Here is a 240,133-nt window from a genome sequence, read left to right on the forward strand (position 1 = left end):
ATAACAGTGTTAATAACTTGATTCTGTAGCTGCAACCTTCTCTTATGAAGCAAACTGCCTCAGGGCCAGCGGCTGCTCATTTATTTCACTATATTTAAATCAATTGCGGAGGCAGACAATAAATTGTGTGTGCTCTCTGGTCATAAAATTGGCATCTCAAACTGCAAAGGCTTCTACAAAGATTTAACAGCTCCCCCTTTCGGGACGGATTCTTCTTTGTACCATCATGTGCAGGGAAGGTGTGGAGCTGTAAATAACATTCTTTTTCTGTCTTCTTGTTAAATTCTGTTTTACCATCGTATAGTTGGGTCCAACTTTTCAGCCTCTGTAAAGCTCCCACTTATTGCTTGAGGCGAATTCTTTTGTCTGAGCAGCGGAACAAGATAACCGACTTAATCTTCCTAGTAACACGTGAGTCGCCATGTATCATTTTAATCTGCAAAACACTAGGGCTGAGTAGTGTCACATGCTGATTTTACTTTTCTATGAGAAAGTGACTCCCTGGTTCAATGATGGATTGCTTGTTCTCTTTAAACAACAGTCAAGATGGTGAATGCCCTGGGGTGATAGACAGAGTGTGCAATGGGAATGGGGGCAAATCTGATGGGCCGGTTCAAGTTCACCTGACAAAGCTGGAGCAGTCTGCAAGCAGCATTCGAGAAAGGATTATTCACACTGGCATTATGGTTTTGAATGCATTTTTCTCCTTGTGCAGCTGCGAAGCTCCCTCACACTGAAGGTTTATGCACCATAATAAAGAGATTTATTTTTTTTTTCTCTCACTCTTGCTTCTTACACTTTACACCTAGTTTCCACTGAACCGTTCAGGCAGAGGACATCTGTATAAGCAAACCATACAGAACAAACATCCTCTCCAGACAATAGCAGTGCTAAAAGACAGTAACAAAAGCCTGATATTTCTGATGTCTGAAGGGACAAAAATTACATCTCCTGAAGTTGAACACAACTCCTGAAACTTAGCATTTTATATATTGTCATTTGATGCTACACACAAAAGATTAAACTGAAAGGTAATTATTTATTCAGATTTAGCAACATGATAATGGAAGTTTTCTAGAATTGACTTGAAAATATCCCAGTATCCGTTTTGCTGTGGGCAATAAGCATTAAAGAATAGGAGTGGGGGAAGAAATTAGAAAAGTTTAAACATAAATTTCTTTATAAATTAGAAGTACAACTGAGGAAATTCTATTTGTCTTTCTTTCCTTCCAATTTTCCATCCTTGTCCATCCGCTTATCTATCCTCATCCTACCTCGTTGTAGAATGGTTTCCTGAAGTCTGGAGAGCTCAGACATTCTTCTGTAATTAGGACATAAATCCTTATTGCCTCTTGCCTTATGTAGCAAGAAGTAGTTAGCTAATAAGCAGTTATTGGGTATATAAAATGCATAGAATTAGCATTTGCTTATTCATTTAATTTACTTATTCATTCAATTATTTAAACAAAAATGAACTGTTTAAGCACCAACTATTAAGCAGACGCTAACATAGGCAAGTGCTGTGGTACAACGGGGCACAGGGCTCCGTTTAGGCTGGTCAGATAGTATATCCTCCAAGCCAGCCTCTAATGATCCCTGATCCCTGCCTCCTGGTATTCATGTGCTTTTGGTCTCTCCCACATGGTATCACAGTTGGTCTGTGTGACTAATAGAATATAGAAGTGATGGCATGTCACTTCTGAGACTACATTATAAAAGACTTGTGACTTCTGTCTCTCTCTCCTTTGGATTTTTCACTCTGATTGAAGCCAGCTGCCATGTTGTGATATGGACTGGCCCAGGTGATGAGGAACCGAGGCCTCTGACCAACAGCCAGCAAGGAAGAGGCCTCCTGACCACAGTCACATGAGAGAGCTTGGAAGTAGATCTTTTGGTCCCAGTCAAGCCTTCAGATGACTGAAGTCCCAGCTGATATTGTGATGGCAACCTTAGGGAGACTCTGAGTCAGCACTATCCAGCAAAGCCACTCCCCAATTTCTGATCTGTGGAAACTTCAAGAGAATAGCCTTTTATAATCTTCTGTATATAATAATCCTTTGTCATTCAAAGCCTCTGAGTTTTGGGTTAATTTGCCATGCAGCAATAGAGGAATAATAAAGCCGATAATTATAATCCAGCTATAGTGTAGATAATATGACGTAAGTGTATATTAGCTTCCATGATAACTGTGCAGTGATAGTTGCACAATTATTGTGGTAGATCAAAGGAGGGGTACTTAGGTTGTAGAGAAAAAAAGAATGGGAATAAAGGACATCAAGGAGGATTTTTTTGAGTTTACTTATTTATTTTCAGAGAGAGAACGAGAGTGCATGTGCCAGCACGAGTGGGGGAGGGGCAGAGAGAGAGGGAAAGAGAGAGTCTCAAGCAGGTTCTGTCCTGTCAGTGCAGAGCCTGATGTGGGGCTCCATCCCATAAACCCTGAGATCATGACCTGAGCTGAAATCAAAAGTTGGACCTGTAACTGACTGAGCCACCCAGGCACCTCTCAAGGGGGAGTTTTTGAAAGAAGTGTTGGTTGAGGTGAGTCTTCAAAGATGTGAAGACATAGGGGTGACTGTCCTTGTAGGCATAAGCATGAAAACAGTCACCAAGTGACAAAAAAGACTGTAGTGGGGTGGGCAGAGGCAGGGTGCCTTTGGACTGAAACCATTAACAATTCAGTGTTTCTACAGAGAAGACTACAAGACTAGGAGGAGTGTTGGGCTAAAAGAGAAAGCCCTATATCCTCATCTGGTAATGTGGACTTTCTACTAAAAAAGAGAACCATTCGAATTTCATATTAAATACATTTTTTGGTTTAAGTAGTACCTGCTTAATCCAAAAATTATGGAAAATATAGATGACAGAGAAGAAAACATAAGTCCACTGCCAGAAATTCACTAGCCAGGGAAAACTACAATAACCAACCCATACATTTGTATGTTTTTCTATTTACATATACATACATACTGATATTGGGAGCAATACTATAAATTCTGCTTTATAGATTGCTAGTTTTTACTTTAAAGTTTATATACAATTAAATATTTTTGAAAACATAAAAATTTCAATGGATGAGTAACATTTAGCCATGTGGATGCATTATAATATATAATACTATCCCCCTACTCTTTTAACTTTTAAATTATTTCATTTTTTACTATCATGAGTAAAGATATGATAGACACATTTGTATTTGTTCACATTTCTGTTCTTTCCTCATTAGAGATTCGTGGAGGTACTAGTGGGTCCAAGAATGGACAACATATGTTGTCAAATTCCTTTCCATAAAGGCTGCTGTAATCCATATTCCCGTTGTCAGAGTTTCTTCCAACCTTTCCAGAATGGAGTATGAACTTTTAACATATTTGCAATTTGATAAGTGAAAGTAGTATTTCCTTTTTGTGAATCCTCTGTTCACATCCTTTCTCTTTTTCCCCTTATTTGCGTTTCATAGTAGGAGTTAAAGCAAGTTAATGACATAGGAAGATTTGTATTTAAGAGAGACCACCAGTATCTCGGAGGACAATGTGGGGCAACACCAGAGTCTGAGATCATGCAGATCTCAGTTAAAGTACTGGTCATAGAGATAGAGAAAGAACTGTATTCGAGAAGAGCTAGACTGAAGAATGCAATATAGGGGCACCTCTGTGGCTCAGTCAGTTAAGCAATTGACTGTTGATTTCAGCTCAGGTCATGATCTCATGGTTTGTGAGATCAAGCCCCACCTTGAGCTTCTCATCGACAGCGTGGAGCCTGCTTAGGATTCTCTCTCTCTCTCTCTCTCTCTCTCTCTCTCTCTGCCCTTCCCCCACTCACACATGCTCTCTCTCTCTCAAAATAAATAAACTTAAAAAAAATAAGAAGGACGTGATCAATTGTGTCAAATGCTGCTTATAGATAAGAAGAGTACTATGAATTAAATTATTGGCTAGTAAACTTGAGGTGAGCAGATTTGGTTGAGTACTAGATGATAGACCTTCTCCATGTTTCCTCCAAATCTTATGTTCTTTCTTTTGCTTTTTCCAACCCTTTATCTTTCTTCTGCATGTTGGCTAGTTTCTTCACATTTACCTTGCATTTCAATAATTCTTTCTTGAATTATGCCTAGTTTGTTGTTTAACCTTTCTATTAAATCATAAATATCAATGACTGTATTTTTCATTTTCTCTAAAGACAATCTGGCTCTTTTTAAACCCTTCTGGTCTTTATTGTATTTATACAAACCTTAAAAATATTTTAAAAAGTCCCTTTATTATTACTTTTATATGAACATATATGTATAACAACAGTTAATAAAAGTAAATGTGTAACAACATTAAAGGGAATGATAACATAATTGTATAACATAAATGTATAACATAAATGTATAACAACATTTAATAAAAGTAAATGTGTAACAACATTAAAGGGAATGATAACCAACACTTTCTAGGTAGTGATTGCCTCTGGGCAGAAGAGGAGGTGTAGATTAGGGAAAGGTCTACTGGAGGCTCAACATTAGTATTACATTTAATTTCTTAAGCCAGATGTTGGATATATTGGTGTTGGTGTAAATATATAACAATTTAAAGAGATTCTTAAAATGTAATTTTCTGCAAATTCCCCTCAGTAGTACAATTTGTACTTAAAAGAAAAAGTTTATTTATTTTGAGAGAAAGAAAAAGCACAAGCACAGAGGAGGGGCAGAGGGAGAGAGAGAGAGAGAGAGAGAGAGAGAGAGAGAGAGAATCCCAAGCAGATTCTGCAGTGTCAGAATAGAGCCTGACAGGGGGCTTCATCCCGTGAACCTTGAAATCATGACCTGAGCCAAAACTAAGAGTCTGACACTTAGCTGACTGAGTCCCCCCAGGAACCCCTATTTCTGCTCTTTTTGATATAGAAATATGCATTATTTCATAACCTTCCCTCCACTCAAATCCCTCATGTTGCTAGCCTCATCTCATTCAACAGATAGCCTAGACTGTTGACTTCAAAAAGGAAAGGGTGCTCTGATACGTGCTTTTCATCAACTTCCTTCTTTATCACCTCAAATTTCCAATTTCTTCATCTATTTGTGTTACCTGTTTTTCTTTTGTGTTGGTAGAGATACTCACATTTTCTTTGTAAATGTAAAAACCTGATCTTTATTCCTGATCTCTTCTTCTACAACAAGGGTTAACAAACCTTTCCTGTAAAGGCCCAGGTAATAAATATTTTTGACTTTGTAGGACACACAGTCTTTGACGCAACTCCTCAGCTCTGCCATTGTAACACAAATTCAGCCACAGATAATATGTAACTGAATGAGTGTAGCTCTGTTCCAATAAAACTTGGAATGGTGGCAGGATTTGACCTAAGGGGCCATAGTTTGCTGATCTCTGTTCTACAATATCCAGAGGGTCATTCTGTCAATCAATGGCTTGTTTTAGCTGTCACCAATCTCTTCGTTATCCTCAGGCCCTCACTCAATACATATTCTATTTCTTCTTGATTTTTCTGCAGGACTTCACACTGTTGAACACTCTTTCTTATATTCTTTCTTGATTAGCTTGTTTGACAAATCACAGTTTTCATCATCTCTACCAACCCATTCTTTGGTTTATCCTTGGTATTTCTTCCTTTTTGTCACCTTCCAATGAAAAAAAATGACATTTAAAAAATATATGCAAAATGAGAAAGGCTAATATAATGAATACTCATGTACCTGTATCCCTGCTTCAACATTACCAAAAAAGAACCAAGCTTTTTTCACTTCCACCTTCACTTTTTTTTTTTTTTGGCTTTAGTATTATTTTAAGATACCACTTCACTAATTTTATCTAACACTCAGTAAACATTAAAAATCCCTAATTGTCCCCAAAGTGTTATTATATCATTGATTTATTGTCCCACTTTTAGTGATATAGTTGATTGAGGTGTAAGTAACATCAGCCTGATTCCTCCATTGTAAAGTTCTTCTATCAGTGATCTATCAGTGATTTTTTCCCAGGTCTATTATTTCATTAAGGGGTGTATGGTGATTTCCTTTTGTTTTTTTTTTCTTTTTTTTTTTTAGAGAGAGAGAGAGAGACCATGCATGGGGGATGGGCAGAGGGATAGAAAGAAAGAATCTTAAGCAGGCTCCATGCTCAGTGCAGAGTCTACTGCGGGGCTTGATTCCATGACTACAGGATCATGACCTGTGCTGAAATCAAGAGTCAGATGCTCAACAGACTGAGCCACCCAGGCACCCCCATGATATTGCTGTTTTTTAAAACAAAATTAGGGGAGCTTAGATGGCTCTTAGTTTTGGCTCAGATCATGATCTAATGGTTGGTGGGATTGAGCCCTGAGTCAGACTCTGCCTGCTTGGGATTCTCTCTCTCCCTCTCTCTCTGCCCCTCCTCTGCTAGTGTGCATTCTCTAAAAATAAATAATTAAACTTAAAAAAAAGTTAAAAAAAACCCCTTTATCAGATCCAGAAAGCTTTCCTTTGTGCTTAGTTTGCAAAGAGATTTTTACCATGAGTTGATTTTCAATAAATAACCTTTTTTTTTGCATCTTTTGAGACTATGATTTTCCCTCTTTATTTTTTAAAAAAATTTTAATGTTTATTTCTTTTTGAGAGAGAGAGGTGGGGGGAGGGGCAGACACACACACACACACACACACAGGATCCAAAACAGGCTCCAGGCTCTGAGCTGTCAGCACAGAGCCCGACGCAGGGCTTGAACTCATGTAGCACTGTAGCACGAGATCATGACCTGAGCTGAAGTTGGACACTTAACCGACTGAGCCACCCAGGCACCGCTCCCTCTTTATTCATGAATAGGATGAGGTTTTTCCCATTTCTTTAATAAACTTGTGTTGGTTTGGGTTGTTTAGGAGGCAGATGCCAAAAAGGGATTAGACATACATGATATTTATTGGGAGAAATGACTGTAAAGGCTCAGCAGTGGGAACAAGAGTACACAGGTCTGACATCTGTGAAAGGAGAAGGCAAAGGAGGGTTCGGCAGGAAGAGTCTTAGAGGACAGCAGTGTTAAGTTTTTGATCAGGCCAGTGGGAAGACTTCATGTGCAGTTACCTGTTTAAAGTGTCCTGGCCTTGCTGAGTCAGTGGCTGAGAGCACACTGGGGAGCGTGACTTCACCATGAACTCAGCAGTGGACCCAGTGGAGTGGAAGCTGGATTCCCAGTCAACCACACTCCCCACAGCAGCAGATCTGAATTGTTCTCACTTGCCCTGACGCAGTTGTGAACAGATGTGTGCAGTAACCCCTGTGAAAGCTCTATCAAGCATCCAGAAACTTCACATATGTAAGTCTGAGTCACATCACCAGGTAAACACTAAGACTTGCAGAAGTAATACTAAAGAATGAGGGAAATTTAGAATGAATTGTGGAGGAGGGAAAGGGTGAAAACTAGTTGCAGCCCCAAAGCCTAACTTCAGGAAAGGAACATCTCACCAATATCCATATTCTAAGTTTTTTTTTAGCAAGATCCTGGATGAGCTGCCCCCCCCCCCCCACACCTGTGTGAAGAAGCAGATCTGTGTGCTGTAAGGAGTGGACTGTTGTGGCTGTTAAAATGCACTATTCTTCATTCACACCTCTCACAAATGTAAATGCACTAGAAGAAAATATGGTGGGGGAGGGCCCTGGGTGGCTCACTTGGTTGAGCCTCTGACTCTTGATTTTGACTTAGGTCATGATCTCAGGGTTGTGAGATTGAGCCCTGCATCTGGCTTAGCAGAGCCTGCTTGGGATTCTCTCTCTCTCTGTGCTCATGTGCTCTCTGTCTCTCTCTCAAAAAAAAAAATATATATAAATATAAATATAAATATAAATATAAATATAAATATATATATAAGTATATATAAATATATATATAAGTATATATATAAGTGTATATATATATAAGGGTATAAGTATATATAAGTATATATATAAATATAAATATAAGTGTGTGTGTGTATATATATATATATATATAGTGGGATTAAAATAAACCCATGGTCAGGAGGATCTACATATGACATGTAACCTAGGAGCCATAAAATAAAAGATTAATGAATTCAACTGTATTAAACAAATTCTGCATGGAAGAAAAAGTTTCATATGAAGTCAAATGTCAGATGACAAAGAGAAAAAAAAACTGTAACTTCTATCACAATGTCCTGAATTCTTTAATATGTACAGAGAACTCCTAAATATTGCAATAAGAAAAACACTCATGGTATCAGCATTGATAGTGACAAAAAACTCCAAAATCTCAATGGCTTAAACACAAAAGTTTATTTCTCATCTGTTTTGTGTCCATGATGGGTCACTTGGGGGCCTTTCCCGTGTTGCCCTCATTGTAGTACTTATGCCGATAAGCAGCTGTCTCCTGACATATTCTTGGTAATTGTGGCAGAAGTAACTCCATAGCAAGTCACACTGGCAATTAAATATGGGTCTGAAATGGATAGGCACTAATTCCTCTCACAAGTCATTGGCCAGAAGTAGTCCCACAGCCCTGCCTAAGTCTGAGGGGACCAGGCTTCACTATACTGTGTGTGCCTGGGGGAAGAGAAAGACCCAGCTCCCGTGAGTGGCACCAAGCCCATCCCATTACCACACCAGATAGTCTATGACTTATTTGGTTTCTCAGCTGAAGGTCTTGTCAAAGAAAGACGATGGCATATTTCATTACATTTCAAATGCTGGTGATTAAAGAAGTAAAAAATTCCCTTCTTTCCAAAATTGGTAGTGACATCGTTCTGATCAAGAGAGTGAATCTGGGGATCTGTCAGATAGATAAGCCCTTTTCCATTACTAGTCACCCAACCTAAAAGAGAAATAAATATGTATGAGAATTAAATCCTCTACAAATGTCAGTAATGTGTTTCAGAGAAATAAAATGTATATGCTTAAAGAGATATTTTAAAAACCTGGTCATAATGGTTTACTTTTAATAAATTTCTGCTAAGGGATTTGGTATTGCATACTCCAATAATTGGTTTAAAAAGGGAAACTAAATGTTGAGTAATTAAATTTGTCAGCTATGACATACCTAGATCACCAATTTTCAAGGAATTAGAGAGCAGTAAAATGCACTTAGTTTAATTACTAAGATCACAATATATTGAATATTTATTTCATGATGCATAAGTTTATTTAGTGCCTAACTCATTAATTCATATATTCATCTGTTCATTTAACAAATACTTATTGAGTATACATGCTGTACAAGACACTGTTTTGAGTACTGGGGATTTAGCAATGAACGAGTGAGTCAAAAATTCCTACACTTGGGGTGCCTGGGTGTCTCAGTTTGGTGAGTGGCTGACTCTTGATTTTGGCTCAGGTCATGATCCCAGGGTTGTGTGATGGAGCCCTGAGTCAGGCTTTGCACTGAGTGTGGAGCCTCCTTAAGATTCTGTCTCTCAGGGCCCCCGGGTGTGTCAGTCGGTTGGTTGTCGGTCGGTAGGTTAAAGGTCAGACTTCAGCTCAGGTCTTGATCTCCCTGCTCATGAATTCAAGCCCCACATAGAGCTCTGTGCTGACAGCTTGGAGCCTGGAGCCTGCTTTGGATTCTGTGTCTCCCTCTCTCTCTGCCCCTCCCCCACTCATGCTCTGTCTCTCTCTCAAAAATAAATAAACATTAAAAAAATTTTAAGATTCTCTCTCTCTCTCTCCCTTCCCCACTCATGCACATGCACTCTCTTTCTCTCTCTCAAAAAAAAAAAAAACCAATAAAAAATATCCCTACACTCATTGACCTAATATTCTGGTGAAGTGGGACAGATTAAGAAGCAATATAAGTACGTAAAATATATAATATGGCAGAGAGTGATGATAAATGCTACAGAAGGGGAGTAGACAAAATCTTGGGGAATGGTCATAGAATCATTATTAAAAATAATTATAATAAACCTCATTTATCATTTAAATGAAGTAAAGAGTATTGGCTCTTATATCAGTATAATAGTTCTGATATATAAAATACTAGATGAACTGAAACAAAATTAAAATATAAATGCAGAAAATTTTTAAAAAGTCAGATTTTTGTACACACAACTTTCTGTTCCATAATGATCACCATTTATGAAACCCAATATCACACTTGTAATAAGGGTAAAGGGCTAAAGAAATGAAAGAGTGGAAAGATTTTCACATATTTAAACATGCAATATTAAAAAACCTACATCACTCAAATACACTTAAGTGAAATTTTAAAAAGCTGTTGTGGATTTGCTCTAGAATTAAGCTCAACAGAATGTGAGGCAGATCTGCTCACTGATTATGTATTACTCTAGACACTTGTAGAACCTTTACACATTTTTTTTCAGACAGCACTTGCTACATATAGTAAAATCAATTTATTAAATTTATTTATTTATTTTTAAGTTTATTTCTTTTGAGAGAGAGAGAGAGAGAGAGAGAGAGAGAGAACAAGTGGGGAAGGGACAGAGAGAGAAGGAGAGGGAGAGAATTCCAAGCAGGCTCTGCACGATCAGCACAGAGCCCGATATAGGGCTTGAACTCATGAACCATGAGATCCCGACCTGAGCTGAAATCAAGAGTCAGATGCTCTTTATCCACAGGATACAGGTGTGCTGTTTTGAAGGGACACATGCACCCCCATGTTTATAGCAGCACTATCAACAATAGCCAAAGTATGGAATGAGCCCAAATATCCATGGATGGATGAATGGATAAAGAAGATGTGGTATGTGTGTGTGTATATACACACACCACCACCCCCCGACACACACATACACATTGGAATATTACTCGGCAATCAAAAAGAATGAAATCTTGCCATTTGCAACTATGTGGATGGAACTGGAGGGTATTATGCTAAGTGAAATTAGTCAATCAGAGAAAGGCAAAAATCATATGACTTCACTCATATGAGGACTTTAAGAGACAACACAGATGAACATAAGGGAAGGGAAACAAAAAGAATATAAAAACATGGAGGGGGACAAGACAGAGGAGACTCATAAATATGGAGAACAAACTGAGGGTTACTGGAGGGGTTGTGGGAGGGGAGATGGGCTAAATGGGTAAGGGGCACTAAGGAACCTACTCCTGAAATCATTGTTGCACTATATGCTAACTAATTTGGATGTAAATTTAAAAAAAATAAAAAAATAAAATTAAAAAAAAAACTAAGAAAAAAAAGTCAGATGCTCAACCGACTGAGCCACCCAGGCACCCCATAAAATCGATTAATTTAATTACACATAGTAGTCTAGGCACTGAACAATCTATTAAATAATGACTGGAAGAGCTAGTTACAAGATCTCATATTTACATATGAATAACACTAAAAGTAAAAAAATAATCCCCAATTTCACATACCTTGTAAATCGACCACAACATCTCTATGATTAGAAAACTCGTAGGAAAAATGGCCGTATGCCAAGCCATATTCTGTAGCTTTGTATTCTGTTTTAACCACTTTCGCATTATTTGATAATTTTACAAATTCTCCCAGGATATAAGGTTCCACACTTATACATCCCTTTATTGTCTTGCCTTCCAAAATCTGAAAAATAGAAATGGGAGACAATACACTGCAATGGCTAGGAAGGCTGCAGGCTCTGGGGTCCAGTAGACCTCACTTTGAACCCAGGCTTTGCCACTTAGGAGCTTTGTTATAGATTTTGGTTTGCCCGCTTGTAAATCAGGTATTATAATAATAGCCACTATAGGAGTGTTAAAAGAATTATATGAGAAAAATGCATGTAGGGTGGTTAACACATTATGTGATATATAAGAGAACCTAAAATTATTATTATTCTTTAAAATGCTCACATAAAAATGAGGCCATGATGGGACCTACCCCAGGGAGTTAGCCCGTTTGGATATGTGGATGGATCATGTGCTGGGACGCGGGACTGGAATGTCAGCTAAGCGTTTGTGTGTATCATCTATTTTGCAGAGTTGTTTCAAAGGTTAATGTGTTAAATGTCTGGCATAGTGCTTGACATAAAGAAAGTGAAAAATGGATGATAGCTATTATTAGTGGTAATAGAATATGGGTCTAAAAATGTCTCTGGCCAAAGTAAAACAAAATCCTTTAGGTGTGAATGAGCTAAGGATTCGATATAGTTGGGGAGGCAGAATATTCTTGATCCAAATAAAAGAAAAGTCAGTGGAGGCGGATTGTTGCCTGTCTATATTTAAAGAGATATCTTAGTGAAAACACATTGGTCTTGATGGCCCCAGTAGGTAGAGCTGTAATTCACAGGTAGAATTCAGAGGAAGACAGATTTGGGCTAAATCTAAGAGCTTTCTAACAACTAGAATTATTTGAAAGTGAAAAGGTAATAATTATTTGTCCTTACTAAAGTGTTTAAGCTATGACTTAGTAATCACTTGGTTACAAGGGGTGAGGTCCAACAGATGTGAAACAGGGAATGAATGCATCGTGCTGAGGGAATAATTTGTACTACATATGATCTTCAGGGTCCTTCTTCTCTCGTTGAAAGTACAGACAGTACACAAAGGAAGGATACTACAAATGCCAACTTGACCATGTATGCAGACCAGATACCAGAATTAACAGAGTGATTTGGGAGATCCAACATCCAAATTGTATATTCAGGGTAGAGAGGGTCTTAGTTCTGACATGTCTAAGTGGATAAAGCAGACGAAGTAGATGAAGGAGTCTGGTAACTGAGTTTACTGGATTTTACCAGAAATCTCACCTGACATATATTCATAGGCCTGTTTAAGCAAACCATTACTCCCTTTAATCTCACCAGTAATACTGTGGACGGGATATAGAATATCTGTGTTGGGATCTTTTGTTCATAAAGCCTCTTGTTAAATTCTGTCACGTAGTGCTGTGCGGTCATTTGCCGTTCCACATCAGCGAAGTGGTGCCAGAGCCCCTTCTGCTCCTTATATTCTTTCCCAACATACCTATGACCAGAGGAAAAAAATACAAAAAGAAATGCAAAAGTGATCCTACCATAGAGTAAGAGAGCAAAGACCAAAGAAGATACACAAAACTGCTTGAAAGATGTTACTCTTTCTCTACCTTAGACAGTCAATATTATCTTGAATTCTCCTATGACTCAAATAATCTTGTGAGAGCCTCCTGAACAACAGAACATAATTCATGCTAGGTGACTGTGATGGTTAATTCTATGTGCCACCTTCACTTGGACATAAGGTACCCAGATATTTGATCAACCGTTATTATGGGTGTTTTTGTGAGGTTGTTTGGGGATGAATTTCACATTTGAATCAACGGACTGAGTAAAGCAGATTGCTCCCCCTAATGTGGATAGGCCCAATCCAATCAGCTGAAGGACCAAATAGCAAAGGACTGACCTTCTCCCAAGATAGACATTCCTCTTGCCAAACTGCCTTGGAGCTGGACATGGGTCTTTCCTGCCTTTGGACTTGAAGGGAAACATCGGCTCTTCCTGGGTCTTCTGCCTGTTGGCCTTGGCAACTACACCATTCGTTGTCCTGGGTCTCCACCTTGCCAACTACACATTTTGAGATTTTCCTGCCTCTATAATCATGCAAGCCAATTTCTGACAATAACTCTCGTCTGTATATGTTTGCATCTTCTTGGCTCTGTTTTTCTGAAGAACCCTGTCTGATACACTGATCCAGGATAATACTGATTATAGAGGAAATCTCCCCTTAACGAATCAGCCTGCCAGGCTTCCTTGGTAAGCCAAGGGAGCCAGGATGGGCACCAGAAAGTGCAGACTCTGCAACCAGACTTTTACTACCTGCAGCGTGGTCTTAAACAGGCTAAGTAAACAATCTGAAGCCCTCCTCTACCCCTTCCCCTTGCGAGTCCTTCATCTCTACAAATATTTGTTTGCATCATCACCTATTATGTGTATAGCATTGTGCTAGCCAGACCTGAGTGTTTCAAAGAAAGTATGAAATATGTATATTTCAAGGACTTAGGCATACTTGGAGACAAAATAAATGAGGCAGTAAATGATTAAGTGTTGAAAGGAGCAAGAAGTAACTATCACACTTTACTGAGGTTTATATTTGCTATACGTCGGTGTGAATTCATGAGTAATTCACATGTGTCCAGAGCGACCTCCAAAAATCAAAGGGAACTGTTAGAGTTTCAGGCCTCAACTAGAGAAAACTCTCTCCAGAAGTTTCTGAGTCCAATAAGATCATGAAATCCACGTTGGCTGCAGTTTTGGCCATTCAGCCTCCTGGGGATCCGAAAAGAAACCTGACAGGGGTGGCTGCAGAGGAGGAACCCACATGGCATCAGAAAGCAGGCTGCAGGGGACCAGCTGTCCTAATAGAGGTATTCCGTCAGTGCTGTGAGCATTTCTGCTATGGACGGACCTCTGGGCTGCAAGAACTTTGAACCCGTTTGGAACTTTGAGCAAACCTTGGTACAGGATCATTTCCCAAGCATTCTGTCAGAGGACCTCCAGTGCTAGGCACAGGATCATCAATCTGGGAATGTAGACCCATTCTTTCTGGCATCTTATGCCATTTTGCTGGGGTCATTTTTCTTCAGTAAAGATTTGTTACCAGTAAACTCTTTTTTCTTTGACTGCTTTTTAAGATTGTTTCTTTGTCCTTGGTGTTCTGAAGTTTGACTACAATGTGGCTAGAAGTGGACTTATGATTGTCTCCCTTCTTCCCTCCCTTCCTTCCTCCCCTCCTCTCTTCTAGTTTCTTCCCTCATTCCTTTTCTATCCTGCTTAGGATTCATTGTGATTCCTGTATTTGAAGATTAATGGGTTTTGGCAATTCTGGAAAATCATCAGATATTATCTATTCAAATAGATATTTGCTTTGTTATCTTTTTCTGATCAGACATATATTGGACCCTCTCACTCCATCTTCCATGTTTCTTATTCTCTTTTATTTCCCATCTCAGATCCTCCTATGATGCATCCTGGTGTATTAGCTTCTTAGGGCTGCTGCAACCAAGTGCCATAGATTGGGTGCCTTATACAACAGAAATAGATTCTCTCACAGTTCTGGAGCCTAGAAGTCCAAGATCAAGCTATCAGCAGGGTCATGTTCCCTCTGAAGGCACTAGGGAAGAATGTTTTCCAGTCCTCCCTCCTGGCTTCTGGTGGTTCCTGCCTTATGGCAACAATAACTACAATTTCATATGCATTCTCCTTGTGTGCATATCTCTCTCTTGTTTTTTAATGTTTATTTATTTTTGAGAGATAGAGAGACAGAGTGTGAGTAGGAAGGGGCAAAGAAAGAGAGAGACACAGAATCGGAAGCAGGGTCCAGGCCCTGAGCTGTCAGCACAGAGCCCGACGTGGGGCTCCAACTCACCAACCGCAAAATCATGACCTGAGCCAAAGTTGAATGCTTACCTGACTGAGCCATCCAGGCACCCCCACGTGCATGTCTCTCTTTAAATTTCCTTTTTAGAGGGGTGCCTGGGTCCCCTCTGTCCCCCTCTCTCTGCCCCTCGTGTGTGCAGGTACATGCACATTCTCTCTTTCTCAAAAATAAATGAACATTAAAAAAATAAATTTCTTTTTTATAAGGATACCCATCATAGTGGACGAAGGGCCGACTCTACTCCAGTACGACCTCATCTTAACTAATTAATCTGCAATGACTCTATTTCAGTAAGATCCTAGTCTGAGTACAAGGGGTTAGGGCTTCAACGTATGAATCTGAGGCTGAGGGCACACAGCTGTTAAAAAGTCATTCAACCCATAACACACGGCTCCATCATTGGATGCAAGTTTCTTAACATCTTGCACCTCAGTTCCCTCATCTGTGAAATGGGGATAATAATATTAACCTCATAGGGTTTTGTGATGATTGATTAGATTAGTATAAAAGTGACTTAAAATGAGGCTTGGCAAGTATATACTTGGTAAATATATTTATTGTTTCTACTATTATTATCATCAACAACCTTTTCAAGAAATGTACTTCCACTTTTTAAGAATCACCCAATTTCTCTCTCTCTTACTTCCTCTCTTCCTACTTATTTCTTAAATTATGTGGATTTGGATAAAGAGCAGGGTTCACCTTAAAATTCTTGGCTGATAGGTCTTTTCCAATACACAGATGATGTAAAAGTAGGCCTCAGACTCAACGGGGAAAAATAGTAACATGGTTACTAATTTTTCAAGTAAGTTTTTGCTTAAAGTTGTTGTCAAGAACTAAGGCCAAATTAAAAATTTTCCAGGTGTTTACCTCAATGGAGTTAGTATTTTTTTAAGAAAACTTTTTCCTTGAGGACATAGCCATTCCTGAATCCTTGCTCTATATGGATGGATGGTATCTAAACTCACTCCCTTCCATGTGTAAATTTTATTACTAGCTGCCGTCTCATCCTACCCCTCTCAAAACTTGTACAGAGTGTCCTAGGGGCTCGGTATACATTTATATCCCTGGATATGCTTCATATCTGTAGGCTCAAAGGATTTTACTACCTTTTTTGCAGGCTCATTTATTACTTATAAGTGGAGCTTTTGTAGTTTAACTAGATTTTTTTGTCAGCATTTTTTAGTGGGAGCGCTTAAGGCTCTCTGTCCTGCCACATGGTCAGAAATTCCATTTTCTTATCTGTACGATGGGGATAATAATGTTTCCCTGATAGGTTTGACATCATGTATGTCTATGTAAAATGGCTGACATAATGGTGGTCAATGTGTGGTAACTGCTATTAATTAATTAATGAGTTGGAGGAAGGAGTAGACATCTGAAATATGTATTTTGGCCAAATTTTTCAGCTCTTTCAAAATTTCATAAATGATTAAGAGAAAGGCATAATTAGCCCATTTTACATTAGTGGTATAGATGTTTTAAAGAAATACCTCCCCAGAGTTTCTTCTTGATGAAGATGATGAACCCAGAAAGCGTTTCTTTGTCTGCCTTTCTTCTTCACATTCAGGTAGTTCCCCAAATACACAACAGTTTCCTGGGCTGTCCATAATTCTGATTTTTTAGAATATTTTAATAAAAGAGCATCTGGAAAAAAGGTAAGAAAAAATGGATGTTAATTGTATTTTAAAGTTTAGTTTAATTTTTATTTTTTTATGTTTATTTTTATTTTTGAGAGACAGAAACAGAGCATGAGCAGGGGAGGGGCATAGAGAGAGAGGGAGACACAGAACCCGAAGTAGACTCCAGGTTCTAAGCTGTCAGCACAAAGCCCGACATGGGGATTGAATCCATGAACCGTGAGATCATGACCTGAGCTGAATTCGGACACTTAACTGACTGAGCTACCCGTTTATTTTATTTTGAGAGAGAGAAAGAGAGAGAGAGACTACACACACACAAGGGTGGGGGGCAGAGAAGGAGACAGAGAATTGAAGCAGTCTCCAGGCTCCAACCTGTCAGCACAGAGCCTGACGTGGGACTTGAACTCATGAACCAGATCATAATGTGAGTGGAAGTCAGACGCTTAACCAACTGAGCCACCCAAGCGCCCCTGGATGTTATTTTCAAAGGGATGTTACAATTCATGAATAAATTTGAAGTGACACAGATCCTAATCCAGCTTGTCTGAAATCATTAGCTTCTTTAGACATTTTCTCAAATTTTAGCCTTCTCTATGAATACTACTAAAAAGTTAGTGAAGTACAATAAAAAAGTAAAGCTTTGCAAATATAATGAAGATTCACCAAACCTTTCTCTTGTGATGGAGAGGGATTAAGGCTAGAATTTCTGTATGAAAGCAGTGGAGGGGCACCTGGGTGGCTCATTCGATTGAGCGTCCCACTCTTGATTTTGGCTCAGGTCATGATCTTATGGTTCATAGGACTGAGCCCTGTTCCAGTCTCTTCACTGGCAGTGTGGAGCCTACTTGGGATTCTTTCTCTCTCTCCCCTGCTCCTTCTCTAAAAAAAACAAACAACAACAACAACAACAACAAAATATATATATATGTATGTGTGTGTGTGTGTGTGTGTGTGTATATATATATACACATATATATATACACACACACATATATGAGATACATATATATACATATATACACATATGTATACATATATACACATATACATATACACATATACATATATATACACATACACATATATATGTACACATACATATACATATATATGTATACATATGTACACATACATATACACATACATATATATACACATACATATATATACATATACATGTATATATATATACACACACACATACACACATACATATATGAGAAAGCAGTGAAAAATAAAGGGCTTTTTAAACAGTAAAATGCCAGAGTTCATATTGGAACAGTGATACATGTTTGCATCTTCTAATTATCTGGGGGGCCCAGATAATGGAGGCTACTACCTGTGCCAGACCACATAGATAGAAATAAATGAAACAATTATACCTCAGAGATTCCTGGAAACTCCAGAAATCATGGTTACATATTACAGTGCACCTTAATTTTCTCTGAGTTGTTTTGTTTAAGCTGGGAAAGTCCAGGAATTACTTGAGAAAATACAGCTACTGTACGAAGATGCTACTCAATTGAAAAAGGAAAAGATAGGAAGGAAAAGTAAAAACTGTCTCCACCAGAAGGAAAGGAGGAACAGTGCTAGCAAGAAAGCATTTCTTTGAGGGGGAAAGACATGAGCCCTAAGGAAGAAATGCAACATTTTGGGATCCAAGTTAAGATAAAGTGAACAAGGACCTTCTGCATCCAGGTCATGTTAATGGATGAATGAACAGAAGACTCAGGAGAAAAAGTACTTAAAATAAGATAAACTCATGGGTCTGGGGTTGGGGAGGGAGATGACTGGAGGCTGGGGAAGATAGTGACGAGGGCTGGGCAACTCAATCAGAGAAGCTGGCGTTGGAAACAGAAAGTGGGCCTCTTGCACACATACATAGGAAGGCTAAGTGAATTGAGGGAAGAAGAAAGGAGGAAATGTACAACTTGTTTTGTTTTTCCAACTTTGGGCTTCCTCTCTTTTTCTTATCTGTACACCGGGGATGATAATGTTTCCTAATGGGTATGAGATCATGTACATACGGCTTTTCACCTGTAAACTGGCACATAACAATAAAGCAGTTACTTAACTCTAAGGAATGTGATTTGGAACCTTCAGAGTCCCTAAATAGGGAATAGAAAATAGGGAAACCCTATTATAGTGGAACGTTTTGCCCTTTTTTGTAACAACCTGAACTGTCTTTTTAGTCTGAATTCAAGGCAGCAGGCAAAACACGGGAATACCCTGAAGCAAAGGTTATTGACATTGGCTTTATACAAAGCCACTGGAGGGCTCTTAAAAAATACTCATGCCTGGATCCAAACCCCAGAGCTATTCGATCAGAATCATAGATACTTCCTGAGGCTGTACCTACTGGAAAGGTTGTACTTACTGTATGCTTGGTGCAGTTGATTGGGCTTAAAAACTCCTGTATTCTCCAGTCTCTGTAGGAGCCAATCATGTCTCACCCCTGCCAAAAGTTTTTCAAAGTCATCAGGGAGCAGGGTTCGAGCCTCTAGGATCTCTTGCCTTGTCATTCCCGGCAATGAAACAAAAGAACTTCCACTGGAATTCAGAAAGGACTGCGGGTTTTCCCCCTCAGAAGAACCGCTGGAAAATGCTGGTGATTTCAACCACCCTGCCGAAGACGAGGTGGAGTTCTGGCTGCAGTTTAGCATGTTTCCTAGTTTGTTTCCCTCCTCCGTGGTAGTGCAGTCCTTGCTAAAATCAGAGGAGGGAATGTTACTGCTTATAGAGGAGTTGGGGGTTTCAGGCCATTGACCATGCGACTGTCTCAGAACACATAGGCTGTAAGAGCCACGTCTGCTTGTGGGGTGAACATCTGTGCTGTCGAGCCATTGGCCCTCCTCATCCACTGTGGAGGCATCAGGGTCGATGCCCTGCTCTTTGACTGAGCCACTGCTCTTTCCTGAGTCAGGATTTTGAACAGGCCAATGAAGAGTGGAAAAGCTACGTGCTGTCCTGGAACGTTGGCCCAGGGAATCCTCCATGACTATGTCAGAGTCTAAGGGCATATCCTCTTCTTTTTCTGCTATTTCTCCTTCCGGGTCAACCCAGGCGGAACTTTCTTTAAATGTAAGGCCTGTGCCTCTTTTGATTTCCTCTCCATGCCTTTCTTCGGCATCATAGTTGATTTCTGGAAATTCATCAATTAGTTCAAAGGTTTCTTCTTCTTGGACCAAAGGGTATGTGGCTGTGTTCTTGGGCCAACCAGCATCAAAAGAGGACAAAGAAGCAGAACCAAACGAGGGTCTGGAATGAGCAGAAGTATTTCTGGATCCCCTATTTCTGGCTTTCTGCACATATTCTGGAACTCCTTCTAACAGCCCCGCCCCAGACGCTGAGAACATGCCTGTTGTGTTATGAGGATGGGAGGTTTTCAAGGGCACGTGGCTGTGTCGTTGACTTTGCAAAGACTCTAAATTGTCATCCTTGGACACTTGGAGAGAGAGACCGTGAAGCTCTGAAGATAGTGGATGTACAGGTCTGGTTTCCTCATTGATGTCTTCAGACGGGGCAGCGGAACACTCAGTATCCACAAGGTGCACTTCTTTGCAAGGCTCTTTTCTGGTTGACCTATCGTCCACATAATTCACTTCCTCCCAGCTGGTAGAAGAGCTAACCACCGATAATTCGCTCCAAGAACTGGAGCACTGGCTGTCACTCAGAGACTTGTTCAAAACAGCTCCTTCACCATGGCTGTGATCTGATGACTCAAACTCAGTTCCCCCATCTTGATCCAAGGAGACTCGAAAGGCATCAGAATGGGTCCAGTTTTTCCTTGCTATCCTCCTGAGTTTCTCCTGACCATTCTTAGCCTTGTGGGAGGAAGATATTACGGTGCTTTTTTGAAAATGTGGTTTGTCTTCAGTGGTACACACAGTATCTATGTTTTTTGTCTCTGTTTCTAGAGTAGTGATACAGACTCCCGTTTTCATATCTTTCTGTTTATCTTTGTTGTTCCCACAAGAGCCCTCAAAAACTTCGCACACTGAAGTGTGGTGCTGTGAATAGGTTTCAAGGATTTTTTGGAAATCTACTTGCCCATGCAAGATGGGTTTATCCAACCCGTGCTTGAAACTCTCTGGAACATAAGACTTGTCATCTAAGTTTGAGAAGCTTTGAATTTGTAAATGATCCTTTACCTGGGTGATAACTGACATGATCTCCTGAGAGAGAGTTTCTCTCTCCTGACTTTCAGAGGAAGTACTGAAACTGTACAGCTTTCCCATAGCTTCATGACAGAGCTGACTTGCTGTACGGACCACCTCTGTCTCCCCATACAGTCTTTGGTGCACAGTGGTGAGGCCAAAAGCAGCTTTGAGAAGACTGTGAAGCTCTTGTTTCCCACTAACTCGTTCATCATATCTCTTGGTGAGGAGGCCAATTTCAAAGGCCTCTTTGGCTTCACACAGATATGAATTTTTCATTTCCACAGGACAGTCATTAGAGCTAGTATAGGACAACAAGCACGTGCCACGGATATTCTGAGGAAAATACCAAGCACATAATCAGACACTGAAATAGAAACTGGAAGTGAATCAGGAAACACTTCATTCCTGGAGGACAGTGATTAGAAATATTATAGGAAAATAAACACGTGGCACAGATATTCTAAGAAAAATACACAATCACATATTGAGTCAAGGACCTAAAGTCTCTTTGGTGAATCAGGGAAAGGGACTGGGATGGATGTGATTGGCTGGCATGAAGGTGTAAGAGATTAGTTTTAACTACCATCTTACTATAGGCCTGATACTTTTTTAAAAAAGTTTATTTATTTTTTTAGTAATCTCTGCACCCAAAGTGGGGTTCGAACTCATGACTCTGAGATCGAGAGTCACATACTCTTCTGACTGAGCCAGCCCAGGTCTGATACTTTTTGATCAAAGATGATAAACTTGTTGTTGTTGTTACTGCTGTTAGTTTCAGCAAACAGTCTATACATGGGACAGGGACACAGTAAGTTTCTCTATGCAAAAGAGAAATAAGACTGCTATATATAAACACATCATTTATTTAACAATAGTCAAAACAACAGAGTAGTGGCTTCCAAACCCCTCTGTGAACCTGGGCAGTATTTCAGAATAAAAGATTTCCGAGTACTAATCCCAGACATTTGCATTTAGTGGGTCTAGGGTGGATCAGGAATGTGCATTTTGAGAAGACTCCTTGCGTGATTCTGCTGTGCTTGGGAACCATTGGTCTCAGGCAGACAACATCAGACCCGCAGGCTGAATTAATTTAGCTTCCACCAGGATGTCACTACCCTGATTGATAAAACCTTTCCATACATGAGGTCTGATTACAATTCTCTAATGAAGTGCACAAAGCCTACTTTAGGTTAGCCCTTTTCCTCTCACTGGTAGCTTCCATCACTGGGGAGAGGTAGAGTGTGGGGCTGCACCCTGCTTACCGCAGCCGTGAGCACGAAGAGGGGTGTGTAGGGACTGAAGGCAGCTGCCAGTTTGCAGGCTTCTGCAGCTGAGAGCAAATGGTGGTCAAACTCCTTCAGCAAACCCTGTGAGAAAACAGGCCAAGTGTTGTGTTGACAATTATTTATCCATTAGCAAAAGTCAGGCTATGACATTCCTTTCCTTTTCTTTCAGGATTCTGAGGGACACCCTGCCCTTTACCACAACAACACCCGAACAGTGCCAAGAAAGAATTAAGCATCTCAAAGGACCCTAGGGAATTGAGTGTCCTATCTCCCAACACCCATACACAGTCCATCCCCCTCCCTCCCCAGAGTGGGCCTAACGTGTGCAAAATAATTCACACAAGTTTCTCTGCAGGATCATGCAACTCTTTGTTTACAGAAATCCCCCACATTTTGCAGCCAAATTAGCTGATGATTTCTGCACTGTTCTTGGCAAAGAGCCTTTTAATGTATGATTTCACAGCAATTAAGATTCATTCATTCATCCTAGAAATATGCATTGAGAACCTCCATGTGCCAGGCACTGTTCTAAACACGAAGGAGATAGCAGACAGTTGAGCCTGCGGTAAATAAGCTTGCTTCCTATTGAGCGGAGGGGATCAGTCAATACACAAAATGAGTAAAATGCACATTATCTGACACGGTGACAAATAGTCAAGAGAAAAATAAAGCAGGAAAAGGTCAAGGAGCTCCACGGTGGGGAGGCAGTTAGCAATTTTTTAAAAATTTTCTCTTTCTTTCTTCCTTTCTTCCTCTTCCTTCCTTCTGTTCATCCTTCCTTCCTTTCTTTTTTAAGGTAAGCTCTATATCTAACGTGGGGCTTGAACTCATGACCCTGAGTTCAAGAGTCACATGCTCTACCGACTGAGCCAACCAGGTGCCCTGGCAGTTTACAATTTTAAACAGTCATCAGAGACAACTTCACTGAACTAGAGATATAACCCTTTTCTCGTGTGTTGGTCTGACAGCACAAGCAACATTTTGTTAAAACTCAGATTGTTAGCAGCAAGCTGCAAGCCTTCTTATGTCACACTCATTACTATTAAGTACAGTTACTATTGTCACTTTAGTATTTAACAAAAAATGCCAATCTTTGTGATACTATTAAAAATCTCAATATCGGGGTGCCAGGTGGCTCAGTCTGTTAGGCATCTGACTCTTGATTTTAGCTCCAGTCATGATCTCACCATTTGTGAGTTCGAGCCCCGCATTGGGCTCTGTCCTGCCAGTGTGGAGCCTGCTTGGGATTCTCCCTCTCTCCCTCTCTCTGCCCCTCCCCCATTTGTGCTGTATCTCTCTCAAAATAAATAAACTTAAAAAAATAATTTCAGTATCAGTGCAGTGCAGGAGAGCAGCTCAATGTCTATGTTGATGCTCCAAACTGGACAGAGACCTGAGTTCTGCTCCTAGTTTCCTTCCTACCTAGTGTGCAAACTATGAGGTCACTTAATTTGTCTGGACCTCAGTTTATTTTTCTCTAAAATCGGAATGATATATTTTGCTCTACCTACTTCATAGGGTTTTGTGGAGCTCATATACATATATACATGTGTGTATATATATATATGTATATATATATATATATACACACATACACACACATACACTCACATACTTTTTGAATCATAAAGGAATATATAAAAATTAGTAATCATTATTTAAATTTTTTTAAATGTTTGCTTTTTGAGAGAGAGAGAGAGAGCGTGAGTGTTGGGGGGGGTGGGGGGGAGGAGCAGAGAGAGGGAGACACAGAATCTGAAGCAAGCTCCAGGCTCTGCTCTATCAGCACAGAGCCCAATGCAGGGCTCAAACCCACAAACTGTGAATTCATAACCTGAGCTGAAGTTGGACGCTTAACCCACTGAGCCACCCAGGTGCCCCAGTAGCCCTCATTATTAAGAATCTAGACAAGTGACAGATGCTCTGATTTGAACAGAGGGCAATTAAAGTTTTATAATTGTTATCCCTTTACTTTATCACTGAGATGGGCCAAGTGTGGAAACCGAATTCTGTGATAATCTGAATTAGAGGTCACTTAATTTGTCCGGACCTCAGTTTATTTTTCTGATTTCTTTCTGAAAGAAATCAGTGGGGTTCAAAGCATTTATCACTTTGATGATATTTATTCATTCTTTTACTTGTCATTTTTAATTTTTTTAGTACCCTCTGTATGTGTGGTACTGTGCTAGGTGCTACGATAATCAAGCCAAATAGGACACCATAGAAATTGTCCCCAGGACTGTTCATGTTACTTGAAGAGGGGAGACACTGTGCTCCCTGACTCCCGGAAAGAGAATGAGATTGATAAACCAAGCACCAAGAACGCTGGCAGTTTTGTAGGTGATGCCATTCTGGACCAAGTGATAATTACCAAGTTAATTTGTGGATTGTTTTTAAACTTCTCATAATCATTTTTGCTCATGGAAATGAAGATGTCTGCCAGTATACCTAGTGATGTGGAAATACCCTGTAAGAAAAATACAAACAGAACACAGATTAGGAATTCAAGGTCCATTACTGGTCTCATCTCAAGGCCTGAAGGCCATGACTAGTCCTCCATATGAAATATTGTTGCTGCTGTTGCTGCTTCTGCTTCTCCTCTCTTCCCCCTCCTCTTGCTCCTCTCCCTCCTCCTCCTCTTTCCCCTCCTCCTCCTTCTTGTTATTCTGACAGCGGAAATACTTCTAAACTGGATGCCACAGGCTTGAAAGATCATCAGATCCTGAGTGTAAACACAGCTATTTCTTAGTTGGGCTTTACTGGACTGTCAACACTAACTTCTTCATACTGCTAGAGGCTTAAAGGATTGGCCCAAGCATGCGTCCTCGCATCCCATTCTGTCTGTGTGGGAAAAGGGCTGTAGGTGGTGGCATTGCTGATACAGGTGATAACGCAGTGCTCCAGTTAACGAGGAGAATACTCTTACAGAGGTACAGAGAATGAAAACATTAAGTAGGAAAGCAAATGGTGCCTCTCAAATTTCTTGGATTGGAGTCTGCTCACTCAATGGAGGGAAAATGATTTTACATATAAGCAGCTTGGTTATCTCAACTTTGCTGTGGAATCAGGCAAAGGCTAAATATATAATAAAAGAAATGGGTAAATGAATAATAGAAATAAAAATATAAATAGATTTGGCTCAGTCGGTTGAGCGTCCGACTTTGGCTTGGGTCATGATCTCACTCTCTGTGAGTTTGAGCCCCGCTTCGGGCTCTGTGCTGACAGCTCAGAGCCTGGAGCCCGCTTCAGATTCTATGTTTCTCTGTCTCTCTGCCCCTCCCCCACTCTGCTCTGTCTCCCTCTGTCTCAAAAATAAATAAAAACATTTAAAAAAATTAAAAAAAAAGATAGTTAGAAATAAACGTGAAAACACTACATACATGCCAGGAGTCTGGCTGTGATTGGGGACGGAGCAAGACACAAGAGGAAATTACCAAGTGTTCGTGGTCCTATGCCCATGTAGAATCAATAAAAATAGGACCAATAAAATTGATAAACAATACACTGCATTATGCCACAAGGAGATAATCATCCAAAGACAAATGTAGGATAGGAGAGGAAAAAAAGCACTAGATAAACCACCTTTCTATCTGGCTGAGGAAGGGTCAAATACCCTATGATTGAGGCCCATATTACCTCTGCTGCTTCGTACCACATCCCTGAAAAAAAAAGGGAGAGAGATGAGACAAACTGCTAGTATCTGTGCATTGTGCTAGAAAATACTTTTGAAAACTAATACAGAAAGAAGATTCACTGGCTCCCGTTAGGAAAATTTAGGGCTGGATTAGATTGAGAGCAATCAGCAAATGCCAATCTGCTGGAAAAACAGCAACATATTTTTCCAGCTGATATAATACAGATAATGCTTCCCTTTCACAGGAAAACAGTAAAAAAATATTATATATCATATATAATACATTAACATAAAAATAATTAAATACAGTATTTACAAGAATAATTACCATTCTATGCTAACATTTTCAAACACCTTAGTTTGCATTTTATTTAATTAAGTAATTTATTTGAGCACCTGCAGCTCCTTTTTATTTTTCCTTTTTGTTGTTTTTTAAAGTCTTCCACGTTCAGGTGAGCAAAGGGCTTGGGGACAGTCTAAGAAGCCCACAGGGCCCCCAGCGGCTCCCCAGTAGTTCCTTCTTCCCTCCAGCTGACAGCATAGCCGCTGCCCTGTGTCCCTCCTCAGGACCCCTCCTGGGAACCTCTGATGTCCAGGTTGCCCTGTCTGTGGGGACAGTGCCAGAGACCCTTTCGTGGGCTGTTGGCAAGCCACTCAGGCTTGATGGACCATAAACAGCAGGGTAGGGCCATGCATTTTAAAGCACAACTAGCATTCTACGCATTTCAGGTGTACTTGCCTCGTGGCCCATCTGAACCTGAGGTCTAACAGTTCTGAGCCTATTACCGCAGAGCTCTTGGTAATTGCTGGCCGTATTATCTTTTTTCCTTGTTTGTTTTCCCTCCTTTTAACCATCCTTTGGGAGCTTTAAGGGCATTTTTTTAAGGTATACCCTTAACATTAAAAGAAAGAAAAAAAAATAAAGCACAACGAGCATTCTATAAATTTTGCCTTACAACCTGGGGAATGCCCTCTGAGGAGTGAATGGGTAAGGTGTCAGGGTGGTTTAGAATAAGGTGTCCCTCTTATCACATAGAGTCCTGTAGAACTGAAAGTCAGATGCCAGAATTATTACCAAGAATCCTATGGTTAATACCACAGTGTACAACTATACATTTCTTTAACACAATTCAACAGAAAATATTTTGTTTTATTAATGTTCATAACACTCCTGGGATCTCAAATGTCATTTTCTTTTCGATGAGGAAACTAAGTGAGGATTAGCAATTTGAACCAGATACAATGAGAAAATTCCACAGTAATATCTCGTAGCCAGACTTTGTAAATGAGCCCTGAGAGCAGCGAATGTTTGATGACCGTACCTAGCTTTTGCAGAATTTGCCCTCTGATCTGTATGCAGACTGACTGCACCAGGATCTTGTCACTTTCGTTTCGGTACAGCCAGGTACCTACAACAAAAGAGGGAAAAAAGAAAAGTAGTTTCAGCTCCTAGTTATCAAGTAAAGAGCCTGGTAAAACGAAACTAATTTCACCGAAGCCTTCATGAGCACATGTGATACAGGTTTGAGAGACATCTCTTCTCTACATTGAGAAAGGTCCAAACTCCTTGCTATAACATACAAGCCTTCACAGAACTTGTATGTGAATACCGAGAATCCTACTTCTCACTTGAACTCCTGTCTGGTCTCCAAGTCTCCCAACTGACTGTGCTCTGCCATGGCATGGTTCCTGAGGAGACCAGCTCCTTCTACTTCAGGTCTCAGCCTCAATGCTATTGCCTCCAAGCCCCCCAGATTGATTTACCATAGTACTACCCCACTGTCTTGTGGTTGCCTAATGGAGGGTGGGATCCTTTCCATCCACCCAAAATTTAGTTTGTAGGTTGAGACTGATGGTTGTGCACGCACACACACACACACACACACACACACACACACACACACACACACCCCAAGATATGAAAAGATTTAGTACTCACATAATGAGTCTTTCTGAGGAGAGGAGACAGGCACCCAAGCTGGTTCATTTGACTTGTGTGAATAGAGTGGTGAGTGGCTTTGGTTTTTATTGTGATTAGGGTGTGGGCTGGGGTGAAGTCTCCCACAAGCTATGCCTGGTTTACTGCTGAGTAGGTTTAAAACAAACCAAAAAGCAACCCTCCCCCCCCGCCCCAGCCTGTCCAGTTGTGGGACAAAGTGGGTGGCAGAAGGCTGGGGTCTGAAAACTGTCAGTGGGCAAACACCAAAAACAGAATCAAACTCATTACTATACCCCCTTGATTCTCTGTCACATCACCCTATTTTCTCCCCAGCTTTTAATCTGTGTGTGTGTGTGTGTGTGTGTGTGTGTGCGCGCGCGTCTGCATATGTGGTGTAGAAGATGGAAGTGTGTATATCATAGGTTAGTGATGGTGGACACAAATGATGGGTATGTGGTCAATATCGATATTCCAAACCACCTCTCCACTGGAATGTCTACAAGTTTCAAGGTGCTTGGGACCTTATATCCAAGCAGACTGAGCTTAAAAGTCTACTGGAGGTTGTGTTCAACTTACTGGGAAACTTGTTGTCTTTAACGCCCAGAATTTCAGACAAGATATCTGAAGGAATAAATGATTTGTTGCCGAACTATTAGTACTTGCTTCCTTTCATGTATGATTAAATATTGAAAGAAATCCATTTCAAAATAAGTTTTTCTGAAAGTACATACATAGCAAAATCAAATTTACTTTCCAAACCACTTAATACATAAAGCCATAAATATATTTTTCTCAACTTACAGACTTTATCGCCATTTACAATTCTCCTAAAGGTTGCTACTGAGCCCCTCCTGAGGCCCACAGAGTTACCTGCTTTAACAGCATATTGTTCTTAGATAGTACACTCTACAATAAGCCCAGAAGTTTAGGAGCTTTGGTTGTTCTGTTTTGCTTTCATTTTTAATTACAGAAAATGAAGACACAGAGAAATAAGCTCCTTGACCAAAGCTACTTCATTCACTGATGGCAAAGTCAGTCCTAGCTAGTTCTGGAGACATCTGGTCTACAGCAACTATTAGGTCATTCAGGTGCTTGTAAACTAGAACTCCAGAAGGGACTGCAGGTGAAGGTCGTTGTGAAGATAGGAAAGCACCTTACCTGTTGCTCCATTGTTGCTTATTAGACTGCTCAGGATATATTCTGCTTTTAAAAGTTTCCCTGAAAAGAAGCAACCAAATGCCACACAATTAGTACCTGAACATGTGCCTTCAATACTACTAGTAGTTTAAGCTCTAAGGTTAACACACTGTTACCTCTCTTGGAAACATGCTATTTTAAAATTTAACAGCAATAACGACATCATATACCAAAGTGAAGAGAAAGATGACATTTCCAGGAATCGGTGAGATGGGAAGTTGCACAGTATCTGAAATGGCAATTAGATTTACACACACACACTCATTCATATAGAATAAGGCTTGAAAAATAAAGATAAACCATTGTAAAACATTGTGTCTTCTTTCTGTGAACAAGACTATTGAAAGGAAGGAAGGAAGGAAGGAAGGAAGGAAGGAAGGAAGGAAGGAAGGAAGGAAGGAAGGAAGGAGGGAGGGAAGGAAGGAAATAAAGACAGAAGGAAGGAGAGAAGGGGAAAACCACTTTCTGAAATCATGAGTTAGGTCCTGATTAAAATTTATTCATTCCAATGTTTGGAAAGAGAGCAATAACTTGAAATACCTATGTAAATAAATTTTACCAAAGGTATCTTTCTTCTTAAAAGTTGTATTTTCTAATTAGGTTTTGCTGATATATAAGGATGGGTAGTTTTAAAACATATTGATTTGCATTTGCCACATTTGCTGAATGTCTTAATTCTAATAATCTGTGTATTTCTTGAAGTTTTCTATGTGGGCAATCACACTGCACAAATCCTGCTAATCGTGTTTATTCATTTCTAATCTTTATACCTCTTATTTCTTTTTCTGTTTTCATTGCATTGGGAGGACTTCCAGTTTACGATCAAACAGAAGTGATAACAAGATGCATTTTTTTCTTGACTTGATTTTAAAAGGAATATTCCTAATTTTCCATCAGTAGTTTTGCCAAAGGTTTCCGGTTGCTTCCTTTTTATCAGGTTAAGAAGTTCCCTCTTGTGCAGCTATCAGTTTATTGCCTTTCAGCTTCAAATTCATCCTTTATTGCCTGCTTTGCAATAATGGGAATGGACCTTGTAAATATTTCTCCTTTGCCAGCTTTGTCATTAGATGGTGTGGAGAGAGGGGGCTCCTGGGTGGCTCAGTCGGTTAACATCTGACTTCGGCTCAGGTCATGATCTCACAGTTTGTGAGTTCGAGCCCTGCGTCGGGCTCTGTGCTGACAGCTCAGAGCCTGGAGCCCGCTTCTGATTCTGTGTCTCCCTCTCTCTGCCCCTCCCCTGCTCACACTCTGTCTGTCTCTCTCTCAAAAATAAATAAACGTTAAAAAAAATAAAAGATGGCATGGAGAGACACTGCAAGGGGAAGATGCTTCTCTTCCTCATGTAGTGTGCCATTCTTGCCAGGCTCCTGCCGTGCATACAGCTTCTCCAATGCCTGCCTCCTGCAGCGATCCTGGCTTCTCCTGTGCCTTCTTCCTACAACACAGGTGGCTTCTCCAGCACCTGGCTCCTCAAAGGTCAGCGGCACCCAGCAGCCAGCAGGTTCCTGCAGCATCCTCTCAGGTGACTTCACAGTGGAGTGAGTGCTGCCTGCCAGTGAGGCACGGCTCCATGAATGTTTCCCCCTGGTGTTCCATAAGAGCTGCTTTGTGGTGGCACCTCTCTGTGGATGGCGTCCCTCGGCACCCCAGAGGGTGGATTTCCAGTGAGTTCTGCTGGCATGGAAACTCCTTGACCTCTCTACCATCCAGTGAGTCATGGCGGTGCCTTCTCCAACAAGGTCTTGATCATGGCCCTGGTGTGCCTGGCTGTGCTCTTGTGAACTTTTTCTCATATGCTTTCAGTATAAGGGATAGTGGCTGCTCCTTATAACTGCTTATCCTGTATTCTTCAGAGTCTTCTTTACTACTTACTAGCCAATCCCTCATTAATCTCCTGATATAGTTAATAACTCTTTTATGCTGAACTTTCCTTTTTCAAATTATTGTGTTGTTTCTGACTCCTGACTGGAAGCTGACCAATAACATCTCTAACTCTAGTTTGTATTTTCAATCTAAATGGGTTAACATTTTATAAAACACTTCTCACATCAATTTAGGTGAACACATAGTTTTCTTGTTTATTCTGTCCATTAGGTGAATTGAATGAATCAATTATTATTATTATCATCATTTGTAGTAAGCCCTACACCCAATGTGGGGCTTGAACTCATGACCCCAAGATCAAGAGTCACATGCTTTACCAACTGAGCCAGCCAGGCAACCCTGAATGAATCAATTTTTATTTATTTTTTTAAAGAAATTTTTTGTTCATTTATTTTTGAGAGAGAGAGAGAGAGAGAGAGAGAGAGAATGAGTGGGAGAGGGGAAGAGAAAGAGGGAGACACAGAATCCAAAGCAGGCTCCAGGCTGTGAGTTGTGAGCACAGAGTCCAACGTGGGGTTTGAACTCACAGACTGCAAGATCCCAACGAGCTGAAGTATGATGCTTAACCAACTGAGCCACCCAGGAGCCTGTGAATGGATCAACTTTTAAACATTAACCATCCTTATGTTTCCGGAATAAACAGATAATAGCCTTCCTTTACTGTAATGTATTATTATTAATTTAATACAATACTGGTCAATTTGATATTATTTTAAGATTTTTGCACCTGATAAATTATGTAAGTGATACTACCATACAATTTCCTTTTATTTTGCTTTTAGTTAGTTTGACCTATGCATTTACCAATTCTTTCTTTACCATTGCTTTTTGAATCTCCTACTCAATCTGTATAGATTCAACTTCCTCCTTAACAACACACGTTCTTTAATGTGTGTGTGCGTGAGAGAGATGTCTTGAGAATAATAATTATTTTTAGTCTTTGTCTGAAAATGTGAATTTTGTCCTCACTTTTGAATGATGATTTTTGCTGAGTATAAAATTCTAGGCTGAAAAGCTATTTCCTCTCAATTTTTTTTTTTTTTTGGTAGATTTCATTGCTTTCTGGACTCTTATTCCTGATAAGATGCTTTTTTCAGTCTAAATATAGTTCCCATATAAATAATCTGTCTTTTCTTGTTTCCTTTAAGATTTCCTCATTGTTTGATTTTCTGTAGTTTTGTGTCTGGGTGATTTTTTATTAAAAAATTTTTTTGCTCAAGGTTGGGTCCACCTTTTGTGCTCAAAGACACATTTTTTCCTTCGATTCCAGTCAATTCTCCCGGAAGTCCTATTATGTTTTTTACATTCTATTTCTCCAAGTTTTTATTTTTTTTATTTTTAAAATTTTTTTTAATGTTTATTTATTTTTGAGACAGAGAGAGACAGAGCATGAATGGGGGAGGGTCAGAGAGAGAGGGAGACACAGAATCCGAAGCAGGCTCCAGGCTCTGAGCTGCCAGCACAGAGCCTGACGCGGGGTTCGAGCTCACGGACTGTGAGATCATGACCTGAGCCGAAGTCGGACGCTTAACCGACTGAGCCACCCAGGCGCCCCTTCTCCAAGTTTTTAAAATGCCGCTTTCATATTTGCATCCACCTAACTCTATATGCTTCATTCTCAGGATTTTCCTTAAATATAACACCCAGGTCCATCATTTTCTCTCCCGCCATTTGACCTGCTGCAGGAACACATTTCAGGTAGGTCAGTTAGGGGGATGGAGCACCTGAGAAACTGGCCTAGGAAATTGATCTTTACTGGGAGGTTGTTACCACTCACCGGGAGCAGGCGGGCGCATATTTAGAGTCTTTGGATAGTCCTTTGCTGGTCAAGTGAGGTTCGGGGAACAGCAGCATCAGTGTTGTCTGGGGGCTGGTTGGAAACGCAGACTCTGAGACCCTGCCATAGACCTACTCAATCAGGATCTGCATTTTCAGTAAGCTCTCCAGGTGCCTCATCAAAGTTTGGGAAGCACCGCCATTTGTGAGTTTTTATCATTGATCTGAGATGAGATTAAGTGAAAAATGGAGAGTGAACATTTAGAAATTTTTTTTTTATCTTTTGCCAAAGTAATGTTGTGACTCTTCAACCTAATAATAAATACTTTGGACTTAAAGTTTTAGGTCTCTTTTGTTTTTTTTTTTCCTTTCATTTTTCTAATAATCTATTTTATTGAATTCACCTCAGTTTAAGCAGCTTGTTTGGCAGGTGGTGTCCTTATCAGCACTTGAGATTCGGAAAGCATCACCGCCAACTGGGAGAGCTGCTGGGTTTTTGGCTCTTTCTAGCCATCACTGTATGGTTGCATTCTTGTAGCCTGTAGCTACAAAAAAAGAAACTTATATGCTGTGCCTGCCTTGTAGGCAATTTCCTACCAATTACTAAACTTTCTGACAACCACACTGATTTTTAATTTTAATTGCTGTATTTTTTTTTCCTGCAAGCTCTCTTAAGTTCTTTTTAAAACCAGTGAATCATTTTCTTTTCCTGTTGTGTTCTTTTTATTATTATTTTTTTGTTTATTTACTTTTTGAGAGAGAGAGAGAGAGAGAGAGAGAGAGAGAGGCAGAGTGAGAGTGGGCTAGGCGCAGAGAGAAAGGGAGACACAGAATCTGAAGCAAGCTCCAGGCTCTGAGCTGTCAGCACAGAGCCCGACACGGGGCTCGAACCCGTTAACCATGAGATCATGACCTGAGCCGAAGTCAGACACTTAACTGACTGAGCCACCCAGGCACCCCTGTGTTCTATTCTTTAAACATATGATTTTTTAAAGTCATATGAGTCTTGGGGCACAGGGGTGACTTGGTTAAGCATCCAACTCTTCATTTGGGCTCAGATCATGATCTCATGGTTTGTGTGTTCAAGCCTGATCCACGTTGGGCCACGCTGCCAGCACGGAGCCTGCTTGGAATTCTTTCACCCTTTCTGCCACTCCCCCACTCACACACTCTATCTCAAGACAAACAAACAAACAAACAGACTTAAAAAAAAAAAAAAAGAAAGCCATACAAGGGGCTTTGGGCTCTGTGCTGACAGCTCGGAGCCTGGAGCCTGCTTCAAATTTTGTGTCTCCCTCTCTCTCTGCCCCTCCTCTGCTTGTGCTCTCTCTCCAAAATAAATAAATAAATAAATAAACATTAAAAAAAAAAGCCATATGAGTCTTTTAAGTTGTTCTACTTTTATATTTTGTTTTGGAGTGCCATGTTTCCTGTGTATGGTACACAATGTTCTTCTCTCCCATGTTTCATTTCCTTCGTTGCTTATACAGTTTAATCCGAGGGCATCTTCAGCAAGTCATATTCTCCTGTGGAATTCCTACACTCCTGGACTGTGGATGTTTCTCTAGAGCATAGTTTTGTACTTGATATTCTGCTGGGCCCCCAAAATGTAAGTACTAAACTGTTTTTTTCTGTTAATTACTTGGGGGGATTCCCTCTCTTACGGGTAGGGTAAATTGAGACTCCCTAGTCACGTTTGGCACACTCACGTCTTGGGGTTTTCATTTGTTTGGGGAGATTTTTTTTTGGCCTCCACCCAGAGCTTGGGCAGAGAGCAAGCTTCCTTGCCACTTCCGTGGAAGAGCTGGTGGAACTGTTCAGTCCCCACACATAGCTGTGCACACCTTTAAGAATTCCAGCTTTATGTAAATATTTCACTCCTCACATAGGCCCAAGGTGCTGTCTCTTGTCCTTGCATGAGGATTAAAATGACAGTCCCTTCCCCTAGGACCACATCCAAGTGTAAACCCCTCCGGCTATAGTGTCATGAGCAGTAGTCCACTGTTATAACTTTGAACACTTTCTGTATTTCCAGCGCTTAAAAAAAAATTATTCACAATATTTATGTAATGGGAGAAGATTCTATGCGTGCTTACTGCTCCATGTTGATGGAACTGGAAATTTTAACCTTTATCTCTATTTATGGCTTAAAAGGTTTGGCCTCCTAATTTTAGGCAAGAGTGAGCTGAGCAGGCTCACGATGCCCTCCATTGCCTGTGAAACCCCACATGTTGAAATGCCCCCACCCTTGGAATGTGTTTTGGGTGGATATCAGGAAGGGTAACAGTAGGGCCGTGCTGTCCCCTCATATTACCTTTATTCCTCTTCCTTACTCCTTATAATATCATATAGGCATCTCACTCTTCTGACCCAAGAGTCCCAGGTGCTGAGGATGGAGACCCCTTTCCATGGCACCTTCTTTACCAGGACACCACCCCTGCTCTAAGTCTCTCTCTCTCTTTGAGACATCTGGTGTAGGGGGAGGCTCAAGAGTTGTTTGAGGGCAGAAATTCACAAATACAGTAAAACCTTGGATTGCAAATAATTTGCTCTGTGAGTGTTCCCCAAGACAAACATTTCTAATAAAATTTAACTTGATAAATGAGCAATGTCTTGCAATACAAGTAGAATGTCACATTATCACAACTGAGCCAATGGTTCTTCTCTCTCTCTGCGGGACTGTGGGTGATCTTCTCCCATGGTCGGAAGCTAGGTCTCAGACCATAGTGTTTGGCAGAAATCAGTGATTTTTTAGAACGTTGGAAGGTGCCCACACCTGGCGATAGTGTATTATTTGTCACTTCAAAGCACCTATGGACAGTCCTTTGCTTTTCCATACAAGAGTAAGCTTAGGAATGCTTTGCTTCATTCTAGGTCAGGCCGCCTGCAGATATAGACTCTTTCCTCTGCTGCCTTATTGCCAGTTACATTAAATATGGTATATGACAAGAGTTTATTAATGCTGTACTGTAGTTAACATCCATGCGAGCATATACAATGGCTCCCATGCAGAAAAAGTTTGAAAAGAAAGGTGGTAAGAAGAAGGAGATGATTATGGTGGAAGTTGAGAAGGAAATCGTGGAGAAGGTCAAATGAGGTATGCGAGTGGCCAAAACTTCAAGATTTTATAAGAAGTCTGTGTCTTGTCTCGTCTGCAGAGGAGGAGGAAAAAAAGGCAGAGGAATCCCTCACCTCAAATGAGATTAGGGAGATGTGTAAAATATGGGAAGCAGTACAAAATTTTACAGAAAAGCACCACCCGAATAAGGCTGTAGCCGTGTGAACGATGAATCTGTTTAACAACAATGGGATGTCACATTTCAGCGAAATCCTCAAAAGGAGGCAAAAGCAAGTGTCCTTGGATAGGTTCCTTATTAAAGTTGCATGAAAAGAAAAAGATTCCATGGAGCCACTAGATAGCAGTGATTCTGTTACTGATAGTGAAAGTCATCCTACACAGTAACCCTCCTCTAGTCTCCCTCACACCAGCCATGAAGGTTTTCAAAGTAAGTACAGGTTAATTTGTTTTTCTTTATATTTTGTATTTTCTTTATTATTTTGTATTCTATTCCAGTACTGTAATCATTTTTATATGAATATGTTTGGGTTAGGGAACGAATCATCTGAGTTTCCATTATTTCTTATGGGGAAATTCGCTTGGATATACAAGTGCTTTGGATTACAAGCATATTTCCAGAACAAATTATGTTCGCAAACCAAGGTTTTACTGTCTTCACTTAACCAAGGCTGTGTTTGTGTTCTTGTGGCTCTTTTGGTAGTTTCTTTGAGGAAAAGACAACCCAACTGTTGGGGAGTAAGATCTAGGATTTTATCTAAGGTGTACGATATGTGAACAGAGGAGCATACTGCTCATGATGATATCTAGGCTTAGTTGTTATCATAGTTGGAAGCCTGAGAGAAACAACAAAATGAACCAGTGAAAAGTTCGGTTTGGCTGTGTAAAGCAAAGCTATCAACAGGCCTGCTTACCACTTGACCTCAATTTCTATGTCCCACCATAGCAATTCCGTATACCAGAAACGAGGTCACATTAACTCTTCCAAGTTCCAACTGAGAAGAACCAATATGGAAGTCTGCCTGTGCACGCCCGGCCTTCATCATTCTGTCCTCCCCACAGAGTGCTACACACACACATCATCGCCATCTGATGCCATCAGAAGGAACATTAGTTGCTAGGTTTTCCTCATCCCCCAAACATTATAAACTCAAAACACTGTAAAATGTCCAAGATCAGGGATTTTGGAAGGAAGGAAGTTTTCCTAAGTTCCACTCCGTCCCTGCAGTTACTCTAGAAGAGTAACCAACATGGACACAATTTACGCACAGCTGCAAGAACTTGAAAGTGAATGAACTTGGGCTTTTGAAAAGTTAACCTCCACAAGCCCATTTCTCTCATGTCCTTTTATCTCTGTGCCTCTCTGCATCCAACAATTGTCCCATTTAGTATAGTCAGTACAGTTCCTTTTCAAAGGAAGTGAAGTAAAGATATTTTAACTCCTTGCAGGCCAGGCTTATTAAAAACAGCAACAATAGCTAAAATCAATTTAAAAAACTGAGCCAGTCCGGGAAGGGCAACTTGCTTTCTACTTCTGTCCTTTATTCTTTCACTCTTAGAAGTGAGAATAGCAGGCTACACATTTCTAAACCTCATGGTTATCAGTAACTTAAATAATTCAAAATGCTATAGAAGTAAACTTCACTGTAATGCATAGCAGGTCTCTTTCCCCTCCAACCCCCCTCTACATTACATCCTAAGTTAGAATGTCAGCCTCATTTTTCATTTCATTCAAAGTGACAGAAGGAAAAAAAAAAAGATACTTTAAGGCCTAATCAGGTACTGTACCGGTGTTCCCAGGGATGGAAAAAACCCTCAAATTACTTCAGTGGGTTTGTCAGCTCTATTGTTAGCATAGTCAAGTGGCCCTGCAGAAAGGAGACAGGAGAACTAAGAGAAAATAGTAGAATTTTAATCTGCTTTTTAAAGGCTCTTGGTCAGAAGTATAGCAATTCAGATACCCCTGTTTGAAAGCAGCAGGACAGATTTGTTAGAAGACAAAAGCTCCAATTAGTATTTTCCACACCCTTTCACAATTTTCTCTACCGCTTTTGGCTCTGAAACCCTTTATGCCAGGGCCTTTGTGCTGGCAAGAGGCGGGTGGAAGGGCATCGCGGGCCGGGGGCGGGGAGAGCCCTCAGCTTGAAAAGATGGCCCGCGGGCCCGGGTGCCCGCCGCACTCCCCCGCGGAAGTCAAGTAGCCCCGGAGGGAAGGCGAGCCCGCGGCTGGACGCCCCGGGCCGGCGGGAGGAGGCCTACCTGCGTTGACCGAGAGTCGGGCTTGGCGAATGACCACCTGCGGAGCAATTGGCGTTCCCGGCTGCAACTTGTGGAGCCTTTTGGCGACCTGCAGGAGCTTGCCCGACACGTCGAGCCCGTACAGGAACCGGTCGCTTAAGAACACAATGGCAGCAGCCGTGGCGCAGTCGCGGGCGAGGATGGAGGCTTTCAAGGACGCCTGGAGGGACATCCACGGGACGTCATGAACCAGACAGAAGCCGCGCCCGGCGCAAAAAGAAGGCAGCCGTGACACCAAGCTTAATCTCTAGGTGTTTTTGTTGAAACAAGAGCAACAAAACCCAGAACTAGGGGGAGAAACATACTTTCTTGGGCGGCCGAACTAAAAGAAAAAAAATAAATTTTTTTGGAAATGGAATAATGGAAAAAAGGAAAAATCCAATTCAACTGGGACAGAAAATATTTCTTTCATTTCCCCCACTACGGTTCTAAAATTATACAAGTGCTAAATGCATATTTCCTGTTATTAGAAAATTCAAACACAAGGTAAAAATGAAAAGTACCCCTTAGTTAGTCGACTCTTTACATTAGTTTTTACCCTCCTTGCCCCCAAGCTCATTCTCATTCTTCCTCATAATGGTTGGTGTCAGAGCAATCCTTCTAGAAACTTCTACCCTTTTATGTGTGTTTAGGCATTAATTGATTCCTTGTCTTGCCTTGCTCTCTCCCGCCCCCCCCCTTCTCTTCTCCCTCCTTTTCTCTCTCATAAATGAGATTACACTACACATATTGTTATGCTAGCTGGTTCTTTCAGTCATGGTAACATCTAGAAGAGGGTTCCACATCAATTCACCACACTCTGCTTCATTTAATGCCTACATTGTAATTAAGAGGAAATACAAAATTTTAGGTAACATTTTAAACATTTGATTTATATGTAGTTAAGGAATACAACAAGAAAAAGAAGAAAACAGGCAGGAAATGAAAGTGTAACATAAAGAATGAGATAAATGAGGCAGAATTGTGGGAAACATCTTTTGGTCTTGTGAGGTGTTACATTAAAGACACTCAAAGCCTTGTAGCTACTAGCATAAATGAGTTTCCCACCCAGCAGTACTTTCTCCATTTACTAAACTAAATCAAGCTGTGTTTTCTGAGCATGTGAACTCACATATAAAGCCCTGAAAGCCTTGCTTATTTTCCTAGCACGATGTTACTACACAAAGCACTGCTACATAATCCGAAGTACTAACATTTCTTGGATAAAAACTAGGTACTGGGCACAGTGCAAAGTGCATGCCATGTACTAATTCACTCACTCTTTACAACAATCCTAACAGGCAGGAAACCTGAGACTCACAGGGGTTAAGTAACATGCCCAAGGTCGCATGACCTCTGACTAAGAGGGAGGATTTGAACACAGGAAGTCCAGGTCCAAATCCCAGGTTGCACTGACTTTATTTTAAGAAAACAGGAGTTGGACATCAATTATCTGATACTTGCAGTGATGCCATAAATACCAAATATGTAATCAATGTTGTTAGAGTTGCTGGTCTGAAGCATGATTTACTTTAACAAATTTAAATTTTTTAAAAATGTTTATTTATTCTTAAGGGAGAGAGAGAGTGTAAGTGGGGGAGGGGCAGAGAGAGAGGGAGACACAGAATCCAAAGCAGGCTCCAGGCTCTGAGCTGTCAGCACAGAGCCTGACACGGGCTTGAACTCACCAGCCAAAGGATCATGACCTGAGCCGATACCAACTGAGCCACCCAGGCACCCCTACTTTAACAAATTTAAGGTAAGAGAGGATACATTCAAACTGGGAGAGAATAATCTCTGCTTTTCAAAATCTGCTTGGAACAGTGCTTTCAGAGTTGTAATTTGATACTTGTGTATCTGTGAGTAACACTGTTCTAAACTTTTATATCTGGCCCATTCCAGAATTCTATCTATGGTGCTTACTCATGTGATTTGGCTTTCGGCATATATGTTTTGGTGTGCTTATCTATAGCATATAGAAAATAACATTTGTATTTATAGGTATTCATCCATCAGGTAAAGCCTACCAATAACCAGTACAATAAGCCCTCTATTTTCATACTGATGCTCTCAACTCATTAAAGCTTTTAAGCTATTGCTGTGTTTATGAAGTCTGGAAAGTGATAATTTGCATTTATATTTATCCTTTTGTTAAAATTGATCACTGCTCTCATTGTGGTATTGATGCCATATTTTAGGGGGGACGATGTCTTCTTTTGATGTTTTTTTTTTCCACGTGAAGGGAGCTTACTTACTGTAGCACACCTGGCCTCTTTCTTTACCCACTCTGCCCCAGGGGAGGTGGAATGACTAACCTGGTAAATTTGGGAAGAAGAAACTGGGCATGTCTGGCTTACCTCCTCTCTCTCTCTCTCTCTCTCTCTCTCTCTCTCTCTTTTGTTTCCTTGGGAACAGGTGTCTAAGGGAAACAGGATTCTCTGCTCTTTCATATCATAAGTCTAATCTAGAAAGCCACCCTTTATGTGGTGTTCTGCTTGCCTCAGTAATTTCTGTGATTGAATGAGGATGTCTACATAATTTAGGGGTTCAGCTAGCAGACCCCTTGTACTCTAATATGAAGCTATATCTTTCTTTCTTTCTTTTTTTTTTTAAGTTTGTTTGTTTATTTTGAGAGAGACAGCCCGAGTCGGGGAGGGGCAGAGAGATGGGGTGGGGGGGGGGGTGAGAGAGAAAGAGAAAGAGAGAGAGAGAGAGAGAGAGAGAGAGAGAGAAAGAGAGAGAATCCCAAGCAGGCTCTGTGCTGGCAGCACATGGGGCTCAAACTCACAAAACCATGAGATCGTGACCTGAGCCAAAACCAAGAGTCAGAGGCTTAACTGACTGAGCCACCCAGGTGCCCCTGAGGCTATGTCTTTCAATTTAGTCTTTATCAGAATTAAAAGTAATGTTTAACCTGATTCTGCCTCCTTTTTTTTTTTTTTCTCTCTCAGCTTGCTCAGAATCCAGGAGGGAAGGAATCCTGGATCCTCTCAAAGATCCCAACATTAATTATTGCCTGATATATCATAACCCTGTCTGAGGAAAACTGCTTTGCCCAGGGTCCCTGCCTTTGAAATAGCTATGCATTTTGCTACTTGCCCTTGACTCCATTTCCCCACGCACGCACCAGCTCAAAGTTAACCCAAGAGTACCCGGCCCCACGACTCTGTGGCCTGGCTTGAAAAAATGAACTTTCAAATTTGAACTAAGAAATATAGAAGGGTAGAAAGAAGCAGAAAATAGAATGTAGCTAAGTCATATTTATGGGCAATGACAGAGTGAAGATTGAAGAATGATGGCTCTGAATCCAAATTTACCTTTTCATGAGGGCCATTTTTAGAGTTACAGGCCTCCTTTATTGTTCCATTATGTTTTCATAATAATGTGCACCCCATTTTGTGAATATGTTTGAGCGAACCTCTGTTCTTTCCAACAACAACAACAAAAAACAAACTAAAACTGCAATGCTCAAAACTTCTATTGAGAATTGTCAAGTAAATCATCAATCTGAAAAACACAAATCTTGAAGCAAGAACAAGTCAGCCATTTGACATGCAGAAACCGTAAATCAAATGGAAAGGAAAATTTATGGTGTTATGTATGCCTTACTCTGTTCAGTAAGGCCTGTCCCTGATCAAGAGTCCTTCGTATGCGAGGTGTACGTGATACAGTCCGTGAGTTTGCAACCTCAGCTGTTCTCTGCACAACTGGCAGCCTGTTCCACTTCCAGGCTTCCTTACAGGTCTGCTTGGAAAGTGCAGCACTCTTCCTGCAACCCTGCTCATAACTATGTATCCTGCAGGGTACTCAGCAAGCCACAGTGGGTTCCCTCTCTTCGAGGTTGCACTTCGGTGTATGCTCAATGTTTAGTTCTGTTCTCCCTTCTCGTAGGTGCCCCACTTCAGCGTTAGGGTGATTGTTTACCTACATGGGATGCAATGTTTAGTGACAGGCTATTTTCCAAGGGTGATTCTCAATCCTTACCTCTCTGATAAAAACGGTTTCCATCATTGTAGCACCATCCAGTTTATGAAAAACATTCACGTGCATTAGCCCAGTTAAACTTAGAGTAACTATAAAATCTAAGTAAGGTAAGGAAACTGAAGTTGAGAGGTTAAGTGACTTTCCAAATTTATAAAGTCAGAGGGTCAGGGTCAGGCAAGAACCCAAATCTGCATCTTTAAAAATATTTTTTTTTATTGTGGTAAACAATATGTAACATGAAATTTACCATCTTCATCATTTTTAAGTGTACAGTTCATTAGTGTTAATCCACATTGTTGTGGAATAGATCTCCAGAACTTTTCCATCTTGTGAACATGAAAGTCTATACTGATTAAACAACTCCTCTTCCCTGTCACAACCCAGTCCGTATAACCACCATTTTACTTTTTTTTTTTTTTAAGTTTATTCACTTTTGAGAGAGAGAGGCAGGCAGAGGAGGGGCAGAGAAAGGGGGACAGATGATCTGAATCAAGGTCCATGCTGACAGCAGGGAGCCTGATGCGGGGCTCAAACTCACGAACCTGTCAGATCATGACCTGAACCAAAGTCAGAAGTTCAACTGACTGAGCCACCCAGGTTTCCCTTACTTTCTATAACTATGAATTTGATTATTCTAGGTACTTCAAATAATTGGAATCATACAGTATTTGTCCTTTTGTGGCTGGCTGGCTTCATTTAGCATAATGTCCTCAAGGTTCATCCATGTTATAGTATGTGACAAGATTTCCTTCCTTTTAAGGCAGAATTTTTCCACTGTATATATGTACTAGACCTTGTTTATCCATTCATCTGTTGATGGACATTTGGGTTGCTTCAAACTGTTGGCTATTGTGAACAGTGCTGCTAATGACATGGGCATACAAATATCTCTTCAAAACCATGCTTTCAATTATTGTGGCTATATATCCAGGAGTGGGATTTATGGGTCATATGGTAACTCTATTTTTAATTTTTTGAGAAAGCTCCAGGCTGGGTTTCCTTAGAGATTCCACCATCTTACAATCCCACCAACAGTGAACAGAGTTCCAATTTCTCCATATCCTTGGCCAACACTTGAGGAACTCAAATGTCTAAAAGGTCACTTTTTCTTCTGCTTTCTCCTTATAGTCTGATCAGGGTGATTTTGCTCAGTGCTTGATCTGGGCATAGGATACTGGGTCTTTGGAGCTAGGGCTACACTCATCACTCACTGAACCCAAAGAGTAGCTCTAAGGAAACCATATCCTTTATTATGATGAGAAAATTCTAAGGGGGGGGGGAGGGACAAAAAACCCCACAACAATTGAAAAGAGTGTTTTTGTTATGTATTTAAAAAAAGAAAGAAAAGAAACTTTATGGGAGATGGTCTTCACTGTCACTGTTTTGAAATTCTCTAGTTAAAGTTGGTGCCATGAGAGCAAACGATGATTTGGTGGTTAGCTAGAAATTATTCCAGCTGGACCTTCTTCACACTGAGTTGCAAAGACACTTTGCAATTCCAGCAGTGACTTCTGTGAGGTGGTCTTCCTGTGTTGGAAAGATGGAGTTTCTAGGAGTCTGGGTAGGTCAAGGTGGCCAGAGTTCACAGAGAAAGGAGCACAAAGCAAGAGGTCCAGAGATCTGAAAAGGTCCTTCAAGTTTTCAGGACACCTCATTCATGGAAAGGCACCACACCAAGCTGGAGAAAGAACTACCTAAAAGGACTAGAGGAAACAGTCCCCAGGCTTCATGTAGGTCTTATATTTCCACCAATCAGAAATGAAAACCTTGTTGTCCACAGGGCATGGAGTATTCAGAAGGGCATCACTTCAATAGTGAGTTAAAATTAGAGTAAAGTGGCTCTTGGTCTACTCTGAAAGTTTAGAAGCAAGCTTGAAAAAGAGCAATTTCCTAACTTGACTGAGTCCCAAAACAAACCTCGAAAATATTTACAGGCGGGACGCCTGGGTGGCTCAGCGGGTCAAGTGTCCGACTCTTGATTTTGGCTCAGGTCATGATCTCAGGGTTCCTGAGTTTGAGCCCCACATCAGGCTCTGCACTGACCACATGGAGCCTGCTTAGAATTCTCTCTCCCCCCCTCTCTCTGTCCCTCCCCTGATTGTGCGTGTGCTCTCTCTCTCTCTCTCTCCCTCCCTGTCAAAGCAAATAAATAAAACTTAAAAAATTAAGAAAAAAAGTGTTTATGGACTTGCAAAATACCCACCATCCAATGTGGTAAAATTTACAATGTCTGGCATCCAGCCAAAAATTGCCAGGCATGAAAAAAAAGCCCAAACTGCAAAGAAAAATAAATCAATAGAAACCGACCTCAAAATGACAGTTATTATAACTGTATTTCGTAAGTGTCAGAAGGTAGAGTAAAAATTAGGTAGAGTTAAAAATATACAAGGGAGATGTGAAAGTTGATCCAAATCAAACTTCTAGAGATTAAAAAAATATATAATGTCTGAAATGAAACCACAGATATCTGAATTTGTTTCTTAGCTGGCATTTATTTGTCAATGGCAAATTACTTAACCTCTCGGAGTCTCAAAGACTTCATCTGTGAAATGTGGATAATGTTTATTTTCAGTGCTGTATCAGGATTAGAGGAAATGTGAGTCAAATGCTCAGCACAGGGCCTGGCACATGGTGGGTGCTTAATAAATGACAGGGAATACTGTGTGTGTGTGTGGGGGGGGGGGGGATAGGAAAAAGAAGTCAGTTCATGCACTCCTTTTCTCCTTATGGCAAAATAACAAGAAAAGACCGGCTCTGAAAATAACTGTCAGCAGAACTTTCAATAGAGTGAAAAGGAAATAATCGATCATGTGTATAACATCTATAAGGCTCATCTCAGAATACAACTAAGCCTCTAATTTCTTTTAATCTCTTTCTTCTCTTCGCCAACTCTAAGGAGTGATGTTGCTAGAAACTGAGAAAAAAAAAGGAAAATGAGCAGGCTTTATGGCAGTTGGTGAAGGAAAGTGGGTTCCTGAAAGGGAGCCTTTGCAGCACGTGCGAGTTGCTTTTGGCTGTCGCCAATGGAGGAATCCCTCCCCAAGCACCTGTAAACTGATGCTGCAAACACCCCATTCTGCATCCCACATGAACACGCCATATATTTGAGCAGAGAACATTGCCTAATCTATTTTTCCCCCTTCTACTCTTAATAGATTGGAGCACAAAAGCCTGAGAGAGGGTGACCTGCCAGACAAAGGCCCTTTGAGTTCCTTGGAAAAGTAGACTTGGAGGAGGATGGAAGGAATCCAAGTGGCCCTATTATTTCCACTTGCACTAATTAGACATTTTTCTGTCAGCTATTGAGCACTGCTGAGAGGCCAAACTCACTGAATTCATTTCTAAAGTGTTTACAGAAGTTTGCATCTGTTTGTGTCTCTTCAGGAGGAAAATAAGCACTTCAATAGCATTGTGGAAAATCTAAACGAAGCATCCTATTCTGGAGGACCTGGCATCCCCACAGCTGCATAATTTAACTCCGTTTGGGGCTGAGCTTCTCGCATCTCTCTCCAAAACCTAACGATGCAAAATGCAGAGAAGTCAACTCAGGAGAATCTTTTCTTTCTTGCCATTGTCTTTTCTCTCCCTCTTTTGAAACCTCGGCATGCTGTGCACTACATACAGATTTAGGTGGGTATCATTCTTGTCGCCCCTCTCTCGCATTTCTACCAGCACTCTGAGAAATTAATACCCACTTTCATTTGCTGCCAAGTGAAGGGATAGTAAATTCCTCAGCGGCAACGCCGAATACATCACCATCCTGGGAATCTCCCCCAAATGTACGCCCCGGGAGCACTCTGACTTCAGGAGGAGGGTAATGAAAGGAGGCCAGAGTGTGTAGCAAGGAAGGACACTAAAAGAGAAAGTTTCCCTACATGGTAAAATGTGCCTGGGTTATGCACAATTAGATTAACATGAAAGAGAGTCCCTCCCCCACCCCCACTCCCCAAAAAAGAAAGAAAAAGAAAACAACACAAAAACCCTAACCCACTGCCTACATGGGCAGTGCCTTTGAAATGCATATTGGTCTACATGGAATTTGATTCAGGGTTCTTTTGTTTGGGTTTGTAGGCCTATGACTGACCTGCCATCACAGAGCACTCAAAAATATGATCTTTTTAGACAATCTCACAGTAGCAGAATTTTAGTTGTTGGAATCAACATAGGATAACTCCAGGAAAAAAAAAGGAACAGGAATTCTATTCCTTTATCTTTCTTCAGAGCCTGACTTAAGGGCTGTCAGATTGTTCAAATAGCCACCAACTTGTGTTTTTCTTGTTGAGTGATCATGTTTAAATAAAAATATGTGGATGTAGATAAGAGAGTGCTGGATTTCTAGAGACAGGCTTACAAATGAGTGTGTGCGTGTGTGCGTGCATGTGTGCAACAGCCCCACAGTTGTTTTTTCACATCTGTTTTCAGAATGGAAAATATGGGGTTCTAATTGAGTTTATGGCACAAAGGGAACTTCACGGCTAGAAAGCTGAGTCAGGTGGTAAAGGAATTAAACTCCACAATGAGATTTCAATACACAGATGATTGAAAAAATGCTAAAGAGCTTTTTCTAAGGGCTTTTGCTGAACAGCAGCAAGGAAAAGTGTGTGCCGTTTTCATGGTTCCTTGCATTAGTGCTAGCCCCTCCCGATGCTGAGCATCAAGTTTGGGTCCCAGCTATGGGTTCAAAGCCATGATGCGTTTGCAGCAATGACAATGGCAGCTGTTCTCTAGGGGGGCTGGGTGAGGGGACTCAGAACTGAAGCCATCTGGCATTGCAATTGGCAGGAATAGTGGAAAGGGAAATTATTGCTGCATAGCAAATTGGGAGATTGGAAAAAGGCAGGGGAAAGTGGGGGAAGATGTCCTGAGGTGAGGAATTATCAGAATAAACAAATGAAAAATGATGATGCCTGCATAGTTATACATCAATAAGGAAAGCAGAGTAAGAGTAGAACCTGTCCAATTGGACTACTCAAGGTCAACGGAGGACCAAACATGTCATGCTCTAAATTTGTCCACCCACTGAAAAGTGAGGAAAAGAACTGAACTTTCCTAAGGTTTATGCCCAAGGCTGGTTAACATTTCACTGATCTTCTTTCATTTTACCAGTAGAACATGCAAGTCCTTTTTGGAAAATAGTTGCATATCTTTTTCTCTATATACCTAAAGACAGCATTTTCAATCATCTCTCCCTGCTTTTCATCCTCTCTCCTTCATATCTACCTCATATCTACCTCATATCTACCATATCTACCATAGATGGAGTTTCTTTTAGAAGAAAAAGAAAGCAGTTTCAAAACAGATGACCACTTGCCCAGGATCCTAGTGAATCTCATGATCCCTGAGAACCAGGGACCTGCATGCCTTAGTCTCTTCTAGGTTGTGATGGCCACTATCACTCCAGTCACCACTGGTCATTTCAAAATCCACATCGATGATTCACTTAGCACACTGATCTCTCTTGCCACAGCCTCTTTATCTCCAGTGATCTTGCTCTACACCAAGCCTTAGTCCCTATGACTATGATACTCATGACTCCCATGGTCAGTCATAGCCTAGAACTTAAAATTTTGATAACAGCCCAGTTGGAATCTCAACTTAACCATTTGATTCTCTGATATTTACTATTCTAACTGCCTTTCTCAGTAGCTCAACTCCAACAATTCTGCAACCCTTCAGGGACATCCACACAATCCATTGACCCCTACTATTGATGTGTAACCAATCCCCTCATGTTCTCGCTTGACTCTTTAAATTCCTGCGGTGCATTGGGGCACCTGGGTGGCTCAATCATTTAAGCCACCAACTTTGGCTCAGGTCGTGATCTCACAGTTTGCGAGTTCAAGCCCTGCATCGGGCTCTGTGGTGACAGCTCAAAGCCTGGAGCCTGCTTCAGATTTTGTGTCTCCCTCTTTCTCTGCCCCTCCCCTGTTTGCACTCTCTCTCTCTAAAATAAATAATAAACATTAAAAAAGTTTAAATTCCCACAGTGCATCCAAGTAATGACTTAAAAAAACCCATTCCTGATGCCTTTGTCACTTTCTGCTTCTGTCACATAAATCTGGCAATTCCAACTATATTTATTGTTAAGGAAAAATGTTGGCCTCACATTAAAATCACTTAAGGGAGGGGCTCCTGAGTGGCTCAGTCGGTTGAGCCTTCGACTTTGACTCAGGTCATGATCTTGGGATTCGTGAGTTCGGTCCCCACATCAGGCTTACTGCTGTTAGTGTGGAGCCCCCTCTCTCTCTGCCCCTCTCCTCTTGCACTCTCTCTCAAAAACAAAATCTCTTAGGGGAACTTTAAAAAGTTCAGATGTCTAGATGGCGCCCCAGACCAGTTAAATTGAACTCTCTGGGAATTGTATGCAGGCATTGATTTCTTTTAATATCCCCAGGTGATTCAATGTGCAGGCAGAGCTGCAAATCCCTGGGGTAGCCTGACTGTTAGCCACTTTCCTCATCCCTCAATTCCTTCTCTTGCTAAAGGTGGAATGAGTTATCTGATGGGAGGGGGCATACCTGGCTCAGACCTTTCCTCTCCCTTCTCTTCAAAACTTCCTCCCTGTTCGGGGTGCCTGGGTGGCTCAGTCCGTTGAGCGGTTGAGTGTCTGACTTTAGCTCAGGTCATGAACTCATGGTTCGTGAGTTCAAGCCCCACATCAGGCTCTGTGCACAGAGCCTGGAGCCTCGTTCAGATTCAATGTCACCCTCTCTCTCTCTGTTCCTCCCCTACTTGTACTCTCTCTCTCTCTCAAAAATAAATAAAGATTAAAACAAAATTTAAAAAAAAGGGGGGAGGGCACCTGGGTGGCTCAGTCGGTTGGGCGTCTGACTTCGGCTCAGGTCATGATCCCACAGCTTGTGAGTTCGAGCCCCGTGTTGGGCTCTGTGCTGACAGCTCAGAGCCTGGAGCCTGCTTCAGATTCTATGCCTCCCTCTCTCTGTGTCCCTCCCCTCTCTGTCTCTCTGCCTTTGTCAAAAAAAAATAAAGATTAAGGGGTGCCTGGGTGGCGCAGTCGGTTAAGCGTCCGACTTCAGCCAGGTCATGATCTCGCAGTCCATGAGTTCGAGCCCCGCGTCAGGCTCTGGGCTGATGGCTCGGAGCCTGGAGCCTGTTTCCGATTCTGTGTCTCCCTCTCTCTCTGCCCCTCCCCCGTTCATGCTCTGTCTCTCTCTGTCCCAAAAATAAATAAAAAACGTTGAAAAAAAAATTAAAAAAAAAAAAAGATAAAAAAATTAAAAAAAAAATCTTCTCCCTGTTCTACAATAAGGGAAGGAACTTGCCAGCAACAAAATGAGTTTGGGGTAGAGAATTTACCAACTCACTTGTCTGAATACCTAAAGCTACATTCTCCTATCCATTTTAGAATAATGAAGGCTGCTCTTTTGTATCTATCTTTCAGTTGGCTCTGAACACAGGAGGTGACAATGAGTGTTATTTGTTGCTACTTACAATCCCCAAATTATATCTACTTTTCTGCCTAACCTGAGCTTCTACCCAAGTAATTGCATGTGGCTGGAGAAAAACACACAACCATGACACTTTGAATTTATGACCTTAACATGAAGTTGGCCCTCAGCACAGCCTGACAGTCCAGCTACACTCACACCTTCTGCTCTCTTCTCAAGGTGCCACGATTTCTGTGGACAACCTGGCTTCTTCTTTCACTGAGAAAACAGTCAATGAGAAGAGACCTTTCTTATTGTCTTACCCGGATTTATCAACCCTCTTGCAGTGGAACCCATGTTTCTGCCTACTGTCCCTTTGCCAGGGTTAAGGCCAACCTCCCATTTATATACTCAGTTCTATCCCTCCCTCTTTGCTCTAGGACACGATTCCTGTAAACACCCTTTTTCTCTTCCACATCATTAATTTCCTCATCTCTACCGGATCATTCTCATCTCTACCGGATCATTCTCATCAGCATACAGACATAGTGTCTTCCATCTTAAAAAATTTTCCCTTAATCATATGTCTTTGTACATCTTTGTCTTAGTTCAGGCTGCTATAACATAAAATGCCATAAACTGGGTGGTATAAACCTTGTTATAAACATCAGACATTTATTTCTCACAATTCTGGGGAAGTCAAAGAGCAAGGCGCCAGCAGATTCAGTGTCTGGTAAGACCCTACTTCCTAGTTCACAGACGCCATGTTTTTTCTGTGTCTCCCTGGGGCCTCTTTCATAAGGGCATGAATCCCATTCATAAGGGCTCTGCCTTCATGGCTCAGTCACCTCTCATAGGCCTCACCTCATAAAAACTTCACCTCAAGGGTTAGGAATTCAACATATGAATTTGGGGTAGGTGAGGGGATACAAGTACTCAGTCCACGGCAATCTCTCCCCAGCTCCTATGCCATGGTCTCTGTCTCTGTTTACAGTCAATCTCAAGAGTTGTCTAAACTCACTGTCGTTACTTCCTCATTTCTCATTCTTTCTTAAAGCTATATCTTTCATCCCCAACACTCCACTGAACCCATCCTTTTCAAGGTTGCCAACAGCCTCCAAATCCAACGACCATTTATTAATCTTCATTCAAACTCCTAGAAGCATTTCGTTGAGTCAATTAATCCCTCCTTTTTATTCAAGTGACTTCTGGCATTTCGTTCTCCTGGTTTTCATTCTACCTCAATTGCTTCTTTTCTTCACTCTACTTTGCTGGAGTATCCTTCTCCAGCCTCTGAATGTTGAATGCCCTAAAAGTTCTAAAGCTGCTTCTCTTCTCTAGCTGCACTCACTTAGACTCTCCCATAGCCTCAAATATCATTTCTGTTGGTGAATCCCAAATTTGAATACCATCCTTGGTCTCCTTCCTGAAATGCAGCCTTGTATATGAGATTGCCTAGATAACAGCCAACTTGTCAGTTAGGTATATCAAACTTAACATATTTATTTTCTTTTTTAATTTTTTAATGTTTGTTTATTTATTTATTTTGAGAGAGAGAGAGAGAGAACAGGGGAGGAGTAGAGAGAGAGAGGGAGAGAGAGAGAATCCCAAGCAGGCTCCACACTCAGCACAGAGCCCAACATGGGGCTCTATTCTACAACCTTAATATCATGACCTGAGCCGAAATCAAGAGCCAGACACTTAACCAACTAGGCAACCCATGCATCCCTATTTTATTTCTTAAGTAGGCCCCACACCTAATGTGGGGCTCAAACTCATGACCCTCAGATCAACAGTTGCATGTTCTACCAACTGAGCCAGCTAGGTTCCCCTCAAACTTAACATATTTAAAACAGAGCTCTTTATTTTCTATACTTGCTTGCTTCTCTCTTGGTGTCTCTATCTCAGTAAAACAAATCATCCATTCATTTGTTTAGGACAAAATTTTAGAGCTTTGACTCCAAGTTTGTGACTCTTCTCCTTCTCTTTTCCAATATATCAGCAAATCCTATTGGCTCTACCTTTATGTACAAATGTCTACAATATTTATTATTGATACCAATGTCATGGTTACATGTAATGACAAAGAAATGTCAGAGAAGCCTGAGAAATTAGAATTCTTATTCCTTCTTTTTGAACTATGAAAATATCTCTAAAATCATAGCAAAACTATTTTCTTGGAGAGTGCTTAACCTGGAAATAAACGAAATGACAAGAAAAATCAAAAGTCTATATTAGTTGATGTGACACTTGACTGTGGACAGAACTCAACTGATTTGGGGCCCATGAGCTTAATCTCAAAAATGAAGGGGAACTCATTATTGCAATACACTCCATTTATAGGGGAAAATTTTGCACGTGAAGCTTTATAATGTAGCAAATGATTCTTGGCATATGATTTACTGAGAATTTATTCATTCACCCAACAAAATATTTAAGATATAAGATGTATCTTATAGGCATTGGATATACAATACTAACAAAGACAGACATGGTGTCATCTGATCTTCAAACATTTTGAAGATGAAATTTCCCAGCTCAATGTGTTGGGTGGTTTTTAGAAAATACAGAAGAGATGAATGTCAGAGTTAAAAACAAAAATTTGGACTGCCTGGGTGGCTCAGTCAGTTAAGCGTCTGACTTCAGCTCAGGTCACGATCTCACGGTCCGTGAGTTTGAGCCCCGCGTCAGGCTCTGGGCTGATGGCTCAGAGCCTGGAGCCTGCTTCCGATTCTGTGTCTCCCTCTCTCTCTGCCCCTCCCCAGTTCATGCTCTGTCTCTCTCTGTCCCAAAAATAAATAAACGTTAAAAAAAATTAAAAACAAAACAAAACAAAAATTTAATATTTAGGGGTGACTGGGTGGCTCAGTCAGTTAAGCATCTGACATTAGCTCAGGTCATGATCTCAGAATTCATGAGTTTGATTCCCATGTTGGGCTCTGTGCTGACAGTTCAGGGGCTGGAGCCTGCTTTGGATTCTGTGTCTCCCTCTCTCTCTCTCTGACCCTCCCCCATTCACTCTCTCTCTCTCTCTCTCTCTCTGTCTCTCTCCCTCTCTCTCAAAAATAAATAAACATTAACAAATTTAAAAAAATTAATATTTAGACCAAACATTTAGCATTATAATCTGCGTCAACACATTGAGTTCAAGTCCAAAAATAGGTCCCCAGAAGAAGAGCTATTTGATGAAGAAGATGCATTCTTCTCCCTTGTCCTAACCACCTTGGCTCCTGAGGAGATGTCTCCCTTCTCAAAGAGTACCAAGTCAGGTCAAAAGCAAAAGTTCTTATCTAACATGGAACTGGAAGACCTTTGTAACTGATGTTCTTTTGTTTCCTGGGAACCGTGTTCACCTCATGTAGATATTACTCCTCTTAACAGCTAATGGGTTCCGTGAGTGGTAATAGCAAAGGAGTCTCAGGTTTTGCCCTTAAGGCACTCCAGGGAAGAATCCAGAATATCGGTTCATCACTGCTTGTGATTCTTCTATATCAGTGGCTATCATCAATGGTTGCAGAGGAAGAGGCCAGCTTGACAATCAGTTTTGTAGTCTGGGGTTCTTCCACAGGTACATTATTGTCTCTCCTTTTTTTTTTTTTTTTTTTTTTTTTAATAGTGGTGGTGTGTGACTGCTGGTACTGGGAGAGGGACTCATGAAGAAGTTCAACTGTCAGATTCACTAACATATTGTTTGGAATGTTAAGTTCTTTGCATTGTTTGAAAGGTTGCCTATATACATTAACAGATAAATCTGAAAAAATTTCAGTCATTTTTGATATCTTGATAGCAAAATTCAGCTAGGGTCTTGATTACTCTATTTGATATTAGCTTCTGTCTTTTTTTTTAAAAATTACATTTCATTTATTTTTTTGTGGAGGTAGTATATTCACATAGTTCAAAATGCACTTGGGGATATAGTGAAAAGTCCGACACCCTGGGCCCAGGCTCCTTCCTCCCCTCTGAGAAGGTGATTGACATTATCTATTTTGTATATGTCCTTCCAGAGAATTTTTTTGAATGATAATTCAGTTTCTTAACAGCTAAGTGGTATTTTTAAAAATATAAATTAATACTAAAGGTAATACTGTAATGTCAAAAGGTTTAAAAATTCATAAAATATTTTATATTTGCTTCCTTTTTTTATGTTGTGACTTTTATTCTTGTGACTTATTCATTCTGTAACTGAAAGCCTATGTCTCCCTCTCTCCTTCACCCATTTTTCCCATCCCCACACTCCTCTTCCCCTCTGGCAACCAACTGCTCTCTGTATTTATAGGTGTGATTCTGCCTTTTTTTGGTTTATTTTTTCTTAAAGATTCTACATATGAGTAAAACCATATGATATTTATCTTTCTCAGTTAGCATTACACCCTCTAGGCCCATCTAAGTTGTTGCAAATAGCACAACCTCATCCTTTTTATGGCTGAATAATATTCCATTATATATAAATATAAATAAACACATACACACACACACACACACACACACACACACACACACACACACCCTGCATCTTCTTTATCCATTGGTCTATTGACAGACATTTAGGTTGCTTCCATATCTCGGCTATTGTAAATAATGCTGCAATAAACATAGGGGTGCATATATCTTTTTGAATTAGTGTTTCAATTTCTTTGGATAAATACTCAGTAGTTGAATTATTCGATCACATGGTATTTCTATTTTTAACTTTTTGAGAAACTTCCATACTGTGGTTGTACCAATTTACATTCCCACCAACAGTGTGAGAGTTCCTTTTTTCTGCATATCCTTGCCAACACTTGTTATTTCTTGTCTTTTTTATTTTAGCCATTCTGACAAATGTAAGTGGATATCTCATTATGGTTTTGGTTTGCATTTCCATGATGATTAGTGATGTTGAGAATATTTTCATGTGTCTATTGGCTGTTAGTATATCTTCTTTAGAAAAAAATGTCTATTCAGGTCCCCTGCCCATTTATTTTTCCATTTTTAATCAGACTACTTTTTCTTCTGGTGTTGCATTGTATAAGTTCTTTGTATATTTTGTATATTAACCCTTGCAAATATCTTTTCTCATTGAGTAGGTTGTCTTTATGTTTTGTTGATGGTTTCCTTTGCTGTGCAAAATCTTTTCATTTTGATGTAGTCTCAATTGTTTATGTTTGCTTTTGTTTCCCTTGAGTTTCTGTCTTGCCTCATAACTATAAAAATCTCATATCTGGCCCTAAGCCATGTCCTTTTGTCAATTAGCTTAAGTATAATAATAGCTACCATTTATTGAATGCTAGGCACAATTCTAAACATTCCATGTTATCCACTCACTTAATCCTCCAAACAATCTATGAAGTAGGTACTGTTATTACTATCATTGTAGATGCTGTTTACATAGGTTGCCCATGATGACAAAGCTAATAAGGGGCAGCTCTTGGATTCAAACCCACGCAGTCTAGCTACCAAGTCAGCTTCCTTACCCCCTACCTATACTGTCTTAATTTTATCAAGATTGTCATTGTTATTGTTACCAAAAACATATGCTAGAAGAGTAGCGGTGTATAGCACAAAAAGAACTGTTTGGACCTCATTTCCCTTAGGGCTTTCTACTGGTTCTTAAAAACTATTAATTATCAGTGAAAGGATTAAGAGCTTACTTGTCCTGTTGTAATTTTAACAGCTATGCATACTTAGAGAAACAAATGGACTCACCTGTCACTTTAGAGTCCTATAGTCCAAGGGAATCACATTCACATAAGCACAGCAGAAATAAATGTCCAATCAGTATGGGTTAGCCTTGCTTTAATAAAACCTCATTAAGGAAAAAAATCTCAGATTACTATACTAGGAAATGTCAACCTAAGGAATGGTTATGCATTACACGAGGTAGTCTTCATGATTCACTATAATATTCTTAAATAATGAACGTCTATAATCTATTTAAAATATGATTCAATTACAGAAAATGTTATTAATGACAAATAAGATACTGAAAAAGGGGAGTAAAATAGTGGTACTTCAACCAGGTTGTACATTAGAATCAATAGTGATGTTTTATTAATACAAGTTCTTGGGTCTCAATAGAGATCTAAATCAGGATCTCCAGGTTAGAGGTGCCTGGGTGGCTCAGTTGGTTAAGCGTCCGACTTCAGCTCAGCTCATGATCTCACAGTTTGTGAGTTTGAGCCCTGCATTGGGCTCTGCGCTCACAGCTCAGAGCCTGGAGCCTGCTTTGGATTCTCTCTCTCTCTCTCTCTCTCCCTCTCTCTGCCCCTCCCCTGCTCAGGCTCCGTCTCTCTCTCAAAAATAAATAAACATTAAAAAAAAAAATAAAGAATCTCCTGTTATATTTTAAAGAAGCTGCCCTTCTTTCCATCCCCCAACCCAAACTCACCCAGATAATCTTGATTCAGTCAGCTCATTAAACAATGTTTGTAATCTCTGGCATAAGCCATTAAAGTCTTAAACGGGTATAAGTAAGGTGCATTTTAAGCATATTAGGCAAAGATATGGCCTTATACAAAGAGTGAAGGGAAGCTGTCCACAGTCTTATGCACAAAGTAATAAAATGAGAGAGCTATTGAGAAAGAATGTTAAGAGTATGACCTCTAAGCAAGCCCTTTTAAGGTTCTACCTGACAATGATTCCCGAAAGCCCAGAGATTTCTAATTGTTATACAGTGCCAGTGGGAATAATTTACGCCTACTATGATGTTTTCAATGTCCATGAAAGAAACATATTTTGCTTCTAGTCTTTAATGGTGAATAAATATACAAAGTTCCATGACTGAGTTGGTAATACTTCCAAAATGTGACAGATTGTACACATATAGAGAAAAAGGAGCCAACTTGTTGAGGCTATTCTCATGAGGAAGCTAGTCATAGCAGTTGCTACAGGGAGACACTGCAGGACAGTGCAAAAAAAAGGGGGCTTTGATTGTACTGAGGCACTACCCCTTTGGGGTAACTTTTTTTAACTTTTTAGTTTCAACTTCTTATATATTAAGATAATAATACTGTACAGATTACTGAGAAAATTAAAGAGAACGTATGTAAAATGCTCCATACTAGATGCTCAGTAAATAGGAACTCATTATTTTGAGAGTGGATGGGGAGTAGATCTGTGGAATCACTGTCTCAGTTCTCCCATCCAAGTACTAACCAGCCCCGACACTGCTTAGCTTCCGAGATCAGATGAGATCAGGCACGTTCAGGGTGGTATGGCCGTACACAGTCTCTCTGTTCTTAAAACAGAAAGACAATTCAAAAAGACTCCTCTGAAGTTTACCAGTAAGAAAGAAATTAAGCTTCACTGACATTTTAAAAAGTAGATGGACACCAGCTCCTTACTTTGCCTGTGTGTCAGATGGCCACTTAGTACAGATGTTACCTGAGGAAGCCCTCATCTTGGAGGGGCCAACAATGAGAACTCTGAACTCAATTTTCAGTTGCTTGTATTGCAGTTTCTACATATCTGGTTAAGTAGATTGACAGATGATAGTATTATAAATCACGGCTGCTTTGAAATAACTCATAATAAGAGGGAGAAAGATTATAAACATCTCAAGGCAAAGTTCTTTAAAGAATTGTCAACTTTACAGGGTTTAGATTTTTTATAAACAGACAAGTTCTCCAAAATTTCCTTTCCTGTGATAAGTGGCTGACAACAGTATGCTATCCAAAAGGTATTTTGAAAATGTTTTTCAGATCATGAGGGCTGGAAATGTTTTCATCATTGTGATCTTCATACCAAATAAAGCATCACGTAAAGATAACTCACACAAATGGGAAATTTTTAACCTGTTTAAAAATCTTCTGCATGAAGAGCTTTTACATCCTTTGTGAAAAAAAAATAGTATCTTCTGATTAACTTGCAAAATGTGGAAATTTGCAGCTGAATTTCAGCACATGATGTTTCAGGATTCATGGATGGATTGAAATATGGGTAGTATGGATTAGCTGACCTCTTTTATTTGGATCTGCTTATGTTGGAAGCATAAGGTTTTTCAACTATGACAGCCATTAAAAAAACTAAGTGTTAAAAAAACCCTATCCTACCCATATCTTCAAGGCACAGTGCTAAGATGTTAAACATAACATCTAATTAAACATATTCGATTATAATTTTAAATTGAACAAGAAGTTCTCATGCCAATAATGTAATTTAAAAAATTATTCTAAAGTGGTCATTTAATCTTTGTGTTGTTCTTAAGTTTCCATTCTATAGAAATATATATACATATGCATAGTACGTGCATATAACTTATTAAATGAAAAATTAAACGGGGACGCCTGGGTGGCTCAGTCGGTTAAGAGTCTGACTTCGGCTCAGGTCATGATCTCACGGTTCGTGGGTTCCAGCCCCGCGTCGGCCTCTGTGCTGACAGCTCGGAGCCTGGAGCCTGTTTCGGGTTCTGTATCTCCCTCTCTCTCTGCCCCTCCCCCGCTCACACTCTGTCTCTTTGTCAAAAAAATATAAACATTAAAAAATATATAAAAAAAGAAAGAAAAATTACATGTATATCAGGGTGCCTGCTAAAATGTTTTTCCTGATGGGGTGGGCAACAACAACAACAAAAATCAAAGGCAACTGATGCAGAATATACTCATCAGCGGGATAACGTAAGTTTTTCTTCGGTGCTGTACCAATATAGCCTAAAAAAGAAAGGGCTAATCCCAAATATCTGCGAAATTTGTTGAGCTTAAAAATTTATGGTGTCTGCCCTTGAGAGTGAGGCAAGTTGGTTTAATAAGCTGGGTAGATGATTTCACATCATGATAGGATGATGGCAGGCAGAGGGAGGCGGCACGTGGGGAGGTCTGGATTATATCTCAGCCTAGCCACACTCGGTAATATAGTTTAGGAGAGTCTCTTGAGCTCCCTGAACCAATCACCTCATCTGCAAAATGGGCATAATCAAATTTACTTTTGAGGGTTTTTCTCAAGATTGTATGTTGTGAACATATCAGATTGAATCCTATGAAACTGCCACGGTTTGATGTTTGTTGACATACAAAGACGATATTTTCATATTGTTTGAGCTAATAGAATCCATGTCAGATACAGGGAGATGTATTTTTAGAGATGATATCTGTAAGCTCCTTAGTTTTTTCACCTATAAGATTTAGGAGGTGATGTTATTCTTACTTGCTGACAGGACTGAATAAACACCCCCCCAGGATTTATCCTTTTCTGAAGGTCACTGCTTTCTTCTGTCTTCCCGGGGACTGCAACGTGTTAATTTCCTGCATTTTGAACTTGGCTGCTCTGTCTGCTCATCTTATTTGGATCAACTCTTCCAAGACTTGGCTCAGCCTTGCGGTTTCATTATGGGGAGACATGAAGCTCATGCCATAGGGTTAGCCCTCATCAAAGGGATAACTCGCATGCCCGATTCTGTGGCAGCTGAAGTTTTGTTGGTAGAATTTTAAAAACAAGTCATCGTTTTAATTTAAAACTTGAAAGTACCGTATTAAAAGGGGCGGTTTTTGGCACAGTTTTAGAGCAGGGTTTAAATCTTTGGTGATTTTAATCAGACTCTATCTTAAAGTCTGAAACTTCATAGGCCTTGGGGCTAATATTTGTCTTTTAAGGACTCCATTCTCTGGGTGCCTAATTTTCACTTATTGAATGCAATTTATTTTTGATGAATCTGAACATTTTGTCTGGTTGCTTTTCCAAAGAAGAACTATGAGGTTCAGCAGATGAAGCTAAGGTTTTAAGTGTTGATAATAGGAAATTATAAAATTTCTGTCTTAATTAATTCTGCTCTAAGTAAAAAAGTCCCATGACGTTAGCAGAGGGAGCCCAAGGCAGATTATAGGGCAGCAGAAAGGGTAGGAAGGCGGCAAGGAAAGGCTGGTCCAGTTCTACCACAGGCCCGTGTGAAGTATGGGGGTGTGCAGATTCAGGGAGATTCAGGGACCTGGGTGTCATATCCTGTGGCTCTTGCTGATGGGGTCTGTGACTTATGGTGAGCCACCTCTTTCTCTCTCTGGGTTTAAGTTCCCCACTGACCAAATGATGAGCTTGAAAGAAATGATCTCTAAATTTCCCTCCAGCTTCAATGTTCTATCATTTGATAAAGAAAGAACTTGTATTGGGGCGCCTGGGTGGCTCAGTAGGTTGAACGGTTGACTCTTGATTTCAGCTCAGGTCAAGATCTCACGGTTGGTTGTGAGATCCAGCCCTGCTTTGGGCCCCATGTCGAGCCTGCTTAAGATTTTCTCTCTCCCTCTCCCCCTGCCCCTCCTGCACTCACACATGTACTCTCTTGGAAAAAAAAAAAGAAAGAAAGAAATTGTATTCATGCATACCAATTATGTAGATATATACACATATATTTTCCATATGTGTGTATGTGTGGGTACACAGCTGTGTGCTAAAATAATCTCCAAAAACATAACAGGAGAAGAATGATACTTAGCTTATGGCAGGCCATTAAATGGGAAGAGAAGATTCAGAAATAAGAACGTTGCAATTTCAAATCCTTCCTTTATCGGCAAAAGATGCCTTGTCCGAGTCACTTAATTAATCACCTTAGCTTGTTCATTGTTAAGATAGAAGCAATTCCGTATCTGTACTTGGTGTGAGAGAAGTGGTGCAGCATAACCTTACTACCCTTACTTAAGTTTTTCTGAACATTTGACCTGATCTGGATTTAACCGACTGAGCCACCCAGGTGCCCTTGACCTGATCTGGATCTAAAGGGGACTGATCAACAGATACTCTTCTCTCTCTCTCTCTCCTGCCTTTTTCATAATGGTAAGAGATGTTTATGGTGAAGAATAAAAAAATGTATAAAGAATAGAAGTCAAGTAAATAATAGTAAAATCCCACCACTTTCATGGAAATGCTCATCCAAATTTATGTAGATTTTGTTGTTCAGGATTAGTATTAGGTACTTTTGTAAGATGTACAGTTTAAAAGAGTTCTTGTTTTCAAATTAACTGAGATTTCCCCCAGAGATTTAAGCCAGAGGAAGTAGCGGATTGCCATCTTAGAAAGATGGTTTTGGTTGCAGTGTAGAGTAAAGCTGGTGGGTCATGGTGATAATGAGTACTACCTGCCAATCTATTTCTGTGTCTTCCCCTCCTGAGCACATGGTAGAATGGTGTTTTCCAGCCTTCTTGACGTGAGTTGTGAGTGCATCGCTTACTGTGACCTATGGTCATTTCTGTATGCACGTATGTAGAGCCACTGTGCAATTCATCATTTCCTTTTCCTCCTGCCATGGTAACTAGCAATATTCTAAATGGTAGGTATTCCATCAAGCTGGGTCCCTGAGGGGAGTGACATGAAGCAGAGCTCTCTTTTCCCCCCTCAGATGGACATATAGAGACATGAAAAATCAAACCTTTATTGCTTTAAGTTTTGGCATTGCTTTTTCTGCAGCCTAACCTTACTATTCTTGTTTATACAGGGGACATGACTAGAGGTAGGGGAAGGGTTGGATATAATCTGGGAAGGAGGTGTCATGGTCTGAACCAGCACAGTTGCAGTAGGGTTGGAGAAAGGAAGATATATTTGAGAGATATTTATGAGGTAACGGTGGGACTTGATAATTAAAACGACATGAGGGTTGATGGGAAGATAGAATTAAAGATGATTCCTAGGTCTTGACTTGGGTAACTGGGAGGTTCATGATACCATTTACTGATATTGTGATCACTGGAGGAAGAGACAATGGGGTGGACGGAGCGAGCAAAAGTGGGGAGATGATGAGCCAGTTTGGGCCCTAGGGGACTTGAGATATCTGGGACATCCAAATAGAGATGGTTAGTGGACTGTTGACTGCTCTATAGCCCCGAAACTGAATGAAATAGAAAGAGTGATTGGCTTTTTCCAATCTGTTTTCTCCAGCCACGTTTAAGGATGAAATAATATAGTAAATACCCTACTCTACTTTTTTTTTCTTTTAGAAACCATTTTTGTTGAAATGCCCTTTTGAACAAATTCTGTTCTTGATTGTGGACTGTGGTATATTTTGCCTTCTTCTCTATAGAGGCATAGGACCACATACTAAGAATCTTGAGGTCATTTGAGAGTTTTTTTATTGCATTATCTTCCACATGTACATTAGCCAGCTTTCCTTTAGTGTATTAGTTTCTGGTGGCCGCCATAACAAAGCACCACAAACTGTGTGGTTTAAAGCAACGAAGATGTATTGTTTCAAAGTTCTCAAGGCTAGAAGTCCAAAATCAGGTTGTCAGCAGGACACACTCTCTCTAAGGTTGCATGCCACTCTCTCAGCTTCTGGTGTTGCCAGAAGCCCTGGGCATTCCTTGGCCGATGGCTGCAAAACCCAACCTCTGCTGCTGTCCTCACATGGCATTCTCTCTGTATCTCTGTGTCTTCCCATGGCCTTCCTCTTATAAGAACACTAGTCAGATTGGACTGAGGGCTCACTCTACTGCAGTATAACCTCATCTTAACTAATTACATCTGCAATGGCCCTATTTTCAAATAAAATTGTACTTGGAGGCACTGAGGGTTAGGACTTCAATGCGTTTGGTGGGGGACAAATCAACCTATATCACTTGGTAAGACTGTGATAACCCCCAAATTTCAGTACCTTTAACAACAAAGTTACTTGGTTGTTGTTCATATTTAGAATTGGCTGCAGTTTGGCTCTAACTCTGAGACTCTGCTCCATGTATTTTGCCCTTTTCAGAAGCCAGGCTGAGGGAGTAGCCATGATCCTGTTCATGAGGCAAAGGAAGACTTCCAGTGGTAGAACTACACAATGGCTTATAAAGCTTCTGCTTGGAACTGGCATATGTTACTTCTAATCACATTTCATTGGCTAAGACAGGTCATATGGCCGAGCCTGTAAGAATCAGAAGAATATGTATCGAGCACCTGCCACATATTAAGTGATCGACAAATGGGAGGAACTGTTCCAACAAGCAGGGCTTTTGACAAAGGTTGGTTGACCCATCTCCTCATTCTGGTGGTTTTTCCAGGACATAAACTAGGTCTTCCACTTCCTTTGCCTTTCTTTCAGTGTTCAATATATCAAATGTGTGGCACATGTTAATACTCTATAATAAAGTTTTCCTGAGTAAATGAATGAATATGCAGCTTGCATTCATTTTGCCTTTTGCATCTTAATGAAAAAGATCTCCACTATTAAAACCCCAAGGCACATAGTTGAAGATGAAACTTCATTTGAAAAAATCACTTGTTGAAAGAATCATAATCCAAAAATTACCTATTACTGCTTTTGAATTCTCTATTTTTTAAAAATATTTTTTAAACATTGATTCATTTTTGAGAGACAGAGAGAGACAGGGCATGAGCAGGGGAGGAGCAGAGAGAGAGGGGAGACAAAGAACCCAAAGCAGGCTCCAGGCTCTGGGCTGTCAGCACAGAGCCTGATGTGGGGCTCGAACCCATGAACTGTGAGATCATGACCTGAATCATGATCTAAGCCAAGAATTCTCTATTATTAATATGAAAACTGACACCTGAAATAAATGTTTTAAAATTAGTTTTAAGAACTTCTTAAACCCAGAGCTTATTCATGGAGAAGAATTTTATTGCTTTCAGGGATAGCATCTCACCTTACCTAGTCCTCACACAATGTATCTTTTTTGAACTTGACTTTTCATTTCCTAATACATTTATAGTCATCTTTTGCTAAATACTATTCCTGTCCTCTCTGCTCTTAGGTTAATCACACTAGCCATTTTAAAAACCTTTCCCCATAATATTGTAATGAACAACTCTTATCTTTATTCATTTTCATTTATGTTTTAATTTTTTTATATATTTTCTAAATGCTTATTTATTTTTGTGATAAAGAACGCCAGCAGCGGAGTGGCAGAGAGAGAGGGTGACAGGATCCAAAGTGGGCTCTGTGCTGACAGCAGCTTACCTGATGCAGGGCTAGAATTCATGAACTGTGAGATCATGACCTGAGCTGAAGTCAGATGCTCAACCAACTGAACCACTCAGGAGCTCCTATTTATGTTTTAATTTTTGACCTCTTAGTACTTTAAGTAGTTTAAAAATAATAATATCGGGGCGCCTGGGTGGCTCAGTTGGTTAAGCAGTCGACTTCGGCTCAGGTCATGATCTTGCGGTCCGTGAGTTCAAGCCCCGCGTCGGGCTCTGTGCTGACCGCTCAGAGCCTGGAGCCTGTTTCAGATTCTGTGTTTCCCTCTCTCTCTGACCATCCCCCATTCATGCTCTGTCTCTCTCTGTCTCAAAAATAAATAAACGTTAAAAAAAATTAAAAAAAAAAACAATAACAAGTTAAAGGCAACAAGATTATCTGCAGACATATAAATATTCTGGAAGTTAAATCTATCAAACTTTGTTCATCCACAAAGCTTTTTCACCCAAGATCACATAAGAAAACAACTACTTATTTATGTAGTCTCTCTTCAAATTACTGGTAGCACAGATATTTCCAAAAAAATTGTGGAATAAAAGTTATCATATTATCCATTTTCATGGTTATACAGTTAAAGAGAAAATGGGGAAAAAAATCCTCATTTTGAGACTGCTTTATCTCCTTGCACCTTACTCTAGCCAACCTCTAAAAATTACCCCATATCTCTTTGCAGAGACACCCCACTAAACTTAAGTTCCCTTTCTCCACAGAAACAGGGCTGAGGAGAGGCCAGATCCTTGCCAAGATCAGGATGCCCAAATCTGCAGGAAGGCTCAAAAGCAGGGCCTGTCCAGCAACTTCTCTTAGCCCGGCAACCCAGCCTGCTCTCAACTGTGACAGACATGCGAATCCAAACATGTCCTTAATCTCCTTTTTAAAAGTTTTGTTTTCATATTTTCTTTATTTGTGCAGAAAGCATCCTTTTTAGAAGTGTAAAAGTTACTGGAAAAGTTACAAAAGGTGGCATCTACACAGAGGCCGGTGCCTTCATTCCCTGGCATCTCAGAAGCAAGGGGAGTTTTACTAGTAAGAACGCTACTGTGCCTGCCCAAAACCAAGCTAAACAGAAGCTAATGGTAAATGCCTTCAATACTATTTGGGAAAAAAAAAAATCCATCAAAGGTTTTGCTGAATGATATTTATAAGGGCTTTACTGTTCTCTTTCAAAAACTGAAATGCCCTTCTCCGACACTTGAAAAAAATTGCTTGTGCTTTTCATCTTTTCCTCTTAGAGTGTAAACATTGTTTTGAGTGAAAAGAGCTGAAGGAGCGCTCACTTTCCCTTGAAATTTTATTTTTAAATAAGAGAGGGAGAAAATCCTTTTTCTGACTAATACTAATAATACAGGTCAAAGTGTCAGGCGATATACAATTAAATGGAAAACAAAAAAGGTTCCCCCTCTTTTTCCCACAGCACAATGGCACTGGAATATAAATTACCAATGGAGATGAAATAATACTTCAAAGCCTGTAGGGCAGGGCAGTGCAGTGTTTACAAAGTATTTTCTATGGCATGATGAGACATTAAAGATGATGGTAACCCATGGACTTGAGGGTGTTATTGAATAGTCTAAAACTAGCATGAGGTAGGATTTTAGGTCCCTATAGCCTGTGACCCCGTGATAGGCTTTGTTTCACAAGGGCAGCTGCAGTTATCAACAGATGTTTCAGCAATAAATAATTGGTATCATCTCGGAAAAGACCCATCTACCTGGGGAGAGGGCATAATACCAAAAACACTGCCCAGCTATTACAGCCACATTAATCTCCCATCTCACCAGGTTTCTTGGGGAGTGTGCTGCAGGTGTTTTTTCTGGGAGAGAGCGAACAAACTCTCTCAAGTCAGCAAGCTTTGTGTGGAGTGTAAAGGAGGTTGGCCCCTGCCATAAATTTCTGTCTGTGGCCACACACCAAAGGAGAAAAGGTTGGGGGTGGGGAAGGAGGAGGCGGGGTGGGGGGGAGCGTGTGGGGAGGGAGGAAATGGGAGAGGCTGTGGAGAACAGAAAGCAAAGCATAAAACACATATAATTTTTCTTGATTAAGTTTAGCCTAAGAGAGTAACATTATAAATGACCCTTAATTTCACTAACTCAGGCACTCAGCATAATTCTGTGCTTAACTTTGATATGTTATTTGTGGAATTAACTTAAATTAAATTAAACTTAACAGTGGCTAGACTCTAAGTGTAATGTTAATTTTAAAAATGGAGGGGAAACTTTATGGGAAGGATTCATTTCAAGGCAAAGAAATCATGGCAAGTTTAGATTTGTGGAAAAAGCGTAAGAAGACATAACTTGGCTGAACAGAAAACTCAGCAGCCTTTAACCAATTTTTTATGTAAAGAAGAGAATCTCGTAATGAATTGATTATTAAAACATGGCCAGCCCGCTTCAGTAAGAATAATATTGAAACCAACAGATAATGGGACAAAAACAAATCATGGAATTCACTCGGGATACTTTTGGCAAGCTAAGATATCGAAAGTAGCATGAGTTCACAGAGTGCTATAGTGCTCTGTATTTACAAAACAGAGTGGTTTAGTAATTGTGCACTTGGGGTCTGACACAATAGGAAAGCATCCTAAGAGTCTTTAGGAGGTGTGGTTACTTAATTTATAGCTTGCTGGGGAAGCGAAAGAAAATGATGCTCAGAGTTCAAAAAGCTCCCAGGTTAAATACATCAGGGACTAAAGAAGCCTAATGGACAGATTCTCAGAGCTGCCACTAGTGATCTCGTGAGCCGGGCACAAATGTCTTAAATTCTGTATGTCCCTATTTTCCCAACTGTGACATCCGTGCAGTATGTAGAGGGAAAGTAGAAGGAATAAATACAGTCTAACAACTATGAACACCTTGTCTGCCAACTCACGTTAGCCCCCAAATGCAGCAAGACCCAGTTTTTAAAATACCATCTTGAGTTTTTCATCTAGAGTCACTAACAGCTTTGCATGCGGTGAGGGGGATCTGGTGATTGCGGGATGGACCAAGAGGAGTAAAACCCTGGTTGTCATGGTGTGATGTGTCTCCCTCTCTCAGCCTATGTTTGGAGTTCAGAGGAACTTTCTAAGCCCCAAAGGTCAAAGAAGAGGTCATGTTCTCACCTTCCTTGGAAGCCTTGAACGTTCTATGCCACCAGCGGCTGAATCACACAAGGCTTCCCAAGCAGGTGAAGCAACTATGGCTTTTCAAGAACTGGCCCAAGTTTAAACAAGTTCCTGGAATTAATGGGAAGGAGATTGCTTTTACGGTTGGTCTCCTGGAAACTTCACATTGGAGTCTCCTTTTACCCCTTACCTTGTTCCTTCTCCCCTCACATCCCTGGTCAGGCTCTCTGACTTTCCTCCTCTTTTCTTTAGAACGTTGGTTCTCAAGCTCTAGCATGCGTGAGAATCTTCTGGAGGGCTTGTCTATGCTTATTGCCAGGCCCAGAGTTTTCGATTTGGTAAGTCTTGGGTGGGGCCCAAGCATCTGAATATCCCACAAGTTTCTAGTGCTACTGCTGTGAGGCCTCATTTTAAGTATCACTTCTCCAGAGCTGCCCTGTGCCATAAAACCGTAGGCCTAGCCACATGTGGCTATTTATATAAAAACTGATTTTTAAAAATTAAATAACACGAAAAAGTTCAGTTCTCATGCTTGCCACATTTCAAGTGCTGGAGAGCCAAAGTGGCCAGGGCCTAACGCACTGGGCAGCAGAGCTATGGAACATTTCCTGCGTCGCAGGAAGTTCTACTGGATAGCCTACATCTTGCTTTAGAGTAAACAAGGCTTGGGGATTCTACCTGTGCTTTCAAGTTCCTCACATGGGGCTTTCTGAAGGAGAATCGGTAGCTAGATGGAGGAAGGGGTAGCTCCACCACTCACCGGTCTATTCCCCTGGGCACGTTAATCTCCCTGCACCTTAATTCCCTCATCTGTAAAATGGGGATGATAATGGTGGTAATTACAGGGGGGCCATTTTGAGAAGTAAAGGAGATGATATATGTGTGAGCACTTTGTAAAATCTGCAGTGATATGCAAACCATAGTTATTATTCCATTCCCCTTTTCTACATATACCAAGCCTGGTCATTTAAAATTGCTGGTTCACCACTGCATTCTTTCCAAATACCCACTTTCCTTTTCCTGCAGTCTCCAGTCTGCTTAACCTCAGTCTGTTTGTTTATATTTTTGGCGGGGGTAGGTCATGGGAAAAGTGGGGGCTTTGCTATTTCTACTAAGTCTCCAAAGATGCCATTATATGTACATAGATCAGGGAACTTTTCCCAGATTTCTGTTTCGGTAGGGAAACACAATACCTGTACACTTGTTTTGGGGGTGACCCCAAAACACATTCTCATGTAAACTGATGCAATAAAAACGTTAGGATATTATCGTTGCTTGTAATGCCTGGTGTCCAGACAAACATATATTTTTACATGAGAAAAAATACATATAAGCTAATAGACTCTCTTCCTTGACAATCATCTGAGAGAATGTAAGTAAAAAAACAATGCTACTAAAAAGAACAATGACACTCTGTGTAGCATCCCTAGAACCTAAGGCTGAAATCTGAGCTCAGATCTGAGTTCATGTGCTGTTCCTGAGGTCCTCTTCTATCCAAGGAAGAGATAGCAGTTTGATCAATTTCCAAGAAGTGATTTGAGGAATAAGCAGGTCAATGACTTTGATTTAATGCTTCCTGAACAGCCCGCATTGTGAGGAGACAAGGGAATGAGGAGGAGCCCAGGTTTGGGAAGGGACATGGTGGACAGCATGTCATACTGATGAAATAATGGTGAATGATTTTTTTTTTTCAAGCTACTCAACCCTTAAAAAGGAGCATTTCAAAATAAAAATGCTAAGAGACACGGCAGAACCAAAACCAGTGCTTCTGGACTACCAGGGATATAATAAACATTTCAGGATGACAGTTTTCTCGATAGACCCACTGACCACTCTTCTTCACTTTTACTTGCTTTGGCTTCCAACAGAAGGTCTTACAGGCAGGCAACGCTTTCTAAAAGCTATTTCCCCCACATTAGTCAATCTGGCAGAGCTGACCATAAGGGTAGGGGCTGTCTTATGCTTCAAAGAAATTTAATCTATTAGACCACTTAGAGGCTAAATGCCTCACTTCAGGGTGTCAGAGGAACAGGTGGTGTGGCTCTTCCTACCAGTAACTGCTGCAACCCGGCGCCAATCACATCCTGCAGGTTTGTTTTGTCCTCTGGGCTCACAGCTTGTTTGTACTGCCACTTTTCAGGCACGAAGGGCCACTTCATTTCCTTTGCCTCCTGGATCAGGGTCCTTAATTCACTGGGGAGTGAAGCTGAAAAGGTCAGAGTTCAGGTAAGGAAATTGCAGTCAAAGAAAAGGCTGTTGAGTTACCAATGTTATGATGAAGCACCTCCGTGGCAAAAAAAAATTTTCCTACCTCTTGCTGGCTGGTCTGAGCTGGTGGTTCTGACTCAAAGAATAATAGCGCAAAGCTATCTGTCAGGGGTGGCCCTGGTCTACTTTGCCCTTCAGGTAAATTGGGGTAGTCAGGCATTAAGAAAGGTTTTTAGCAGGAAGTAAAGCACTTCAGTGACTATCTCTGCATGAAGAATCAGAGAAAGGAATGAAGGAAATATTATTTTCCCTGTAAAATGAGAAAGGGACTGAGATGGAATGACATCTGGGGCTTGTGGCAGCTGCGTAATGCACAGAGTCAATTTGTACAACCTCTTTTTACCTCTCCAAGACCTCTCGCCTCACCTCATACTTTCACTATGGACTACATCTGAATATTGACAATGGCTACCAAAAAATGAAATTTGAAATGGTATCGACTTATTGTGAGATGGCTTTGTATTACATTAGTAGACATATTCGATCTCTTCCTGGGCACCAAACCTCATTATAAGAGGTCCACAATATCCCGTCCAAACTTGGAAAACCCAAAAAGTTCTGGAAACTAGAAGGTTTTTTTCTTAAGTTTGGCACCCAAACCAGACTTGAACTGACTAGAGGGTACTTACAGTCTTGTTTATCTTACTTAGTGAGAAGCCAAAAGTTTTGTTGTAAAAATTATGTTTGACTATCGGTGCTGTCCAGCTTCCACTGGAGTATGAATGTAGTAGATGGTACATGTTCCATACTACCTTCCTAACTTGAAAAATTCTGAATTCTGAAGCACATGTGAACCCCAAGTGGTCTGAATAAGGGATTATGGACCTGATTATATGACTGCCAGCTATAAATCTCTATCTTACAGACATTTCATACTCAAAAATATCTAAAACTGAACTCACTGTCTTTTTTCTAAATCTGTTTCTTTATTTTGATGAATGCTACCGCCATTCACTGAGTCACCAAGTCTGAAACTTAAAAGTCAGTCTAGATTCTTTGCTCTCTCTTCCTTCTTGAATCTAACTGGCTATTGAAATCTGTAGATCCTAAAAAATCCATTTCCTTCTTTTCATTATCAGTAATTCTTGCCTGAACCCCTGCTTCCTATCTTGCCTCATCCACTCCAACTTCCACACTGTTGATCCCCATTTTGCTTAAAAAAAAAAAAAAAAAAAAAAGATGGAGCAGGCCATTGCCCTGCATACAGTTCTTTAATGACTTTGTATACTCTGTCCTCATTTTTGCATTGCCTTCTCCCAGTCCTTTCATGATCAAGTTCAGGCCCACTGGCTTTAGCACTCAGTGCAAACTTGGGTACTTCTCATCAGCCTGCCATGAGATGTCCATCCCACAGAATTGAGATGTCCCTCCTGAGTGCTCCCAAGTCCCCAAATGCAGATGCCCTTTCAGTGTTCATCCCACTACTCTGAAACTATACTGTCCTCTCATTGGACTGTGAGCTCCCTGAAGACAGACATCGTGTGTTATCGCTGTTGTAATTCACACCCTGATGGTTAAAAGGATTTGTCTTATATCTACATGAGACATGCTAAATAGGACCAAAGAGATATGACAGAGAGAGTAAAACACAAAAAGAAGAGAAGGAAGAAAACCTAACTCTGCCTTGGTCCATGATGCCTTTCTGTGTCCTTGCCAAGTGGGCAAATGTATGGATGACTGCTGGTGAGGAGACACTGCTTGGCATTGAGAGGGTATCAGATGGGCCACACCAGTGAGTAATCCATACTGACTACTGAGGATGATTTATAAATATCACACTGAAATCATTGCTTCCTGATTCAGCAACCCAGAACTACGGAGCACTGACTGTGTGATAGCACTCCTCCAAAGAAAGTAGAGCCATGGCATTAGGGACCTATGTGGTCATAATCTGCTGGAAAGCTTGGCCCTCTGATTGCCAGAAATGCTCCGGTATGTATGTAAAGAAAGTTTCTTAAATGATATTTCTAAATAGTTGGGAATAGGATGACTGTTCAGTCCTGTTCACTTAGGACAGTTCTCTGTGGTCCTCCTGTACTTATTAATAGTGCTCCTTCTTGTTCTCAAGTGTCCCAGTTTGACCAATAAATTTGGACACTCTGCCCATGAGTATCAGGCTCTGGAGTCAAATGAGTAGTCAAATGACAACAGGAATCTGATATCTGGATTCAAAGAATTTCACCTTATATTGGCACTGAATGGTCTCAATATTTTCAATTTTTTTCATGATGATGGAGAAAATCTGATTCTGTACAACTCATTTTGCCTCCTCCACACTACCCTTTCCTTACAGATCATGCCAGAACATGGATAGTCCAGTGTGGCACACTGAAATAAATGATGCTTCTGAAATACATTTAAAAAATATATCTCTGTTTGAGAGAGGGAGGGAAGCAAACCATAAGAGACTCTTAAATACAGAGAACAAACTGAGGGTGATGGGAGGATGGGAAGAGGGGAAATATGGTGATGGGCATTGAGGAGGGCACTTGTTGGGATGAGCACTGGGTGTTATATGTAAGTGATGAACCATGGGAATCTACCCCAAAAACCAAGAGCACACTTTACACACTGTATGTTAGCCAATTTGATAGTAATTATATTATATAAAATATACCATATGATGTAATAAAATATACCATATACATATGGTATATATATATACACATATATACGTATATATGTGTGTATATATATGCATATATATATGTGTATATATATATGCATATATATGCGTGTGTGTGTGTGTGTATATATATATATATATATATATATAAATATATATATATGTTTAGATTTCAGTTCCTTCTCTATTTCTGAGGAAGTTGCTAGAAGTAGTCACCCATGTTGGCAAGGACAATTTCTGAGAGAAGAGAACAGGGTTGTGAAGAGGAGGGAAAGAACAAAAACCACAGTAATCATGTTTAGAGTTCTCTGGCTTGCCCTGTCACCATAAGTTGCCCTGTACTAATACCTTTCTCTTGGAGCACATATGAGTGACCACTTAAGTCACTAGTATGGCTCAGAAACCACCTGCTAAGGGAGGGACTCTGCACTCACACTGCATTCAGTTGTACTGATGGTGCTTGGGGTGGATCACGAAGCCTGCCTCCATGCGGATGGGTTAATGCTGAGATTATCAATGGCTCAGCACAAATTTCCTCCCGCACTGGCTTATCAGATTCAGCCAACCCCAGCAGTCAGCCCCTGACGGAGCAGTATCCTTTTCTGCCTCTCTGATCACTTACTTCCCCAAGCAGCGTACCTGAAGGGCCGTTGCTAATCGAATGATTTTGTAGCCCTGATTTGCCTTATCTGGAACTAAACTGATTATTTCTCCTCTTCTGTGGCACTTGGGAAGAAAAAAGAAGAAAATGCTACCCAAGTTGGGGCTCTGAGTTTTCACTAGGGAGAACACAAAGCTTGAAGGAATTTGGGCTAAAGAGACAAAGGATGCCATGTAGTAAAAGGACAAGAGAAAAACTTCAGTAGAGAGAACACAATACGCTGGCCCTGAGGGAACTAGAACCAGCCCTGCAGTGTGTTCTGGAGGCGCCAAGTACCCGCCGTTCCCTGACAAGGGGCTAACACCTGCCAGGGTGTGCCCAGGCTGATGGGCACGTATAACTAGCAAGCAAAATCACGCAGTGGTGTATCTGGCTAATAAAGAAGGAAAACACATAAACTAAGGTGTTGTGAAACAATGGGACATGGGGCATTTTACCTTGAAAGGGGCAAAAATAACGGATTACAAAAATTTAAGACACCTCTAGGTACCTGAAGTGCCTCTGTGTGTGTGTGCCAGTATACAAGAATGTGGGAGAGACTCCTCCAGAACCTTTCCCATTATATAATCATCCACAACAAAAGAGATGGGGAGTGTGCATTTTATGTAATCTTATCTCTGCAAGGAATAGCCAGTCACTAAAAATACAAAAAAAAAAACAAAAATTAAAAGCACATAAAAGGGATACACTTATAGAAACGCAGGAAAATTTATTCAAATGCTGAAAGGAAAGAAAATTCCCTCTCCAAAACTGGCTATGGAAGAAATAAATGTTTTAACTTTCTAGACTTTGTGATCAAAACTTCTCAAACAACGACTCATCTAAAACTATGAATGGCATAAACTATGAAATGAGCAAAAGGCCAAATTCTTAAACACCGATAATGATGCAATCAGTATTCATCGGTATGAAAGGATTTATTTTACAAATGGCATGTGAATGCAGCATGAGAAATGTATTGATAATAAAAAAAAAGAAAGATTGGACCAATGAGATGACATATTTATGGAAACCGTAGAAGCCTATGGAAATTGATGAGGCACAAAAGCTTAGTTTGAAAAAAGTATATGCCACCATTCAGATGTTGCTTCAATTTTTTAATAATTGAAATTTACGAGCACCAGCCTACTTGCACCCTTTGTTCTTCTTGAACTAAACTGTTTTCTTGTAGCCTCATGTTTACTGAAGCCTAAAATTAGAACTGACAGCAATTCACTGCAACAAAGTGGGCTTCCTCCCCTGCCCGTCCGCCTGTAGCCCATGTCCCATTCATGCCCTAGAAATCCACTCATCTCTCGGTGGTCATCTGCCAGGAGAAGAAAAATAGGGCAGAGATGAAAACATGTCGTTCAGGCAGGGGAGTTGAGAGCAAACCTGCTGGCTTCTCCCTCCCCCCAGCGCCTCTCCTCAGGACCTCACCTCTGCACTGCTGGTCCTTGCTCTTGTCCTCCTCCGACACATCTGACGCCTCCAACAAGAGCCGGTCCAGCACTTGCTTGCACTCTTGCAGTAGTGTAGCTACGGCTTTTTGATTATTCATGATGATTACTCTTCCTCAATGATGAGTCAAGTGTCCCTGGGTCTATGGTGATCAATTACCCAGAAGAAGACATCGATTCTCAATAAAAGAGCCCCTTCAAGGCGAAGGTACCTGGTGAACAAAAGCGAGAGAAAGATGATTAACTGAAGCATCATCAATTATCTGTAAGACTCAAGCAGGGAGGGATAATAGGGCAAATACATGAAAATACATGACAGCCCCGGAGGACTTTATTAGGGGAGTGTGTGAAATTACTGCAGGGCCTGGTCTAGATGGGCAGCACCTCGAAGGCGTCAGAGAGCAGAAGGGAGAGGGTCCTGGTGCAGACCTTGGTTACCCGCAGTGATGTCAGTGGAATCCCATGAAGCCAAATGAAATGAATATACTCTGTGATTTATGTATCTTCTGCATACTTCCCATCAGTGCCTCTGGATCCCAGTGGCACCGCACTTTCTGTCTCTCCGGAAGTCTACAGGAAGCATCTGGCTAACAGTTCTAATATTCAGATACAAGCACATGGTGATATGAAGTTTACCATTCTCATAACCCACTACTGATTTCCCCTGTGAAGTATTCTTCATGGTATTTAGCATCATATAATTTGGACCAAGGTAGGCAATGACAGATGCCAAATTTAAAGCTCTTCACCGCTAGGCGTATTGCCAAATAAAATAGAGAAATGATATCCCAGAAAGCCCAATTTCCTAGATCTAGTGTATGGATGAATTTTTGGATGACAGATTGCATATGTAAATATGAATATACTATAATGATCTATTGCAGTCAAGGTAATTTCACGAACAAAATAAATTACTAACAGTACAAAAGTACCTGGCAAATAAATACCATAAAATTACTGAATTAACACATCTTTATTATCTTACAGGTCATAAACAAATAAATAAATAAGAATACTATCTTATTATCTATAAATCTTCCCTTTATTAAGGAATGTACACTGTAAACAAAACAAACTTCCTTTGTTTACAATGAACAAATGAAACAAAGAAACTCTTCCTGAGTTTGCCAGAATAGAGTAGAGCTGCTATAGGGCTTAGACATTCTTACAGAGCACATAGAATTAAAAAAATTTTTTTTTAATCTTTATTTATTTTTGAGAGAGAGACAGAGTGTGAGCAGGGGAGGAGCAGACAAAGAGGGAGACACAGAATCTGAAGTAGGCTCCAGGCTCCCAGCTGTGAGCACAGAGCCCAACACGGGGCTTGAACTCACAAACCCCGAGATCATGACCTGAGCCCAAGTGGGACACTTAACCGACTGAGACACCCAGGCGCCCCTAGGGCACATAGAATTTTATTACTAAAGCAAGAGAGTCTGAAAGGGAAGGAAGTAACAAATGTATGGATGGCTCATGTTCCTTCATCTCCTGGCTTATACATGCAGGGAAGTAATCATTAAAAATATTAAAGTCATGAATTATTGCGTAGGTGTTGGGATAAAAAGTCTCATTTTAAGAAGCTAGTCTTGAATTTTAAATAGCAAGAAAATATTTTTCTTTCTTTCTTTTTTTTCCTTAACAGGAACAGAAAATGAAAGATGAACTAAATGTGTAATATAAACTTTTCACTTTTTCATTCTAACCTGGTTGGTATACTTTATATACTTTGGGTTTGAAAACACACACACGTTCTTTAGACAGAAAACTGCCAAAGCAAAGTTTCAGGATGTTACAGGCTTGTTTCCTTAAAATAATGGTGTATTGTTGGTGAAGAACACAAGTACAGTACTTGGATACAAAATTCCTGTTTCTTGAAAGAGAATTCACAGAAGTGAGATTGTGATGAATTAGTTATTGGATGCATTTAAAGCATAAGTATAAATTAAATCTCTCTTCTGTTTAAGATGTTTCAGAAAAGTATTCCTGCATGGATTGGGTTGTGGTACTAAATGGTTTCCAATGTCCCTTTTAGCCCAAGTGTTTTTAAGTGAATGTTGTGTGGTAAGAGCTGGCCATTAGCTTGCCTTTCTACGAAAGGAACCAAGAAGTAAGGGCTGGTCAGAGAGCTAATTAGTGGAGTAGCACGAGCAAGAAGCCATGTAGCAATGGAATGGCCCACCATTCCTGAAAAAGGGAGCTGTGCTCTAATGGAGGGTTAGCATGGAGATTGAGAAATGCAGTTGGTAATTGAGAAACTTAACAAACCTTGCTTGAAATTAACTGAAAGTGAGTAGGACACACTCTTTTTCTTCAAATGAAAGGAAGAAGGGGGTTCTCTTTTTAGGATCCTTTTTAGGACCTCATATAGAAAGAGGAGTATAATAAGAAAATATGAAGAACTCACGCACAAAGAAATAATCCTGTACTGTGATGTAATGTTAATAGCACACCATTCCTTTGTCTAAAGGCTTAGAATAATGTTTTGTTGGTGCCATATCATCCTCTTAAGGTAGGAGGTAGTCTTTTGTAATACTGACAAATTAAAATAAACTTTAATTGCTCTGTTTCTGTAAATGTTTAAACAGAAAGAGCATGTAGTAATGAATAGAGGACTTGGATATAGGAAAACTGTTACACATAATAGTGTTCAACAGATATTTGTGACTAATTCCACTTCATTCTCTATCGTCAACTATTTGTGAGACCTCTGAGGTTCACTGTGGAGACTCATTTTTCTTATCTCTATTTTAAGGGGGTTAAGTGGGAACAATTGCTAATATCTTTCCAGGTCTTAAATTACATACTCAGCAGATTGTCTATTTTGCCTAAGAATATCTGATACTTATTTATTGCATAATTCTTGGCTCTTTTGAGAACACTTAGGTATAATATTCTTATGTATACTTTTCTCTGTGGTTTAGAAATGTTGGCTTGAATCTTAGAGGTTGATTACTAAATAAATATAACTCTGCTTTTGTTCCCTCACTTGAAACCCTAATGTCTACAGGATCATAAATCTCTTCCTTTTGTCTAAGTGCTGTGAAAGAGAGATAAGAAATGTGGTTCTGTGAGGGCAAACAACAGGACTTGTCCTAATAATTTGGGTGAAACTAGAGCAGGTTAATGGGGTATTCTTTGAGGATATGATGCTTGAATTAAACTCTGTAAGAAGAACAGGGCTTAATGAAATTAAAATGGTAGGGAACAGCCGTAATGCAGATAGAAATATAGAGGAAATGAAAGAAGGCCAAATTAGTTTAACTAGAGATAAAAGGAGAAAGTTGATGAGGTGAGTTTGGAGAAGTAGGTAGGGGCTGTTCAGGGCCCCGTGTGCCAGGTAAGGAATCTTGTGTTTAACCCAAGAGTCATAGGAAACTACTGGTAGCAGGAGGAACATGACCAGATTTGCATTTGGAAAAGTTCATTCTGTTTTGGCTATAGGGTGTTTTGGGGGCAGAGAGGAAAAAGGTGATTGCAGGTAGATTAGTTAGGCATTTATTGTAATAACCTAGATGAGAAATATCAGAACTTTGGGCCAGAGTCATAGAGACAGAAAGTTGGACAAATTTGAGCGCTGTTTAGGGAATAAATGCAGTGTTGCTGTTGGATAGATATGGTCTTAAAAATGAGTCCCAAGATTGTGGCTCACCATAGCTCAAAGTTGAATGGACAGTTACCATACTTTGAGACAGGGAACATAGAAGGGATCTAGGAAAAGGCATAAATGCATCTTATATTTTATATTTCTAGCAATAAAGATAGAAAGATAAGTCATACTGTCCAGAATAAACAATTGGATTCTAACCAAGAAAGCATTTCTAAGAAAAGAAGATTTCCAGGATAATTAATGTTTAGTACTTGGGACTTCCCAAAATATATTGAAAATATTCTTTATACTTTTTGAAAGTTATAGCATTTTCTCATTTCCCTGCAGAATTCAGGAGAGACAATAGGAAGAAAATACTGTAACATGAGAAACACTTTGGAATCCAACCATCTGTCCAGACTTGTATGGTTCATTGTTAAGCATAACAGAGGCTGGAGCCTAGAAAATTTTCCTTCAGGCAATGATCCTGCTGGAAATTTTGGTCAGCTTCCTTTATAAAAGAATCATTTTCAATTTCAACACATATCAATTTTTACTCCCTGAACTGTGGCGTTCTGTGAGCTGTACCTATTCCTAAATTGAATAATGTTAATTTCCCCATATTTTTTGTAATCTAAGAATTATTTTTTCTATTTTGACATCCCCTATATACATTTTTTCAAAAAATTAAATAGAAAGAGGCCATCAAGAGCAAGAGAACATACAAACAGATACTTCCAGGATAATATTAGATATCCAACAAAGTTAGAATCTATGGCACACATGTATGCACATAGCCAAATGGTCATGTGTTCATATATTCCATGTTTGGAATTTTGATATTTGTGTATTTTATTTCTATTGGTGACCTAGAATACAGCTGAGTGGATGAGTTGCAAGATAATTGAGAAATCAGCCATCATTAAGAGAAGGCAAATCAGTGTATTACTCAAAACCCCATTTCTTTTGGCATTTGTGAGTCTTTTTCTTGGACAATTAGTACTCCTTTGGGGGTAAATCAAAGAAAATAAAAGAATTCCAAAGGCATTCCATGGTCTACTAGCTGCCACTTCTGTAATAATCCACCAGCCAGCTAGTCATAATCCTTAAGCTAAATGATGTGGGGAAGCATAAAGAAGTAGAGGCATAAAGAAGCCTACGCTGTCAAGGAGTTATAATATAATTATGGGAATAAGACATAAGTACATTAAAATATTAAACAGGATTATAGTCCAAAGTGTCAGTTTAAAATATCTTTGTTGGAATTCAATTAATGTTTGGTTAGACTCACAAGCGAACGTACAGAGCTCATTTGATTCATATATAAATGAATAATTATACTAAAATTACTTTTTCATCTACATTCAAAATCATTTATCATATTGTTCTATTCTGGTATCTAATGAAGAACAACAAGAATACATTTCTCTGATCAGTCACCAGCAATGACAATGCAGCTTTTTCCACCTTTTCACCTTCCCCTGAGCAACCCCACACACAAATTCTGTCCATAGTGCCTCTGGTACTGGTCCGTGCAAGTGGGGACACAAAAGTAGAAAGAGAACTGATTGGAGAGTAAGACAACTGTGGGGCTTGGATAGATATTTTTGGGTAACAGCCATTGTTAGCATTTTAAAACTGAATAAAAAGAGAAGGAGAAGGCAACTTCTAAGTCACCAAAACCCAAAAGGGTAGACTTCTATTCTAGTGGTATGGAAGACTGTACATTCTGAACAACATTCCCACTGAAAACAAGTAAAAATGCTGCAAACGCCCTTTATCACATCTACAATGTATCAATAAAAATGATAAGAAAAGGGGGCGCCTGGGTGGCTCAGTCGGTTAAGCGTCCGACTTCGGCTCAGGTCATGATCTCACAGTTCGTGAGTTTGAGCCCCGCGTCGGGCTCTGTGCTGACAGCTCAGAGCCTGGAGCCTGCTTCACATTCTGTGTCTCCCTCTCTCTCTGCCCCTTCCCTGCTCATGCTGCGTCTCTGTCTCAAAAATAAATAAACATTAAAAAAAATTATAAGAAAGGAAGGACTACTCAGAAAACAAACCAAGAAAAAGCTGGAACCCAGAAGGTTAGCCAGTACAGAAGTTAGCTTTTGCCTTGAGTGTATTTGCAAACACTGTAAGCTGAAACTTTGGTTTTCACGATCTTGGAGTGTGGGAAGATAGGAAATAAAGCCGAAGGCCTATCCAATTTGGAATGTATAAGAAGACACTGTTCCCTTGCATAAAACTGATGTCCCAGTAAAGGTTGATCCTTTAGTGTAAGGGCAAGCTAAAAGTGAATCCTCATCCTCTCCTGCCACCTCTCAGGAAATTTGCCTGTGGCAAAACATGCTGCCTCTTGAGGGAGACCAGATTTTTTTCTCTTGAGAATTTCCACAGATCTACAAAACTTCTGGCTAATAATTACTTTAAAACAAGTTATTTAAAAATGATCCTAAAGCTTCAGGAGAACATACCTTGTAAAGTCCACTTATAACATAATGACATCCCGACCCAGGCAACATGCAGAGCTCATGTAAATTTTTTAATTAACTGTTTATTGGAAACATGTCAAATACCAAATCGTTTTTTTATTCATTCTTTAGCTTTTATACGATGTTTTTCAAGATCACATGTGTTTATTGGAAACACGTCCAATACCAAATCGTTTTTTTATTCATTCTTTAGCTTTTATACGATGTTTTTCAAGATCATATGTGTTTATTGAAAACATGTCAAATACCTAATCATTTTTTTCATTCATTCCTTAGCTTTTTATATGATATTTTTCAACATCATGAGAGATAAATAATATTCTAACCCTGTGCTTGTTATTTAAAATAGCTACAGCATGGCGCCTGGGTGGCTTGTTGTTTAAGCATCTGACTCAGGTCATGATTATCAGGGTTCATGAGTTCGAGTCTGACAATGGGTGAGTGAGCCCCGTATCATATGAGCAAGAGCCTTGCTTCAGGTGAACATGAGCTCTGCTTCTCTCTCTCTCTCTCTCTCTCTCTCTCTCTCTGACCCTCATGGGATTCTTTCTCTCTTTCCCTCTGCCTCTCGATCACTTGTGCCCTCAATCTCTCTCCCTCTCTCAAAAAAAAAAAAAATAGCTAGAGCAAATAAAAGGTAGTTTTACATACGTGAATTTCATGAAAAAAAAAAAAGTCCTAGGTTGGTGGTTTTCTCAGGCAACTGGTGGAATGAAACATAATCTTCTCTAAAGGAATCTGACTTCAAACTAGGCTTCAAAGAATTTCCACCTATAAAATACCAAGAAATATGAGTCCCTGGCCAACTCACAAAATGCATGAGGTAAAAGGAAACAATGGATGAAAGAAGAAACAACAGATAGTAAAATCAGACCCACAAAGAATTTAGTTAATGGAATTATCAGATACAGACTACAAAATATACATGCTTAAATTGTGAAAGCGTATATTGAGTATATGAGTTAAGAACAGGAAACTATACAAAGGTATAGGCAGATTGAAAAAGAATCAAATAGAATTTCTATAAATGAAAAAATAATAGTTAAAAATTTTTAAATCTATGAATTAAATAGATTCAGTCAAATATTAGTTCTGGCTGAAGATAGAATTTTTAAACTGTTGATAAATCAGAACATATCTAAACTGCAACAACAACAAAAAATACAGAGAGAGAAAATACAAAAGAGAGGTTCAGAAACAGGGAAAATTGATGGAAAAGCTCTAACATATGCCTCATAAGAATCCTTGATGGGAAGAGGAGGGAGAAGCAAAAGAAATGTTTGGACAGATAATGACTAAGAACTTTAAGAACAGGAGAAAGACAGTAATTAAAATACCCATAATATTCAAGCAGATTAAATAAATAAATAAAAATCCATATTTAGAAATATCATAGCAAAACTAGGGAATACCAAGGGCACAGAGAAGATCTTTAAAGTCACTGGAAAGAAAACACAGCACCTTCAAAGAAACAACAGTGGATTTATAGCTACCTACCTAAAAGCAACAATGGAAACTAGAAGACAGTGAAAGGATATCTTCAATATACTGGGGGGAAACCTTGAAAAATAAAAATATTTAAAAATAAACATCAACAGATTCTTACTAAATAAATCCCTAAAGTACATACTTTACATAGAAGGAAAGTGATCACAGATGAAGGGCCTGAGACTGAAGGGAAAATAATAAACAAAAATAGTGGTGAAATGTTGGCTAAATATAAATACTGATTGTATAAAGCTACAACAATAACAATGTCTTATGAGATTAAAAAATAGAAAAAAAACACATACAAATACAAACAACATATATATGAGGAGGAGAGTGATTGATGTCAAAGTGTTTTTAGATCTTGGAATTGACAGGAGGTAGGGAGATTTTAACTTTAGACTGTGATAAAAACTTCTAAGATAATCTTTTAAAAATAAAACATGTAAGTTTCAAACTGGTAGAAGGTAAAACATGAAAAGAAACAAAACAATCCAAAGGAAGGCAAGAAAAGAAAAGGGGAAAAAAAAAAAACAAGGAAAATTCAGGATAAATTTAAAATACAAAATATGATGACAGAAATAAATTTAAATATATCAGTATTTCCAATAAATATAAATGAACTAAATGTTATAGTTAAAAGATAAAGGTAGAGTTGATTTTAAAAATAGTCACATGGATTTACTTAAAGCATAAGAATAAGGAAAGTTTAAAGATAATAAGAAAAAGATATATTAGAAAAATACTAACTAAAAGAAAGTTAGTATATTGGGGCACCTGGATGGCTCAGTTGGTTGAGTTTCTGACTCTTGATGTTGGCTTAGGTCATAATCCCAAGGTCACAGGATCTAGCCCAGCATTAGGTTCTGCACTGAGCATAGAGCCTGCTTAAGCTTCTCTCTCTCTTCTTTCCTCTGCCTCTCTCCCCTACTAGCGTGCTCTCTTTAAAATTAAAAAACTGGGGCCCTTGGGTGGCTCAGTTGGTTAAGCGTTTGACTTGGGCTCAGGTCATGATCTCACTGTTTGTGAATTTAAGCCCCACACTGGGCTTGCACTTGACAGTGCAGAGCCTGCTTGGGGTTTTCTCTCTCTCTCTCCCTCTCTCTCTGCCCCTTCCCTACCTATGCTTTCTCTCTCTCTCAAAATAAATGAATAAACTTTAAAAAAATAAAAATAAAATTTAAAAATTAAAAAAATTATAAAAATAAATAAATAAAAGAAAGTATATTAATATCAGGCAAAACAGACTTTAAGGCAAAAAACATTAATAAAGATAAAAAAGCTACTTTACAATGATACATGGTTCAGTTCACCAGGAAGGTATAGCAATTCTAAATGTATATGCATCTAGGAGTATAGCTTTTAATATATATGAAACAAAAAGTGAAAGAACAATAGGGGCACCTGGGTGGCTCAGTCGGTTAAACGTCCAACTTCAGCTCAGGCCATGGATCTCATGGTTCTGGGGTTCGAGCCCTGCATCGGGCTCTGTGCTGACAGCTCACAGCCAGGAGCCTGCTTCGGATTCTGTATCTCGCTACCTCTCTCTCAGCCCCTCCCCTGCTACCACTCTGTCTCTCTCTCTCAAAAAGATAAACATTAAAAAAATTTTTTTAAAAGGTTGCTTAATGTTTCTAAAAAAAAAAAGAACCATAAAGAAAAATATGCAAATACATAATCATAGTGGGAAAATTTAACACACCTCTTTTAGAAAGTAATACATTAAGCAGACAAAAAAAAAAGTGGTAATGATATCACTGATTTGATCAACACAATTAACAAACTTGATTGAATAGATATTTATGAAACAACATATCAATGGCAGTCTATACATTACTTTCAAGCATGCCTGGAAGGAACATTTATAAGAATTTAAGGTTTACTGTGCTATGAGACAAATCTCAACAAATTTCAGAAAACAGATTAATGTTTTGCATATGACATTGTATGACTGAAAGGCAATTAAGGTAATCAATAACAAAAAGATGACTAGAAAAATATTCAAATAGATGGAAATTAAGAAATACAGTTCTAAATAATTTGCAGGTCAAAGAAAGAATCATTATGAAAATTAGAGAGTATTACAATGGAATGATAAATACTGCATGTCAAAATATGTGGAATTCAATCAAAGTGGAACATAAAAGGAAATTAATAGCCAAAATACTTACAATAGTAATAAAGAATGAGGGAAATTTAATGAGTTAAACTTAAATAACCAAAAGTAAGGAAATGAATAGAAAAAATAAATGGTAGAAAAAGTGAAATAAAAAAAGAACAGAAATTAATGGAATGAAACAGAAATTAATGGGAAAAACAAATATTCCATAGGAAGCTCAATAAAATAAAGTTCTTTCAAAAGACCACTGAAATTGACAAACTGCTGGTAAAAGCGATCAAGAGATAGAGAACAAACAAATAAAAGTAGGACTAAAAATCTTAGGAGGGGACATTAACAGATACTACAGAGATTTTTAAAAAGCTAACAAGTGAATAATGAAATATTATATACCAATACATTTGAAAACAATAAAATGGCAATTCATATAAAAGCATAACTTACTTAAAAGAAACCAGGGAGAAACAGAAAACCTGTATGGTCCTATAGTCTTAAAGAAATGTAATCAGTAGTTGAAAAACCTTCCTACAAAGAAAACACCAGGAACATACAGTTTTACCAGTAAAATTTTATCAAACATCCAACAAGCCAATAAATTCAGTCTTATGCAAAATATCCTTAAATCTACAACAAGTAGCTAAAAACATGTAACAATAAAAATACACCATTTACAATGGCATAAAATATGTAAAGTATAATTAAAACTTATATGTGTGTATATATGAAGTAACCTATGAATAATTCTAATAATAACTATGTAAGACTTTTGGAAAGAAATTATAAAACTTACTTCATTGAAAGACATTAATGAAAATCTAAATACATGAGGAAATATTCTATGGTAGTGGCCTGGAAAGCACAATATTATTAAGATAGCAATTTTTCCCAAATTTATTTCCATCTTTATGCAATTCCAATAAAAATTGCTACAGCTGAACATGTGTTTGTGTGCCAACCTGACCAGATGATTCTAAAATTTATGTGAAAGGATGAAGTTCAAGAATAATCAAGATACTTCTAATGAAAAATAACAAGGGAGGAGCGGGGAGTATCATAACAGATGTCAATAATTAATAATAAAATCATATTAAATGATGCAAAAACTACTGGCACTAGGATAGGCAAATTGCCTTTCTAAATATAGTTCTGCAAGAGACACAGGTATATATGGGAATTTGGTTTAATACACTAGCTCAATACATGACCTTGAGCTAATTGGTTATTTTTTTTAATCAATACTAGTTAAAGAATTAAGTGTGAAAGACAAAAGTATGCAACTTTTAGAGGAGAATATCTAAGACAGAATATCCTTTTGACCATTGGTTGGGGAAGAATTTCTCAAACACTTATAAAAAGAGCAAATCACAAAAGATTGATATTTAATTAGTGACAGAGATGAACTTCTGATTACTAAAATGACACCATAAAGAAAGTGAAAAGACAAGTCAGAAACTGGGAGAAAGTATTTGCAATGTATGTAACTGTCAAAGGATTTCTATTGAGAATATACAAAGAATTCCTATAAATCCTTGAGAAAAGGACCAATCTCATAGTAGAAAAAGAATGAACAAAAGAGTTGAACAGACACTTCACACAAGAGAAAACATTAATGGCCAATGAACACATGAAATGTGTCCAAGCTCATTGGTAATCAGGAAATACAAATTCAAACCATGACCATTCACAACTTTTTGATTAGAAAAAATTTAAGTTGGATAACAGTTGTCAAGAATAGTCACTGCTACTTCCATTCACTATTGTTGGAAACTGGAAACCGTAGTTTGGCATTATACAGTAAAGTAAAAAAAATGCACATAGTGGGTGCACTATGACCCAGTGTCCACTCTTAGATATTCTAGTTTGGAGAAAATCTTGGGACCTGTGTCTAGGGAATATGAGCATGTTCACAGTGACACAGTTTGCAATAGCAAACAAAAGGAACAATCCATTACCCATCAAGAGGAGAATGGATTAAAAAACCGAAGTGTAGAGGTGCCTGGGTGGCTCAGTTGGTTAAGTGTCTGACCCCTGATTTTGGCTCAGGTCATGGTCTCATGGTTCATGGCTTCAAGCCCTGCATCAAGCTCTGCGCTGACAGCATGGGGCCTGCTTGGGATTCTCTCTCTCCCCCTCTCCTCTGCCCCTCCCTCACTTTCTCTCTCTCCCTCTCTCTCAAAATAAACTTAAAAAAAATAAGTTAATTAAAAACTGAAGTGTATTCATACACTGGGATAGAATAAGCAAGTAAGTGAATGAATTACAGTTACATATAGCAATATGCATGAATCTTAGAAATATAAAAAAGCACATCACAGACGAATATGTGCATAAAAATGTTTATAGCTAAACAATATATTATTACAGGATACAAATATATATGGTAAAATTACAAAGAAAAGGAAGGGAATGATAAACTAAAAATTAACAACAGTGGATTTATTGAGGGGAGAGTGAAGAAGATGAGGGGGAAGCATATGAACACAGGAAACGTCAAAGAAAGTGGTACGTTTTTTACTCAGACTATTTGATTTATGAGCATTCATCATGTTCTTGGTATACTACACCTATTTTATAATTTTGTAAAGTTTACTTTGAGAGAGAGAGAAAAAGCGTGAGTGGGGGAGGGGGAGAGAGAGAGAGAGAGAGAGAGAGAGAGAGAATCCCAAGCAGGATCCACACTGTCAGTTCAGAGCCTGATGAAAGGTTTGAACCCACAAACCGTGAGATCATAACCTAAACCAAAGTCCGACGCTTAACCAACTGAATCACCCAAGTGCCCCTATTTTATAATTTTTTGATACCTATTTGACATTTAATGAAAAAATTAAAAAACGGAAAATAGAAACTCAAGCCTAGGAGTATTGCACAGGTAATAAATATCAGTTCCTGCCCTTAGGATTGGAGTCAGTGATTCCATTGAGAGAGAGAAAGAACCTTTCAGAGTAGGAAGGGGCACTTGCACTGGGACTTTTCAAGGAGGTAGGATCTGAAATAGTTGGAGAGAGAAGTGAGGAAAAGAAATCTAGTTGGGGAGTGGCATGACAAGAGACTCCAAGGAGGAGATCCTCATCTTGTATTAAGGATCCATGAGTTAGCAGTGACTAGTGAAATAATAAGACAGGCAGTTTGAACCATTAATTTCACAAACACTAGATGGCCAAGAAATTCAATTCACCTTTTCTTTCCATTTACAAAGAAAATGAAGGAGTGTATGTAATTAAAAAAAGAAAAGATTTTCAGGAATTCTATAAATGAAAGAGGAGTTTTTTCCTGTGGCTCTTTTATATCAAGACTTCCAGCCTAAAGGCCACACCTTGTTAGAACAGGAGACTGGAGGCCAAAGTTGTCCCTTCTCTCAAAGTTGTCTCTGTCTCTGTTGCCCTTGTGCCCCACCCTCTTCAGTTGCTGACTGCTGAATGTGTTTATCCAACTTGACTGCACAGGAAAGTGCAATGAGAGTGTTCCGGGTCATGAATGGGTTACCTGTTGGCCTCAGGAAGAAAGAGGAGGGGAAAAAAAAGGTCATCATCGTGGGGGTTGTTGCTCATACTCTGCAGCTACAGTTACCCACTCCATCAGCCACGGTGACATCCGATGAATTAGAAGCCCGGCCCCCATGGCTAGAAGAGTAACATCTCAGGTCAAGGTGAGCCAAACCTGCCATCTGGTCTGGCTCAAGGATCCTGTACTTCCAAGTGGTGCTTCCAGGAAGAGTTTTCTTTGTAGTTTTGCACCCGAAATAAGAGAAGAGCTGCCACATTTACTAACTCCATACGTCCCCAAATCCAGAGCTTCCATGACACTGGGGGGCATTCACAGAGCAAGAAAAAAATTATTTTACAAACTTTGAAGGGCCTTCAAAGTGACAACTAAACTCTAGGAGGCAGATATTGCCCACCCAAACTCTAGGTGACGAATCAGAAGGAGGAGGAGGTTGAGTAACTTGCCCAAAGTCCCAAGCAATGATCAGGATAGGAATTCTGGACAAGTAGGATAGGAATATAACAAGTTTTAAGGACTTGTCCTTAAAACACACCTTCTCATTAACTGGATACCAGAGTTCCAGAGAAAAACACAGCAAGAATAACTTCACTGGAAGAGAAATCTTTAAAAGAAAAAATGGAGCTGACTTGACCGTTAATGTAGTCTGTGTTTTGTTGATGAGGCAACTGAGATGCTCTGTGTGACAGACTCAGAATGGCAAACCTGCTGGATGTCCCCGGGGTGGACTAGGAGGAAAGGCCAGGCGATGGTGCCGTATGCAAATGGAAATGGCATGACGTATACTATGATATAAAATTGCCAGGGCTATGAAACATTACAGACTTTTGATGAGGCCAGCTGATGTGGGGATTAAAGTTATTTTTGCAACAAAATATTTCAAATTTGTATTTGTAATTCTCACAGCCAGGAGAGTTGTTTTGATGTAGATTCGGATTGAGATAGCCTACGAAAGAACACTGTGTCTTGGAGGAAAGGGATGAGGGGGCTCTGAAATTATAGAAGCAGAAAAATGAAGAGAGTAAAATGAGGAATTGCCCTTTCAGTGTCTAAGCCATCACTGGGTAGCCAAGGTAAGCACAAGCACTTTGCAGTCAGGGTTCTCAGCTTTAAATTTCAGTACTGCTGCTTGTTAGCTGAGCAGCCTGAGATAAATCATGTCTCAGTTTCCTCGTCTGTAAAAAAGGGTAATCATAGAACCAATCTCACAGAGTTTTATGAGGATCGATTGGATTATATTATGATATTAGATAACTATAATAATGTAAATATACTATATTATATATAGAACACAAGGAACATTGCCTAGCATATGCAATAAGTGCTCCATAGTGGTCGGTTATTGTTATTAATAAAATTTTCAAGAAATAAAATTTCATTTTTTAAAGGGTCACCTAATTTCTCTTCACCTTATTTGGATTTGATTTCCTTACTGACTTAATCAGCATTTATGTTCTTAAGAGAGAAAATTGCTTGGCGATGCAAAGTTTTCCGATTCTTGATATGTTGCTATTTCCCCCAGTATAAAGTCCTGTAGTAATGGGACTATTCCCTAAATAATTCTCCAGATTCACATTCATTAATGAATAAAAATATGTTAGAGAATTGAAATATTATAACCAGTTAGATATTTTCAGGAAGAAAAATGTGAGTTTTACTTGCTTAAAGAAAAGCCCTTAAAACCCAGCCAACTTGGTTTAGTCAGCCTTTGCCTCCAGTACTCAGCCTTTCCTCTATCTGAGGCGGCAGGAAAGCGAGCCCTGAAGTGGCTAAGGGAAAGAACGTCTATCGGATTACAGATCAGACAGAAACACCCCCAACCCCACATCTTCTTCTTCACTCTGAGATACACACAAAGCTCTTTATTTATTTTTTACTTAAAATGTCAAAGGCGCCAGGGGGTGGGCTTCTGGATTGGGGTTTGGCAGACCACACTCCCAGGCCGACATAATAAAAGTCCACCATGTGGCCATGTGATTCACACAGCGTGTGCATGTCACCAGCAGCCGATGGGTCTTGGCAGGGAGCCTCCTACTGGCCTGGGAACAAATACGACTTGAATTTTCTCGAGTGGCAAGAGACTGTTGAGGGAGAACCGCCGGGATATCCACACACTTGGAGGGCACAAAGGCAAAAATATCGCTCGATGAGGCAAATATTCACACACCAAACTAATTGAACATAGTGACAATCACGTACAGCCCCGGGGTGAGGGGCCCTGTAGGAGAGTTTACAGCAGGATTTTACCACTCCTGTGTGGTCTTAAGGTGGGGGGAAAGGTGTCTATAAAGAAAAGGTAGCACGCTTAATTTTTTGTTTACTTGTTGACAGCTTATATGCATCCTAAGGTATATACAAGTGCACAGAGTCCTTAACGGGAGTCATTTTAGGAGCCAGAAAGACTCTATTAGAAAACCAAACCTGCTTCTGCTCTCTCTGTAACCTATAGAGAGCTTCCAGGCCCTCCTTTCATCAGGCTGACTTGGAAAATGAATACAATTTCAGGATTTACAATTTCAGGATTCTTCACTTTCAGTAAGAGTTCTGTTCCTGGATAAAATGTTGCTCCGTCACAGAGCAAATGTGCTCAGAACATCAATCACCTGATTTGGGGATATAATTTTATTGCTTTTGAACTACTCCACTCACTTTCTTTGGTAGCTCCTCAAGCAGAAGAACTCACATTTTCTCTTTCCCCTAATGAGAAGGATGGAGATCTGAGACTTGGTGTTAATTCTATTCTTTGCTTTTAGCTAATGAAGTTATATTTGCCAGTGTAGAACAGAAAAAAAATTTTAAAATAAGTAAATCAAAGTAAGCAACTGAAACACATTAGTTTTTATACAATCTTTTCCTGGCAAAAATTAATGATCTGTTTCTTACTGTTTCCTTAAGGTTTAGCTTTGATAGCTAACTTACAGGCTTAAAATATAAAATAATATGTACTGCATTTGCAAACTTCTGAATGGTAGTTAAGCATATGTTGAGTATCCATTATATATTGTACTTGATACTTCTAAAGGTTGCCAAGAAACAGAATAGACAACCCTCAAAGACAGCCTCATTGGGAAAGTAAAATAAGTATATAATTTAGCTTATGAAAAAAACTCCAAAGCAATATTCTGACCCACCAGGATGAGATTACTTACGTTTAGACAAGTTGGAGGCAAAGACATTCATATTAAAACTTGACAAAGGAAATCGGAGAATTACCTTACTTTTATAAGATTACAGTGAGGAAGATAGCTAGTAATATGGCCCACATTTGAAGATAAAGTCAGAAACTCAGTGGTTGTCCAAGTTCAAATGTCAACTCACTGGGATTATCTGCAGGTGTTAGACACAGGCTTTTAAACATACAATCCACTGTGGTTTTATGTGAGACTACTCTGTGTCCCTGGATTTTGTGGGAAAGAAACCAATAAACGCACTGAAAAACAGAATGCATTACTTTGGTAGAATATTGATTCTGTGACAGAAATGTACACTCCAGGCTGTTCAAAGAAGTAACTCTTGGGTTGATTGTCAAATTTTAAAGCACTGAAATAACAACGGCTGTGTTTTTCCTGGGGAAAAAGTATCCTAATTTTGACCTTACTCAAGCTGTAATATAATTCCAGAGGGACCAATGAAGGGGAAGGAAAGAACTGATGAGGTCTAAGTGGTGATTGCATTTATAGATTAATCCTGACAGGGAGCAAATACATCTCCTCCCAGGAGGCCCCAGTATAGTCAACTAAGAAGTGGGGCCATTATTTATGAACACAGTAGATTTTTCCCATTACAATAAACATTTTAATTACTTTAAGTGAAACATTCTTTTTAGTGGTAGTAGGCTTAAAAATTAAGTATGTTGTCATTTTCTTGTCGTTTCACCTATGTATGCAATCCTCTCTTATTCTTTACGTTGTTTCACATAGCAATTTGTCTTGCCCGAAAATCAGAATGGGAAAATGGTATACATTTATAAAAAAGCATTTCACTTACCAAAACCCCACATGGGGAAAGAATGGGACAAATGAGAGGTCGGCAACATGGCCCCAGAGCAATTTCATTTCCATCCGTTTTATATAGTGGCTTTCCATGCATAATTTCATTTGAAGCTAATAAGTTTGGAAAACACTTACCCAAATGAATCAATGAAGGTAGGTAGGAGTAGAATAATGATACAATTTTTATTTTCCAATAAAATGACAAATTTCCATTCTAGGAAGATACTACCACATATCACAAAACACACCGACCACATAAATCAACATTAAAAGTTGTTACAAAAGGGTATTCATGAAACTCTTGTGTTGTGGGAGCAAAATAACTAATTTGTAACATGAAAGCCAAATAATCCACCAAATAATAATCTTTCAAATAATGGAGGGGGGACTTCCATTTTCTCACTAATAATACTAAGTTGCAATAAATGATATTAAGGAATTAGTGTTAATTTTTAAGGTGAGATAATAGTACTGTGCTTTTCAAAAAGGAGTTCATTTAAGAAAGGAAAAAAAAGAAAAGAAAAAGAGTTCATATATTTTAGGGAAACACTCTGAAATATTTATACATGAAATTGCATGCAGTTTGAAATTTGGCTCAAAAATCATCTGGGACATGGAGGCGGGGAGAAAGTGAGGGTATAAATTAGGCAAGGTTGGCTACAGATTGTTAGACGTTGAGACTGAATAAAATATATCAGATTTCTTATATTGCCCCCTCTAATTTTGTATGTTTGAAATTGTGTATAATGAAAAATTTTTAAAGATTCTGTTTTAAAGACTGTAAGCAAAAAAGAAATGATAAACTCTGAGAAGCGGTAAAAGACTATTTTGAAATTATTTTAAATCTGCCTAGTACGAAGTTTGGATAGCCAACAAAACTGTGCTTTGCCCTCGTGAATGTGAGCCCTACTCTCTAAAGTGAAGCCACTGCTTCATCTGATTCTGTAATTAAGTCCAGACTATGACTATGTGTATTTGAAGTGTCTGCTTAATGAGTTACCAACAACACATAATTTTAATTACGGCCCATTCCACCTCCATCCTCATCATATAATCTGGGCTTTTTTCCTGCACTTCCCTTTTAACAGTACGTGCTTAGAAAGCACAAGGCAATTTGAATATTATCCTAACAAAGATATAAACAAAAAGTTAAATGTGTGCAAAAATAATCATACCAATATTTCAAAGCCATTAGCATGGGTAAATGAGCACTGTCTACAAAAACAAGAGAAGCACGCCCCCTATTAACACTGTCTTGGGAAATCACAGGCTAGGACTGAATGAGTAGAGAAGCCAAGCCTGCTTTTAACAAAACTATGTAACACACTTCTATTATTCTACTTTCTACGGAATTCAAAAGTTAAACAACTCAAAACAAAAATTGCAAACTGGAAAGAAAATCTCCAACTTCATGTCTGTTTAACCTTTTTAAAAAATATGAAAAAGTAATCTGATGATTTGAATGCTTAGAGTTTTTAAACCAAGTTAACTAACAGTTTTAATCTACAGTTTGCTGTCACAGACACTGCCAAAAGGCAGGATGGAGAAGGAAATTATCACAGGTTGAATATTTTCTATCTTAGGTCCTATGCAAGATACTTAAGACACAAAACCTTATAATATAGGCTTTATTATCCCCACTTTAGGGATGAGAAAGTTGAGGCCATGGAGGTTAAAGTAACTTGCCCATGGTCATATACTTCATAAAAAGCATATTCAGGCTTTCCAGAAGATTTTGACCTGATGGGTGTTTTTTTAAAACTATTTGCCTTCCAGCTTACTGATACCGTCCTGAATATTTCAAAATGTATGGAAAGATAGGATGAATGGAAGTCCTTTTAAGCACTCGTAGGCTCCCAATAATTTTATAAATACATAAGTATGTATCACGTATGTACTCTTCCACTTTACTGATGAATCAATTTCTACCCAGCCTGGTCCAAAGAAAGTTAATCGAATGCCATAATTTCTTCCAAACATATGAGAAAGAGACAACTGAAAAGTCAGAGACTAATTCAACTGGTCACCACTACTATTTTCACATTGGAAAGACAATTGCTTACAACTGAATTCTCCCTAGACTTCAGGCCAGAACACGCTCTCCTGTCACACTCTATCTTCTGCAAGTGCAGGGGAGTTTTGTCTCATAGCAGATAATTAAAGACATGGCAGTGCCACTTGCTAGGATTTCTCTCTCTTTTACATCTTATAAAAGAAGAAACTTTAGTTTAAAGATTAGATTTTTTTTTCCTTTTTCTAAAGCTGGGTATACCAACTGGCATCGGCTGTATTAAAATCAGGAGAAACCTCAATCAAAAAGCCCCTCTCGGAAGGCAGGCTTTCTTGTTAATATGCACCAACATGAAAGGCTTTCTTTTCATCCTATACAACTACAGTGTGTGTAAATTGCAGGGGGCTCATTGGCATAAATCTCGGCTGCGACCTCTGAGGTAAACTGGATTTACATTACTTTCTGACAAGAATTAAATGAAGGCCTTGTGGATATATGAACAGCCTTCTAGGCTGCAACAGATGGGCATGAATGTGCTCCCTAGGAAAACTATCAGTGACATCTGTGTCCTCCAAATTCTGGTGGTCTCAGCCAATTAACGGGGGGGAAGAAAAGGTGGGGGTTGGGAGGCCACTGCACAGCCCCCAGCCAAAACCGAGGCAGAAGTGTTTGTGTTTGGAGATGGGATCAGGCTGGCCCTGGCCCGGCAGCAGTGAGGTTAGCAATTTATTGTTATCATTCAAATGGAGAATGTGGCTTACAAGCTATTTGTATACCACAGTGAGGATAATATGATTTTTCTCATTTGACCAGAGGAGATGGCCCTCTCTTGCAGCTGATATCATATTTCAGCGCAATCTCTTTGAAACGGGTGTTTACTTTTGTCTCCTCGGAGGCAGGCTGGTGGTGTTGCTGCCTGCCAGTTTCTGTGGTGCATTCACGTGTTACAGAGCAGGTGAACTCTAAGACAAAACAGAGATCTTTCTCCAAAACATTCTTGCTCAAAAAGTACTTCTTTCCTCCTCCAAAGTGGCACTTACTGATTTCACAAGGAAGTTAAAATAAGGTTTCCTGGTTAAAACGAAGTCAAGACAAATCACATCAGAGGTCTATAATGAAGGGGTGGAAGGTTCCTTGAAAAGACAGCACAATGAACCATGAACCCACTGTCTGAATTTATCAGATTTTGGCATGTCAGCACCCCTGCGTCTGACACACGGGCAGAAGGAAACCTGGATCAGCCCCCTTCGCATTATTGTTTCCCACTCTCTCTTCCCATTTTCTTGGACTCTGTGGAACAAGGGCCCAGGACTGGGGAGCTGAAGGATGGGAAGAAGAAGAAAGCTAACATTTACTTGTTCAGTACCAGGAGATATTCCAGATCCTATGTCTTCTAGGACCTACCATTAACAACATAAGCTTTGCATCCAAGTACTCAAGTCTGGGTCTACCACTTACTGAATATGAGATAATGGCCAACTTACATAACTTCTCTGCACCTCAGTTTCTTTCTGTAAAATCGAGTTAATAATAGTATCCACCTCTTGATAAGGATGAAATAACTAACACGTGGAAAATGCTTCTGACATTTTGTTTTGAGGGCTGTTTTTAATCCTGACTTTATGGACAGGAGTATTAAGGGCCTAAAGATAGAGTCCCAAACCTTTAAGTGAGTTTTTCAGAATGAAAGACATGATGTTCTACTGGTCTTTGGAAATTCAGAAAACTGACTTTTTAAAAGAAACAATTTTTATTGCCTTTTGGAACCTAAGGCCATGCTTTTAAATTACATATTTCTTTTAATGTGTAAGATTTTAAAATGATGTTTCGCTAAAATGAACTAATTATCAAAACCATCTGGATATCTCTAAATTACAAAATAGCCTGACGAAAGTCTAATAAAATAATACATTGAGACAAAAAAAAAAGAAAAAAGAAATGAAGCCATTTGTTTTAACCCCCTTTTTCCAGTTGCAGAAGTGGGAGTGGCTTGCTGTGTCCTAAATTGAAGTTATTATAGGTGAAGCATTAGAAGACAATGGTTAATCGTGATAGTTTAGATGTAAACTATTTACTTCTTTGTCCTAGGTGTTGTTTAAAACACAATAATTCCGCATAACATTTGTTTAGAACAACAACAACAACAGCAAAAGGAAGGTGAAAAGGCTAAGTAGACCTTCTAAATAAGAGAACCTAGTATGGAAGCTGTAAATGCTCATCTTGCTCGGCTTTTCAAGTATATTTTCACATATGGATTCATCATCTCTTATTTTCTGCTCTCGGTGGCAGTCTAATGATCCAATTTTAGGAATTTTGGCAAGCTGAGCCTCAGTACAATGTAATATTGCTTCTAGAGGAAGCCAAATTATTGGTCCTCAAAGAAGTCACTTGCTCTTTCTCTATTACTCTTACACAGGCTTTTGGAACTCAAGTAGTCAATGGTGAGAATGAAAACAATTGCAGGCATAATTTTTACACAAATTGCGGGGTTTTTGCTTTACTAGGTTATAATATCAAATATAACTTTGTCTTATCCTGTTGGTACTGATATCTTTATGTTGAGTGATAAACAGCAGAGGGGCCTTTGTCTGCATGGGGATTCAGAAGAGAATCGACACTAAACAAAAGCACCTGTTGTTTCATTCTTGTAATGGCCTTAGAAGTGACCAGTTGGCTGCATTTTCCCCACACTCCTCCTTAGGCTTTTCCCAACACTACCATCTCACACATCATTACTGGATGTAAAAGGAGAATAATTGAGGAGAAGATCAATAAATTTAAGAGCTCTTTAAGGAAAGACATAATGAATTTGGTACAGCACATATTTTTAGATCAAAGATGCCTTTGAAGTGACAAAACCCTAATCCATAAACTACTGAAGCACTTCCTTTCTCTCCCAAACTGCTTGTTGTCAAATAAAATGGAAGTTAAGGAAATTATCTTTATCTGAAAATGGCCAAAAGAAGCCATCACCTAATGACAGCCTTGTCACAAGCGACAATTGGGGAAATTGTCAGGAAGGCAAGGCCTAACAAGCAGAGGAGTGGGCTTGCTGTTTGCACTAATCTGGCCATGCAGCCCTCACACACAATCCCAGTCAGCTTGCTGTGTGAAACAGCTAAGGCTTTGTCAGAGGTAGCAGGGCCTGGAAAGAGTACTCTTTCATGAATATGTATTACCATTCCTTCTCAGTGTCTACAGAGACAAACCCTTCAAAAACTGAGGTATAAAATACACACACACACACATACACACACACACCACTGACCAACAAAATGCAGAGAACCTAAACTACTCGGTTGAGCATAGTGAAAATGCTAGTAACTAATGAAAGATCACACAAGCACCCGGTTCCATGTGCTTCCTGGGATCTTTATTTCCCAGCAATTAAGAAGAAATTCTTTAAGGGCTTTTTAATCTTTGGGAACCATGTGTGTGGAGTCCAAGATGCTATACACAGTTACATGGATTGCCAGTCACACACCTCATATAATGAATTCACCTTCCCAATGTCAGATGTGTTCTAAAACTCTAATACGTGAAAATGACCTTAATTTAATTAAGTACATATGTAGCTTTAAGAGATGAATCAAATCTCATACTGGCTTCCTAGTAGTAAAAGAACTAGATGGAAAATTATGATAGAGACACAGTATTTTTCATTATTGAACAGAAGGACATGATGTAGAAAAAAAAAGGAAAAATTACAAATAAAAATTTTAAGGTGAAATGGGGGGAAACCTTGTGAAGCCCTTTGTAGACTTAAAATAGTGTTTAAAAATAGTGTTGAAAACAGTGTTTAAAAAATCCATATGATGCATGTATCCTTTTCTACTAATATGAATTATTTCACATCCATCTGTGGGCACAGATCTATCAAGATATTTTTGAATGACTTTGCTTTCCCCACTGACTTTAAAATTTAATTTAGTTTAAATATAAATATACATGTGTATATATATATTTAAATTCACTTTTTACAGACGCAGATACATAGGGCAGAAACGTATTAGGGTTGTTTCTTTTCTACTTTTTCTTCTGACATGATAAAGTTTGGTTTCCCACTGTGCAAGAGACAAAGCTCAGTTTTGAGGGGTTTCGATATTACGCAATGTTTGCCATAGACATTTACATTTCATTAGCATATTCCACTCTACATGAAATCCAGCTTTGAATGCTCCCAGCCGCGAAAGCTAATCCTCTTTAAAGAGCTACAGGCTATATTACATGTGGCCACAGCAGCGGCCGTGCCATCGCTGCATCACTTTGAAGAAGATGAACAGAGTTCTCTTGTACGTCTGTCTTGTACCCAGCCTCATAAACCACTGCTTTCTGTGCTGTGAAATCCTTCTGTTTTCATCAAGGACAATTATGAAGAGGCTGAAATCCAAGTTACCACTCTGAAAGCTGGACTGCACTTGAAGAGGAGATATTATGCTGATTTCACTTTTTCCTAAGTGTCTATCCACAATCTTTTCAACTAAGATTAAAATGAACTATATCCACGTATTTTGGGTCCTTTGATTAGGATCAAATGCTAACCACATCTTCTGTCTAGGGAATCTGATCCTGGATAATCAGGGGAAAGAGACCTGGTGATGTCACAGGTTTTTTTCCTTTACCTTATTTTTACAGAAAAACATTCAGATGTTGCAGGATAACATTTAGATGCAGTAATTTGTAGGTAGCTCTTACAAAGATGATTCAGCTGATGATACCCAACTAAAGAGCAGACAGATAATCCAGTACCCAATTTCAATAAAATATAATAAACAATAAAAATTGTACAACATTGCAGAAAATGTATGTAATTTTTTATTTAAAACAAAGGAAAACAAGTAAAGTCCATTATTCTATTGATGATATTCCCTTACTAATGCTAGGATTTTTTTTAAAGGAAAGCACTATGCTATAAATGAAACTGATTTTGTTTTCCTTATTTTATGATAATTAGTTATAAAAATATAATTGGTTTATAAATTGTAATTTTAAAAATAATGTTTTGTAAAAATTGCCATTGAAGATGTTTACTATGCTGCTTAGAGTTATTTTTACTTAAAGTCCCACATAATAAATTCTTCTATGGTTAAAGCAGGAGACATTCTGATTTTCATACAAAATGGACACATTTCTTTTTATTAGATTGTTAGGATCTAAACCTTATCTTATTGTTCCTTTTTGCCTTTACTCCCAGGAAACTCAGAGCCAGATTTTGTAATTAGTTCATGGGTGTCCTTTACTTAGATAATCTTATACAATTCATCAACCCAGATCCTTCATTTTTTGGTCCACATTATTTACCCTAAGTTTAATAGTTCTAGACACATCTATGTGTCTCATTATAGGTAATTTCAAATAATTTTGAATATGTGTACAAGTTAAAATACATTTCACAATAGTATTTATTTATTTTGGCCATTTTCTTTATAAGCATATGCTAGAAAGGCTTTATGGCAAATGGAAAGAACTCAGGGTTTGGAGTTAAGTAGGCCTGGATTTGTCATATACCTACTATGTGGCAGGTATTATCTGCCAGTTATTCTGAGGTGACTAAGCTATGAGACAGGTGACTAATTATTTATCTTGCTGTGAGCCACTTGGGCACTTTCAGACACTAAAAAGAAACTTTGCTATGAGTTGTCATGCTGTATTCTCTTCAATCCTGGCACCAAAGTCTCATTTATAATTAGTATCATTCTCTACTTAATTTTATATCCCAATCATTTCCAAAGTAAAACATACTCTGAAAGATTTTATTTCCATCATCTAGACCTTAGCAAATGTCCTTCCTAGGTAGTGTGTCTCCTCCATGTTTGTAGCACTTTAAAAGTTACTAAAGCATCTCTGTCATGTGATTCTTATTCCTTCTTCTACCTCCTCCTGATTGTTTATTATCACCTTCTTCCCACACTTCTAATTTAAACAAGGTAGGGAAATAAGTACAGGGTTAGGTACATTTAAAGTTGTTTATGATATTTTACTCAAAACAACTGTCTCCTCTGCCCTAGCCCCCCTAAGTATAATTATACTTAAGAATAAAAATTAATATAAAATAGTTCATTAATCAAAATGATTTTATAAATGCACCCTTCATCTCTTATCTAAAATAAATATATATTTAAGTGTGCATTACTGTTGAACATTTATAAAGATGAATAATGTAGTAGGATCAAAAGAAACTTCACAAACCCTCAAAAGGAAAAACTCTTTGACAATGCATAACAGTTCTAATTATTAACAACAACAGAAAGAATTGTAATCGGCCTGCTTGGAAATTCCAATAGCACTTACAAGTCATCTTACTGTGTTTTTCCAAAACATTTCCAGACATAAGGATGCAACCAAAATTATACCTGGAAAAAATTCATAGCTTGATAACTTTTTATAATAAAAATGAAGAAGTATAAACTGCTTTCATATTGAGGAAATGGAAAGGGAGTAACAGACTAAGTCATAGGGAAGTAGGAGGAGTGAATAAACATAAACAATTTAAAAACAGTGATTTATGAAATAGCAGATACATCAAAATGGTAGTTATTTGAAAATACCAATTAATTGGCTTTCAGAAAAATGCAATGGAAAAAAAGAAGAGAGAATCATTTCAGAATGGGAAAAGTGGTATAAACACCATTATGATTAAGATTTTAGAAGTATAAGAGACTATCATGTACAAATCCATCTAAAAAATGTAAATATTTGGGGTGCCTGGGTGGCTCAGTCGAGTAAGCATCTGACTTCAGCTCAGGTCATGATCTCACAGTTCATGAGTTCGAGCCCTACACAGGGCTCTGTGCTGATCGCTTGGAGCCTGGAGCCTGCTTCAGATTCTGTCACTGTCTCTCTGCCCCTCCCCTGTTTATGCTCGCTCACGCTCTCTCTCTCGAATACAAAATAAAAATTTTTTAAAAATGTGAATATTTGCTTATAGTGTATATTTTCTAGGACAATTTTGATACACCATTAAAAGTGAAGAAAAAGGAGTGCTGGGTGGCTTTGTCAGTTAAGTATCGGACTTCGGCTCAGCTCATGATCTCAGGTCTCAGTTCAAGCCTCACATTGGGCTCTGTGCTGACAGTTTGGAGCCTGGAGCCCGCTTTGAATTCTGTGTCTCCCTCTCTCTGCCCCTCCCCGACTCGCATGCGTGCACTCTCTCTCTCTCTCAAAAATAAACATTAAATTTTTTTTTAAGTGAAGAAAAATCTAAGATATAATTAATACTAAGAATGGGTAAAAAAATATCTATTATTTAAGAAAAGTGCCAGTTTCAGTTTATGTCATAGTCAATTTTGATTAATTCTTTTAGAAATATGTATATTATTTCTAGGAAATTTATATTATTACAGAGGGTAGAAAAATATGAAAGACATTCTCAGTTCATTTTATATAAGACTGACATAACACTATAACTAATACCTGACCAAGACAATGAAGAAAAAATAACTAGAGTAGACATGGTTTTTTCCCACCGATATCTCCAAAATATAAATTGCCAAGTATAAAATTAATAAGAAGTGGATTCAGGCTATTAGTGGAAAGAAAATTTTACTGAGGTAATAGACAAACAGCAAAGAACCAAATAATATTTTAATGGTATGATTCTCTCCAAAATCATCTACACCTTTAATAAACTTAATTAAAAAATACCAACAGGATAAATTTAGACCTGGTAAATATTTAACAACCACTTCTCTAGGAGGGAAAAAAAAGTACTGGTTCGTAGCATTTGCCAACTTCTGTGGTGTTGGCACCATCCTACCATGGGAGATTTCAAGCTATCACTGTGGGATCACCGAAAATAGCATTGGGAAGAGATGTGCAGTATCACACCATTATGTAATGTGTCCATGATGCAAATGTAGTAGACATAGGAAATCTCAACATCATAGATAGTCAAATGCTACAAAATAAGTAAGAAATAAGATCTGTGTTTGTCTTTAAGCAACTTATTAGCTTTAAGTTATATATTTAATTTTTAGTGATGGTTGTGTTTGACAAATGGCTCACAAAATTCCTGAAAATTTAATAATTGGTTCTCATAAGGCCCAGTAGGAGACAACTCCAGGAGACTACTGAGAGAGTCATGAAGAGTTTCTAATAGAAGAGGGAAAAAAATCTAGAAAAAAGTAGAGCTTGAAGAAGATTACCAGGATGGCAGAGAGTTTTTGCTTCTTTTCAAGTTTTATAAATTCCATTCCAAATATTTTAAATGATCCCAATCCTATCTTAGCTGTCATTATTTCACTAGCAATACAGCTGGCATAAGGAAACACAGGTGGCTGCTTTTTCCTCATAAAATTATATTCACTATTGTCAAGAAGGCAGAAAATAACAGAAGTTGGCAAGGATGTGGAGTTTGTATACTGTGTTAGTGGAAATATAAAATGTATAGCCACTTTGGAAAAACAGTGTGACAGTTTCTTAGAAAGTTAATCAGCTATTTACCATAAAACCCCCAAAATTCCACTCCTAGGTATTTATCCAAAAGACATGAAAACACATGTCCACCCAAAGACTTGCCCACAAATGTTCACAGCAGCATCATTCATAATAGCCCCAAAGTAGAAACAACCCAATGTCCATCAGCTGGTGAATGGATAAAGAAAATGTAGTATCTATTAAATGAAATATTTGGCAATAACAAGGAACTTGCTACAACATGGATGAATCTCAAAAAGATGCTAGGTGAAAGAAGCCAGACACAAAAGACCAAGTATTTTGTGATTTAATTTCTTAGAAATTTTAAGAAAAGGCAAATCCGAAGAGATAGAAAGTAGATTTAATAGGGTGGGAATGAGGGTTGGGATGAGAAGAATAGTTAAATGTAAATGAGCATAAGGGACAGTATTTGGGTGATTAAAATGTGCTAACACTGGATTCTGACATTTGCACAACTTGGTAAATTTATTTTTAAAAATTCAATTGTACACTTAAAATTAGTATGTTTTATTAGTATATAAATTATATCTCAATAAAGATGTAATAAATTTAGCTAAATTTCATTCATTTATTTTTGGTTATCCCTATTTACAATGGATACTCACTCAGGGAGAATAAGTAACTTGCTTGCAGTTAAAGCTTTTTATTATTTTACACATTCGAGTTTATACCTCTAAATATAGTTTCTGTCTGCCTGTCCTCCCCTGACTCAATATTGAAAGACATCTATCTGAATCTCATCTTACTCTCTGTGTCAGTGAATCTACTTTAATTAACCTACTTTCATCTACTCTAATTCCTTTACTATCCTTACTGTATGTGGCTGTTCATTTGATTATTTTTCTGCTGGGGAAACTATACCTAAAAGGAACAAGTGAAAGCCTAGACTTTTGATTCATTCACCTATTTACTCAGTCTTTCATTTAGATTGTAAGCAAATATTTATTGAGCACCTACTATGTGTCTGAAACTATTCTAGGCATTAGGGATACAGCAGTAAACAAAATAAACCTTAATAGTTTTGAAAGACAGACTCAAGTCAAGGGCCTAGATTTGTTGGTTGGTTGTTTTTGTTTTTATTTATTATTCCAAAATGCAAAGGCACATGAAAAATTCATAGCAAAGGACTATAAACAATAAACATTTTCCTCACCCATTCAGGTTAGATAAAAATCCTAACAGCTCATGCGATGAATCAAAGATGTTTGACTTACCCTCTGTGAAATCTTCCTCAGAAGAAGTCCAAGAAAACCTGAAATTGTTAGAGAAGAACCTTTGTTACTGGAATCTGCTGGGACTTAATTAGTTCATGCTTCCCCTTATCCAGATGAAATAGCATAATAAGATTGAAATTACATTAAGTCATTGAAAAATACAAAAATTATATTTTTACCTCCTGATTATGTGGGTTTAATATGTTATATCCACTATGCAGGTCTCCCAAAGTTGAAATTCTGAGACTCATCTCATACTGATATTAGTCCCTGTCCTGCCTCAACTAGAAACCCAATGAGTTCATTTGTTTCTATTCAAGATGGCACCAGTTTCCACTCCTGTTAAAAGCATTCAATATGCCAGGAGGCCAGGACCCCAAACATCCCAATCACCACAAAGGTATCAGTATCCACCTTTTGAAGAATGAAAAGAAACTTAACCATCTGGCTTATCTTTTTCTTTCAGACAAGACTACATCTCAGTGATTAGAGTCACAACAATAAACCACCAAAAGCAAATGGCCTTTTTTTTTCTGATTCTTACTATCACTACTATGAAGCCTTCCCCATCTCCTCCTGGAATGTTACAGGACTGGCAAAAAGAAATGCAAAGATCTTCATCCAGTCTGCTTCCCTGGTTCTATCAGGAACTGTATACAAGCAACAAAGATTTATAAAACAAATTATCCCAAGAATTTTTTTCATCCAACTTATAGCAGAGTAATCAGATTCAAAGGGAGCCTGTAGCACAAGGATCTGGGTAACTTAGAAAAGCCTCAGAATTATCTGGTTTAAAATAAAAGAAATATTCACCCTTATCCTGACTTTCCACTCTGAGATATATATTTCCTGCTAATATTCTAAAATTTCTATATATCCACAACCAAACTGATCACTTTTTTTTCTTTTAATTTTTTTTTTAACGTTTATTTATTTTTGAGACAGAGAGAGACAGAGCATGAACAGGGGAGGGTCAGAGAGAGAGGGAAACACAGAATCCGAAACAGACTCCAGGCTCTGAGCTGTCAGCACAGAGCCCGACACAGGGCTTGAACTCACGGACCATGAGATCATGACCTGAGCCGAAGTCTGACGCTTAACCGACTGAGCCACCCAGGCGCCCCTAAACTGATCACTTTCTAAAACTTTATATATTCAAAGCTTATGTTACCTGAATAACTGTTTAAATACTTACTAGTTTTGACAATGGTCTTAACAAGGGGAAACAGTGTTTCCCCTTGGGACTGTGGCATGCAGCTAAAGCAGCGCTTAGAGGGAAATTCGTTCCATATCCTAAGTGTGGTGTTGGTTATTACACAGATCTATACATGTGTTAAAATTATAAAATAAAGACCAAACAAATGGTCAATTTTACTGTGTATCAAGTTAAAGAAATAAAATAAATAAAAATAAAGCCAATATATGCTGTTTACCCAGAAAAGGAAAGAAGGAAGGAAGGTAGGAAGGAGGGAAGGAAGGAAGGAAGGAAGGAAGGAAGGAAGGAAGGAAGGAAGGAAGGAAGGAAATAAAAAAGAAAGAAAAGAAAAAGAAGAAGAAAAAAAAAAGAATCAAGGGGCTTCAATGTCTTACTTCTTGGAACTTTAGGGCTGAGGTATCTAAATATCAGGAGAGTCAGACCAGATCATACCCAGAGAAGAGAGCTTATATATCAAAAGAGTTGTATGACTTTTTTCTAATTTATACAGCAGAAGCCAGGGGAATATTTGTGAAAATGAATTCTAAAATGCTAGACTAAGGAGGAAAAAAGGAGCATAGCTCCTTTGGGTCAAAATTATTAACATGACTACAATTACCAGAGATTCTGGGTTCTTTGTGCTAGTTCCAGTATGTGGGATTGGTTATTACAATTAGGTCAGAAAGTAGCAAATACATAAGACACCTTGGTAAGACACTTATCTGATTGAAGATAAGAGATGAATTCTATGAAAGTTCAGAGATCTACTAATTCACTGATTTTTCTGGGAGTCTAGAGATCTGTGATATATAAAGGTATCCCCTCCAAGTTAAAGACAATTTGCTTCACCTTGTATCCAGTTCCATAGAGAAAGAGGCATACACATATGGTGGGCTTTTAGTATGAGAGAAGCAAAATAATGTTACGTTGGTGTTGTTCCTTCTTACTTATTGAATAAACCATAAGGCTCTATATTTAAGGAAGCCCCAAAGCAAAAGAATATTCTTCAGCCAGTTCAGTTTAAAGAATAAGCCACGCTTGCTACTTAGATCTTGTGATCCTGGAAATCTAATGTGCACAAAGTGTCTGCAACAAACCATTGAGCCTCTGAAACTCCCTAATAAGAGAATCATAGTATAGCCCCATAACTGAGAGCAAAGCCCTACGTCTTTGACAAATAACTACTTTCGTTGAGAAACAGCTCTTGATTTTTGCTGTTAGGTCCTAACAGAGACTGAATATCTGGCCATAGGAAATGGACTCTTTGTTAGACCTGAGCTGCCTTCCAAATTAAGCGCTATTTGATTGACCTGTTCTCAAATTTGGATGTACAAAGCAGCTCTCCATCCTCAACTTGAAGTTGCATATACAAGATCAGACTTGAGCAAGTTCTAAAGGCACAAGGAAGTTTCATGAGAAAATGGCTCCAACTCTCATGGCACTTAATCCTGCTCAAATGCCACCACTCCTATACCCACTCATATAGCCTCATGGGATTTCCTGTAGGCAGGGAAGAAAAGATTCAAGACTGATTCACTAATCATTGTGCATGTAATATACTGGCACCAGCCATAAATAAGTTGATCCCAGAGCTCTTCTCACTGTTGGCCATGAGGGACAAGTAGGAAGATAAATCTTCAAACTAAGAACTTGGATAAGTCAATCGAATTGCACAATTGACCTAGAAATAAAGATTCTTATAGTGAAGATTTATACATAGAACCTAAAGGTTTGGCTTGATGAGAAGTTAAAAGGAACAATATTGGATTATAAGAAGGTTTAGGGTAGAGGTGCACTCATGGGGGTCTTAAAATAGGTTGATGGTATGAGAATGCTTGTGCCTCATGTTAAAGCTCATCAGTAGGCTCTCTCTGCAGAGAAGACCCTCCAGAATCAGGTGGGCAAGAAGACCAGGACTGCACATGTCAGCTGTCTTCTTTCCCCAGCATCACCAGGATTACTCAGTAGGTTCAGGAACACAGTGGCCATAGTGACAGAGGCGGAGGTTATTCATGAGTTCAACCTCACAAGGCAGATCTGGCTACTGCCACTATTGAATGCCTAAGCAGCAGCAGAGACTTCTGCATTCGGTTCAATACGTGAGCCATGTAGATGGCATGACCAGCCTCCTATTGACTGATTATACTGAACCCTTTTCATTAGGGACTTGGTAGCAATTTTTCTCAATAAAATGGATATTTGTTCTGGATAGAGATTTGACTTCCCTGCTATGTTTCTATTAGCAATATATTCTGTGGACTTCCTGAAGGCTTAATTCACCAACAGTAATCCACATAACATTGCTTCTGGTCAGGATGTTATAGGTAATTTCCCACAGGACTCACTGGTCTTACCATAACCCAGGAGCAGCTGGCTTTTTATAGCAAAGCAATAGTCTATTGAAGACTAAGTTACAGAGCCAGCTGGAGGATATCTTATGAGGTAGGGGTACTGGTCTAGAGAAAATGGTATATGTTCCAAATCAATAACCAATATATGGTGTTGTTTCACCCAAGGGCAGATTACAGGGGCTCAGAAACTATAGGGAAGAAGAGTCTTCCTCCTGTTTACTGAAAGTGTAGTAAGGAACTTACAAATGTAGTCTCATAACTAGTTGCAAACATGGGGACTGTGGTCAATATTTGTATTTCCTTGCTTGAGCGGCAGGTGTGTATGTTCATACACGTTCCCCCTCTCTGTCATCTATTATTTTACATAGGGTATGTTGGTGGTGGTTACCTTTAAGTTTAGTCAATGAATAAGATGTATGTAGCTGATGAAAAACTTATTAAATGTCTTCTTCCTCTTATTTAAGTGTCCATGCAGTAAACTCTTTCTAGAATTAAGTTCCAAGAATAACTCTCCGTTTCCAGATGAATTTACAAACTCCCCTTTACTGGCTGATGAGAATGTATGATCTAGCATGTTTCCCTTTTGAACTGGTTGTCAGGAAGCTCAGGGCTTCCTATAAGCTCCATTGTAATGATTCTCTCACCTCAGGTTTCCAGGCCATTGCTTTCTTCCTTTCTTCTAAATGGTTTCTGCTTTAACTTTTCCTACCCTGTTTTATGTACATTTTAATAGTGCATGCCACTTTGATTCCTTTTTACATGTACCTAAGTAAATATATAAGTAAATAAATAAACCCTGCCTTTAACAAAGCAGTTCATGACTTCCCTTAACAGCAGCTTGGGCACACAATGGCTTACTCATTCAACCAGCATTTATTGAGTGTTCACCATGTGTAGACATGACAGTCCTATACTCTCCATCACTAGGCATGGTCCTCATGTCTTTGGCCATCCCTATTATTTCATGTCAGATGTCCCATTGTCAACTCTATGAGTAAAACTTTGGGGTAATGTGTAGCTCCTCTTATTTGAACTGTCTTTCAGAGTCTGTTTCTGATTGTTCCTCGTTCCTACCTTCTAGTGTATGGCTTTTACCAGTGAGTATCTTTAAATCTAAATCTACAATTTCTGAACATTCTGATAACTTCTCTACCTACCATATCTTAGAGTAACTGCAACTTTTTAGAAGCTTTTAGAAGATACCTGAAAACCAGAACTGCCCCATCCTGAAAGTTAGGGACTTTCTTCATTTTGAAATGAATGAAGACGCGAAGTCAGTGGAATTGGTTAAGGGCAATGTTGTAACCTGGACACAAAACTTGTAATCTCTGAAGAGATGTTCTCTACAGGAAATGGTGAACTAGCACATTAGTTTATAAGTCAACCTCTCAAGAATTTGGTTAGTAAAAATAAATGTATTTGGCTGGACACAATCCACTGCTGTTCTCTCTTTTTCTATACTTTTGGAATGAAATTTGTCTAATATAGGCACAATTCCTTATAGGTGGTTAGCTTATCTTCCTCTTTTTGTCTTTCCTAAATTGATACTTCCTCCTTGCTGCCTTCTCTTGTTCTTCCAAAGCACATACATTATTGTTTAATCCACTCAACATTTTCATAAGTACCTACCATGTGCCAGACACAATCTGTTTAAGGATAAACAGATAAATATAGTACAGTTTCTGGACTCCATAAGTACATAGTTGTGGGGAGGCCAATGTTTAGGCAATAATTACAGCCTTGTGATAACTGACAGGGCAGAGGCACCACAAAAGTTTAGAGATGTTCCTTTACCTGATCCACAAGCTGAGAGGCGCTTTGGGGACAGTGACCCTTTTATAATGCAGCAAAAAGTCATCCATCTATCATGTTGGGTGAATTACTAGGCTTTTTCACAACTGAAAGAACCAACAAAACATCTAAGCCACTGCATGAGCAGACACAGTTTTGGAAAGTCACACGAATTTTACTACAAATTCACATATTATATGTAGTTGTGATCTGGTAAAACTAGTAAATATGCTAAAAATAGTACCTCATGGTAGAATTTTAAGGAAGAAAATGTTTCTCAAGCAGGGCATATAGATCATATAAAGTACCACAGAGCTCCCTTAGGAGTCCTGAATGCCCAGTGTGGAACTCTAGAAATCTCCATCAGCCAGTGAGATGATGTCAATAAAGGATGATAATTGGTCCCTAAAGGATTGCCTTGGGAAGTGTACAGAACAAATACTCAACAGGGGCAATAAGCGAGCAAGGGAGGATATAATTATTTATACAGATCAAAAGATGGGGATGCTTTGGACATGTAAGATGGGTTCAGATAATTAAATAGTGTTACATATGGATATTCTGAGAGGGTAACATTTCTGTACGCCTCAAGAGACTTGTAAGAAATCTATTTATATTCCCTACTTGATACTGTTCTCCTGTATCAGTGACTAGCAGCCCGTATGAATTCTGAACCAAAACATTTCTTTCAGAAACTAATGCAGGCTTGTCCCTCAACAGCACATATGACTGAGGGTAGACTCACTTCGACAGGCAGATGGATGGCCCCTTTAGAGGAAGACATCCAGTGTGTCAGCAAAGTATTGTCTTGGGTTGGTATAGTGTACAGCCTTTATCAATGTAGCAATCTAACTTAGTCCTCCTTCCTTTAACGAAACAAAAACCATTGCTTTCTTCTCTAGGTAGTCATTGCTTAGTATTCACCCTATCCAAGTTCGCCATCTAGAGGTCATACAGTTTGCAAGTGCATAAGGTCAGAAGACTGCATGTGAGAATTCACACGTGCCTCCTATTTAGGGAATTTCTCCTTCTCCTTCTTCTAAGGAAGTTTATACTTCTGTTGAGTGATACCACACAATTCATGGCGGTTTGCTGTATAGCTACCATAGATATTTACTGGTCTCTTCTTTTACATTTCTCGATCACATAGGGATTTATATTGTAAAAGTAACAGTGAAGAAGAGCTGTTAAATATATGTTTTAGTACAATATTTCTTCAGTTAAAAAAAAAAGTTTTCAATCTCCCTTTTGGTCAACCTAAAAGTAACACATTCTTCATTATTGCTTAAATTACTAAGCACTAACAATCCTAATCATCCCTACCATTTACTGAGCACTTAGCATGGTACCACTGGCCAGGAAACTTGAGACATCTAAGGTTATGAGTTTAAGCAGCTTAGCCCAAGACACAGAGCTAATCAGTAAGTTGGTGAATTGGTTTTGGAGATCTGTCTCACTGCCTGTGTTCTTGCCAAACCTGCCATATTGCCTCCAGGTATTTTGTTTTTCTGTTTTTCAAACCTAGAATGTTTACCTCTGGCTTTTTCAACCACCTCCCTCCTTCTATAGCGGAGTTTACATGTGCCCTGTCTCCCTGCTACTTTAGTGAGCAGGAAAGACTAACCTTTCTCCTCCACATGCTGCGTGATAATCAAGAAGACAACCAGAAACTGCACAGAAATTTCCTGCATCACCAAGTTTAGTTCAACTGCATTTCAAAAGTTGAGGTGAAGCCATGACCTACTCCCCCTCATCCTGGAGCTTAGGTTGGCAAGTGTCTCTTGATCATGCCTGATCTACCCTGTGGACCCTACATAAAGTCACGTTCAATCAATAATGCATAAGACCTGGCCCTCTCTACAAAAGGATCCTCAAGTTGGAGTTTCTGGAGTTTTTCTTCAGAGGTTGCTTTTTTTTTTTTAAAGTGTATTTATTTATTTTTTTAGTACTCTCTACACCCACTGTGGGACTCGAACCCACAACTCCAAGATCAAAAGCCATGTGCTCCTCTAACTGAGCCAGCCAGGTGTCCTGAGATGTTGCTTTAATTTTTTATTTTGTTAATGTTTATTTATTTGTGAGAGAGAGAGTGAGGGAGTGGGGGGGGGGTAGCAGAGAGAGAGGGAGAGAAAGAAAATCCCAAGCAGGCTTCCTGCTATCACCCCAGGAACTGCAAGACTATGAACTGAGCTGGAGTCGATGCTCAACCGATTGAGACACCCAGGTGCCCCAAGAGGTAACTTTTTAAGAAGACCATCAAACTTTATTTTTGGAGGTAATTCTTTTATTTTCAGTTGAATTTGCGTTTCTACTCTTTTCCCTGTCCCAACAATGTGAGGTTCACATCAAGCAAAGTGGAGGCATGCCTACTTCTGGAATTCAGTGATTTCTGCACAAGTCATCAAGATTTCTGGCTTGCATGAGGAACTGTAGCTCCCTGGGGATACAGAGACGTTAAGTTCTAATGATTGGAACCCTTATATTAAGAGATTCTTAGGTTTAATGTAGCTGTAAGGAACAAAATACACCCAAACTAGCTTTAGCATAAAGGGAGACTTATTGGATGGACACAAGGATCTCTCCTGGACATAGGACAGGAAATGCAGATAGTCCTCATGAGGGATTAGAGTCAGAAACCGAAAGCTGTTGGAAGCAAAAGTAATCTCTCTCTCTCTCTCCCCCTTTAAGAGTCTGTTTTATTTATTCCACCAAGACTTACTGATAGCCTACTATGTATCAGGTACCATGCTAGATGGTAAGAGTACAGAGGCAAACAGAACATACAAGGTCTGCCTTATTCTTCTCTGTAGACCATCATTATCTGATCCATTTATCATGGCTTTACATGACCTCCTGATTCAAATCCTCAGCAGAAACTAATTCAGTCTCAGCATCCTTAGTTCAAAGACAAAGTCTTAGCACAACATATGGCTTGTTACCTCTGGCATCAGCTATCTACTCCTGGTCCATTCAGGCACAGCAACAATGACGCTGATGGCTGGGGGAAGGGGACCTGTTGTGACCTGTTGCGTGGGACAATCTCAGCAATCAGGGAAGAATAGAGCAAATGGTATGAAAATGGGATGTTGGTAAAGAGGATAAGACCAATGAAGGAAATGATGATTATCTCTATTGTAAAGATTTTCCAAGACAAAAGGATGATGAAGCTTTCTATAAACTTGAGGAAAGAAAAGGAAAGAGCCTCAGGAAAGCTGAGAACTTGCCTTGGGGTAGGGAAGGGTTCCAACTATATGACATATCTGGGGATACCAGTTTGAGTCTGAGTGAAGCACAGGTTACTCAAAAGCCCTCTAACCCTGCTTCCTTAGAGGAACCTGGGTAACATTCCTTGGGAGAGGAGAGAGGAACTCTAGATCTTAAAAACAAAACCTTCCTGCAGTAGCGATTTAAAAATTCAAAGTATATAAGGTTGCTAGAAACACTGTGAATCCTGGAGGCAATCAATCTCCAATTGTGAGAGCAGCAGATGGAGAACAGCGACACTGCAACAGTAGTTTGAAAAGACTGGAAAGCATACAGGAAAAAAAGGAAAGTAGAGAGGCTAAACATTGAGATATGCAATCACAAAATTTTGTGACTGTAGCCTAAGTATTTTAGTCACTTGGACTAATACGGTCTTGAGAAACAAGAGTTAAAATCATCAGTGTAAAAGTAAACTTCCCTCACAAATCTGCACTTCCAACCTACATGTCTCAAGTACCTCACTGTTACACTCTGACAAGATATTTCAGGTTAATTCCTTTCCTTCAAGAGAATCTTGACCCACTAGATCGCCTTTTTGTTTTATTGATGGTTTTCTAAAGCAACCTAGTGAATGGGAAAAGATATCTGCAAATAATATATTTGATAAGGAGTTAATATTCAAAATATATAAAGAACTTATACAACTGAACACCAAAACAAACAAACAATGAACAATTTGATTAAAAAATGGGCAGAGATCCTAAATAGACATTTTCCAAAGAAGACATCCAGATGGCCAACAGACGCATGAAAAGATACTCAACATCACTAATCATCAGGGAAATGCAAATCAAAACCACAATGAGATATCACCTCCTACCAGTCAGAATAGATAGTATTAAAAAGACAAGAAATAACAAGTATTGATGAGGATGTGGAGTAAAGGGAACCCTCATGCACTGTTGGTGGGATTGAAAATTGGTGCAGTGTGGAGGTTTTTCAAAAAAATTAATAATAGAAACTCCATGCAATCCAATAATTCACTACTGGATATTTACCCAAAGAAAATGAAACTACTAATTCATAAAGATATATGCACCCCTATGTTTATTGGCAGCAATTTTTACAATAGTCAAGATACAGAAGCAATCCAAGTGTCCAACAATAGATGAATGGATAAAGAAGTTGTGGTATGGAGCTTATGATGGAATATCACTGAGCTATAAAAAAAAAAAAAGGGATCTTGCCATGTGCAACAACATAGATGAACCTAGAAGGTATTAGGCTAAGTGAAATAAGTCAGATAAAAAAAGAAAAATACCCTATGATTTCACTTATATGTGGAATCTAAAACATAACAAAACAAAACAAAATAAATGAAAAAACAAACAAAAAAACAAACTCTTAAATACAGAGAAAAAAACTGGTGGTGGCCAGAGGGGCAGTAGGGTGGGGGGTTGGGTGAAATAGATAAAAAGGATGAAGAAGTACAAACTTCTAGTTACAAAATAAATAAGTCATGGAGATGAAAAGTACAGAGTAGGGAATATAATCAGTAATGTTGTAATAACTTTGTATGGTGACAGATGGTGACTACATTTATTGTGGTGATCACTGAGTAATGTATAGAATTGTAGAATCACTATATTGTACACCTGAAACTAATACAGTGTTTTATGTTAATCATACTTTAATTTTAAAGCAAGAGAGAATCTTTGAGAGGGTAAGGTATTTCATTTGTTTGCAACTTTTGAAGCGAGTATTTAATTCTGATCAAATTCATTAGCATAATATATGTTGATTTGTAGTTCAAGTCACCATTTTAAGGAAGTAAAACTCATGTGTGGTAGAAGTTCCCAAATGAGCATAATGTCTAAACTTTCAATGAAATTTAGTGTGTGGTAAAACACTGCAGATGGAAAGAACTATAGTTACTGTGATACTAATTCAGCAAGCTATGGGCATTGCCTTAGGTTGTTTGGACTTAATCAGTGATTATTTTGTATATGAGTCCTTCTCACTTTCCATGAGGTAAAGTTTTTGGAAATTTTATTTGTTATAAGGCTAAGTGGTCTACAAAGTCTTAGTTCTCGTAACCCTTTTGACTTTTTCTTCTGAAAAAGATCTGAAATCTGGAACTGTTACCACAGGGATTCACTCTATTTGCCTTTTTAAATTCCTCAGTGGTTCCCCTTCTTCTCATTAATTAATTAACTTGATTCAACAAGTATTTATTGAGTCCCTCTGTTGCACCAGGATAATCATCAATCATTACTCTCACAGAATGTTTTTGGGAAAGGCAATCCACCATGGGCTGTGGGCATGCATCTCTGCAAGCTCTTGCTGAGCATGTCAAGAATGTCAACCCAATTTCCTTTGCTTGGCCTATTTATCAGGTTTGTATTTGCAGCAACCTTGAGAAATGAGGTCATAGAACAATTTTGTTATAAAAGCAGTGGCTTCCTCAAGATCAATGTTCCTTGACTGCAACACAAACCCACCTTGACTGGTCAGTATCACTCCTTTGGGACTTAGAGGACATAAGAAACAGATGTCTACATGATGCTCATGCTTGCTGTGCTCCTGAATAATAAAGTCCCCTGTCTTTGACCCAGGAGGATCATCTCATGTCTTTTGCCAGCATCCATGAAACAGTAGCAGGCCAACTTACTAACTTTATTTTTATTATTTAAATGTTTATTTCATTTTGAGAGACAGAGACAGAGCATCAGCAGGGGAGAGGCAGAGAGAGGAAGACACAGAATCTGAAGCAGGCTCCAGGCTCTAAGCTGTCAGCACAGAGCGCAACGCGAGGCTCGAACTCGAGAACTGTGAGATCATGACATGAGCACAAATTGGATGTTCAACTGACTGAGCCACCCAGTCGTTCCCAACTTAGTAACTTTAAAGAAAGTAAAATAAAATCCCAGTCCCTGAAATTTAAATCTTAATTTCCAAGAATTAAATTACCCCTAAAAAAAGGCCTTTACCGAGTGAAATTTTATGTCATCCTCTAAAAATCTGCCTCAACTGAAATAGGAAAAATGTCAACTATATTTGATGTAAATTTGATTTTTTAGATCCTATATTCTCTTAGATTTGTAGCCTGCATATTATAAATTCCATTTTCTTCTCAATTCTTAAAAATTAAGGTTTGTGGGGTGCCTGGGTGGCTCAATAGGTTAAGCATTGACTCTTGGTTTGGGCTCAGGTCATGATCTCAGTTTGTGAGTTCAAGCCCTGCATCAAGCTCTGTGCTGACAGTGCAGAGTCTGTTTACGATTCTCTCTCCCCCTTTCTCTGTCCTTCCCCCATTCATTTTCTCTGTCCCTCTCTCAAAATAAATAAATAAACTTTAAAAAAATGAAGGTACTTTTCTTCCAGCAATGCAAATTAACCATAATTTCTAGGTTTTCTGCTATGTGTCAGGTTCTGCAGGGGATCTAAAGATGAATAAGACATAGTCTCAGCATTTTTAGGCCTCAGGGTTTAATAGAGATGACAAACACAAATCTGTATCTCAAACACAAGACTGAGGGGGATCAGATATAGTTGAATTCCAAGCAAAGAATGGGTGAAGAGTGGGGAAGGGGAGATTTAGTTAAGTAATTTCTTGTTAAGAAGGACAAATATAAGCTAAACACTGAAGGATGGGTAGGACTCCAACAACTGGAGAAAATGGAGAGGCAGGGACTGGGGAACAAGGAAAGTGGTACAAAGAGATGCATTTCAGACAGATGGGGTGGGATGGAGACACAGCAAGAGCAAATGTAGATCATGATTAGAATTAGCAGGAAATCCAGGGTGTGTGGAACACTGAGAGATGATGAGTTCAGACCAGTTCTGTTTGAAGTGCCCATGGAATCTTGTAGATAAATGAAGCTCTCTACAAAAGGTGGGAAATGTGAGTCGGATTCAGGAGAGAAATTAGGGCTGGAGAGGAATTTGGGGATCATCCACGTCGGGGGCAATAATAGAAGCCACTGTATTAGATTAAAGGAGGCAAAGGTAAAATATGAAGAAGACCGGACTTCTACAAAATGCCTCTACTCAAGAGCCAAACAGTAAAATTATGGCCTCCAATGAAACAGCCAGAACTGTGAGAACCAAGAACAGCAGAAATATGATACTGAGCAACAAGTTCCACAGGAAACCCCAGAGTAACTGCTGGGAAGAGGCAACTAGATTAGGTGATTATAAAGTTCTGGTTGATCTTGTAAATAGACATCATAATCAGAAGAGGGCAGATCAGAAGTAGATGCATGAGTGTTAATCAAGGAAGTGAAAGGGATAAATATAGACTACTATTTTGAGAAGCACTGCTGTTAAGGGAAGGAGAAAGATGGAATGCAGTCTCAGGGGAAATGAATATTTCATAAAAATCATTAGATTTGAACATGTGTGTAGGCTAAGGAGCTATTAGAAGGCAAAGGAAAAATAAAGAAAGCAAAGAAAAAAATGAAAGAGAAAGAATATGAATGAGAAAAATCACAAAAGAGGTTTAAGAAGTCAGAAGGAGTAGGCTTAATCCAAGGTAGACTACCATTTCTCTGAGGCATAAGGGAAGAAGAAAAAAATGGCTAATGACCGACAGAAAATCTGAGAGTTCACCATAGATAACCCAGTATCCTAAGTCAAACAGATGGAAATCTGGGAGGTAGGGTGGCAGCAGTGAGTTCAGCTTGAAAAGGGGGGATCCTGGATTGAAACAGGGGCTGTAGAGAATTGGAAAGACAATTAAGTAAGGATAAATAAAAGATTCAGTGGGGCCCAGCTACAGTTCATCAATAATGGATGCCATCAGTCAGCTGAGGGGCTACCCCACCTCTACTCTAGACAGCTGAGTCAATCCACATCTGGAAAGTGTATACAGCAGAGGGCAAAGGAACATATCAAAAGTCTAAAGTGCCTGTGAACCAAGGGGTCCAGACTCAGAGAGGCTAGAGGACCTAGAAGTGGGCTCATAGCCTGGATAAACTGAGAATCTGGGATGTTGGAGATGCTGAGACGAATGAACAAAAAAGAGGAGGTAGGGGATTATATTTACACAAGTGTTTTTCAGGTTTGGGACCTGGGGTTTTGAGTGGATCAAGTGAGGACAGATTCTCAGTTGAAGCCGCAGCCAGTCTGATGACTGATATGGTTGTTTAATCAAGTTCAGGCAGTCAGAGAAGTCTTGGGGTATTTTACTACACTTCAAATTAGTGGTGTTTTATTGTTGTATATCAACTACCCAAACACTCTTGTGCATTGTTATTTTTACTATTATGTAGATTTTCCCTTATCCATTTTATTTATTGTTAAAAGAAATACATAATGTAAATAGGTGTTAAGTACTTCAAATAAGTTGTTCTTACGTCCTATTTTCAGTTTTATCTAATCTCCAAGATAGGTTCATTTGGGGAATGAACCTAAACTAGTTTACTTGTAGCCCTGTGGTAGACTGCTTTCCATTCTTTTCTCAATTGTAACTATGAATTAATTTTAGTGGTTTTGTTAATGTCTATCTTCCCCACTATAATATATGCTCCAATAGGACAGGGTATGCATCTGTTCTGTTCTTCTCTATAGCCGGGAATGTTTAGCACATAGGATAATTCCTAGCATATATGATGTACTCAAAAAGTATTTGTTTTCATGAATTGTTTATAAAAGGAGATATCTACTGAATCTGGACATCCTCTCTCAGTTGCTTAATCCTACACTTTGCTTACCATATATTTGATAAATTGGAAGTATTTCTTTTTATTTCAGGAATATCTGTAATATTCAAAGAAAATAGGATTCCTTTTGTTGTCTCTATAAGCTATTAAATTCTCTGCCTACGCTCTTTAACAAGAAACAATATGTTTATTCTTAATTCATCCTCTAATTGTTTTCCTTTCAGACTGATGTAAAATGTTGAGACTACTTCTTAGTGTTACTTTTTGCATTATAAGGACATCATCAGATGTTCTGAAAATTCTGTGACAATGTTTATGTCATAGTCTCTGGCTCAGAAAATGAGTCAGTTAATGAGTTGTCAGTCCCAACAAATGTTTGTGTCATTTACATGATGATCTTAAATGCCTTTCTGCAATTTTAAGGGTCTGTTCATGCTTTCTAGTGCCTCACTGCCACCCTCTTCTGGTTACATATAACAGCACAGGCATAAAAGATCCCACTTCTTAAACTAGATGTGTATCTTTACTTAATGAAAACAAATGTGGCTCTACAGAACAAAAAAGAGCCAAATAAATTACAAGACTTAGAAATGACCTAATAAAATGGAAAGCTTTTATGAAACATTAAAATAGTGATGCATATTATTTATCTACCAATAACCTTTTTTGAACCCCATTTCAGAAAAAAAAATACATTACTCTTTTTGAATTTTATCATAGAAAAACATCACTAGTCCATTGTCTCAAAATCTATGATGCTCCAATATAACAGCAATAAAAATTTCACTTGTACTATCTATGTAGAAAGAGTTTGCTAACAGAATTAATAGTGTACATAGTATTGCAGGCCATGGGCAAACTGGGAGAAAAAAATCTATTCAACTATTAAGGGTATTTTAGCATGGCTAAATATATGAAATAAACACTGATAATCCGAAGAGCATTCATTACCTACTTATGAAGTGCTGAATGAGTCCTTCACTTGCAAATAATGCAGTGGTTCTGAACATATATATGACCTGAAGCCTTTGTTTACACTGTTCTCTTGACTCCTATTCACACTACACATCCTATATTGGATGAATTCTGCCATCTTCTCCTTGCAAATATGGTCTCTGCTCTCACAATCTCTTCTGTTATTGTCTTTCCCAGGTCCCCTCCATCTCTAGTTGGGACCATTAGCCTCCAAACTGGTTTTCCTGCCACCTGTCTCTTTCCATATCCCCATAACTCTATACTTCACACATTGCCAGGTAGCCTCTTAAAAGCAGAATTAACCTTGTTACTCCCCTCCTTAAAAATGTCTGCTGGGGGCCATCTGGGTGGCTCAGTCGGTTGAGCATCTGACTCTTGCTTTCAGCTGGGGTCATGATCCCAGGGTCCTGGGATTGAATCCTGCATCAGGCTCTGTGCTGAGTATGGAGCCTGCTTGAGATTTTCTCTCTCTGTGTTCCTTCCCTGCTTATGCTCTTTCTCTCTCTAAAACAAAACAAAACAAAAAAAAATTAAAAAAAAATGTCTGCTGTCTTGCTGTTGCCTATAGGATGAAGTCGTCCAAGCACCTGAACTTGGAATCCAGTGTGTGGTACCCAGCATACCTGCAATGCAGCACAGCTTCTGTCACTGTGCACTTGCCCTTAGTACCCTGTAATAGTGTCCCCCGGCACTCGGTTTTCTCCTCTGTGGCAGAGCTTGGCACAAGGCTCTATCATATATCAGTTACTTAACTGTCTCCCAAGAGACTGACTCCTGAGAGTGGGCAGAGCCTCACTCATTCTCTTTCAAATCTCCAGTGCACAGCTGGTACCAGCCGTGTGACTAGCACACAATAGAAGCTCAGTGCGGATTTGTGAAATAGAAGCTCAGTGCGGGTTTGTGAACGGATGAATGATAGAATGCTGCTCTTTCCATTTTTATCTAATGAAATTCTCAGTTTCCAAGTTTTAAATTATAGTGGCATTTCTCTAAAGCCTTTTTTTTACTCTTTTCTGGCAGAATTCATAGCTATACGAGTTTTTGTTCACATTACACTTAGCTATATGTACTCCTGTCTCTTGTGCTATGTCATTAGTGCCTAAAGGCAACTTGGGAGAGTGAAAAGGGCATGAGCTTTGGAAGCAGACAACCCTGAACTGTATCCCAGCCCTGCTATCCACTCTCCGTGTCACCTTAGACACGTTTCTGAAATGAATGTCTTTTCCCCTCATCTGTAAATGGGTCTAACACCACTTCTCCATAAGACGAATACAAACACTAAAAAAGAAAGTGAAAACCTATGACACATACTACACTTTCACTAAATTTTAGTATTTGTTCCCTTTCCCTGAGGGTGAAGATCATATCTAATTTATATCTAGGTTCCCAGTGTATTATAAACTATAGAGACTCAGCAATATTTGCTGAGGAAATAAATGAATTCCAGAGTTGTAGTTGGTCAAAAATAATATAAGAATTACAATCTTGTATCATATGTTTCTCATTTTTATGATTATAATATCTAAAGTATATTCTAGTCACATAGTTTGAGGCATAAATATTTTCTAGTCTTTCAGTTATATTTCCATTTGTTCGTTTTCCTTTATGTAGTCATTGTGAAATATGTTTATGAAGTGTTTGAATAAAAAGACCTAGTGTTTATTTTTAACAAGATAAATATAATGTTAAGGAGGAAAAAACAGAATATACCAGTGTTCACAGTGTGACAGCTACTATGTTTTTAAAAAGATGAAGATGAATGATGTTTTTTCCAGAAATAGAAAAAAAAATCCATCCTAAAATTCATTTATAATCTCAAAAAACCCAAATAGCCAAAGCAATCTTGAAAAAGAAGAACAAAGTTGGAGGTCTTGTACTTTCTGATTCTAAAACTTGCTACAAAGCTACTCTAATCAAAACAGTGTGATACTGGCATAAAGACAGACATATAAACCAATGAAATAGAATAGAGAGCCCAGAAATAACCCTTCACATCAAGTGATTTTTGATAAGGGTGCCATGACCATTCGATGGGGAAAGGACAATCTTTTCAATAAATGGTGTTGGGAAAACTGGACGTCCATGTGCAAAAGAATAAAGTTGGACTTTTACCTTATACCAAAGCCAAAAACTAACTGAAAAGTGTAAAGCCTAAAATAAAATAAAATAAAGCCTACAACTATAAAAGTCTTAGAAGATAACAGGAGAAAATCTTTATGATACTGAATTTTGCAGTGATTTCTTGGGTATGATATCAAAGGCACAGATAACAAACAAAAAAACCCCAAATATATTGGACTACATAAAATTTAAAAACTTCTGCTCATCAAAGGTCATATTAAACAGAGTGCAAAAGGAACCCTTGGAATGGGAAAAATATTTGCAAATCGTACAGCTGATAAGGAATTAATATCCAGAATATGTAAAGCACTCCTACAACTCAAGGGTAAAAATACAAATGACCTAATTTTAAAAAATAGCAAAGGACTTGAACTGACACTTCTCCAAAGAAGATATACAAATGGTCAATAAGCACATGAAAAGATGCTCAACATCACTAATAATTAGGGAATGCAAACAAAAATCACAATGAGATACCACTTCACACCCATTAAGATGGCTACTAAGAAAAGAAAAAGGAAAAAAAGAATAGAGTACTGGCCAGGATGTGGATAAATTATAATCTTAGCACACTGTTAGTGGGAATATAAAATGGTACAGCTGCTATGGAAGAAGATATTATGGTGTTTCCTCAAAAATTAAAAATAGAATTATCATATGATGCAGCAATTCAAAACAGCACTATTTACAGTAGCCAAAAGGTAGAAGCAACTTATGTGCCCATCAACAGACAGATAAACAAATGTGGTATACACATACATTTCCTTAAAAAAGGAAATTTTGACAAATGCTATAACACAGGTAAATTTTGAGGACATTATATAACATGAAATAAGCATCACAAAAAGACAAAATTGCGTGATTCTACTTACTGCCTGAGGTGCCTCGAGTAGTCAAATGCATACAGACAGAAAGTAGAATGGTGGTTGCCAAGGGGCTGGGTGGGGTGGGGGGAGTGGAGTGGGGTATGAGAAGCTATTGTTTGATGGTGAAAACAGAGTTTCAGTTTTGCAAGATGAAAAGCATTCTGTGGATAGATGGGAGTGATGGTAGCCCAAGAATGTGAATGTAAATTAATACCACTATACACTTAAAATGATTATGATGGCACATTTTATGTGTATTTTACCACAATTATTAAGAATGACTACAAAAATAGCAGGACATACACCAAAATATTTAGCATCTTTGGCTCTCAGTAATACTCTTTGACTATTTTCCCCTTCTTTTTATGATTTCTACAATGACTATGTATAGTTCTATAATTAGGAGAAAATAATTAATTCAAAACTTCATGTGAAAACTTACCCAAAATTGGTGTTCATAGATTTTGATCCAGTTCTAATTTAGAACTTTCTAGGTTAAAAAAATATTAAACACAGAGGACTTTATTATAATAAGAGAATGGACAGAATAAGGAATAATTTATATTTATTTCCTGCATTATGTCATAGGCATTGTTGCATGATTTCTACTTGAAACATCCCAGGTAAGAGAACAGAGGAAACTCACCGTCCTGAGTCCCAAATGAGAGTAGAGAAGTTACAATTGGTCATCACCATCCATCACGTTAGAAACACATGGAGGGACACCTGGGTGGCTCAGTCGGTTAAGTGTCTGACTTCAGCTTAGGTCATGATCTCATGGTTCATGAGTTTGAGCCTCACGACGCGCTCTCTGCTCTCAACGCAGAGCCTGCTTCAGATCCTCTGTTCCCTTCTCTCTCTCTGCCCTTTCTCCACTTGCACTCCCTGTTTCTCTCTCAAAGACAAATAAACCTTAACAATAAATGAATAGGGGCACCTGGGTGGCTCAGTTGGTTGAGCAACCGACCTCAGTTCAAGTCATGATCTCAAAGTTCATGAATTCAAGCCCCACATCAGCCTGGCTGCTGTCAGCCCAGAGCCCGCTTCGATCCTCTATCCCTTCTCCCACTAGCACCCTCTCAAAAATAAATAAACATTAAAAAATAAAAAGTAAAATAAAATAAATAAACATTAAAAAAAGAAACACATAAAGGAAAAATGTCAATCACAGAAGACCAGATCCTGTCCAAAGTGGTGAACAGGGGACAGACATCTCTCTCCATCCTCTTAAACAGAGGTAGGGGTTTCAAATCTCTCTTTAGACTTTTTAGAAACTTTACTATCAGAGGTCTAAATTATCAGGGTTGGTACTCTCTGACAGTTTCATTATGAGAAAATAAAGAGACTTTGCTGAAAAAACCTTTCTGAATGATCTCTTGTCTCAGTGACTTTAAAAGAAGTCTATTTATTACTTTTGGGGATTGCCAGGGGAGGAAGTCCTCCTGGTTATTTATGTAAATATTTTGCTGAAAGAATTTGCAATAATAGTTACTATTTTTTCATACACTAGAAATAGCAATACATGACATTTCATAGTGCTTTACATTTTCTTTCTTTTTTTAACGTTTATTTATTTTTGAGAGACAGAGACAGAGCATGAGCGGGGTAGGGAGGGGCAAAGAGAGAGGGAGACACAGAATCTGAAGCAGGTTCCAGGCTCTGAGCTGTCAGCACAGAGCCCGATGCAGGGTTTGAACTCACGAACTGTGAGATCATGACCTGAGCCAAAGTCAGATACTTAACCAACTGAGCCACCCAGGTGCCCCCATAGTGCTTTACATTTTCAACCACCTTGAAAAATCTTTCAGGGGGCAGCTTATGCCCTTAAGTCCCTGAACCACTGGCTCTAAATGAGCAGCCTCCTGGCCACTTTTAGACCTTGCTTTTGCCTTCCTTGTTTAATCTGCATATGCCTTCCCCAATCTTGGAATCTTACATCATGACCCACTGCCCGTCATTGTTAATGTCAACAGCCTGCTCCTAGGGCATTTTAGCTCCCACATCATTGTTACTCCAATGACCCCCATTCTTGGAGATTTCAATAATTATTTAGTGATCAGGGACTCTTGGTTTCTTGAACCCTTTCTTCCAAAGATCTTGCCCTTCACCCAACCTCGGGCATTCACTTTTAAGGCAACTCTTTCATACTTTCAAATTGTATCTCACTTTCTATCCACTACCATCCATCTTGTCCCCTTTTATTCTCCCAAATCCAACAATCCCAAAATCTCACTGGGACCTAGAATCCATTGATCCTACCACCCCCCTTGAGGCCCTTTCTCCTCCCTCTACCCAATTTAATTTCCATGGTCAATCATGATCATCACCACATGCATACACCTTTGACTCCCTTGTTTTTAACATGTGCATGTCAAAATCACAACTCTAGTTAAACCCAAACTTTACACAGCTGAATGATGCTGGGGGAAAAAATATCCCTGCCCCCTGATTCCACTTTAAATTTCTGCCTCTGAAACTCAGTGATGCCATTAATGCTGCCAGGCAATCGCATTGTGATTCTCAGGTCCATCCACCTTTCACTCTGTCAGGGGCCGATTTCATACTTTGTCTCCTTTCCTCCTCTACCCTCATTCTCAGCAATCAGAAGAGGACTTTCACAGACTCCTGCTCACCTCTAACAGTGGCTGCAACCCATATTCTGCCCTCCCATTTGCTTTCAGAGATGAGTCACTCATTCTCTTATCTGGAAGCAATTACTCCATTCAAACAATAATTGCACCCTTCTCCTTACTCAAACTCAGTGCTGAATTTTTTTCTTCTCTGAGTTTTTGCTCTCCATTGGTTCATTCCTATCCATTTACAAACATGCCATTATTTCTCCCATCTTAGAAGAAAAATCTCTTGACTTCACTTTCATCAATAGCTATTGCCCTTTGCAGCACAATTCCTTGAAAGAATTGCTCCTGCTTAAGCTTTCAATCTGTCTCTTCTCATTTTCTCTCACTTCGATCAGACTTCTGCTCCATCACACCACTGAAACTGCCATTGTCAAAGTCACTGGTGAACTCCACCTTGCTACATCCAAAGACCAATTCTCATTCCTCTTCTTTTTAACCTACTAAAATATGTGATAGATAGCATGTGACACACACCTTCCCTTCTCCATTGCCTTCCAGGATACCACATGCTCTTGGTTTTCCTCCTACCTCACTGATCTCTCCTTCTCAGACTTTTTGGCTGGTTCATCCTCCTCTCCTAGATCCCTTAATGTTGAAATGTGCAAAGCCTCAGTCTCTGGCCTTCTTCCTTTCTCCATCTAAATCCACTCCTTGGCTTGGGGCGCCTGGGTGGCTCAGGAGGTTAAACGTCCGACTCTTGGTTTTGGCTCAGGTCATGATCTCACAGCTGTGAGCGTGTGGAACCTGCTTAAGATTCTCTCTCTCCCTCTCTCTGGGTCCCATCCCTTCTTGCATGTTCTCTCTCTCTCAACAATCAATCAATCCACTCCTTGGTGATCTCATTCAGTTCATAGTTTTAAATATCATGTATTGGCTAACAATCACCAACTTTGTATCTCCAGTCCAAACTTCTGCCTTGAAATTTTCCGATGGATATTTTCAACTGTTCATTGGGTATCTGACTTGTATATCCAGTCAGCATCATATTCTCAACATGTCCACTTTGAACTCCAAATCTGCCTCAGCTAATGACTCAGCTAATGACCTGTCCAGGAAAGTGAAATGAAAGGCCAGCTCTTAGATGAGCTGTGCATTCAGAAGAGGCTGAATGGGAGCAGATAGGGGTATTTGAAGGGAAAACTTGCCCAGAGGGAACCCCCTGGTTCCCTCGTGTCACTTAGACTTTCACTTTGTGCATATGCAGTTGTGGTCTAAAAAGCTTTTCCTTGACAACTGTGATTTGGGGAATAACTGTGTTGAGATACTGTGAGACTTCTAAGATCTATGTTGCATAATAAGTAGTGCTTTTCTTTTCTTTCACTATAACTTACTTTTTCATACACGGTGGTTTCTGGCTTATGAGTGAGAGGTATTACTAGCCTACTGGGTGTTTTCCAGTATGTTCTATCAAGAAGTATTTAAGTCATGCAAAACTTTTTAAAAAAATTTTTTAACATTTATTTATTAAAAATTTTTTTAATGTTTTTATTTATTTTTGAGAGAGCAAGAGAGAGAAACAGAGCAGAGTGGAGGAGGGGTAGAGAGAGGGGGAGGCATGGAATCTGAAGCAGGTTCCAGCCTCTGAACTGTCAGCGCAGAGCTCAACATGGGGCTTGAACTCATGAACTGTGAGTTCATGACCTGAGCTGAAGTCGGATGCGTAACCAACTGAGCCACCCATATGTGCCCATAACATTTATTTATTTTTGAGAGAGAGAGAGTGACAGAGTATGAGCAGGCGGGTGGCAGAGAGAGAGAGGGAGACACAGAATACTAAGCAGCTCTAGGCTCTGAGCCGCTTAGAGCTCAGCACAGAGCCCAGTGCGGGGCTTGTACCCACAAACCACGAGATCATGACCTGTGATGAAGTCGGACGCTTAACTGACTGAGCCACCCAGGCGCCCCGAGTCATGAAAATCTTGAAGATTGTATCATAGTGATTTCTGATGTATTTTTAAATAATGTAAATTTTTGAAACATTTTATTTTATAATAAGAGTAAAATGGTGATTTTATTTAAAATTTTGGAGAAAAAATACAGCAAAAAAGAAAATAAGAACTACCTATGGTCCCACTAAGAAATAAGCACTATAAACCTTTTGATATCATTGTTTCTGTGTACAGTTATAATGTTTATATATATATGTATGTACATATATATATATTTCTATATGCACATATATACTTATAATGAAGCTTTTGAAAGTGTAAGTTTCAAAATTTAACTAAGTATTCTTGGACTATAATTGAGCCGTCTGATTTTTGTCTCTCAACTGAGGTGCCTAGGTGTAGTCAGAAGTAGTTTAACAAAACACTGTGACACTATATATATATTTTAGTGGCACTTCCTTTCCCTCATGACTTATGGTTAACTTAGGGATGCTTTCTGCATTTATTGTCTTCTGTTTTTCTTTCAGCCTTGCTTTGGAACTAGACATTCTCACCACTCTGCCTGCCCCTCCATATCCCAGCTAACACAAATGACAAATCCCAGTAGCCAACCCTCATCAGTGAGTGTTAATCTTTATCAAAACTTCTCCTAGGATGGGGCACCTGGGTGGCTCAGTCAGTTGAGGGTCAAGCTCTTGATTTTGGTTCAAGTCATGATCTCATAGTTCATGGGATCAAGCCCCGCATTAGACTCTGCACTGACAGTGAGGAACCTGCTTGGGATCCTCTGTCTCTCTTCACCTCGCCCCTCAAAAAAGATAAACTTAAAAAAAAATAAAGTCTTTTCCAACTCTATAATCCTGTAATACTATTCTACCTTCTCAAAATTCAGCAGCAAATAACTGAAGATAGTGCCCACCTGGTGTGCTACCATAGGATCTACATAGACTCCACAGGACTTAAAAACAGCTAGCATTTGTTTTTTTCAAATATTGTTTTAAGGGCCCTAATGTACTAACACATTTTATTCTCATAAAAACTGTAAGAGATAATTAACATAATTCTCTTTATGTTAGGGTGGAGAAAATTGAGGCCCATAGTGACTAGGGAACTTGGTCATGGTCACACAGCAAAGGGACAAAGCTGACTCTAACAGGGGCAGTCAATTGACCAGATCAAAAGCATCCTGTACCATAGGATAGCACTTAGACTTGATAAAAGCCTAGAAGAAATTTTTTTTTCTTTTTGAATAGACAGTAAAATCTTTTTTAAAAAATAACCTAATAGCACAAAAGCAAAAACTTGGCCATGCTATGGACAAGCTGCTTTAAAATGTGAACCTGTTCTTTCTCTCTCTCTCTCTCTCTCTGCCCTTTCTCTGCTCTCTCTCAAAATAAATAAATAAATAAACATTTTTTTCTTAAAGGGGGTACCTGGGTGGCTCAGTTGGTTAAGTGTCTGACTCTTGGTTTCGTCACAGGTCATGATCTGAAGGTTCATGGGTTGGAGACCTGTGTCAGGCTCTGTGCTGACAGTGCAGAACCTGCTTGGGGTTCTCTCTCTTTCCCTCTCTTTCTGCCCCTTCTTTGATCTGTCTCTTATAATAAATAAACATTTAAAAATATGAGCCTTTTAATACAGAATATATGGTATTCCTTCTGGGAATCTTTAAATATATTTAAATGGAGCAAAGATGCAAGATTTTTAAAAAACAATACCAAGTCAGAAGGAGCATTTGCCAGGGTCCAAGACCTCTCAAATGTCACAACCTTCTACAGTCTCTAGTTGAGAAGATATCATTATATATGTGTGAAAAAGTAGATGTAATTATTCAAATGTTGAATTGATGGATTTTTTTTATTAAATTCTGGGGAAAAATTATGCCCTTTGTGAGCTAGGGAGCTTTAAGTAGTGGTAAATCTCACTTAAAAGAAATAGGACAGAAAAGTAGGGACTCATGAAATTTTATTTATTTAGGAAATCCATATTGGATACATACAATGTCTCATGCATTGGGTTAGGTACTGGGAATTCAGAGATAGAAGATACAGTCTTAGTTTTCAAAAGTGGTTATTGCAAAAAAAGTTCTGGGAAAGAAGAATACTCTGGGTTCTAGGAAATGTCTAGTCCAACAGGACAACGTGGCCACCTGCTTTGGCAGAGAGCAGTAAAGTCAGTCAAGTCTTCCCAGAGGAATATGCTTGAGGTGTACCTTTCAGAAAGTAAGCCACCAAAGAAAGGAATAGTCTTTCAGGCAGAGCAAGCAGTAGTTGGGATAAAGAATGGAGGAGCATATTGGGAATGAATGGGTACCGAGGTATCACTGGAACTTAGATTCATCTAGGGTATTGATTGGTAAGGGCTGAAAGATGGGGCTGGAGAACGATGCAGATCACGGATCATTAGGGCTATTAAAATACATGCTAGGAAAATGGGAAGTCTCTGAACAACATGACCCAAAATAACTGTTAAAATGTTGCCTGCAGGCAGACTAGAGGCTGAGGAGATGAGGATATGGAGTGAGATGTTGAGGGCTTGAACCAAGAATAGACATACAGGTAGTTTCCAAAGCTATTGAAGAAACGGAATCAATGTCACTTCAAAACTGATTAGATGCTGTTGATAAATAAGGGGTCTAGGAGAGCCCCAAGTGTTTCGCTTGAGCAAGTCCATGGCTTTTAGTGCCAGATATCAATATAAAAAATACTGATGGAGGTGAGAAATGATGAGTCCAGGGTTGAAAATTTTAGATGTGAGATGCCTGTGGAATGCAGAATAAAGATATTTAGAAGCAGATTTACACTTGGATGTAAGAGTCCAGAACTCTGGAAGAGGAACCACAGGGCCTTCGGTATATGAGTGTAAACCGATATAAACGTAGCAATGGGCATCACCCAATGTGAAAATACAGCAGGAGCGAGAGGAGGCAGAGAGCAGAGAACGGGAATATAAAAGGGGAGTGCAGCCAGAGAACTAGAAGAGTCAGAAATGCATGGTGATATGGAAACCAAAAAAGAAAATTTGGAGAAGTCAATAGTGTCAAAATTGCAAAGAAATGCAGAGAGAAAGATGAAGTCTAGAAAGCATCCTTTGGATTTGAATAAAGTAATAAGAGGTCATTTTATTAAGTGGAAATATATTCAAAGAATATGCCCCCAAGAAATCCGCTAGGAGAGCTACAAAGATGAAGTGCTTTGCCTCATCTACATTAAGAGGTTGGAGCCTGCAGCCCAGAATTAACGGGATCAGGGTGTTTCTGTCTGCTTCTCAGCTGCCTGGCAAGCTGTGCCTTAAGAAGCTCTTCCTAGTTCCTGGTGTCTGCCTACCAGTCTCTCTTGCCCACTGGAGAGGAGGGGAGGTACAGGGTGGGAGGGAATCTGGGCTCAAAAGGCTTCAAATATTTCTTATTAAATAACCTGCAACATTAGGAAATGAGCATCAGACCTGACCGATTAATATCTCACAATAGATGCTATTCACTTACATGTTACTATCCCTCACAATAACTTGGGCATGATTTAGGGAAGCAAATTTCTGGGTAGGAATATAGTTATCTTGGAGAATGATACCTGCAGCATCCAGACTTTAATCAGAGATTAAGTTATTGTGAAGAAGTCGTCAAGCAAAAGGACATGTGATGAGGATCTAAGCACTTTTCTTACAGAAAAGAAAAACAATTATGAATGGATGAGGCTTTTGTTGAAAATTGTGCATATTTTTTAGTGCTTACAATGCACTAATGGGGAATGCATCACAGTAACTATATATTCTAGGGTTAAGATTCTAAGCAAAGCTTCCTGAGCAAGCTGATGACACAATATACTTTGAGGTACAATAGGAGTATATGCAATAATATGGAAAAAATAGATGTAATTACAGTATGTACAGATATAAATTTATGAATCCAGGTTATAGGAATCCAAAAGAATGAGAAACAAATCAAGAAACTAACAGCATACATATCATGTGAAGTTCCCATTCCTCTTTCCTGCCTTTTTTCCTCTCTTCAAAATAAAAGAATAAGTTGACTTCAGTAAAAGCCATGGCTGACATTGAAGGCAACCAATGTAAGAAAAATCAACTAGTAGTAAGTATTTCAACTGGTATTTCCCCCTCTGTTCTTTGATTCTGTCATGCCCGTTCACTCTAGCACTGAGACTCAATCCTCCCTTTTTTCAAATAGCAAGTTATTTGTATGTCAAACAAAGAAAAGGTAAGATTTATCTCCCAAAGACTGAACAATTATATTTACTATACAGCAGTGTAGTTTACTTAACATATTTAACATATTGATTTGACAGAGTTTTGTCAAAAAGCCCCATGCATCGGGCTCTGTGCTGACGGCATGGAGCCTGCTTGTGATTCTGTCTTCCTCTCCCTCTCTCTGCCTCTCTCCCTGCTCTCTCTCTCTCTGTCTCTCTCTGAAATAAATAAACTTAAAAAAAAAGTAATATAAATATGTTATATAATAATATAAAAAGCCAATCTAAAAATATATTATATATACAAAAGTAGAGAAAGGAAAAGGAATAATTAATCTACCACTGTAAGACAACAGCCACTTTCAGAATATTTGTGAATTTACATCTATATCATTTTATGTACATATTACATAATTGTAAGTACGATTGTTAATCAGCCTTGAATCCATTTTTCACTCAGCATTTTCTGTGCTGGTACTATTCTTCATCTTGTTTTACAGATATACGGTAGTCCCCCCCGCCCACCATCCTTGTGGGAAACATTGCAAGACCATGAATGCCTGAAACCATATTGAACCCCATATATATCACCTTTTTTCCCATGCATACATACATAAAGTTTAATTTATAAATTAGGCACAGGAAGAGATTAACAACAACAATGATAAAATAAAACAGTTATAATATACTGTAAAAAAACATACGTGAATGTGGTCTCTCTCTCTGAAAATATCTTATTGTAGAAGCATATTGTGAAGGTATTTCAGGTTCAGTTCCAGACTGCTGCAATAGAGCAAATATTGCAATAAAGCGAGTCAAATGAACTTTTTGGTTTCCCAGTGCATATAGAAGTTATGTTTATACTATACTTTAGTCTACTAAGTGTGCAATAGCATTATGCCTAAAAACATGTAAACACCAAAATGAAAAAAGTACTTTATTGCTAGAAAATGCTAACCATCATCTGAGCTTTCGCTAAGTTGTAATCACTAACCACAGATCACCATGACAAAATAACAATAATGACAAGGTTTGAAACTTTCAAGATAATTACCAAAACATGACAGACAAAATTGTGAACAAATGCTGTTGGAAAAACAGCGCTGACAGACTTGCTTGAATCAGGGTTGCCACAAACCTTCAGTTTGTTAAAAAGTCAGTATCTGAAAAGCGCAATAAACCAAAGCATAATAAAATGAGATATGCCTGTATACTACTCACTGTTCTTCTTGTGATGATGTGAGACAATAAAACGTCCATGTGATGAGATGAAGTGAGGTGAATGACTCAGGCGTGTGAGGAAGCGTCATAAAGAAGATCATCTGCTTCTGGCAGTGGTTGACTGGAAGTAACTAAAACTGTGGAAAGCAAAACCATGGATAAGGGAGGGACTGTTATACCATAATTTGTTTAATCTTTCCCCCTTTTTAGAATGCTTGTAATTCCTTGTATCATAAATACCTTTATGATAAACATCTTGTGTGGATTTTCTCCATATTTAGAATTATATCCTCCCTAGAATGGATTCCCTGAAAGAAACGAACAATATGACCATTTTTAATGGCCATTGACACACTACATGATACACTGATGGTCCTTGACCTAGATGATGTTTATGTCCCCTCCCCCTCTCTCACCCGTTAGTGCACAGCACCCCTCCCTGCCCTTCTAAGATATTAGTGTCTTGGTGAAACAGGCACAACAGAAGTATAATGCCGACTCTGGGATGATTCATCCTCTCTATGATTCTGATTTCAAAAAATATGGGCTAATTTCTGTATCCCTTCAATGTTATGACAATTCATGAGGACTGTAGGTCTGATAAAAGTTTGATAAGGCATTTTTTATCCAATATTTTATACATCTATAATTAAGAAATTTTAACAGATTGTATTACTAATTGAGCAGTGTAACCAAGGACCAGTGAGGCTCACATTTCTGCAGCGGTTCAGAAAATATTCACTTAGCAAACACATTAGTTCAACATTTCCAAAACTTTAGCCATTTACATGCCACCTTCACAATTGTTACCTTGTTTACTCATTTCCTTAAAATCAGTAGTGAACAGTTTACTTTCATTTTACTTAACATCTTCCTGAGCAATAATATCTATGAAGTCATAAATTTTATGAGCTAGTTATATTTTTAATTCACATTAAAATAAGCATCTAACTCAAATTTTCAAAGACACATGCTACCTAAAATCATAGTTTGTACACCATACTTTGAGAAAATTGTATTAACATATAACTGATGTTAAAGCTATGATCATCTCTTTCCTTTCTTTAGACATAGAAGAATAATAGCCCCAGACAATATTCTTATTTTTAAATTTGTCTATCTCACAGAACTCTATAAGCAGAGCAAATCATAACATCCTGCAAAAAGATGTCACTGTCAATAACAAGAAACAAAGACTTCTCCATATAGAGAGGCAACAAATAAAAATAACAAAAATATAGAATGAATTTACACCAAAGGTTTGAATGCACATTCCTATTAAAGTTCTTCAAACCATAGATGCTTAACATTTCAGGAAAACAGGGGAGGCTGGGTGGTTCAGTCTGTTAAGCGGCCTACTTCGGCTCAGGTCATGATCTCGCGGTTCATGAGTTCGAGTCTCGCATCAGGCTCTGTGATGTCAGTTCAGAGCCTACTTTAGATCGTCTGTCCCCCTCTCTGTACCTCCCCCATGTGTGCACACACATGCTCTCTCACTCTCTCTCTCTCAAAAATAAATAAACATTAAAAAAAATTCAGGAAAGCATTTCCAAAGAGCATTTTATGCTAAAAAGCCATCATCATCTGAAATAGATTAAGGGACAGTAACAGTAGTATGTGTATTGTGTTCAGGGAAAGGGGTTACTGAAATTCTTTTGCAATGGGAGGAACCATGGAGTTTCAGAAGTATTTTGAAATGAATACATTTATTCTTAAGGAAAATTCTGGGTTCTAAACTCAAACTTAGATCACATAGGACCTAAGGGGAGACTGTTACAGCTTAGTATGTCAAATGTGCTCATTACAAGTATTATTTTATGTGAGATTTTATAACATTCATCATGATTTACATATGGCTTTAAAATATATATATATAAATATATGTAAACTTTAAAAATACACATAGATATTATATATACACATATATGTATATATATTTTATATTATATGTGTGTATATATAAATTTGTGTATATATAAAAATGTGTATATATAAATATATAAATATAAATGTATATATATGCATATATACATTATATATTATATTATATATTACATAATATATAATATAATATTATTATATTATATATTACATAATATTATATTATATATATATACATATATATACATATATATGTATATATACATATATATACATAATATATAATATAATATATATATTATTATAATAATGTAATATTATATATTACATAATATATAATATAATATTATATTATATATTACATAATATATAATATAATATTAATATAATATATAATATTATATAAAATGTATATATTATATAATATATATATATGTATATATGTGTATATATTTTAAAGTTTAAAGTAATTACTGGCTCCTTATTTGACAGGAATCTGTTCACAGCCCCTTCCCTTGCCAAGTTTACAGACAAAACTCACTAGTATTTATACCTGGCACTCTTTGTTTTTCCAGATCATGGTACCTTGCATTCTCAGCAAATAGACCCCAACTACAAAACATATTCTTCTCTAGCCTGACCACAACTCACATCCCAGGTGAGCCCTGGACGGAGAAACCTGTCACCTCCTGCTCTAACATGCCAACAATACATTCTGTCCTGCTTGATGTTCTACTCTTTGTGCAAGTCTTTGCCACCTGCATCACCGGTCACCCTAATATCACTCATGCCCATGGAGCATACTATAAAATTCTGGTGTCTTGTTGGAAAAGAACTTGGAGAATTGATTCAGCTCAGATTCAAAAGATATTTAAAGTGGAGAGTAAATTATTGCCAGCATAATTTTAAGTATTTTATTTCTTTTGAGGTTGTAGGTTGACAGAGTTCAGAAGGAGGAGGTGGAAAAAGAGAAGTAAATTATTTTAGTCAGTTGGTATAAAGGCTTGACTTAGCATTTGTTCAGGTCTGGTATGTCTCTTAGGTGGTAAGTTAATCTATACACACCCCTATCCAAAACTGTGCTCAATGTACAGACTTGTAATCTGCTGAGTTGTAATCTGCCGACGCACCATCTAGACAGGAGTGCATGGCTCTGTGGTGTGATCACACTAATGCACCATGTCGTTCAATTGTATTTGAGGTCACGGAGGAAAGAGGAAAAACAAAAGAATGTGGAGACTATGCTGAAGCATCATGTATAGGCTTGAACAGCAACAGTGATTATGTGTAAGGAATTTAAAATGTTCTTAACGAGGAGGTATCAGCCAACCAAAAGCAGATATTGTTTCTCATAAGAGTACTAGCTACACTTACTAAAAAGAAAAGAAAAGGCAGAGGGAGATAGCAAATATTAGAGATGTCAGTATGTTGTGACATAAATACCCTCCTTTCTGACCCTGCCTCTGTACTCTCACCCACCTGGAAGTCCCAAACTATTCTTTTTTTTTTTTTTTTTTTAATGTTTATTTATTTATTTGAGAGAGAGAGAGAGCACACCTGCACATGAGTGTGAAAGTGGGGGAAGGGAAGAGACAGAGGAAGATAGAATCCCAAACAGGCTCCACACCGTCAGCACAGAGACCAGTTTGCAGCCTGAACCCACAAACCTGTGAGATCATAACCTGAGCCCAAGTCAGATGCTTAACCACCTGAGCCACACAGGTGCCCCAGTCCCAAACTATTCTAAAGGTCGTAATTTGTGGCTTTCCGAAGTAGTTTATAGCCCTAATTTCAAATAATAAAATTTGTTAATGAAAGGACTCTTTTGAATAAAATACAAAGGAATTTAATTTTTTAAAAATTATTTTTTAATATTTATTTATTTTTGAGAGAGAGAGAGAGAGAGAATGGGGTAGGGTCAGAGAGAGAGACAGAGGATCCGAAGCGGGGCTTAAACCCATGGACCATAAGATCATGACCTGAGCCAAGATCAAGAGTTGACCGCTTAACTGACTGATTCACTCAAGTGCCCCAGAATTTAATTTTTCTAGATGCTTTCTGTCTACATAATGCTTCACCACACCCAGAATTCCTGTCAGTTGTTCCCATAAGAAAAGAGTAATTCTCCACTCTTATCTGTTTTCCTGGCAAAATCACTGAGGCCATCCTACAAGTGATGGTTTCTGTTATGACTAATGTACTCCAGGCAAAAGTCCTAGGGTCAATTTTTCACATAAGTAATCCCACTTCTTTAATGCTTTAATCAAACATCTCCATTCAGTGACAAAGCCAGATGTTTAGTAGCAAGCTGCCTGACATATGGACTTTGTTATTAAAACCTGCTAAAACAAAACAAAACAAAACAAAACAAAACAAAACAAAACAGGTTCCTTTTCTCCTTTCTCTTGTAATCTAAATTTACTGTTCCCTCCCCTTCCCAACCCGTATCCCCTTTGTGTAGCGCTTTTAGAATTGCAAATATTCTTAGAGCTCTCAAGTTATTTAAATGCAGACAATACCAGGAAGTAGAAACAAGGTCAGAGTCTAAAATAATACCTCCTTATATATTATGCCATCTTTTGTACCCACATCTACTGTGTTTTGTCATTTAAAAGCTTATACTCACCTTTGTCTCGAAGATAAACACTTTTAAGGCCAGCAAATCTCTGAAAAAGGTTAATTTTAGCACAATTTCCCTGAAATACACTGTTTGTCATAAAGAGCCTTGGTTTCAGGAAGTAGAAATTTGAAGGAAAACAAAGTCTGTCACTGCCTCAGAATCTGATTGTGTAATTCACCTCTGGGACTTTCAGCAGTTTTGCACCAGAAGCCACACCCCTTTAGGAATTGCTTTGGTGAAAGGTATTCTGGGAGTTGTATTACTACAGGGAAGTTACTTCTTTTAAACAACGTGCAAGGAAACCTCTTATGTGGACCAAGTCAAAATAGAGAGTCAGTCCTCTGAAAGCCAAGGAAAGAGAATGTCACTAAGAAATAACATGACGTTTTTCATCTATTATAAACAGACAAACTCATGTTAGGGCTCCGTATTTCAAGGCGGGAGTAGTCAACAGTACTAAACGATGCAGAGAAATGATGAAAGATAAGGTTAGAAAAGCGTCCACTGACTTGGCAAATAGGTCAAAGATAGCTTTATAATTTTTTGAAATTGATTTTAAAAATTAACGAAGAAACACAAATGAAATGTAAAAATAAAATATTAAAGGAGAGGGAAGGTTTCTGGGTTTTGTTTTCTTTTTTACTAAAAATTACACCAGTGAGGAGTACTAGATGACACAGTTTAGATTCAACAAGGGCAAGATGAAGTTACCTGGTTTGGAGGTTATGTGACCAGTAGAAATAATGCACCCCCCCCAAAAACTGGCCCTTCTTTTCCTGCTTACATAGTCTATAACTCTCATATTGGGTTATTAGGATCAGGATTACTGGGGACTTTCATAATCCACAGGGATCCTCTAACAAAAAAACCTATATTATTGTTCTATTGTTGCATAAAAAATTACCACAAATTTAGCAGTTTAAAAGAACACCCATTAAATTATCTGTTCTATAGACCAAATGTAAAATATTTGTAAATGAAGATGCATTTTAAATGTATATAAATGGTGGGGTGCCTGGGCTTAGTTGATTGAGTGTCTGACTCTTGATTTTGGCTCAGATCACAATCCCAGGGTCATGGGATGGAGCCCTGTGTCAGGCTCTTTGTGGAGCCTGCTTAAGATTCTCTCTCTCTCTCTCTCTCTCTCTCTCTCTCTCTCTCTCCCTCTGCCCCTCTCCCGGGCTCACACACTCACTCTCTTTCTTGAAATGAAATGAAATGAAATGAAATGAAATGAAATGAAATGAAATGAAATGAAATAAACAAATGTCTAGGGGCACCTGGGTCAGTTAAGTGCCTGACTTCGGCTCAGGTCATGATCTCACAGTCTGTGGGTTTAAGCCCCATGTTGGGCTCTGTGCTGACAGCTCGGAGCCTGGAGTCTGCTTTGGATTCTGTGTCTCCTCTCTCTGCCCCTCCCCTGCTTGTAGTCTGTCTCTCTCTCTCTCTCTCAAAAATAAATAAACATTAAAAAAAAAACAGTAAACATTAAAAACTGTCTATAAATGGTATCATACTTAGAACATGGATGTTATATAAGACTTAAGAATTGAGGGGGAAAAATAATAAAGGTCCTATGATATACAGAAACAAAAAACCCAGCACCCATTTATTATTTCTATGTTTCTGTCAGTCAGAAGTCTGGGCACATTATCATTGAGAATGCTGCAGATCTAATCTGATGCTTGGGGTCTCCTTCAACGCTCAGATTGTTGGTAGAATTCTAGTTGTAGGACTGAGGTCCCATTTTCTTGCTAGCTGTTGGCTGGGGACCACTCTGACCTCCTAGATACCACCTGTAGTTCCTTGCCATGTGGTCTCCATAGGCAGCTCCTGGCTTGGATATTTGTTTCCAGGCCAACAGGGGTATGTGTCTCTGTGCTCCTTAAAAGTGATCCATCCCTTTTAAGGATTCATGTGATTAGGTCCAGCCCAGCTAGATAACTTTCCTTTGGATTAACTTGAAGACAACTGATTAGAAACCTAGTCATAGGGGTGACAGCCCATCATATTCACAGGTTCTGCCCACACTCAAGGGGAGGAGGTTATATAAATTGTGTACGCCAGTGAGTGGGAATCTTGGGCGCCATCTTAGAATTCTGCTTTACCACAGAACTACCCACAACTGCCTCCAGGGAGGGGCAGAGCAGATGGCCCTAACCAGGCCCACTCCTCCCCTTCCTCCACCCTCAGCTGCCCTGCCTTTGTGGGCTCTAATTTTTACCTCACCATCTGACCACTCTCTTGGGAGCCTGAATTCTATTGCAGTCCTCCACCTTATGAGAAATATTGAGGCATTAGAGCATTGAATCTGTCTCTCGGGAGACTTCTCTTACTTGGCCCTTCTTTAAAAAGCTGGGGGGTTTTTTTGGTGTGTAACCACAATGCATGCAAATGAGACAAAATCCAAACAGTATGAAAAACTGCACAATAAAAAATATCTCCCCATGTGGACCTTCTGCCTCCTCTCTCCCAATTTCTTTTTCTCAGGTTAATCAGTATTATCAGTTCTATTTCTCGGATTTCTTTGCAGAAAGTTCATGCATTTACAGACAGGGTTTGTTTTTTTTTTCCCACAAACGGCAACATTTTTGTTTAGCACTTGGTTTTTCCATTAGTAATGTGTCTGGCAGATCTCTCCACATAAATCTAAGTGGCTCATTTTAATTGTAGTCACTTGACTCCAACAATAGGGAGGAGGAAGAGAAGTCCACGCTAGCTTTCCTTTGTTCCAGTCCCAAGTCTTTGGGTTTCTCCTTGTCTTCCATTCAGAGAATAATGAAAAAAGAGTTGAGTGAGGTATCTCAGGTAATTTGGAGTATTTTCAAAGGTTGGTAGAAAGCATCAGCCGTGAGGTGGGGCACTCCCGAACTGAGTTACAACTGAGTTACCCCAAATCTGAGCATCTGAGTTTGGGAGTGGAGAGTTAGATGAGTGTGTATCCAAGGGGTTTAGAGTGCACCGGACAGAAGGTGGGTATCATATAACCCAATTCCCAGCAAGCAACACAAACGAGCAACACTTTCTTTTTTCTATAAGGGGTGATCGTATTACCATAAATTAGCTTCCTCTAGTTTTAAATGAAATGCAATAGGCTCAGGTACATCTGCTTAATTAGGGGGTAGTGAAAGTATCTAAAACCTATTTTTAATATTCTATTCATGGAAAAATAGATTGTGGGCATTTTATGTTATTTTCACATTAAATGATTCATCAGTGATAATTCAAACAGTAAATCCCTCTTTTTTAAATATCAATAACATACCTGCCTACTGTTTTCTTCCGTTTTGCCTTGATAAACAATTCCAGCCGGACTTTTGGGGTATCCATTTTTCTGAAGGGTTTCTCTCTCTCTCTCTCTTTTTTTTTTTTTTTTTGTTTATGTATTCTTGAGAGAGAGACAGAGCATGAGCAGGGGAGGGGCAGTGAGGGAGGGAGACACAGAATGTGAAGCAGGCTCCAGGCTCCAAGCTGTCAGCACAGAGCCCAACGCGGGGCTTGAACCCACAAACTGTGAGATCATGACCTAAGCCGAAGTCAGGCACCCAACTGACTGAGCCACCCAGGCGCCCCTGAATGGTTCCTCTTAATCTCTTCCTCAACTGGTAGCCTAGGAATACTTAAAGGGAACAGAAAAACGAAATAATATTCAGCATCATAAATTTTAGCAGTTGTTGCATTTTCTTTACTAGTGTTATTAATAACATCTATTACACTAGTCCTTTGCAGCTTACACAGAATTTTCAAATCTTGCTTAACTTTAAAGAGTGAATATCAGAAACTCTGATAAAATATTTTACTGTGTATGTTTATTGGTATAGTCAGATTGCATATCTTACCGTCCACATGGTCTAATGTTCTTCACCTGAAAGAAGATACTCTGGCTATCTCCACTTCAGAGAAGAAATAATAAATGTTGATGATTAACGAACAAAATTGCAGCCTTACAGGAATCTGCCACATTTGTAGTTGTACTTTTCCTTCCCTGTGTTTATGGTTCCTTATTATACGTAAGTAACTCGGAGACGTCAAAACTTAACCCCTCTCACAGAACTTTTATCAGATGGGGAAGCTCCAAGTATCAGCGTCATTTTATTGCCAGTGAAACTGACCTGCGAAGGAACAACTCTCCTGCAAGCCCAGGACAGAATCCAGAGGAGCGTCTTCCATCTGACACCTACCCGAGTTGGTGGGTAGATTCCCAAACTCTGAAGTAAGTGGGCCAGTCTGACCTCCTCAGTCACTGCAAGCTTGGTCTTCCCTCCTTTCTTCTCAGTCTTTTACTCCTTATATAGAGTCTCACTCCTACCCCGCTCTAGACACCTGTTGTCTTCAGGTTCTCTCCACTTTTTTCCCTTCCAAACCTTTTTCCCTGAGGCAGGAAAAAAACTATTATCTTATTCATCCAAGGCTATAAAGGACTCGTGGGAGGTTAAGTGTTTTTCCTTGCATCATGTACCAGCTTTTAGTCGTGGAACCCCAGAGCCTGGATGTTGAGTGAGGGATCCCTTTTGGTGGATCCCTGGGTGGGAGAGGAAGCTCCTGGACTGGTCTCGTGTAAGGTCAGGGCATCACAGGTAGCCGCAGGTTGATTATGGGCTCTGTGGCAGGTTCAAATCCTGTCTGTGCTCTTGCTCAACGTGACACTTAACCACTGGCAGGGGCGCAGTTTATCCGTCTGTAAGGGGGTCCTAGTCTCCCGACTGTGAGGATTAAATGAGATAATACAAGCCGTTCACCTGTCTTGTTTAGTAAATTAGTTCAACTCTCCTCCTATCCCTACCCCGTCCGAGGCCAACTCTTGGAGAGAGTGGCCCTTTAATGGGGAAGTGATTCTTTTCCCTTTTCAAAATCTAGCTCACTTAGCCACATCCTCTTTGGAGGGGCCAACGCGTTTCGGGAGGTGCGGTCCGCACCAGTGGACGGAGCCTCAAACCGGTCCTGGGAACTCCGAAAAGGGGTGAGGGGGCTGGCCTTCTGGTCTGGATGTAGCGTCAGCAGCCGCAGTCGTCCGGCGGAGACAGGAGGAGGCGGGCGCGGGCGGGGCCAAGGCTGGGAACCGGCTCCTGCTGTCGAGACTCCGTAAAGGCTTCGGGGAGGTGGGTAGCGGGCGCACTTCGCGCGGAGCGGGAGCAGAGGAGGCGCGCGCGGGAGGATCCGGGGCCGTCCGCGTGTGCGCCCCTCCTCCCCCCGGCTCGGCCCCGCCTCCTCCCTCCCCGAGCAGCTGCGGCGCGGCGGGTTGGCGCCCTCTCCCAGTGTGGTTACGGGCAGTGGGCGGTGGGAGGTGACCGTCCCCCAACTCGAACCTCCGCGGGGTGGCCTCCGTTAGTCTTCGGCGGAGCCGGGAAAGCGAAGCCGCTCTGGGAAGGTTTCCGACCCTCGGGCCCCAAGGTACTTGGCGGGCTGTAGCCTGGGGGTGAGGTGGGGACTGTTTCTGGTCTGTTTATCGCCCCAAGAGGGAGGCTTTATCAAGGAGTCTTTCGGGGTGCCCTGTCGAAAGTCACACCCGCTGCTCCCAGCTCAGCGTACGGGCACGCTCAATTAATTATATACGGCATGGTCCCAGCTTTATGACACAGGGATGTTTGTAAATGCGAGGAGGAATACTGAAAATGAAATACTGGAGATGGGATTTTTTTTTTTAAATACACTTTTCTGTGCTTTGCAAGGTCCCCTCCCCCCCATCAGAAAACAAAAAAGAATTTATCAAGTGTAGCTCAGAAAGAAATTATGCGTGAACCCCTCCCCTCTCGTTGGCGGAGACCTTTCTGCGGGGTCCCGGGCTCCCCGGGGCTCTGAGTTCTCTGCTGAGGGTTCTTCGGGACCTGCCTTACTTGCTTCAGTGGTTCATTAGGAAAACAGAGTAATCGGCTGGTTTCTGGGACTTTCCCTAGCTTTCAGGTTGAAAGGAGGAATTTCCCCAATCCTCCGGAAGCCAGAACCGACGCTGTACCTCGTAGCGGCTGTCCACAGCCACCAAATTTGGAGGTGAAGTCTGCAAATTTGATTGGGTACAGATTAGTGAGGCTGAGTGGGAGAAAGAAGACAAGGTCTCTGGAAAGAAAGTGTTTTTCCTTAAGGTTTTTCTCTTGCTCTTTTTGCTATTCACAACTCCTTTGCCAAACCTATTACTTTAGTAGAAATTGATTCTGCTGAACACTGTTGTTCACAGATGTCTTCAAAGCCACACTGCAGGGGTGATGACCCGTGAGGGAGGTTTGGCGGCAGGATTACTGTGCCTTTTGCTGTGCTTCAAGTTTCTCTTCCCTCTTTATTAATAAGCTCAGTGTTGGGTGTTGGTCAGGGAGAAAGCCTTTGATCAAAGGCTACTTGCAACAAGGCAGAGACATACTTTGTCTTGAGATTATTAATAATCCTATTGAGTTGAGGAGGGATGAAAGTAAAAATTTTAGAAGGATACCTTCCTTAACACATTGCCCAGAACAAACTCCATTATTTCAGTAAATCTTACTCTAAAAAACAAACTCTTAAAGCATGAGAATCCTCTTGGCATGCATGACCACCCAGGGGCACCAAACTTTCTGTTAAACTGTTTGGACACCTGGCTCCTCCTTTAAGCAAAAATATCTGTGTATCTTTTTGTTCTTAACAGTTGAGGTCCAAACAGCCTTTTGCAAGGTTGAGGGTCATATGTCTCTTTACTGGCTTTGCCCAGCTTTTGGAGGGGTAGTTGGTGTGGTGTGGTGGGGTGTGTGTGTGTGTGAAAGAGAGAGAGAGAGAGAGAGAAAGAGAGAGAGAGAGAGAAGGTAGAGGGGGTGGGAGTGTGAGCAGGGATGGAGAGCATGTTTTTTGCACATAACACCTCTCCACATATCTGCCCTATTTCCTCTGAGAGGAGCAGAAGCCAACCTCAGTCTAACCTTTCTCTTGCCCGCTCTGAGTCCCCGTAAGTGTGTACTTCCTGGTGCCTAGGAAAGGAGAGGTTTACTTTTCTTCTGACAATGGAGCACCCATGCCTTCTGTATTATGCTTTCTGTGATAAAGTTCTTGATGGCAGGGCTCATTTTCATTTCTATTTATTCATTTATTGTAGTTCATTTGTGAATACAGATATTACTGTGTTTCAGACATCATCACAGTGTTTTACAAACTTTTTTTTTTAAGTAAGTTCTACACCCAACTTGGGGCTTGAACTCATGACCCTGAGATCAGGAATCAATACTCTACCAACTGAACTAGCCAGGCAAACTCTTTTTTTTTTTTTTTTACAACTTTTTGATGTCAGATATCACAATTTACCACTGAATACTTAGGTAATCTCCACATCCATTTAATTCCACAAAAATTTGATGGTTTGTAAATTTGTAAAGAAAATATTTGTTAAATGTTTGGTTAGATATTAAGTGCACATGGTATACAATTTCAAAGGCACAGAGTGTGCAATGAAGTCTTTTTTCCATCCCCAACCCATTTTCCTCTCCAAAGGTAACCACTGTTATACTATATAAGCTCATTGTTCTTCTGTCTTTGATAATTTATCTCAAGCAGATTTCAATGGCTAGCAGTGTAACTGGCATGTGAAGGGCATAAACAGTAAGTAGTAACCCTATTAACTGTCAGGGTTTGTAGTCAGTCACTTCTTACCTTCATTAGATAGGTGAATGCATGTCAGCCCAGGTGATGTTAGAATTCAAGAACAAATGACTTAAAGAAGGTTTGATTTCTTGCTCATATTCTGTGTCCTTTTGGGCTCTATCTTTGGCCTTTGCCTCTGGAATGGAGGCTGAGCTGCTTTTGGGGACTGCTGATGTGGCAGAGGCAAAGAAGACTGGTGGAACCCCACAGTGCCTTTTAAAGCTTCTGCTTGGAAGTAAGCTTCTATGTTACTTCCATTCGTGTTTCATTACATGGCTGTCAGTGGAGTGGGAAGTCTCATCTTTCTAAAGGAGCAGAACCAGTAGGGATTGGCCTGATACGGAGGAGCAACAAGTATTTGACATTAGACAGTCTATCTCAGTGTTTGTTGAAGGGTCACAATTGTGATCCCTGAGAATTGATCTACACCAAGACACTTGTAGCCACTGATTTGATAAACCAGAACGCCAATATTTTTTCCCTTGCAGTGAATAATAGATCTACCCTGAGTACTAGGAATAAGAGCTTGTATGAGGCAAACTTTTCTTGGTGGCAAATTTGCTCAAAAGAATGAATTCTAAGTTCACAGGTTATATAAAGAACACAAAACAGGGGCACCTGGGTGGCTCAGTCAGTTGAACATCTGACTCTTGATTTCAGCTCAGGTCATGATCTCAGGGTCATGGGATCAAGCCCTGCATCAGGCTCCACACTGAGAGTGGAGCCTGCCTAAGATTTTCGCTCTCTCTGCCCCTCTCTCCAACTTGTTCATGCATACTCTCTAAAATAAACACACACACACACACACACACACACACACACACACACACACACACCAAAGTTTGGGTGTAATTTGGGTGTTACCAAAAGATTATATCAATGGTTTTGAATCCAGTTCTCCTTTTGGAACTGTTATTGTCCAAAGTCCGAGAATGAACTAGAATGAGGGCAATGTATCCTAGACAAGACTGAGATCATGGACAGATTCTTGCTTTTCCTTTTATCTTTTTTTCTTGTTAACAGCTAATTGCATCATCTAATGATTTGTTATAATTATTCTTTTTAATGCTGTCTGCTTCTTGAATAATGAGAATTTATTATCATAATTAAAGTATCTTCAAATCACAGTGTAGGATCTGTTAACCAATTCTGCCCATTGTTGGTTAATTGTCGCTACACTGGTTTCATAGTAATTTTTACTATCTTTGACCCATGATTTTGAGGGTTCAGGTCACTTTTTCTGCTTATAGCTAGGCATCTCTTGTCTACTTGGGTAATAAAATATGATGTAATAATGTCCAAAAACAATCTATTACAAAAAGTAAATTTAAAATTAAAGAGGGGTGCCTGGGTGGCTCAGTTGGTTAGGTGACTGACTTTGGCTCAGGTCATGATCTCACAGTTTGTGAGTTTGAGCCTCACATCAGGCTCTATGCTGACAGCTCGGAGCCTGGAGCCTGCTTTGGATTCTGTGTCTCCCCCTCTCTCTGCCCCTCCCCTGCTCATGCTCTGTGTCTCTCTCTTTCAATAATAAATAAGTGTTAAAAAAAATAAAAAAAATAATAAAATAAAGATATATTTCCAAATCAATAAAAAAGAAATTTTGTTTAGCTATATCGTTTGTTGAAAAATGGAATAAATTGAGAGTTTTGATTTGTAGCATCATAACTTTGCAAAATAGGAGGAAAGATTGTATTTTAAAAGTAAATAGCAGCAGCAAGCATAGAAAGAAAAGGAAAGCATTTTTTTTAAATCAGCATAATTCTGATACCAACATTTAATATAGATGGCAAACAAAACTACACACCAACTTCACTCAAGCTTATTGATTCCCAAACTCTAAACAGTTTTTAAGGAATGCAGGAAGTGCTCAGGATCACTCTCTCGGTATTTTTTTTTAATTTTGAGAGAGAGAGAGCATGCGAGCGAGTGCTGGGGAGGGGCAGAGAGAGAGGGAGACACAGAATCCAAAGCAGGCTCCAGGCTCTAAGCTGTCAGCACAGAGCCCGACACGGGGCTTGAACTCACAGACCACAAGATCATGACCTGAACTGAATTCGGATGCTTAACTGACTGAGCCACCCAGGCACCCCTCTATTGGTATAATTTATTGCCACACTAGTTTAAAGGAATTCTGTGTAGCTGTTCAAATGTAAAATATATTTACATGTGTGGATATAGAAACAAATCACCCATTTGTATTATTAATTTAAGAATGCAAGGTTTAGAACTAGATACAGTATGTTCCTGTTTGTGTAAGAAAATGTTTTCTCTTATGTGTAGAAACATAGGTGTTTGTGTCTGAGCATACACATAGTTAAGCTGCTTGTGTAAAGAACATTTCTGTAAGGATAAAAGCAACTTTTACAGTGGTTGGCTCTAGAAAAGGAAACAAAGGACTAAGGTGGAGGGAAGATACTCTCTTTAAAATATTCTTTTTTACTGTGTCAATTTTTTAATCATGTGCATGCAATCCTTTTAAAATAAATTAGCTTTAAAATGGCAGTTCTGTGTGAGAATAATCTCTCAAAGATTTTGGCAATTAGTTCTCCTATTCTGTTATGCTACTTTATTGTACTGATTATTAAAGGCAAATGTAGGTGGAGGGCACTGTGGGGCCAAGAGCTCTCGAGGGACACCCTTAACTCTTAATGGCAGTTATATTGTGGTTAATGTCAGTTTGTCCAGTCATTAGGAACCATTTACAGAAATAAATAATTCCAGGAGGAGTACAGACTATGATATTTAGAACTAACTTGTGGAGATTTTTTTAAAGTATGTAATGTCTAATTTTAAAATTATAAAATAAAATAAACTTTTAAAGGGTTCACTGTTTTTTTAATGTTTATTTATTTTTGAGAGAGAGAGAGAGAGAGAGAGAGAGAGAAAGCATGAGCGGGGGAGGGGCAGAGAGAGAGGGAGACACAGAATCTGAAGCTGACTCCAGGCTCTGAGCTATCAGCACAGAGCCTGACACGAGGCTTGAACTCACAAATTGTGAGATCAAGACCTGAGCCAAAGTCAGAGGCTTAAGTCACTGAGCCACCCAGGTGCCCCTGAGTATAGTTGACCTACAACATTACATTAGTTTCAGGTGTACAACATGGTGATTCAGCTTCTCTGTACTTAATGTTTACCACATAGCTACCATCTGTCACAATACTATTACAGTATCATTGACTATATTCTCTATGCTGTGCCTTTTATCCCTGTGACTTACTCATTTTGTAACTGGAAGCCTATATCTCCCTCTCTCCTTCATTCATTTTGCCCATCCCCCTACTTTCTTTCCTCTGGAAACCATCAGTTTGTTCTCTGTATTTGCAGGTCTTATTCTACTTTTTGTTTGTTCATTCATTGGTTTTTAGATTCACATATGAGTAATCATATGGCATTTGTCTTTCTCAGTCTGACTTATTTAATTTAGTATAATACCTTTTGGGTTCATTCTAGTTGTCACAGATGGCATGATCTCATCCATTTTTATGGCTGCGTAATATTCTTCTGTGTGTGTGTGTGTGTGTGTGTGTGTGTGTGTGTGTGTGTGTATACCACATCTTCTTTACCCATTAATCTATTGATGGATACTTAGATTGCTTCCATATCTTTGCTAAGCATTTATTATATTTAACCCTTTTCCTACTAGAAATCTAAGTGACGATGTTAAGGGATAAATGTTGGAATTATTTGTTCATAACTTTTAAATTTCTTTAATCAGGTTTTACAATTCATAATACATCTAATTATAATTTTGTTAATAAACTGTAGGTTTTCTTTATGTGTATATTCTCCGAAGGCATTTAAAGCAAAGGGATTATTTATTCCCGATTTTAATGTACAGCTGTCATATTTTCTCTGTGCCCAAGTCATTCTATTTAAATGAGAAAGGAACTGAAGTTTCTTTTTGCTCCTGCCAAATCACTTTATTATCAGCAGGCATTCCTTGTTATTGTCTAGACTGTATGTATGGTCTTGTTGTCAAACTAGAAATGAAAAATAGAGATAGAAAAAGTAATACACCAGATCTCATGGGGCTTGGTGAAAATTTTCACATTTGTGCTAGATAATTGAAAGTATTCTATGTATTCATCTTTTTTTTTTTTTGGTTTATTTATTTATTTTGAGAGAGAGAGAGAGAGAGAGAGAGATAGTGCACAGAAGGGGCAGAGAGAGAGGAAGAGAGAGAGAGAATCCCAAGCAGTTTCTGAACCATCAGTGTGGAGCCTGATGTGGGCTCAAACTCACGTGCCTTGAGATAGAGACCTGAGCCAAAGTCAGACGCTTAACTGACTAAGCCACCCAGGTGCCCCTGTATTGTCTTCTTAATTTAAAGTCTAAATAAATGACCTATCAGAAGATTTTCATCAAAATATTAGAATTAAAGATATCAATGCCTGAAGTATAGGAGTGAACTAACATGCTGTTTTGATTGTTGCAGGCAGGTCAGATTCTGAGACACATCATGTCCAATTTTGAAGATGCTGACACGGAAGAGACAATAACTTGTCTCCAGATAACTGTTTACCATCCTGTCCAGCTGCAAAGTGGAATGTTCCAATCCATAAGGTTTTATAACCGAGAAAAACTTCCCTCCAGTGAAGTGGTGAAATTTGGCCGAAATTCCAATATCTGTCATTATACCTTTCAGGACAAACAAGTTTCCCGAGTTCAGTTTTCTCTGCAGCTGTTTAAAAAGTTTGATAGTTCAGTTCTCTCTTTTGAAATAAAAAATATGAGTAAGAAGACCAGTCTGCTTGTGGACAACAAGGAGCTGTGCTACTTAAATAAAATAGACCTGCCTGACAAGTGCATGGTCAGATTTGGTGACTATCAACTCCTGATAGAGAAGGAAGATGGAGAGTCATTAGAATTTTTTGAGACTCAATTTATTTTGTCTCCAACATCACTCTTGCAAGAAAACAACTGGCCACTACAGAAGCCCATACCTGAGGATGGCTGTTACTCATCCTATTCTACCCAAAACACTTTTCCTACAGAAATGGATGAAAATGAATTGTGAACACAGAGGGCTAAGAGGAGAATCGTGAAGGATGAAGAAATCTGTAGACATTTTATAGATATTTCACAGTTTATTAGTATATTACTGTTATCTGTTATTAAATTTGGGATCTCTTATCATTTTGAAGTCTGTAAATTATATTAGTCATTGATTTAGTCGTCTGTTGCATTCCTAGATGTATGAAGAATTCTTAAGTGTATTTAAGTGTACCTCTGTGAACATTAATGTACAAAAAGCATCCTTGGTGATGAAGGAATAGTGTTCTCAAAATAGTTATATTATTTTCTTTTTATGCTTGATTTTAGCCCTATGTTTTGCAAGGAAACACCTCTTAGTTTGGTCATATTATTTCACAAGCGGCTCTTTATTTTCAATGTCAAGGCCATGGTTGAGTTGCTCCTGGTGGTGTAGCCTGTTGGTACTTGCAGTGCTAGAGTACTGCAACACAGCATGATGTGTTTTGGAGCACTGTCTATGCGTCATTGTGGTTTTATTATAGGAAGCCTTATTTGAGCAATAATACCTTTTCTATGATTTCCTTTTTGTAGAATTGTGGTGTTTATTTCCAAAAGTAGTTCTCCATATCTATATTCATATCTAAAACCAATATTTTAGACATTTTAATAAACCATTGCTATGTTTAGAATTTTTTTGTTTTCTTACCAAATATTACATTGATTTTTATGTACTACACACTTTAAAAAAAATTTTTTTTAACATTTATTCATTATTGAGAGAGAGAGACTGAGCATGAGCCGGGGAGGGCCAGAGAGAGAGGGAGACACAGAATCTGAAGCAGGCTCCAGGCTCTGAGCTGTCAGCACAGAGCCCGAAGTGGGGCTCGAACTCACAAACCGCGAGATCATGACCTGACCCGAAGTAGGACGCTCAACCGACTGAGCCACACAGGCGTCTCTACTACACACTTTTAAATTGCATGAATTCAAAATTTTAACAGCATCCATGCACATAATAAAGTTGAAGTTTAGGGGCACCTAACCGATTCCTTGGTTAAGCATCTGATCTTAATTTCAAGGTCAAGATTATCACGGTCACGAGGTTGAGCCCCGTGTCGGGCTCTGCACTGAGTGTGGAGTCTGTTTAAAATTCTCTCACCCTCTGCCCCTCCTCCATTCTTTCTCTCTCTCTCTCCAAAAAACAAGGTCTAAGTTTAATTCTAAACATTTTTTTGAAATGTTTGAAATTTTTTTGAAATTCTTTCTGAAGACAGAACTGTTCTTAGACTGCTTGCTGTAAGGGAGGAGTGCTGTAGGCCTCAGGCAGAGGAGGCTGTGGCTGGGGATTAAGTCACCACCATCTGCACCTCAGTGCCTATTGGCTCCAATTCTCATCTTCCTCACTTCACATGGTGGCACACGGCCACTAGTAGTTCCTGTGACACCACATTCTTTGGTTTCCTGTATTCTTGTGTTTGCTTCTGATGGCTGTTTTTCTACCCCTGTTCTCTAAATATCAATAGTTGGGCTTCTCTGCCTATATGCTTCCCCAGGGTGATCTTACCTAGTGTAATGACTTCAAATACCATTTACCTACTAATGACTCCTAAACTTGTACCTTGACCTCTTCTTCTCTGAGCTGCAGACATATATCCCATCACCTTCTTGAGACCTTCATTCAGATTTCTCATAAACATCTCAAATTTAATTTCCCAAAACAGAACTCTTAATTTCCTCCACCTTCCTAAATCTGTTCCTGCCACTGCATTCATTAAGTTAGAAACCAAAAAACTATTGACAAGCATAGTTGCAGCTCTTAGGTTGGCTGTCACACTTCCATAGATTTAGCCAGCAGGGAGACAATGAGCTCAAATAGACTTAGTCTATTACTTACACAGATAGCAAAAGGAAGATCAGCATGGAGTCAGTGTCCCACATCCCTGGTCCCTACGGATGTCCGTGGGACACTGGACCCCAGAGGCTAAATGACACATAAATGGAGGGTAGCTCTGTTGTTGAAAAAGCCGTCTCTAATGAACTCCAGCCAAACAGTTTTATTAGCCTACATCTGTAGTGAATGGGGGTGGGGTGAAAATCCCATGCTTCACTAGAACCAAGGAGTTGGGTGAGAAATTGCCTCATCGCGGCCTTCTGCAAGACAGGGAAGCAGATGATAAATGGCTTTGTCACAGCTCCTCTAAGACTGCCTATCTTGCCATGTTCCAGGAAGGATCATAGGGCTTTGTCAAGACAGGCTGGACTGGGGTTGAGTGTTGCTAGGTAGATATGCAGTGAGCAAGGTCACCAGGTCACTGTGCTGGAAGCATTATCCTACAGTTATCTTGGATCCCACTCCTTTTTGGCCCCCATATCTAACCCATTAGAAAATCTTGTTAATTCTTCCTCTAAAGTTTATCAGCTCTGCATTGGTATCATCATTATCAACCCAAGTCACACCATGTCCCATTGCAAGTATCACTCTTGCCCTCTTATAACCCATTCTCTATACAGCAGCTAGAGGAATTTTTCAAAAATGCAACTCTGATCACTCTACACTCTAGCTTAGAAAAAGTCAGTGGCTTTATACATCAAATAAAATGAATTCTTAACCATAGTCTATAAGGCCTTACATGATCTGGCCCTAAATACCCCTCAGATATCATCTCATATTACTCTACCTCACAATGCTTCAGTCCCAGTGGTCTTTTCATTCTCAGAACATACCAAACATTCTCCTTCACCTCAGGAACTTTATATTTGCTGTTCCTCTTGCTTATAACCTGTGTCACCAGGCTTTTTACATGGGCTGGTTCCTGCTCAGCAATTAGGTCTCAGCTCAAATGTCCTCTCCTCAGAGAAGGCTCGCTTGACCTACCAAAAGTAATCCGCTCGTCTCCAGCTATCCTGCATCCTCTCCTCTTGTATGTTTCCTAATTGTGATCTGTGGTTTTCTTGTTTAGATGTTTACTTGTTACTGTCTTGTCTCTCTCATCAGAATGTAGGCAAAAGAGCTTGGACATTTTATGTCTTTTTACCACGATATCCCTAATACCCTATCAGACACAGATTCTCTAATATCTGCTGAATAAATAAATGCTATTTCTAGTGTTTTTTATAAATATATAAAACAAGAAAATTTATATCCTCTTCTTAGCAGTTAAAACAAACATTTTAAAATTTAGTTCCACCCTGCTTTCCTAATTCACTCCTTTTTGTCTTCCCAGCAGATTTAGTAAAATAATTATGCCCTAGGAGTCGGAATTATTGCATTTTTATAGAGTAAAACTAGTAATAATCAAATAATTTATTATTTTTAAATGTAAAAATGTGTTTATTCACAATCCTTGAGAAGTTACCATTCCTTCAAAAAATTTTTTATGAACAAAATGCCAAGAAAAATTACAATAGTAGCTTATGCCAAACCAAAAATATACATCTGATGTATACAAACTTTAAAAAGCGTAACACAGGCAATGTGAATATAGATTACTTTTAAAATATTTCCAGTGACAAAGCTACAACTTAAATTATGTTCAGACAATCATAAATAACAGCATTACCTAATATATTTACATATTTAAAGTATCATATTTATTTCTATGAGATTAAAAAAGATGAAACTATAGATGTCATTGCCTAGCAGTTCAAATATTGAAAGGGCCACATGATTTTGTTTTAAGTACAGCAAGAACTTTAAGTTACTATTTATATCTGGACCTTCCTATATTTTTGAGAACATGCACTGTCATTGCTGCAAGGAAAAAAAAAAAAAAACACACCAAGGAAAAATCAGACAACAGTCTGCTTACTAAAATCATACTCAGTCCTCAGCAAAATTAAGACAAGCAATTAGGGAGTGCTTATATCCTTGGCCTTTCAAGTTGATACATAAACTTTGGGGAAAAGAAGAGCTCAATGCATAAAACAAAATGCATTTTTATATGCTGATATGCTTAGTTCCATCCCATTAAAGCACCTTGTATTACAAGGCAAAGGAAAGCTTAATAAAATCAATGGATCCTTTCACACCAGAAAGGATTTTACTTTGAAATACCCGTATTGCCTTTTTAGGTTTTCCCTTCTTAATAAATCATGCACAGAGAATATGTCCTGTGTAAAATCTTTCTAAGACCATTCATTGGAAATATAGAATTTTTAAAAAATGACACTTAGAAATTTAATATATCAATTAACTTAAAGTCAATATTCATTTATACTGGCAGCATGTAAAAGGAAGAGAAAAACCTAAATATATATTTTTTCTTCAATATTATTTTTGATTACCAGCTTCAAGTGTCCAAACTCTGAGAGTTTATTGTAACATATTATCCTTTGTTCAGACTGAATCAACATTATTATACTAGGATATGCAGTAAGTGTAGAAAGAAACGGATACTTCAGCATTTCCTTAGGGTCATCTACTCAATTGTGCTTACTATTAGATAATAAAATTTAAGTAAGTCATAGGAGTAAATAATGCTGGAAATGGGAACACTATTATATATCTGATCTGGCAGTCCCTCCTCATGCTCCCTTCACATCTGCTGAGAATTAACACAAAATGCCCTAATATTTTCACAGAGACCTACTGAAATAGGTTTGAGAAGCATTCAAAGTAAAATTAATGAAACTATTTTTAAAAGTGAAAATCTACAAATAGTAAACAGGAATGCTATAAAGATGAGTTAAAATAAATCTAATAACATGACAGAACCATTAAATTGTTTTTGAAAAGCAGAAGGCAGATGATGAAATTGCACTTAATTCTGAAGCAACTCAGATATAGCCTATCATTCTATTCCTTTCTAATAAGCATTTACAACATGGTTTATCTCCCTCTTACAAAACGGCTCAGCACAACCATCTATACATTCTAGTTGGTTTTTAAAATTTGGTCACAACTGATAAACCGGGTCACACGATTTTACCCTATCGTTTCTGTTGATCTGCATCAGATTGCTTTATGCCAGAATCAGACAGTTCTAATACAGGATTTACAAATCCAGAATACTCAGAATTGCCATTGCCGTCCATTTCGGCACTAACAAAATCATTCTCCCACTCCAGCCCATTGGAATCCTCAGAGGCTGATGTAGGGTTACTTCCAGTCTTCTTGCTGCTGTACTTAAGTGCTGCTCGGAGAATGTCTTCCTCTGTTTTGGAACGCTCTCTCATCGGAAGCATGCGATTCATTCCTATTATTTGGAGAGTTGTTACAAATCTCAGTGAAAATTTAAGAAGCTGTGTCAAAAGACTTACCAGTTAGTAATACAGTTTTTATTTAACAATCAGACTTGGTTTGTTAATTAACTTCAAGAGTCAGTCCTATGGAGGCCTTGTTAAGGAAAGGTTTCTAGTTGGCTCTCTCTCCTACCTGGTCTAGTTTAGTAACTAACTGTGTTAATGACTAGAATAATAACCTCAAAAGTCATATTATCTACAAATCTGATTAGCATACAGTGTGGGTGACAGACTCTGGAATTGAAAGACCTCACAGGCTTTAAATCAAACTTAAAAAGATGTTACAATAAAAATAAATTTAAAGTCTGCTGCTTGGGACGCAGATACAAAATAACAGAAGTACAGGACTGTGGAAAGTGTTTAGCTGAGAAGACGACTTAATTAAGTAAGTTAAAGCAATCTTTGGTAAAGTTATTCAAGTCCCTTGTATCTTTGTTTCTTGATAAAAGAAATGGCTTGACTAGAGGACTAAGGTCCATTGCATCTCAAAATTCTATAAAATACTTAATGCTTACTATTCTTCTAAAGTCCTACATTCTATAATTGGTTCTTCCTTTTTGTAGATTACCTAGTTCCTAAAATGAAAATGAAAATGAAAATGAAAACTTGAGCCTTATTCAGTGAAATAGCCTTTAAAAACCTCCCATGTTTTAGGTACAATTTTGAGTACTTACTATGTGCTATACTCTGTAGTGGGTATTTTATATACATTTTATTTCATCCTCACAACATTCATATGTTCATTTGTTCAAATATTTATGGACTGCTCATTGTGCGCCTCATTTCATTTCATTTCATTTCATTTCATTTCATTTCATTTATTTATTTATTTTGTGCCAGGCATTTTAGACACTGTGTAAACAATGGTGAATAGTCATCCTTTAAAGTAGGTTTATTATTCCCTTTTTATGATGAACAAACTGAAGCTCTAAAGAGATTAAGAAATCTCCTGAAAGTACTAGAGCTAGGAAAACATACCAGCTAAAATTCAAACCCATGTTCATGTTACTTACAGCTTTTGAACTACACAAAAAACCCCCTACCATTTATAATGAACCAAAAGATAATAAAATTTTGGCTTTACGTAGACCACAAGGGGGCAGTAATTCTTCTTATTAAGTACTATAGGTTCATTAACATTTATTTTCTAAAGCGCAAGAAACACTAAGAATTAAGTAACTTTCTAAACCATTTATCAACAGATGATAATCACTAATACAGTAAGAGACTAAGAAATTTTTATACTGATTTTTCATGGTCTTGCACTCATTTCAGTTTAAAGTAAAATACCAAGTAGATTTCTATAATTTAACACAGATTAAAATTTTCAGGTATAATTGTGAATATAAAATACCTTCTTCATCTTCCCACTCTAGATCTAGGGAAGTGCTGTCATCATTTCCACTGGTTGATTTAGTTTTGGTCATTAAATCACAACTGCTTTCTGTATTTGGTGTCAAAACTGTGGCATCTGATGAGAGTCCTAGAATATACATTAAATATAATGTGGTCATTTATATTCTTTTATCACAACCATTTATTTTGTAATATTACCTTTCTCCAAGTATTATCACTTTTAACATCATAAGAAACAATTATTGAAATCATCACATTGGTTACGTTTCTATTGGGAACAATATAAGGCTTTTCCCCTTTCTTTCTTTTTATTTTTTTACCATGTAGCGTGATAAACATGCAAATTGAAATGAATTATATAGGGGCGCCTGGGTGGCTCAGTCGGTTGAGCGGCGGACTTCAGCTCAGGTCATGATCTCATGGTCCGTGTGTTCGAGCCCTGCGTGGGGCTCTGTGCTGACAGCTCAGAGCCTGGAGCCTGTTTCAGATTCTGTGTCTCCCTCTCTCTGACCCTCCCCCATTCATGCTCTGTCTCTCTCTGTCTCAAAAATAAATAAACATAGGGGCGCCTGGGTGGCTTGGTCGGTTAAGCGTCCGACTTCGGCTCAGGTCATGATCTCACGGGCCGTGAGTTCGAGCCCCGCGTCGGGCTCTGTGCTGACAGCTCAGAGCCTAGAGCCTGGAGCCTGTTTCAGATTCTGTGTCTCCCTCTCTCTCTGCCCCTCCCCTGTTCATGCTCTGTCTCTGTCTCAAAAATAAATAAACGTTTAAAAAAAAAATTTAAAAAAAATTAAAAAAAAATAAACGTTTAAATAAATAAATGAATTATATAAACTTTTCCAATACAATAAACTCTAGGTAATATTTTTAATAGCCAATTATAAAGAGGGACAAAAAAATAAATTAACAAATAAAAATGAAAATCAGTCCATGTTTTCAAGAGGAACTGCTTTTGGGGTTCCAACTTTTGAAACTTAGAGAAAAACATTTTAATCTTAATCTTTTTAATGTTTAAAACATTTAGTCTTTAATTAATTTGTAATAGCTAAAATGAGTATACTTTTGTAACTACTTATTCCCATCTTCCCTTCTTCTGGGAGATGGAGAGGTAGGACCAGAGTAGAAATAGAAAAACATGTGCTTGACTCTCCATCCAGATCTACAGTAATACCCTGAGATTTTTCTTTGCTCCAATTCCCTTTTGAAAAGGAAAGATACAAATGTGTAATACAGAACTAGTTAATTGATATATCTGGGAAATACAATTTTAAAGGGCAGGAAGTTCTTCTCTAGAATGAGAGTCAGGATCTCCATTTACCTGTTTGTTGTGGCATTAAGTAAAATTAAAATGTATGCATATATTTTAAAAGACTTACTACTACTTCGAAAAACTTCATACTGTGACTTTACATTTCTTAAACAAGATTCAAAGTCATCTTCTGGTCCTGAACTGTAATAAAAGTAAAAGAATTTTTTAATATATTCATAGTAGATGCAACAAAATGCATGCTTATGCTAATGAAGGCATTTTAGTTTGAGGGTCTATCCCACACAAATTTATAATTACTATACAATTAGAATTACCTAATGAAAATAGGTCCTAATTTTCTTAATGCTAGCAATAACTTGAAAATAATAAGATTTTGGTTAATCTTGAAGTCAAAGTTTAGTCATAAGCCCATTTTTATAATTTATAATAATGAAGCACGAACAAGGTTCTTTGAATGAGTGGAAAATACAACTTTGGAATGTGTGTTCTAAAAAACAATCATACATAAACTTTGTTATAAGAAAAAGAGGGGTGCTAAGGAAAACACAATCTAGCAAGGCATAAGCAATTTATCCAAAGGCATTTGGTCTGTTACTGCATTATTTTCTATATGGAAGATATGACCACTCTTAAAAACACAATGAAATTAATTTAAATAAATAATGAGCACTTTCCAGTGTAAAGAAAGCAAATGTTCTCAGTCTTTTTACAAAGCAGTGTCTCTATTTTTTAGGGAACACATAAACATAGTATGTATACAAATATCCAGAGCTGAACTGTGTTCTCTTTGGAAATAACATTTTCTACTACAAAGGGAAGTATTATGTTTCACTGTTTACCTTTGATATTCTCCATTGTTCGAAGGATGGTATCGCTGCACAACTCTCTGCCTTTCTTGCTTTGGAAACATAATGCAATACAAAATCACTCTGTTGTAAAGTTATATTTTAAAAAAATCTTTCATGTAACACCAAAAGGTAATTTTTTCCTAGTTCCTAAAAAAAAAAAAACTTAAAAAGTTATTCCATTGAAGTTGTTTTTAAAAAAAATGTATCACTGTTCATTTCTATATCCTCTTATTTATGGATAGAATCTCTATCCTTGTATAATCCTTGAGGGCTCAGAATATTTACAGTGTTATTAAAAATAACTTTTAAAACAGGTATATATTGGTGTACTCAACATTCTTATTATACCCAAGAACTTATAATAACTGGAAGGATGAGGGGTAAGAAAAAAATAGTTAAAACAGTGGATGAAGTTCTATTTTGGCTGAAATAAATAGCAATAAAACAAAAGATCTAGAAGACCTGGCTAAGCTGACTCAGAAATAATAAAAACAAAGGATTTAGAAAACCTGTCAAGAGTTAGGGCTTTGATAAACTTTAAAAAAAAAAAAAAAAGTGGTGCTTGGGCGGCTCAGTTAACCATCTGACTCCTGATTTTGGCTCAGGTCATGATGTCAGGGTTTGTGAGATCGAGCTCTGCATTGGACTTTGCACTGACAGTGCGGAGCCTGCTTGGGATTTTCTCTCTCTCTCTCTCTCTCTCTCTCAAAAATAGATAAACTTTGGAGGAAAAAAAGAGTTAGGGTTCTGACGCTTATTAGCTGTGCATCCCTGGCATGTTCTCTACTTTCTGTTTATCTGTAAATTACAGATGGCTATATTACTGCCCTAACACACTCATAATGCTATTGAAAATCGAATGGATTTGCATATATCTGTGTATGTTTGTGTGCCAGTGTATGTTGTACAGACTATTATGTGTTTCTGGAAAACTCAGAGAACCCAAATAGAGGCTGCATATGGAATGCTTTTGTCTTTAAAAGGTGAGCAGTAGAGATTTTATTATAGTAAGAAGAGTTATCTAAAGTATAGCCAGAAAAATATTTTTATTTCCTAGTAGGTGAGTTAATTTTTAACCTTTTTCACAAGTTAGAATATATTGAAAAACAAAAACAAAACCAAAAAAAAAAAACCCATTCTCCCACATAATCTAATTAATCTGCTGAAACAATTTAATAAAAACGGGAGGGGAGGGGGAAGAGAGATAGAGACAAAGAAAGAGAGAAAGGGCACTGGTCACATATAAATTCATGGCAATATGACACATGATTTTTCAGTTTCTCTGTTACAATAATTCTTATGTGACATGATCTTTGTACTACTTCAGTTAATATTACAGCACAGAGTTCACACAGGCAAAATATGGAGGAAGATGCTAAGTAGGATAACTGACCAAGCACTGCTGTGCTTTGAACTGCGGCTCTACCATTTATTAACTGCAGGATCTCAAGCAAGTTACTTAACATCTCTGTCCCCTGGTTTCCTCATCTATAAAATGAGGACTGAAAATGCTACCTATCTCCTAGGATTGTTGTCAGTATTAAACAAGGTAAAACATGTAAACTAATTAAAACACTTCCTGACACTTAGTCAGGGCTCCATAAATGCCTGTTATTAATAGTGGTCTGGCAATTACAGTAATGCCATATTAGCATACAGCATGGTGAGATATAATAAATCTGTTGCCTTCTCTGATAATATGCCAAAGATTTCTCAAGACTCAAACTCCCAGTCTCCCAAAGACACAAGAGTAAAGATGAGAAATATACAATATCTGAAGATGAGGCAAACTGCCTAGCTTACCAGATTCAAAGAAGCAGAAGAAATTCTAGCAGTTCAACGAATTGGTCTAAAAAATACTCACAAAAGTAAACTAAAAAGTGCTGTAGAAATTATTTGATGCTATTCCTAGTTGTTAAAGACGAACTAATTTGCCTTTAAAATTCCTAAGAATGGGGGAGCCTGGGTGGCTCGGTTAAGCATCCGACTGTTGATTTCAGCTCAGGTCAAGATCTCACAGTTTGTGGGATGAAGCCCTGCATGGAGCTTCTGTGCTGACGGTGCAGAGCCTGCTTGGGATTCTGTCTGTCTCTCTCTCTCTGCCCCTCCCCTGCTTGTGCGCTCTCTCTCTCAAAATAAATAAACTAGAAAATAAAAATGAAAATTCCTAAGAATATATGCATAAATACATTTGCTGTTAAACAAGAAGCCCTTGATTCTGGGGGGTGGAAGAAGTCTCAACTGAGATTTGTCAGAGAAAATCAGGAGATGAGCAGCCCTGACATATGTTGGGGTCTTTTCCCCTCACCTCCAAGAGCTTTCGCTGCTTTGCTGCCCTGGCTGCTTCACGCTGTGCAGCGTATAAAGCTTCTTCTTCTAGTCTTAACTTCTCTTCTTGTAAGGCTAACTGTACATGAACAAAACAATAAGGATTAACAAAAACCAGAACCTGTCTGACTGCTCTAAAAATAAAATGTTTGTTTGTAAAATTAAAAATAAATTATTAAAAAAATGAATGACTTCTATAAAGCATAACAGAATTGAAATTTCTGTGATTTCTCATTTCAATTTCTCCTCTTACAAAATAATTCAAATGATATCAAAGATATTATAGAACTCTTTAGAAACTGAATTATGAAGTAGTAGCATTTAATTTGCAGAAATACAAAATTGTTTCTTTAGAATATATAGTGATCTTCATGCTCAACAATTGTTCCAATGCCTATCACTCTGACTAGTTTAATGGTTTTGGCTCTCCTGAGTCCAAGGTCTTTAAACTAAGGCCAATCATACCACCATCTATCAAAGTGAAGTAAGCTTTCACAAAGTTCATGTCTCATTGATGCACATGTGTCCAGAATTTTATTACCACCAAGCTATTCAGCAATTAGTTTCAAATTTAAATTCTTGCTATTCCTAATAGCATCCAAACTGCTTTAGTGATAATTCATTGCATGTCAAACCAAATTTAAAAATCAAATTTCAATGATTTTTTTCTTTAGCCTAATATTAACATACATCTATTTGCATAGCTTAAATTAATGCTGTTGAAATCAGTAATTGGTACTAAACAAACTGTTCTTAAATGTATAACAGAATATGACTAATTCCACTTACTGATTAGCAAAACTATAATTATAGGCCATTTCCATCAACACATTAAAATAAATACAACATTTAGGATTATAGTTTATGGTTCACTTACTAAGAATAAATAAATCCAAGACAAACAAAAAGACTTAAAAAATACTTATTGTGAAACAGAGTAGTTTTTAAAAGTTGGTTTTAAACACAAAAATACATGTATCTTGTCAGAGTCTCTACTTGTGAATTAAGATGTTATTTTTTAGAAGAATGTATTATCTTCATTTTTGGCAGCATATGATTTCTGATCAATTAAATCAAAATAAAAGAAACTATAATAGACTGGAACATTATTCTTTTACTTTTTGTTCTTCTCTTACTTTTAAATAATTTTCATCTGTATAATATTTAAATATAGGTTCAGTGACTGTTCATATGCCCTATATTAATGACAACTTTCTCCATACTATAAACTGAAGCTTTATGAGAACACATACTTAAGCAACATAAAAGACTATTTACCTCTTTTTGAATTTTCATATCAAGATCTTTCTGTTTTTCAGCAATAGAATCATAATGCCTCTCTCTTAGGTTAACAATTTCTTCCTCAGTAAGAGGTCTACAGAGAAAAATGAGGGAGAAAAAGAAAGAAAAGAAAAAATACTTCTGATGAGTTCAAGTCCAAATAAAAAACTCATAAACCAGAGAAATACTAAAATTTTACTGTCCAAAACATATTAAAGCAATTTGATGCTATAATTTCAATTGTTAAGAGTAAAAAGGCATACATTCTAACACTTGCTATAATTTGGTATATATGTTGAATAGGATGATATATTCTCAGATTATTTTTTAGCACTACAACCACTTCTAAGATATGTGGACTCCATTTACCTTCACTTTGGCTCTGCTTCAGCCATCTGACCATATTCCAAAATATTCACCATAAAGCATAAAGCTATGCTTTGATAGCCCTCTTACCATTCATTCTAGGACTCTTAACTCTCATACCCGATACCCTCCCGATTTATCCTGGCCAATCAGTCAGTCTGGTCACCATAGGCCCTTGATCCTTCCCTTTTCTCCTCGTCAACCTATGCTGATTACCTGGCCATACTTCACATACAACCAATGTGGACACCATGGCAAATTTGAAGTACTTTCTTACCAACATACACACCTTCTTGCATTCCTATCATAATACCATATTCACCCAGCTTACTTTCTGACCTTGGATCACTTCCATGATTAGCCCTTTCTCCTGAGAGCTGCTAAAGAAAATCTAACACCTATCTGGTTCTCAGTCCCTAGCAATAACCCTTTTCTTAGACATGATCAACTACCTCTCACATCTTAACCTATACTTCAAATCTTCAAGTACTCCTTAAGTTCCGCATTTAAACTCTTTTCTCTCAGAAGTTAACTTCACCCCACTCTGAGATATGAGGATATCAACCAGCAACTCCTTCAGCTTCTTGCCACCTCACCTCTTACTTAAGTCTATCCTCTCTATTCTTCCCTCAATCCTCTGAAGAGCTGGCATTCCTTAACTTGTTCAAGGTCATCTGCTATACTTCTACTCTTGATTCATTTGACATGGATGCCACCCTCCCTCCCCCACTCCAAGGCATTCCCTGGGACATTGCCTATTAATTAGCACCTCTCTTTCAGCTTCACCCTACTTTTTATCTGTCTTTACCTTTCTTCCATGTGAAGGGAAGAGGGAAGGAAGAAAAAAAAAGAAGAAGGAAAAACCTTCATTTTACCTATATTTATTTCTAGTTACTGCTCCCTCTCCTTCCCATTTCAGCCAAAATTCATGAAACTAAATGTACACTGATAGCACATCTAGCACTTAATTTGTATCAGGTTCTCTTAAATGTACTTTATGTATATTACTTAATTTCAATCCTCACATCAACATTAGCAGGTAGAGACAGAGATGATACACACAAGGGAAATGAGATAAAGACAGATTATGTCCACCATGTTCTTTTAATTGTTTTTGCCCACTGAGTCTTGGTTGTCTTCAGAATCCTCTTCTAGTGTTTGCCTATTCAGTTCTCAGACCGTTGCTCTCTCTCCACACACTCCAACCAACCCACTTCCTCCTGGTCCCAACCTCGGGTTGGTGATCTTGATAATGATCACGGTTTTAACCATCAGTATAAGGTAATGTCTCCTACTTCTGTTCCTCTAGCCCTAACTTCTGCCTGGGGCTTTTTTTTTAAGTTTTCTTTTGAGGTCTCACATAAAATACACATTTCAAGTGTTATTTCACTTAAGAGTTTTGACAACTGTATACACTCAATATAACTTCAACACAAAGGAAGATACAAACATATCCATCCCTCCACCAAATTCTCTTGTAACTCTTTCCTGTCAACCCCCTTTGTTCGTGCAATTTCTTCTGTCTGGAATGCTCTCCTCCTCTGGATAGTCATCACTAGCCAACACTCCCAGGATTGACTTAAGTGTCATCTTAAAGAAGTCTACCACAACACACCTCTTCTCACACATTTTAGGCAAAGGGTCTCTCCTGCATCTTCCCTGCGTGTTTTATAACTGCTAATTAATCTCTTTCCCCATCTTATGTTGAAATTAGTCATCTACACAAACTACCTCCTAGACCAGGATATTCTTTCTTCTAATGGAGAGAACCATGTTTGATTTTTTAATCCCAGTGCCTCGTATAGTGCCACATGATAGTTGCCTAATGTTTGCTAAACTAAAAAAGATAAAGAACATTCATTCAAAATATGAAACAGTATATGAAAATATTCTCTTGATATTAAGAACTCTTGAGTTAAAGACAGATGGTTCTTTTTCAAGTAGCTCAGGAAGAATCTAAAGAGAATCTTTAAACAAATTGAAGTATCAAGGTTCTAGTTAACCTTATTAGTAAAACAAACTTTAGAATGTCATGAGGAAGAAAAAGGGCGATCACATTTTAAAAATTCAAGGAAATGTAATTATTAATATTAAATAGTTTATTAAAAACTACAATATACACGACTTAGGTTCAATAGAAGAGCACTAGGCCATCATGTACATTCAATTCCTTAATGTTCAAAGCAACAGTTTGAGGCATTATTATTTGTCTCAATCTTACAGAAAGAGAAAACTAAGGTCCTAAAATGTAAACTGTTCAATCCCTCAAAGCAAGCAAATGACAGAGCCTCGCTTCTTAGGGAGCTTCTTATGATTCACACAGACATTATATTAAAAAAAAAAAAAAAAAAAAAGCTTTACTTACCTATGACTGCTTCCTGGACTTTCCCCCTGTATAAAAATTAAACAATTAAAGAAATTTCACTAGATGAATTCTATGCGAGGCAATTCAACAAATTTTTTATTTAATCAAAGTATTTTCTGCGTATCTATTTTTATCATGTAAACAAATTTTATTATTAAGAGTGTTTTAAACAAAAAGCTTTAAAATTTTACTATTTCTCAAAAGCAAAATTAAATATTTAGCTTAATTTATATTAACTAATTATTGGACATTTCTTAACTTTTTTTTTTTTTAATGTTTATTTATTTTTGAGACAGGGAGAGACAGCATGAACGGGGGAGGGTCAGAGAGAGAGGGAGACACAGAATCCGAAGCAGGCTCCAGGCTCCGAGCTGTCAGCACACAGCCCGACGCGCGGCTCTAACTCATGAACCGCGAGATCATGACCTGAGCCGAAGTCGGACGCCCAACGACTGAGCCACCCAGGCGCCCCTCTTAACTTTTTCTAACAAATATATATTCTATACCAAATGAACTTCTGGGGTCAGGATGGTACTAGACAATAAACTTTCTATGCCCTCTTCATTTACAGTTGATCTTCATACTTTGTAGATTCCACATTTGCAAATTTACCTATAAGGCTAAAATGTATTTTAACAAAAAAACTAATAACCCCTGCACTTTTGTCATCATGAACAGACTTTCACAGAGCAGCAAAAAACTTGGAGTTGCTCGACATGTACCTTCCCAGTTGAGGTAGAACATAGCGATGCTCTGCCTTCTTGTTTCAGTTCTCCTACTGTCCTCTTTACAGTCTACCGAGTGCCATGTTTTTTGCCTGTTTGTGTATTGTTGGTGATTTCACTGTATGGTGCTGAAGTGCTGTCTAATATTCCTAGTCACATGAAGACTGTGGCAAGCCTTATGGAAAAAATGTGTGTGTTGGCTAGGCTTCTGTTCAGACATGACTTACAATGCTGTTGGCCATGAGTTCAATGTTAATGAATCAGTAATATATATTAAAATAAGGTGTAAAACAGAAATCTAAAACAAGGTAATTTACTGATTGGGTGATGAAAATGTTGTGGCTAGAAGCTTACAGGAATCTAACTCTCCATTTTTCCTAAGAGTAATTTCCAGTTGGTATTCAATAATTCAGCATTTACGGCAACTTTATAGGACATAACTACCACAAATGATGAGAATGAATTGTTTTTGTTTTTTTCTTCACACGGTTATGAAATTACCTGTAGTTTTTTTTTTCCTCCAAAGTAAACCAGAACTACTTACAAAACTGATTTGAATTTATGCATCTTTCTTACACACTTAAGCTATTCACATGTGATAGTTAACATATATGGCCAAATAACAACAGGAAACAGATGCTGATAAGAAACAGCACCACAAAACAGGGTGATGTTCAACTAAACCAAACACAAAACATGACACAGAAGGGGAGAAGACCAGTTAGGAAAAACAAAAGCAAACAAAAAACTCAACCAAACAAAAAGTATCTTAGGAAAACACATGGAACCACATTCTTTTGAAAAGCAGTATGATGCAATAAAGGTTGAAAGGACTCTTACATTTAGCACTTCTAGAGTTTAGAAACTTTAAAAATATTATGTAAAGTGTTTGCTTACACTTATCTTTAAAAATAACATGGAATTAAAATCACTTGAAATGGGAAAGAAACTAGGTTCTATGAAACATAAATGTATTTGGGAGAAATTTTACTGGGAAACAAAGGCTATGCTAGTTTCCCAAATGTGTTCTATCAGAGGATAAGAAATATGTATTATTATCTGAAAAAAGGAATCATACCCAAATTAATTTGGGAAATGCTGAGTTGAATAGGTTCAAGCAATTTTCTTAACAGTTCTCTTAACAGTTCTTCTCAGAACCTTTACCATGTTAATTTACATTCTGAAACTAGTATTCCATACACACTGGGAAATGTTGGGCTAAAGGATAATTTAAATTTAGTTTGATACATTTTCCTTTTTCCTTAGCAACAAAAAGTGATAAAAGGTCAGAGCTCTCAGTGTTCTTATAGTAGAACTCATTTTAGAGTTGTATAAAGTTTGCCCAAGGGAGGTTTAGTAACTTGCACAAACTCATATAATTAGTTTAGTGAAACTGAAGTTTAGCTCACGATCTAAAGCTCTTCTAACTATAACCAGTGCATAAGAAGTATACACCACAGTTCATTAATTCTACACTGTACTTTTTTCATATTTTCACACTTCTGTACTTCGAATGCATCTTAAATTTAAGTTTTAGATGAGATGAAATGCAAAAAGTCAACAAAAAGAATAACTGATAAAAAAGACAATGGCTAAAGTCAGAAAGTGATTATAGAATGGGCATGTATAAATTCTACCCTCAGAAATCTATGAAAACTATGGTTAAAGAATGGATCTACCTTGGGTTGTTGAAGAATTTTACCTACCTAATGGCAAGAGGTTAGAAATATCCTTTTTAAAGTTCCTTGAGTTCTATAGCATGCTTTAAAATATGATATATATTTATATATATAAAATACATGAAACCAACATATAAAACTATATGTAATATACCATATATATAGTATTATATATGTTACACATGGTAAAATTCTGAATGATATGCTAATATAAATTGGTAAAAGGACATAATTAGGGACTAAGAAGTAAAAATAAAAACCAAAAAAATAATAATCCTGAAAGACAGTAAAATAAAAAGTTTTTAAATAAAACCTAGGATTAATGCGATGATTCATGAGAACAAATATGGGTTTTGCACTACTGTGGAAATACTTACTTCATCACTTTCGACTAGATTCTCAAACTGAAAGAACAAGAAAGCAAGTGTTAGGGGGGATATTTTTCTAAGGTACATACCTCATAAAAAATTGTCACTTTTTCACTTCAAAAATAATATACCTTTATACTTTTAACATATTTGAGTCATGTGTCCCTTTATACACTAGTTCATTTGATATATTCAACAGTCCTACAAGATAGCCAAGATAAGTATATACTGTTATTTATGATTTATATGAAAAAGAAAAAGGAGAATTATAGCAATTTTCTTCATAAATCAGGAACTTTTTAAAACTTATAAACTATTTCACCTGAATTATTTCATATGGGTGTTTTAAACCCATACTACCAGAATTTTCCACTTGAATTAAAAAAAAAAATAATGTCATAAGAAGTAGAATTTACTCAAGAAACAGGGCCTTAAAAGATACCCAGATAAGAATTTATCTTAGAATGTTTATATTTATTCATCTATTCATTAACTGTTTACTGAAAATCTACCAAATGGTAGTCACTGCTCTCAAATATAGTGTCTGTCTTTCTACAGACAGGAAAGTAAACAATTTGTTGATGATGTGATGAACAGTATCATATCCAATGACTAAATGAAAGTCATTACTACTAAATCGTATTACTAAAATATTTGAACTTCAAACTATAAATAATTTGATAACCACCAAAAGAAAAAAGTTTTATTGTTAACATTATTTATTATTAAATATTAACATGATTAAAATCAAGAAAACAATGCATTTACAAGGTTTAGAATGACAAGAATTTAAAGAAGTGACTTGGGGCACCTGGATGGCTCAGTCGGTTAAGTGTCTGACTTCGGCTTAGGTCATGATCTCGCGGTTTGTGAGTTTGAGCCCTACTCTGTGCTAACAGCTCAGAGCCTGGAGCCCGCTTTGGATTCTGTGTCTTCTCCTCTCTCTGCCCCTTCCATGCTCATGCTCTGTTTCTCTCTGTCTCTCAATAATAAACGTTCAAAAAAAGAATTTTTTTTTTCAAAAAAAAATTTTTTTAAAGAAGTGACTTAAAATTGTTTAAAATTATTATCTTGAACTTTTTGTTTGTTTGTTTTTTGGTTTGTGATTTTTTTAAAAAACTAATTTCTGGTTTACTTGCTTCCTTATTTAATATAGAAGGCAGTGACGTACAGTGTTCAACCTTTGAAGCCAGGCAGTTTTGGACTGGATTTAGGTTCTGCCATTTATGGGCTGTAACAAAGCCCAACTTCTTCACCTGTCTAAGCCTCTCATTCTCATCCATAAAATGGGATGACTGCCACCCATTCAGCAGAACTACATTAAGAATTATGTGTGATGACATTTATAAACTATGGTGGAGTAGGTGGGACATAGCAGGGACTGAATAGATTCTATTATTATATTTTACACACAAAGAATAAGAAACTCAGTGATTCATCCTGTGGAGTTGCTTAAAGTCAGCTTTCTGCTTTGATCCTGCTGTACTTCTTTACTGGGGCAGGCCAATCATCTATGTCTAGAATCACTGCCTACTGAGCCGTTGTAACTGCACAAGAGTACCCTCTCTTTGAATTGTGCACTGTGAAAAAAAAGACAAAAAACAAAAACACCACTTCTCAGTAGAAATAGCAATTCTATTAGAAGAATAGGACCGTAATCTTCTGCAAACTTCACCCCTATTCACCCCTCCCCTCCCCACCCCAATTCTTTTCCTTTTCATTGGCATCAATAATATTGAAATATAACAAGTCCATACTAAACCTAGGGCCCTTAATGAAAAGAAAAATGTCCCTTCTGCCTTCCTGAAGGGACTTTTATCCAATCAGATTCAAGACTTACTTACCTCTATAGTTAAGTGCTCACCTCTTGAGCATGTTCTAAAATACTTGGATCTGGGAGGAAAAGCAGAAAAACTTTAAAAATCACAATCAATACTAAAACTGAGCCAATGTAGTGGCATAAACACACTTCTATAAAAACATTTCCCAGATTTTCAAACTTAGTTATGAGTTTAAAAGTGTTCAACCAACATTTTTCTACCGACACCAATATTTACTCAACCTGTAATAACAAATTAATTTATTGTATTTACTACATAGAATACAATTAAATTTTAAAACTCATCTCATTATTGTTATTGTATCAAGGAAAGTATGTTAAAATACTGATGTGTTAAACAATGTATAAGAGTATGTCTCCAATTTTCGAAAACATATGCAAAACAACATAAATCTGGAAAGATATATGCCAATATGCTAAGAGTGGTTGTCTCTGGATTATGGAATCCACGTTTATACAAAGTTAGGCACTTTTTATTCTTTCCATGCCCATATAAAATTTAATCATTCTCTTCTGCTCCTATTAGTGAAATTTACAGGTAATCAAACAAGAAACTCCTTTGTTATATCTGCTCCAAGAACATGTCCACACTCTATTAACTATGTTTCTGTCCTCTATTATAGTATGAAAGTTGGTATAGGGCAGAGGCACCCAAACTTCTTTACTACTGGAAGTGCCAGGAGATTATAAGACTTTCACTTATAATGTGGTTCATGTTATAGCTGCTTAAATTAATGGAGTGGACTTCATGCCCCCACAGACACCAAAAGTCACACTGAGGGTTTTTAATGGATCCTTGGACAGAAAGGTTCCTTTAAAAAGATGAGAAGAATCCTGGGGTTAGGATAGGTCAGAATGCTTTGTGAGTATTATGTGTTTATGTATGTGTGAAAGGGAGACAGGTTTAGTGAAAGGGAATGAATGCTACATTATCATGATAAAATTTTTACTATTATAAAGAATAAAAAACAGTGAAATCATAGGTCCCATTTTTCTTAGTACAATCTTTATTTGCTAACAGATGCAAAGCAGTTTTATTGCCCATTAAGAGATAATTAATAGAAAACAGAGGACTTGGAATTGTCATTTTACAGATCTAATAATTTATGGAACATACCTAGAACAAACAAAATACCCTTAATTCTCTAAGCACGTAGTGTTCCCATTCTTCTATTTTCCCCATTTCTCAAACAAAAACAGAAATGAGTTGAGCCTTTGAATAGCGCTGTGTTCTGGTATTAGGATACGTACTTCAAGTACTGTATGCTCTCTCCCTGCAACCATCACTCTCTTCCCTGAATGAAGAATCTATATCTGATTAATCTACTTCTCCTTCCAGGCTTACTGTGACGGTGTAACTGAATAATAAAGTTCAGTAATACTAAGTATCTCATTATAGACTATCAATGTGACTTCATTGCTGAAGCAAAACCTAAAGCTAAGTGGTATACTGTCCAAACCAAGGGAAATAATTGTACTATGCTTGTATTAGATAGCAGAACACTGTGTTTTATTCCAATTATATACAGATACACCCCTAACTTTAGGAGAAGTCCAAGGTGCTGACTGTTGTAGTAAATGTCTCTTTTCTGTGCTTTCTGTCCACATTTAACTTTAGTGAGGATGATCGTGCTTTTGCATGACTCTAACTCCCTGATTTTCTGACCAAACTAGACCATAGTCAAACCCCAGACTCATGTGATTGGTTCAGGGTCATATGGAAACTGAGCAGAGAGATATAATATCTTCCTGAGAGCTCTAGGGAGATGCTAGGAGTTATGCTTCTGAAAATCTTCAAAGAGGAATGAAACCAATCAAAAGAATGTTCTGACAGTGTTGAAGTCATCCCTGAGGATCAGGGGCATCCCTGCTCTGCCCATGGTTTTGCTAGTACTTGATAAATCTAGTATCCTTATAAGAAATTCTACCCTTTGCCTAAGATAGTTTGATCTGGATTTCTGTCCCCACAGTCAAAGTCCTGACTAATAAATAAACATAAGTCTATATGATAGAATGGCAAAAGAGCAAGTTAATAGAAAAAAAACACCCTAAAACCAAAATAAAACACAACAATTAAGATGAAAGGTATAAAGAAAAGCAAAACAAGTGAAAAAAACATTTAAGTTTTCTTTTTAAAAACAGATTAGATTGAGACCTTCAATCTAATCTGTTTTTAAAAAGAAAACTTAAATTAGATTAAAGGTCTCAATCTAATCTGTTTTTAAAAAGAAAACTTAGATTAAAGGTCTCAATCTAATCTGTTTTTAAAAAGAAAACTTAAATGTTTTTATTCACAAAAGACATATATTGATTCCTACTATCATAAATGCCAAGATTATACTAATAGATTAAATACTCAATTTGGCAAACTCAGGGGCAACATTTTTTATTAGAAGAGTTTTACCCTGGGATTTATCCAAAAAGAAGTTGAGAAATATTGTAATACACATTTTAAAGTAATTAGAAAGCCAACTGCTTGAAAGTAGCATCTCAGATTTGAGAGAGTTCTCCATTACTTAAGTGGTACATGAAAGAAATTTAAATTAAAATCTTTACATAGTATTGGATGCCTAAAAGTCTAATACATCTGGAATATAACTTTTTCAGGGTTTCCTGTAATAAAGTGCCCTGATTTTCTACCTTGAAGTGTTATTTTATTTATTTAAAATATTTTAATGTTTATTCATTTTGGAGAGAGAGAGAGAGACAGACAGTGCAAGCGGGGAAGGGACAGAGAGAGAGGGAGACATGGAATCTGAAGCAGGCTCCAGGCTCTGAGCTGTCAGCACAGAACCTGTCCCAGGGCTCGAACTCACAAACTGTGAGATCATGACCCGAGCCAAAGTCAGATGCTTAACTGACTGAGCCGCCCAGGCGCCCCTTGAAGTGTTGTGTTAGAATAAGGAGTGAGGTTCTTCACAATTCTCTACTACCTACTTCTAGGTAAAGATGATAATATAAGTGAGGGGGTCTGGGTGGCTCAGTCGGTTAAGCCTCCGAGTTCAGCTCAGGTCATGATCTTGCTGTTCATGAGTTGAAGCCCGGCGTTGGGCTCTGTGCTGACAGCTCGGAGCCTGGAGCCTGCTTCAGATTCTGTGTCTCCCTCCCTCTGCCCCTCCCCTGCTCATGCTCTAAGTCTCTCTCCCAAACTAAATAAATAAACATTAAAAAAAAAAAAAAGATGATAATACAAGTGAAAGGTAAGTAGAACAATTGCAGAGAGGAAAATCATACCTGTTTTATTAAATGTGACCTCAAGTGTTTATATTTTTATTTCATAAATATTTATTGAGTATGTAACTAAGTGCTTGGCATGGTCCTAAAGTGCTGGCAATACAACTGTCAATAAAACTGATAAAGACCCTACCACCTTGCAGCTAACATTCTTGGGAATGAATGACAATAAGCAAATGGTGGGAAATGCTAAGAAAAAAAAAGTAAATACTTCAGAGTAAGCAAAGATAGTGACCAGGAGAGAGAGGTTATTTTATGTAGGGTGGTCAGGGTAGGACTTTCGGTTAAAGCAAAATTGGAACAAAGATCCCCCAAGAAAGCCAGCCAGCTAGATAACTGGAGGAAAAGAATTCTAAGCAGAAGAAAGACAAATACAAACAAGCTCTGAGGCAAATTGTTCTTTGCACATTCTACGTAAGTGGGGGACCTGAATGAATGGCTGGAATGGGGAGAAAAAGATATGAGGTCTGAGAAACAGCCAGGGTCAGACCACAGGCCTTTGTAGGCCATGGGAAGGGTTCTGGAGTTTATTCTCAATAGTTAAGAATTTACAAAAAAAGATTTCTGTCTTTGGCATCCCCCCCCCCACTTTTTTTTTTTTTTTTAGCTTTTATCATGACAATTTTCAAATATGCACAAAAGTAGGGAGGAGAACATATACACCTCCTTGTACCCATTACCCTACTTAAAAAGTTACCATTTTCCCAAGCAGGCTGTGTATTGTCAGTGCGGGAGCCCGGCCTGGGTTCAGGCTCATGAGCTGTGAGATCATGACCTGAGCAGAAATCAAGAGTTGGACACTAACCAACTGAGTCATCCAGGCGCACCCCAACTTGCAACCCCCCTACTTCCTCTGTAGTCCTCTTTTAGTCTGTAACAGCCCTCCTTGCTGTACCATCACCTCTTCCCATGCCACTCATGTATTGGAGAAATTGTGTCATTTGTCCTGTAGAATTTCTCAATTTCTAGGTTTGGCTGGTTGTTCTTCTCTTGGTGCTGCTTGCTTCCTCTATCCTCTGTATTTCCTGTGTACTGATAATTTGATTTAAATTGAGTGCAATTTTTTAAGGCAAGAACTCTTCAAATATGGCACTTGCTGTTGAACTAAATTATGAGGAACTTTATTTTTGTCTGCCTCACTTTTACTGATGCTAAGATGATCTGTAGGTTTAGGTATTGTCAGCCTAATTCATTATAAAGTTTCAAACCAACCTAGAAAAGGGGTGACTGGTGTTTTTAGATGCCTTACGCTTAACATCCATACATAGTTAAGAGCCTGGATGAGAATTCTCTATTCAAATTCCAAGTCTAGCACATTAAGATAAATACCAGTCCCCAAACCCCTTATACTTTTTCTATAATTAACCCTGGGCCTACTTCTCAATTCCAGATCACTAAGAACACCATTCTTTTCTTCCTGGCTTCAAACCCAGGAAATTAATCTTTGTTTTCTTTTCCTATCCTAAGGAAGGTTTGCTGTGAACAAAGATACAATGCCAGTGATTTTTCCTCCCATATATATGCTTCATGCTATTACTAATACATACACAAGCCTATTGTGTTTAAGGAGTTTACTACCAATCACTGTGGAGAAATAGAAGTACAGCTTATTCTTGGGGAAAAAGGAAGAATGAGCTATTTCTCAAAAAGTTGGAAATACAGAAAACAAAAATTAAAACTATAAAAGCAACACACAATGTATCTGTTACCTTGACAAGCTAAATTACCTTAAAGAAAAAGAATAGCTCCTGGGTAAAGGAAAGAGAAGTAGTTAATATCTAAAAGAAGAATGTGTTAAAGTGGAGGAAATGGAAGGGCAGAAAACAGGGAAGTAAATGTTGGCAGAGTTCATCCAAAGCCCATCTGCAGAACAGTCCCTGGTTCAAGGAACTGAGCTATCTGGACCCAGTGGTAGGTAGTGCTCCATGGTGATGGGTTATTTGAATTGTATAACTTTTTCTGAATTTATGCTAAGAACCTCCACCCTATTATTTACTCATAGTGAAAGAACGTGCTTAACTGAAGCTACAAGTACTATACATTTTCTGGACAGTTATATTTTACATTTTTAATTACCAAATACGCCTTCTGTTTTTCTATATTTGACCCAATAAAGCTGAGGGCAAGAGCCTGGGACAAAGGGAAATCACTGATGTGACTGTTCAAACAAAATTACTAGGTGTTAGGGGCTCCTGGATGGCTCAGTCAGCTAAGTGTCTTGCTGTTAGTTGTAGCTCAGGTCGTGATCTCACAGTGTGTTGGAGCCCCACTTTGGGCTCTGCACTGACGGTGTGGAGCCTGGTTGGAATTCTCTGTCTCTCCCTCTCTCTCTCCTCTCTGCCCCTCCCACGTCTCTCTCACTCAAAATAAACGTAAAAAAAAAATTACTATGTGTTAATGGAAAAACACAACTAGCCACAGAAAAATCACAGGACTTGTCATCTTCAGGTCTCCCAAGTCCTGTGCAGGGATATTTCATTACAGTACACAGGTCCTAGTTGAGAATATTTTCTTCAAGAATGAAGTTCTAGTTGTATATAAGAGGCACCATTAAAAAAGAACAGTGGAAAATGAGATACAAAGAAACAGGATCAGTCTAAAACCAGAAATTTGATACCAACCAATTAAACTACATTTCCAACAACCTTAGATGAAAGTTAAATCTTAGAAAGAAAAATAAGAAACAAAATGATTGAAAGTAGCAATGTCTATTGCAAAGGCCTGGCTCTTTTTTTTTTAAGTTTATTTTTATTTATTTTTGAGAAAGATACAGAGAGCAAGCGGGGGAGGGGCACAGAGAGGAGACAGAATCCCCAGCAGGCTCCACACTGATGGTGCAGAGCCTGATGTGAGGCTTGAACTCATGAACTATGATATCATGACCTGAGCCAAAATCAAGAGTTGGATGCTTAACCAACTGAGCCACCCAAACGTCCCACAAAGGCCTGGCTCTTGATTACTATCACTTGGCTTAAAGAAATAACGTTTTGCTTTCTTCGATTTGAAAAAAAAAATATTGACTTGAAAATTCCTAGTATGCATAATGTTACAAAAAAACAAAGTATAACAAGCTATTACCGTAATGGAGAGCAAAGAGAGACATTTATTGTCTATAATGGGCCAGGTATTATTATGCATGTATGGACTTTGTTGTTGTTTTTTTATGAACTTAGTTTTTATATGTATTTTTATATACATTTCCTTTCCACAATAATCCTATGAAGTACTGTAATCTTAGAGACAGGCACTGTTCAACATGATAGCCACTAGCCTATGTGTGGCTGTCAAGCATTTAACATGTGGCTAGTCTGAAGTGAGAACTCAGTCTGAATATTTCAAATAGACACTGGATTTTGAAGACTGAATACCAAACAACAACAACAAAATAAAATGATCTAACTCCAATAACTAAGCTCTTTCAACATATATTCATGATCAAACATAGATAAATATCTTTTAGATCTTCCTCAATTCCTCTTCCTTCCAAGTTAAACTGATTACAGTTCTGCAGTTGAAAACACTGATGTGCATATTCCAATACTCTGTGTATGGCTTAGAATCTAAAAGTATGCTGATTTTATACGTAATGCTGCTTTGCAATATAGGCTTTTAGTACACTTTTAGAAGAAACAAATGTTTGTATTATTCATAAAGCATTTGTTTTATTATTCATAAAAAGTTCACTAAATATTAGGGGTTATTTAAAATTAAAAAACATTTAAATCTGACATTTAAAATGAAAAGAAAATGTGGTCACTTTCATTAACTTCTTAAGAATCTAAAAATAAAGAAGAGCCATCCTACTTTTATAGACCTATTGTTAGTATATAAGTGGGTCATGTACAAAGTTCCCTAAATTTCACTAAAAATTTTTTAAGTAAATCAGAACAATTTAAGATTTTTCATTATGCAAACATAACTGCTTAAAAATAAAAACAGGAAGCTAAAAACCATATTCTCTGCTTTCATATTTGTAACATTTGACTAAAGTCTTGAATCTCAAATTCATTTCATTGATAATGATAACAAAACTCTAAGAGAAAACTCCCAAGCTCGTAAGACCAGAGATTCTCAAAGTAGTGAACGTTGGAGGTTATCAGAGAAACCAACATGCAAAAATGGCAACAGTAAATCTAGGAAGGCATCCATTCCCCACCCTAGGGCAACAATCAGTTAATAAGTTATTATTACTGACAGGAAACTGATGTACACCTCTGATAACTGAAATAAGAAAGAGAAAAAAGTATGTGTCTATGATCTAGACGCAATACATAAAAACATCTCTAATAATACATATTTAATGCTAACAGCTCTGTTTTAGTAAATCTGTCATTCTCTACTTTAGCATGTAACAATCACCTTGTTAAAAAGTGGAGATTATTGGGGCACCTGGGTGGCTCAGTCGGTTGAGCATCCGACTTCGGCTCAGGTCATGACCTCACGGTCCGTGAGTTTGTGCCCCGCGTCAGGCTCTGTGCTGACAGCTCAGAGCCTGGAGCCTGTTTCAGATTCTGTGTCTCCCTCTCTCTCTGACCCTCCCCTGTTCATGCTCTGTCTCTCTCTGTCTCAAAAAAATAAATAAACGTTAAAAAATTTTTTTAAAAAAAGTGGAGATTACTGAGCTCTGTCTCTGATTTACAGAGCTGGATATTATATTCTGTTCTACTCATCTATTTGTCTAGCCTTATACCAGTATAGCAGGGTTTTGATTATTAGAATATAAGGCAAGTCAGCTTCCTCAAAATTTGTAGGCCAGATTTGGTTTCTTGTGCTTTCATAAAAATTATTGGAACAGCTTGTGAAGTTCAGTGCAACTGGTGGAACTGCATTCAATTCATATCTTTCTATCCATAAACATGGCACTATCCTTCATTTATTTCAGACTTTTGTTTTTAAATGTTTTGTTCTTACACATCTATTATTGATTTATTTCTAATTTCTTATACTTTTCATTGCTAACATGGAAAAATTTTTAAAAAATGTGTATTTGTTTATTTTGAGAGAGAGAGAGAGAGAGAGAGAGAGAGAGAGAGGATGAGTGGGGGAGGGGCAGAAAGAGAGGGAGAGAGAGAATCCCAAGCAGACTGCACTGTCAGCAAAGAGCCTGACATGAGGCTTGATCTCATGAACCATGAGATCATGGCCTAAGCTGAAACCAAGAGTCACTTAACCAACTGAGTCATCCAGGTGCTCCAGAAAGTAATTTTTAAAACATGCATTATCTGTTTGTTTCTGGAATACAGGAATACAATAAAGTCTTAGTATAAATATTAGACAGCATTTCACATTAGTAAATTGGGAAAAATATCTGACAATACCAAATGTTAGGAAGTGGAACAATGAAAATCTACTGTTGGTACAAGTATAACCTGGTAAAATTGCTTTGAAGATGTGCATGACCTATATCACCCATTCCATTCCTAGGTATATGTACTTAAAGAATCTCTTATACACATGTACAAAGAGTTATTTGTAAGAATGTTAACTGAAGTAGTGTGTAATACCATAAAAACCTCAAAATAATCTAAATGCTCACCAACAGGAGAATGGATAAATTAATTATAGCCTACTGATACAATGACACACCACTACACAGGAGCCTGAATGAATGAACCAGAGCCACATGTATGAAAATGGATATTTTGAATAAATATTCCAGGTAAGAATCAATACCCTAAAGCAAAGACTTAATCAATCAATGTTTACTGTATTCAGAGTGACAACAGGGGAATAAAAACATCACTCTTTCTTTCAAGTGGGAGGAGTAAACTTAGACCCATATAAGAAGTTGCTCCTGCAAGTTCCAGGAACCATGTGATTACTAGAGAAATGAGTGGAGATAAATGCATAGAGAATAAGTGCATGCATGAATAATGTTTGCAATTAAAGTTGGATCTAGGTAAGAAATGATGACAGATTGTACTAAAGTGGAGTCAGTGAGTGAAATGGATAGGTTAAAGAGGTATTTAGAAAATAAAACTGGAAAATGAGATGATGGGGAGGAGAGTCAGAGAATCCCAATGGGGTTGTAATACCAAAGAAACAGGAGTCAAGAATGAAGTGTACAAGGGGAGAAAAATAAATGTGGCCAATCCAAGTCCTAAGACTTAAATGCCAGAAGTGACAAGGATAAAAAACTAAGTGATGTGAGAAGCTGAAAGAAACCTATAGGAATACACCAGTATCACATAATACAAAGCTGAGCTGTAAAGAAAATGGTTAAAGTCATATCATGCGTGCACTTAACTTTCATGAATTCAGCCATATGCCCTGGAGGGAAAGGGGAGATTAGAAATAATGTAGGCAACAATTCCACTATTCTATTCAAGAGCATATATATTCAAGTGTATTATGGTGAAAGCTGAGCTGCTGAAACAAAGAGTCTCCAAAAACAATGAGTGAAAGAAAATAGAAGTCTATTTTCCCTTTGTTAACAGTCTAGAGCTCCCCAAAGTCATTCAAGGACACTCATTTATACATAAGCCTTATGTCCCTATGTCTCTAAACAAAGTAAAGTTTCTGTATGTCCATTCTACTACCGCTGAAGATGTGAAAGTGGACTCAAACATATAAATGATATTAAAGAAGTAGAAAAAATAGGCTATCGTACTCTAAATGAAGGTGAAGTAAAAATTTTTGGAAGAGTTTAAAAGTAATGTTACACAAGTGAAAATTCTTGCATATATATATTCTTGCATATTTATCAATTTTATCAAGGCAGATATCAAGATAATTTTTTATTAAGGATAAAATTGGTCTCATCAAGAATAGGCTGAAAATGCAGTTTTTTATGCTTCTGCATGTTATTTTGCATAGCAGATACCCTTTTCACCAAAGTGACTTAAGTAAAAGATAACTGAAAATTTTTCATAAATCCTACATTTGTACTGTTCCTTTTCTTCATATCCTGATGTCTAACATCTGTTAAAATAAAATAGGAAAGTCTTTCCCTAGATCTTCTGTTTGACATTATAAATAATGAAGAACCATGGTAAATTGTTACAAAGTCTATTAAAAATTAAAAGCTTCCCAAGACTTTTTTTTAATGAACAAAAGACTGGAAAGGTTACAAATCAGATACCCCACAAAAGCTGTTACAATCAAGATGATAGACACATCATTTTTCAATTATTATCAAGTATTTCAATGGAAGTTTAATAATTCAAATCTCAAAGCATGATCCATCAGTAGATTTTCCAGGTTGGGACAGCATCGACATAGATGATAATAACAAATAATAATAACACTTATTGTTTAATAAGCCCCTCCTGAATGAAGGCAAATTTAGGAAAAATGAATGTGTAGAAAATTTATTTCTCAAAGAGAAAGACAACTCTTTCTGCTAAACATGGGTTAAAAAGAGTCATTGCCTTAAAAAATTTTTCATTCCAATATAGTTAACATACAGTGTTATATTAGTTTCGGGTGTACCATATAATGACTCAACAGTTCCATACATCACCTAGTGCTCATCAGGACAAGTACACTCCTGAATCCTCATCACCTATTTCACCCATCCCCCTCATCCACCTTCCCTCTTGTAACCACAAACTCGTTCTCTGTAGTGGAGTCTAGATGCTTCTTGCTTTATCTTTTCTTTTTTTGTGTGTGTGCTCATTTGTTTCCTAAATTCCACATATGAGTGAAATCCTATTTGTCTTTCTGACTGACTTGTTGCACTTCACATTATACTAACTCCATACATGTTTTTGCAAATAGAAATATTTCATTCTTTCATATAGTTGAATAATATTGCATATAGATGAATGGATAGATGTCCATTCATCTATCAATGGACAGTGGGTTGCTTCCACGATTTGGCTATTGTAAATGAAAATAGGGATCCATGTATCCCTTTGAATTAGTGTTTTTGTATTTTTTGAGTAGATACCTAGTAGTGTGATTACTGGATTGTAGGGAAGTTCTATTTTTTAACTTTTTGAGGAACCTCCAAACTGCTTTCCATAGTGGCTGCACCAGTTTGCATTCCCACCAGCAGTGCACAAGTGTTCCTTTTCTCTATATTCTCACCAACACCTGTTGTTTCTTGTGTTGTTGATTTTAGCCATTCTAACAGGTGTGAGGTGATATCTCATTGTAGTTTTGATTTGCATTTCCCTGCAAATGATGATGAGTGATGAGTGATGATGAGCATCATTTCATGTTGTCTGTTGGCCATCTGGATGTTTTCTTTGGCAAAATGCCTGTTCATGTCTTCTGCCCATTTTTAACTGGATTATATTTTTCGGTATTGAGTCTTATAAGTTCCTCAGATATTTTGGATATAGCCTTTTTTTGGATATATCAGTTGTAAATATCTTCTCCCATTTTGTAGGTTGCCATTTAGTTTTGATGATTGTTTCCTTTGTTGTGCAGAAGCCTTTTATTTTTATGTAGTCCCAATGGTTTATTTTTGTTTTTATTTTCCTTGCTTTTGGAGACATACCTAGAAAGAAGTTGCAATGGCAGATGCCAGAGAAATTACTGTGATCTCTACTAGGATTTTTGACTTCAGGTTTCACATTTAGGTCTTTAATCCATTTTGAATTTATCTTTTGTGTATGGTGCAAGAAAGTGGTCCAGTTTTCCCAACACCATTTGTTGAAGAGATTGTCTTTTTCCCTTCAGATATTCTTTGCTGCTTTGTTGAAGATTAATTAACCATATACTTGTGGGTTCATATCTGGGTTTTCTATTCTGTTCCAATGATCTATGTGTCTATTTTTGTGTTAGTACCATACTGTTTTGATTACTACAGCTTTGTAACCTGAAGCCTGGAATTGTGATACAGTTTTGCTTTTCTTTTTCAAGATTGTTTTGGCTATTTGGGGTCTTTTGTGGTTCCATACAAATTTTAGGATGGTTTCTTCTAGTTCTATGAAAAATGCTGTTGGTATTTCGATAGGAATTGCATGAAATGTGCACATTGCTTCTGACATTTTAACAATAGACATTTCAACAATATTTGTTAACAATATTTGTTCTTCTAATCCATAAACATGAAATGTCTTTCCATTTTTTAAAGTCTTCTTGAATTTCTTTCATAAATGTTTTGTAGTTTTGAGTGTAGGTCTTTCACCTCTTTGGTTAAGTTTATTCCTAGGTATTTTATTATTTTTGGTGCAATTGTAAATGGGATTGTTGCTTTAATTTCTCTTTCTACTGCTTCATTAGTATATACAAATGCAATCAATTTCTGTATATTGATTTCATATCCTAACACTTTACTGAATTCATTTATTAGTCCTAGTATTTTTTTTTTTTTGGTGGAGTCTTTTAGAGTTTTCTATATACAGTGTCATGTCATCTGCAAATAGTGAAAGTTTTGCTTTTTCCTCACGAATTTGGATGCCTTTTATTTCTTTTTGTTTTCTGATTGCTGTGGCTAGGACTTCCAGTACTATGTTGAACAAAAATGGTGACAGCAGACATCCTTGTTTTGTTCTCGGTATTAGGGGGAAAAGCTCTCAGTTTTTCCCCATTGAGTATGATGTTTGCTGTGGGTTTTTCATATAAGGCCTTTATGAGGTATATTCCTTCTAAATCTACTTTGATAAGGGTTTTTATCATGAATATGTTGGACTTTGTCAAATGCATTTCTGCTTCTATTGAAAAGACCACACAGTTTTTATCCTTTCTCTTATTGATGTGATATATCACATTGATTTGTGAATGCTGAACCACCCTTGTAACCCATGAATAAATCCCACTTAATCATGGTGAATAATTTTTTAAAATTTATTGTTGAATTCAGTTTTCTAGCATTTTTTAAAGGACTTTGTGTCTATGTTCATCAAGGAAATTGGCCCATAGTTCTCTTTTTTTTAGTGGTGTCTTTATCTGGTTTTACTATCAGGTTAATGTTGTCCTCATAGAATGAATCTGGAAGTTTTCCTTCCTCTTCTATATTTTGAACTAGTTGGGAGAACAGGGATTAACTCTTCTTTAAATGTTTGGTAGGGGGTGCCTGGGTGGCTCAGTGGGTTAAGCATTTGACTCTTGATTTTGGTTCAGGTTTGTGAGATCCAGCCCTGAGTTGCGCTCTGCACTGAGAGTGTGAAAACTGCTTGGGATTCTCTGCCTCTCTATCAAAAATAAACATTAAAAAAAAAGGTAGAATTCCCGTGTGAAGCCATCTCGTCCTGGGCTTTTGTTTGTTGGGAGGTTTTTTGTTTTTAATCACTGATTAATTTCTTTACTGGTAATCAGTCTGTTCAAATTTTCTATTTCTTCCCGCTTCAGTTTTGATAGGTTATACGTTTCTAGAAATTATCTATTTCTTCTAATTGTCCAATTTGTTGGCATATAATTTTTCACAATAGTCTCTTACAATAGTATTTCTGTGGTGTTTGTTAGGTGTTATATCCTCTCTCATTTGTGATTTTGAGTCCTTTCTCTTTTTTTCTTCATGAGTCTTGCTAGAGGTCTATCAATTTTGTTGATTCTTTTCAAACAGCTCCTGGTTTCACTGATCTGTTCTATTGTTTTGTTTAGCGTCCATATCATTTATTTCCTCTCGAATCTTTATTTCTTTCCTTGTGCTGGCTTTGTGTATTGTGTATTGTTCTTTTTCTAATTCCTTTAAGTGTAAGGTTGAGATTTTTCTTGCTTCTTGAGGTGAGCCTCTATTGCTATAACTTTCCTTCTTAGAACCACTTTTGTTGGGGTGCCTGGGTGGCTCAGTGAATTGATCGTCCAACTCTGGATTTTGGTTCAGGTCATGATCCCAGGATTGTGGGATCAAGACCCACGTTGGGCTCCACATTGAGTGTGGAGCTTGCTTGGGATTCTCTCTCTCCCCTGCACAAGCTCTCTCTTATATAAAAATATATAAAAATAAATATAAAATAAAAATATTATTATATTTTATATTTTATATAAAATTTATTTTATAAATAAATTTGCTTCACTCATTCACTGTTTAGTAGCATGTTATTTAGTAGCATGTTATTTAGTAGCATGTTATAAATTTTATTGCTTCACTCATTCACTGTTTAGTAGCATGTTATTTCACCTGTATGCATTTGTGGTCTTTCCAGATTTTTTTCTTGTGGTTGATTTCTAGCTTCATAGCATTGTGGTAACAAAAGATGCATTATATGAGGGTCACTGCCCTTTAAGAGGGGCCTGAGGAAACTAATAACTAGAAGGAGCATTATTGGTCTTTTGGTTCTTTCTCATTCATCCTCTGCAATCTGTATACAGCATGTGAAATTGCTGACCACCTTCTTCTTCAGTAACTGTTGCTACTTATGTATCTATGATATTGAATTTTCTAATTATAATTGAACCTCCCTGGGTTACTGAATGATAGACATAGCTTTGTAGTTAAAACACAAAAGTGAATAAAAACTTACCCATGTACCCAAGAGGTTTAGGGTCTAACAGGGTAGATGCACAGGTAAATTAACAACTGCCATGCTTTGAGAGGGATATGTTCAGATGAGGGGCATCAAAAATCAGCTGGAGGAGGGATCAGCCAGGCCCCAAGTAGTGAAAAAGAGCGTTTCAGAGAGTAGCAGTTACCAAAGGCAAGGGGGAATGAAAGAGCAAGATATATTTAAGAAACATACTCATTAATTCTGTCAACAGGTATTTAATGCCTGTATACCTTCTATCCAAGGCATAGAACTTGGAGCTAAACAGTCAATGGTCAGCAAAAACAGACATGGACTCCTTCCTTTACACTGAAAGCAGAAAACAGGTATTAACCAAATAATCACACTATTTCAGGTAAAATAAAAACCTGAAGAAGTGCTCAGAAGAAAAGGATGATGATTCCATGATGGTGTGAAGACTTATCCACTGAGGGTAGGAAGTGGTTTGGGAAGACTTCTTTGGGGAGAATCCTCGAGCTGGCGTCTAAAAGATGACTGAGTAGGAGCTACCTAAGTAAAAAGGGAAGAAATAGATGCAACGAAGTATATGACACAGATGAGTACCACCTCCCCCCAAAAGCCTTGAAGTAATAATGCAAAGCCTTGAAATCTACATTAAAGATCTCAATGTTTATCCTAAAAGTATGATAAGCCACTGAAGAATTTTAAGCGGTGTTTATTCACAGATTTGCGTTTATTGTTACTTTGACTCCAAAATATAGGAGCTACTGAAAAGGATCAGGAATAGATGTGGGTAGACCTGCTGGCAGTCTACCCACTCAGTTAACAAATATTTACTGGGTGCCTAATATGGGGCAAGCACTGTTTGTATACTGGATGTATAGGAATAAACAAATCAAAGTCCCTGAGTTCATGAAATTTATACTCTGTTAAAGGGGAACGAATACTAGACAGACAGAGTTTACAAAGTCATGAAGTGGTAAGTGCTATGAAGGAATAAAGTAGTGTCAGAAAATGATGAATTAGGAAGAGTGTTGTTTTACCACATGGTACTGAAAATCTAGGCAAGAAATGATGAAAGCTTGGACTAAGGTGGCAGTGGTGAAAGAAATAGGTGGGTTGAAAAACTAGGAGATACAAAAAAATCTGGTTTGGGGGACGGACTAAGAAATGTGAGATGATGGGGGAATAGTGTCATAGATGCTCCTAAGTTAGTGACTTTAAGGAAGGTACAGTAGAAGAATCTAATTCAATTTTTAAGGACTCCAACATTTAATGACAAAGGTGAAGAAAATGAACATTCAGGGGCACCTGGGTGGCTCAGTTAAGCGTCCAACTTTTGATTTCAGCTCAGGTCACAATCTCACAGTCGTGGCATTGAGCCCCACATTGGGCTCCACACTGAGTATGGATCCTGCTTAAGATTCTCTCTCTCTCTCTCTCTCTCTCTCTCTCTCTCTCTCTCTCTGCCCTTGTCTCCCACTAGTACTCTCTCTCTCTCTCTCTCTCTCTCAAAATACAGAAACATAGGAATAAACAAGAAAATGAACATTCATAGGATATAGGGAAGATAGATCAATTTAAATCCACTACCCAGGGAGGTAGATAGAAAATATGGTATGAAATTACAGGAGTTAAAGGAGGAGCAAACAGCATCAAATGCAGCTAAAAGGTGAAGTACAGCAAAGATTACTAATACCCACTGGATTATGATGGCTGTTTTCATGTTATGGGGCAGAAGGAGGCAACAAAGGCAGCAGTGGCAGGGAAAGTGAACATTTAGCTTGCCTTGAAGACTGAGTGAGAAGTGAGGAAATTGAGATACCAAGACTGGATAATTCTTTAGGTTGTTAAAGGGAAAGAACAGGAAATAGGGTAGTAGCTAGCCGGAGATGTAGGAGTCTAAGTAAGGTTTAGTGTTTCTTTCTCTTTGTTTTTCAGATTAATGAGACATAGGCTCAAAAAGGTATCAGCGAGAGGGTAGAGGTACAAATATCCAGAAGATAGAATGGTCTGTTCTAAGGCAGGGAGGCTGTATTAGTTGGAAAGATGTAAGGGCAATTCAGAAGGTATCATCTACAGAACATGACAACCCATATTTGTAGGGTGATTGAAAGGGAGGAGTTTAATATGATTCTTAGATTCATGGCTTTAAGTGACGATACAGTGTTTACCACTCACGAGGTAGAGCACAAGGTAAAAGAAATGATTGGGGGTTTAAAAAATAAAAAATAGAAAATTGAGGAAAGGGCTGTGAGAAGGGAAGAAAGATGAGCTCAGCTTTACAAACTGAATTTGAAGTTATGTTTCATATCCAAGTGGAAATACCCAGTGGGTAATTATGTATTTCAGAGCTAATACTGAGATGACTGGGCTCATTAGTATGCAGGTAATAGGTAAAGCCATGTGTTTTCATGCCATCACCAAGGAAAAGTACATTAAAGAAGAAAATATATTAAAAAAGAATAGAGTAAGGTTCAGAGCCCTGGGGAGTCTTTAAGGTAAAATACAGAATATTCAGGAAATTCATATCCATTTAAGTCTACTACCGTTCTCCTTCCTAACTCCTGAAATTTCAAAAGAAATGTCCTATACTTGTATATTTTTCTGACAAACATGCAGAAAACCAAACTGAATCTCTCAATGACACTACTGATTACTATTTTAGCGACATGTATTATGATAAAATATTCTCATTAGTATTCTCTATGGTCTTTTTTTTTAAATTAATCAATGTAAAACTGGTAGAATATGTGTTCAACTCTGTGAACGAGTGACGTTTTTGCCAAAGTTAGACAATTACCTAAAAGAAAAAGGATGAGAAAACATTGTTTTCTATATCTTACAAGTACATAAGTAATACTCCCTGGTTATTTATTCAACAAACATGAGACACTGAGAGTAGACAGAGATAAAGCATATCCTTGACCTTGAGGAACTCTCAACCCATATCACCTTTTATGCTAGAAGTCAGACAACTATGGTCAATGGGCCAAATCTGGCCCAGTGCCTGTTTCTGAAAAATGAAGTTTTATTAGAATACAGTCACATGCAATTTGTTTACATATTATCTATGTTTTTGTGCTAAAACCGCAATGCTGAGTAGTGGCAAAAAAGCTGCACCTATGGCCTGCAAAGCCTAAAATATTATTACCTGGACCTTTACAGAAAAAGCTCACCTTATAAAGCAGATTGAAGCCTAGAGAGAATATTATTTCCTCAGGGAGGTAACATTGTCTCAGGGGGCTGGGCAGGTTTCATAAAGACAGCAATACTTGGGGCACCTGGGGGGCTCAGTCGGTTAAGCGTCCGACTTCGACTCAGGTCACGATATCGCGGCCCGTGAGTTCGAGCCCCATGTCGGGCTCTGGGCTGATGACTCGGAGCCTGGAGCCTGCTTCCAATTCTGTCTCCCTCTCTCTCTGCCCCTCCCCCGTTCATGCTCTGTCTCTGTCTCTGTCTCAAAAATAAATAAACGTTAAAAAAAAAAAAGACAGTAATACTTAAGAATAAGTAAAAGCTCACCAAGAACAGGAAAAGAAGAAATATCACACACAAAGGCAAGGATGAGAGAACACTGTAATTTAAGAAAACAGCAATGCATATAGTCCATCTAGTATCTAGGAATTTGGGGATGTGGCAAGTGAAGAATGGCAGAGAATACTTTCATTGGTTTTCCCTGCCTATGCTGCCAAGGTCATGCATGCAGGAAGTAAAATCTACAATTTTAATGCATATTTTAAGAAAAATATAACTGGAAAACACAGTTAGGCTGGTAAAATAGATTAAAATTATCTTGTTGGGAGTTTAAATTTGATACTACTCTCAATGGAAGGTTATCATTTTTCAAAAAAAGTCAAGATATTAAGGCTTATGAATGAGTTGTTTTTTGAAATTAGATTTATTGTTTTCCTTTTTATATTATTCTCACTGATTTGTATTCTGATATTATCTTCTGAGTAAGAGAACAAATACTGAGATTACACTCTTTACGCAAATGCAGAGACTACATATAATCTTGAGCAGACGTTATGTTGCACATTTGAGTTGTTGCCATGCATCTCATTATCTCTCAGAGAAGGGGAAAAAGGCTGAGCAATTTAGCTGTAGGAAATAGGACACACAGGAAGTGGTTAAGTAAGGGCTTAGCATGACCAGTATGAATTTTAGAAAGCCTAACTCCAATGACAAAAAGGGAAGATGGACTGAAGTATGACAGATACATACAACAGGGAGAACCATCAAGAAGCCAGTGACCTGGCGATAAAAAAGACAAAGTTTAAGGCAAAGTACCAACAAAGGAAATGGATTCAATATGTATAAAGAAGAGACTGACTTAGCTGATGAGACAGAGGTAGAAGACTGTAAAGTTTAGTCTGTGGCTTGGAAAACTGTGAATGCAGCTGTTAAAGGAATTAATTCATAAAGCAGTGAAAGAAGAAACCTTGGGGGAAAGAAATTATACTATTTTAGATATTTCCTGCAATATTAGATATTTTAGATAGGTTGATTTGAGGAGACTTCACATATCCAAGTGTATCTGTTCACTTAGCAACTGAAAATACAGTGCTGAACCTTTGAAAAGAGGTCTGTTCAGAAGACATGAGATTTGGAAGTGTTGGTGGTTGGGAAATCATAGGAATGGATGAAATTTCTTCAGGGGTGGGTTTATGTGTAAAGAGAACTAAAAGCACGGAAAACAAGGAGAAAAATCCCATACTTAACAGGCAGAGTAAGAACAGCCAGCACAGAAGCAGGAAAATAAAAGTGATGTTGCAGAGGTCAAGTGCATAGTTTCAAGAACAGTTTATCATACAGAATAAAGAGTCAAGTTGTTAAGATATATGCATACATCACCTACAAAATAAAAAGCCGTGAGCTACTAGTGATTAAGAGTAAAGGCTCTGAATTCATAGGGACCTGGGCTAAATCCCAGTTTAGCTATCTTGAGTAAGATAAACTTGCCACACCTCAGTTCTCAATCTGTAATGTATGTAATAGTACTTACCTTTGTCACAAGACTGTGGTAAGGAATAAATGAGATAATGTAAAGTTATTAGAACAGAGCCTGCACACATAGGAAGTAATCAGATGTTGGCAGCTATTATTAAAATATTTTTTACCAGGAAAGGAAACAGCTGATCATTGTAAACTATTGCCTGAATTGAGGCAACTTTGTTGCTGAAGCCAAAAGGCCAACAAATATTAAATATAAAGGATACAAAACATGATCATACCTTTATATAAAACCACAGCACATTTTGGAGCACATGGGTGGCTCAGTGGCTTAAACATCTAACTGTTGATTTCAGCTCAGGTCATAATCTCATGGTTTGATTCATGAGTCTTAGCCCTGCATCAGACTCTATGGTGAGAGTGCAGAGCCTGCCTGGGATTCTCTCTCTCTGCCTCTCTGCCCCTCCCCTGCTTGTGCATGCACTCTCTCTCACTCTCTCTCAAAATAAATAAATACACTTTAAAAAATAGTTTTAAAAAAACCTATTGTACATCTTAACTGGAACCACTGTGCGGAAATATATGGCAAGATAAAAATGGTAATTAAAATATAACACAACAAAACATAACTGGATCTTCAGTTTGAGAAAGAAACTAACACTAAAAGTACATACAAAAAAGATTTCCAGTACTGCTCAAGAATTGACCAGCAGGTGGAGCCCTCTGGAATGTGTTGGTGGGCAAAACTTCCTACAGTGAAAAAGGGTGACTCATTAAGATGTCTAAATTTTATTCCTTAAAGATATTTTACTCCCTCTGCTTTAATCACCAAATAATTTTATTAGTAGCAATATTTATGACATATCTTAACGCTGATATTAATATTTTGACTAGTTGACAGATATCTTAGAATATAAAATACTAGAATTCCCTAATATTTTATAAACAAAATCAGTGGTATTCTGGTTTTGAAACTGGATAATGAATACTGAATGATCGGACTTTGAGATACCCTTGGGGAATCTATGAGGCTAAGGCCCTAGGTCATAAAGCATCCTTGTGATGTCCAGCTTAAAACAGTCTAAGAAAGCCCAGTTTTTTCCTACCTATGACAACTACAGTGACAAATATAAATTAAATCAAGTTTTTGTGATCACTCTCTAAATTTTTCATCTTCAGATGAACTATTAGTTAATTATCTAAACCTATACCAAAAAGAAAATCAGAATTACCAGGGGATTAAAAAAAAGCAACTAAAACGAGAGGCAAAGTGCAACTTTATTCTCTAAATAACAATTAGCTACATCCACTTGTCTCTGCATGCTTACTAGAAGCTTCTAAAACAATGTGAAAATTAATGTAAAACAATAAGTTATCAGTATATTCAAATAAGGGAACTGTCTTGTCCAAATCTACGTTTATGGATTGATAGAAAAAGTATTGATATCACCATTATATGGTTTTAGATGACAGTGTCCACACCCACAGAAGTTCATTCCTTCAATAGGACTTGCTTGTTCAAGGAGTTTTGCCCATAACAGAGGAAAACAGATCAAACCATTATGTTTTTATGGCATATCAACCAACAATTAACACACTGATTTCACTGATTTCCCCCATCCCCTTCCCTATGCTGCCAAGCTTAGGTGCTTGGGGAGTAAAATCTACAATTTTAATGCTACACTCTAAGGAAAACATAATTAGTTTGTAAAATCATAATGAAAGATCAAAACAAAAACTCCAGACACCACAGTGTAGTCCAAAATCAAATACAAATGATTTCTGCTTACCCAATTAGATCATAAGACCCTATTTCTACAATTAGACTTTAACACACCACAACACAAATACAAACAGAATATTAACAAAGCCAGAGATTTTGTGGCTTTCAGTCCTTACTCAAACCTAGTTAAGCATATTTAACTATATTGGTGCACTTGCACACAAAAATTAGGAGTACATTACAGGATTATGTCTGACATGATAAAAACAGCTGTCATGTTCCCTTCTGACAGTAATAGCCCTTAAGTCAGGGAAACCAAGATACTAAACTAGGCACAAAATCTTTAAATCCTAACCTTTCCATTCAGACTACTTAGTGCACAACCTTGGCTACTATGTATCAGTGAGGTGATGCAATGAACACAAAGAATATGCACCTGACGAACCAATGAGTGAATCATATATAAATAAGATCTCCATCGCCAAAAGATCCAAATTATAAATCATGTGGCTTCCCGTTCGTGTATTCAGAACACCCTATTACCTAATAATGTTGGTTCAATGAGACAGAGACTGAAAATTTAGCAATCTGTTCCATAAAGTGCAAAAAGTCTTATTCCTTACATAAAGCGTCTTGGTTCATATTTTCTATTCTAAGTTTGAATTTCTGGGAAACATTTAACAACAACAAAGCCAACTTCAAAGGAGTTTGTTCTAATTTTTTTCCAACACCGTAAGAAATAAAAACACAAAAATGGAATAATGAAATTCTAGTATTCCATGGATGGCGTGAGTAGAAAAACCTATGCATATGCCAGTTTTAATCAAGAGACGTGAGGTTCAGAAGGACTGTGATTTCCTCAGTATTCCAGAGTTCATAGGTAGCAATCAGGGTGTAGCATTCCTCTGGAAATAACCGAAAGAATTAATACGGAAAAGCCACACACTGCTCCTCTTGTTATCAGTACCAAGAATCCGAATGCCTATTGGGAACCCAGCAATTCGGCAAGTCTTTGTACATGTCAAAGAGTTACTCAATGTCTGGAACCTTATTTTACTACGTACAGCATCCAAATGACTTCTACTAACAATCCCTCTGAGATATCAACTTTCTGGAGCCAGATTCTCAGCGGCTCTGTCACAGCCAAAGGGAGGATCAAATACAGAGCTATTACCCTTGGCATCAGCCCAAACTCAACGTAGGGTGTGTCCGGGTTGTTGTGAAGCCTGTTCTACTGCCCATTCGTAGAGAGTACCCCATAGCTTCCCAGAGAAGACGCCTACCACGACTCCTTCCCCGCGTGACATCGCGCCTGCTGGGAGTCTTGCTGGAGGCGGCAAGAGCGACACCCGCCCCCTTCTCTAGCTTTTTCCCTGGGGGACACCTCTCGACCAGGGCCTCCACTACGACAGCCCGTTCGACGCCGGGCTGAGGGGCTCCCGGCCTACTTCAAGACATAGGGGGAGGGTGGAAACGGAGACAGTGAAGGGGGTTCCCCGCAAGGGGCAGAATGGGAGGAGCCAGTGGGAGCTCGGCCCTTCCCCCAGCGGGCTTACCCTCCACCGCCTCCTACACGTTGCAGCCGCCCCGCTTCCTTGCGGAGGATCCCGAAGCACTGCGTCCAGCAGCAGTTCCCCATCGCATGCCGCCCAGGCGCCGCCGCTCCTCCTCCTCCCGCTCAAAGCCCACACTCAGGCCCGGCAGCCGCATCCGCGCGGCACGAGCCGAATGAGGCTTCGGGGACCAAGGGCGGGCCGGCCGGCGCGCAACGGCGTGAGAGACTGGGACAGGCGCTCGGAACAAAGGCAGCGGTTACTCCAGCAGCCACCGAGTCGCTGCCGCTCGAGGGAAGAGTGCCGGGCTGCGCGATCTGGACTCCCTCGCTGTCCGCATGGCCCCTCGCTCGCCTCAGGACCTCAGCCTAGCACAAGTGACCGCCTCCAGCCGCTGGAGGAAGCCAGTCCCCGCGAGTCGCGCACCCAGACCCCGCCTTCCCGAGCACCCAGGCCAGCGCCTCGCCGCCGACGCTGCCACACCCCCGCCCTCTCCCGGGCCCCAATAGGGTGCCCTCCCTCTGCGGCCCCGCCTCCTCCGGCCACCGGTTCTTACGTCACTTCCACAAGCTCCCGCGTCTGCAGCCTCTGCCTTGGAGCTAGTTCAATTCCTGGGTGTGGATGTTTGTTTTGTTGGACCTTGACCTAACTAGAAGTCTCCTTTTCTCCTTGCGTTTCCCGCGTCTGGGTCCCGAGCGTCTCCGCGCGTCGCAACCGTCAAGGCTCAGCCTTTGAACTTTGTACCAAAGCCTTGTGAGCGGCTTACCTAGAGCCCAAGGCCAGAAGTCATCGGGTATGAGAAGGGGCACTTCTCTGTGTGTTGTGTGCTTAGGTTTAGTTAATATTGCACCATAAGTGGCAAATAGAGTCAGGGGACTGAGTGAAATAGTTTTGAATGCACCAGGAATTTTTTTCTTTTCTGGTCTCTAGTTTGCGTGTCTATCTCCGTACTGTCAATATTGTAGAGAAACTTTTTAATGGTGCCCTACCGGCCTCTTTTTGTTTTGTTTAAAATCAGAATTTCAGATCGTTTCGGAGAGGTGGTAGTGGTCCAGAGGAAATAAGTTCAAGGGCTATGGTTTTTCAGGGACATCAATCCACGCCTTGCCACTCCAAGCGTGCTGCTGGGTTCTGTAGTAGATGCGAAGAGATAGCTACTCTGACGCGACTTGGTCTGCATTCTCAAGTGTTCCTGTACAACTTGGTTTTTGATTTGGGCCTTAAAATCGCATCTGAGGCGTGGATTAGTAAACTCCCAGTCCATTGCATAAAGTGCTTTTTTAAAACTATGTCTATTTTTAGCCTGTTGTAATTTAATCTAGGAAAATTGTTACGTTTTGGAAAATTGTTACTAATGAAAAAATCGTTTCTGAGCTATTCGTTTTCTTGTTTCCTGAAATCTAGACCGACCTAGGTTTCAGTTTTAGAAGTGCCTCTTAAATAATTTTGACTTTATTTGGGTCTTGGTCGTTTTTTGTAACCAAGTGCATAAAGGATATGTTTGGCTTATTAGTTTGCAATCAGTGAATATTGGTGGAATGACTGAATGACTTATTGAATAGCAACCATACTTTCTATCCCTCTTTCAGTCCCCACAATCAAGCAAATTTATTAGTGAAATAATCTTTAAAATTCAACTATAAATGTTTAAAGAAAGCTATGGACACTACTCAGCAACAAAAAGGAACATACTATTGACACACACACATATTAAGTGAATCTGCAGAAGATTATTCTGAATTGAAATGCCAGTATCAAAAGCTTACATATTGTATAATTCTAGAAATGACAAAATTAAAGAAACAGAGAACAGATTGCATGGTTGCCAGGGATCAGGGAGTAGAGAATGGATTCTTGTGGTGATGGAAAGCCTGTATCTTGGTTGTGTCAATGTGAGTATCCTGTTTGTGATATTGTGTTATAGTTTTGCAGGATATTACCATTGAGGAAAACTGGGTAAAGGATACATGTAGTGATTTCTCTATATTATTTTTTTACAACTGCATGTGACACCACAATTAATGCAACTATAGACATTTTATAAACCTCTATTAAAAGTAGATCTGGACTCAGTTAAGGATATGAACGATCCTCAGAGTCAGTGCAAATGATTAAAACATTAAAAAATGGGCTTCACTAATCTAAAAAAATACAAATTAAAACACAAAGGAAAGTCACTGTTCACTTGTCAGGTTGACAAAAATTTCCTAATAAAAATGTTCAGTTTTTGAAAGGGTACAGTGAAGTAGTATTGTCCTGAATGGGGGACAGTGAAATTCGTTCTGAAAAATCATTTGGAAATATTTGTCAAGAGCCAGAAAGAAAGTAAATGCTCAACAATTGAAGGATGGTTAAATTTGCTGGTATGGTCTTATTCCATAACCATGTGAAATACTTTTTGAAAAAGCTTTAATAGCATGGCAAAATGCTGCTGATGTATGAAAAAAATCAGGATAGAAAACTATGTATATAGTGTGTTCCAAATCATATTTAAAACAAAACACATATGTTTTCAAATACATATATACATTCTTTCTTACATATATTCCTAGGGGAAAATAAAAATTGGTAAATAACAATGTTAGCAAGATTGTGGATTTGGGAGATTTTTTTCCTTGTATTTTTTTCAGTTTTTTTAAATGATAATTTGAAACATCTGTAATTGGAGAAAAAAATTTTTTTAATCTGGCCTATCAGCAGGAAGGATGAATTAATAGCCAATTTGGTTAAGTTTGATAACAAATGCAGACATTTAGAAAGTGATGAGGATTTTAATGTAGGTGGATTCCAATAAAATGAGTTGAGCACAAGTCTTGTTGTGTTTCTGCCGTGGCACAATATTGCATCTCCAAACCTGCATTTGAGAATGGTTATGGAATCAATAAAGACAATAGTCAAGTATATTCTGGTAGGATTTTTATGCTTAATTATCACAGCTAGAGAAATCATTTAAATGGCAGTTTGCCCAGCAGACTAGTCAATGTACCAGTAAGAGACACACAAATTATCTACAGTGATGGCCACTTAATATCAGCTTGCTAGAGACGCCATCTACGCACCTTCCCGCTAGCAGGACTTTTCTCCTTTCTCATCCCTTGCAAAGTTCCTTTCTCTCTAGTGGTTTATTCTGAAGTCAAAGGAAGAAGTTTTTCTCATGGAAACTGCAGTCGATCAGGATACAATCTGTACCTCTAGTTGTCGTCTGGATTGTGAAGTTTCAAATATGAATCTCTTTGCTCAGAATTCCTCTATTGGCTATTAATTGCTTTTTGCTTTTTTGAGATCAGCTGCTACAGTCATGTTTCTCTGGGGGTTAGGGGAGCATTCTGTGCTCTCTGTTACCATAGTGGTCCAAACATGGACATAAATCCATTCTTTCAATTCACTGGAACAGAGTTTAGATTACCAAAATTTACACAGGATACCAGATAAGATGGCTATAAAATGTAGATAATGAGACACTTAAGTTTACCTCATGGGTTTGTTGTCAGTATAAATTATTTAAGCGTTTAAAAAAATATTTATTTTGAGAGAGAGAGAGCACAAGTGGTAGGGGGCAGGCAGAGAGGGAGAGGGAAACAGAGAATCCCAGGCAGGCTCCATGCTGCCAGTGCATACCTAACACGGAGCTTGATCTCAAGAACTGTGAGATCATGACCTGAGCCGAAATCAAGAATCAGACACGTTAAGTGACTGAGCCACCCAGGTGCCCCTAAGTGATTAAGCATTTAATCGAGTGCTTAGTAGAATATTAAAAGCAAGTGCTTAGTATAATGTTAAGAGCTTAGTATATATAATATGATTACACTATACTTTTTGCAATGTACATTATATGCCATACTATAATACCCTAAATATAATATAAATATTAGCTGTTATTGTTATACAGATTGAAGGAGATTTTCTTCAACAAGTTTTTCCTTTGTATCTATATCCCTGGCATCTTGTGAAAAACACTAGGGTTTTCAAAATTCTGCCTCTTAGACCTGCACTTAAATGTACTCCACACCATTGCTTGAAGTAAGGCTCCAGGATATTGTGGCCTACATAGAGGAACGTGTTTTCCATCTCCTAGGCCTTTCTGTCCCATGATCTGCATCTTTTCAGGATGACTGAAAATAAGGCCATTCACTGGCTTATGGGGAGAACTTACTCCCTACCAATTAGGAGTATTTGCCTTAGGAACATAAATAGAACGGTCTCATAATACAATAATCTGGTATCATTATGGGTCCTAAAGTCCTATATATTCGATTTTAAATAATAATATGTGAAAGAATAGTCCAGTCCAGGTTTAACTTGATCCAGCATTGCCTAGTTCTTTTGTACATTATTTCTGTACATTATGAAGTGAAAATGTAGGTGTACTAAATCTGGTTACAGCTCCTTAGTGCTCAATAATGGCTCAACAAAGAGCATATTTCCATAATGATAAGTAACACTTTGTAGGCACATCACAGCTTAATTTCATACTTAAAAAACAAACATTCCTATAAAAAAACAGTCCAAGTGAACCAACTCTGCCTATAATACAAACAACCTTTGCATTGTTATACAGAGTGAATTAGCTCCTTAAAAATCACTGCTCTCAAATGTTTTTATTTCTGTAATGGTCTTTTACTTTACATTTGTATAACTAAATTGAACATTTAAGTGATTTTCCAAGAATGAAGGTGTGCAAGGGTACACTTGAAGATAAAAGGGAAAGTCAAGGGGAAATTACTTAACTTATGGCTCAATCACCAGTGTCCCATTCCTTCTGACTTTTGGATGTGCGATGAGCTTCATTAGTTGGTCAGTGTCACTGACTACAGTATACACCAAGTAATTTGCTTCCTTTTTTGCTCACCCTACATTTACATTTCACAAAGAGAGGAACTAATAAGAACGGTTATATAATTAATATGGAGTGTTTCCAATTGGCAGAATTTGTTTCAGATCTCTCTTGCCTGGTCAGAAACTGAACTCGTAACTTGAACAGGGAACATGAGAAATTATTAAACAGATAAATGGTGGTTAATGCTAGAAGGAAACCAAGTTCTAACAGATGTAGGTACTGCTGGGAGCAGCCATCACCCCTAGGACTGAGGGAAAATGAACAGAAGAGGAATTTAGCCATTTAGAGGACAGCCCTACAAAGTGCACATTCAGACCTCGGAGAAGACTGTGGATGCCATAGAAACCTGCCCTGCTCCTCTGGTAATGGAGAAGCTAGATGGAAGGTGTCTGCCTGTGAGTGAACCCACCTCTATGGACTGGGGGGCACTTACCACTGGAGTAGGAGGGCTGTGCCACTGTGGTAACCACTGCCAGGACTCCTTCCTGCTGATCCACTTGCCATTACATAGAGAACAAAATAGCAAAAACAGAATTAAGTTGCCTTTTTGAGTCTTGCACTGTCTCCTCAGGACCCTTATTGGAAGATCTCAACATAGAACCTGCCAACAAAAGAGAAAGGTATTCTGCTGAGTCCAGTTCTACCATCAGAAAGTAGGGCTAGGAAGGGTAGGAGATAAAAAGCAAGTTTGTTAATATTGATGAAAGCTGGGTTAGGAAAAAAAATGGCTCTTCTTCTATTAAGAAATTGGGATTTACAGTAACCTCAGTCTTGGAACCCCAGGCTAAGAAATTAACATAAAAAGTAGTTTTGAGGCATTGATACTCTTGATATTTCTTGCAAAGCAAAAACATTCACTAGGGGAAGGGAAAAGACATACATGCTTTCCATCTAAATTTCACAGGATTTCCATAGATATAAAACCACATTGAAAATGAGCTTGCAATCACAAATTACAAATGAACTACTATGGCACAAAGCAGACACATGGAATAGCAGAGAAAAACAAAACCATGAATTTAATACACTAAATATAAAAAGCAATCATGCTATAAGCATGTTAAAAATTTTATTTTAATGTTTATTCATTTTTGAGAGAAAGAAGTGCAAGCAGGGGAGGGGCTGAGAGAGAGGGAGACACAGAATCTGAAGCAGGCTCCAGGCTCTGAGCTATCAGCACAGAGTCCGAAGCGGGGCTCAAACCCACAAACTGTCAGATCATGACCTGAGCCCAAGTCGATGCTTAACTGACTGAGTCACCTAGGCACCCCTAGCATGTTTAAAATAGTTAATGTCATAAAAAAGAAAACAAGGAAATATGAAAGGATGGTTGATTAAAACAACTACTTGAAATAAAAAATAAAGACATTGAAATTAAACATGAATGAAGAGATTTCTGCTTCTAGTTAAAATATAGGACACGAAAGGCATGTGGTAACAGACTTCAACAAAATTAAACTCATTTTTTTATGAAGTCAGCAAGGAACAACAAATAGAAGAAAGCCTAGATGAACTAATTTTCAGAGAAATGAGATGTTCATACATGAACAAAAAGCTTCAGCAGCTTCCTACTTGGGAGTAGATACCTGGGCTAAATATGGACAGTTGAAGAATTGGTCCAGCAAAGATGGTAATGAGGAGAAACCAACCAAGGTTTAGGCAGCAGTGTGGGTTTGTGAGAGATACCAGAATCTGGAAGAAATCTGACGCATCTGATGACATTCTCCCATCAAGTGGTAGTGTCCATGATCCCTCTTGAATTTCATCAAGTTTGCAACAATAGTGGAAATAATATGTGAGTTTTGAGACTAAGTCATAAAAGTGATACAGTTCTGTCTGGTCCTTTTAGGACCCATGATTTTGCAGCTGTGAGTGCAGTGTCTGAAGTCCATATATGACATGGTGTGTGGAGATGGTCTGGGTCATCCCAAGTGATACCAACAGTTGATATCAACCAATAGGCCTGTGATTGGAAACACCTCAAGATAATTCTTGAGGTTACTTCCAGCCAGATCCACATAATAAAATATTTTTTGTTTCAATTATTGTGGGGCACCTGGGTGGCTCAGTTTGTTAAGTGTCTGCCTCTTGACTTTAGCTCAGGTCATAATCTCATGGTTGTGGAATTAAACCCCATGTTGGGCTCTGTGCTGAGCATGGTGCCTGCTTGGTCTCTTTCCCTCTCTCTGCCCCTCCCCACCCCAAACAAACATTCAAATATTACTGTTTTGTTTCAACTCAAATATCTTCATTTCAAATGTTTAAACTGTTAAATTTGGGGTAATGTGTGATGAAGCAATAGATAACCATAATAAGCTCCAGATCTGAAAATAAATTACCTTTGCAGCCCTCTCTCCACATGCCACTTACACCCAAATATTGCCAAGAAAGCAGCAATGGAAGAAAGACTAGAAAACTGTGACAAACTGTGTATTTCTCTGCATCCTTGCAGTGCTTGGACTCTGGGTCCTATTAAAATTGAATCTGAAGATGAGCCAAAATTTTCTGAAAGTAACCTAACTCCCTTCCAGTTCAAATACTTTTTAAGAAAATCAAAGGCTAATTACCGGTGAGTTAAAACTTTATATTCAGTATATACATGGCTTGACTGTGTTCAACATGACTCTTGGAAGAATCTGAATAATCACTCTCACCCTAGCTGAGGAAAAGCCTTGTACTCTGGGAATAATCAAAATGGAACAAAAATTATACATTAGTTTTCACTGTTGTTTTACACACATTTAATATAAATTAATTTTTTAAAACAGACATGAAAATAAGCAGAAAAATGGGAGCCATAATCAAGGAAAGGACAGTTAATAATAAAAGACCTGGAGAATACCCATTTATTAGACCTTGTTGAGAACATGAATACAACTACTATAAACATGTGAAAACATATACAAGAAAATATGGACATAATTGGTATAGATACATGGCATTTCAGGAGATAAATGGAAACATCAAGAAGAAGCAAATACATTTTGGAACTTAAAATTGTATTGAAAAATACAATATCAGAAATTTCAAAAATGTATCAATTGGGCTTAACAGCAGGTTTGATAGAAGAAAGGATTAGCACATTTGAAAACAGTTCAGTTGAAATTAATCCAGAGAGAAAAAGGATTGAGAAAAAATACCAGTGTCATCTTCTTATGAAATAATATCAAGTGGTCCAACATATTTGTGCTTGAGTTCCAAAAGTGGTAGAAAGAATTGGGTAGAAAAAGCATTTGAAGAACAAATAATAGCAAAAGTTATTTACATTTGACAAGAAATTCAAACATGGATCCAAAAATTTCAACAAATCCTAAAAAGGATAAATAAGAATTTACACCTAGGCATATCATACCTATATTGTGGAAAATTAAAGAGAAAAATCTCTAAAAAAAAAAAAAATCCGAGGTAAAAAAAATATGGGGGAACAATAACTCCATCTGATCTCTCAGGACAAATGCAAGCCACAGTGGAATGATATTTTTAAAGAGAAAGAAAAAAGAAAAGAAGAGGAAGGATGAAAAGAAAGGAAGAAAAGGGAAGGAAGAAAGAAGGGAGGGAGGGAGTAAGGAAACAACTGTCAACCTAGAATTCTACATTTAGGGCGAATAATTTTCAGAAATGAAAAATGAAATGAAAGCAAAATAGGGGACCTGGGTGGCTCAGTTGGTTAAGTGTCTGACTTCAGCTCCGGTCATGATCTCAAGGTCTGTGAGTTTGAGCCCCACATTGGGCTTTGTGCTGACAGCTCAAAGCCTGGAGCCTGCTTTGGATTCTGTGTATCCCTCTCTCTGCCCCTCCCTTCTCATGCCACTGTGTCTCTCTTTATCTCAAAAGTAAATAAACATTAAAAAAAATTTTAAAAAAAATAAAAAGAAATGAAAGCAAAATAAAGACATTTTCTGATAAACACTGAGAGATTTCATTACAACAGATTTTTACTACAAAAAAGGCCAATGGAAGCTCATCAGGTGCATGAAAATGAAACCAAATGGATACTCAGATTTACAAAGAATAAAGAGCAGTAGAAATGTAGATAAATATACTTTTTTGTTGTTTTGTTTTTAAAAGGACAGCTAGGGCACCTGGGTGGCTCAATCTGTTAAAGCGTCCAACTCGTGGCTTTGGCTCAGCTCATGATCTCATGGTTCATGGGATTGATCTCCACATTGGGCTCTATGGGGGCAGCGTGGAGCCTGCTTGGGATCCTCTCTCTTCTCTCTCTCAAAATAAATAAACTTAAAAAAATATAACAAACATTAAAAAAAATAAAAGGACAGTTGACCTTATAAAGCAAAAATTAAAAATAACAATGTGTTTTAGGAGTTGTAGCTGAGAAGTGAAATAAAGGTAACACAAAGGAAAGGAGAAGTTAGCGGAAATACACAGTTGTAACATTCTTCTACTAATAGAGAAGTGTTTTAATATAATTTCAAGGTAGTCTGTGGTTAATGAAGAATGCATACAATAATACCTAAAGCAGCGTTTCTTAACCTCAGCATATTGGGCCAGATCATCTTTTTCATGGAGGCCTGGCTTGTGCATTGTAAGATGTTTAACAGCATCCTTAGCCTCTACTCACTAGATGCCATTTGCACTCACCTTTCCCAATGTGACAACCAAAAATTTATTCTGACACTGTCAAATGTCCCCCTGGGAGTCAATATTTTCCCCTGTTGAGAACCACTGCCCTAGAGCAATCACTAGAAGACACAATAAATAGGGCGTGCGCACACACACACACACACACACACACACCCCAAATACATACAGCTATACAGTTAAAGAAGAGGTAAAAGGGAATATTAAAAACAAGGAAATAGACAACTCAATCCAAGAGTGCAGTAAGAGAGAAAAGGAAGAAAGAACTGATAGGACAAATGAAAAACAAATTACAAGATGGTAGACTTAAACCAACCAGATAAATAATTACTTTAAATGGGCTAAACACAACAATTAAAAGTTAGGGATTGTTTTCTCAGACTATTAATTAAAAAAAGAAAAAAAAAGGCTTCACCATATGTCATTCCCAAGTGATGCACTTTTAATATGAAAACAGATTAAAAGTAGGGATGAGGGGCACCTGGGTGACTCAGTAGGCCAAGCATCCAACTTTGGCTCAGGTCATGATCACACGGGTAGTGAGTTCAAGCCCGGCATCCAGCTCTGTGCTGACAGCTCAGAGCCTGGAGCCTGTTTCAGATTCTGTGCCTTCCTCTATCTCTCTGCTCCTTCCCCACTCACACTCTGTCTCTATCTTTCTCAAAAATAAGTAAACATCAAAAAACTATATTAAAACAAAAGTAAGGATGAAAAGGAGCACCTGGGTGACTCAGTCAGTTGAGCATCTGACTCTTGATTTCAGCTCAGGTCATGATCAAGCTCTATGTGAGTGTGGAGCCTGCTTAAGATATTCTCATTCTCTCTCTCTCCCCATCTCTCCCTCTGCCTCTCTCCTCCATTAACACTTTCTCAATAAAATAAAAATAAAAATAAAATAAAATAATAAAATAAAATAAGGATGAGAAATGATATAACCATGCAAATACTAACCATAGAGCTTGTGTGATTACATTAATATCTGACAAATTAGACTTCAATATAAGGAGAATTACTAGGGATAAGAAGGTGTTGGGAGGAAAAATTTTTCTTCTACCCTGCTAGGTTCTGTGACTGGTCTAACAATTAAAATGACATAAAACAGATTAACAAGAGAAAAACAAGTTTAATAACATATGTATGGGAGCCTTTAAAAGATATTAAATTCAAAAGGCAGCCAGGAAATTGAGGTTTCTGTAACATCTTGAGTTAAGGAAAGGTGTAGAGGTCTGGGGCTACAAAGGGAAGGAAGACCATTCATAGGAAAGTGAGAGTAGGAGATGTTTGGGAAACAAATCTTGCCCTGTTATGCACATACATTTCTTATGTAAAAAATTATCTCTGGTAATAGATCTCTTTCTGGTACAGGCCCCCTTTCCAATATAAGTTTCCTTTATAATTGCAGAATTTCCCCACAAATGGGGACATTTTTACTTCTTTTTTATAGATAAGGCAGTGGTAAAGAGCTTTTCGTGAGGCCAATGGGACTTGATTGCCTTTAGGTCAACATGATCTCCATGTCACAGTAGCATAATTTGGGGAGACTTTTTCTGAGCCTCTTCAGAGGGATGTTTCATTACGATAAGAAGGCAAATTAATTAAGAAGGCATAACAGTCCTAATATATATATATGGGTGTGTGTGTTATATATATAATATATAACACACACACATATATATTATTCATATAAATAAATATTTATTTATATATATAAATATTTATTTATATTTATATATAAATATAAATATATATTAATTATATATTATTATATATTATCTATATAATATATTATATTATAATTATATTATATATTAATTATTAAATATAATTAAATTATATATAAATATATAAATATATTATATATAAAATATAAATATAAAAATATATTATATATAAATATATAAATATAATTAAATTATTAAATATAATTAAATATAATTATATTATAATATATTAATATATATTAATATATAAAATTAAATATTAAATGTTTATATATAAATATTTATTTATAAATATTTATATAAATAAATAGATATATAAATAAATATAAATAAATAAATATATATTATTTATATAAATAAAAAATATATTTCATATATTATTTATATATAATATATTACTATATATATTATATTTATAATATATATAAATAATTATATATACATACAATTGACTCTGAGAATCCAGCTGCCATAGAGAGACCATGTGGAAGAGAGCTAAAATGTTCTGGCTGACAACGTCAGCTAAACTTCCAGCTGGCAGTCAGGACAAACTTCCAGCTATGTGAGTGACATTATTTAAGGCCCTCTGGTTGTCCAGCATCTTAACTGATACAAAGCAGAAAAACCATCCTATTGCCTCACAGTATATTGAGAAATAACAAATTGTTTGAAGACACTAGGTTTTGGTGTGGTTTTAGATAGGAATAGATAACAGAAATACTACCCACATCTGAGAAATCAAGAACTAGCAGTAAAACCATATTATTTAGTGATGAGGAAGTCATAACTAAAGGAATCAGTAGAAAAAATTAAAGCGGTTGCTTCTTTGATACTTTAAACTATTTGCATATATGAACTTGATACAAATGAGTATTTTTTAAGACAAAAAAGAGAACTTATGAACTAGTAAAAAATTTCTGAGAAAGTGACCCAAGATGTAGTATAAAGATGAAAATATGAGAGGTTAACAGACGAATATGGAATAAGCAAGTATAATAGGAGTTCCAGAAGGAAAAGCAAGAGAGAATAATTTTGGAAATATTGAAAGAAATAATACCTGAAGTAGTAGCAATACTTGATGAGATATGAATCTTCAGATCTGGAAAATGTAATTCCTCAAGAGAATAAAAAAAATTATATCTAGATACATCATATCAAAACTGAAAAACATCAACCCAAGTCATAAAGACTTTAATAAAAGAACCCAAGAGAAGAAACATATTACATTTATGGTAATGATGACCCTCAGCAGACTACTCAACAGCAGTAATAAAATCCAGAAGACCATGGAATAATATATTCCAAGTGTTGAAAGAAAATAAACCAATACACAGCTAAAATATTGTGAGAGCAAAGTAAAGGTATCTGCTATATCTACTATCTAGAAAGTCACACAACTATGGCATTTACTATTGTTAAGATACTGGAATGTTTTCATACTGGTTGGTAAATAGCTGTTGTCCCTTAAGACTTTGACTCAGAAGCCATGGAGAAACAGAAATCAGTTAATAGCCAGTAATGAAGGCCACCTTTGGCCCTGGCCAGGTGCTACAAGTTTTTCCAGCATAGAAGACATTCTATAACAGACATGAGGCCATGCAGAATGAGCAGACTTAAATGGGTGTTTTGGAGCTATTGATTTTCGGTTTTATTTAATTGTACGGCTTTGTTAAAACCTGTTTTAGACCCTCCCTCACAGGTGACATTTTTTTTTTATAATAAAACTTCTCATTCTCAATGAGTTATGTTAGATTACCAGATGAGAAAGCTGAAGTTAAAAGAATTAGGTGTCATCCAAGTTCACAAAGCCAACATATGACAAGATTATGACTTGGTCCCAAATAGGATTTCTTTTTTTTTTTCCTCTTCAAATTTTTATTTAAATTCCAGTTAGCTAACATACAGTGTAATATTAGTTTCATGTGCAGAATTTAGTGATTCATCACATACAACACCTAGTGCTCATCACAAGTGACCCCCTTAATACCTATCACCTATTTACCCACCCTCCCCCCCATCTCCCCTCCAGTAACCCTCAGTTTCTTCTCTATAATTAAGAGTCTGTTTCCTGGTTTGCCTCTCTTTTATTCCCCCCATATTCATTTGTTTTGTTTCTTAAATTCCACATATGAGTGAAATCATATGGTATTTGTCTTTCTTTGACTTAACTTATTTCGCTTAGCATAGTATTCTCAGGCTCCATCCACATAGTTGCAAATGTTAAGATTTTACTCTTTTATGACTGAGTAATATTCCATTACACACACACACACACACACACACACACACACACACACACCATACCACTTCTTCTTTATCCATTCATCAGTCAATGGATATTTGGGCTCTTTCTATTATCGGGGTGCATGTATCCCTTCAAATCAGTATTTTTGTATCCTTTCAGTAAATACCTAATAGTGCAGTTGCTGGATCATAAGGTAGTTTTAGTTTTAACTTTCTGAGGAACCTCCATGCTGTTTTCCAGAGTGGCTGCACTAGTTTACATTCCTACCAACAGGGTAAGAGAGTTCCCCTTTCGTCATCCTCGTCAACACCTGTTTTTTCCTGTGTTGTTAATTTTAGTCATTCTGACTGGTGTGAGATGATTTCCCATTGTAGTTTTGATTTGTATTTCTCTGATAATGAGTGATGTTGAGCATCTTTTCATGTGTCTGTTAGCCATCTGTATGCTTTCTTTGGAAAAATGTCTATTCATGTCTTCTCATTTTTTAACTGGATGATTTGTTTTGGGTGTTCAGTTTTATAAGTTCTTTATATATTTTAGATACTAGCCTTTATCAGATGTGTCATTTTCAAATATCTTCTCCCAATCCATAGGATGCCTTTTAGTTTTCTTGATTGCTTCCTTCAGTGTGCAGAAGCTTTTTATTTTGATAAAGTCCCAACATTCCATGCTCATGGATTGGAAGAACAAATATTGTTGAAATGTCTATATTACCCAAAGCAATCTACACATTTAATGCAATCCCTATCAAAATACCACAAGCATTTTTTACAGAGATAGAACAAACAATCCTAAAATTTATATAGAACCACAAAAGACCCCAAATAGGCAAAACAATCTTGATAAAGCAAAGCAAAGCTGGAGGCATCATAATTTCCGACTTCAAGTTATATTACGAAGCAGTAGTGATCTAGACAGTGTGTTACTGCACAAAAACAGACACAAAGATCAATGGAACAGGATAGAAAATCCAGAAATGAGCCCACAACTATATGGCCAATTAATCTTTGACAAAGTAGGAAAGAATATCCAGTGGGAAAAAGTCAGTCTCATCAACAAATGGTTTTGGGAAAACTGGACAGCAACATGTGAAAGAATGAAATTGGGAGAGGGTCTCTTATATTGCTTCCTCTTACATTATACACAGAGATAAATTCAAAGTGGATGAAAAATCTAAATATGAGACAGAAAACCATCAACGTCCTCGAGGAGAACACAGGCAGTAATCTCTTTGATATCAGCCATAGCAACTTCTTATTAGATATGTCTCCTGAGACAAGGGAAATAAAAGCAAAAATAAACTATTGGGACCTCACCAAATAGGATTTCAAAGACATTTTTTTCTTTATGTAGAGTTCTATGAGGGTAACATCAAGTTGGACATAGGAACTAAAGAACAAGTCTAAAATAGCACTTTTTGTGACCTTAAGGAGGTTGTTTGGTTTGTTTGGTTTTTCAATGATTCTTAGGCTTTGGATTTGTTATTTTTAGTTCAGAGTACTTAGTGAGTTCTAAAATTGTGTTGAGGCTTTAGGCCAAGGCTAGATTTCTATATACACGTACAGTGTCTGTCACATAGCCTGCACTTTCTATGAACAAGTGTTACTCCATAGTGGACTTCTTTCCAGTCTGTGAGCTCTTGATGGTTAGATCTATGCTGCTAGGGCTGGTTCCAACCTAATGGCTCAGTGATTACAGGGAGCATCAGCTCATGTTTGCCAGTTTATATAATGTATTTTCCTTAGCTGAATACATTCTCACTGTTGTGGATATTTAGCTGTATATAATATAGAATATTTTATTTACTGTTTGTAATGACATAATGGACATGAAAAGTACTATTCTAAAACAAGTCATGACATGGAAATATACATTTATCCATGGATCTACAAAACAATTTTATTATTCTAAAGGGAGTAATAGATAAGGAAATAAATTGAGTTAATCTTCAATGATGTTGTATTTGAAATTTACACAATGTAAAATAGGAAAGTAGGGACTTGTTCGGATTTTCATTAGTAGAGAGGAAAATATTTTCAAATGCAGATTTTAAACTATCACTGACTGTCTAAGGAGACTGAATTTTTCCATGATTCTTCTTTCAGAGCTTGAGAACCATGTTGAGTACCTGTTAGCTATTGGAACAAAAGATAGTGTTTCTTCCAAAGTCAAATTATTTGGTTTACTTCTGCTTTCTTTTTCAGATTAAAAGACTTTTAGAACTATTTAGACTAGAAATTAACAGCCAATCACCTCATTTCATGGCAAGGAAACCACAACCCAAGAAGCTAGGAAGTAGAATTAAAACTAAATTCAGAAACCCAAATTAAGAGAGTTAACCTGGATTTCCCTAAATATTTCAGTTGCTAACTCCTATTGAAAATTATTTTGAAATTTTGGATTGTCTAATTCTTTCCAAGTCCACTGTTAATTTCTCAATCCAAGCTTTTAATACCCCTAGATATCTACAGTGTTTTATTTTATTTTATTTTATTTGTTTATTTATTTATTTATTTATTTATTTTGAGAGAGAGAGAGAGCATGCGTGAGCATGTGGGCAAGCAGGGGGTGGGAGAGGAAAAGAGGAAGAGAGAAAATCCCAAACAGGCTCCATGCTCAGCACAGAGCCCAACCCAGAGCTCCATCCCACAACCCTGGGATCATGGCCTGAGCCAAAATCAAGAGTTGGTTGCTCAACTGACTGAGCCACCTAGATGCCTCAATATCTACAGTTTTTAATTGGACTTTGTGCTTCTAGTTTCTTTTTACTCCAATTCATCTTGTTTTTGTTTTTGAATTTATTTATTCTCTACTAAGTACCCTAAGTAGTCTTTAACAATTTTTAAATGATCATGAACTATTTTCTCTTTATAATATAATATTATCTTAGATCAGGAAACACACTCTGGGAGAGAGATTTATGCTTAGGGAGTTTACTGGGACATGTTCTTGAGGTCAACACTTGTAAGGGAAGGGAAGAAAGTTAAGTTTAGGGACAGGGTCTCTTATGTTGCTTCCATATCTTGGCTATTGTAAATAATGGTGCAGTAAATATAGAGGTCCATATATCTTTTCAAATTAATGTTTTTTTTCTATTGGTAAACACACAGTAGTGGAATTACTGAATCATCTGGTATTTTTATTTTTAATTTTTTGAAGAAGACCCATGCTTTTTTCCACAATGCTTACACCAATTTACATTCCCACCAATAGTGCACAAAAGTTCCCTTTTCTCCACATTCTTGCCAACACTTCTTATTTCTTGTATTGATTTTAGCCATTCTGACAAGTGTAAGGTGATGTCTCATTGTGGTTTTAACTTACATTTTCCTGATGATGAGTGATGTTAAGCATCTTTTCATGTGTCTGTTGGCCATCTGGATGTCTTCTTTGGAACAATGTCTAATCAGGTCCTCTAGCATTTTTAAAATCAAGTTGTTTGTTTTTTGTGTGTATGTTGAGTTGAATAAGTTCTTTACATATTTTGGATATTAACCCCTTATCAGATAGATCATTTGCAAATATTTTCTATTCAGCAGGTTGCCTTTTTTTGTTTTTAATTGATGGTTTATTTTACTGTATGAAAGCTTTTTATTTTTTAAGGCTTTATTTTTAACTAATTTCTACACCCATTGTGGGGCTTGAACTCACAACCCTGAGATCAAGAGTCTCATGCGTTACTTACTGAGCCAGCCAGGTGTCCCAATCCCAATAGTTTATATTTGCTTTTGTTTCCCTTGCCTTAGGAGACATATGTAGAAAAATGTTGCTATGGCTGATATCAGAGAAATCACTGCCTGTGTTCTTTTCTAGGGTTTCTATGGTTTCAGGTCTCACATTTAGTTCTTTAATCCATTTTGAATTCATTTTTGTCTATGGTATTAGAAAGTGGTCCACTTTCATTCTTTTACATGTAGCTGTCCTGTTTTCCCAGCAGCATTTATTGAAAAGACTGTCTTTTCCCTGTTACATATTCTTGCTTCCTTTGTCATAGATTACTTGACAGTATAATTTTGGGTTTATTTCTGGGTTTTCTATTCTGCTACATTGATTTATGTGTCTATTTTTATGCCAGTATTATACTGTTTTGAGTACTACTACAGCTTTGAATAGATAGGGAAGATATGGTGTATACAATGGAATATTAAGCAGTCATAAAAAGGATGAGATCATGCCATTTGTGATAATGTGGATAGACCTAGAGGGTAGATGCTAAATGAAATAAGTCAGACTGAGAAAGACAAATACCATATGATTTCACTTATATGTGGAATCTAAAAAAAATTAATAAACAAACAAAAAGCAGAATCACACCTGTAGACATAGAGAACAAACTAATTGTTACCGTGGTGGGGGGATGATGGGTGAAGGGGAGTGAGAGGTACAGGTTTCCAGTTATGAAATGGATAAACCACAGGAATAAAAGGTACAGCATGAGGGGTGTAGTCAATGAGATAATAGCATTGTATGGTGACATACGGTAGCTATTCTTACGGTGCACATAACATAATGTTTAAACTTGTTGAATCACTATGTTGTACACCTGCAACTAATGCAATATGTGTTAACTACACTGAAATTAAAAAAAAAAAAAGTAAAAGAATCTTAGAAACTTTACCAAAGGGAAAAAAGAAGACTGGGGAGACGGAAGAGTTGAGTAACTCTGGAGACCAGGCCTTATATACCAGTCATGGGATGCAGACTTAGTCTGGGGAAGGAGCAAGGCCTTGTGTGAGGTGACTCTCTTTGGATAAGGGCAATTCCTGGAGAGAACTCAACAGGGAATTGTCAACTGCCTGTTTTCCCAAAAGCCAGGGAAATGAATGCTCGAGGTCTGAACAGAGATCTGGGTGGCATACCACAGCATCCACTGCAAATATGTATATATAACATATAAATGAGACCTACAGAATAAAGCAAACACACAGTATATTGGAAAGAATAATGTATCCACCAAAATGTCTATGTCCTAATCCCTGGAATATGTGAATATCTTACCTTCCATGGCAAAAGGGACTTTGCAGGTAGGATTAAGTTAAAGATTTTGAGATGGGGATATTCTTCTGGATGTGTGCGCCTAATGTAATTATGAGGGAAGGTCAGAATCAGAGGAGATGTGATGATGGAAGCAGGGGGTGGAGCAATGTAGCAGAAATCAAGGAACGTAGCAGACTCTAGATGATGGAAAAGCCAAAAAACATACTCTACCCTAGATCCTAGAAAGATCTCAGCTTTGGCAACATTTTAATTTTTGTCCCATAAGACCCATTTCAGATTTCTGAACTTGAAATTTGCAAGATAGTAAATTGGTGTTGTTTTAAACTACTAAATTTGTGGTAATCTGTTATAGCGACAATAAGAACTAATATACCTAGATATCAGAACCCTAGGTTAAGCAACAGAACATAAACCATGCCTCTGAGATGCCTTTGTCCAGTCACAGCCCTCTCCCTTTCTGCCAAAGGTCACAGCTATTCTGAATATTAATTTTATCATTTCTTCACTTTTCATCATAGTTTTACTGCATATAATATACCATTAATATTTACATATTAATACATTATTAACAAGTATGTATTATTATAAATATTAATATATAACCTATATTGTGTATTAATATATACTTCTAATGGTATATTATTAAGGGTTTATGTTTTACAGTATTCTGTAATTGCTTTATCAATCAACATCATGTTTTTTGAGATTCATCAATATGAATGTGTGAAGTTATGGTTCACTTATTTACGCTGTTAATACCTAGTTTTATGAGTATGTGGTAGTTTAATTATCCTCCTACTGGACATTAATTTACCTTCTCACACTTGATTTAATCTAGCACAATTTCTGCAGATTGTCTTCCAAACTGGTAAGGGAAAAGTCAGAGGAAAAGCACTTCAGGGTGATCAGTGTAGTATCACAATCTTCCCTTTTCTATTGACCTTGGTTTCTTTCCTGGCCGAAGAATAAATATCTTTCTTATTTTCATGACCTAACTGGAATGGTAAGTTCCTAGGTGATAGAAATTGTGATGCTAAACATATGTTTTATATTGTACAATACTTTTTACAATGTTTTGCTGGTGCTGAATAATTGTTAAATAATAATAGCAATAAATGTTGTGTACTACCTGCATGTTCTAGGGTCAGGACCTTTTGGTTGCAAACAACAAACTCAACTTACACATGCGGAAGTAGAAAATGAGTTGTTTTGGCTCACTTCTGGAAATCTCTCACACATCTGTGGGAGGAGCTAGAGCTTTAAGTCACATCCGGGGGGTTGAAATAATGTCTTAGGACTCTGTGTCTGTCTATTGCTCAGATTGCCCTTCTCTGCCTTATGTCATTTTCAGAAAGAGAGTATCATAATGGAAAGATGCCTATTGTTAGCTTCAGAGCTGCTTCATTTTACAAGTCATTTTTTTTTTCAGAAAAAGAGAACATTGCACTTCATCCTAGTGATGAGATATGAAATCTCTGATGATTCAGAGATATTTTGATTGGTCTTGCTTTATAACCAATCAAACCTACCTGCTTTATAAGAACTGAACATATTAGTATGGATTGGATGAGCGTCTTCCAGAGGAAAGGATGCTGAGTAGAAAAGAGATGTCCTCTACCACATATATCAGGAAGCTTTCTAGGCTTAATGCATTTAACACTTTGCTTAATGTGCAGATGCTGAGATCCTAATCTAAACAAAAATAATCTTTGTAAGTATGGATTCTCATAATTAATCTTAAAGCTGCAAATAAAGTTTATATTTAGAGCTTATTAATATTATATAGGTTTTATTTCCTCTTTGATAGCTAGAATGTTATTAAAGTAAATGGAAAAACCTATGCGGCACATGTCATTTTTTTTAATTTGAACCACAAAAGTTTTAAGCTTCAAATACCGATTTTCATAGTATCCATGCTGTGAAAAATACATGTGACAAGATTTATTTCACTTTTATTTCAGTGCTTCTCTAATTTGGAATATAGATGTATCTTTTTTTAGTCTGACGCTGATTTTGTGTGTGTGTGTGTGTGTGTGTGTGTGTGTGTGTGTGTGTGTGAGTGTGTGTGTTGGGCCATATGAATAGACAAAATGATTGACTAGAAAGAGCAGAGGACTGTGAATAACAAGGCCTGCATTCCCACAAAATTTTATTAATAATGCTTTATAATACTTATGGTGTTGCATTTATCCCCCATGTTGCAATTTATTCTTTTACTTATTCTATTTAATCATCCAGTAGGATGTAAACACCTGAAGCTCAAAACAAGGATTGTGTTTTAGTCATTTTAATATCCCAAGCCAAGACCAACATCTGGCATATAAAACTCACTGAATAAAGATATACCTAATTACTATTGTTAACATAATAGCATTTACCAAAAATAGCAATATTAGTCATACTTCTAATAAATACCACCTTTTGAGTGACTGAGGGGTGCTATGTCCTGCTAGGTACTTTTCAAGTTATTTTATTGTTCATTAAGGAATTTATTAACTTCACTGTTTGCATTAGGTTTTTTCATTTGTGAAAAAGAACATGGTTAGATAATATCTAATACCTCTTCCAAATTGAATGTATATAGGACTTTATTTTCCTGTTTACTTTCACGCTAAGATTGGAGATGAGTTCTTATGGAAAAGATTTAGACCAAGTACATAATAAAATTTCAACTGGTACACATTGAAATAAATAAATTCCCTATTTATTCACTAGGGACTGTATTCCATATTCTTCTAGCATTTCTCTGTGGAAGAAAGCTGTCTGCTGTTCTGCAGTGGTAGACTATTTTTAAAATTCCAATTGGGGTGAGAAGGACACTCTAGCACTGCTCTCCACACTTTCCTGCTACCTGCCATTTTTGGGGTTTTATACCCTGAGAACTTCAGAGCAGATCCATGCCTTGCCAGTCTGCTGCTAATTGTAACAGTTTAGAAAAACATTTCTGAGTTAGGCAGTAAGACATTCTATTTCTAATTTGTCTTGCTTTTATCATTCCTGTATCCTATTTGGTATCCAAGGTGATTGTTAAAAAAAATATTTATTTATTTATTTTGAGAGAGAGAGAGAAAGTGCACACGTGAGCGGGGGAGGTGCAGAGAGAAAGGGAGAGAGAATCCCAAGCAGGCTTCGTGCTGACAGCAGGGAGGTGGGGCTTGATCCAATGAACTGTGAGATCATAACCTGAGCTGAAATCAAGAATTGAATGCTTAACCAACTGAGCCACCCAGGTGCCCCAGTATGCAAGGTGACTTTTATCATAGCTGTAATGTAATAGACTTTGATGTTATTGTAACAGGTGTTCTAGTTGCGAATTTTCTTATCAATAATAATACAGTTGCTTCAAATAAAATTTCACAACATCATTGGATTATTTGCCTGAGAGTGCTTGTGTTACCTTATACTCAGCAGTTTTTGAAATATTTGATGTCTCATGATGAACCATCTTCATTATGCAAGGTTTTGATGGTAAATATGTATGTATTCGTATCCTTCTGCTCTTTCCCCTACTACACGTAATATTCCTCAACAACTAACTGCTTTCTTAGACTTTACTTTCAGGTCCTAATGAAGGAATAGGTCTAACTTCTCTTATTTCAATTATAACAATTATGTTGTGAATTTTTTTATCCTTTCTTTACATGTTCACTTTAAGTTATAATAAGTAATAGGACTATAATATATTATTTGTCAAATTTCTTCTTGAACATATTTTATTTCCATTTGTAAGTTCTCATTAGTTTTTCATACGTGTAAGTACTTTAAAGTTATAATTGGGGAGAGAGAGTGAAGGAAGGCCATTCTGGTCAAAGGAATGGCATGTAAGATATAGCAAAGCTCAGAGAACAGAACATATTATGGTAGCGTTTTTCATTTCTTTCAAGAGTTGTAGTGCTTCTTGCTTTTTATCCTTCTGGAATGACCTTGGTTTTTATCCATTTTTCAAGTCTGGTCTTATAATCTAATGTCCATTCTGTAATGTCCTTTTACTTTTACTTTGGTTGTTTTTCTTAAGCTAGTATAGATGCGGCCCCAGTGCCCTATATTGCATCTTCTCGATCCATCTCTGATTTCAGCTATAGCTGACATAAACATTTCTGTGCAAGGCCATACTCTCCTCACTCTGACAACATCCCTCAAGCAGGAGCCACTTGTCTTACAACTTTCTGCCCAAGGGCCTTCTCTGATGCTGCTGGAGTCCATTTACTCTCACGTAGCATAGCTCAGAAGTGCATGGTTAATGCTCCTGGGGGGTAATCCTCAGCCAATGAGGAAAATAGCAGATGGATAAATCTGCTTCTTCTTGGCCTTTAGGCAGATAATGTGGGGAGGTCTTCTATACACTTCTTAGGATGTCTTGGTGGTGAGCATTATTCCATGATAGAGACCTGACAACATACCTTTAAATTGCCTTTTCACCTTTCCCATCACACTGTCTCCACTCCATCAATCCTGCTTTCTGGTATCAACTCCCAGATAAATGATATCCAAATCAACTCCCAAATAAATGGTACCCAAGTCCTTATCTCAAGTTCTGCTTTCAGGGAAAGCCAAACTAACACACATAGCTAAAATTGGTTTCAGTTGCTTATGCTGATACACACCATGCCTGGTTACCCTTCCAGTGTCCCCTTTCACAATTAATGGTGCCACCATTAATTTAGTGCACAGAAACTTAGGAGCCATCCGTGAATCCCTTCTTCATCCCCATATTCAATTACTCCACCAAGTCCTGTTGATTTTGTCTCTCGAATATTTCTTGAATACATCCATTTACCCCCATCTTCACTGCCACTACTTTAGTTCAATTATGAACATATCTCATGTGTATCACTGCAATTATTCACATCCACTCTATCCCTCAATCCAATCTCTTTTCCATATCAAAACCAGAATAATATTTCAAAAGTTCTTCAACATCTTCAAAATTTCTATTATCCCCTACTTAAAATACTTAAATGGCATTCTATCACTCTACAATCTAGTTTAGAAGGTTCTGTTTGTTTAGCCACAGGGAGGGGCTGTGTCACCTCTGGTTAAAGGCCCAGGTCTTAGCTTCAAGGCAGAGGAATTCAATTTTTCAGTTATCTGGGACTTGGGATACAAGTGTATTTCCTCCCAATAATAAAAACCACTTGGTATACTAAAAAGCAAAAGTGTCTAGGTGAGCCTGTGGAAAGTCGTCATCAAACTAGAATAGCTTCTTACTATAAAGACATAGTAAGTCTGACCCAGATGTTTGAACTGATCAGTCAGCATACCTTCTGCTGTGGATAAAGTGGATAAATATTGAGAAATCATGGCTCTTTGTCTCCTTATTGTAGACTCTATAATGATCACCACTCTTCAGTTAGTTGCTTAGCATGACACCATCATAGACAACAATAAAAAATACCAAAAGCTTACCTCTATATTTATTCTCCTTGATTTTAAAATTAAGAGTTATGGTCTTTCTGATAGAATTTGGGGGACCACTCTAACACTGTAAAAGTTAACTCAGAAAATGGTTTTTATTAACTTCTTCTTTCAAATTCGGTGGAATTCATCCTTTTTATGAATTTAGTTTTCATATGTTCAACTTATCGTAAATGCTTAATATCTTTTGTGATGGTTTTTTAGCTGCATTTTATTTTCTTCTTAGCATGTCAATAACATAGGTAAGGAATATCAAATCATTAAAAATACAATTTTATAGGGCTTGAGGTATATAGAACTTTTTCAATATTTAGAATGACTTGAAATATTCTGTAAAATTTCCTGTGGTAATTTTTTACCACATATTTTCTGGTGCGATATAAAATGGCAGCTGGAATGGCATAAATAGTATGCTTCCTATGTCAGACATGTTAAGCTTGAGGCACAAGCGAGGACAACATGAAAAATAACCCCAGAAATCTATTGGAAATGCAGCCTTCAACCCGTGGACAAAGGTCAGACCTAGAGACACTAGAATTTAGAATCAGAACAGAGCAGCAGATAACATCAACAAGAAACAAAATGAGAGGCTATGTGGTGTGAAGGTAATATATATGAAAGTTTCTACCATGGTGCCTGGCACATACTGTGCACCTTACAAATGGTTAACCAATGAATGGGCATTTGAAGAACATTAGAGTTCTGCAAAGAGAAAGAACCCATTTTAAGAAATAGGGGAGTCTTTTATTAACAACTGGATATTTCATAAAATTTCTTCATAATTGGGGTCCTTCCTTCCAAGACTGAAATCTATACAAGTATTTGCAATAGCTGGTAAAAAAGGAAAGAAAGAAAGAAAGAAAGAAAGAAAGAAAGAAAGAAAGAAAGAAAGAAAGAAAAAACATTCAAAGTTTATTTGATGAGAAAATTAATTTCTCTACACTGAGTGAAGTTAACAACATCAGCAAACAAGATTACTAAATGCAGAGGTCATGAGGTAGTTATATACAAACTTAAGGGTAACCATATATCAAACACCACTAATAAATATGCAAAGAATAAAGAGAAAGAAATATATTACTAAAGAAAATCAGCAAAACATGAAAGGGAAAAAGACAAGAAAAAAAATCAGAGAAAATCCTCAGAAACAACCACAGAGCAAGTAATAAAGTGGCAGCAAATACATATCTATCAATAAAGTGGCAGCAAATACAATCTATGTAAATGGACTAAATGCTCCACTCAAAAGACATAAGATGACAGAATGGATTTAAAAAAAACCCCACAAGACCCATCCATATGCTCCCAATGCTCCATTAGCCTATTTTAGACCTAAAGACACCTGTAGATTGAAAGTGAGGCGATGGAGAAACGTCTATCCTGCAAATGGATGTCAAAAGAAAGCCAGAGTAGCAATACTTATATTGGACAAAATAGATTTTAAAATAAAGACTGTAATAAGATACAAAGAAGGACACCATATAATAATAAAGAGGACAATCCAACAAGAAGTTATAACAATTGTAAATATTTATGCACCCAACGTAGGAGACCCAAATACATAAAACAGTCAATAACAAACATAAAGGGACTAATTGATAATAATGCAACAATAGTAGGGGACTTTAACACCCTACTTACATCAATGGACGGATCATCTAAACAGAACATCACTAAGGAAACAATGGCTTTGAATGACACTGGAACAGATGGATTTAACATATATAGTCAGAACATTCCATTATAAAACAGCAGAATATATATTCTTTTCAAGTACACACAGAACATTCTCCAGAATAGATCATATATTAGCCCACAAAACAAACCTCAACAGACTTAAGAAGATTGAAATATATCATGCATATTTTCTGACCACAACGCTATGAACTAGAAATAAACCACAAGAAAAAAAAATCTGGAAAGACCAAAAATACATGGAAGTTAAATAACATGCTACTAAACAATGAATGGATTACCTAGGAAATGAAAGAAGAAATTTAAAAAGTACATGGTAACAAATGAAAATGAAAACACTATGGTCCAAAACCTGTGGGATGCAGCAAAAGTGGTTCTAAGTGGGAAGTTTATAGCAATACAGGCCTTTCTCAAGAAGGAAGAAAAATCTCAAATAAACTACCTAACCTTGCACCTAAAGGAGGTAGAAAAAGAGCAACAAACAAAACCTAAAATTAGCAGGAGGGAAGAAATAATAAAAATTAGAGTAGAAATAAATAGTATAGAAACTAAAAAAAAAAAAAAGAGAGATCAAAGAAATGAGGAGCTCATCTTTGAAAAAAATCAATAAAATTGATAAGCCTCTAACCAGACTTACCAAGAAAAAAAGAGAAACTGGATTCAAATAAATAAAATCACAAGAGAGGAGAAATAACAGACAAAACCAGAGAAATACAAACAACTATAAGAGAATATTATGAAAAGCTATATGCCAGAAAATTAGGCAACCTACAAGAAATTTATAAATTCTTAGAAACGTAAAAACTGCCAAAACTGTTACAGAAGGAAATAGAAAATTTGAACAGACCAATAATCAGCAAAGAAATTGAGCCAGTAATCAAAAAATTCCCAAAACAAAAGTCCAGGACTAGATGCCTTCACAAATGAATTCTACCAAACATTTAAAGAAGAGTTAATATATATTCTTCTCAGACTATTTCAAAAAATAGAAAAGGAAGGAAAACTTTCAAATTCATTCTATGAGGCCAGCAATACCCTGATACCAAAACCAGATAAGAACACCACTAAAAAAGAGAACTACAGACCAATTTCCTTGGTAAGCAGAGAGGTGAAAGTTGTCAATAAAATACTAGCAAACCAAATTCAACAATACATTACGAAAAAATCATTCACCATAATCAAATCGGATTTAATCCCACATTGCAAGTGTGGTTCTATATTTGCAAATCAATCAATGTGATGCATCATATCAATAAGAGAAAGGATAAGAACCATACGGTCATTTCAATAGATGCAGAAAAAGTGTTTGACAAAGTACAACATCCATTCATGATAAAAACCCTCAACAAAATAGGATTAGAGGGAACATACCTCAATATAATAAAGGCCATCTATGAAAAACCGATAGGCAACATCATCCTTAATGGGAAAAAACTGAGAGCTCTTCTCCTAAGGTCAGGAACAAGACAAGGATGTCTACTCTCACTACTTTTATTCAACATAGTACAAGAAGTCCTAGCCACAGCAATCAGACAATGAAAAGAAATAAAAAGACTCCAAATCAGTTAGAAAGAAATAAAACTCCCACTATTTGTAGATGACATGATACTATATACAGACTCTACAAAAAACTGCTAGAACTGATAAACCAATTCAGTAAAGTAATAGGATACAAAATCAACATACAGAAATTTGTTGCATTTCTATATACTAATAATGAAGCAGCAGAAAGAGAAATTAAGAAAACAATCCCATTTACAAGTGAACCCAAAATAATAAGATACCTAGGAATAAACCTAACCAAATAGGTGGAAGACATGCACTGTAAAAACTATGAAACATTGATGAAAGAAATTCAAGAAGACCCAAAGAAATGGAAAGATATTCCATACTTATGGATTGGAAGGACAAATATTGTTAAAATACTGATACTGCCCAAAGAAATCTACACATTTGATTCAATCCCTATCAAAATGCCAACAGCATTTTTCACAGAACTAGAGCAAATAATTCTAAAATTTGTATGGAACCACAAAAGACCCAAATAGCCAAAACAATCTTGAAAAAGAAAAGCAAAGCTAGAAGCATCACAATTATAGACTTCAAGTTATATTACAAACCTGCAGTAATCAAAACGATATGGTACTGGCACCAAAACAGACACAAAGATCAGTGGTACAGAATAGAAAATCCAGAAATAAACTCAGAATTATATGGCTAATTAATCTTCAACAAAGCAGAAAAGAATATACAATGGGAAAAAGACAGTCTGTCCAGCAAACAGTGTTGGGAAAACTGAATGGCAACATGCAAAAGGATGAAACTTGGACCACTTTCCTACCCCCATACACAAAAACAAACTCAAAATGGATGAAAGACCTAAATGGATGACATAAAACCATAAGAATCCTAGACGAGAACACAGGCAGTAACTTCCTTGACATTGGCCATAACAACTTCTTTCTAGATATGTCTCCTGAGGTAAGGGAAACAAAAGCAAAAATAAACTACTGGGGTTACATCAAAATAAAAAAACTTCTGCATAGTGAAGGAAATAACAAAACTTAAAGACAACCTATGGAATAAGAGAAGATATTTGCAAATGACATATCTGATAAAGTCTAGTATCCAAAATATTTAAAGAATTTGTAAAACTCAATATCCCCCAAACAAATAATCCAATTAAAAAAATGGGCATAAGACATGAACAGACATTTTCCCAAAGAAGACATCCAGATGGCCAACAGACAAGCAAAGATGCTCATTGTAACTCATCATGAGGGAAATGCAAGTCAAAACTACAATGAGATATCACCTCACACCTGTCAGAATAGCTAAAATTAACAACACAAGAAACAGCATGTGTTGGTGGGGATGTGGAGAAAAAGGAACACTTAGGCACAGGTGGTGGGAATGCAAACTGGTGCAGCCATCGTGGAAAATAGTATGGAAGTTTCTCAACAAGTTAAAAATAGGACTACCTTACCATCCAGGAATTGTACTACTGGTATTTACCGCCCCCCCACCAAAGTACAAAAATACTAATTGAAAGGGATATGTGCACCCTTATGTTTACAGCAGCATTATTTACAATAGCCAAAATACAGAAGCAGCCTAAGTGTCCATCAATAGATTAATGGATAAAGAAGATGTGATGTTTATATACAACAGAATATTATTCGGCCATAAAAAAGAAAGAAATCTTACCATTTGCAACAACATGAATGAAGCTAGAAAGTATAATGCTAAGTGAAATAAGTCAGTAAAAGACAACACCATATGCTTTCACTTATATGTGGAATTTAAGAAACAAAACAAACAAGCAAAGGGAAAAATGAGGGGAGAGAGGCAAAGCAAGAAACAGGCTCTTAATTATAGAGAACAATCTGATCGTTACCAGAGGGGAGGTGGGTAGAGGGATGGGTTAAATAGGTGATGAGGATTAAGGAGTGCACTTGTTGTGATGAGCACAGGGTGATGTATCAAGCTGTGGAGCTATATTGTACACCTGAAATTAATATAACACTGTCTGTGAACTAACTGGAATTAAGATAAAAACTTAAAAATAAAATTTAAAAAAAAACTTAAAAATCCCAAAAAAATTCAAAGGTCATGTGATAGAAATGCAATAATCACAGCTTAGGAGTTAATTGTTGGGGCAAATTTCTCACCCTGTTTCTAAGCTTCTACTCTCGGAGGTGAAATCCTTTAGTTTATAAATACAGGTTATCAAAGACTATTCTGTTTTAGAATAAATATTAATTATAAAGCAATTTATAGAATATGAAACCTAATCTCTAAAATGTTTCAAGGGGTGCTGGGTGGCTCAGTTGGTTAAGCATCTGACTTTTGATTTCGGCTCAGGTCATGATCTCACAGTTCCTGAGATAGAGCCATGCATAGTGTTCTGCACTGATGCCATAGAGCCTCCTTGGGATTCTCTCTCTCCCTCTTTCTGTCCCTCCCACACACACTCTCTCTCTTCCTCTCTCTTTCAAAATAAATTTAAAAAAATGTTTCAATATTCAGTTAATTGTTGCAAACTTATTATGGACAACTTCAAACATATACAAGAGTAGAAACAAAAAAGAATATTAATCTCCATTTGCCATCACTCAGATTTAACAATTATCAACATTATGCCAGTCTCATTCATCTGTCTCCCTGCGTATTGCCCACCACAAAAACAATGTTGCTCCCACCCTAACAATGAGAAAAAGCCAGGTAATCTATGGGATCATAAATCTTATTGAGTCCATCAGAGAGTTGAGGTTGCAAAGCAAGCAGAGACAATCTACAGGGTGACAAGTCCCTCCAAGGAGAAATGAGACATATAATTGTTTCACCTCTGGCAGAGCACAAAAGGAAGAGGTTGCTGCTATTAATCAAGAAAAGAAAAAAAACTAGGTTTTAACAAATCTTAAAGGCTGGGCTAGTATGACAAGTTAGGATCTTTGGGAGTGCTAGAGTCCTCATTCATTCGTCAGTGTTTTCCATTGCCTCTTCATCATGTTTACAAGAAAGGTTGAGTGTGTGCTTGCTTCGGCAGCACATATACTAAAGAAAGATTGAGTGCAAGTAGGGAGATCCGAGAGCATGTCCTTTGGTGGCACACAGACATGAAAATCTGTCTACTTTCCAGACTTTTCTCATATGCAAAACAGAAGCTGTAAACCTCTGGTGGAGGGCCAGGAAACCATTCTACTCCTAGGACCCAGTGTATGTATGTGTGTGTGTGGGGGGGGGGGGGGTGGGGGGGGTGGTGTTAGATGCAAAAACCATCTGCTGTTCTAAGAGAAGAGGAAACTCCTTACCCTAGACCTGGGCAAAGATATGGTTCTACTGAGGGAGGGGTAGAAGTAAAAGCCATTTGCCACAGAGATAGGGACAGGAAATCCATCTGCCCCTACCATGAGCCTCGCATTGAGTAAATAGGAAAAGGGGGCTAGAGGAGGGGCAGAAAACTCTCCCCAGCCCAAGACTACCTAGAATTTGATTCCTGGGCCAGGGAAGACCAGAAATAAAAAGCCCACACCAAGGTCCTGGGCACTCACAGCCTGCATTGGGCTGAAAATGGACAAGGAGAAATGACAACCCTCTCCATTTGCACTTTGAGCTGCCCATCAAGTAATAAGCAATGAAGTCTAGTGCTGGGAAAAAGGGAAACAAAGGGCAAGGTGATAGATTTAAATTCAATTATATAAATAATTACATTAAAAATAAATGTTTCCACCACCCTAGTCAGATGGCAGACTTTGCTAGACTGAATATAAAAACAAGACCCAACTATATTTTGCCTAAAATAAGGGTACTTTAAATTTGAAGACATAGAATGGATAAAAGAAAGAGGGTTGCACAAAAATAAACCATGTATTAGCTAATTAAAGGTAAACTTGAGTGTCTATATTCCTATCAGAGAAAGTAGACTTTAGAGCAAGAAATTTTACCAGGGATAAAGAGATCAATGTATCAAAAAGGTATGACAATCGTAAATATCTATATACCTAATAACACAATTTGAGAAAACTGAAACAAACTGATAGAATTGAAAGAAGTAGGCAAATTCACAATATTATTGGCATTTCAATATTTCTACCTCAGTAATTGATAGAAAAAGTAGATCAAAAATCACCAAGGATCTACAAAACCTAAATAATCAATTTGATCTAACTGAAATTTATAGAGTGTTCCATTCAATAACAGCAAAATAAGCATTCTTTTTTTCTTTTTTTAAAAGGTTTATTTATTTTTGAGACAGAAAGCATGCAAGCAGAGGAGGGACAGATGGAGGGGGAGGGACAGAGAGAGAAGGGGACAGAGAATCCTAAGTGAGCTCTGCACTGACAGCATCGAGCCTGATGTGGGGCTCAAACTTACCAACCGTGAGTCATGATGTAAGCCGAAGTCACAGGCTCAACTGACTGAGCCACCCAGGTGTCCCTTAAGTACCGATAGAATATTCATCGTAGACTGTATATAGAAATCTCTACAAATTTAAAATGATTGCAGTCATAAAAAATATACGTTCTTTGATCACAAAAGAATTAAACTAGAAACTACATATTGCCTGTGTGTGTGCTTTAGGCCTTACTGGAGGAGAAAAGTGTCCCAGATCTTTCAGGACTCTTGGTATTCTGGGCATGACACAAATTGAATGTGGGAAGAGGTAGGAAAATTCCCTGGATCCCTGCAGGATTAATTTATTCAAAAGAAATAACAGAAAAATACTTAACATGTAAAAGTCGTGAAGAAAATGAAGGAAAACCACAGAACATGCCAAAGGCCAAGGCAGACCGCCCTTTGGAAGATGTACCATAGAAGGCAGAAGGAAATCCTCAACCTTCCAAAGAAGGTGTAAGCCGGGAAGCAGACGGAAATCTTAGAGGAGGGCTGCTGACCCAGCCTGGCCAGGGGTTTAAGGAAGAAACTCCTGTGAGGCATTAGGTCCTTGAAGAAATGATAAGAAGAGTAGACAAATTGGAAAGGCTTAGGGAAGAGATAAGAAGAGTAAGAAACAAGTTTGTGATGATGCATTGGAAGCAGACATTCACGCAGGCATCCTTACCTTGTGTGTGTGCTTTAGGCCTTGAATTCCTTTTTTTGTCTGATATTAAAATCTGGCCCCTGCTTTCTTTCTGTTAGTGTTTTCTGATGTATCTTTGACCTTCGTTTTACCTTTAATCATCTGGTGGAATTTTGTTTTAGGTAGTTTCCTTGTTACCAGCATCTCACCATATTTTGTATTTTCGACTCATTCTCCAGGTCTGTTTTCCAATTGGAAAGTGTGACACATCTGCATGAAAATATATTCATTCTATATTGTAAAGTAAAACATAAGTGATTACAAAGCAGTATATTTAGTATCAGCTCACATATGTAAGATTAAATATGTGTGTGTGTATACATACATACATATATCAAAAAGCTAACTGCTTATTTCTCTGTGGCATGAGCTTTTTTCTGTTTGCTTGTACGTATTTTTTCATGAACACATGTCATGCACACAAAAAGAGTGAATGTTTTATTTTAAAAAAAGAAACTGGAAATCAGTAGCAGAAAAGTGTCTAGAAAGATCCTGCAATATTGGGAAATGAAACAACCCAATTCTAAATTTCTAAAGGAAATTATAAAGGAAATTGTGGAGTATTTTGAATTGAATAAAGGTAAAAGCACAACATATAAAACTTGGGACATCTAAAGCAGTTGTTAAGAGAAAAATGTATAGCATTAAATGTCTGTATCAAAAAAGAAGAAAATTCACAAATAATGACCTCAGTTTTTACCGTAAGAAACTAGAAAATAAGAGCAAAGTAAGCTTAAGGAAGGAAATAATGAAAAGAACAGAAATTGGTGAAATAGGAAACAGAGAGATATAAAGAAAGTCAATAAAATTAAAAGCTGTTGCTCATTCAACGCGGCGTTAGCTCTCCAGGTAGCTGTTTCTTTGGCAAGTGGGGCCGGGCCCACACTGAAGCAACTATGTCTAAGGGACCTGCAGTTGGCATTGATCTTGGCACCACCTACTCCTGTGTGGGTGTTTTCTAGCACAGGAAAGTGGAAATAATTGCCAACAATCAGGGAAACTGAACCACCCCAAGTTATGTCGCCTTTACTGACACCGAATGATTGATCGGTGATGCTGCAAAGAATCAAGTTGCAATGAACCCCACCAACACAGTTTTTGATGCCAAATACCTAATTGGACGTAGATTCGACGATGCTGTTGTCCAATCTGATATGAAGCATTGGCCCTTCATGGTGGTGAATGATGCTGGCAGGCCCAAGATCCAAGTAGAATACAAGGGAGAGACCAAAAGTTTCTATCCAAAGGAGGTATCTTCTATGGTTTTGACAAAGATGAAGGAAATCACAGAGGCTTACCTTGGGAAGCCTGTTACCAATGCTGTAGTCACAGTACCTGCCTATTTTAATGATTCTCAGCGTCAGGCTACCAAAGATGCTGGAACTATTGCTGATCTTAATGTACTACGAATCATGAATGAGCCAACCGCTGCTGCTATGCTTACGGCTTAGGCAAAAAGGTTGCAGCCGAAAGGAATGTGCTGATCTTTGACTTGGGAGGTGGCACTTTTGATGTGTAAATCCTCACTATTGAAGACGGGATCTTTGAGGTCAAATCTACTGCTGGAGACACCCACTTAGGTGGAGAAGACTTTGACAACGGAATGGTAAACCATTTTATTGGGGAGTTCAAGCGCAAACACAAGAAGGACATCAGCGAGAACAAGAGGGCGGTCCGTCGCCTCCGTACCGCTTGCGAGCGCTCCAAGCGTACACTTTCTTCCAGCACCCAGGCCAGTATTGAGGTTGATTCTCTATACGAAGGAATCGACTTCTATACCTCTATTACTCGTGCCCGGTTTGAAGAATTAAATGCTGACCTGTTCCGTGGCACCCTGGACCCTGTAGAGAAAGCCCTTCGGGATGCCAAGCTAGACAAGTCTCAGATCCACGATATTGTCTTGGTGGGTGGCTCTACACGTATCCCCAAGATTCAGAAACTTCTACAAGACTTTTTCAATGTGAAGGAACTGAATAAGAGCATCAACCCTGCTGAGGCTGTCGCTTATGGTGCAGCTGTACAGGCAGCCATCCTTTCTGGAGACAAATCTGAAAATGTTCAAGATTTGCTGCTGTTGGATGTCACTCCCCTTTCTCTTGGCATTGAAACCACTGGTGGAGTCATGACTGTTCTCATCAAGCTCAATACTACCATTCCTACCAAACAGACCCAAACCTTCACTACCTACTCTGACAACCAGCCTGGTGTGCTCATTCAGGTTAATGAAGGTGAGCGTGCCATGACCAAGGATAACAACCTACTGGGCAAGTTTGAACTCACAGGCATACCTCCTGCCCCCCATGGCGTTCCTCAGATAGAGGTCACCTTTGATATTGATGCTAATGGCATTCTCAATGTCTCTGCTGTGGATAAGAGCACAGGAAAAGAGAACAAGATCACCATCACAAACGACAAAGGTCACTTGAGCAAGGAAGACATTGAGCGCATGGTCCAGGAAGCTGAGAAGTACAAAGCTGAAGATGAGAAGCAGCGAGACAAGGTGTCCTCCAAGAATTTCCTTGAATCTTACGCATTCGACATGAAAGCAACTGTTGAAGATGATAAGCTTCAGGGTAAAATCAACGATGAGGACAAACAGAAGATTCTGGACAAGTGTAATGAGATCATCAACTAGCTGGATAAGAACCAGACTGCAGAAAAACATGAATTTGAACATCAGCAGAAAGAGCTGGAGAAGGTCTGCAATCCCATCATCACGAAGCTGTACCACAGTGCAGAAGGCATGCCTGGAGGAATGCCTGGAGGCTTCCCTGGTGGTGGAGCTCCCCACTCTGGTGGTGCCTCCTCTGGGCCCACCATTGAAGAGGTTGATTAAGCCAACCTGAGAACAGGTCTAGCATTGTTCCACATAAAACATTTGAAGGACCCAAATTTGTAGCAAATTCCATGGCAGTGAAGTTGAGCTGCTATAGTTAATAAACTGGGCATTCTTGATACTTGAATATGGAATATGTGCACAAGGAAAGGAAATACAACATTGCACTTTATAAGCACTGTATTGTTAAGTGGAAAATGCAATATCTTAAATAAAACTGTATTTAAAATTGGCACCATAAAAAAATTAAAAGCTGTTTCCTTGAAAAGATAAATAAAATTGTTAAGCTACTAGCTAGAATGATAAAAAAAAAATAGAGAAGACAAATTACAAACATTTGAAGTGAAATAAACACTATCACTACAGACCTCACAAACCTTAAAAGGAAAACAAGCTAATGTGTGAACAACTTTATGCCAATCAATTTGATAATTTGAGTGAATGGAAATATTCCTTGAAATACCCAAACTACCAAAGTTCACTCCAGGAGAGATAGATCAAGTAATCCTGTATCTATTAAGGAAACTGAATTAGTAGCTAAAAACTTTCTTCCCACAAGGAAAACTCCAGGCGTAGATGGCTTCACTTGTGAATTCAACCAAACATTTCAGGAAGAAATATACCAATTCTATTTGAATTCTTATGAAAAATAGAAAAGAACACTTCCCAACTCATTTTATGAGACCAGCATTATTGTGATTCCAATACTAGACAAAACATTTCGAGAAAAGACAACTTAAGACCAAAATATCATGTAAACATAGATGTAAATATCTTCAGCAAAATATCACCTAATCAAATTTAGTAATATAAACAAAGGATAATACATTATAACCTAGTTGGATTATCCCAGGAATGTAGGCTTGGTTCAGGCTCAATAATTAATCAGTGTAACTCACCATATCAATAGGCTAAAAAGGAAAATACATATGATCTTTTCACCAGATGCAGAAAAAATGACATTTAAACATCCATGAATGATAAAAATTTCCAGCAAACTAGAAATGCAAGGGAACTTTAACCTGAAAAGTAGAGTCTATTAGATACCTAGAGCTATTATCATATCTAATGATGAAAGAGTAAGTAGTTTCTTGGTAAGATCAAGAACCAGGCAAGGATATCTGCTCTAATCCATTTCTATTAACTAGCAAGTTCTAGACAGTGAAATAAGTCAAGAAAAAGAAATAATAGTAATGCAGACTGTCAACAGGCATTCTTTGTCTTTATTCATAAATGACATGATCACCTAACCTAGAAAATCCCAATGAATTTACACACACACAAAAAAAACAAAACCAAAAACAAAAAACAAAAAAACGTAGTAATGCCAATAAGCGAATTTAGCAAAATTGCAGGATATAAGATCAATATACAAAAATAAACTACATTTCTTACATATTAAAAGCAAACAATTGGAAATTGAAATAAAAAACATGCCATTTATCAAAGCAACAAAACCATGAAATACTTAGGGATAAACCTAAATGTATTTAATTTTCCCCTTTAATTTTCTAGCCTCAGTCCTATTCCCTCTCCTCCAAAGACCCAAGTATTAGCACGTACAATATATGCCCTTCCAATACAGTCTCCTGATACTTATTTAGAAATGTGTGTATCCTTGACAAAATAAACAGTGATCTTTGTGTATATATACCATTTTTTATTGTAATTAGTATACTGTTATGTCCTAACCACCCAATCCTGGCATTTCATGATCTGAGCTAGAATAAAACAGTGAGCTCTGACAATTCAAAATTTACAAAAACAACAAAAGAGGACATAATCCCAGAAGGTTTAAGAAATAACTGAGAATTGTTACATTAGAAGAAATGTACATGTTATTTTGTTTCTAATATACCCTGGAAGGTATTTGTTTTATATTGAGCTATTTTGAAAAATTATTACTTTTAGTATTATATGAGAAGTGACTGATATACAATTTTGGCAACACCCCCACCCCCTTTTAAAGTGACAGCCTAACTTGGAGACAGTATAGAAATAATTCAGAAACATTCCCATTATATATTTAGCAGGAGCTGCCACCTGCTGGCAAAAAATAAAATAACAAATCATCTGTCCTTTTTTTCTTTTAAAATGAAGAATTCATTATCAGTACTGGCTCCCTCTTTCTTCCTCTGATTTACTGGTCTTTCCTGCTTTTCCTTTGTTGCTGGTTTTCTTAATTCCCAATTCTTTCACTTGTGCTTTGAACAACATCATCCTCTTCACCTCCCTTAATCTATCTTCTAGTACTCCAATTTAAGATTTAAGAATTTTATTTTGTATTATTTAGAATGTAAATAGCCCTAAGTTTTGTGACATGTAAAACATTATTTATCTTAGATTTTAGTCTCTAAAGATTAGGAATATGCTTATTTAACTTTTTTCTTTCATCTGTTACTTATTTTTTAAGTCTTAGTTTTAGCTTTAAAAAGTATTCGAGTGAATTCAACATAAAATCATGAACTTTTATCATTTCTCTTAATGGCTATGTTTTGCTGAGATTGAATTGCCATCATTAATTCTTCCTCAAAGTTTCTTTGTACTTGAGGCTTTTTTTTTTTTTTAATGTCTATAATTGGATCATAGTTAACTGGGAATCAGTGTGAGGCTCCCTTGACTGGATTTAAATATTCTAGTTTCAGTTGCTTTTATTTATTCTTGAAAGGGAATATCTTAATTTTCAAAAAGGATAAACACATTTGTTTAGGACATAAGAGAATTGTATTTTTAAATATTTAAAGTGTTGGCAGTATGAATTAGTCACTTTATGCTATGCTGGATAAAAAATTAAACCCCACATTTTAGTGGCTTAACACAATAAATGATTACTTTTCACTTACAACATGGTCCAATAGCAATTGAGACATCTTCCTTCTGGTAGATCCACCACCTGGAACCTCTACTATTCAAGGGTGCCACGGGAGGGAAAAAGAGGGCTAGAAAAAGGCAACTCAGCCTTATCTGTCTTAACATAGATGTGACATTCATCAGTTCTACTTACATTTTATTGTTGAGAACTTGTTATATGATGCCACCCAAACTGTAAGCAAGGCTCTGAAATATGCAGAAGCATAGGCATAATTTGATGAGAATTAATAGTCTCTGTCTCATTGCTTTTATTGTTAATCTTTGATTTTTTTCTTTCAGAAAATCGTGATATATGAAATAGAGGAAAAAATTTCCAAACAAAAGAATTAGAGTCCTATCATAGAACTTCCAAAATTAGTCAAGTGAAATTTGGAACCAAATTAATGTATACATGAGGTTTATTTTTAATGCGTTAACTATACTCATGCTGATCAATTGATTTTAAAGGCCTTATGGAAATTTAAAATTATGTCCACAAATTCTCTGCCATTCCTCTTTTCTAAAGGTGAAGACTAATTCGTCTCGCTGAGTGTGGGCTGGACTCACTTCTTATTAACAAGATATGGTGGAAATGATGATATGTGACTTTCAAGACTAGATCATAAAAAGCATCATGGCTTCTTCCTTGCTCTCTCTCTTGGGTCACTGGCTCTGGGGGAAGCCAGTTGACAGGTTTTGAGGATGCATTAAACAGCTCTATGTGCAGTGAGGAATTGAGGATTCCTGCCAATAGCCATATAGGTGAGCTATTGTGGAAGCGGATCTTCTAGTCTCAGTTAAGCCTTTGGATGACTGTAGCTCCAACAATTTATGGGAGCTTCTGAACCAAAGTCACCCAGGTAAGCTGCCCTGAAATTCCAAACCCACAAAACCTGTGAGATAGTAGGTGTTTTTGTTTTAAGTCACTATGATTTGGGGTAATTTGTTAGGCAGCAGTAAATAGCTAATTCAGCATGATGAGATAAAGTCTACTTTATTGGCTTATTAAAAATTTCCTAATGGAATGCTAAGTAAGAATGTTTTAATTAACACTTTAACACTTTTAGGTAAAACTTTGAGAACTCCATATGTATAGGTGAGGAAGAGGGAAATGGGAGTTGAGAACTGTTTTTCAGCAATTTTATTGTCTTCTTACAATGTTATATTAACAAATGACCACATAACTCAGGAGAAAAACCAAGAGAATTTACATGTTTTCATTGAAATATGTCAATAATACATAGAAATTGAATAACTACAGTATATTCTCAACATTAGAAAAGGATTCTAATTTTAAAACCAATCATAATAATGTTTAGTTTATGTTAATGAAAACACAGACTGCATAATCTTTCTGTATAATATAGAAGGAAATGTTTCGATAGATATTAGAAGTCAGACTTTGGTCATATTCCTATATACTGTCAAACACTTGCTGTAATAAGTCCAGTTTGATATTTGAGACCATATTGTCAGTTTTCTCTGTGTGGTAGTTCAACCTTTGTGATAAGAATTGTAAAAATAACCAAAACCACTATGCTGTTACAGTGAAAGTTTGTGGGAAAAAAAAAATTTGCTTTTATTTTTTGTCATATTACCTTTCTTTTAGTGGTAAGTTCCAAGGCAAACTTTTAGAATTAGCCTATCCCTGAAGAGATTGTAAATATGGTCTGCACTGCATTAGTTTAAATATACTATTTATTTATTTATTCATTTATTTATTTACTTATTTATAATGTTTATTTATTTTTGAGACAGAGAGAGACAGAGCATGAGTGGGGGAGGGGTAGCGAGAGAAAGGGAGACACAGAATCCGAAGCAGGCTCCAGGCTCTGAGCTGTCAGCACAGAGCCCGATGCGGGACTCGAACGCATGAACCGTGAGATCATGACCTATGCCCAAGTCAGATGCTTAACCAAGTGAGCCACCCAGGTGCCCCATAAATATGCTATTTATTCAGTAATAATATCATCATGGTCTCCCAAAGAATTAACCCTCTTGATTCTTCTGCCATTGGGTCAATAAACTTAGGTTGATACCCTGACCTTCGGCATGCAGCTTATAATGAAATTTTATAAAATCATTGAGATATAATTCACATACCATAAAACTCACTCCTTAAAATGTACAATTCAGTAGTTAGCATATTCATAAGATTGTGTAACCATTACTGTCAGTTGTTTTAATTCTAGAACATTTTCATCACCTCTAAAAGAAACTCAGTATTCATTAGTGGTTACTCCCAATTCTCTCCTCCTCTCAGCCCCTGGCAAACACTAATCCACTTTCTATCGCTGGACATTTCATATAAATGTTATTATACAGTAATATGTGGTCCTCTGTGTTTGGCTTATTTTACTTAAAGCATAATGTTTTCAAGGTTCATTCATGTTGTAGCATTTATTAGTACTTCATTCCTTTTTTTGGCTAAGTAATATTCCATTGTATGGATATATATTTTGTTAAGTGATTCATCACCTGATGGATATTTGGGTTGTTTCCAGTTTTTGATTGTTATAATACTGCTGTGAACATTCATGTACAAGATTTTTGTGAATATATTTTCATCTCTCTTGGGTATATATGTGGGTCATATGGAAATTCTACGTTTAACTTTTTGAGAAACTACTAAACTGTTTTCCAAAGCAGCGACACAATTTTACATTCCCATCAACAATGTATGAGGGTTCCAATTTCTCTGCATCCTTGTCAAAATGTGTTATTGTCTATTACTGATTATAGTCATCCTTGTGAGTGTGAACTAGTATCTTGTGGGTTTTCATTTTTATTTTCTAACAACTAATGGTGTTGAGTATCATTTCAGGTACTTATTGTCCATTTGTATATTTTCTTTGGAGAAATGTCATAATAAAATTTTTTTAGAACTTTCTCATGCCACCTATTAATCCAAGGCATTACTAGGTATAGGTATAAAAGTTTTACATATATTTTATGTATGAAATTGTAATTTGTAAATTACTCTATGTTAGCTGCATCTGCTTCTTTAGGACCAGTCTTGAGTAGGTGACATATAAAAATTAACCATGTTAAAGTGTGTTTGGATTGCTGTTTATCCAAATTTGTACTTCCCAGACTCCTAAATATGGAGGGGCAGGGACCACTTAATTCAAGAATCTGTAACAATACCTGATAGGGTCCTTAAGGTGTGGAATTAATGGTGAAAACAAAAGAGGTTAGTTGAAAATGAATACTGTTTAATGAGAACTATATTTAGTTTTCTATATTGTTGACTTAAGTGAGGTTATGTGCAACAACTGGTAATACCATACAGTGTGAATATTGATATAACTATTTAATTATATTGATTCATTAGTTATTCACCATGCTTTTAGAAAAAATTAAAAATAGATATTTTTTCAATTATAAATTAAATAGACATTTACTGTAGAAAAATTTAAAACTGTAAAATACAAAAGAGAAAAGAAAAACAACCAGTATTAACATATTGGTATGAATCCTTTTAGATGTGATTGCATGCATTTAAAAATTGTTTGCTTTGTTTTTTTAAACTAGTTAATGCATATGCATAGAACAAAATAAAAAGCTTCAAAATGGTACACAGTGAAATGTTAAGACTCTTTTCTCTTGTCCCAGTTTTTCTACCCAGAAGAAACTTCTATTATCAGTGTTTGGTATAATCTTCCAGAGATATTACGCAAACGTCCAAAACACACACACACACACACACACACACACACACACACAAGCGTGTTCCTTTTCTGGTCCAATAAAGTTTCTTTTTCATTTTCCTTGTTCCACTTTTATCAACCTTATTCTTTGCTCATTGTTTTGCAGAGTTATCACTTTTTGTATTTTCCAAACTCACTTTAAGTATTGAATTTTTATAAATGGTGTTTCTAAGAAAGTTTACTTCTACAATATGCTCTGTAAAAGTACTAGAAATTCCTATGCCACAATTTTGCTGATGTCATTGTCTCATCTAATAGTATTCTAACTTTATCATATTCAACCACAGAATTAGATTTACAATCTATTTTTATCTGTTTGCTGTTATTAAAAATTTCATATTTATTTCTGATTTCTTCAGCTAGACTATAAACTTTGTAAGAGTAAATACTAGGCCTTATAATTTGTATTTCTTACAGCATGCAATGTCTGTATTGCTTTGCAGATTTTAGATGTTTAGTGTTTATGGATTGAGTGATTCAACAGAAAAAGCACACATCCAAAATCTTGGTGAAAAAACAAAACAAAACAAAACAAAGCAAAACAAAAATCTCAGTGCAAAAAGCAAATGCCAAGTAAAGTCACAGAATGCTTCCAAAGAATTCCCTTCTCTATGCAAATGTCTGGATAACATACAGGTAAGAACCATTGACTGTTGTTTTGAGAAAATGCTGAAAGAAGTAATAAAAACTTAAAAAAAAACTGTATTTAAGCTTTATCTTTCCTTTGCAGTGTTTAAATAAGTTCTATACAAGTTTGCATGAAAGGAAATGAGGAAAGCAGTGGTAGGGCTTGGTGGATAGACAATTGTCCATAGATGAGCAAGTCATTAGTTAACTGAGCTAAATTATTTGGTGTCAGCAGCTATACCTAATTCCCAGGCTATCCAGAGTGTGGGAAAGCCTGGTTGAGCAGGTCTGTAAGGTGCTTTGAGTATCAAGAGGAAGGAAATAAGATTTAAGAAATAAGAATTTTGGGCCTGCTATTTATCTGATCAGTTATATTAAAATAGGCATGATTGCTGACTTGAGGGTAAAAACAGGACAGCTCCAGCAGATGCCCCAAGAGGGCTCCAGAAGGAACTTCTCTTGGCCTTGCTTTGGAATTATTCCCTTCTTTCCTGGAATTCTGTTATGGCAGGAGTGAGCAAGCAGCAGAAGTAGGGAACTTCATGAAACACATTTTCAGGGGTTCCAGAATTTAACCCGATCCCAGGGTTAAATTTCATTTACCGATCCCTTTCATTACCGATCCCAGGCATGCAAACAGTTGAAGAAAGAACTGTATAAAAATTAGGTTCAAAGTAAGTGGCAGTAGTAAGTTCTCAACTCAAATAGTTTTCAATGTTACAACTGACCTTTCCATGACATTAAGCTCATTTTCTCAACAACCAATTATGCCATCACCTTTGGGGCACTTTGGGCCCCCATAGACCAGGTGCAGTGTAAAGAAAACAGCTCAGCATCTGGCCCTTATTATCCTTTTTGTCATCCAGGCATCACCAAGTCTCCCATCTGTGTTTAGGCCTGACCACTCATGCAATTTTTATAGTAGCAAGTGAAAATAGTTTGGAAATTTCCATCTTGAAGGCCAACACCTCATGGAAAACTTTGAGAAGCGTTTATTTATTAATAGAAACTCAGTTTATTAACATTCTTAGTTTGTATTTTTGCAGCTTTTCTATTTCATTAAATAGATTATCGTTTTAAAAACCACTTTTCTGCCAGGCAGGGAACAGGTAGAAGGTAGAGAAATTTAATGCACTGAATACATAATTTAACATATATTAAACACAATAACCTTTTATTATTAGTGTACATGTAGTATAGAAAATAAATTAAACAAAAATTATTAAATAAAAACATACCCACTATTCAGAGGTCACCACTATTAGCACCTTACTATATTCCTGGAAAATGTTTATAAAAAATAAAGTAAATATAATAAACATTCATAGTAAATACATATATAAATTTAACATATAAATATAACCAAGTTCATTTAAATTTAATATTTAACTGAACTCAATATTTTTTTAAACCTTATCTGATAATGTTTTGCCTCTTTGAGAGTTACATCAAATTGGCACTTACAAATAGGAAAGCTAAGAGACAGCCTAATTCCTAGAAGGTAGGAGTCAAGAATACCAAGTAAGGGCAATTTTTTTCCTCTGTTATGTCACCTGTTCAATGCATAGATAGTCCTCATAATCACCATTGGATATTTAGAGTAGCTGACCTTCAAAATAGAACAGAGAGTATACTGCATATATTTAGGCAGAAATGTTTTTAAATTCTCATAAGCCAGAGGTCTCTTAATGAGAGGAAAACAGGTGTTGCTGTCAGAAGCAGTTATCAAATCTTGTAAAGCCTTGCACTCCAGAGAGTACCCAGTACCTGGCTATTTCTTCCTGAGAGGGCCTCTTAGTGATATGCAGATATACTGAGGATGCCCCATGGCTAAGCGTGAGTACAGATGGGATTGTGAGGTTGCAGGACCTCTCCCTACATGATTCCTCTTCAGGGTCCTCTAAGGCCAGAGGGCCACATTGATATCAATGCTGGGAAGCTGACCTAAAAGACTTTTTAAGATATTTTGGGGTCTGTGAGCTCTCTTATGGGACTAAGGCTGTTCTTTGAATGTTGGTGGGGGAAGGAGATGGTGTTCCAGCACAGTGTGGTCTTGAGCAGATAAGAATGCTCAACAGTGGTGAGGCTCTTCAGGTCCTGTGAGCCAACAGACTCTGTCACTGTCACAGCCTGCCCACTTCCAGGGTGTTTTGGAGGTATACCCCGTACCTAGTAGGAACCCTCTAGAAGTATGGGAGTATATGTCATGCCCAAACACTCTCGTGGGTGTGAGCTATTGCTTGTGTATTACAACAGTTAGATTCTTATTATTTCTCACCCACCCCCAGGAAATGATTAAACATTGATCAAATGCTCACATGGAAAGTTACAGATCAATGATTTTACAAGGGAGAGTGAATTAATGTGAATTTTATATTGCTACTATAAAATAGTGTATAAAAAGAAGAGTGTGAAAAAGCAGAAGTCATTAGAAACTCATGTCTGATAACACAAATTATATTTATTGTAAAGGTGACAATATGTAATTACTGACATGATTAAGAGTTCAGGCAGAATTTGTTAAATTACTTATTTAAAAAATAAACTTAAAAAAATTTCTAATGTTTATTTATTTTTGAGAGAGAGAGACAGAGCATGAGCAGGGGAGGGGCAGAGACAGGGAGACACAGAATCTGAAGCAGGATCCAGGCTCTGAGCTGTCAGCCCAGAGACCGATGTGGAGCTAGGACTCACGAACCATGAGATCGTGACCTGAGCCAAAGTCGGACGCTCAACTGACTCAACCACCCAGGTGTCCCCCAAAAATAAACTTTAATTTCAGAATAGTTTTAGATTTATAGAAACGTTGCAAAGATTATACACAGGGATCTTGTATATCCAGCATCCAGTTTCTCCTATGATTAACATCCTACATTAATATTTATACTTACTGTTTATTACGTTTGGCACAAATTACAAGCCAATATTGACATACTATTATTAATTAAAGTCCATATTTTATTCAGAATTCCTTAGTCCTAATGTCTTTTTTTCTGTTCCAGAATCCTTTCCAGGATACCACATTACATTTAATCATCACGCATCCTTAGCCTCCACTTGTCTAGGACAGTGTTTCAGACTTTCCTTGTTTTTGATGACCTTGACAGTTTTGAGGAATACCAGTGAGACACTTTGTAGGATGATCCTCAATTTAGGTTTGTCATATGTTTTTCTCAGAATCAGCCTGGAGTTATGGTTTCTTGAGAGGAAGACCACACATGTACAATAACATTCTCATCAAATCCTACCAAGGTCATATGCTGTCAGCATGACTTATCACTGGTGATATTAAGCTTGATGACCTGGCTGAGGTAGTGTTTGTCAGGCTTCTTCTACATAAAGTTACTTCCCCTACTCCCTTCCATACTGTGCTCTTTGGGAAGTAAAAGCTTGCATTTGCGGGGTGGGGAATGATGCTCCATGTTCTTGAAGGAGCAGTGTCTACATAAATTATTTGGAATTTTTCCTGTACAGGAGATTTGTCTACTTTTTCCCATTAATTTACGTCTGTAATCATTTATTTATATCAGGATGAACTCATGGATATTTATTTTATACTTTGGGTTATAATCCAATACTTTATGTATTTTCTTGGTCAAATTGTTCCAGCTTTGGTCATTGGGAATTCTTTCAATTGGTTCTTATACCGTGTGTGTGTGTGTGTGTGTGTGTGTGTGTGTGTGTGTGATTTTAGCACTTCCTTACTTCCTGGCACTAACTCAGGCTCATCTTGTATATATCCTGCCCAGTCCTAGAATTGGCCACTTCTCCAGGAACCCTGGGTTCCATTTATTAGAGAATAGTATTAGACACAAAGACCTCGTGTGCCAGTTACTACTGGGTGTTGTTATTTCTAAGTTCTCTCAACTTAGAAATATGAGTCAATATTATAAGGATAAAGACTATCTACCCTCCTAGGTTTGATTAGCTGGGTCTATGAAATAAACTGACAACAGGCAGACCAACAGGAGAAAAGGTGTGCAAATTTATTAATTGTTACTACCTGCATGGAAGTATCACAGGGGGAAAAATGTGAATACCCCTCAAAATCAATGAGATTTGAGAACTTATGTATTATCTTTATTTTTAAATTTTTAAAAAATGTTTATTTATTTTTGAGACAGTGTGAGAGACAGAGTGCAAGCAGAGGAGGGGCAGACAGAGGGAGACAAAGAACCTGAAGCGGGCTCCAGGCTCTGAGCTGTTAGCACAGAGCCTGACACAGGGTTCAAACTCAGAACCCTGATTCCATGACCTGAGCCGAAGTCAGACGCCTAACCTATTGAGGGACTCAGGCGCCCATAGAACTTACGTATTATCTTAATAGAGGAAGGGGAGTGGGGATGCAGGCAATTTAGGGGACAGTTCATGATCTTTAGGGGAGATGAATGGGCTCTTAGAAGAATAGATTGGAGGTATGATGGTTTGTGACAAAGTTTGGGTGTGGTGTCGACTTCTAGTCTCCTGTTTTGTGATGAGTCAATGGTCCCTGGTTGGTGAAACTCCCAGGCAGGTTTTGACAATTGAGTTTCTTTTGGAGGATCTGTCTTTATGCAGATAAGGGAAGCACAGAAAAAGCCCCTCCCTGCATTTGCTGATTTTCAAGTGCCTTCAGCTCAAAGTAATCAATGTACCAAAGCAGCATATTTTGGGGTGGCATGTCATGAACTCCTTCAATACAGATGCCATACACACATATCTCTACTTATTTCCATATTGTTTATCTGCATCTATATTAAACTGAGCATGAGTTCATACCGATATCCCTTGTTCTGTATTTAAAGAAAAAAGTTGGCAACAGATGGTGTCTCACAGCAAGTTTTATTTCAGTCTTGCTATGATTATATGTGCCAAATCTACTCAAAAAATAATTGTTCATTCTCTAGGCCTCCTCTGAAGATTAGATTTACTGCATTGAACAACATGGCTCGTCTAGGAAGAAAGTGCTACATAGGCTTGGAAGTTCAGTAAACATTAGGAAAAATAGAAGAGGCAGACAGTTGGCGTGCCCTTTAATTAGATGTCAATGGAGACACAAAACATCAAATATGGATATACTTTCTCTTTAATTAGATGTCAATGGAGACACAAAACATCAAATATGGATATACTTTCAGGATTCGGCATTACTATTTTTCCCGGTATGAACATTTCTGGCAGTCATTGATGAAGGGGAGGGACTCACCTGGCAGAGGTAGTTTTAGTAGCAGTTTGTCTTATTTGATGTGGTAGAGATGAAACAGTAACACCTAGTGCTAGTAAATGGTACCATTGACGTGCTTGTCATTTAAAACGAGTATTAAAGTTCAGGGCTTTTTGTCTCTAAATCTTTCTGCATTGCAAAAATAATGTCTTCTTTGTCAGTCTAGGGCCTTTGCAAACCAAGTTAGCAGAAAAAAGCCTATGCCATCCACTTGGGTGTCAGTGATATGGTAAGGGAAGGAAAAGCACAGATTTCCATCACAGAGGGAGGCAATTGTGACCATCAGGTAGCCAGGCATGGAGCTCCCAAGAAATGTTTCTTATAACTTGAAAAAGGGAGAAACGCCTGAGAAGAACTGTATTTGGCCAACATCAGCTCTATCTAAGCATCTTATAAAAATATCTGAAAGCCTAAATTGACAGTTAAGGAAAATGTGGGAGAACCAGTTTTGAAATGCATTAGGAGATGGCACTAAAGATATGCCATAGCTTATTATAAAACATTCATATTTGTAAACATTTGATTGGAAGAACTTCCACTTTTCAGGTAGGGAGAATTACTTGAAAGAAAAGGATATGAAAGAGGAACCCAGGATGGAACAATGTAATCGAAGATTTGCTAAAATAAGGATTAACAAGATTATGATACGCTGTTAGCATATTTTCACAGACTAAAAGGCAGGACTTTACGATCATATTAACACTCTTGTAAACACAACATATTAATAGTCTTTATTGGCTTGTACTATCTAGCTGTGCACAATGTATCCATATTGCTAGGTACAGGATTTTGTATGTGAAAGTACTAATATACAATTATATTTACCTTGGTGAAACGTTTTTAGTGCATACTAAAAACGTGACATACAGACCATAGATTAGTTTGAAATTTCACTTTGAAAGCAAAGGAAGATAATGTTTGTGATTCTATAAACACAGCATAATACTCTTGGCCTATGTAATGGAGTAAAACAGAAAAGTATTTTTGGAATTGTTTTCATTTTGTGAATTGTTCAAATCTATGGCAGAATTGTATATTCATTGGTGAGTGTAATTCTACACCTAATTTTACTAAGGCAAAGGAGCAACAGAAAATGCATGGTATTGTAGTAAGCAGATGTTTAAAGAAAACATAGTATCTCATTAAAGAAGGTGTGGGTGCACAGAGCATATTTATTTCATTTCTGTTCATCAAATCTTTAGGTTCTTCGTTCCTGATTTTTATGATCATTTTGATTCATGAAGCACTAATATTTGACATTAATAAGAGAATTCAGAAAGATTTCAGTCCTGAGGAATTGGGATCACAGCATGGAATTTCTTTGTGTTTATCAGTCTCTTGCTAACAATAAAATAGACCAGAACTTTTATGGCTCTCAATGTATGAGCTTTCCATGGATAGTGAACGATGTCCTTCCTCTCTTATATGTGAATGTTTATATTTAAAAATAATTACCATCATTCATTGAAAGCTTGCTTTGTATAAGGCACAACAAAAAGATATGCAATAATTTATTTAACCATAAGTTACCCCATTTTATAGATGAGGATCTTGGAGTTTAAAGAGATGTGGGTATGACTTATACAAATTATGTAGTTAGTAAATATCAGAATAAGGTCTTAAATTTGGATCTTTATATCTGAGAGTTGGTTCGTGTATTGTTCTAATATTTTCATATGACCAAAGGGGGAAATCATGCCTAAACACTACTATAGTTTCAGTATGTAACTGGCTTGCAGCCACTGTCTTGCTTGATCTTACCACCTCCTAAGATTCCAGGGATAGAAATAGCAGCTAAAATTATGTTTAGGGGCCCCCAAAATATTCTGGGCCAAGACTAGAGAAAGCTTTTTTCAAGTGCTTACTCAATTACCAATTCCTATTGCTGAGAACTTTTGTGCTAAAATTAAACCAGAAAGTCATGATTAGGGCCAAATCTCCAAGTCATAAATCAGTTGCAATAGTGTGTTGGGGGTGGGGGAAGATACAGTTTATTTACAAGTGAGTTCTGCTCTGCCACTGAAAATCTTATTTTAAACATGTTCCCAAAATTTGAGAATTAAAACTGCTTTGGAGCTTGGGAAAAGGACCAGAAAGCACAGAGCAGACTGACCTATATCTAGGTTTGAACATACCCAGATCCCAAGACACAACCTAATGATGGTTTGTCCTGATGTCTGATGTCTTGTGAGGCCCTATCTGAGAGACTTATTAGCCAATAGTTGGTCTAAACAGTTTACACATACTAAATCTCATGGATTTCCTACTTCCAGTTTTAACTAATAGGCTTGTCTGTCAATCATTTGTTCATCTGTTCCTAGTAGCTTCAAGTCTTTGCTGAATCCTGGGCGTAATGTTTAGTCAACTAAAACTTGATCATAATTGAAGACCTGAATCTCAAAGTGGAAGCAGGCAATACAACAGACTAAAGGCTGTACCCTTTGAAAGTCCATCTTGACCAGTGAGTTTCTGATTTAAATTAGTCATCTTCATACTGTACCCTGAAGAGTGGGGTTTTGGAAGTGACTCAGGTATCAAGTAAGGTGAGAAAAGAAGAGTCTATAGTGGATGCTGTGTTGGGCAGCTCAGATCCTCTCTTCAGAGCCAAGGACTTACTGTGCTAACTGCTGGGAGAGCTGCCAGGTGACAAGCCCCAGCTGTCAGCTCTCTCTGGGAATTGCTTTTGGTTGAAGAGCTCCCAACACAAGTCAATGCTTTAGGGACTTCTCCGTTTGAGGGCACCCTATAGAGTGGCTGAGGCCTTGCTGTGACTGTATTGCATACCTCCCTTTGTCCAATCCTGCTTCCTTTCCTTCCTTCACGGTTGC

General features: G+C 37.9%; 3 protein-coding genes, 1 long non-coding RNA gene and 1 pseudogene across 21 annotated transcripts; 3 read left to right on the forward strand and 2 right to left on the reverse strand.

Moving 5' to 3' along the window:
* Positions 1-4,666: 4,666 nt before the first annotated feature.
* ALPK1 (alpha kinase 1) lies at positions 4,667-138,928 on the reverse strand. Of its 13 annotated transcripts, none has more exons than XM_053217053.1 (18): positions 138,781-138,928; positions 130,681-130,748; positions 130,441-130,577; positions 102,324-102,361; positions 73,466-73,697; positions 68,543-68,697; positions 38,126-38,324; positions 29,092-29,151; positions 28,510-28,554; positions 27,317-27,403; positions 25,943-26,019; positions 24,732-24,827; positions 22,337-22,441; positions 19,292-21,407; positions 16,765-16,918; positions 12,721-12,883; positions 11,315-11,501; positions 8,235-8,792 (listed from the first exon to the last, which is right to left on the reverse strand). In XM_053217053.1, the coding sequence occupies exons 5-18, from the start codon at positions 73,584-73,586 to the stop codon at positions 8,593-8,595; spliced, it is 3,765 nt and encodes a 1,254-aa protein (XP_053073028.1). In that variant the 5' UTR covers positions 73,587-73,697; positions 102,324-102,361; positions 130,441-130,577; positions 130,681-130,748; positions 138,781-138,928; the 3' UTR covers positions 8,235-8,592. The 13 variants fall into 13 exon arrangements, with proteins under 13 accessions (XP_053073035.1, XP_053073028.1, XP_053073030.1 ...); XM_053217055.1 differs by lacking the exons at positions 130,681-130,748; positions 138,781-138,928 and adding exons at positions 81,060-81,122; positions 134,948-135,201; XM_053217054.1 differs by lacking the exons at positions 130,681-130,748; positions 138,781-138,928 and adding exons at positions 107,664-107,767; positions 134,948-135,200.
* Positions 59,606-65,252, forward strand: LOC128314487 (uncharacterized). Its single transcript, XR_008296190.1, has 3 exons — positions 59,606-60,252; positions 62,162-62,414; positions 64,099-65,252. It is a non-coding gene; the product is annotated as an uncharacterized LOC128314487 (long non-coding RNA).
* Positions 138,929-139,025: 97 nt separating the features above from the next.
* On the forward strand, positions 139,026-151,292 carry TIFA (TRAF interacting protein with forkhead associated domain). 5 transcript variants are annotated; one of them, XM_027062749.2, is made up of 2 exons: positions 139,026-139,154; positions 146,976-151,292. In XM_027062749.2, the coding sequence occupies exon 2, from the start codon at positions 147,000-147,002 to the stop codon at positions 147,555-147,557; it is 558 nt and encodes a 185-aa protein (XP_026918550.1). In that variant the 5' UTR covers positions 139,026-139,154; positions 146,976-146,999; the 3' UTR covers positions 147,558-151,292. The 5 variants fall into 5 exon arrangements, with proteins under 5 accessions (XP_026918550.1, XP_053073038.1, XP_026918543.1 ...); XM_053217063.1 differs by lacking the exon at positions 139,026-139,154 and adding an exon at positions 139,629-139,901; XM_027062742.2 differs by lacking the exon at positions 139,026-139,154 and adding an exon at positions 139,912-140,040.
* Positions 150,804-190,130, reverse strand: AP1AR (adaptor related protein complex 1 associated regulatory protein). Of its 2 annotated transcripts, XM_027062669.2 has the most exons (10): positions 189,990-190,130; positions 167,186-167,234; positions 165,351-165,377; positions 162,570-162,595; positions 159,836-159,932; positions 158,538-158,636; positions 156,221-156,279; positions 155,488-155,561; positions 154,110-154,238; positions 150,804-152,709 (listed from the first exon to the last, which is right to left on the reverse strand). In XM_027062669.2, the coding sequence occupies exons 1-10, from the start codon at positions 190,070-190,072 to the stop codon at positions 152,444-152,446; spliced, it is 909 nt and encodes a 302-aa protein (XP_026918470.1). In that variant the 5' UTR covers positions 190,073-190,130; the 3' UTR covers positions 150,804-152,443. The 2 variants fall into 2 exon arrangements, with proteins under 2 accessions (XP_026918470.1, XP_026918474.1); XM_027062673.2 differs by lacking the exon at positions 158,538-158,636.
* Positions 190,131-222,960: 32,830 nt separating this feature from the next.
* Positions 222,961-225,167, forward strand: LOC106966327 (heat shock cognate 71 kDa protein-like; annotated as a pseudogene).
* The last annotated feature ends 14,966 nt before the right edge of the window (positions 225,168-240,133 follow it).

Source organism: Acinonyx jubatus, chromosome B1 (genome assembly GCF_027475565.1).
Source record: "Acinonyx jubatus isolate Ajub_Pintada_27869175 chromosome B1, VMU_Ajub_asm_v1.0, whole genome shotgun sequence".
Classification (NCBI taxonomy): domain Eukaryota; kingdom Metazoa; phylum Chordata; class Mammalia; order Carnivora; family Felidae; genus Acinonyx; species Acinonyx jubatus.

What these genes read in the sequence shown, in the direction of transcription:
- ALPK1 (XM_053217053.1), bottom strand. Translation starts at nt 73,586, where the DNA reads ATGAATAATCAAAAAGCCGTAGCTACACTACTGCAAGAGTGCAAGCAA. An exon ending in AAGCAACAATGGAGCAACAG is followed by an intron (nt 28,555 to 29,091) that starts GTAAGGTGCTTT and finishes TTATTCCTTCAG; the next exon opens with ATATCTTGTCTGAAATTCTG. An exon ending in TCCCGTCCACAGTATTACTG is followed by an intron (nt 11,502 to 12,720) that starts GTGAGATTAAAG and finishes TCTATTTTTCAG; the next exon opens with ATTTTGGAAGGCAAGACAAT.
- TIFA (XM_027062749.2), top strand. Translation starts at nt 147,000, where the DNA reads ATGTCCAATTTTGAAGATGCTGACACGGAAGAGACAATAACTTGTCTC.
- AP1AR (XM_027062669.2), bottom strand. Translation starts at nt 190,072, where the DNA reads ATGGGGAACTGCTGCTGGACGCAGTGCTTCGGGATCCTCCGCAAGGAA. An exon ending in ATCTAGTCGAAAGTGATGAA is followed by an intron (nt 162,596 to 165,350) that starts GTAAGTATTTCC and finishes ATTTTTATACAG; the next exon opens with GGGGAAAGTCCAGGAAGCAG. An exon ending in TGAAGTTTTTCGAAGTAGTA is followed by an intron (nt 154,239 to 155,487) that starts GTAAGTCTTTTA and finishes TGTATATTCTAG; the next exon opens with GACTCTCATCAGATGCCACA.